The 225,656-nt window shown below is 37.6% G+C and overlaps 3 protein-coding genes across 17 annotated transcripts; 1 reads left to right on the top strand and 2 right to left on the bottom strand.

Annotated features, from left to right (window-relative positions):
* Positions 1–18,248: 18,248 nt before the first annotated feature.
* Positions 18,249–69,681, bottom strand: Cpne3 (copine 3). 5 transcript variants are annotated; one of them, XM_087897051.1, is made up of 17 exons: positions 69,543–69,643; positions 64,049–64,206; positions 57,810–57,949; positions 56,964–57,143; positions 52,871–52,945; positions 51,448–51,519; positions 46,008–46,091; positions 43,483–43,572; positions 38,872–38,970; positions 37,474–37,560; positions 35,331–35,390; positions 34,688–34,821; positions 30,786–30,840; positions 29,177–29,228; positions 26,634–26,767; positions 25,411–25,647; positions 18,249–22,425 (listed from the first exon to the last, which is right to left on the bottom strand). In XM_087897051.1, the coding sequence occupies exons 3-17, from the start codon at positions 57,939–57,941 to the stop codon at positions 22,315–22,317; spliced, it is 1,602 nt and encodes a 533-aa protein (XP_087753177.1). In that variant the 5' UTR covers positions 57,942–57,949; positions 64,049–64,206; positions 69,543–69,643; the 3' UTR covers positions 18,249–22,314. The 5 variants fall into 5 exon arrangements, with proteins under 5 accessions (XP_087753177.1, XP_048276078.3, XP_087753175.1 ...); XM_048420121.3 differs by lacking the exon at positions 64,049–64,206 and having other exon boundaries at positions 69,543–69,681; XM_087897049.1 differs by lacking the exon at positions 64,049–64,206 and having other exon boundaries at positions 69,539–69,677.
* A 4,803-nt stretch (positions 69,682–74,484) lies between these two features.
* Positions 74,485–105,186, top strand: Rmdn1 (regulator of microtubule dynamics 1). 2 transcript variants are annotated; one of them, XM_048420127.3, is made up of 10 exons: positions 74,491–74,680; positions 81,916–82,033; positions 87,292–87,379; positions 88,858–89,017; positions 94,594–94,683; positions 97,150–97,205; positions 98,633–98,720; positions 99,767–99,797; positions 102,676–102,809; positions 103,371–105,186. In XM_048420127.3, exons 1-10 carry the CDS (start codon positions 74,570–74,572, stop codon positions 103,407–103,409), a joined length of 915 nt encoding a protein of 304 aa, XP_048276084.1. In that variant the 5' UTR covers positions 74,491–74,569; the 3' UTR covers positions 103,410–105,186. The 2 variants fall into 2 exon arrangements, with proteins under 2 accessions (XP_048276085.1, XP_048276084.1); XM_048420128.3 differs by lacking the exons at positions 97,150–97,205; positions 98,633–98,720 and adding an exon at positions 98,781–98,874 and having other exon boundaries at positions 74,485–74,680; positions 103,371–103,610.
* Positions 83,242–197,108, bottom strand: Wwp1 (WW domain containing E3 ubiquitin protein ligase 1). 10 transcript variants are annotated; one of them, XM_085676978.2, is made up of 28 exons: positions 196,963–197,108; positions 180,460–180,555; positions 172,378–172,400; positions 166,474–166,504; positions 165,750–165,757; positions 163,769–163,859; positions 158,558–158,696; positions 157,836–157,960; positions 156,930–157,067; positions 156,773–156,839; positions 153,985–154,169; positions 145,120–145,447; positions 141,478–141,573; positions 139,788–139,962; positions 138,416–138,470; positions 138,245–138,329; positions 138,001–138,129; positions 137,044–137,119; positions 136,874–136,945; positions 133,812–133,900; positions 129,546–129,705; positions 126,203–126,336; positions 125,970–126,110; positions 122,225–122,345; positions 120,544–120,648; positions 117,181–117,277; positions 116,074–116,146; positions 105,731–109,445 (listed from the first exon to the last, which is right to left on the bottom strand). In XM_085676978.2, exons 2-28 carry the CDS (start codon positions 180,533–180,535, stop codon positions 109,346–109,348), a joined length of 2,919 nt encoding a protein of 972 aa, XP_085533104.1. In that variant the 5' UTR covers positions 180,536–180,555; positions 196,963–197,108; the 3' UTR covers positions 105,731–109,345. The 10 variants fall into 10 exon arrangements, 9 of the variants coding, with proteins under 9 accessions (XP_085533101.1, XP_085533102.1, XP_085533103.1 ...); XR_014997228.2 differs by lacking the exons at positions 105,731–109,445; positions 165,750–165,757; positions 166,474–166,504; positions 172,378–172,400 and adding exons at positions 83,242–83,508; positions 84,669–84,762 and having other exon boundaries at positions 196,963–197,074; XM_085676975.2 differs by lacking the exons at positions 105,731–109,445; positions 165,750–165,757; positions 166,474–166,504; positions 172,378–172,400 and adding an exon at positions 83,242–83,508 and having other exon boundaries at positions 196,963–197,074.
* Between the last annotated feature and the right edge of the window lie 28,548 nt (positions 197,109–225,656).

The following is a 225,656-nucleotide window of genomic DNA, read 5'->3' as shown; positions in this document are numbered from 1 at the left end:
GGTATGAACGATCTAAAGGAAATTAAGCAAGCAGTGTAACTTATGGCTTGCAATCACCATTTGTTAGGGAGATGGTAAAAACGTGGGCTTCAAGCAATAAGGCAGCACCACACGATTGGCTTCAATTAGTTTCAGCAGTCCTGGAAGATGGGCCACAACTACCATGCAAATGCTACTAGTGAGAAGAGGCAAACTTTTAGAACAACAGGGAAGAGTAAAAAAATTTGAAGCTTCCAAAGATAAATTCTTGGTGAGGACACTTATGTTGATCCACAGACAATATCAAGCTCTTTATGATGATCATATATTGTCCCTAAGCCACACAGCAAACTTAAATGTTTGGGACAGGATTCAAGGACCAGAAAATGAACTGAATCAACTACTAGGGTTAACCAAAGCCAAAGAGACCTCTTTAGTGACATTTTACAAAGATTAACTAAGGCTGTACAAATAAGAGCAACAGATCCAGGAGCTAGACAATTACTTATTGAATCACTGGCTTTTGAAAATGTTAACATAGAGTGTAAAAGGATACTTGGGCCTTTAAGGTTAGATGAGCACCAATGGATTAATGAATCCTGCATACAATGAATGTTGAGACATTTGATAATACTGAGGCTTGGGTAGGAAAAGCAATTTCGAAAGGTATGAGGAGACATCAAAATATCAAATGGGGACTAGGACATCTGAGAAGGTATTATGGACAAGGAATTCCTAGGAATAATGTCTCTTCTGGGCAATAAAAAAAAATAGGATGTCTCAACATTCTGAACTATATAGAATATGTGGCAAAGGCAGACATTAGACCAGTTAATGTTGACTGAAAAAAGACAAACAAGGCAACCCAATACAATCGGAAATGTCCTTGGGGGGGGCTCTCACAGGCCCCCAGGTCACACGTGATCCAATCATTCCCAGTCACTGAGGAGAACATATCTCACCAGAAAAATTAAAATTTTTAGTACCTACTATAAAAAAAAATACTGTTCTAGATGATAGAATAGACATGGGTGATGAAGCAAAAACTTTAGTAGGAAATAGGAAATGTATATTTTGTCAGACTTCTATAAACAACTCTAAGATTCCATCTTACACCTGTAAGAACGGCCAAGATCAAAAACACTGATGACAACTCATGCTGGAGAGGATGTGGGATAAAGGGAACACTTCTCCATTGCTGGTGGGAATGCAAACTGGTACAGCTGCTTTGGAAATCACTATGGCTATTTCTCAGAAAATAAGGAAACAACCTACCTCTAGATCCAGCAATACTACTTTTAGGTATATATACAAAGGATGTTCAATCATATCACAAGGACATATGCTCGAACTCTTTTCATAACAGCATTGTTTGTCATAGTCAGAACCTGGAAACAACTTAAATGCTCCTCAACCGAAGACTGGATAAGGAAAATGTGGTACATTTATACAATGAAGTACTACACAGCATAAAAAAATGGCATCTTGATATTTGTGCACAAGTGGATGGATCTAGAAAACATCATATTGAGTTAGATATAACTCAGATCATATTAACTCAGATCCAGAAAGACAAATATCATATGTACTCACTCATAAGTGTCTTTTAGACATAAAGAAGAAAAAACAGTCTACAATTCACAATCCCAGAGAACCTAGACAACAATGAGGACCCTAAGAGAGACAAACATAGATCTAGTCTACATGGAAAGTAGAAAAAAAAAACAAGATATCCTGAGTAAATTGGGAGCATGGGGACCATGAGAGGGGAAGAGAGAAAGGGAGGGGAATGGAGAAAAATATACAGCTTAATTAAACAATAAAAACTCCAGTTCCAGGCGACCAGATATCCTCTTCTGGCCTTCTCAGACACTATGTGCACATGGTTCACATATATACTTGCAAGCAAACATATATACATGTGTAAATTATTATTTTTTTGTTTTTTTAAAGACAGAACCTCAAGAAATCTGGTGGTTAAATGGTGTGGGAAGTCCTTATGCATATGTGTTGCTTTTAATCGGTTAATAAAGAAGCTGCTTTCAGCCAATGCCTTAACAGAATAAAGCCAGGCTGAAAGAGATGTCTATAGAGAGAGCAGGCAGAGTCAAGGACATGTCATGTAGCCGCCAGAGGGGAAAGACATGAGTTGCCAATTGGAACCTTACCGGTAGGTCATGAACCTCATGATAAAATATAAAACAATGAAAATATATTAATTCTAGATGTAAGAGCTAGCTAGTAATATGTTTAAGTGATTGGCCAAGCAGTGATTTAAATAATATAGTTTCTGTGTGATTATTTCGGGAGTCTGGGTGGCTGGGAGACAAAGAAGTAGCTACAGCTACAGACCTACTACAGCTAAAGACCTGAGGACGAGGAAAGCAGATGATGTTAATTTCCAGACACCCCAGGAGATGATGGTACTAGATCAAGCTGTCAGGCAAAGAGTACATTCTCTTTCCCTCTACCTTTTTTGTTCTAGTTAGGCCCTCAACAGATAGGATGACAGTTTCCCATACTGATGAGGACAATTTGTGTCATTCTGTCTACCAATTCAAATGCAGACATCATCCACAAACATCCTTGCAAAGACAACTAGAAGTACCTTGCCTCCCTTCTTAGCACATTGTGGAAATGGAAGTATGGGGATTCAGATAGGACCAGTAGGAAACCATGGCCTCAGAGACATCACTCCATGCTCCCACTCACCCTAGCAGCACAAGGACTTCTGTCTTCAATAGGAAACTGCATTCAATTGTCTGTGTCACTATAATTGTGATCCTTCACTATCTATGTTAAACCATTTAAAAGTATAATTTATGGGGTTTGAGAGATGGGTCGGCAGTTAAGAACACTTGCTTTCTCAGAGGACAAAAATTTAGTTCTCAGCACCCACATGGTAGCTCACAATCATCTGTATCTCTTGTTCTAGAGGATTCAGTACCCACCTCTGACCTCCACGGTCATCAGGTCCACAAGTGCTACATATACATATATGCAGGAAAACCACTCATACACATTAAATAAAAATAAATATTTTTTTGAAGTTTAACTTTTAATAAGGTTTAAATATTAAAGAATTTCCCTTTGCGCAGTTTTATATTGTATAGTGTGTGTGTTCAGGTTTACGAAGAAGAGAGAAGAGCTAAAACTCTTAGGTTATAAACCATTTGTACCCTAAGTAAACACAGTTTGTTTACTGTCTTTTATGGTGTTGTTTGAGATATCTTTAGGAAGACACACATCATTGCTGTAGGGAATTTAGGCTTTATCAGTCAAGTCTGATGTTTGCTGACTCTGAACAGGAGAAGCAAAATCATATGCCAGGGTGAAGGGCTTCTTTTCTTTCCTGTTCCTTCTCATGTTCCTTTAATTTTCTTTCTATACTGCATCTCTCATACCAATTATATACTAGTTATGCAAATTTAATGAATAGGATCACAAACATACCCTTCACTCAAGCTAAACCTCTTGTTTTTTGTGAACCTACCATCTGGACTTCTTCCTCTGGCCTTTGTTCACAATGCGCACAATGCCTTTCTTTCATCCCCTATGTATTTATTATGCCTCCAAACATGGCCACATACACTCTCTTATAACTGCCTTTTAAAACCTATGATGGTTCTATTTCAGTGGATTATCTTCTGAACTTTCAGGAAATGCTACACAATACAACACTCTGTTTGTGTGGTGCCCCATAAAGTTGTGCAACTGCTATATCAACTAAAACAGTTTTTTGTTTGTGTGCTTCAATCTTAAAATAAAAGGAAAACAACAGTTGTATTTTTGTTCGGTTTTGCTTTTCTCAGATAAGATAACTGACTAATAAAATGCAATTGAGTAAATAGGAACTTTGAAATAAACATGAAATTCCCTGTCCAATTCTAAGAATTTTACCAAAGCTGAACACAGTAATCACACAGTGGTTGGTTACAGATTTGCCACTGTTGCCAAGCCAGTTGTTAGCATAACATGGAAAATTCACAACTGAGTAATATTGGTGACGGAAATTCCACCCTAGCAGCCTGCTTAGCACTTTCAGACACTATGGAAAGTAGCTATCAGGGAAGAAGCTTCTATTTTTAGCTCCAACATGAATTTTTTATGTACTAAAATCAGAACATACAGTGTTTTGAAATAGGGTCTTAAAGCGGGTGGTAGTGGTGCACGCCTTTAATCCCAGTACTTGGGAAGCAAAGGCAGGCGGATCTCTGTGAGTTGTGAGGCCAGACTGATTTACAAGAGCTAGTTCTAGGATAGGCTCCAAAGCCACAGAGAAACCCTGTCTCGAAAAAACAAACAAACAAAAAACAAAAAAAAAAGAAAGAAAGAAAAGAAATAGGGCCTTACCATTTAGTTCTGTTAGGAAAGAAGCCACAGTGGTAATTGCTGGCATAGTTCTTTGGGCTTGAAGGGTCTACTGACCAAAACTCATAGGTGATATCCCATCCTGGCACTAGGAATTTCATCTAAAAAGGCCATAAAAATGGTACATCAAAAGAAAGAACTCTATATAGCATCACAGGTCCAACTTGTACCCCTTAGCTGCTCAAACCTAAACAAGGATCAAACACCTTGCCTTGGCATTCAGCCACCAAAATCTGTACAAGGAATTTAGATTTTAAGAACCCATGGGCCTCAGTTACATAATGAGATAGACTGACAAGTCATCTAGTTCACTATAAAAAATTCATTGTAGAAACTGAATCTGGAGCCACCAGGTTTAGCACTTCTAAGACCACACCATAAGTCCCACCCTCTTAGCCAAGAGTCAAAATCTAGATATCCGAAAGTTTCTCAAAGATTATTTTTGCTTTCTTCCTCTACTAGTAACCCAGGTGCCTGTCTTTTCTGAACCTGAATAGTCTATGCTCATTAATCATGTGCCTAATAAACAAGTAGTCTGCTGACTCACTGGGTTGCTCGTGATGTATAGAAATTTGATAGTCTTTCCCCACCCACACCTAGATCTGACCTAAGTATAATGCAGAATGGGCTAATTAACTAAAATTTATAATGATAAGATTTACAGAGAAAAAGAAAGTAACGATGTATTTAACAGAAGCAAATGAATGCTTTTTATTGATTTTTTTAAGTTTTAGACTTCTTACTTTATGTTTATATATGTAACTGAGTATATGTATGTGTACTATGCACATGAAGAAATCCATGGAAGCCAGATGTGCATGAATATGTCCACGGGAGCCAGAAGAGTATGTCGAATTCCCTGGAATTCAAATTACAGACTGGTATGATAGGAGTGACATCAACAGAACTCAGGTCTTCTGCAAGAACATCAGCTGTTCTTAATTGCTTAGCCATTTCTCCAGTCTTTATACTTATTTTCTTTTACTTTGGATACAAATGTCTATTTCAATAAACATGTTCCTTTGATTTACGTAAGTTATTTCCATGTTCTTTGTTCACACTTGTAACAAATAATTATCTTCGATATTGTGTTCATCCATAACACTTAAAACCTAGCATAAACTAAAACTGTTCTCTAGCCTTTAACAATGCTCATCTCAAGACTGAGGATAGTAGTACTAGAGTGTTTAGCATGAGTAAAGCCCTCTGTTGATGGAGGCAGACCCAAAATAATCACACAGAAACCATATTATTTGCAATACTGTTTGCCCAATAGCTTAACTGTATTTCTAGCCAGCTCTTACATCTTAAATTAGCTTGTTTCCATTATTTTCTATTTTACCATGAGGCTTGTGGTTAACCGGTAAAGTTCTGGTGGGTGGGCATCTTTCTCCTTCCCTGGCTATGTGGCATCTCCCTGACTTCTCCTACTTTCTCTCTATATCTCTGTTTGGATTTCCCACCTGGCTTTATTCTACTAAACCACTGGCCAAAACAGCTTCTGTAATAACCAATGGTAATAAAACATATTCATAGCAAACAGAGGGGAATCCCACCTCATCCCTGGGTTCTTTCCCCAGAACATCATAAAAATCCTTACTCTGCCTTATGTTCTCAGGTCTTTAATTACTTTGGATGATTCATCTATCCTATTTGGGATTAACTTAAAAAATTCTTCCTCCAGTGAATTGACTGGGGTTAACTGAAATAGGACCATATTTGATGAGAGGACTTCTTTTTCTAATCCAAGAATTTTTTTCATTCATTCATCAAAAAGTTAGCCCGGGCTTGGTAGAAATTCAGGGCAACAACAACACAAAGAAAGTAGAAATGAGAACAGTTTGAACCCTACACTCAGAGTTGGTATATCAATCCCTCTGCCACATTCTAGGGTGATAAATCACCAGTGGAGTCCAAAGACCAGCCTAGATCTAACAAGTTGAAAAACAGTAATAGGAGGACTCAAGAGCCACACTGTAAAACAGTTATATCTTCCTTAGGATTGTGAGCAATTTTTTCTTTCTATTATTCTGGTACAGTCATCATAAAATATAGAATCCTGACTTAATGAATAGTTTGGGGTACAGATATGCCTGTGCCACGTTTGAGACTGGTCTACTTTTGTAGGCTTTATGAAATTCAATTTTAATTTTTTTCTGTATTTTTGTTTGCTAAATTTTGCAACCTTATACACAGACCGTTTTGAAAAATAAGGAAACCCTTCTTCTAACAGGGAGAACTTTGTACTAGAAATTACTTTATATCTTACTTCACAAAAGTTATGTTAAATGAACTCAACGCCCTAAGATCTAAAGATAGGAGTAATGTGATCTCTGCTCTATAGTCTAGAGACAACTTACGACTTAATATTGATATTAAATAATCCTAAACTAATATGCAATAGATTGAGTCACTTTGGTCACATGTTAGATAAAAAAATTGCTGCACAGAATTCCAATAAGGAGATTCTGCACTTTCTGTAATTTGAGCATGTTCTATATCAGCAATAATTCTTTTGTCTTCCTAGGATAATTCATTGTAAATCTTCAGCAGCTATTAATCACCACTCTACTTTGTAATTTATTATATCTAATCAAATCAAAGACATGTGAAATTCACGTTTCAAGCACCTTACCCATAACACTGTAGTAAAATTTGATGTTTTCCGCTATGAAATTTTATGAGTGGCTATATTTTTCATACTATAACTTTTGCGACTAGAATGGATGGTACAAAGGTCAAGCAAATGAGCATCATTAAGCAATACAACCTGACATTTCTAGACAATAATTCCCTTGAATGAGGTGTTATGCCCAGATCATGGAGTTCCCCTGCAAACTAACTAGGAGACCAAGTCCTGTAGGTAAAAACAAAGAGCCTTTATTGTAGTAAGGAGGGCCCCTTGTTGGTTCCCAGCTACTCAGTCCTGAAATAACCACACAGAAACTATATTAATTAAATCACTGCTTGGCCCATCAACTCTAGTTTCTTATTGGCTAACTCTTAGATCTTAATTTAACCCATCTCCATTAATCTGTGCATCGCCACAAGATTGTGGCCTACCAGCAAAGTTTCAGCGCCTCTGTCTCCAGCAGTGACTCCATGGCTTCTCTCTGACTCTGCCCTTCTTTCTCCCAGCATTCAGCCTAGCTTTCCCCACCTAAGTTCTGCCCAGCTATAGGTCCAAAACAATTTCATTCATTAATGGTAATCACAGCATACAGAGGGATATCTTACATCATTTTATTCTTACACAAGTTTGGAAACTTGGACTCTCCATGTGTTCAACATACTGGAGTGATTGGAAAGCTCTGAGCTGAGTTGCAAAGGTAGGGGTGAGGGACTTCTAAGATTCAAGATCCCTGATTGGCTGACATTTGTCTAGGGGTGTACTAGTGAAAAGCAACGGGTTTGTGCTGGCAGGAGATCCTATCTATAATGGTTGGAATGTTAGGAATTTTCTTTGGACAGTCTGTTCCTGGGTGGTGCAGGCTTATGGTTTTTCCTGGAACTTGGTACGGCCTGCTATGGCAGTCGTGCAGCCTGGGACCCATGTGCTGCTCTGGACCCCATAGGAAATGGAGAAATGCCTGAGAGATTGCAGCCCCTCTTGGTCCCTTTTCACCTTCAGTCATCTCTGCTCATTGTGAATGACTGTGCTACACATTGTTTGGTTGGAAATAGTAGGAATGTAGAGCTGAGTACATGGTGTCCTGTAAGGGTTATTAACCAGACTGCAATCTGGTTTCTCACATCCAGTCATAAACACATTAACCTTGTGGCTTCTTCTAGAATCAAAAACCACTTAACAGGGAATTTAGATTCCTACTCACATCCTCATTTAATGAAATACAGAATGAGATCCTGTAATCCTGTATTCTGGGTTGTAAAAAGAGTATAGTAGAGACTTCAAGGGCAAAGGTACTCAATTGTTTTTGTCTTCAAACATAAAGACCAGGGAATGAGAAAAGTAGCTCATTCTGAAAGGACTTTTTCAAGGAAACAAATAGATTTCTTGGGTTCAAATAGTGATCAAGCTTGCTGTGCTATGACTTTTTTTTTTTTTTTTGCTTTTCCCACAAAAAGGAACACATCATAGATTTCACCAAAAAAACAGGACTATATGAAATGTCACATTTTTAAGAGTATTTAGTTATAAAACAATGGCTGTTGCAGCACACATTCATCTCTTATCCTAACAATGACCAATCTTTTTGCCTTTGGGAAACTCTCTGGAAGCTTTCCTTGTTGTTTCTATACTATAACATTCAATGTAAACTTCCAACCTGTGACAAAATGTCCAACATCCATGCAGCTCCCCTACACCTTCCCATTGCCTTCAGTGTCCCTGTACTAAGAGCTTGATATACCTTGTGCAGAGAAAGAGTCTTTTTCTAACAAGGTTATCTTCTTCTACCAAAGGCACAGCTTCAGGAGGGATATGCATGGAAAGGCGATGGCGGGATGGGCTATTTGCCTATCCAGTAATCATTGGGGTGACAGGTGTCACAGTCAGATCACCTTCATTTTAGGCTCCTTGCCCTGAATGAAAAATATGTTCATATTTTAAGTTGTGAGAGTTTCTGAAAACAATTAACTCCTATTATTGTTTATCTATTAGTCTCTTTCTTCAATTCTGTTTTCTTTCTTTCTCTCCCACCCCTCTCTCTGTCTTTCTGTTTTTTTTAATGTGAACAATTAGCAAAAATTATTTTGAAGTTAAAGTGTCTCAAATTTTTGAATTTGGCCAAATCTTTACACACATTATGTTGAAAAGAGCAATTGTTTACATTTTAATGATTCACTGGTGGATTATTTTTTATTAATTTATTTATTTGTTTATAAAAATTTCCACTTCCTCCCTGAAGGCGTAAGTCACAGACAATCCCACACCAGTTTGGAATTATGATTAATAGATGGTTATTTATTCAAAGGGGAAAAAACTTACAGATTACCGTCCCAGACAACAGCCCCTCCGCGCGAACAGGAAAGGAGTCCAGGGGCCGGAAACGGAGCCGGAAGACAAAGACAGAGTGGAGGACAGCCGCTGCTTTTTTTAAAGGGAGAGAGACCACGCCCCAATGGGCTGGTAACTCAGCGGCGATTGGCTGAAGGAGCTGAAGGAACTCCCACAGCACCTCCCCTCCTCCCCATACCCTCCCATTACCCCCACTCCCTCTCCTCCTGCCCCCCACTCCCTTTCCTCCTCCCTCTCCAGTCCTAAGAGCAGTCAGGGTTTCCTGCCCTGTGGGAAGTTCAAGTTCCTCCCCTCTCCCTCCAGGTCTAGGAAGGTGAGCATCCAAACAGACTAGGATCCCAGAAAGCCAGTACATGCAGACAAAACAAGACCCAGTGCCATTGTCAATGGCTTCTCAGTCAGCCCCCATGTCAGTCACATTTAGAGACTCCGGTTTGATCACATGCTCGTTCAGTCCCAGTCCAGCTGGCCTTGGTGAGCTCTCAATCGATCAGTCCCCTTGTATCAGAGGGTGAACGCACCCACACGGTCCTGATTTCCTTTTTCATGTTCTCTCTCCTTCTGCTCCTCATTTGGACCTTGGAGGCTCAGTCCAGTGCTCCAGTGTGGGTCTCCGTCTCTATCTCCATCTAGTGTCAGATGAGGGTTCCCTCTAGTCCTGCCTTTCTTGCTCACGTTGTCCCTCCATCTGCTTCTCATTTGGATCTAGGGAGTTAAGTCCAGTGTTCCAATGTGTGTCTCTGACTCTATCTCTATCCATCACTAGATGAAGGTTCTATGGTGATATACAAAATATTCATCAGTATGGTTATGGGCCAAGGCCAGTTCAGGCATGCTCTTCTCTGCTGCCCAGGGAACAATCTGGGGACCTCTCCTTGGGCCTGGGAACCCCTCCAGAATCAAGACTCTTGCAAACCCTAAAATGGCTCCCTTAGTTGAGATATATACTCCCCTAGTCCCATATCCATCCTTCCTCCCCCCATCCCATTCCCCCAAGCCATCCCCAGTCCTCCCCTTCTCCCTTCTCTCTAACCATCTCCCCTTACTTCCACCCCCCCACTTCACTCCCATGCACCCAAGTTTGCCTGGCAATCTTGTCTACTTCCAATATCCAGGAGGATAACTATATGATTTTCTTCAGATTCACCTTCTTATTTAGCTTCTCTAGGATCACAAATTATAGGCTCAAAGACCTTTAACTATGGCTAGAATCCACTTATGAGTGAGTACATACCATATTCTTCTTTTGGGGTCTGGGTTACCTCACTCAGTAAAGCATTTTCTATTTCCATCCATGTGCATGCAAAATTCAAGATGTCATTGTTTTATACCGCTGAGTAAAACTCTAATGTGTATATGTTCCACACCTTTTTTAACCATTCTTCTATTGAGGGGCACCTAGGTTGTTTCCAGGTTCTGACTATTACAAATAGTGCATCTATGAACATAGTTGAACAAATGCTTTTGTAGTATGATAGGGCATCTCTTGGGTATATTCCAAAGAGTGGAATTGCTGGGTCCTGAGGGAGGTTGACTCCCAGTTTCCTGAGAAACCGCCACACTGATTTCCACAGTGGCTGCACAAGTTTGCATTCCCACCAACAATGGATGAGAGTTCCCCTCATTCCACATCCTCTCCAGCATAGGCTATCATTGGTGTTTTTGAGTTTGGCTATTCTGACAGGTGTAAGATGGTATCTCAAAGTGGTTTTGATTTGCATTTCCCTGATCACTAAGGAGGTTGAGCATGACCTTAAGTGCCTTTTGGCCATTCGAAGTTCATCTGTTGTGAATTCTCTGTTCAGTTCAGTACCCCATTTTTTAATCGGGTTAATTAGAGTTTTAGTGTCTAGTTTCTTGAGATCTTTGTATATTTTGGAGATCAGACCTTTGTCTGATGAGGGGTTGGTGAAGATCTTCTCTCAGTCAGAAGGCAGCCTTTTTGTCTTACTGACGGTGTCCTTTGCTTTACAGAAGCTTCTCACTTTCAGGAGGTCCCATTTATTCGTTGGTTCTCTTATTGTCTGTGCTACTGGGGTTCTATTTAGGAAGTGGTCTCCTGTGCCTATATCTTGTAGACTACTTCCCACTTTCTCTTCTATCAGGTTCAAAGTGATCAGATTAATGTCGAGGTCTTTAATCCATTTGGACTTGAGTTTTGTGCATGGTGATAGATAGGGATCTACTTTCATTCTTCTACAGGTTGACATCCAGTTATGTCAGCACCATTTGTTAAAGATGCTTTCCTTCTTCCATTGTATACCTTTAGCTCCCTTGTCAAAAATCAGGTGTTCATAGGTTTGTGGGCTAATATCCAGGTCTTCTATTCGATTCCATAGGTCGACTTCTCTGTTGTTATGCCAATACCAAGCTGTTTTCAATACTGTCACTCTGTAATAGAGTTTGAAGTCAGGGTTGGTAATACCTCCAGACATTCCCTTATTGTATAAGATTGTTTTGGCTATCCTGGGTTTTTTTTCCATATAAACTTGATTATTGTTCTCTCAAGGTCTGTGAAGAAGTTTGATGGGATTTTGATGGGAATTGCATTGAATCTATAGATTGCTTTTGGTAGAATTGCCATTTTTACTATGTTGATTCTTCCAATCCAAGAGCAGGGGAGGTCTTTCCATTTTCTGGTATCCTCCTCAATTTCTTTCTTCAAGGACTTAAAGTTCTTGTCAAATAGGTCTTTCACATCCTTGGTTAGAGTTATCCCAAGATATTTTATGCTATTTGTGGCTATTATGAAAGGTGATGTTTCTCTGATTTCCCTCTCTGCTTCTTTATCCTTTGTGTATAGGAGGGCAACTGATTTTTTGGAGTTGATCTTGTATCCTGCCACATTACTAAGGGTGTTTATCAACTGTAGAAGTTCTTTGGTAGAGTTTTTGGGGCCACTTATGTACACTATCATATTGTCTGCAAATAACGAAAGTTTAACTTCATCCTTTCCAATTCGGATCCCCTTGATCCCCTTATGTTGTCTTATTGCTATTGCTAGAACTTCAAGCACTATATTGAAGAGGTATGGAGAGAGTGGACAGCCTTGTCGTGTTCCTGATTTAGTGGAATGGCTTTGAGTTTCTCTCCATTCAATTTGATGTTAGCTGTTGGCTTGCTATATATTGCTTTTATTATATTTAGGTATGATCCTTGTATACCCAATCTCTCCAACACCTTTATCATAAAGGGGTGTTGAATTTTGTCAAATGCTTTTTCAGCATCCAATGGAATGATCATATGGTTTTTTTTCTTTCAGTTTATTTATATGATGGATTACATTGATAGATTTGCGTATGTTGAACCAGCCCTGCATCTCTGGGATGAAGCCCACTTGATCATAATGGATAATTTTTCTAATGTGTTCTTGGATTCGGTTTGCCTGTATTTTATTGAGAATTTTTGCGTCAATGTTCATGAGTGAGATCGGCCTGTAATTCTCTTTCTTGGTTGTGTTTTTGTGTGGTTTTGGTATCAGGGTAACTGTAGCTTCATCTGTCTTTCTTAAGGAAGGCTCTTACTATGTAGACAATGCTGAACAGGTTTAGAAGGTCCAGACAGCCTGGAACAATAGATGGATGGATCAAAAGTTTGTACATATAATGTTCAGGAACATGACAATCAATTTGTTGTCATAACAATAGTTTCTTGTTTGGTGCGGGAGAATTGTCTGTAATCTGTCAATCATGTTTTAAATAAACGCTGATTGGCCAGGCAGGAGGTGTAGGCAGGAAAACCAGACAGGAAGTGGAAATGATGCAAGGAGAGCAGGAGAATTCTGGGGAGGAGGAAGTTGATTACTTCCATTCCTGCCCAGACCACCGAAGCAGCAGGATGTGAACTGCCCCACTGAAAAAGGTACTGAGCCACATGGCTAACATAGATCAGAAAAAATGGTTAATCAAGATGTGAGAGTTAGCCAGTAAGAGGCTAGACCTAATGGGCCAATCAGCTTTATAATTTATAGAGATCACTTGTGTGATTTTTACTTTGGGACTAAACAGCTGGGGATCCAGGCAGGACAGAAATCCCAACAAACAAACAGGCCCTTCATTGTTACACTTGTTCACCTTTACCTTAATTTGTGAAAAACAAGCTCTCAGTACAGAAACACTGAAGGCAGGGGGAAGGTATGGGTGAGCTACATGGCTGTCTGGTATTTCATCTGGGTGTGGAAGGTTGCATAGGGTGTTATAATGTAGAAAAAGCAAGAGGCTTTCAGAGAATGATCGATGTCAGAGGCACAGTGGGAAAATGTGAAGGGTTCTATAAACACCAGGGCTAGTAAAGCAATGATATGTGTGAGGCAAAAAGGAAATCAGGCTCAACGTGACTCAGTAGACAGTGTTGGTTCCAATCTGGTTTCAACTTCTAGAGTCTGATACCAGACAGTTTATTTTAGGTATATTTAAGTACAGCATAATTTTGGGAAAAGTTTCCTTATGATAATTAGCTCAATCCCGTGTATATAACAAAACTTAAGACACGATTACACTGAAATTCTTAACAAATTACATATGACCTCTTCCATAAAGATGGGTTCAATTGACCGAGAAACAATGCCCAAGATAAGGTATAGGGAGAATGAGATCAACGTAAAGCTTGAGGGAGTCAGATGTGGTTTGGCCCTCCAGATAACAGAGGTCGCCTTATGGGAGATGTCACATGTACTTTACAAATGGAGCAGAAGTAGTTAATGACAATTGAGACACATCTGTTCCTGGCAACACCAAGTTACTTCAAGAGGAAGATGGGCACTGAAGAGGCTTTTTACGGAGTCTGTTAGCCATTTGGGCAAGAACTGCTCTTTCCTGGACTGCTTCATGAACTGGACATGCAGGACCCGCAGAGAAATGACTGCTGAACTTGCCTAAAGGTTAGACGATCCTTCGGTGTTCCTGCTTCATGAAAGAGTTGGCTAGACATTCTGCAGGATACAAATGAAAAGTAACTGAAGAACTGTGGAACTGTCTCTGAAATTTCCTGCTTCATAGAAAATTCGGTCAGATACTATGGTCCTGTAGGCTAAAGATGAATGCCCCAATGGTACAGAAGAACTTTGAGTGACTGTCTAGGCAGCATGATGTCTCCGTCAATTCTAGAGTTTTGAAAGTTGCTTACAATGTACTTCCTGTTTACTTAGGTAATATTATATCCTTCTGGAGTCTTTGATGGATTTGAAGAATCTATAGTTATTGTTTTCCTTAGTTATGATAAAAGATAAAGTAGATATAAATATTATAACTGTAATTCTTGCTTGATTCCTATTTTGTTATATATAATTTTACTATGTTAAATCTTCCTTTTCATTTAAACAGAAAGGGGAGGTGATGTGGGATTCCCCACTGTATGCTGTGAATATCATTGATTAATAAAGGAACTGCTTTGGGCCCATAGCAAAGCTATAGGGGAACAGAGGTAGGCAGGGAAAACTAACCGGAATGCTGGGAGAAAGGAATTGGAGTCAGAGAGAAGTGATGGTGCTGAAATTTTCCCGGTAAGCCACCACCTCGTGGTGATGCACAGATTAATGGAGATGGGTTAAATTAAGATTTAAGAGTTAGCCAGTAAGAAGCTAGAGCTAATGGGCCAAGCCATGATTTAATTAATACAGTTTCAGTGTGGTTATTTCGGGGCTAAGTGGCCACAAACCAAACAGTGGCCTTCTTAGTACAGAGTGGGACAAAGGATGTGTCCTGTCTTTCAGAAGCCATTTGTGGGTCCTCATAAATACCTGAAGGTGCAAAGAGAGACCTTTACCCTTATCACAGAGGACCTCACTTGATTATTCCTGTTTTGCTTTCACAAATCATCTCCATTTTCATATTAGATCATAAGTTTTGAAGATAATTATATTCCTTACTTTAAAAATGCTTTTCTTAATGGCCAGTAACAAGTGACTCAGTAACTATCTATGCAAGAAAATGAATATGTTTTATAGAATGGTAGAATGAGAATGTCCCCTCCCCCACACACATACATATACATGCTTGGTCTTTAGTTGGTGAAGAATTAGGAGGTACAGTTTTGTTGGAGGTGTGTCATTGGGGGTTGGACTTTGAGTTTCAAAAGTCCATGCCATTCTTGGTTCATTCTCTCTCTCTCTCTCTCTCTCTTTCTCTCTCTCTCTCTCTCTCTCTCTCTCTCTCTCTCTCTCTCTGCCTTATGTCTGTGGATCAGGATGTAGGCTGCCAGCTGCTGCCATCATAGACTCTAACCCTCTGGAATCATGCGCCTTAAACATTTTCTTAAATAAATTACCGTGATCATGATGTTTCTTCACAGATATAAAGAAACTAAGACAGGTATGATGAAGTAAACAGAATATTTCCTATCCATTCTTCCTGAGAGCTCCTTAGGCCTCCCTAAGTCTTAGCATGAGGACCAGAGCTGTTTTTAAACCTGGTGCCTTGTGAGTCTGCTAATGAATCAAAGACTCAACTCTCCTAGCTCAAGCTGTACAAAGTCAAAATTCAGCTTGAAATGTCTTACTCATCATTTCTTTGGGGGACAAAATAGCTAAGCAAGTCTCCAGGGTAATTTGTAAACTCTTGTGATTTTTCTGGGGAATTTGGCAAAACATAGTGATGATTAGTGACAAGTGACAAGTGTGATGATCTTGTCATTCGCAAGACTGGCAGATCTAGAGATCTGTGTAATTACCAGGACTGTGCCAGCCTCTGAACTATTGAAGAAACTGATGAAATGGGCCCAACTCATTATCTGGATACAGAAGCAGACTTGTAGCCAGACAGAATCTGGAAACAGACCCAGAACCAAGTGTGTGATCTGACAGCTGAGTCACACCAGGTGACATTGCCAACTCCCTGGTTTGAGAGGCAGTGTGGCCAGAATTGAGTTTGATAACTGCATTCTCTGAAGCCCTTGAGCTTATGTTAATGAGGAAAATGCAAAGCCATTTAAGTCTTTGAAAATTCCAAGTATGCTTCTCCTGAAACCTATTCAACATTATCCTTCCCCTAAGACTGAGTGCTCCTGTATGCCCAGAAAGTCCCCCAGGATGAAACCTCACCAGTGGTCTGTCTTAGGATTTCTATTGCTGTGAAGAGACACAGGACCACAGCAACTCTACGAAAACATTTAATTGGGGTGGCTCACTTACATTTCAGAGATTCAGTCCATTATCATCATGGTGGAACATGGCAGTATGAAGGCAGACATAGTACTGGAGAAATAGCTGAGAGTCCTACATCTTCAGCCAACAGTTAGTGGCCTGAATGTCACACAGAATGTGAGCATAGGAGACCTCAAAGTCCACACCCACACTGACACACTTCCTCTAATAAAGCCACACCTACTTGAATAAAATCACACCTCCTAATAGTGCCACTTCCTTGGAGGCCATTTCCTTTCAAACCACTATATGGACTAAACCTCTGAAACTGTAAGCCACCCCAACTAAACGTTTCCCTGAAAGGAAGTCTAGAGGCCGTTGTGTGAAGTTGTGAAGGTGAAGCCTGGATTGCCTTAGTGGAAACAGTCTAAGAGAAATAAGTATGCTGCAGTCACCAAAACTGAAAGAAGTTGGAGTTCTGAAAAGCGTTTTGACATCAGATATGAAGATGGGGTTTGGAGTTAGCTCGCCTGGTTTCCAGTCTTGCTTTGGTTCAGCATTTCCTCACTATGCTCCCTTTCCTGTTTTGGAATAGTAATGTATATCCTGTCCCATTATATGTTGGAAGTATGTGATCTGTTTCTCATTTTTATTTTATAGGGGATTACAGTTAAGAGATTGCATGAATCTCAGAAGAGATTTTGGACTTTTAAACATTGTTGAGACTCTAAGATTAGACTATGGGGACTTTTGAAGTTGAACTAAATACATTTTACATTATAATATTGTTATAAGTTTATGGGGCTAGGGTGGTTTTAAATAAAGTTGGCCCCCATAAACTCATAGGGAATGGCACTGCTAGGAGCAGTGGTCTTATTGGAACAGGTGTGGCCCTGTTGGAGGAAGTGCGTCACTGTGGGGATGGGCTTTGAGGTCTTCTATGCTCAGGCGACTCTCAGAGTAATCATGGGTCACTTCCTGTTGCCTGCAGATCAAAAAGCAGAACTCTCAGCTCCTTTTTCAGTACCATGTCTGCCTGCCTGCTGCCAAGCCCCACCATGGTAATGAACTAAAACTCTGAAACTGTAAGATACTCCAGTGAAATCGTTTCCTTTATAAGAGTTGTTGTGGTCATGGTGTCCCTTGACAGCAATAGAAACCCTAAAGTAGCTTTATATTTGCTGTTTAACCTTTAGTCTATTCAGTTATTAATGATTCTTTCATCACAGGCATAGGTCAGTCACTGCAGAAGTGGGTTCCTGAGGCAAAGGGTAAGCTCAGCTCAGTTTCTTCTTCCTCTCATGTGTTCTCTGCCCTTCTACCATGCTATGACACAGCAGAGGCTCCCTTTAGATGCCTGCATCATACTCTTGAACTTTTCCATCTGGGTTATTTATAAATTATTCAGTCTACTTCGTTTTTAATGGCACCCAAAATTAGACTAATTTTCTATTTATTTCTAATTTTTCTACTATTTTTCTTGTGTATGGTACATGAGTGTGTGAATGTGTGCAGGATGCAAAGGCCAGAGGGCACTGAGTGTTCTCTATTGCTCTCTGCCTTACTCCATCAAGTAAGGACCTCTCACTGAACATGGAGCTTGCCAGTTCTCAGCTAGGCTAATAGCCAACAAGTCCCAGAAGTCCTTTATCAGTTCCCTCCAGTGCTAAGATTAGAGTCTGTGTGGCTATGCTTAGCTTAGTACAGGGGTCCAGGGGTCTGAACTCAGATCCTCAAACTTATATAGCAAGTGGTCTTATCCATTGAACCATATCCCCCAGTTCCATTTTCTATTATTTTGGTAAGATGTAGAGAAATAAAAATGAAAACAACACAGCCATGTTACATCAAGAAGTAACTTTATCCAAAGGGAATTCACACAGAAGACACATGTGACATGAATTCATGTATGGTAAGCTATGCACATACTGTGATATCCACAGCAACACAACTGCTCACAGTTGTCACCGAGCTGCTAACTTACCTTACATCATCTTCATGAAAAATAGACTAGAGAGCACTCTTGAAGATGGCTTTCTAGGAAACACACGAAAGGGGCAAAGCAAGTCAAAATGCAGCACAGGCAGCAATGAGGCCCTGAATCTACTTTGGAAAAGTTGTCTGAGGTGAATACTTGGAGATTCCTCAGAAGACTTAACATTCTAGTGACCTTTAAAAAAATCGATGAGGTTACTAGACCAGTGGGAACACTATTTCTGAAGATATGCACGTGAGAAATCATATCTGTGCACAGCATGATCGTGTACATATGTGTTACAAAGAAACAAAAGTCAATTTGGGGATTTTCATTTTAAAAATGAATGGCATTTGTTCACATAGTGGCACAACAGGGAAAATAAATATTTGATTACAAAACACATAAAATAGCATGAAATGAATTTGAGTGCTGAAACTAAGAGTTTTATAAGAGATAATTTAGAAGTTGTAAATGCTCTTATTTCAAACTGCAGTAATGTACGGATTACTTTAATTTGCCAGAATCACAGTTCTTATAAATAACAAATCTATAAAAACCCAATCAAGATGAGTCGTTTAAAGAAAAAGTATTTTAAAAGGAAACAATTCTGGTAAGCCAGAATATAAAACTGCTAAGAAACAAACGGCAGGAAGATGGCTGCCAGATGCCCAGTGCAAACACGAAGAAGGGACTGCGGTTCTGAGCACCCTCTGGGGCTGAGCAAGTTCAGTGAGCCCTGCTTCAGAGCCAGAGAAGCCCCTCTGCTACTGCATAACATACACTGAGAATCTGTAAGCCATTTCTGTGCTGGTTCCCTCTGTATGCAAAAGAAAGTCCTGAAAACCACAGCGATGTCTTTCCAAGCACAGAGAACTGAGATGTGTAAAACAATAAAGGGTTCAAAATAGAGAAAAGAAAAGAAAGAAAATCTGTCTTCACCTCCTCTATTAATTGTTGCTAATGAACCATGCTGTGGAGCCCCATGAGCAGTCATGTAGACTGAAAAACCTGACAACAGTAGGTTTCTAATGCCTAATGCACAATGGCCAAAAATTAATTCAAAACCAAATGTGTAATGAATCTGAGGTGTTCTGGGCTTGCCCATATATCACTCAACTTCACTGCAGCCTTGGTTCTGAGACACACTTGATGCACTTTCTGTCATGCCATGCAACAATAATAAACCCTGTCTGAATACCTCAGCTCAATTCAGGTTACTTCATGTATTATGAGTTACAGTCATTTTACTCTACAAACTAAGCTTCTTGAAGCATAAATGCTTAGTTATAGAAAACAAAGACTTCAATACCCCCTGCTATTCTGAATCAAGTCAATAATCAAGTCAGAATCTCTAGATTGTATTGTGTTAGAAAGTTTGACTTTAAAAATTGTAAGCTTCAACTTCATTCAAAATCTTTAAATGTGTTTTGGCTTTGGATAGGGACAGAACTTCTAACCTCTGAAACACCCCTAAATATATTTATGACATTTTATACTATGTAGTTAAGTGAAAGGCAGTTCTAAGCATGGACAATTAGAAAAACAAAGTATCAACCAAGTCTGAAGCACATCGAAGATGCTCTTTGTACTGCAATATATCCAGTTGAGATCTAATTCTTATGTAAAAAAACAAAGCATATCCACCTTATGAGTAGGCAAATATGTCTTCCTCTTTAATATGTGGTAAAATTGTAAATCTAACAAAAATTGTGCTAAATAAAAATTTTTGTGTCCTCTGTGTGTATGTATGCAGGTGCACACTGAGGGCAGAGGAGGACATCAGGTCCCCTGAAGCTGGAGTCACAGCCAACTGTGAGCTGCCTGATGTAGGGTCTGGGAACCAAATTCAGGTCTTTTGCAAGAGCAATATATGCTCTGAACCCTGAGCCATCTGTCCAGATCCCTAAAATAAATTTCATTTGATTTACTTGCAATGCTTGATTTGTATTACCTATTTTAAATGCTTATAAAACTGGGGTTGCATAAACATGTCTTGAGTGAAAGGATACAAAGTAAAAATAAATTTAAGAAGCCCTGTTATAGAGGTGCACTGCCTCAGGTTAACAGCACCCAGGTGAGAAGGAGACAACCTTCACTGGGCTCTGCAAACAAGACAAGCAGATCTCCTCTGAGCTAGATCTCAGCAGAAACTCTTTCTGAGAAGCCTGCAGAGAAAGAAGACACAGGCAGCAGTAGAGGGACTCAGTAACACTGACTAGTGCTAGATAGCCTCTTAAGAATATGTGACGAATACACAATTCTGTGTTAAATTGTTAGTGATGATTGGCCACTGCATAGACAGGCAAAGTACTTGGCATCAAGATTTCAGACAAATGTTACAGAATCTATTCCAAAAATATAGTGCTCAGGAAGCAGTACATTTTAAAGGGTAAAGTAGAGGTAATTCTATTCTTCAAAACAAGCATACTAAGTCCACACTATCTAATGGAGCAGTTGAAAAAGTTTCAAAAAAGTTGAAAAATTATTTGTGTGTGTTGTTTTTTTTTCTTTTTAAATATATCAGGTTGTATGCTTAACAGAACATATTCTGGACTTAGGAAAAAGTATATTATTGAAATGAAAAATGGAATTTTGATTAATAAATAACTGGAACTATATGTTTAAAGAAAACAAAAATATCATTTTAAAAGGCAAAAATATCTAAATAAGTCTATACAAGTCAATGCACAGGTGCATAGCAAGAAAAGAATAAAAATGATCTCTCCCAATTATGCCATCAGATAGAAAAATTGTATGATTTCTTAATTATTTACTTTTCTTTGTTACTTTGAAACATATTCTGTGTAGCTGGCTGACCTGGAACTTACAATGTATGTGGGTTGGCTTCTGATGACCCTCCAGCTTCTACCTCTCAAGTACTAAGATGAAGTGTCATCATGCCAAGCCTACAATAGTAAATTTTTATCTTAAATGTTTGGTCCTCACAGCTTTAATGGACAAAGCAATTCCAATCACTTAGCCAACTTACACTGATCTAAGTTATATAAATTCTGGGATGACCTATCATTTGTACTTCAACAGAGGCTCAAGTGTCTTGTTTACTCAGTAAAAGAAAGGCCAAATCTGACCATGTTGTGAGCAATAGTTCACAGCGAAAAGAAGAGATTTCAAAAGGTAAAACTGTCTTGTCTACAAGGATTTTCTTCCTGGTTGATTGTCCATTTTAAAAACTGACAGGCCGGGTGGTGGTGGTGCACACCTTTAATCCCAGCACTTGGGAGGCAGAGCAGGTGGATCTCAATTCAAGGCCAGCCTGGTCTACAGAGTTTCAGGACTGGCTCCAAAGCTACACAAAGAAACCCTGCCTTGGAAACAAACAAACAAACAAAAACAAAACAAAAAACTGAGTAAGTCCCTTGTTTTTCATGAAGACCTAAGTGAAAACAGTTTTGTATAATGCATAACACATCACTGCAGCATGAAAAGGGACAAAATACAGAGTAACAGATACAAATTCAGTACTAATTTGTGTTAAGGAGCTCTCTCAGTCACAAGAACAGAGTTTGGCTTGCAAAATATTTACTATAAACAGTATAGCAACCTGCAAACCACATCATCTTGTAATTCCTCATTTGCTCTGACTACATTTTAAAGTGGAATTTTCATTATAGAAAGTAGACAACAAACCAACAAATTCCCACTTTTCCCACATTAAATACAATTACAAATAGCACTGTTAGAATTTCTATAAATCACTAACAATCACTGAATTTATTAAGCAGAGATAGACTTGTTATTGTCCTCTTCAAAAAGTATAAAATGTATGCTTTAAACAGATAAAATACGTACAAAAAGTTGGGTTTCTATCAGGAACACTGTAAGTGAAAAGCACATAAGGTAGATAAATCATTCTGCATAAGAGATGGCACTGCTCCACACAGCTTATGAATCCTGGAGGTGTCCTGGCTCCTACTTCACAGCGGGGTTTTTGGGAGGAAGGAGTTTGTATGTATTGAAGTAGCCCACCACCTGCTGGGGAATCTCTGCCAAGACACACTGAGCAAGTGCTTCTTTTGGAGCCTTGAGGAAAAACAAAGTCATAGTTACTATTACCAAATGGAGATTTGCTGGCTTGCATAGTTGTTGTCTCTTGGAGCTCAGGCTGGCCTTGAACTCACTATGTAGCCAGGTATGACAAGAAACTCTCTCCATCCTTCTGACTCTACCTACCAAGTGCTGAAATTGCAGGCATACACAACCATTTTGGCTGATATTCTGGCTGTTTGATAAAAGACTAGAGATAACTCAGCAGTCATTAAAAAGTAGTAATTCCCAGCCTCTAGGTTTATGCCTTAGGAACAGGCCACATAATATAAGAAAAGTAATTCATGGTATTTATAATTGCCATCATTACCATTGCTAGTATGTGTCAAGTTCTTGGGTGCCAGCCATTTCATATTTAATAATTCTGCTGTTGTTATGCCTCCTACTTTTTGTGGCAGGGTCTCACTATGTAGCCTTATCTGGTTTGGAAAACATTCTGTAGACCAGGCTGGCCTTGAATTTGAGATAGCCTACTTCTGCCTTCTGAGTGATATTGATATATTTCCTGCCTCTGTTTGCTGAGTGCTGACACTATAGGTGTGTGTTTAGATGCACGACCTATTTTTTGTAATGTATTCTTAGCTTTTCCTTTTTAAGAAAGTCATATTAAAAGGTTGTTCTAGAGCTGGGCAGTGGTGGCACAGGCCTTTAATTCCAGCATTCAGGAGGCAGAGGCAGGCAAATCTCTGTGAGTTCGAGGTCAGCCTGGTCTACAAAGAGCTAGTTCCAAGACAGGCTCCAAAGCTACAGAAAAACTTTCTCTCGGAAAACCAAACCAAATCAAACCAAACAAAAATCACACTATTCTACTTGTGCCTACAGACTTTATGTTAGTCACACAAAGAGTTTATTATTCTCATGACTACTAAATGCAACCCCTATTTTAATTACCTATTAGCTTGAGTAATACCATAAACTGATTTTAAAAGGTGTTTTGAGTATCAATCACCATTCTGAAATGAGCATGCAAAAATCTAATGCAAAATGCTATATGAAACACAGTCTGTGACTACAGGAATGATGTAAACAGAATGATTCTAAATGCTTCTTTTTCCCAAACAACCCATTCACGGAAGTCCTTCATATCAGCATTTGTATTGTTTTTAAAGTCTGTTCATAAATATTCTATGCTATGGATATACCACACTTTTCGTCATCATTTACCTGTTGAAGGATATCTGGGTTGTTTACAGTTTTTATCTATTATGAATAAAGGTGCTAAAACATTCACATATGGGTTTTTATTTTTGGTTTTTAAATATGTGGATATAAGACTATTTCATATAGCATTATACATTAAATCCTTCTATATTCTTCTCAAAATGGTCAGCCTGATCTACACTGAGAATTTCTGATCAGCATGGAGACTATCTCAAGAATTCAAAAATCAAACAAAACTAAAGAAGAATGCATGCACCAACCCGGGGGACTCTGAGAAGAGGCATGCTAAGAGGAAAAGTCAGTCTTATAGCTCATATAGAGTATGCTTCCATCTATGTAAATTTTTTTTGTTTGTTTAGTTGTTTGTTTTCTGAGATAGCATCTCTCCAAGAAGCTTAGACTGGCCTCAAATTCACACTTGCTGCCTCCCATGGGCTGCTACTATAGGCATGTACCATCATGCCTGAATATTTATATAAATTCCTGAAATAATGAAATTGTAGAAATGAACAGTTTAGTGGTTTCCATGGGCTAAGGAGACATAGGTGTAGATGGGAAGTAGATGCATCAACAAAGGCAAAACATAAGGGCTCCCCGTGGTGATGAATCATAATTAGATCACTATACATACCAAGGCTGTGATCTGTAAAATATTCTACAAGGTATTAACACTGGACCAAGTATGATATTTTCTAAGAGATTTTTATCTGATTTTTTTTTTTTGAGATATGTCTCCCTATGGGACCCAGGCAGCTTGGAACTCACTATATAGTCCAGGCTGATCTTAGAGTGAGGGAATTAAAGATGTATTAACATCTGCTTCTACGAACAAGCATACTCTCCTAGAGGTTTGGTTAGTACTTGGTGTTTCTGTTGTTACAAAGTGTGGCTTATCTTGACTGTCCATTCAATAGGACCCAGGATCACCTAGGACATATACTTCTGGGTCTATCTCTGTTTTCAGAGAGGTTGAACTGGAGTGGAGAAGTAGACCTATGTTGAGTACAGGTAGCACTACTCCATGAGCTGGAGTCCTGGACTGAGTAAAAATGAGAAATTGAGCTGAGCATCTGAGTTGGCTGATTATGCTAACTTGCTAAAGTTATCAAAGAGGCGCAAGCTCAATTGAGCAAATGAACTACGAGCTGATGTGGGATGCCTTTCTGTATATGTGTTGCTTTTATTGGTTGATAAATAAAGCTGTTTTGGCCAATAACTTAGCAGAAAAAAGCCAGGCAGGAAATCCAAACAGCAAGAGAGAAAGAGAGAGAGAGAGAGAGAGAGAGAGAGAGAGAGAGAGAGAGAGAGAGAGAGAGAGAGAGAGAGAAGGCAGAGTCAGGGAGACTCCATGTAGCTGCTGAAGGAGACAGATGCTGGACCCTTACAAGTGCCTCGTGATGATACACAGATTAATAGAAATGGGTTAATTTAAGATGCAAGAGTTAGTTAATAAGAAGACTGAGCTAATAGCCAAGCAGTGTTGTAATTAATATAGTTTCTATGTTATTATTTGGGTCTGGGCAGCTGGGAAATGAACGTGCAGTCTCTGCTTACAGTGAGCCAAAGGAAATTTTCCTTCTACAAGATGTCTTTGCCAGACAATTTTTCACAGCCATGAGGAAAGTGATGAATACAAAGTAACAAAAAATCTTAACATATTTATAACAATATTATTTGAAGTTTATCATTCTGTTATTATTATATCAAAAGCACAAAGGATAAAAAAATGCGCAACCAAATCGAACCTCTCACATGCAAAGGCAAAAGCATTCTGTTTAAGTCAGAAAGAACGGTACTCACATTCTGGAACTGTCTGAAAGGCACGAACTGAACAATATCTCTTATGGCCACCTCTCCTGATGGGGAACGGAGATTCCCCCCATCACCATCCAGAAACTCCATGGCACTAAAGTCGGCTCCCCCAACTCCCACAATGATGATAGACATGGGCAGCTTGGAAGCGTTGACGATCGCGTGTCTAGTTTCATCAAGGTCTGTGATCACACCATCCGTGATGATCAAGAGCACAAAGTATTGCTACCAAGAAAGAAAACATGTTCTCTGAGCAGGTGAAGGTCAAACAGTAAAAGGACTGACCTAGGGTAGTGAGTCAACTGCTTCGCTCCTGTCATTGCCAGCGTGTTTCTGGGCTATCAACTGCATAATAGAGCCTGTAATTCTCTGATGACAAGGATCAACTCTAGATTCATTAGAAGTGTAACACATCACAAAATAAGTTGAAAAAAAATACACAGAAGACCTCTAAATATCAAAGAAAAGCCTTTCAAGTAAGCAGAGGAATAAACACTCATTAAACATGTCAAAGACTAGAACAAGGGAGCAAATGAGAACTCCACTCTCAACAGATCCAAAACTTCCAAAGGGTTATCTGTCCAGCTAAAACACATGCTTTAAAAAAAATTTCGTTTTTTGATGAAACTTTCCAGAGTAGTAAACTGTCACATAAAGCTATAGGGCAGGAATAAGATTTATGATTGTAACTTATACTATGGGAGTGTTTTCTCTGACTCAGGCACTGTTTGCATTTTACATGAATGATCTTGTTTAACTTTTCAACACCTACACAATGGGGCTCCCTACAATCTCTGCCCCTAATTTTAAATATATTACAGCTTGAGAGATTTGGTAACCAACATCTGACTGGTAATGGTCAGCTAATTCAAACCTTTGTATCAAACCTCTGTATTATAGGAAGTGATGCAATACCAGCAACTGATGTATTCAAAGGCCTTCACATGAAGTATTTTTCTAAAAGCTAAGTAATAGCCCCCCTTTTTTTGTAGAACCTAGCAAATTACTTCCAAAGCCAGAAAAAAGACTCAAAAATGTAAGCATTATTTTGTTTTAGTGATCATTAATAGCAACAGATACCTCTCCCAAACCAATACTAATTATATCATTACTTCTTACTCTTGACTTACTACCCTGACAAATTCAATAGTATGGCAACCAGGAAAAAGTACCAACCACACCCTTCCTGCTTCTGAGTCTAGAGCACTTACAGATGCTGTCTGCTGCTGTGTGGCTGCAGCTGCAAACCTGGCCACGTGATTTATAATTGGAGAAAAATTAGTTGGTCCATAGAGTTTTATCTGAGGAAGACAGGTCCGATAAGCCTCTATAATGCCTTGAATTCCTAGATCAAAGAAAGTAGTATTAAAAATCCTCAAATATAATTTGTTAACCCACAGTACTGGGAAGCACAACTATATACACATTAGCAAAGTTCTATAAAAATAGAAGGTTATAAGGCTAACTAATTCTAATTAACTAGGTTATCCGAGTCAGGGTCAGGCATGGTATAATAGACAGCATTAGTTTAATATTCACATAGGCTGTTTCCCACATTTTCTCTAGAAACTAAACAGTTCGGCTTGCCAGTATTATAAGTAGCAAGTTGAACAGGGCTATATATGATTCAATGCATATAAACAGACAGGGCCAGCATCTAAGTAGATGCCTTTAGAACCATTGCCTGTTTTCTCTAGTTCTTATACTCTTTTCCTGGCTCACAGAAGCAGCAGGTGAAGAGCTGGTCCCTTCAGGCTGAGTATCAGACTAAGAAACTTGGGGAGAGCTGGATGAGGTATTACATCTTCTATCCAAGCACTCAGGAAACCAAGGTAGAAAGAGGCCAAGTTTATAGCCTGAACTACATGGCAAGACCCTATCTTATAAAAACAAACTAAAAACGAAACATAGAAAACTGTGTGATCTAGCTACAAGTCAAATGAGTAAGGAATAGATGTGCCACTGTAAGTCACCAATGTTTAGGGCTATTTCTGTTAAAACAGCGTGGTCTGGATCTGGCTAGTATTCTGGTGTAAAGGAGTCTACAAACGAATATCCCAGGTATGCTGTGTTTATTCTGTCCTCAATGACAGTTTAGGATGCAGGCAAATGCTATAAATCTCAAAAGAATTCCCTGTGCTATATTTTGAGACCACAAAAACTTGTCCATGGTGTATTTTAAAGAATGTTTTATTTTCCTATGTTAGTGTATTTAAAATTTTTATTCATTTGTGTATAGTGTGTATGTGTGTGGTATATATGTACACGCAAGTGAATATGCAGCTATGCACACCTGTGCATGCCACGCAGACACCAGAACAAGGTGTCAGGTGTCCTTTTTATTGCTCTCCATCTTCTGTCTTAAAATAGAGTATAATATGAACCATTTTGGTTAGGCTGGCTAGCCAGTGAACTCTCCAGATCTATCTTCTGTGCCCTCCAATGAAATAATAGGAATGTCCAGTCATGCCAAACTTTCTGCATGGCTGGTTGGGATTTCAACTCAGGTCCTCATGTTTGTATAGCCAGTGTTCTTAATCACTGACTCATCCCTCAACTCTGTAGAAAACTTTTCAACCAAAAAGGGGTCTCAAAGATCAAAGACAAGAATGAAACACCAATTTTCTCCTCTTAAAATTTAAGAGTTCCAAGAAACTCCTGTTGGTCATATTGAATTTAGAAGCAAGTAGCCTTGAGCAACCTGTGACAACAATTCACAGAGATGTGATTTTACAGTGATAAACTGATAGTGTTACTAGGAATTAGTCTAACAGTAGTAACAATAATATTAACTACAGAGAGCAGCATCACTAACTGCAATGGAATACACTGTAGAAAACCTGAGCATATAATTCCAGCAACAATAGTTGTGGTGATTTTAATAAGAGCGGCCCCCATAGGTCAGAGATTTGAATGCTTGGTCACCAGGGAGTAGCATCATCTGAAAGGATTAGGTGTGGCCGTGTGGGAGGAAGTGCATCACTGGGATGGGATTGGAGGTTTCAGAAGCCCTTGACAAGTTCAGAGTCTCTCTCTTCTTCCTGATTGAGATCCAGATGTAGAACCATCAGCTACCATGTCTTCTTGCACACCAATGGACTAAACTCTGAAACTCGTTTTCTTTTGTAAAAGTTGCCATGGTCATGGTGTCTCTTCACAGCAACAGAACACTGATAAAGACAGAAGTATTTTCTCCATTTGTATAATTAAGCTTGCTTTGTATCCTGAAGGTTTTTAGCAATTTACTCTCTTCACAAAGTCTCCAAATACTCACCTAAGACTGAATTATACTGAAATCCTTCCTTGCATTAAAGCAATAAGTGAATTGTTATTTCTAGGCAACTAAGCTAATGATATCTTTAGAAAAATATAATTGAACTTTGGTGTCTTAAAGCCTTACCTTTTCTATATAGCATATCTTTGATCTACAATCAAAATGGTTGTTTTCTTCGGACTATGAACTTAAAGTGAAAAGGTTATTTGCTTGATGAGCAGACCAAGGATGGGTTTACACTATTTATAGAGCATAAAACTTCTAAAATGAGTTGTCAGATGACATAAGTATATTTAGTATATTCTAAAAATAATTCCAATTTAGATAAGCACCAATGTGAGGTGATTTCCTACCAAACAAAACAGTAAGCTAATGTGTCAGCCTGAGATTTAGAGATGAAATATGAGTAGCTCTAACCTGCAAGGAAAACATAAGAATGAATGAGGTGCTCTTCATGTTTGGCTTTCTGGCTTTACTTACCATTACAATAGGGGTTTGATGGGTTAAAGTTCATTGGAAATTCATGAGACACCTGTCAAAAGAAAAAAGGGCTGGTGAGGCCTATTTGCTAGTCCAGAATAAAGTTTTAAAAGGAGATTGCCTACCAGCTCAACCCTTTCCAGGCCTGAGTCAGTGGAGGACACAGATGGCTCCACCCCCAGACTTCTTGGTCTGGAGGGCACTATCAACCAAAAGCCTACCCAATGCCTCTGGCACTTGGCAGTCTGTCACCATCATACCAAGCACTGTCCAAGGTTTCTAGGCCCAGGTATGCAAGAGAAAAGCAACAGCTCCACACCATGCCTTGCAGCTGACTCAGGCAGGACTCAACCATGAGCCACCTGTGACCCAACCAACAGCTATAATGCCAGTGTGGTTGGGCCCCACTGTTGGGGAGGGGAGAGAGCACACACTAGAGAGAGAGGCAAAACCATTCATGGGCTGTGGAGAGAGGCAGATCTGAAGATGTGAGGTTGGTGAGGAACAGGCTGACATGAATGGCCTGCCAGTTACCCAAGTCCAAGGTGATATCCCAGCCTAGGCCAGGACTCCAAGAGCCAGGTGTTTGTCTGAGGACCTGAAACAGTCATCAGTGACTGAGTTGAAGTCTATGGCTTCTGTTGCCACTGATGGCTATGCAGAACCCTGTGGTGTGGGCCACCACCTGGAGCCATGTTGGTTGTTAGAGGGCCATGCTGCTGCAGGGGCCAAGTCAATCTGGCTGCCCTGCATTGCCACCTGGGGCCATGGTGATATTATGGTTCCTGCTGAGAACTATGTCTGGGTCTTTGACCCTACCACAGCTGCGATCTGAGTTGATATCCCTGGCTTGTGATGCAGGAGTGGGGAGGTGCAAATGCCCAGTGACTAGGTCGCAACTTATGACCTAGCTGTTGTTTGAGGGCTGTGTTGTCACCAGGGCCAAGACAATTGGAGTGGCCAGTGCCTTGTCTGATCAAAACAGGAGAGCTGGCCCTAGCAGTATGAGTGTGGGTGACCTGGACCTGGACCTGAGGCCCTGAGAATAGACCTGGCCCCACTCCTTGCTGCAGACCACACTGTGTGAACTAGCTTGGGCAATGCTGGAGAGCTTGCCTGGGTAATGATGATGAGGGAAAGCTGGAGGGCTGACCAACCCAGCTACCACCCAGGCCCAGAGCCAGGACTATGAGACTCATCTATGAGACTGAGTGGGCAGGTGAAGGGGATGAACCTACAGATCCAAAACAGCAGGAACTTCACAACACAGGACAACAATGGGATATCCAAGAGGAGCCCTAGTGAGAGTCCATTATTGGTGGCTTAGCAGAAGTCAGAGACCAATGACTCTGGCAATGAACACTTGCAAGGAAAGATGAATGGGCTAAAGGATAAACCTTGTGAACTCAACAGTCACACTACAGCTTCCATGATGAGATTCTTGTCTTTTTTTGTTATTCTTGTTTATTTTGGCTTGGTTTTGGCTTTTCTTTTAAATTTGTTTTTGGTTTTTTTTTTTTTTGGGGGGGGGGAGGCATTGCAAGGGCAGAGGGCAGATGTGAAATCCACAAAGGATCAATAAAAGTTAGAAAAAAGAAGGGGGGATTACCTGCCACTGAGGAGGCACCTGAGCTCCAAAGCCGAAAGCTGGAAACATCTTATCACTAAAAAAGAAAAAGAAAGCAAATCAAATAATTTTAAATAAAATATATATTTATTCATATTTATGAGCTTAGACTTAAAAAAATTCAAAGCCACAAAATTTATAAACAAAAAATTACCTAGCACTCCCTTTACTGATGCCAATGCTAGCACTGGAAAACACTCACTTTACAGGTTTTTCTGTGCATTGAAGGAAGAAATATCTATACAGGTTTTCTTGGTGTGTGTGACATGCAAGTGTGTGTGAAACATACCTGAGTGTTTTCCTCTATCACTCTCCACTTTAATGCCTTTAGAGAAGCATAAATTACAATTTATGGGGTAAGGGGTAGCTCGGTAGTTAAGTGCACTTGTTCTTGATGAGGGCCTGGGTTTATTTTCCAGCACCTACTCGCTGGCTAGCAACCATCTGCAAGTACAGTTCAGGGGATCCAAAACTTCTGCTGACATCCACAGGCTCCTGCACATACATGGTGTATGTACATGCATTCACGCACACATATACACATTAAATAAATAAATAAAATGTCTCATAAGCCATTACTTTTCATTTAAACCTTGTGTATTATTTCACTGAACAAATATGAAAAGCCAAAACCAAACAAACAAATAAACAAAACCACATCTTTTTTCTTTTAAGCAGGACTGTTTGGTTAAAAAAAAAAAAAACCTCAAATGATGAGGTTATTTGTAGCATTTACTTACATCATTTGATGTGAATATACATACAATTGACCATAGAAACATTGGGGGAAATGTCACCTATTATAAAACTCTCAAGTTTCTGCAAGAAAACAAATGTCCATCTGGAGTCTGCCATTTATGGACACAGAGTGTGGCCCCAAATATAGAACATGTGAGTTGGTACTGACATGTCCAGGGTATGGGTATTCCCCCAGAGGTACAGTGAAGGTGGCCAACATGCCTTACTATAAAACACCACCAAACACACTGTTTTCTACTGGAACAGTCTTTGCATGCTCACTCGTATTTACTACATTTGTTTATTTATATGTGTGGGTCACGTGCTTGCTACAGCGTGTACGTGAAGAACAGAGGGCAATTCAGGTTGTCCGGCTCGGCACAGGCACCTTCACCTGCACAACTACCTCACTTGTACTGTATTATTAATTCTAATATTTGGGATTTATTTTCCATTAAAGATAGATAATGTCCCTATCATGTCAAAAATATGTTTCCTAGTCTGTAGCCTGTCTCTAATGTTGTTTAGAAACTTCCATAGATTTTTTTTTAAACATTCTTTTACTAATGAGTCCATGAACACCCAAAGGGGATGTCAGCTCCCTCTTTATCCCTTCCATTCCTAACACTGATTATGGGCACAAACAGCCATGTTAAGCTTTTGAATGGGTGCTGAGGGTCTAACTGAGCCTCTCTCCCTATCACAGAACTCGCTCTTACCCACTGAGCCATCTTCCCACCCTCTTTCACGGATTTTCGTACTAGAGAATGTGAACACATACAAATTATCCCAAGACTTCTGCTTCTGTTGTCTTAGTAGCCAGGTACAATGCAAATTATAAACGAATCATCGATTTTTTTTCTCTTAAACATTTTCAAGTTTACTTTTGTTTCTCATTACTCTGAAAAGGGCTTTGACGTAGGATATGAAGCAGAAACAGCTGCTTCCCTCCTTTAATAACAGACTCTGGAGGCGGTGACCGCACCTACTCTAGGAGCCTGCCAAGATCAGGTGGCCAGATTCTAGCCCAAGGAGCTGAGTAGAAGGATTTTTCTCAGTAACATCGAATTATACCTCTAGGAGGAAATACACATGCACTCCTGGGCCCCTTTCTCCTCTTCCTACTGTCTAAAGAAGAGCAGAGAGCTTGTCCCCAGAAACAGAACCTATAAATTGAGGATGGCAAAAACGTCGGAACAGTACTGAACTTACTGCTATTCTGTGAGGCTACTTTGTTTAAGAGTATCTGCTTTATGACACATGTGGCTTATCATATTTTTCAGGTATGAATTGTGGATTCAAATTCAATTCTTTGTTCTTTTTGTCTTGAGACAGGGTCTCACTATGTAGCTCAGGCTGGCCTCAAACTCACAGAGATCCACCTCCCTCTGCCTCCCCAGTGTTAGGATTAAAAGTGTGACCCACTATGTCTGGCTTTAAATTCCACTCCTGTGAAATATGTTGCTGTTACAATCACTGTCTCTTAGATGCTATTCTTATTAGATTCACATATGTTACAGGATTATTTCTTACATATATGCTTGGTTCACTTGGTCAAGTACAGTTGTATGTTTGCATTTTGAAATAAATTTTAAAAGCTGTTCGAGTAGGGCTGAGAGATGACTCAGATTAAGAGCACAATGTCACCCTCTTCTGAACTCCATGGGCGCCAGGTACATACGTGGTATATACACACACAGGCAAAACACTCATACACATAAAATTAATAAATACGTTCAAAAGTTAAAAATAAAAACCAAACAAAGAAAACTGCTAAGCAAATTCTTCTTGCCTTTCTCCCTCCTTCCCGTCTTTCCTTCAGAAAAATATCTAGATGATTCTATTTAGAGATTTTTAAGACTCTTTTTGTCAGTATTCTAATGCAGTTCTAATTTAAATTGATTAACTGTGAAAGAAATTTCATTCACATCATTATCACAGGATCTCTTTCTATTTAAACATGGTCTCTTCTTAGTTCTTCAGTTCAATTTTTTAGTTTACCTTACTAAAAATCCAAAATATTTTACAAAATCCTATTCACTTATTATGATTTTTATGATGACCTTTATTCACTGTAACTTTTTAGCTAATATAATTTACTTCATTAGCTTAATTGGACAATATAATTTTGTTGTGGCTGGCTAGTGAGAAGTTGATGTTCTTATTCTGCATTTGTCTCTTTTTTTCTGAACTCTGGATACTTTCTAAATTTTAAAATTCTGTCATTTAGGTTTTGATTTGTTAATTATATGATTTTAAGAAGTCACGTGTGAATTTACCCTAGTCTTGTGCCCTTTTCAGGTGCCACTGACTGCCATCTACTGCTCATTGTCTTTTCAGACTAATACAAGGGTCTCTGGCACATATTAGCTGTTATAATACATCTAGTAGTAACAGTAGTAGTAGTCACATAGTTTTATGACTGAAAATTGAACCTAAGATATTCCACAGGCTAGGTACTGATTCTACAACTCAAAATACACCCAGGTCTCCAAATTTACTCAAAATCTAAGAACTGAAAATTCATTCAGAATACTCTGCAGTGATTAGGTTAAGATGCTCTTTAGCTTTGCCAAAAGCTCCAATTGAAAAAATACTTCAGCAGAGTGTGGTGATGCATTTCTTTAATTCCAGTGCTTTCAAGATAGAAGTAGACAGACCTCTGTGATTTCAAAGTCAGGCTGATCTACATACTGAGTTTCAAGCCAGGGAGGGAAGTAGACCCTTTCTCAGAATGAATGAATGAATATTTTTTTTTTTTTGGTATTCTGAGACAAGGTTTCCCTGTAGCTTATTATTGAGAGGAACATGTATATATGATAAGAAGCAATTTTTATTAAAGATTGCATCATCTAGGCTAAAATCACATATACAACTTATCCCTCATTGGAACTCCAAGGAAATCAGATCAAAGAAATGAATCTTGTTGACTTCTGTCAACCGTAAAATGAGGAAGCTACACACAACACATTACAACTAGTCACAGAAGAGTGACAATCAAAGGAAAACACAAAGAAAAAAAGACGAGAATTTGAGAAAGAACGCTATTCTATCATCTGCACTGTCCCACCTCTATCAGAACAACAGATGATGAAACAAGTAAGTATTCTAAGGAATTATGAAACGTGTACCCGAGTTATACTCACGTATCATAATCTTGAATTACCAATCCCACAGACCAGATGGCAGTCAGATACTCATTGACACCATTAGGGCTGATGTAATGCAGGGAATCTGAAGAACTGGGGTCACCATTGGAACCGGTGAAGTCCACTCCCACCTGCCAAGACAGCAATTCTTACTAGAGAGGGGCAGGGCTACCTGAGCTAGAGGTACAAGAAAACTTCAGAGATAAGGCCCCAACTATCCCAGAATGTCTTCTGCTATCTCCTAAAAAATTCTCACAGCATTTACACAAACAACTGAACAGGCCTCATTATGAAAACAACCTGTTCTTTTTCTAGATTGAAGAATCATGAATCATCACATGGAATGACCCATATTTAGGTGCTGATTTTGCATGTCTATTCTCTATTCCTTAAATAATTACAGAATAACCACTGGTTTGTGTGTTTCTGCTTTCTCCAGAGGGGGAGAGATTATTCATCAACTCATCAACTAAGTCAAACTTTCATGATGACCCTAGATGGTCTATGAGGAAAGCATGTTAAACAGATTGTGCAAATTTCGTAACAAAAGCAGCTTGGCAGTAAAAAAAACGCTGCAACATGGTGGTGGGGGCGGGGGACAACATCTAACAGATTTGCTAGAAAACTCAGTTTTACTTACAGTAAAATTCAGCTGGCACCCTCCCATGATGTAGTCAAGAAATGTGCATTCTACAGTAATCTAGAAAAAAACCACATGTATGTTAAAGCCGAACTCAGTCAGTGGTGGTGCACACTTTAATCCTGGCTCTTGTGAGGTAGAAGTCGGCAGTTATCTGAGTCTGAGGCCAGCCTGGTCTACAAAGCAAGTACTAGGACAGTCAAGGCTACACCAAGAAACCCTGTCTTAAGAAACCAAAGAAAAATAACCAGAACTTTCCAACTACACAAGAGAAACAAAAGGTTCCTTGATATATGCATTTCAGAGTTTGTAAGCTGAACAGGACATGACACAAATACGAGAAATCAACCTTATATCTGAGCACGTGGAACTCCTCCCTGAAGTGTCAGAACTTATAAAGACTTTACTACAACTTAAGCATCGCAGTATTAAGGTTAATATATCAGGAGAAGGGCTCGTGATGTTAGGCCCCTCCTGAGAATTCACAAGCTGTTACTAATTGCTGATGGAGTGAGAGGCATTTTCTTCAGGTGTCACCACTGGTATGCTACTTGTGTTTCTGTAAATAACCCTAATTAAACTTACTGAGTTACACACACAGGCAGACACACACAGACACACAAACACACGGGGGTAGAGGATGAAAATAAAGAGAATAGTTGGGAGGACAAGAGAGGGTAATGGGGCAAGGTAAATATGAGCAAATTGCATTATATACATCTGGATAATGTCAAAAAACCCCATCATGATTAACCAATACATGTAAATAAAAAAGGTGCAGCTGCAGAGTGCTTAGTTGTGGAGCTAACCACTGGACAGAGCTACAAGAGTCCAATCAAAGAAAGGGAGGGGCAATAACATGAACAAAGGGGTCAAGACCAGGATGGGAAAACCCACAGAAAAAGCTGACCTGACTAGTGGGAGCCAAGTAACTCCAGACACACAACCTGGAAACCTGCATAAGACCGACCTAGCCCCCCTAAAGAAGGTGACAGTGGGTGGCTTGGACAGTTGGTTGGGGTCACTGGCAGGGGGACCAGGAAGAATCCCTAATGAGTGATCTGGTTTTCTGGAGCCAATTTCCTATGAAGAGAAACCTTGCTCAGCCTAGACACAGGGGGAGGGCCTTGGTCCTGACTCCATGTGGTGATGTGACAGAATTCATGGCCATACCCTCTCTGAGGAGCAGCTGGAGGTGAGGTGGGGTGAGGGGAAGTAGAGGGAACAGGAGAGGAGGGAGGGAAAACTGGGATTAGTATGTATAAGAAATAAAATACAAAAAAAATCACACTGTGACTAAAAGCAAAAAGATTAGATTATCAATGGCAAAAGAAGAACTGTACTCAATGTATTATATAATAAGTCTAGTATACTGACAGTTTAAAAAAGCATTTAGTAATAAAGCTTTAATAAAATTAAAAACAAAAACAAAATATCCGAGCCAGATGGTGGTGGTGCACGCCTTTAATCCCAGAACTCGGGAGGCAGAGGCAGGAGGATCTCTGTGAGTTCGAGGCCAGACTGGTCTATAAAAGCTACTTCCAGGAAAGCTAAGGCTGTTACACAGAGAGGAAATTCTGTCTCAAAAAAACCAAACCAAACCAAAAGAAAACAAACAAAAATATCCTTTCAGTGGGAAAAACTTGGCTTTCCCCTACCATTTATGACACTTATGAAGAAATTATATCCAGGATAGATACACTAGGTCAGGCCATTTCCAATCTCACATTTCCTAAGATAGCAGAACACTTTCATTATTTATTCTTTGCTAAAAAGTTGCCTATGGGCTTGGTGCTGAAAAGCACCTGCTGTTCTTGCAGAGGACATGGGTTGGTTCCCAGATCCACAGAGGCTCACAACTATCTGTAATTCCAGATCCCAAACACCTAGCACCCTCTTCTGGCTCTGCAGATCACTGCACACGTGCATACACTTCACACATAGCATATATACCTACATGCAGGCAAACACTTATTCATTACACACACACACACACACACACACACATACACACACAGTTGTCAAACCTAGGAAGATTTTTTATTATTTCCAGCATTTACAGTAAGGACTTGTTTGATATGAAACCACAGTGGCACAAGAACTCAGAAAGTGAAGCCATTATAAGTAGTCAAGGACAACTGACCTCACAGTGCTTTACGCTGATCACACCTGAATTCTTGTAGCTTTTTTTCTTTTGTCTCTTTTTTTCATTTATGCATTCATATTCAACCTGTAAGAGGAGAAAATGAAATAAAAATTTCACTAGCAATAGCCAAATTACTAAAATGAAAATTTCACTACACCTTTTCCCTAAAAATCAAATCTTAAAAGAAAAAGAAAAGAAACTAAATTTTAATCTTGCTAGCAACACAAAACAAAAACATGCTTAGGAAAAAAAATAACAGAATAAAACAGAAATACATGAAGCCCAACCCTGTGGCCACAAGAAATTAAACTTCTAATATAAATATATACTTGACAAGAATGGTAGTCTTGTGTGCATGAATCTTGAACCTAAGGTATTTCCTTACCAAAAGATACACTCCTCACAGCCCGTGCTGGGCTTCTGTTGTCTGTGGAGGTGTAAAAGGCCCCCAGACCTTAGCACCACTGATTCTATGATGGAAGTACAATTTAGGTCATAAAACTTAGAAAACAGACAGCACCACCATCCAAAATGAAAACAAAGACCTCGTTCATCAAACCCATAGTTCTGGGAAAGTCTCTAAATATACTAACTTTGCTTTTTTTGGCTTCTGCAGTTCTGCTTCTGACTCACCGCCCTTGTTTACTGAAGTATGTCAACCCTGAACATGGCTTTTGGACTTAAAAGCTCACCCCAAGAAAGGGTCAGTGCCACACTTGGATCTCAAACACCCAGTGTAATCACGGGTCTGCTAACCAATATTTTTTATTGGTTTTAAATTCATGTCTGAGTAGTTTTATCTGGTGGATACCCCACAACAAAAACCTTTCCAGGTTTCACAATCAATGACTATTCCTCGATTTACCTAAAGTTGCACATCAATGGTTCTTGGGCTTATCCCTAATTTTCAGTATTTTATACTCTGCAGAGAGAGGTGAAGTCCTTCTATGTAAGAACAGGAAGGGTACACATAGAGATCACAGGACATCTGTCTGGCTTAGCCAGCCATGGGGACTCACACCTACCACTGAAGCTGGTTGTGCACTGTCTTCCCTATGCAGGCAGAGATTGTTTCACCCAGCACTGGACTATGATGCTTTCCCTTCCAAGCTACAAGAGGAAAGGCTACTTCCATTCCCAGAGATACACACTGTCTTTGCTTTCTTCCCTGTAGTCTGGAATGCTCACCTAGTGCTGATCACCATTACATAGTCTCTACTCAGTAAGACACGTACCTCATATATGAATTTTGGATGACTACTAAACAAAATTTAAAAATTTTAGGGCTTAACACAACATAGAATAAAAACATGATAAATGAATTGCTAAGCTAAAGAAAATATAAAATAAACAGGTAAACTGTAGACCTTAGGTAATTGCAAAAGTGTAACTTACAGGTGAGTTTCGGGAGGCTTCTTTGAGTTTTGTCATGGTGGTCTGAAACGCTCCAATAAGGTCATGTGATCCATCATTGTCATAATCATAACACTCTACCTGGAATTAAATATAATAAATATATAATAATCAGCATAATTTTATTAAAAAGTATTGGCTGCAATAAATGTGCCTTTTAATTAAAATAAGGGGAAACCCCTTAATATCAATGTCTAACTGGAGAAACAGGAACAAACTACCTAGAGCAGTGCTGAAACATGTTAAACCAGAGCTATCCAGAGAACAGGACCCAGACCATGATAGATGAAATCCACAAGCACGAACTCCATTTCCCACAGGAAGCAGTCACCAGTTCCTCTGCTGTACTCTGTGGATGCTGGTAGAAGGCTAAATGCAATTATGTCTAGTCTTTCATTTGCTTTACTTAATTATCACTGTGTAAGAGCTAGAAGCCAGTGTCTTAGCAGCTAAAAAATGACACAACTGAATCCCAGATAATTTGGAGTTACAGGAAATATGCCTGATCAGCTGCAAACCATGGCGGCTGAATTTGTAATTACAAGTTAGACACAACAGTCAGATTTGGTCTGAAGACTGGAAATCTTACAACACAAAGGAAAACTCAAGCAAAGAGAACAGTCAATTCACTGAAGTATCCATGCTAAGTCACACTCCCTTGGTTCCCATGTAAGGAGGAGAAAAAGTGGAGTTCTAGAGTTCTAGCCTTAGATCTGAATCCTACTAAATGCACATACTTCTCACTCCTTCCTCCCTTCTCTCTTTTCCTCCCTGTCTGTCTCAGGAAAAAAAAAAAAAGAAAACATTTATTTGCTCCTAGTAGGGCTTTTGTTTGCTTGTTTTGTATATGTTAGCTGGCAGATGGAAGAAAAGTAAATATTCACTAGAATGCTAGAACTTTTCAATGGGAAAATAAGGTGCTGTGATGAAGGTAAGCTGTATTCAGGGTAAGCTGAAAATCAATTACAGCGATGTAAATTTCTAGTAAAATTTCAACACATCAATTAATTTACATGGATATTTAATGTGTATACAGTGTGTATTCTCTAGACAGACCTAAGAGTTACACAGAAGGGAGATGCTGTTCTATTATTCCCATTGTTATAGAAATGTAACTTGAAGGAATTAAGTACAAAGCCAACAGATGCATCTTGTGTGGTGAGCAACAGGGACAAAGTAAAATCTTTTTTACACAGGAGACTGTGCTTGAAAGCAGTAGCTTCTAACAAGAATTTGCATCTGCCTTGGTGAGAACTCTACCAGGCTTCCAGCTTCATGAAGTTGTAGTGAGTCACCACGGTATAATACTTAGGATCTTACGTGCTCATCTGGCAGACTGAAGGTTTTCTTCTCAGTTCTACACACTGACTGCTTTTCATAACTGGATGTCTTAGTTAGGGCTTCTACTGCTGAGATTAAACACTAGGACCAAGATGAATGTGGGGAGAAAAAGGTTTATTTCAATTCCACATCACTGTTCATCATCAAAAGAAGTCAGGACAGGAACTCAAACAAGGCAGGAACCTGGAGGCAGGAGCTGATGCAGAGGCCATGGAAGGGAACTCCTTACTGACTTGCTCCTCAGGGCTTGCTCGCTCAGTCTGCTTTCTTACGGAACCCAGGACCACCCAGGTGGCACCATTCACAATGAGCTGAGCCCTTCCACATTATTCATCAATTGAGAAAATGCACCACAGTCTTGCCCACAGGCCAATCTTGTGGAAGCATTTTCTCAAATGAGATTTCCTCTTTCAAAATGACTCTAGTGTGTGTCAAGCTGACATAAGACTAGTCAGTACACTGGAAGTCTTTCATTCATTACTTCTATTTTCATTATCCTTCAGACTTAAAAATCAATCAATCTCAATCAAAACAGGCACATTCTAGAACTGCAAAGTGCCTTCTTTAAGGAAATAGTCTATAGATATTTTTACCCATGACTAAGTCTGACAGTTTGACTCCTGCCCTACATATTCAATACCCAATTTTAAATCAATGGCCTTTATCTGACTAATATTGTCAAGGGAAAAATAAATAGTTGATTTTTTTTTCTTAAAGAAAACAAAGTCTCATGAAAGCAGAAAACAATTATCTTAATGCTCGAATGAGATCACTTTTAGCAGACTTTTTTTCGGGCGGGGGGGTCGAGATAGGATTCCTCTAGAGCCTGTCCAGGAACTTACTCTGTAGACCAGGCTGGCCTTGAACTCCCAGAGATCTGCCTATTTCTGCCTCCTGAGTGTTGGAATTAAAGGTGTGTGCCACCACGACCAGCTAGTAGACATTCTTAAACTACAGCAAAACAAAATTTTACATTTTAGACTCCATGGAAAGAACATCGATTTACATTTGAGTCAAAGAGAACTTTAATATGATAAGATTTAATTAGACCTTAGTAAGGGCTAAAATGTTTTTAGCCCTTTCTAAGGCAGACACATCTCCAGTGCAGACAAGGCTGAGGCAGGATGAGTCACCAGTACTATGCACTACTTAAGCAACAATATCTGAAGAACTTGTGAAATTTAAATGTCTGCATATATACATAAAAGTGTATGTATATATGCAAAACTGCACACACCACACAATGCATCCTCACTTCAGGCAAGGTGGCAGCATGCACAATTATTTCTCTTACTCTCTTCATCTTTTGAAAGCAATGCATGCTAGGGTGACAACACAGCGATGGACCCACAGAGATCCTGACTTTACTCTCTGCTCTGCAATTCTTCACCAGACCTTTAAATGACTTCCAAACAGTGAGTAAACTGTAGCTGTGACCTGTCTGATACTGCAGAGAACACAGAGCTAGAGAAGTAAAGTGAGTGAGGATGTGGAGAGCCAAGTGTATACAACTAACAACAAACTAAGAGACTTAAGAATGGAGACATTTATCAGACAAAGCACAGGAAATCATTTACTTACTACAACAAATTGGCCCTGCAAGCATGCCACTGTGAGCAAAAACTGTTTTAGAGACATGATATTGTTGTTAATTTGTCAGAAACAATCAAAGAGGCATGGTATAGACTGCTGCCCTCTCTAGATTTGTCTTTAAATTAGAATTTGTAGCTGCTTCAGTAACATATAATTCACAGTATATTTATATATTTATGCTATATCAATATTTTCACTGTTCTTTGACATATCATACAAATCACACTTAATAATAATTTTTTAAAGTCTCTCATAAGCTAGGGACAACTCCCTCTGAAGCTCAGAAATTTTAGTGGCTTTTAATAACAACAGCACTCTGCTGCTATTTTACCGATTACAATGTTTTCACTTTCAATATTCTATCCTTATGCTCTTGTACAGTGGAAATTACTATATGCTTTATTAGCAAAGAGGTTAGGTGACCTGCTTAACATCCTTTACCTGGTTAAAGAGTTAAAAAAAAATGTCAGCTGTGGTCTGACTCCAAATCATGCTGTTGTTATGTTATGTTATGTTATGCTGTTTCCTATCGTCTTTCCTGTTTTTACTGTATTAATCACAATAAAAAACCACCACCAACACCTTTATCTATTGAGGTGTAAGGGTAAGAAAGCTTTCTAGAAGGACTTATGTTAAGGCAGACTCAGGGTTGAGGAGACAGTTCAGCAGAACTGTTTGATCCTCAGACAGAACTCATCTATAAAAAGTGTGTTGGTGTTACACACACACACACACACACACACACACACACAGTGTTTGAAGCTTGTGTGTGTTCACTGGCTGGTTAGGCTTTCTTTGGTAAATACTTACAAATAAAAATATTTAAAATAACTGTGGACATGTGATCTGTTTTTCTTTGTACCTACAATTCCTCCTCTGTTTTCCTGTATAACAACAGGAAGGCTCTGAGATCTCAAAATAACTAACATCTACTTTTATTTTCAAAGGCTGCGCTATAGGCAAAGAATGTAGTCAATGCTTCATATTTGTTAAGTAAAAGAATCTCATTATAAAGAAGACTTAAAATTTGTTAAAATAAAAATAATGCTGCACCCTTAAGCATTAAGCCAACATATCAGACAACAACATAGTCAAATACATATGTCTGTAATGTCATTTATTTAACAAAATGCTACCTTACATACTAACTTTAGAAGGCAGTTAAAATGTGTTCATCTATAGTAGGTATACACAGTGTCTGAGTTGTTATAGTGGACCTTGGATTTTGACTTGACAATGGTGTTAAAGGTGACATAATTCAGTAGATACTGCATGAGTTTTGAATTTTAATCTTTTCTGTGCTAGTAACATGTGATGATTCTCTTGTAATGTTGGGTAGTGGCAGCAAGCCAAAATTGCCAGTCAGCACATGGTAAACACCAAATGTGTAACAGTGCACTAGGTGGCTGTAATTTGGTAACTTAGTTGTATTAAATGCATTTTAACATCATTTCCTCTCTCCCATACTCCCTTTCCTCCCTTCTTTCCTTTCTACCCCCCCCTCTCCTCAAATAAACACAGGGCCTCAAGATCACTAAGCAATGTTCTAACCAAGCTACACCTCTCATCTAATTTATGAGGATTTGCATTTATAATGGGTTTACCAGGACATAATCCCATAGCAAACTACAGAGTACCTGAGTAATAATTTCAAATTACCTTAATGGTTTTGTCCATATCTCCATAGCACAGAGAGTTAAGAGAGATTTTAAAAGGCTTCCACACAGGATTCAGGTTGTTTTTTATGACCTGTAAAGATTAAAGGCTCCATTAGAACATGCAATTTATCAATATCTTTCTCTTGCCTCTCCTGGGTTCTTGTGACATTCTTACCATTCTTCCTCCAATCTATCACTCAACTATTTCCAAAAAAATTAGTAGGATTACATTTTATAATTATTATATGGTAATTATAATAAATTGTCCAATTGTAGTACATTCTGAGTAAAGAAGAAAGGTGTTTAGGAAAAATATACACCGAAATAACAATGTATACTTATAAATGGTAGCTTGTGGATCTTTTTTGAAACCAGGCATTTTACCATAATTTCAGAGGACCAAAAAATAGAGCAGGATAAGCATGAACTTTGTGGGCCCTGGGGAAACAGCTCGGCAGTTAAAAGCAGTGGACCCAGGTTTGATTCCCAGCACCCACGTGGTGGCTCAAAACCATCTGTCACTCCTATACTAAGGCATCCAAGGCCTTCATGGGCAACGGGCATACATGCAAGTAAAACACCAATATACACTTAAAAAAATTAAAAACATAAATCTTACTGTGATGAACATGAATTGGAAAATTAAATCTAGATTCTGAATTTTTAAGTTTCAATATTACATATTATGTAGACATACAAATGTGTTTCTTATTTTGACCATTGAAAAAGACTGAAAGCTATGATATCCTAGTATAGATCTAGTACTAAGATCTTGATCTTTACTGTGTATGGTAAGAACTGGCCCCTTCTAACTCTGAAAAAGAATAAAATATAAACCCTATCGATGCTGGAAAAAAGCCTAGAATTCATCTGCATTCCCTAATCAAATCTGGATTTAAGCAGTACAAATATTAATGTATGATGACAATTTGTGAGTTTACAATGATACAGATGAATGTGTGGTGATGCAGAGATACAGACTACAGTGGTTTATATAATATGTCTGCCACAGCCAAGGACATTTGAAATTTTATTTTCCTATTGGTACTACTGTTTAGGTAGGTTTAGGAGTGTGACTTTGCCAGGGAAGTATGCCCACTGGAAGCAGGCTTTAATGTTTCAAAGACACACAACGTTGCCAGTTCACTCTCTCTACTTCCTGTTTGAAGTTCAGATGTAAGCTCTTAGCTTCCAGCTCCAGTGCCCAAGCCTCTGCTCTTCCATGATGCTCTCTCCTTTCCGTCGGAAACTGTAAACCCAGAGAAATCCTTCCTCCAATGAGTTGCCTTCATTATGGTGTTTTATTACAGCACTGGAAGAGTAACTAATACAGTGGTGATATGAGAAAAACAAAAATTACTATTGTATAACCCCAATTGAATTGGTTAAAGAGCAAGGATCATCAATGGTGGCTGAAACCACTGGACAAAATGCTAGAGAAAATTAATCTCCATAAATAACTTATAAACGGAAAACATAGGACTTTATGATTCTCAGAGCTTATGGTCACCATCTTAAAAAAATTGCCTGACATCATCAGCACTGTGCAGTTTGAACACCATGAAGACTGAACATATGGAGCATTCTAGACATAATGTTTGATGTGCATCTAGTTGTGAGCAAAACCACAAGAATCTACTCTCGTTTCAATAATTCAAGCTGCACTATGGCATGAAAATATAGGCAGGTAAAAATAAGCTTATAACTGGGAGCCAATTGGAAAATGTAAAATCTGAGCCTACCCTTGAACTTAGACAAGACACATCTATATAAAAGGTGCTTGACACTGAGGAAATCTGAGCATGAATGGCACTCAGAATTGTATTAGTAAATCAATGGTAATTTCCTTAGGTACATGATATAGCATGCCTGTATTATTTTGAGGCAGGATCTCACTATGTAGGCCTGGCTGGTCTGGAAGTTAATTTGTAGACAAAGGTAGTTCATAGGGATCTGTGTGCCTACAGAGTACTGAGATTAAAGGTGCATATCCTCACTCCTGGTTGCTTTTACTTCCGAAAGTACCTATGTAACATTTAAAGGGAATTGAGATGCTTGTAGTTTACATCAGGATGATTTTCCAAAAGAAAAATAAATTATCTTTATAAGTGTGTGCATGTGTGTGTGTTTGTGTGTGTGTGTATGAGAGAGATAGAGAGAACAAGCAAGAACTTATTTAGTATTCTTTATACAATTTAAAGTTTTTCAAAAATGAAGCATAGCAGTGTGTCTTTTTTTAAGAAAAAAGAGTAAGCAAATAAGCAAATATTGATATATCTCTGGTTGCATATATACTTGAATTAAAATGAATATTTTCCCTGAGTTTGAGGCCAACCTGGTGTACACAGTAAGTTCCAGGACAGGCAAGGTTATGTGGAAAGACCATGTTCCAAAGGAAAAAGAAGAAAAAAAAAAAACAACAAAACCAAATCTCTCACAGAGAGGGGGGGGGGGGGAGACATTAAAACTCTTAGTATAATAATGTCAAAGGAAACAACTATTCTACTTTTAGATTCAAGGACTTACCTCTGTTCGGTGAACCATCAGCCAGTGGCCATCTGATGTCTGTTTGTGAAACTCCAAGTATGGATCTGACTTTCCAAACAGATCCTACATTTAAACAAACAGTTTTCACTCTCTTATTAAACCCTGTGTGAACATACCTTATCCGTGATTTTATATATATGACCTCACAGGTCCAACTCATAATGCAGATATACTGGTTGCAAATATCAATCCCGTTATCTCTAATGCTAACTTAGAAATGTGTAGAAATATACTAGGGATGAATATTAAGGCATTTGTGATGAATAATCCTGTGTATCAAAAACATGGTACTTTAAAATATGTTGATAAAATGTGTTTTGGCTTAATGTCAGCATTTTAAGTTTCTATTCACATGGTATTAAATACAAAAATATACCCCAAACATTAACTACATCAACTCTACGACAGACAGGGCAGTTAGCCATGGGAAGGGAGACTGGAAGGCTTTAATACCTTTTCCACGGTTGCATACTTTATTACGTGATAGATTTGGGCTTTAACTTTGTATCTCTTCCTTCTATATCTGACTCCCTTTCATCAATTCTAACCAAATCTTTTTTCTTCACACAAAGGAGCAGAGGTAGATGCAGAGCAGAAATCAAAAGCACAAACTGTATCTTCTATACCCCCTATACCTCACCATAGTGAGGTCTCTAAAGTGCTTATTCCTTGTCTTCATCACATGCAGATAAAATACTGGCATGATGTATAATCTACTCCATACGGTTAAATATGCTGGTCTTACTGCTGCTGATCTTCATTTTGAAACAGACATATTGTTAAGTTCATATTACTTAGTGTTTTTAAAAGTAGATGGCACTTCCTAATACCTCAAGTAATATATGTAAATTTATCACTGTACTGAAGGTTTATTTAGCCTTGAACTAGCCTCAGTATTTAATTAAGACCTAAGTTAGGGAAAGATTACTCAATGGTTAAGAGCACCTGCAGCTCTTTTAGATGTCCCTGGTTCAGTTGTCAGCACCCACATCAGGCAGCTCAAATGACTGGTAACTTCAGTTCCAGGGATCCAACTCCTTATTCTTCATCTGTGGACACCAGGAGTAAACAAGGTGCACACACATGTATGTAGGCACCCAAGATATACACATAAAATATAAGCAAAATAAAATCTTTTTCTTTAAAGACTTATGATAGAGCTGTTTCTCTTTTTGAGCAAGTTTAATGTCAAATAACATATTTGGTACAGTGAAAAATAATACAACTACAGGGAACTAGTTTTTTAACCTTATCTCTAAGAATCTTAAGTCAAGGAAAGAAATTTTTGTGCTCTCATTTTCTACAACTGATAAGAGTCTTAACACATAAGTTAACTTAAAAAAGAACACATTATATGCTTTGTGACTTATCTGAAAATAATCCCATGGGAAAGGCAAAGCATGCATACTTAATAGCATTTTGAAGGTCAAAAAGCAGTCCTTGTTTAAAGTTCATTAACTTGTCCATATTAACACTAATGCAAAAGGTAAAGATTCTTGACTGACACCTTGGATATGGTAAAGTAAAAAAAAAATGGGACGAAAGAAGCATGTGTCAAACACAGTCCCAGAATGGAGACATGTGAGGGAAATCCGAGTGTTTGTGAGAAAGCTCCAAGGAAACAAAACAAAAGTCTTGTGACCTCAGTTTCTTCAAAAATACAGAATTGTTCTTGGAATGTGCTTTTGTGCTCCTCCCAGGTACAGCAGATAGAAGTGAGTTTACTTCAGGTGTTGTTATTCATATGATTTTATGGAAAAACATGTTTTTGCCATGTGTGGCTTGTCCTTGAGATTGAAAACCTTACTTCTATAATTTTCTTAAGCCTCAGAGTATAAATTGTCTGATGCTCTGAATAATGTTGTTATTGTATTTATTCTGCCTCATTTTTAGGTTCTACTCTCCCAGGTTCACACTGCCAACTAGAGCAGTAAATAGTATGTTCCTACTGAACTACACTACTTAAGGGCTGGGAGTAGATAACACAAATATAAACCCAAACACAATTATGCAAACATACAGAGAATATGAACAAACATACAAGTACACGTATGTGTGAACACCTATGTGTAGAGGTATGTACACATATGTATAAGTTTGTGAACATTGATATATGTATGTACACATACACATATGTAAAATCTTAGTGCTTACGAAATTAAAGTCACAAAATATAAACATTTGAAAATATTGCTTATAGGAAAACCAAGAACAGAGCAAAACAGAAAGAAAGAGAAACTAAATATCTTGGATATACTTTGTTTTACAGATTTAGTTTGAAATCACGGGACTTGTTTCTTTAGAGACAGGTGCCACCTGTTTACCTGTTTCCTGAGTGTCAAGTCTACAAGTATTGCACCACACTTGACTAAATTATAGTGTAACGATTCTCTCTCTCTCTCTGTATGTGGTGATGAAGACTATACTAGAGCCATAACAGACTAGGCAAACATTCTACCACTGAACCATATCCCAATTTTTACATGATTTTAAATCAAAGTATTTTTTAAGCAATCACTAACTGTGACAGAGATTAATTATTTCATTAAAATGTAAGAATTTAACTCCACCTGAGTGGAATACATATACCTAAGCTCACACTGTAGTTCAAGAACTGTGACTTATACCATTGATACTTTATTCTGAAATAAGTAGTAAGTAAAAAACAATATGTGATTTTGTTAATATCGTTAAAAATTGTGGTTTTCAGCATAAGAGAAAAGAGGTAGAATAACAAAAGTAAATCCCTGTGAGTTTGTATATGAACTGTAAATATTTGTGTAAATTATGATTTAGTTCTTTTATTTTTGAGATCAAGCCTAACTACATAGTCAAACTGGTCTCAAACTCAGGAGCCTCCTGCCTCAGCTATCTGAGTGCTGGTATTAAAGGCATGCACCACTATACCTGGCCATTTAGTTTTATGTAAAACAAAAAAACTGTCAGGCATCAGGCATAGTAGCACATGCTTTCAATCTCAGCACTTGGGAGGCAGAGTCAGGCAGAGTTCTGTGAGTTTGAGGCCAGCCTGGGTTACATAGTGAGTTCCTGGATTACATAAAGAGACCCTGCATCAAAACAAACAAACAACCTTCTTTCCTATCAGGTATGGCAGTTCATAGCTTTAATCTCAGTACTGGGGAGACAGAGGCAGGAAGACTATCATGAGTTTGAAGTAAAAAGAAGAAAAAAAGAAAGCTAGAAAAATTTAAAAACCAGTGAGGGTGGGGAGCTAGAGACAAAAATGGCTGAACAGTTAGGACACTTGCTGGGCAGTCATGGACCAGAGTTAGGATCCCAGCATACAAGTCAGGTCTCACAGACATTTGTAACTCTAGAACTGAGGGATCCAATGCCACATGTGCACTGGCACATAAACTCACACATACACACACAAAATTAACCTTTAAAAAAGATATTTTCTCTGGCTCTATATACTAAAAGGGCCTAGAAACACCACGAGTGACAGCAGCAGCAAATGGTAAGAGCTCCTCTTCCCTGCGTGATCCCAAATGCACAACCACTAAAAGTCTGGGGCAAAAATTACATAAAATTAACTTTGAATACCATGTCATCTGATGGATAAGGGGACTATCTACAGATTCCTCTTTGTACCAAAGGGTCTCCAACATAAAGCTGAGATTGGGATAATTTGAATATCAACCAAAATTCTCTTGTTGTAGTTAGCAATTATTAATATTTAAATCTATGAGTTTGTAGTTATTTAAAGAATTAAATAAAACAAGATTAGCAGTCATATCTGGAGGATGCGAGGGAACCAACTTATTCAGGAAAAAAGATGTATACAAAAGGTATCAAATGTTTTGTCTTTCCTGTATAGAACATATTTCAATGATAAATAATTAACAGAAAAATATTGGGGTTGGACAAATAGTTAGCAGCACTTAAGTGTACTTGTTACTCTTGCAGAGGACCCAGGTTCAATTTCCAGCACCCATGTAGTGACTCACAACCATTCATAACTCCAGTTATGAACTGAACATCTCTTCTAACCACCACAGGCTTCGTGCACATATGGTGCACACATATACACACACAGGCAAAAGACATACATGCATAAAATAAAATAAACAAATCTCATAACACACTGCTCAAGTAAGAGAGAGAGATAAGTGTTTACTTTGGGGAAATGTCTCTCTATAGAAACTTTATTACTAAGAAATGAAGCTCTGCTAGAGTAATACCACAGTTTCAGAGACCTGTAAGATAATATATGTAGGTAGCTATCATCAATAGTGTCATTAAAATCACCAAACTTTTAACTCAGTATTGATCACCTGGTGGAGTTATATAGCACAACTGATGAAAATGTCTTGTTAGCAATTCAAGATATCATCAGACAAGCTTACTGAAATCAGGAAAGAAAGAATAAACCAAGAGAAATGATGCCACAAGGATTTATTTAGCTATATTTGAATGCACAGACTTCTATAGGACAAAGGAATCTGTTTCCTAACTGTATGGATGGACAGATGAATGGATGTGGGGTGGGGAAGGAAGGAAGAAGGGAGTGAGAGACAGAAAGCAAGAAAAGAAAGACATAACAAAGAATTTATAGATCAAAAATTATCTTAAGAGGTATTTTAAATAATTACACTTTAAAGAGTCTTTATAAACATACCAAAATATTCACGCTCAAAATGACATGGTGTCTGGGAAGAGGGACAAATGTTAGAGATAGAACATGATTAGAACATGATATTTGTTGCATGTTTTTTTTTTTTTTTTTTTTCCCAGAACAGGGTTTTCTCTAGGTAGCTCTCTCTGGCTGTCCTAGAACTAGCTCTGTGGACCAGGCTGGCTTCAAACTCACATAGATCCACCTGCCTCTTCCTCCTGAGTGCTGGGATTAAAGGCAGGCCCACCCAACTGTTATATGTTAATTTTCAAAGCCCCTGGTCTTAAGACACTTTCACATTAAATTCTAAGATAAACAAAAATGGTGAAGAACACTGAATACCATTGCATATTTAGTATTGAAATGCAAAAGGATTAACTGATTTATAATTAATAAGCCACAGGCTTTTTGCTTCCCCCCACAAAGGTTATTAAACTACTTTCTGGAAATTTAGAGTAACATTAATGCTTGTATTCTTTTAATCTTTAAATGTATCTTCATGAAAAAGCTGAAGGGAAATAGGTGCTGTTTAAGCATACGAGGGGGGGAAGGGAGAAAGGGAGAGAGGGAGGGTGGGTGGGTGAGAGAGACAGAGACAGAGACAGAGACAGAGACAGAGAGAGAAGGAGGGTCCGGGAGAAAAGGAAAGAGGAGGGAGAAAGGAGAATACTATGCTCAGATGAACAGTTCATGCTAACTGCACTATTATCTCAAAAGGGAAAATCAGTGCTTGGGATAAAAACTTATAATGTCTTTGCGAAATACACAAAACCTACCTACCTTATTATCCAGTTTTCTGGCTTCCATTTCAAACAATACCACTCTGTTATCCTTGATTTCTTCTGCTGAAATCTACAAGCACATAAGGTAAGTAAGAGAATGTGAAGTACTCATGAATTAAGTACTTTCTTTTCATTTCACTTTATTTTATTTGCAGTACAGGCGGTTGAATCTAGATCACAGCACAAGTCAGGCAAGCATCTTACCATTGATAGAAGTCTCTTTTTAAATGCAGCTCCTTAGCCAGCTGTTTCAAGTGTGTGTAGCAGGGCTGAGGTATGTAGATATTATTACACAGTGTGTTTGTAAACATAATTCCACTGTGGATATGGTCAAGAATGTTCAAGAGTAAAAGTAATCATCAATCAGTCAGGCGGTGGTGGCACACACCTTTAATCCCAGCACTTGGGAGGCAGAGGCAGGTGGATCTCTGTGAGTTTGAGATCAGCCTGGTCTTTAAGAGTTAGTTCCAGGACAGGATCCAAAGCTACAGAGAAACTCTGTCTTGGAAAAAAAAAAAAGGTAATGACCAGACCCCCCAAAAATGTGGTTCTCTAAAACTAAATATTCCACAGAATACAAAACCAGCAAAAATTCTGCACACATTGAGGGGAGAATAAATGAATAAATCCTTTCTAAGAAGCCCAGCACTTTTCATTCAGTGTAACTGCAAGAGTCCCTCTACCCTAAGTCAAATCCCAGGTTATCTCAACTATCTTTGTTTTTAGCCTCCACTAGAGCAAAGGTTCAAAAACAGAAAAAAGAAAGGGTTAAGGCTAAGAACTGCCCCTCTTGGTGGAAATCCTTAGTAAAAGACAAAAGACTTATATGATCTGAAGTGAAACCAGTGTCTTAACTATTGAGCTGCAGTTTGACGAAAGTCAACCCTATCAACAGTCTAAATACTTGTGTGCTTCTGGAAATCTAAGAGAGACACACAGCTGCTGAGATAAATGTACTTGACAATTGTAATTACCAGGCTTCCATGTCACAGAACGTACCACCATGCCTGGATAAGAGTTTATAAGTTCAAAGGTCATGTTATAATATACATTTAGAATAAAATCCATCACGGAAGTTTCTGTCATGGTAAGAGGACCATGTTTCCTTTGCAGAGAGCCAAACTGACTCATGCAGTTCACTAAGACTTTTCTCTGCTTACAAATTGACACACTCATGGAAGAGGTGCACCTGACCTTGACGGACAACTTAAAAAAACTGAAGGGAGGAATTCCTACAATTCATTTGTTTCTTCTGTTAAGAAGACAGTATCCACTTCTGGTTAATATTAGGCCAGGGTGAATGGAATTAGAATGTTCAGGATCAACTGGTCAGGCATGACTATAGATTATTTGCTTGTTATGCACAGTCTTATTAGACTTAATAGACTGTATCTCGAAGCAAAAGATTATATTATCTTTACCGTAATACTTCCTTTCCCTGCAGGTCTGCCATTTCTGAGCACCAGAGGTCGAGTTAGCTTCTTACTGGAAACAACCTGTCATAAGCAGAAAGTAATACTTCATCATGTGAATTGCCGTCCCGGATACTTAAAAAAAAATAAGTTGAACATAAAATCCACTTAAAGTCATTAGAAAGTGTAACATTAAAACTATACCCCTTTTTAAAAACATTTAAAAGCCATTTGAAAAGATTTTGAAGAACTTCATTCCGGCACTACCCATCATTATGTTGTTCACTGATTTTTTACAACTTTAGCGCCTTCTTCAAAATGGAAAAAACAGTACATATTTTCATCTCCAACACAAAACACGGGGCTGAAAACCCCCTGAAGGTAAAGGTGGGTATCAGAATACTCAATAACTGTGATTCAATTTCCTAACTGACACAGAACTTTGATATGCAGCTTCCAGAAAAGATCACATTGCTTAAAATGATAAAGTATGTCTAGGCTCTTTGAAACTATCTCTCAAATTCTCAGATTTTTGGTTATACTGTGATTTTTATTCTGTAATTAATAAATATTCCTCTACTTATTTTTTAAAATACTACTCATGAACAATATAACTGATCAGTTCCATGTTGTCCTTGATACATGAGAACCAGTAGGACTGCCAAATAATTTAAATCTAGAAAACAAACCCAGAAAAGCAACTCTGGAGAATAACTGTAACTCAGTGAAAATAAAAATGATATAATAAATAATTTATAAAATAATAAAACCCAGATATTAATCCACAAACCTATGAACACCTGATTTTCGACAAGGGAGCTAAAGGTATACAATGGAAGAAGGAAAGCATCTTTAACAAATGGTGCTGACATAACTGGATGTCAACCTGTAGAAGAATGAAAGTAGATCCATATCTATCACCATGCACAAAACTCAAGTCCAAATGGATTAAAGACATCAACATTAATCCGTCCACTTTGAACCTGATAGAAGAGAAAGTGGGAAGTAGTCTACAAGATATAGGCACAGGAGACCACTTCCTAAACAGAACCCCAGTATCACAGACAATAAGAGAATCAATGAATAAATGGGACCTACTGAAACTGAGAAGCTTCTGTAAAGCAAAGGACATTGTCAGTAAGACAAAAAGGCTACCTTCCGACTGGGAGAAGATCTTCACCAACCCCTCATCAGACAAAGGTCTGATCTCCAAAATATACAAAGAACTCAAGAAACTAGACACTAAATCGCTAATTAACCCAATTAAAAAATGGGGTACTGAACTGAACAGAGAATTCACAACAGATGAACTTCGAATGACCAAAAGGCACTTAAGGTCATGCTCAACCTCCTTAGCGATCAGGGAAATGCAAATCAAAACCACTTTGAGATACCATCTTACACCTGTCAGAATAGCTAAAGTTAAAAACACCAATGATAGCCTATGCTGGAGAGGATGTGGAGTGAGGGGAACACTCATCCATTGTTGATGGGAATGCAAGCTTGTGCAGCCACTGTGGAAATCAATGTGGCGGTTTCTCAGGAAACTGGGAGTCAACCTCCCTCAGGACCCAGCAATTCCACTCTTGGGAATATACCCAAGAGATGCCCTATCATACTACAAAAGCATTTGTTCAACTATGTTCATAGCTGCACTATTTGTAATAGCCAAAACATGGAAACAACCTAGGTGCCCCTCAATAAAAGAATGGTTAAAAAAGGTGTGGAACATATACACATTAGAGTTTTACTTAGCGGTAAAAAACAATGACATCTTGAATTTTGCATGCACATGGATGGAAATAGAAAATGCTTTACTGAGTGAGGTAACCCAGACCCAAAAAGAAGAATATGGTATGTACTCACTCATAAGTGGATTCTAGCCATAGTTAAAGGTCTTTGAGCCTATAATTCGTGATCCTAGAGAAGCTAAATAAGAAGGTGAACCTGAAGAAAATCATATAGTTATCCTCCTGGATATTGGAAGTAGACAAGATTGCCAGGCAAACTTGGGTGCACGGGGGGTGGGGGGGTGGAAGTAAGGGGAGATGATTAGAGAGAAGGGAGAGGGGGAGGATTGGGGATGGCTTGGGGGAATGGGATGGGGGGAGGGAGGAAGGATGGATATGGGAGCAGGGAAGTATATATCTCAACTAAGGGAGACATTTTAGGGTTTGCAAGAGACTTGATTCTGGAGGGGTTCCCTGGCCCTAGGAGAGGTCCCCAGATTGTTCCCTGGGCAGCAGAGGAGAGGGTGCCTGAACTGGCCTTGGCCCATATCCATACTGATGAATATTTTGCATATCACCAAAGAACTTTCATCTGGCGATGGATGGAGATAGAGACAGAGACACATACTGGAACACTGGACTTAACTCCCTAGGTCCAAATGAGAAGCAGGAGGGAGAACGTGAGCAAGAAAGGCAGGACCAGAGGGAACCTTCATCTGATGATAGATGGAGATAGAGATGGAGACCCACATTCGAGCACTAGACTGAGCCCCCAAGGTACAAATGAGAAGCAGAAGGAGGGAGAACATGAAAAAGGAAATCAGGACCGCGAGGGGTGCGTTCACCCTCTGATACAAGGGGACTGATTGAATGAGAGCTCACCAAGGCCAGCTGGACTGGGACTGAACGAGCATGTGATCAAACCGGATTCTCTTAATGTGGCTGATATGGGGGCTGACTAGAAGCCATTGACAATGGCACTGGGTCTTGTTTTGTCTGCATGTACTGGTTTTTTGGGATCCTAGTCTGTTTGGATGCTCACCTTCCTAGACATGGAGGGAGAGGGGAGGAACTTGAACTTCCCACAGGGCAGGAAACCCTGACTGCTCTTAGGACTGGAGAGGGAGGAGGAGAGGGAGTGGGGGGTAGGAGGAGAGGGAGTGGGGGGAATGGGAGGGTATGGGGAGGAGGGGAGGAAGTGGAAATTTTTATAAACAAATAAATAAATTAATTTAAAAAATGACTCTAATTTCCCTGTGTTTTTCTCAATTTATACAAATGATCATCATCTTTCTACATAAATCAGAGTTAGGAGCAAAAGGGCAAACTGCTACCTACCCTGAACGTGTTCATAATATACTAAGACATAAAATAAGACAACTAAAGAATAAAATGACGCAGTGGACAGTGCTAGCCCAGGAAAGGCCTCTAAGAAGTCTAAGGGGCCTTTGAAGGTTCATGGAGGAAGAGAGTTAAATGACATACGTAAGGCGGTGGAAAGAGAACAGGGGAAAGGGTATTCTCAAAGTTACAGTTATGAAGTAGCAACAAAATAATTTTACAGTTGGCAGTCACAACTTAAGGAACTGAATTAAAGGGTCACGGCATTAGGAAGGTTGAGAACCACCACCCTAGCTAGAATCTCATTGAAGTTAGCCTGGAAGGCACAAAAACCTAATGCAACCATTGTCCAAGAGATCTAATATAGACTTACCAACTTTAAAAGTTATACTTACAACTTGTGGTAGATTAAATAAGAATGGCCCTCATAGGCTCATACATTTGCTAGTTTGGCCATTAGGGAGTAAGGCTACTTTGACAGAGATTAGGAGTTATAGCCTTGTTGGAGTAGGTATGGTCTTGTGGGAAAAAGTGTGTCACTGGGGGTAAGCTTTGGGGGTTTAAATGCTCAAGTCAGGCCATGTCTCTCTCATCCTGCTGTGTGTGGATCCTGATGTAGAACTCTTGGCTACCTCTCCAGCATGTCTTCCTGCATGCTGCCATGCTTCCTGTTATGGTGATAATGGACTAAACCTCTGAACTCTAAGCAAGCCCTAGGTAAATGCTTCCCTGTATAAGAGTTACTGTGATCACAGTGTCTCTTCACAACAACAGAATATTGATGAAGACACAATGTTTGTCAAAAATGCTCAACTCTTTGGTTTAAAATCTATACAAAACAGCTGGGTGTGAAGGTACATACCTGTGATCACAACACTCTGGAGGCAGAGGCTGGAGGTTACCATAAGTTAAAGTCCAAACCATGCTACATAGCAAGCGTGAGGCCAACCTCTGCTATGTAGAGAGATTTTATCTTGAAAACAAAACAAACATCCAGACAAAAGTAAAGGTAGCAAAATCTAAATACTCACTTGTCCAAGAGTGACTTCACATTCTCCTAAGAAGTCGTCATCACTCAGTTCAATAGTTTTGTTGTCGATGTCATAAATTCCAAATTTCAGTTTCTGAACCACTTCAAAGTAGTAATCAATAATAAATGTCTTAGAAAATTTGGGATTCAGAGAATTCTTAATCCTTTCTGTACGTTCAACCTGTACTCATCCCCAAAAAAACACAAGAAAAGCTTTTTTCAGATCCAAGAAGTACTTAGATATTTTAACATTTTTATGTACTAATTATAGTTATTCATAAGAATGAAGACCAAAGGAAATTTCTCTTCTTAAAATTTGCATATGTGTACATGTGTGGGGCATACATTTGCAGAGGTCAGCTAAAAACTGGAGTCAGTTGTCTTCTACCATGTGGGTTCTTGAGATCAAACACAAATTGTTTTGTCTAGTCATCTAGCCATATCACTGGCTATTTATCACTTATATCTTGGAAATTTCTTTATGAAGATGAGGAATTGTGCTATCAAGAACATATTTGTACAAAAAATACACTAACATAAGATGGTACAGTGTTGTTGTTTGTTGATGTGTAAGGATTTTTCCTCTGCATTTATATCGGTGCATCACATGGATGCAGTGCCTGCAAAAGCCAGAAGGGGGTGTCAGATCCTCAGGAATGGAAGTTATAGGTAGTTGAACTACCATGTGGGTGCTGAGAACAGATCCCAGGTCATCTAGAAGATCATCCAGAGTTCTTAACCTCTAAGTCATCTCCCCAGTTCTATAGTATTAATTTTAACATTAAAAACTCTTAACATTGTTTAAAAGAAATGTGAACTGTTTTTCACCTAAGTTATATAACATTACCTCATACCACTGTTGACCACTTGTGCTCAAAAACAGCACACACAAAGGATCTGACTTTGACGTTACATCTTTATCCAAAAGATTGTCACAGGAAACATTTAGCTCCACCTTCGTGACACACTGGGCAGCCATGTCTTGAGCTGTTGGGAGAACCAATGACAAACAATATCATTAAGAAGCACTCACTCTTAACTAGACAGCTGAATTCCTAATGCAAGCCTTCAGCAGGAACTTAGGGAGCAGCTCTACTAGAATGGGATTGTAGTTCGAGCCGCCAGCGGATGGGGGTGTTTAGTAGTCTAATTCAGTGATACTTTATTCTTCCACTGAGTAAAACCAGTGTATGACCTAGCAGCAAAGCATACCTTTCAAGATAGCTATTGATATGCATTAATCCTCTGTTTACACTATGTACTAAAAACACAGTGGTGAACTGTTGTGTTGTTTAGAGCTGATTCTGATAACAAGCTCAAACTCAAATATCTTTACCAAGTGTTCCCTGAGACCCGCTCCTGGGAAAGGCTGACTCCTCACTCCAGTGACTGGGTCAGAGTATTAAAACCATTCCATCCTTACAAACAGCTAGAAAGCAAATCTTTACCAACAGCTACTGTGTTTATCCTACAATTAAAAAAACAAACAAACAAGCAAAAAACGTATATGAGGATGAGAAGTCAAAAGTCAAACATGGAGATGTTCTTCCTGGAGTTTCAACTGAAGACACCACCATTACAGGTTCCATAGGCCTTCACTACTCATTCCAATAGATGTTGTGTATGTCCAGACTGAGGAGGTTCTGCTATTTGTCTGTTTCTTCTATTTATGTGGTTTAAAGTGCAACTTGGGCATCATCTCTAGATGACTCCAACGAGAATGCTCCACAAGCAACATTCAGCAAACTGGATGGCATGCCAAGAAATACCAATTAGTCTAACTTTCCCAGCTTTAACCACCAAATAAAATACATTAACAGGACTGGGGGTGGGGCAGAGTACACGATGGGGGCTGGCCTTGAGAAAGTATACATAGCCTGCTTGCTGGCACAAGCTTTTAATCCCAGGACTTGGTAGTCAAAGGCAGGCAGATCTCCAAATCCAAGGCCAGTCTGAGTTCCAGAACAGTCAGAGCTCTATGGAGAGAGACTCTGTCTTGAAAAAAATGCAGGAAAAGGGAGGGTAGGAAAGCCTTGAGTACCTTGGGTGAAGTGCTTTCCTCCATGGTTCACAGAGGAAACAGGACTACACTTCCGCACTGGATGTCAACAGAGCCCACTGTGTAGCATAAGGAGCTCATGGTAGTGGTGAAAGATCTAGGTTAGAAAGACATTTCCTCCCTACATCCTTTGCATTTGCAATGCTCAGTGATCTCTACTTTGGGAATTTAGGTGAGCTGCTACACCAACAGGAGTAAGTCCACTCAGCATCATATTTAATAGACAGTAACTTTTATGTGCTGTAGAAAATACCTCATCAAGCACAAGGTAAGAATAAGATCCTTTGACAATTTCAAAACACTCATTAATTACTTTGTGTGTGAATATTTATGTAGATGTGCATGTGTGTGTGTACATGTGTATGTGTGTCAGTAAGAATGCATTTGGAGGTCAAAGATCAATGTAAAGTGTCTCTCTCAACTGCTTATTCTTATTTTTGAAACACTGAACTTAGAGTTCATCAGTTTGATTAAACTGGACAGTCAATATGTTCCAGGGTTCTGTCTGTCTTTGCCAGCCCCCCTTCACAACAGCTAGGGTCACAGACACTTTTTTACATGGATGATGCAAACTTAGGTTCCCACGCTTGAAAGAAGCAAGTACTTTATTGTACTGATTGAGAGCCATCTTTCCAGGCATCCTCAATACATGTCAAAAAATCAATACTAGTGCCAGTGTCCATTCACCTTCACTTTAGAACTATTTCTTCAGGAAGACAGTTATCCCAAATCTCCAATTTGCTTCCTATCTTCTCTGCCCAGAGATATTACAATAAAATTAAAACTACAGAAACATTTACAAAATTGCACTTAGCTTTAATGGTCTGGTTTGGTTTTGTTTTCTGTCATTTTAACATGTATCAGAATAGTTAAGTACTATAGTATTAATAGTGCACATAAAGGCTATAAAGGACAAAGAAAAGCTACAGAAGCTGCTGGAGATAGCTGACAGTATGGGGCAGACTTACATTGCCTGGACTTCAATCTGAACAGAAGTGGCAAATAACACAAACACAGGAAAAAGCAGGACAGAGAGGACACCAAAGTATGTGATATAAAAGTGAACTAATTGGAGAAAAACAAATCTGATAGGAGACTAGACAGATTTAAGCAATTCTAGAAGACAATATCTCCTCTCCCAGCAAAGTTAGTCCTCAGGGTTAGGGATATCATTTAGGGGTTGATTATTACTCATATAGGGTTGGGAGTTGGATTGGAAATTATGTAGGCCCAGAGATTTCAAAAAAAGTTATTTTGTTAGATTGTATGCATGCATGTTACTTTATCTCTTTAAGACATTTTGTATATTGATTATAATTTTAGGATATATTTATCATATTGCATTATATATTTCTACCTCTGACCAAGATATTTATACACTGTTTACATTTTGAGGTCATTGTCCTCATTCACTACACAGTTTTTAAATATTGTTTAATATTCTGACATGAAGTCTTAGCCTTTAAGTTATACAGGTATTAAGAATTATATATCAGTAGTCACCTATGTTTGTTATAGTTAGACTAATCAGGTTCTTTAGATACATAGAGATTGTACGCTGCATAGATACGTAATCTTCAACCACTTCAAAGAGCTATAGAACATGGCATTTAAATAATTTAGGGTTCTGTTGATGCAAGACATGATTGCTCCTGACAGCACCGATCTATTCCTGAGAGAATGTTGAGCACCGAAGACACTCCATTTGGGTTCTAAAGAGATGAATCAAAAGGTTGTACATGCAACATTAGGGAACACTTCTATTGCTCTGTTAACATCATAATAGTCTCTTTCCACACCTACCTTAATTTGTGGTGGGGGATGTTTGAAAATAAAACACAAGAGGCACAGAAAAAAGATAGGAAAAGAAAAAACACCAAAACATTAAATTAGAGGGTATCTAGGAAGCCTGATATGTTAGCAACAGGACATTGCCCTAAATCCATTTACTAGTACAACTCTTTCTCCTTGGATCAGAGAAGTCAAGCATAAACTAAGGATGTATCTTTAGGTCTTCATATACATCTGCTCACGTTTTCTGTGAGTCTTTCAAAGCCCAGGTGAATGCAGGTTTATTTTCCCTCCTTTTTTAAGTCTGTTATATTCAGTCCTGAAGCACCCAGTACCCACTGTTCTGACCACAAACTACATGCTCTACAATCTCATTCTCATGACTGTGTGATCAACGCTATATCCTTATCTGTCTCTCCATCTATAATGTAAATAATTGTCCCTACCTAAGGGGCTGTTCTGAGGACTGAAAGTGTTGTTATATTAAAAGTATACAAATTCTTATTATTATTTCAGCACTGTTTGTCTCCAAGCACAGTGTAATCCTTTCTAATCCCACATTTCCTATATTGTATTGTTATATTCCATGATGATTTTTCCTGATTATGTCAAAATACATTAAATTGCCTCCCTTGAATTCTTGCAGCCCTCATAGTAACAGACTGGTACCAAATCTTGAGAGTTGGGTGTGGTAGTACACATCTATCTATATCTATAGTATTCGGGAGGCTAAGAAAGGCAGATTACAAGGCCAGTCTAGGTCACATCAAGATACCCTGTAAAAGCAAATATGAAGAATACACATTTGAAATAAATTTAGCAACTAGATTCATCTGTGTAACCACATATAAATAACTTCAAGTTCCTAAGCCTAGATACCCACACAGCAGTAAACTAAATCTGGAATGTACCAAGCATATTGTTTGTCATCTCAGACACAGAATTTGTGAAAAGAAATGTTTTATCATCTCCCCAAATCTCACCTCCTGGACCAACATGACCCAGTTTATACAAACAAGTGAAAACTGAGGCAAATCTGAAGCATATGGCCACTGCCCTGTACTGCTGAAACTCTCCTGTTTGCCAGTGTTTCACAGTAAACATTTTAAAGGAGAAAACATTTGTTTTATGTAATGTTTTCCATTTGCCAAGCAGTCATAATACATTTCTAGGTAATGAGAGGTTGCTATCAGAGTCATTTTCCAGAAGGTGGGTGGGTAGGAGTGTGAGGGAATAAGTGTCCCATTAGACCAACATAAACAAAGATAATGGTTTGGGTCCCTGGTCCCCAGGCCCTTCGGTCTTGAGATGAGACACAACATCACAGTGGCAGCACACATGGGCAGGGGCCAGTGACCTCAGGGTAGACAGGAAGCAGAGAGAATAATGCCTATGTATTCTACTTCTTCCCTGCTTTGACTACATCTGGGTTCCACTTCCCTTGGGCACTGACATCTACTTTTAGGATGATCTTCCCACTTACCTAATCCTTTCTGGAAATGCCCTCAAGCATATTCAAAAGTGTGCTAAAACAGTATCCCAGACATTCTCACTATATTGAGAGTTTAAATGCAACCTGGGCTACATCACATTCTGTCTCAAGAACCCCAAACCAATCAACCACCAAACAAAAAAGCAAGTTCTTTTAAGCTGTTATATGAGGGCTGGGGATGTAGTACAGTTGGTCAAATACTTGGTTACCATGTATGGAGACTTGGGTTTAGTTCCCACCTCAACTAGGCCTGGAGGGCTACATCTGTAATCTAGTACTTAGGAAGTAGAAGAAGGAAGATCAGAAGTTCAAGGATGTCCTTGGTCATAGGGAGAATTCAAGGTTAATCTGGGCTAAGTAATAAACACACACACAATATTTACCCTTCAGCTACTAACCTAATAAACACTAGACCAAAGTTATAATGCAGATGTTTTATCTAATCATAACAAAATGTTCCCAGGGCAATAAAGCACCTCTAATTACTATTTGCTTGGTGTAATAATAATGTTATTTAATTGATTCTGTAATTACTGTATATCAAATAAAATTTTATGATGACACAAATGAATAGTGAAATAGGATCTCAAATGTAAGATTAATATTTAGATTGTAATTGTTAACATCTTTCTTAAACAACTGTAACCAAAATATCAGCAGTCGGTCAGAGAATGGAAGGAGTATGGTGGCTTATTTTATACAGCAGGTCCTCTTTGAGACAGTCCATTAATCTGAAAGTTTCTAAGAAAAGCTTTTCTCCTTAGGAAATAAATAAAAAGCAAGCAGCCAAACTCTGAGACTAAAAGTTTTATTTTAAAAGAATTTTAAAGCTGGGTGTGGTGGCACAAGCTTGTATGAGCACTTGGGTTATACTGGTTGTGACTTGACTTCCCTGGCATACACAAGACCTTGTCTCAAAAATTAAAGAAAGAGAGAGACAGAAAGAGAGAGAGAGAGAGAGAGAGAGAGAGAGAGAGAGAGAGAGAGAGAGAGAGAGAGAAAGAAAGAAAGAAAGAAAGAAAGAAAGAAAGAAAGAAAGAAAGAAAGAAAGAAAGAAAGAAGAAAAACTGAATTTCAGGAGAGGAAAGTGACAGCAAGGGTTATTTCTGTTTGGTTGCTATTTCTATCCTTGTCGCAGATATGAGAAATGAAAATGATGAATGTCAAGTATAAAATCTCCCAAGACCAAAGAGGACAGTGTTGTCACCTTAATTTGACGCAAACAAGAAGGGTCACTGGAGAAGTATGAGGAAGCAGACCCTGGTTCTGGATCTGCATGTGGACAAACAGAGGCTCAGCTTCTCCAGGCCTTGCTTTGTGCCAGTGTGACTCATCCTCATAAGTTTGTGTCCTTCTACTCTAATGTACTTACAGTGAATAAACAGCTAGTGTAGGAAGTGCTACTAGACTACTTAAAAGAAACCAAAGGTACCAGAATATTTATAACAGCAAAAAGAAGACATGGTTGGAAACGAATGGAGTTGTCTAAACTTGGCTTCCATCAGTCACTATCAAAAAAGCTAGAGAAACGTACACGTAAATAATTTCTCACTAGCCTGGCACCTCTGTCTGAAATGGACCAAACTCACATATAATGTGAAAAGGCAGTGTACCCAACAAGCAGAACAGACCTGGCCTACTGGGCCAACGCCACACAAGGAACTGAATTCTACTACATCATGACATCTCAGTCTGAAACTCTTGGGACACAACAAGACAGAAAAAGAAAACAGATTTTGGGTACCATTTAAAAACTTTGGTGTGTGTGTCGAGCAGGGGAAGGCAGGGGGGATTAGATTGCCTCAAGAGTTAGAGTATATTGGATCGCAGCATCCACGTCAGGAAGTTCACAGCTGCCTGTATCTCCACCTCTAAGGAATCTCTTCTGGTCTCCGTGGATCTCTACACACACGACAGAAACATACACACATATAGAACACAAGCTTCTAGGCATGGCCATGAAGGAATTTCTATGATAAACTCTAAATGTAGAAGACACCATTCCACAAGCTGGGGTCCCACACCAAATCAAAATAAGAAAGCAAGAGGAGAGGAGTACCAGCAGCATCCAGGGCTCTCTGACTAAGGGCAGGGATAAAGTGACCAGCCACCACCCATTCCTGACACAAAGGACTGTACATTTCCTTAAGTGGCTTTTGTCCGGTATTTTGTCTCAGCACTGAGAACAGTGATTAATACAGGTATTTAAATTTTTTTTCACTTTAGAAAAAAAAATCTTAGCACACCTGGCTATAAAATACACATTAAGAACAGAACTCATCTTTATTTCAATACAAATCAGGGCAATCAGCTGTCAACAATGTTAGTAAAGAAAGAAAGCTGTGGGCCAGCTGTGCAGAAGGGTGGCCATGTGCTCAGGTTACATATCTGAGTCTCCTTTGCTAGGAGCTATGGACTTCCCAACCCTTGTTACCTTCATGTATTGAGCCAGCTGAACTTCCCACCTGCGTTGTGAACTATGCCTTGACTCTACACACGTAGTTTTTAAATACAGCTCCCTTTCTTCCCCTTCTTAGCAGGGTTTGGAACCATTCTGCTGGATAAGATCAGCTTGCCACATAGAGCCTCTCTAGTTCATAGGGAACAAGGATATAGAAGTTCTTTTTGGCCTGACGGTCGGTCTTACACACCAGGATCCCGCAGCATTCAGGAGACTGAAGCAGGAGGAAGTGGGTTCACGGTCAGCCTGAGACCTTACCCCAAAATAAACAAACAAACTCCTTCAGTTTAAAGCAAAATAACTACCTTCATTCTCAAATTTGTAAGTTTATAGCATTCATGGTCTCATAGAGCACTGGATGGCATTCCTAATGTAAATAAATGATTATATATTGCACAAAAACTATGAAAATGTTTATACATTTTCTGATTTCAGGAATATTCATTTCATGATTACCAAATAAATCACATGTGTTTTTAACTCTATGACAAATCCTTTTACATTTCCCAATCATTAATATTTAATAATATTTTTATTCATTCAATAGCCACTCATCAGATTCCTTAGGATCACCTGCCCTGTAGTAGGCACACTATACTGAGTTGTGGGGGAACCAACACTGATCAAAACAGACTCTTTGACTAATGTGATTATACTACATAGAGAAAGATAAGCTATCTATCTTATCTGTAAAATTAACAGCTGTTAATTAATTAATTATCTGTAAAATTAACAGGTATTATGTGGTAGTAAATGCTAAAGAGGAGAGTGAAGCAGGAAAGGAAAACAAATATTGTAGGTGCACTGCACCTTTTAGATAGTTTACAAACTTCCTTTGACAATACCATCTGAAAGTATTTGTTTAGATTTCACGTCTTGTTTCTTTTTTAAATATGATTCCAAGCCTGGTGGTGTGGTGTGGTGTGGGAAGTCCTATTGTATATGTTAATAAAGAAGCTGGATTAACAGAATATACCCAGTCTGGAAACGACATATATACAGAGAGAGTAGGCAGAGTCAGGGAGAAGTCATGTGACCTCCATTAGAGATAGACAGTCGGGGAACCTTGCTGGTAAGCTACAGCCACGTGGCAATACACAGATTAATAGAAATGGGTTAATTTAACATCTAAGAGTTAGTCAGAAATATGCTTAAGCTATTGGTCAAACAGTATTGCAAAAAATATAGTCTGTATGTTCACTGTGGGACTGGGCGGGACAGAAATCTTCAACAATGGTGGAGGAAGCTGCTGCATCAGGACACATCTTTCTCTTAGCACTTGGGAGGAAGACAGGAGGATTTCGCTGAGTTTGAGGTCTGTCTGAGCCACAAACTCAAGTTTCTAGAACAAGCCATAAGCAAGTACTAGAACACCTAAATCTACACAGGGAAACTCTGTCTTGAACTCTGCCCCCCCCAAAAGGATCCCTAATCAGATGGAACTGGACTTTCACTTATTTTCATAAATGTATGAAAGGAAGCATTATGTCTAGTTCCTGTGAAAATGAGTAAAGCAGCTATGTGAGTGCAGATTTGTGTCATCACACTACCTTAGTGTTTGCTTTTGCTTTGCTGGGTTTTCTTTTTCCTCCCTCCCTCCCTCCCTCCCTCCCTCCCTCCCTCTCTCCCTCCCTCCCTTTCTTTCTTCAAGTCCTTCCACTCCTTTGCAAATATGAATTTTAACATTTTATGACTGTCACTTTAATGTCGAGAGGAAATGTAAAACAAAAGCTTCATTACAAAAGTAATGAAATACTTGGGTGTGGTAATCCAAGCACTAGATGTTTGGAGGCAGGAGGTGAAGGCCATTCTTGTCAACAATGCCAGTTCCACCAAGAAAAGAAAGAGGGGGGTACAAAAGGAAAAACTGGGCAAAGGTGGCATTCGTTTTTAATCCTAGCACTTGGGAGGCAGAGGACAGTCAACGCTAGACAAGAAACCCTGTCTCAAAAAAACAAAAAAAGGAAGGAAGAAAGAAAAAAACAGCAAACCGAGCAAAGCAAAAGGAAACACTAAGGTAGTGTGATGACACTTAAACCTGCACTCACATGGCTGCTTTGCTGATTTCCACAGGAACTAGACACAATGCATCCATTTCACAGGACATTTCAGAACAGTTTACATAATAATAGTTTAAGTAATAGTTCTTTCTCACAGAGAAATTATTAATGTACTATCTAACGAATAAAAACTAAACGTGACCACAATATTAACTAACTTTCATGTCTTTTTAAAGGTTATGTCTCCATTTAGTTAAACTGTTTTATAGCTATCTATCTCTATCTTGCAAAGCCTCTCCAAAAAAGAAAAAGAAAAAAAATAAATCCCAGTATCCCCACACCCGGCCTTCTTCAAATATATTTAAACCAGCATATAACATAGCTACAGCTGTGGTTTAAACAGAGTTATCAGAATCTTATCAAAAAGTACACATAAGTTCAGTTGGTTATCAGTATAAAAAGATTAACATTAAGTAGAATCTATAAGTGATTTTAAACTCTTTCTTGATAACTCTTAAATCTTTTACAAAACTTCTACTTACTTCATTTTTGTTTTAACCTAGACACCTGTACCTACAAGACAAATTTAAGAACATAAAGGAAAACACTAGAAGGAAGATAAAGGTAACAGAACGGACTTGACAGCAATGGTTTGGACTCCTCAGGAGCATAAGAACTAACGGCAGCAGTATTGATTCTTACTAAAAGAACCATTACAAAGATCAGGCTTTGATGCAGAACAGAGGCTCATTATGAATATTTAAAGGTCTTGATATCATGAAATCATTTTTTACAGGCAACATTTTCTTTCTTTATCTCTGACAGAGGCTACACGGCTTCTCCCTGATTACTTTCTCTTCTCTCTCTCTCTCTCTCTCTCTGTCTATCTATCTATATATCTTTTCCAGCCTGGAAAAGAGATAGTTAAACAATAACATAAAATCCAGGGACAGCAACAGAGGATGGCAAGAAACACCATGTACGAAAGCACACAAAGAATTGACAGAGCATAGGGATGTGAACTAGATGCCTGAGAAGACAGTACATAAGGAATTCCATTGTAAAGACTGTTAATAAATATTTTACTTAATTTTACATGCTTATTTCAACGCTGGAGGACTGATCTCAAGGCCTCTAGCTTGCCAGACAAGTTCCCTTACACTGAGCTACATGATCAGCTTCATACAATATCACATAGTATGTAATTGTTAGCTTTCTTACATGTAGCTATTTTATAGACCACTGTCTGTAAATGTTCACAGTTCTAAGTAAAATTAGAAGAGATGTGTCCACTTAGTGACATGCCTTTAGAGGCGATAAATTTTTCTGCTCCCCCAATTCTAGAACCTCAGCTTTTGACGCTAGATCAGAAGAGATTCTAAAAGAGAATACTTCATTCTCTTTCTGTGCCAGGCATCTTTTAATCTGTAAAAGTCAGAAATTCAGTTTCGCATCAGTAAGAAGCATCTGCATGGTCTTGTTGCCAAAAAGAACTGTCGTTGTAAAGAATTCTCACAAAGGCAAAAAAGTGGCCCTGAAAAGCAGTTTAATCCACCTCAGAGTCAGTACAACTACTAACGTGTGCCATCTTTCCCCACTTCCCTTTTCCGAAGCTTTGCTGTTTCCCTCTGCTAAGGCTCTAGGCCTGAACAGGTTTTATTTGGACATAACTGGCTGACAACAAGATGGGGTGGGTATATATAGTTTATCATTATCTGTACACCAGACATTTTGATGAATGTTTTACAAATATTTTACTTAGTCCTCACAACAGCTCTACAACACGGCAGTGTTCTATTTCACAAATACAGAAACACGCCTTAAAGGGTTATGTATCTTACCCAAACCTAAGACAATTGGCACACCTCTGAACATTCTTGAAACTAGGCAGAGAACTTCTCATGAAATCATGTTCGTTTACATTTGCAAATCTTATCCCATAAAACCATACAGACCTGGATCGCAACTTAATGCTATCACTTGACACACATACTGTTAGGAAATTAAGTCAATCCAGTTTCCTGAAGAATGAAAAAGATAATAGTAAGATTTAAACTGAGTTAACATATATAAAATCTGCCTAGCACAATGGCTGTGGATCACTGCGATCCATCGTTATTTTTAACCCCGCCCTACCCTCTATTTGATAATTCTGAGGCAGCCACAAACAGGTAACAGAAAGAAGCAAAAGTTAAAGATCACCGTCAAGTCATTAGGTCCAGCACTAACGGTCACGGTCACTTGGCTCCGTCAAGTTTCTGACTAAAAAGCAAATGCCACTGCCCTTCCTCCACGCCCCGTGTTCAGTGAGCCCGAAGCACTGGGCAGACTTTTGTAAGCCGATTTAGGTGTAGGGGCTGCTAGAACTTCACGCAGTCCTGGTTTGCACGAATTCAGTATCACCTTTCCCCACACCACGCAGCCTCTCCTCCACCGTTCCCCCACGACCGGTTCGTCTGGTTCACCCAACTCTGAGCGGGGCCGCGATTTCGGAGAAGTAACCTTTCGCCCCACCCTGCCCTGCCCCGGGGCCCGTGGCCCAAGGCTGACCCAGAGCCCCGAGCCTCGCCTGGCCGCGGACCCCGCACGCGACCCCCGGGAGACCCAGGGTGGGCACCGGAAGCCCGCGGAGCACTTCCAGCTCCCGGGCCCGGCGGGCCGAGCGAAGCGAAGCCTGCGGGCCCTAATTCTCTCCGCCAGAGCGACCCGCTCCCCGGGAGGATGCAGGCTCGGGCTGGGCCACACAACTCCTGAGCTGGGAAAAGTCACGCACTCACGGGCGAAGTCGCCGAGGAAGCCGAGTGAAGGTGGAGACCCAGCAGAGATCACCGCAAGGTGGCCGGGACAGCAGGGGGTTTACTGGAACCTGAGGGCTGGCCCGCAGAGGGGCGGGGCTCGTGGGCGGAGTCCGGAGCGGCTGGGGGCTAAGGCGGGGCCTGCGGGTGGGACTGAGATGAAGTTTTGTTTTTGGTAGTGAGCTTGCTCCCCACCCCTTTCACTCCAGTTTTCTCAGCCTAGCTTCTGCCTGCTGACGTTTTAAGACTTCTCACAAAACCCTTAGTTGACTTTAGGCATTAAAATACCAGATCTGGGGGTCACGGAGGTTAAGAGCACTTGTTTGCTCTTGCAGAGTTTCCTTTGTGTGGCTCACAAACATCTGGAACTCCACAGAATCCAACGTACTTTTCTGACCTCCAAGGTCAGTAGGCATGTATATGCATACACGTAGGCAAAACACACACGCGCGCGCGCGCACACACACACACACACACACACATAAATCTTAAAAAAAAAACGAAAACAGATCCAGACAAAGAAAATTTTAAGAATGAAGTACCATGTCTGAACCACCCCTATGTAGTGTATGCATACTCCCTGAATCATTTTACAAGTTCATTTTATTTCAACACCGCAAAAGTCTTGTGATGTGTTTAGTGCCACGTGCCTTTTCACTAGTGAGAAGGTACGAGCGAATAGCATGAAATGTGATAGATAGGTAGTTGTTCTATTTGCCTAACATCATTGGATTGTACTGATCTCACAGAACCTATGGCGATGGGTACTCAATATCACATCTTATACTGAATGAAAATTTAAAACTTTTGCTCAAGAATGGGATAAAAAATATACAATGACAGAAGGACAGTAGTTAGCACAAACCTGTCAAAAATTAGTTCATTTAAATTGCTGAGAAAATGGGTGGGAGGAAACACTCAACAGAAATAGCCAAAGAATGGACTATGATGTATGAATGGTACCGGAGGAGAAAAGCAATCTCAGTCTTACCCAACAGTGAACCCTGTAAGCGACAGTCATGACCAGCGTGGAAAAACATGCCCACTGTGCAATAGTGGCAGGAATATCATGGGAATAACCAACCACTTTTTATCAGGGCAAGAACTATGGCTAGACAGGTCATAGGTCCTAGGAACATAGTACTACTAAATGGACAGAGTACCAAACCAACTCCTAATGACCTATTGTTAAACCCATAGATGAATTCACCTCTCAACTCTCTTCTATAAAAGCAGAGTCCCACAGTTAGCCAAAGTACAGAGAATAAGAGACTAAGGAAAGCTCAGTCCTAAGTGGCATGTCTGATTCATACCTCCTCCTCCCAAGACCCAGAAGGGATCATTAAAGAAGGCAGAAAGAAAAGAATGTAAGAGCCAGGGTCAGTGAGTAACTGCAAGGAAACTTTCTGGGCAGTTTCCCATATGAACTCACAGCAATTGTGGAAGCCTGCAAAAGCTCAATGGACAAAATTACAGCTGGAGAAGGGCAATGGGCACTGAGTCTCACCCCCAGCTGAGGCAGTGTCTACTGGTAATTGGTAACTGCTGAAAGACAGAGAGTCACTTCCTTTAAGGTGGTTGGCCCAGAAGGTCGACCATGCTCTCCTTTAGTCTACTCTCAAGCAAGAAGGACCCAACATAAAATGCAAATTAGGTCTCTCCTAGTCACACAAAGAAAACATTCAAAACTCTTACCCACCTTGTCACTGGTCTTTATCTCTTACTTCCTTCTTTCTTGCTGCGGAAAATTTCTATTTGTCTTTCCATAGCTGGACTTTTCATGTTCATTTTATCTCCACAAAATGCTTTGTCCCTAAAGATCTTCACGACTAACTTCTTTGGGTATTAATTTGAAAGTTCTGAGTAAGTTTTTTTTTCTGGCCATTATTCAATTTAGGATTCAATTTAGGCTGAGGCAGTTCCGCAGTTACAAAGTACTAAATGCCTAGAATGAACAAGGCTCTGTGTTCAAAGTTAACATTGAAAGGGAAAAAAAGAAATAAAATGAAATTGCACAGAAATATAGTTATAGCTCTTTCTCTCTCATCTTCTTAGTTAGCATTTATCGTCATATAATATTTTACAACTGTTTTAACTTTTCTTGCTACTAGAAGATTAGGAAGCATATTACATGAACAAAAAAACTTTTATAAAAAAGAACATGATGTTCCTAGCTCCTAGGTATGGATGGAGGAGAAGGTTTATTGTAGATATAATAAAGCTGTAAAGTACACAACCAAAAGCATCTGGAAGAGTCCAGACTGAACAGGGCCATGAAAGGAGGGGAGTGTGGGGTAGTGAGAGAACAAAAGAAAAAAACCAGGAGACAAGAGGCCAGGAATGAGCCAGGAGACCAAGAAAGAGGTGTAGCCAAAATGGCTGGGTTATATAGGGAAGAGAATTTGGGGACGGGGGTCCATACCAGTCCCTGAGCTATAGTGTTTAGTTAGGGTACAGGGAGAGGTATGCCAGCCAGGATGACCCTGTAACAAGTAGTTGCTGAGAATTTGGTGGCCAGAATCCACTTTGATATGCTGAATAGGCACCTCAGTTAGCCATTTGTCCAGGGTTTGTGACCTAACATTATAAATACATGATACATATTTATTGAATGAATGAGTCATACCTTTTTGTAAGTGAAAAAATCAGAGTCATTGAAATTACAGTATAATGAAAGCAGGTTACTAACTCTTCCAAAACATACTCCAGACAAATTATCACAAAACTAAAAGTGAAATTATGAATTAATAAATAAAAATATATTTAGGAGAAATCAAGAGACATTTATCTAAGAGTAACATACTGAAAATGGAAAAAGAAGTTGAAATTAGCCAGGTAAGAAAGTTTGGTCACATGGGAAAAGGAAGAAGGTATCTGGTAGTGGAATATGAAGGAATACTGGCAAAGAAAATACCATGTAGCGAAGCCTGCGGCTCACTGTAAGATCAAAAAGACAGTGGGACTGACGCTTACTGAGATGCATGTGATGTAGCAGGAGGAGGAGAGGGGTCAAGGAATGAAGCCAAAAGGAAAGGATAGCAGATACTGCAGTCTCTGTGTGCACAACAGTATAAGATACCCACAACAAACTTAAGAATGGGAATACATTTCTGATCTACCTTTAATTTCCTTTTCTTACAGGGCCAGAGAACAAATCCAAGGCCTGACATATTAGCACTCTACCACCAAGCTACAGCACCAGCTCTCTACCATAAGCTATATCCCTGGTCTCTAAACTGATAGTACCTAACCATGGAAAACCAAATAAGATTGCCAGAAAAATTTAAGATGCTGAAGCAAGTTTGAATTTCAGGTAAATAAGTTTTTCAGCATAAGTATGACAAATGAAATTTATTATTGGTGAGGTCATGAATGTAGCTGGGTTACAGATCCCTTGCTTAAGTTGCACAAAGTCCTGAATTTATTCACAACAATACAAATATACCCAGAATCCATTGTAACTGAGACATAGAAATGGAATTTCAGCATGAGCATGGCCTCCAATGGTGTATAAATATATTATTTAGCAATATTGAACTAGCCAGCAGTAGAGACAGACTGTGGAAATGACTAGGATTCAGTAGAAGTTGAGAAAGACATACATATTTTCAATATAATATATTTTTATCATTTTATTAAACATGAAAGTTGATGAACTTCTACATATTTATTAAATAGGGCATGATGTTGTAGCATATATACATATATACATGGCATGATGTTTAAATGGCATGAAAGGTCCCAGCACCACATAGTGCCTTTAGCAAATAGGCATCTTAATAATTTAAGGCAATAAATGTAACTCATATTTAATTTTATTTTTTGCCATCTCTAGGATGCAACTGTAATGATTTCTGCACAAAAGGGGCATTGTCGGTGGAAGAAAGCCTGAAGATAATGCCTGAATCCTAACAATAACCACTCAGGAAAGCACTGGGATATATCTATCTGCATTTTGTTGTCGTCGTCGTTGTTGTTTTTTGAAACAGGGTTTCTGTGTGGCTTTGGGGCATATCCTGGAACTAGCTCTGTAGACTAGGCTGGCCTTGAACTCACAGAGGTACCATTGCCTCTGCTGAGATTAAAGACATACTCCACCGCCCAGCCTATCTGCATTTTTTAAATGCAGGGTTTAACAATCATATCCTGTAATACAGGCTAGACTGGTATTCACTGAGAAGCCCAGGCTGCCCTTAAATTCAAGGTAATAGTGCTAGAATTACAACAATCAACCTTTTTTTTTCTTTACCGAGACAGGATCTTTCAGAGTTCAGGCTAGCACCCAACTCATTACATAGCTGAGGATGGCCTTGAACTTCTGGTTGTCCACCTCTCCAGTGCTGGCATTTTAGGCATGTGCTACCCCTCCAGTCTGTGCTGGGAATTGAACCCAGGACTTCATGCATGCTAGACTCTGAACGTCTGGCTATTGTAGGGTTCCTCCTCTTCCTAGTATTTCTTGACTCAGACACGGTGGGGCTTTGTTTCCTCCTCTTCTCGATGAGTTCCCCAAATTTAGTTTCCACCACCTCCAGCCTCTGAATTTTTCCACTGTCTTCCTTATGTGGCACAATTTAATTCATTCAAGCATTTATTTTCTAAAAGGACCATAAGTGCCAGGATTCACTTTACCTCTGAAGACTTTGGAGAATTATAGAAAAATTGCTTTTAATCACCTTTTCTTTCATGCATACATTATTGGGTCTACTTTAGAGCTTTGAGTTTTGCTCTGTTAATTTATGCTTTGGCCAAAGGGAGGAAAAGCTCCCGCAAAAGTTAGGACAACCGCCAGTGGCCAGAGGAGGGCGCTCCCGCTCAACTGAGCTTGCTGTGCACATGCGTGATGTCGTCCGCGTTCGCCCCCCCCCCGTCGAGCTACTTCCGGTCTTTGGATCCCGAGACCCGGAAGCTGCGGGCGTGGCGGAAGTGCGGGCCGGGAAGCTGGAGAGCTGCGGTCTTGAGGAGCCTTTCGCCCCGCCCCGTTCTGTCAGGCTGCTGAGCTGTCAGTCATGGCGCTGCCCTCGCGACTGTGGCGCCTTCTCCCTCTGCGACGCGGAGCCACCCAGAGCTTCCGTCAGCTGGCGAGGACCTGGGGCAGCCGGGGACACTGTGGTTCCGAGGTAACCCGCTGTCCTGGGCCTGCCCTCTCCTTCGGCAGGGAGTCCCGGGTGGTCCTGCATCCCGGCTAGACGTCCGTGGAGCTTGTGTGCGTCCTCCCTGCCCTTCCTGTCCGAAAATAGAACAGGAAGGGTTGCGGCACTCGGGTTATGCCCAGCGTGATGGCTCAATGCTGTAGTTCTGGCTACTGAAGAGTCCGAGGCAGGAGGGTTGCAAATTCAAGTTCGACTTGGGCTGTCGAGAAGGTTCAAGGCTAGTCTGGGCAATTTAGTGAGCCTTTGTCTCGAAATAAATAGTTAAAAAAGAAAGAAAGAAGCTCAGCATTACAGCCCTTGCCTAGCACCCTGAGGCAAAAGATGCCTGTGATCTAATTTCGAAATTTTCAATAAATAAGATAATTTATTTTTTTATGTAATTATCTTTGAGTTTCTTTATTTCTATACATGCTAAAGCTGTCTGAAAATTTTTAATTGTCTTAGTTCTGATATTTTTATTAGACTGGTCATGACCCTCTTTATTCTTTAAGAGGGATGGCATTGGTCCCTAAAATATATTGAACTGTTTTTGTTATTTTAAGCCCTAAAAGACGCCTTTAAATGCCTACTTAATACAAATATTTATTATCTGTGATGTGTGTAGGTCAGGTATTGGGTGTCTAACATAAGATCTCTCATGAGGTTAAGCCAGGCTTTCAACTGTTGAGGTCTTATTTAAAATCTCAGGATTTTGTTTTGTCTTGCTTTGTGGTTGTGTTTGTATGCTTATTTTGACAGGGCCTCTTTAATGGCCAAGGTTGACATTGAATTTAAGGTGTAGCCCAGGTGGCTTTCTTTTCTTAGCCTTCTGAGTGCTGATATTTCAGGTATGAAAGTTAAGCCAACAACTTACCTTCCTATTTACTTTTTTAAACATTTAATTTATGTTATGCTAATTTATGTAGGGGTGTTTTTCGGGCATGTATGTCTGTGCACCAAATACATGCCTAGTACAGGAGGAGACCAGAAGAGGACATCAGATCCCCTATTCCCCAGAAGCTGAAATTACTAATGGTTGTTAGTCACCCCATGGGTGCTGGGTACTGAACCTGGTCCTGTAACATGAGGGCCGGCTTGTTGGGGTTTCTGTCCTGCCCAGTACTCCACAGCCGGCAAGCCCAAAGAAAATCACACACAGGACTCCATAAGGTTATAAACTGATTGGCCCATCAGGTCAGGCTCCTTATTAGTCCTTGTAACTTACATTAATCCATTATCACTATCTATGTTAGCATATGGCTCCGTACCTTTCTCAGCTGGGCAAGTTACATGCTGCCTCTTCGGTGGTCTGCGCAGGAGTGGCGGAGGGAGCTTTTGCTTCCAGAATACTCCCAGTCTCTTTACTCCACCCCTACTTCCTGTCTGGCTTTCCCACCTATACTGCCTGCCTGGCCAATCAGCGTTTTATTAAAATATGATTGACAGAATACAGACAATTCTCCCACACCATTTCCCTCTTTTTTTTTTTTCAACAAAGGAAAATACCCATAGTCCATTTGTTGGGAATGTGGGCGTAGTATTTCAGGCTATCTGTCTATTGTGTTATTTTCATTGGTCAATAAAGAGACTACCTTGGCCCTTTGATAGGACAGAAAATTAGGTAGGCGGAATAAACAAAATAGAATGCTGGGAAGAGGGCAATGAGCCAGACGCCATGGAGCCAGCCACCAGGTCAGACATGCTGAATCTTTTCCGGTAAGCCACCACCTCGTGGTGCTACAGATTATTAGAAATGGGTTAATATCAAGATATGAGAGTTAGTCAGGAACTAACTCTCTAGAGATAATGGGCCAGGCAGTGCTTAAATAAATACAATTTGTGTGTTGTTATTTCTGGGACTAAGCTAGCTGTGCGGGAGCTGGGTGAGGCGAAAAGCAGGCCTGCCTGCAGCCCCTCACTACATGGTCCTGTGGAGAAGCAGCCAGTGCTCTTAACCAATGAGTTATCTCTCCAGCCTCTCTTGCTTTTTTGAAAGTTCAGTTTCTAAGGATAGAAGGAAGAATTTCTGCTTCTACACTTTCATATGGCAATAAGCAGATATTTTCTCCACAAGGTTGTTGTTGCCAGCAGACATTACAGCTGACTTTCCCCAAGATGGGCAGGGAGTCAAAGAGGATAATGAGAGAGTGTCAACTTTGTGGTCTTCCAGCCACTTAATCTTGGAAAGTAAGGTCAGAAAATCTACAGTACATGTAAAGGAAAATATCATACAAGGAACAAACTGCCTTCTTTTTTGGGGGGAGGCAGGGTGTGTGTGTGCGTGAGCCAGGGTTTCTCTATGTAGCCCTGACTGTCCTTGAACTAGCCTTGTAGACCAGACTGGCCTCGAACACAGAGAAGTGCAGGGATTAAAGATGTGCACTACCATGGCCTGTGATAATTGCCTCTGACAACCAGATTCAGAAAACCTTATAGACTGAGTTGCTTGATCTTCTGACCCACTGTGGAAAGCTAGAACTGAGTCCCCAAAATTGTTCTCTGCACGCCACATGACATCTGTACTCACACCATACAATAATAACTACAAAATTTAAAAGCCTTATGAACTGTTTTAAGTATTTCTGATTTTAGTTTAAGATTATTGGAAGCCAGATAAGGCATTTAAAACCAGGTAGTCATTTCAATAGATTCTCATAGGAAAAATAAATGTGGTCAGAATGGATATGCAAGAGTGAATGTTACAGAGAACTTGGTGTAGGATAGGTAAGAAATGTTATTTGAACTCTAGTGGAAATGTAAGTAAGTAGATGAATGAGATCAAAGAGTTTGACAGAATTACAGTTTCGTGGTACAGGTTATGAGAAACCCTGTTGTTGTCTCGAAAAAAGTAAATACAAATAAAAAGACCAAACCAAAAAAAAAAAAAAGAGTAAAGGAGAATTCTTTAGTTTCTAGCTGAAACAGCCTAATGGATAGTGTGAGAAATGACTACCAAAAGAAATTTGAGGGGTAAAGGGGAAGTGAGTTATATTTTGGACTATATTAAGAAGGCCAAGTTGGCTTATGGATAGCTAAGAAGTCTGACAATTAATTATCTTTAGAAATTTTAGCATGTAATTATTTGTTTGCTTTGTTTTTCAGACTGGGTCTCTCTTTGTAGCTCTGGCTGGCCTGGACCTCACATAGATCCTCTTGTCCCTGCCTCCTAAATGCTGGGATTAAATGCAAGAACCACCATAATCGGCTCATAAATAATTGTATTTTTCAGCCATGGTAAAATATTCAAAGTATTTAATATTACACCAAGAAGTAGGCCTTGTATCCATCACCGGGAATTCTAATAGTTAAGAGGAAGATATTGTGGCAAAAATTACAAAGAAAAGGGGAAGAATTTTAACATATTCCTTTCATCTAATGATTTTTAAAAAATGACTCTAAAGTCAGTAAAATTAATGTTGAAGAAATAAAAATGTCTGAGAGCATACAGATGCGGGAGAATTGTCTATATTCTGTCAATCACATTTTAATAAAACGCTGATTGGCCAGGCAGGCAGTATAGGCGGGAAAGCCAGACAGGAAGTAGAGGTGGAGAAAAGAGACTGGGAGTATTCTGGGAAGCAGGAAGCTCCCTCCGCAGTTCTGCCCAGACCACCAGAGAGGAAAGATGTAAGCTGCCCCGCTGGAAAAGGTACTGAGCCATGTGGCTAACGTAGATAAGGATAATGGGGTAACATAAGTTATAAGAGCTAATAAGTAGCCTGACCTAATGGGCCAATCAGTTTATAACCTAAGGTAGATTCCGTGTGATTTTCTTTGGAACTTACCAGCTGTGGGATACGGGGTGGGACAGATACCCCAACAAGTCGACCCTCATGTTACAGCATACTTATTATATGAAATGGTTTTAAGAATTGTAATTATATTTTACTTTCTGTATATATGTTCAGATGCATGCTAGAGTGGAAAACTTGTGGGAATTGGCTTTCTGCTTTTATCCTGTGGGTCCCAGGGATTGAACTCAGGTCATAAGGCCTTGGTGGCAGGTACCTTTATCCAGAGTCATCTTTATGGCTTTGTTACTGCTTAAGAACTCATTATAAAAAGCATTACATTCCACTTTAGAGGTACAAGGTGAAGTGGCATATTCTAGCTGTTGAATACATTCTTAAAGTTATCAGTGTCTTGGAGGTGTCCCGGGCCTTTTATTTTAACCATAGAAACACTATTTTTTTCTACGTTCCCAGAGATAAATAAAGGAATAAAGGATTGCTTGATATTAGTCAAACTGATCAGAACTCAGCAGATGAACTGTCAATTTATGAATTAACAGTGAGAAATATAGTTACTCAATGGCAATATACCCTGTTAAGAAAATTATATATTACTTCAGCACAAAAAGTTGAGCATTCTAAATGTGACATTTTTCTCAAATTACAGTAGTATATACAACCTTTCTCCTGTGTCACTACCTGTGGATTAGTAGGCAACTAAAATTTTATGTTAAATATATTGGTCTTTTCCCCTTTAATTTTTTTTTTAGGCACTAACATCATGCCTATAAGCCTGGCATACCATCTCCTTAGTCCAACTTTTCCTCTCTTCCTCCTCTTTTTTTTTTTTTTTGATACAAGATTTTGTGTGTACCAGGTATGTAACTAAGGGGACCACAAACTCCTGGTCCTCCTGTGCTCACCTCCCTGGCTGATACTGTGATGAAGAGCACCGCCAAGCCCAGTTTATATGGTGCTGAAGATCCAACCCAGGACTTCTTATCTACTAGGCGAGACTACAAACTGCTAATTAAAAATTAAGAATGCATTCTGAACATGAAATGCTATTTTGTGGCTGATTTGTCACTGGTGCTAATATTCTTGAGTATTCGTTTTTAACAGAACATTCAAAAAATTAGAATGTGATATATTTTCCATTTTTTAGTCTAAGTCTATATCAAAAGTTTAGATGTGTATTAAATGTAGATTCTGAGAGAATCTAGATGAGTCAGTGTGTTTTTTTTTTGTTGTTGTTGTTTGTTTTTAAAAACTGAACAAGCAGGCTGGAGAGATAGCTTAGTGGCAGTGGTTAAGAACACTTGATGCTCTTTCAAAGGACCTGTTTCTGTTCCTAACACCTACATGGTGGTTTACAATCATTGGTCACCTATATGGTGGCTTACAACCTGTGGTAACTCCAGTTCCAGAAGATCTGACACCCTCTTCTGACTTTTGGAGGATCCAGGCATGCACACAGAACACACACATACTTGCAGGCAAAGCACTTATGGACTTAAAATAAAATAAATGAATCTAAAAATAAAAACAAAACAATAAAAGGAAATAGCTAGGAGAGTATAGCTCCCATTTACCTTAATAGGAAAAACTGAGAAGAGAGGGGTTGGTGGGAAGAATCGTGTCTTGAAATTCATAATACACTTCATATAGAGACAGATGTTGAGTTATTCTCAAGTTTAGAAGGGACATCCAGGTTAGAGATAGAGTGGGTCAAATCTGGTATTTAAAACTGTGAGAGGAAATAAGAACACATATAAAACAGAGGTCTAGGATTAAGCTCCAGACATGTACAACAGATAAGGAGACATTGGAGATGAATTAATAAAATAGAAGGAATGGTTGTGAGACAGGAGAAAAAATCCAAGAGAATAATATTTCAAAAACAAACTAAACTGTTTTAACAGTAACAAAACACAATGCACATTACAAAGAAATTGGTTTTGAGTTAATGAATATGTTCATTATCTTGATTGTGCTGATGAGAATGGATTTTCCCATCTTATATATGTCTTAAAATTGTACCCTCAAGTATGTAGTTTATTAGTGAATATTCCAGTAAAGCTGGTCTTAAAATTTAGTATAAGTTCATGACTTGTCTATTTTTATTCCTATAATGTTGTTTTGCTAAGAGGAAATAAAATACGTAATCTGTGGGTTCAAGAGAAAATAGGAGCTAGAAAGTAGAAACAGGCAAACAGGATGGAGAACGTTTTGAAAGAGTTGGGAATGGAGACTGAAATGAGATTTAAAATCAAGGGGAAGTGTGCTTTTTTTCAGCAAAAAATTAAAACCTAAATCTTACAAGAAATTAAACATAGATCTTACAAGTACTTTACCACTGAGTCACATATCTGGCCAAAGGTTGTTTCAGAAGGAAAAAAAAATAGCTGGAACCTCTTAATCCCATCTTTAGAGGCAGAGACAGAAGGACCAAGAAGCTATTCAAGTCCACCTTGGGCTATAAAGTGGGATCCTGTCTCCAAAATATTGAAAAAAATTACAGGCTGCTTTTTAAATAAAGATAGAAGTTTGTTTTCATGCTGGTCAAATGATTTGACAGAAAGGAAAAAATGCTACTGTGTCAAATAGAAGAGGGATGGAAAAGGGGAAGAGTTGTAGGAGTGACATGTTTGTTCTCGTAATTGGGCAGAATTATCTGATGATGATTGTAAAAACTGATTCCAAATCTGCTTGTTGTTTGAGGCTGGGCTTCAGGTCTATTCTAGTTGTTCTTGAACAGAAACTCAGCAACTCTGTTCCTGAGACTGTAATATTTTCCTGGTCCGCCTGCCTCTATCTCCTGAGTATTGGGATTATAGGCATATAATATGCTATCATACTCATCTTAAATATGATTATTCATCCTCTATTTAAAAATTATGGGGTCTTTGGACAAGATTTTACTTATTATGTATACAGTGTTCTGCCTGCATGCCAGAAGAGGGCACCAGATCTCATTGTAGATGATTGTGAGCCACCATGTGGGTGCTGGGAATTGAACTCAGGACCTCTAGAATAGCAACCAGTGCTCTTAACCTTTGAGCTGTCTCTCCAGAGCCCAGTATATATTTTTTATGTGTAGTAATTATAGATTTCAGCTTGACTGTAATTATAATTTGTTATATGTTGGTTTACAAGATAAATGAATTAATTGATAAGTTTATTATTAATATGTAGTACCTCTGTCTCTAAAAATTTCTATAATAATGTAACAGTCACTTTGCCATATTCATTCATTCATTTCGATGTTCTGGGTCTTGAAACAAGTGCTGTGTACATGATGATCTACTACAAAGATATACAGTATGGAAGGCTTGAAGTAGTTTTACTGAGGAACTGGCAAACAATTTTTTTTTCGGTTTCTAGCATTCAGTAATTACTTGCTTTAGAGGTGGGAAAAATGGTTATGTTTTGCTTAGGGTTGCAAATTCTTTATGATTTCTGAGTTTCATAATTTTAATATATTTTCTCTAGGTGATAAGAAACACACGACCTTTCAAGAGAGGCCTTTTGTTCTCAGCTTTGTCTTTTTTGGGTTTCGAAACCTACCAAGTCATTTCTCGGGCTGCCGTGGTTCATGCCACAGCCAAAGGTAAGCATAAGCTAAAGATTTTGAAGATTTATTTTGTGGGTGGCTGAATGTGTAACCCTGTGCACATATGCTAGAGGTTGATGTTGTGACTTCTTCTTTGGCTTTCCAACTTTTTAATTATTACTTGTTTAGTTATATGGGTGTTATCTGCATATATCTATATACAAAAAGAAGATATAGGATTCCATAGGGCTACAGTTACAGACAGTTGTGTGCTACCATGGGGGTACTGGGAATTGAATCCAGAACCTCTGGAAGAACAGCCAGTACTCTTAACTGCGGAGCCATCTCTCTAGTTCCTTCAACTTAATTTTGGAGACAAAGCTCTGCTTCCAAGTGCTGGGATTACAGATGTGTGATGCCAAAATCAGCTTTTTATGTGGGTACTCAGGATCTAAAAGATCCCATGCTTGTAGAGCAAATTCTTTATTCTCTCAGCCAAAGATTTTGAAATTTTTTCATTTGCTTATTTTTGAATGCATAATGAAACTAATAGTACTATATGTTCTTTGCTGTCAGTCAGTGATATATATATATATAATTTAATAGTATATAATTTATATTTTTAATAATTTTTAATTTTAGTTATATATAAAATTTAATTTTGTTTGTGGCTTGTGAGGGGGCCACAGCATGGTAATGGAGGTCAGTTGACAACCTTTGGGAATTCTTTCCTTCTACTATATGGGGTCAGGAGATCCATCTTAACTTGTCAGCCTTGGTGGGAAGTCCCTTTATCCACTGAGCAGTCTTACCAGCCCTCTTTGTAGGACTTTTGAGCCAAGAATATCATTTTATTTTATTTTATTGCATTTTGAAAAGTTTGAAGGTTCATTGTATTTGTAGAATGAAACAGGATAGCAAAAGACAATGAATTGCACACTGCAGCATGTATATATTTCAGTGAATAGCTAATTCAGCTTTTTTGCTTTTTGTTTGATTGTGTCTATGTTTTGGGGAGTCTTGTTTGTTTTGAGACAGGGTCTCACCATGTAGCTCTGGCCAGCCTAGAACTCTGTATGTAAAAGAGCCTGCCTATGCCAAGCTAATTCAGCTTTAAAAGAAAAAAAGCAGTTAAATCACCAGGGCATGACGCAGTCCCCCATTAGTCCCAATACTCAGGAGGTGGAGGCAGGCAGATCTCTTCAGTTACTAGGTAAGACCCTGTCTAAAAATGTAAAATTAAAAAAGCAAAACAAAACAGTGGATCAAGCAATAAAGTATTTACAATGATATGGAAATTTGGGGCAGTACAGCAATGGTGCTTAGTCTGTTAGATGAATATGAACTAACAAAATACATTGTTTACACACTCTTGTGGGATATTTCTAAAAATACTGCATACTTGGAAATAGGTTTGGTGCATGCCTGCCCTTCCAGCATCCTAGAGACTGATACAACATTCTGGACCTCATAGGATTGGTTTCTTTTTTCTTTTTTCGTTCAAGACCATCTTGGGCTTCTTAGGAAGCCACCTAAAAAATAAAACCAAAAGGAATAAAACAGGTACTGTGTACTTGATAATAAAGAAAGTCTAATTTTTTCCTAATAATCAGCACAAGGCCATGGTAGATTAGTTGTTTGACCTTGGTCCTAAGTTCAATCCCCAGTACTACTAATAAAATTACTGTTTTTTTTCACATTTTCCAATTCTAATGTAACAGAGTAGAAATCAACAATAAAAAGTTGGCCAAGGTAATTCAGTATGTTTGATAACTTAATTCATTTCTAAATAATTCACAAAGAAGGATAAAATTTGGACTAAGTTAAAGTAGAAATAGGAAGAAAATTAATAGCCTTAACTGTGTTTGTTAAAATAGAACAATGGAGGAATAAAGTGTCGACTATCAGAAAATTCAAATTAAGTAAAAGGAAGGAGATAACAAAAAATAAACAGAAATTGATGATGGGAAAAGTTGGGATGATCCTTTTTAATGGCTTAATAAAATATGGACCACTCAGATAGTAAACATGAAATAAACTACTCAGGTAGTAAATCTCAGAAGTACTATGAACCAAGAACAAAAGTATGTTTTGTGTGTGGAAAATTCAAGTAAGACTGTATAAGAGTAAAAACGCTGACTTAAAGACAGGAATCCCCACACTCAAGAGGCTGAGCTGGGAGAACCTAGTGTTTGAGGCCAGCTTGTGTTGCACAGAGAGACTTAGTCTGAAAATTCAAACAAAAGAATTGGGTGTCTAGCACAGCGGTATTGTGCTTGCCTGGTACCAGCAAGGCCTTGGGTTGATTCCCAGTACTGTTAAAACAAACAAAACAGGAAATAAGACTTAAAAAATAGAAAACAATAAAAATGAGCAGCAGAAAACCAGATTCCACAAGACAGTGATTAACTTAAGACATTTTATCTTCTTTTATATTTTGAGATGGAGTTTTACTATGTAATTCTGGGTGGACTGGAACTCAATATGTACACTAGGCTGACCTCAAACTCACATTGGTCTAACTGCTTCTACTTTCCAAGGTACACCCAGCTTAACTTCAAACATTGTTAAATACAATATATAGGTGAAAAAATGAAGGATGACAGTTTCAGCTAGTATTCTATTATCACAAATAAATACCATGACCACAGCAACTCTTATAAAAGAAAGCATTTAATTGGATCTTGCTTACAGTTTCAGAGGTTAGGCCATTGTCATCATGGCAGGGAGCATGGGTATCACTCAGGCAGACTCGGTACTGGAGAGGTAGCTTGAGAGTTCTACATCTGGATCCACAGGGAGCAGGAAGAGAGAGACACTAGAACTTGGCTTAGGTTTTTGAACTCTGAAAGCCCACCCCGCAATAACACTTCCTCCAAAATGGCCACATCTCCTAATCCTTTTAAGTAGTGCCACTCCTGCTGACTAAGTTTTCAAATATACAGACCTCTGGCGGCCATTTTTATTCAGATCACCACAGATGACTAAAGAAAAAACAGATATAGACTATATTCTAAGCCAGCAGAAAGGAAAGAAAATGAAAATCTCTTTAGTACACGCTTGGTCTGGAAATAACAAAGGAAAGAAACAAAGACATCAGTGTTGCTGTTTTCCAAGTTGACTTCTCTTTAGACCCGTGCACACTTCTGAGATGCCTGCCCTCGTGTAGTCATCTTCCATAATGAACTGACTGGACTTCGTAACTAGTTTCAGTCCTATGGCATCTTGGCACAAATGAGAGTATGTCACTTCATACCTATTAGGGACTGTTTTCTGGGCCTTATACTTTTTTGTCTGTTTTATCAAGGTACTTGGCTTTTTGCTTGCTAAGCACACTCAACCACTGTGCATTCTAACTGAATTTTATATTTTTTTTAATGTTAGTATCTGTGCTTACCACAAAGTGGTAGCAAATACCCAGTCTGACAAGAAATGAAGAAGTAGTCAAAAAACATTTCTTTAAAATTTAAACTCTGAGACAGTTAGCCACTGGGCCAAGCTCCTGGAGTACAATCGAAGGGGTGAACGATGATATGAACAAAGGGCCCAAGACCAAAATGGGGAAACCCACAGAATCAGCTGACCCGAGCTAGTGGGAGCTCACTGACTCCAGACTGGCAACTAGGGAACCTGCATGGGACCAAACAAGACCCTCTGAATACAGGTGACAGAGGTGTGGATTAGTTAGTATATGGGACCACTGGCAGTGAGACCAGGATATAACTCTAATGCATGAACTGACTTTGTGGAGCCCATTGTCTTTGGAGCTCCCATACTTTGCACAGTCTAGGCTCTGGGGAGGGAGGGTGGTCTTGGTCCTGTCTCGAGGTGATGGGGCAGATTTAGTGCTTCCTAGGGGAGGCCTTACACTCTATGAGGATGGGGATGGGGTCGGGGGGAAGGTGAGGGGAGAGGGAGGAGGGAGAAATGGGAGTGGCATGTAAAAAATAATTAATAAAAAATAAACTCTGTGGGTTAGATTACTAAATTGCAGTACCCTCCTGCAGGTAGAAACTTACTTGTAAACCACTTAGGAGATGATTTTGTCACAAGTGAGCAACCTAAAGGTTCTTCATGTATCCCTTCATTTCTCTTCTTTTCACACTCTTAAAACATTCCTCAAGGATGAACAAACAGACAGATGTTCAGTGCTAATTAAGTACTATTTCCTAGTATTTTTAATAGCATTGTTTTCTGTACTTGTGAAACACACAGAATTACTGGTGGGAAAGATTTGCCTCAGATCTGGATGATAATGTTATCCTGATCCTTGACTGTCAGTTTGCCTATTTTCCATGTATTAAGCAAGTCCTATATAAAGAAAACACAGAAGTTTGAAAATTTTGGTTACCTGAGCAAACTTTTATTTTTGGTTTTGAGCCTAGCCTTTACCTGCTGAGCCATCTCTCCAGCCCATCTGAGTATAACTTAAGGAGTATTTTGTTTTTGTATTGATGACTCTGATGTGACTGCAATTCATTCAATGAAACAAGCAAATGAAAACTAGAAAGTCAAAAGCTCCTAGCACATATACATGCCAGGTTTCACACCATTGATATTTCTTCCTTGAAAAAATTTTGCTCAAGTGTTATGAACTTGGGTGTATTCATTTTAGGCCAAGTTTAAGATTTCATTATATTTGTGTTTCTTACCTCACCACAGGATATCTATACTCTCATACTTTAACTTGAAAGTGATTTACTCTAAAAGTTAAAATTGTTTTATAGAATGTGGTTTCTATGTCAGCAGTACCTGTTGTGAGTCTGTAGTACTGTAACTGTATTTTTTCTTATGTATCACAGTGTGGTTTTCAGAATTCCTTTTGAGAATCAGAAGAGATTGCACATTTTAAAGGAAGGAAGGTAGAAAGGAAGGAAAGAAAGAAAGAGGTGGGAAACATTTACCCAAGGAAGACAGAAGGGGTGTCTGACACTCTGTAGCTGCCAGACGTGTCTACTGGGAAGCAAACTCTAGCCTTAACCACTGAACCATCTCTCCCTATATCATCCTTTCCTACAGTGCATAATAATTAACAGCAGCAGCAAGAAGACTGTAGTTTCTGTGCCATGAATTCCTCATAAGGAATTACTTTGTTTTTCATTTTTAAACATGTATTAATCAAATTTAGTACCCTGTGTTGTCTGGGTTGTGTTCCCTGTGGTTTCAGTAGATCACTTACTATATCACTTCATGCTACTGATACGGTACTTTTACCTTGATGGTTCAGAATTTCTGATGTAATGGTAGTTTCTGTGTCTGGTTTTGTTAGCATATATAACAGTGGTAATTTTTATTTTCATTTTATGCTTTGGAAGTTGAAGAAATACTTGAGCAAGCAGACTACCTATATGAAAGTGGAGAAACAGAGAAGCTTTATCAGTTGCTCACACAGTACAAGGAAAGGTAATGTATGATTTATCTGTGTTTGAGGTTAACTCAAAAAGCTTTTGTTAACAACAAAAGGATTCTTGGTATTAAAATTTTTGTATGACTTTTTATTCAAAGTAGTATTTCTTAGAGTTCATTTTATAATAAATCATTATTTAAAGTAAATGATTGAAAAGTGCTATTTGAATCTCATTGATTTGTAAAGATTGTTCTTATTCTACTTGAATGTTGAAGTATTTTTTCTGTTTTGCATTGGTTCATAAAAGTAACACTAAATATATGCATTTTATTATCATGAATATTTCTTGTTTTTTAAAAAAGTAATTCCTAATTGGTATAAGAGTTAAATGAATTTACTGGAGTTTTGAATGGGAGTAGTGTGGCACTACTGAATGAAAGCTGTGTTTAGAATTTTCAGAGAAACAGCAAATACTTCCATTTTCTGTTTTTAGTCCTAGACTACATGGTTAGTGTAGAATGTGCACTCTTTCAGAGGGTAGCGGTGGAAACCTCAACCCTATGAGTTGAATGTGACTAACTGGCAATTCCAGGTATTTACTTCTGGAATATTGAATTGCTTTTTATCTACTTTTATTAATAATCTCACCCCTCCTATTCCCCTCAACTTTAGTTGGTAGGTATCTGTAGACTAAGTCTTTACTTCTTCAGTGTGTTTTCATGAGTTGGCTGTGTGGGCATTTTACATTGCTTATTTGAAAAGTAAGGTGCACATTTTTGATACCTTTAGCTTCAACATTTAAGTGAATGTTATTTTTCATTAACAAAGAGAAAATACAAATTAGGCTTGAACACACATACATTTAATAAAAAGTAATTTAAGGTTAAAACATTTTTTATCTCTTGTGATTTTTAATTATTAGCCATTTTTTTGTCTTATATGCTTGTATTTAACTAACAGGTCTTCAAGGAGTTCAATGCCCTTACTTGATGTATGTCATACAGCATTATGGCATTGAACTTTAGCTTGAGATTGCATTTGTTCAATCATTAATTTTATGTACAAGTAAATAACCATCACACATCTTTTTTGGCCAAATATATTTGGGGGAAAAGGATCTCGCAGTTCCATTTTTATAGAGTATGATTCTTTCCATAAAGCTAATGTATTTTTATGGTAGTATCTGACCCAGTTAGGGGTAGTATGAAGTACAATTTTACTAAATCAAGCCTCATGTTACATGTTGAGCTTGAGAAAGAGTGTTCAGAGAACTTAAATACAACAATATTTTTTCAAGAAGTTGATGTTTTAGATATTATGTATAGATAAGTTAATGCTTGCAAATAATATGGAAAATTTCAATAGACTTTTTAGCAAGTAAGGGCTTTTATGAAAGAAAATAATAGTATTAATGATGTGTCTTATATGATACTTGATATATCCTTAGTAAACCGAAAGAACTTTCATTAGTGATGTGACTGCTAACAGTTTCTCAGTGTGAATTAAGATGTCTTTATATTTTTTCCAAAATTAGTGAAGATGCAGAGTTACTGTGGCGTCTGGCACGAGCATCACGTGACATAGCACAGCTTAGTAGGACGTCAGAAGAAGAAAAAAAAGTTTTGGTGTATGAAGCTCTAGAGTATGCAAAAAGAGCACTAGAGAAAAACGAGTCGAGTTTTGCTGCTCATAAGGTGAGTTAGTTAATAAAATGCCATGTGAGGAAGGCCGTGTTGTTCTCTACTGACCCATTATCCCTAATTTATGTGAGGAGTTTGAACAAGTCATCTAACTACATTAGTATGTTGATAAAATACTTCTGTGAATGCTTATGAGTGCCTGTTCTTAAACAAATGCTGGAAGTTACCAGTCTTTATCTGTAGTTGGTATAGCAAGCACTTGACATACTATATTTAATGCTGAGTATGTTGGTATAAACCTGTAATCTCAGCAGCTGGGGAAGCCAAGGCAGAATGGAGAGTTCTGGGATAGTTTAGGCCACATTTTAAGACCTTGTCTGAACCAAGCCCATCCCCTCACCCCCAACTTACAATGTTTCTTTTCCTCACTGTTTCTGGTGTACTTAGCAGTGGAAGTATAGCAGTTGGAAAACTGAGAACTAATGTAATTCCCATATCTTAGCTAGCTTTTGCATCTCCTGACTGATTTTCAGTAATTCAGAGAGATGGGTGGTGAGGTCAACGCCATCATGGATTAGGATTATTTTTTCTTTTAAGAAGAAAAAAATTTTTTTGTTTTTTTTTTTAAATTTTTTTTTTTAAAAAAGAAAACAACTATCTTTTTTTTTTCATTATACATACCAATCCAAGTTCCTATTCCCTCCCCTTCTCCCATTTCCTCCACTTACCCCTTTCCACTCCCCCTACTCCTCAGAAAGGGTAAGGCACATTGCTTTGGGGAAGGTCCAAGGCCCTCCCTACTATATCTAGGATGAGCAAGGTATCCATCCAAAGAGCATAGGTTCCCAAAAAGCCAGTACAAGCAGTACGGATAAATTCTGGTGCCATTGCCAGTGGCCCCTCAGTCTGCCCCAGCCATGCCTCTGTCAACCACATTCAGAGGGACTAGTTTGGTCCTATGCTTGTTCCTTCCCAATCTGACTGGTGTTGGTGAGAGAAAATTTAAAAACAATTTTAAAGTTTTTGCTTATTTTATTTGTATGAGTGTTTTGCTTGTATATATGTATATATATATATTCACCATGTGCATACCTGGTACCCAGGGGCTGGGGTCAAAAGAGGACATTGGATCCCTTAGAACTGGAGTTTCAGGACAGTTGTAAACCACCACATGGTATTGGGAACAGAACCAGGTCTTCTGCAGGAAGTGTTCTTAATTGCTGTGCCATCTTTCCACCCTTTCCATTTGAGTTTCTGTATAGCATTTTTATAAATCATCCTGTTGGGACTATATTCCATTGATTATAGATCAGATTGAGGAGGATTTTCATGATATTAGGTGTTCTAGTCCACTTTCTACTTAGTTAGACCTTTAATGTTTTACAACAGTGTTTAGTATTTTCTCAGTGTATTTGTTGCCTTAATTTGGTTAAATTTATTCTCAAATGTTTTTTGATCCTCTTAATTGTTTAATTTTTTGAGATTATTTATTGTTGGTGAATAGGAATGTCACTATCTTTTCATTTTGATTTTATATTCTGTGTTTGTTTGGAAATTACCAATTGGCTCTATTGGCTTCTATTACAGATGTAAAATCAGATGATATCATCTATAAAATTTGCTCTCTATTTTTTTTCCATTTGAACACTTTTTTTCCAAGACAGTGTTTCTCTGTGTCACTGGCTATCCATGAACTCACTGTGTAGACCAGGATGGTCTTGAATTTGGAGCTCTGCCTGCCTCTGCTACCCAAGTACTAGGATTAAAGGTATGTGCCGTCACTATCCAGTCCATTTGAACACTTCTAAAACTACTTTCAGTCCCCAGTTTCCCTGGCAGTGTTGAATAGTTGATGGAAAGATACTGTAATCAGAGAACATCCTTTTTTATGATTTCCATTTTAAATTATGTGTACATGTATGTGTCTGTATGTGGGTAGGTGCATGTGAGTGCAGACGCTCTCGTATTCTGGTCAGAAGTATTGGATCCTCCTGGAACTGGAGTAATAAGCAGTTGTTAGCTTCCCAACTCAAGTGCTAGGAATCCACTGAGGTCCTCTGTGGTGATATTTTGTTTTTGCTGTAACAAAGTTTACCTGAGGATCAGAATGTCGAACTAGTCACTATATGCCACAGAGACCAGGCAGTGGCAGCACACACCTTTAATCCCAGCACTCTGGAGGCAGAGGCAGAAAGATCTTCGTAAATTCACGGCCACCCTGAGCTACATGAGATTGATCCAGAGCCAGGTGGTGGTGGCTCACACCTTTAATCCCAGTACTTGGGAGTCACATGCCTTTAATCCCAGCAGTAGGGAGGTCGAGACAGAAAGGGATATGGCTGGGCCAAGAAAGGAATATAAGGCCAAAGGAGACAGGAGCTCATCCCATTCAGTCTGAGGATTTCATAGAGGTAAGAACTAGTAGCTAGCTGCTATGCTTCTTTGATCTTAAGATTTACCTCCTAATATCTGACTCAGGGTTTTTATTATTAAGACCAATTAGAAATTGCACTACAGTCCTTTGGAACAACAACATTTAACTGCTGAGCTCTCTCTGTAGCCCAAACTCTAAAAATGTTTAAAACTTGTATATTAAACATACATTGACATTTATTTAAATTATTATTTTTCACAGTATGTTGCTTATATCAGTAAATTTTTTTAAATTGGCATATATTGATCATACAAAAGGACATTTTCATAGGTGCATATAAAACTACACTCAATATCCTCTTATCTATTGCCTCCTATTTTATTTCCTCCCATATCCCTACTGTCTCCCTGTTACTTTATTTTGGGGAACCCCGTAAAGATAGTTCAGATTATCATGTAATTTCACCTCTTATATACTTCCTATATTGACTCTCCCATTTCCTCTTGCTAGATACTTTCCTTCCTTCAATTTCTCTGTTTGCATATCATATGCATGTATCTGTATAAATATCTAGGTTCCACAAATGAGGAAAAAAACAGATAACTTTTTCTGACTTATTTTGCTTAGTATGATGTGTCCATTTTCCAACAAATGACATAATTCAGTTATTTAAGACTCCTTAAAATTCCAAATATGATATATACATATCATATTTACTTTAAAAATTTACTGATTATTAAGGCTAGCATACAAAATTATGGGTTTCATTATGATTGTATTCTCAGTGTTTATTCATAGGCTAATCCCATAACATGGTAATAGTGACTAGTGCTGCAATAAACATTGATTGAACTAGTATCTCTGTGATATGCTCACTACTAGTGTGTACCTAGAAATCGGGTTATACGTTAGCACTTGTGTGTGTGTGTGTGTGTGTGTGTGTGTGTGACTGCTGACATTTATATTCTTTGCTTCAGCCTCTCATATTTTGTTGTCTATGTACCTTACCCAATCTACTAGTGAGTCTTTCCCCTGAGCTTTTTATTTGGCTTTTTATCTTTCATCTATAAAATTTAATTTTTGACTGTTTCTATATCTTTGTTGGATTCTTTTTCCATGTTCTCAGAGTCATTTATAAATATGTAAAGAAGGGGGCCAATAAACAAAGAAGAGATAGTGTCAAGTCCAGAAGAAAGTTGGGACAAATAACTAAATGTGTTGCCTATTAGCATACCAAAAAGTATTCTGGTATTTAGGTTCTATCAGCATCTCAAGTACCTGTTACAGAATCCATGCTGGCATCCTGGCTCCTTTCATTCCACCCCCCACCCCTAACCTAAACCTCTCCAGGTCATGCACTTCCCTTCTCCCAGCTTCTCATTCCTGTATAATAACCATGCCATCTCAGCCATGTGCTCTCTTGGTCCCCTTTGCAATCATTCCTGGCAATCTCTCTCTCTCTCTCTCTCTCTCTCTCTCTCTCTCTTTCTCTCTGTGTGTGTGTTTGTGTGTATGTGGTCTGTGTGTGTGTGTGTGGTCTGTCTGTCTCTCTCTGTATCTCTCTCGCTCGCTCTCTCTCTCTCTGTGTTTGTATGTATGTGGTCTCTCTCTCTCTCACTCTGTGTGTGTGTGTGTGTGTGTGTGTGTGTGTGTGTGTGTGTATGTGTGTGTGTGTGGTCTGTCTCTCTCTGTATCTATCTCTCTCTCTGTGTTTGTATGCATGTGGTCTGTCTCTCTCTCTCTCTCTCTCTCTGTGTGTGTGTGTGTGTGTGTGTGTGTCTGTCTGTCTGTCTGTCTGTCTCTCTTCCCCCAACCCTAATCCCTGCTCTGGGCTCTTCCAGATGCCTCCGGCTGTATTCTTCCAGATATCTACAATAAAACCCTTTCCCTCAATCATGCCTTGGAGTGGTCATGTTTTCTCTTTATACAGGTAGCATAAATAGAATAGATAGAAACTTGCATCCATACAAACTCATATAGTGGACATTTTAGAGATTGAAATGGGTAACACTAACTAGTATACCTCCTGACATCAGCATTAAGGAACAGTCTTATAAATGGTAAGCTAATCACGGAGAAATGCTTAGGCACCACCATGTTTGTTTTGTGTATAGGATAAATGCATACAAGACTTTCTGGAGGTTGGAAAGATGGCTCAGAGGTTAAGAGCACTTGTTAGTCTTACAGAGGACCCAGGTTCGGTTCTCAGCACCCACATGCTGGCTTGGGATCTGAAGCCCTATTCTGTCCTTAGGACACAGCACACACAGTACACAGACATACATACAGACAGACAAAACACCCATACACATAAAACAAATCCCTTTTTAAAAACAAGTTTTGTGTTTGTGGTAGTGTGGGTTGCACATGAAAACCCAACACCCTGCCACTGAACTACACCCCATAAGAGATTACTTTATTCAATAGCTCTGATGTGTGGGAGAAGATCTGAGCAGCAAGTTAAAATCGTGTGTAACCCTTCTAATGGACTGAATTTGTACAACTGGATAACAACAGAGATTAAATGATAGTAGTCTATAGAGAGGTGTGTATTTCAAAATGTGCCATTTTATTCCAGTAAACATGTCAGGACACATAGATTTATGTTTTTATTTTGTGTATTGGGATCCTATAGCTATAGCCCACGTGGAGGTGAGGAATGCAATAGGAAACTGTTGTATGCACAGAATTCAAAGGCAGGTCCTTCTGATCTCCAAGAAAAATTAACTCAATTGCTCTGAGTCTCCATAAATATTTTTACTGCATTTTTCCCCTACACTACTCTAAATCTTGTGGCTCTCCATAACACCTGAGTTTATGAAGTTTAGATATTTTAAGTTTAGCTCTTGGTAGAGAAACTCAGTCTCAGTTTGGGTCCATTGTTCAACAGTGGCTATGAAGGTGATGTCATAGCTAGCAGATGTGTCTCTAATACAGCAATGCAGATGTAGAAAAAGGAGATGAGAAGACAATGAGTCATCTAGCTACAAACCTATCTAAATGTATATTCAGATGTTATTTCTCTATTATATTGATAGTTGTCTTAGATTTCACCACTTACTACCTTGTAATATCTGTTTTTATTATGTTTATCATGTCTGTTTTTATTTCTACCTTTTGTTCTTAAGTCATCATTATGCTCAGTAACATTTTGCTAAATGAGAATAATAATTGAAGAGTACTCATGTAATTTTTAATTTTCATTAGATGGAATATTAAGAACAGTATTCTCACTTTTTATTTTTCCTACTTTTAGTGGTATGCAATCTGCATTAGTGATGTTGGAGACTATGAAGGCATCAAGGTTAAGATTGCAAATGCCTACATTATCAAGGAACATTTTCAGGTACTAATTTAAGTTCATGAATTTAAAAGTCAAGTATTTTTCTGAGTGGATGTGATTTAGTTACCAATTATTGTATATAGAACATGTTACTACATACTTGTAGGTCAACTTCTTGAAAGGCAGAGGCATGAGATTACTGAGCCTAGGAGTTAGAGGCCTACATGAGGAAACAGAGTAAGACTTATCTCATTTTAGAAAGCACACCCAAAGCCCAGTAGGATAGAGCAATAATCATTACTTTTTCCACTTTTCTGGGTAAATTTAACGTATTAGGGTTTCTGCCTTGCTTGGTAGAGCTATGGCTATTTATGTGCTTTATTTAGTTAGGACTGGGCGATTCAAGATGGCTCTCATCTATCTTAGTTCCTCCTTACTTGTCCTGTTGTTTAGGGATCTAACCCAAACTTCTCTACAATGAGAGATGGCCTTCAAGGTGAATGCTCCAAACCAAAAGTTTCCAGTGTGCAAAGTTTTTCAAACCATTTGTAGCACAATTAATAACATTGTATTGAATTTAAAAATGTGGTATCTGTAGTGGCACATGCCTCTAATCCACATATGCAGAAGCAGAGGTAGCCAAATGTCTGTGAGTTCAAGACCATTCTGAGAGACACTGTCTCACTAACAAACAAACAAACAGAGGTTAAGTCAGTTTCTCTGGAAGGTTTTGAATGCTGGATGATTAAAATATAACAGTCTAATCCGACTGCTACAACTTTCTTAGTTGTAACAATTTTGTTCAAGATTATGCTATGTGTATTTTATGTTGTTCAAATTTTTCCCTAAAGTTAATTTACTTGTTTTAGTAATTTTTGTTCACTGGTAAAACTACACATAAATCTATATATTTCATATTCTATGTGCACACTATTTCATTATTCTTACACAGAGAATAAAACTACACAGGAGTGTCCAGCACTTATAAATCTTTTATTATTGTAGATCATCTCAAAACTATACTGGAACAGCACAGATATGAATAAGCTGGGCATGCTACTCAGCAACTCTTCCGAAGCTGACAGCTAGAAGTCCAGTTTCTAGCTTATATAATTACTAGAGAAAAATAACATTGGACTAGGAATCAGGACACCTAGCTTATTACACAAGCACCATTACATTTTACAATTTATTTACATGTCCTGTATTTTAAAATATCTGAATTAAGATTGTACCACAGAATTAGTGTTACCTTATAATATAAATTGGAAACAGCATTGCTTGTTTTTCTTTAATATGAGTGGTCAGTGGTTAAGAGCACTGGTTGTTCTCCCAGAGGGCCTGGGTTCAATTCCCAGCACCCACATGGCAGCTTATAACTGTCTGTAACTCCAGTTCTAGGGAACCCAATACCCTCGCACAGACATTCATGTAAGCAAAGTACCAATGCATATAAAATACAAATAAATTATATAAAAAAATTGTTTTGCTTGTACATGCATGCAGTGCCGAGAGGTCAGAAGAGGGTGTCAGAACCCCTGGAACTGTATTTACAGATGGTTGTGAGCTGCCACAGGGGTATTGAGAACCAAACCTAAGTCCTTTGCAAGAGCAGCATATGCTTTTAACTGCTGAACCATCCCTCCAGCTCTGGAAGCAGCATTTTTATTCATTTTCAAGTGGTATATATAATAATTTTGTTCCATGTTGATGAGGGTTTGATAACAGGAAGACTTTTCTTCAATATTAAATTTGACAAAAGGACTTATTTATCCTTCCTTTTAAAGAAACAGTAAAAACTGTACTTTATTAAACTGTTTTCAGAATTAGGTTTATTTGTATATTTTATGGATTTTCCCACTTCCTAAGCAAATTTCTGAAACTATATCTTTAGTATGTCTTTAATATTGTACTAGAACAATTTTAACCAACAAAGAATATGGGGGTGAGGAGATGGCTGTCAAAATATTTGCCATGCAACCATGAGGAACTGAGCTCAGCATCCACGCAAAATGTTAGGTGTGGAGGTGTGCACGTCTAATTCTAGTGTGGGCTGAGCCAAAGGCAAGAGGATCCTGGGGGCTTGCTGGTGGTCTACAGTCAGTGAGCTCTAAGTTTGGTTAAAAAAAAAAAAACCTGTCTTTAAAAACAAGGTGGAGAATGATTGGGGAGACATCTGGCTTTCATGTCTTCTGTAAACATGCACAAGGGAGGGGGCAGTGAAGAGAGGGAGAGTGTATCCTGAGGGAAGTGCTCTTCTTGATTACAGTGTAGGTGTGGGGCTAGAGGGATGACTCAGTGGTTGAGAGTGCTGAGACCACTCTCCCAAAGACCTGAGTTCATTTCCAGCACCCACTCCAGCTCCAAATGGGCCCAGCGCCCTCTTCTAGCTTCCATGGGTACCTGAAGATATGTAGCATTTATTGACACAGACACACACACAGACACATCTTTAAAATACAGCTTTATACTTTTCTTTTTTTAATTCACTGCTTCTTTGGTGTTTAGAAAGATTTTATTTCTTAACAGAAAGCAATTGAGCTGAACCCTAAAGATGCTACTTCAATTCACCTTATGGGTATTTGGTAAGAAAATTTCAGTAATGTTTCTGTCCTATTTAGTGTGATCTGATTTTATACCATGTATAAGCAACATTTTATTTTACAATATATAAGCAAAATAAACTACATAAAAATACTACTAACAGAGTTGAGTATTAAGTCACTAAATAGCACTTGTATATGTATCGCTAGAACACTGTAAACGTAGGTAGACATGGTGGCACAAGCCTGTAATCCCAACACTTTGATAATGGCAGGAAGATCATGAGTTCGAGTTCTTCTTCACCTACATAGTGAGATCAGGGCAGCATGATTCACATGAGACCCCGTCTCAAAACCCCCTTTTCACCACCAGAAAAATTAAAACCCCAAGAAAACTAAAAAAAAAAAAAAAAAAAAAAAACCTTTTAAGATTTTTTTTTTCTGTAGGCCTTTAATTTCCTTTCTTGGGAAAGACCTCATTTACGATACATTTTATTTACGATACTAAGTCAAAATGCATTTGATTGTACCTTCAAATCATCAGATTGAGATTTGGTTATTCTGGAGAACTGTGTACTCTGTCTTCCAGTTTCAATGTGACCTTGTTTCCAATATGAGGTATTGTTTTGCTGGTATGAGGGTATAAAAGTCTACCAAAGTCTTTTACAAAAGAAATACTTTTCAGATTAAACTACCCACTGAAGATTAATAATTATCAAAGGACAGCTACTTAGTCAGTAAGCAAATGTGGTATAATCTATGCTTCATGGAGTTCAGTCCCTAGTCAGAGATCTCCAACGGTTGTTTTCGTCCTACCTCAGAAACCTGTCATTATTTTTAGAAGCTAATTATTTACTTCACTCTTTTTAAATAAATTACTGGCTATTATTGTTATTCATGTATAGTACACTGAGTTTTGTTATTTAAAAATATTCTGAATTTTCTTATTTCAAAACTAATAGTAAGCCAGGCATAAGCCCTTCAAGAGTGAAGATGAGGCAGAAGGATTAGGAGTTCATGGCTAGTCCCAGGGTAGCACATGTCTCAAAAGGAAACTTAATTGTAGGACCAGGTGGTGGTGGCGCACACCTTTAATTCCAGCACTCAGGAGGCAGAGGCAGGGGCGGATCTTTGTGAGTTTGAGGCCTGGTCTACAGAGGGAGTTCCAGGACAGGCACCAAAGCTACACACAGAAACCCTGTCTAAAAAAACAAACAAAAAAAAATAGAAAGAAAAGAGAAAAAGAAATTAGATTATAATAATCATCCTGTGTCACTTAGTTATTCTGGCACAAAATGACTCAACTCCTAAATTAGGTCAGTTTCTAGAAAATTAATTCACCAACCATGTATCATTTAACATTCAAATTATTTAAAATTATAATATTCCTTTTATAACATCTATTAAAATGTTTGTTCTGTGGGTAAAAAAGATAGTTTGAATGTACTTAATATTATATTCTTCTGTAGGTGCTATACATTTGCTGAAATGCCTTGGTATCAAAGAAGAATTGCTAAAGTGCTGTTTGCAAATCCTCCTAGTTCCACCTATGAGGAGGTAGTGTGATGTCCTTTGTTAAGTTAGTACTGATTTCTTAACTGCAGTACCACTCTACAGTGTCCACACATATGGAGATCTGATTCTATGAGGGACTTGAGCAAGTTTCTAATGATCCAATTCAACAGTATCTCATACTTACTGTCCAGGACTGGTGAGTGCTTTTTTTCTTCTTGTTTAGGTGAGTGGCTTATAATTCTGGTATACTGTCCGCTAAAGTAGCTCATGGCTAAAACAGACCTCCATTTTCTATTTGTAATAGCAAGTCATTTAGAGAGATGAGGAACATGTAAGAATTGACTTTAAAAAAATTCTTGATTCTGAAAGGCTCCTCATATTTTAAAGGCCTATATAAATAAAATTTGAAAAGAATTTGTACATAGACTTTCAAGCCCCCCCCCCCCCGCCCCAGCCCATCCTTTGGATGCTAGGGTTTGAACCAGGGTCCTACCCACTGATCCACCTTCCTAGCCTATTAGATGAAAATCTTGAGTTCACTTAGTCACTTAATTTTCAAAATGTAAGGAACTTGCCAGTAAAAAAAAGATTATCCTAGTATTTCGCCTATTGTAGTAATGAGTAATTGTTTGCCCCTAGGAATCTACGATGTACAATCACATTTGTTTCCATTCCCAGCCACAAGCAAACCACACACACATACACCCCTCACAAAGTATAAGCAGTGAGTGAATTCATCATTTAATCATATCAGCTTGTGTCAGAAGTGTGACTGTCATGATTTAAGACAAAGTTAACTGCTGAATTCCACATGATCAGTTCCTTAGGTTTGTGACAGGATTGTTTGCTACAAACTCTTAAGTAGCAACCAGGTAATTACTAGACGTGATTTTTCATTATTAAAATTCTAGTTTGAGATGATTTAATAGTGTCATATTAAGCCTATATTAATCTCACTACTGAACTTATAATTATCTTAATCTTTTACTGACACTTTTAACAGAATAAATCTTAGCTAAAATGTGTTTCTTTTATAGTTATTGAATCTAATTCTTTCCATCCTGTTTTACTCTTTGTATTCTTAACAGGCCTTGAAATACTTTCACAGGGCAGAACAAGGTAAAATCCTTTTACTTCAACTACTTATATAATATTGTCTCAGTGATAACTATGTCATAGAAAATTTTAAATCAAGAGAAATATATTTGTTATGTCTTTCACACTAGATAATAAAATAAAGCTAAATAAAAAAATTATGTGTATTTCCCTTGCCATATATCGTGCACCACATATATGTCTGGTCCCCTCGGGGCTGGAGTTAACACAGTTGTGAGCTGCCATCTAGTGCTGGGGATTGAACTCAGGTCCACTGGAAGAGTAGTGATCTCATCACCACGAGTCCTCTCTCCAGCCTCCATTTTTAACTTATTTTTTAAAATAAGGATCACCTATATCAGAATTGCACTTGAATTCAGAGTTCCAATTCTAGAACATTCTCTTCAGTTAAAATGATTTTTTAATGAGGCTTACACAATATCTAACTTGGTATTTTATAGTTAATTAGAGACACCTAAATGGAAACTAATTTTTTGGATGTTACAGTATATTGTGTTCCATTGTAAAAGAATTCAGTGTCCTTCTTTCTTTGAAAAATGGCTTCTCCTGTAACACTGTTGCTTACTTGTTCTATGTTTCTCCCTTAAAAAGAAAATACTGGCACTGTGGTTGTAACTCAATGGCACATGCTTTGCTGACATGCACAAGGCCCTTGGTTCAGTCCCCAAAACTAGAAGAAATAAGAAAGAGACCAAGTGTGTCATAAAAGTCACTCCAAATACCTTCACATTTTCTTTTTGATACTTCTCACTGTATGTATATAGCTCAAGCTGGCCTCAAAGTACTAATCCTCCTGCCTCAGCTTCCAAACATTCGAATTTCATAGGTATATGACACCCATAATTCCTTATAACAGAAAACTAAGATATCCTTTTTAATTTGAGGTCCTATATATAGAAACTGAAGCAATTTAGTGATAATTTTAAAAACTTTAAATAACTGTTGAATGTTAAATATTTCTAACTCAGAGTTCTGTCCACTGTTCATTGTATTGGTATTCTTACTGATCATATGAATATTAACTGATCATATCCATGAATATGAACCTGAGAATGAAATTATCTCAAAGGGGTTTGAAACTGTAATTCTTAGCAAAAATTAGACCTTAAGACAAGGTTTGACAGTCTAGAATGAAGATGTGCTCCTCTGCTCATGGAGTTAAATCCCTGGTGATTTCAGTCGCACATAAGATTTTATATGAGCAGTCCCTTTCTCTTAGCAAAAGGATGCCTAGTTCTAGGCCAGAAGTCCCTCCCATGTTGTATGTCGTTCACACCTCCTGTATCAGCCTCCTTATTTCGCTATTCGTGTGTTTAAGGCTGTGTGTGTGGGTAGATGGCTTTTTTTTTTCCTTTTTGGTTCATGATTACATTTCCATTGCTTCACATATGATACTTGGCTGACTTCCTGGATGGGGAAGTAGATAAATATAAATCAGCATACTTAACCTTAAAATGTTTTAATCGGCTGGGTGGTGGTGGTGCACACCTTTAATCCCAGCATTTGGGAAGCAGAGGCAGATGGATCTCTGTGAGTTCAGGCCAGTCTGGTCTACAAATAGAGTTCCAGGACTGCTACAATGAGAAACCCTGTCTTGAAAAACAGAAACAAAAACAAAATGTTTAAATCAAAGAAATTAAATGACTGAGTTTTAAGCATATGCAGTTAATCATAAGATACACCCAGGAAAAAGTAGGCTTTGATCCTTTTTAACTCTAAAGCCTGGTAAGGCATGTGTTCTATTACCAGGCTCCATTCTTGGCCTCAGAAAGCATGCTTGGAGTACAGAAAGCCAAGGATCTTAGGAGGAAACTAAGTATAGTTAGAACTGAGTGTGGTGGTACATGCATGTTGTCACCAGCACTTAGGAGTCTGGGGAACTGTGCCATTGAGTTAAAATGAATTATTAAATTCCAGGCTCACTTGGACATGCAGCAGAACTACTCTCTCGCTTTAAAAAAAAAAAAAGTTAGTGAGAGGATTCTTTTATAATTTCATTCATCGGCTTCTTAAAAAATTATTTTTTATTTAACATATAATTGCACATTTTGGTAATTCACTATATTCATACATGATGAAATTACCAAATCAAAGCAGTTAGCTCCATCTCAGGCATATATTTGTATTGGGAAGTACTGAAGCTTGTAAATCTTCTAAAAATATATAATAAATTGTTAAAAAAAAACATTTCCCTACTTTTGTGACCCCCTACCCCGCCTTTCTCTCCATCTCTCTCCTTTCCCAGTTTCTGATAACCACTTTTCTACTCCAACATTCCTCGAACCTATCTGCATTTTTCTTTCAACCAAGAATATTCTCTACTTTATCTGTTAAAATCCTGTTCATCCTCCAAGATGCTTATCTCTCAATTAGTTGTTGTTTTTTGATGTGACTTCTTGCAGCACATAAGCTTATATCTGGCAAAGCATTTAATTGTGTTCATATTTCCTTCTCTGTGCCTAAGTATAGGAGATATTTAGCAAACTGATCAAATTGTGTTAACCATGATTTTATTCATGTATTCCTTCCTTTACTGAACAGATGCACTAAATATGTTACTTTCCCTACACTGTTCTTAGCAACTGGCATACAATAAGGATAGGTAGTTTAAGAAGAAAATGGTTTTTATATAGTTCATGTTCTATCAGATAATATATATTAAAGTGAGACCTTGGTATAGTAATATACAGAGTCTGTAAGTATATTCAATACATCATCATTTTAGGTTTTTTTAAGATAACATTTGAACAAAAGAATTGTATTAGCCTAATCATTGTTTAACCACACAATTTTATTAGAATTTAGACCAAAAAAATTTAAACCTATAAAAATAAAACACTATTTCTCTGGAGCTGACTTTGTTTCTCCTCCTTATTTATAGTGGATCCAAACTTCTACAGCAAAAACTTGCTGCTGTTAGGAAAGACATATTTGAAACTAAACAACAAAAAGCTTGCTGCTTTCTGGCTGGTAAAAGCCAAGGGTTATCCAGCACACACAGAAGAAGATAAACAGGTAAAATATCTGTAATAAAGGCAGATAGGCTTTCATTGAGGCATTAGTAAATAAATGAACTGAGAACGTCTATAAAAGCATCATTGTCTAAATGCATAGTATTGTGGAAAGTACAAGTGCCTATTTTTTTTATTTACCTTTACAATTGAACACGAGAACTCTTTAGTTACTATCACTAATTGTTCTAAGTTGCTTGCTGCAATATATATGTATTATATACATGTATATATACACATGTATGTATGTGTGTGTACATATATATGTACATTGATTTCTAAAACATAAAAGTCATCTCAGTCATAGGTGCTTACCTAACATGCACAAAGACCTAGCTCAATTTTTGACATGTGGGGAAGTGGGGCTGGGGGTGGGTTATGGATGGTTAAGGGATATGAACTAGAGTTTCTTTGGAGTGTCATCTAATCACTGTCAAGAGACTTTATTCTTACCATGTCCGGTCTTTGTTATCTTGAAACTCTTAGAAACCAGTGTGTTTTATCAACTTCAGTTTTATGAGTTAGACTACATTTATTAATATGTAATGTGTTTTTTTCACTTTAGATACAGACAGAAGCTGCTCAGTTGCTTACAGATTTGTGACAAGAACTGAGAACTTTTTGGAGAAGGCAACAATGTACCTAACACTTTGTATTTCATTGATTTATAAAGATGACGCATTAGCCATAATGATTCTATGGCTTTCCCCCCAGTTCTTTTATGTATAACCATTTTTTTTCAGAACAAATGAACAAAGTTCTGGGTTTCTTCACAATTAAAAGTGTCAAAGAAACTGTCACATTACCTAAGAGTGGCAGCAGTACATTTCCCTAGTTTAGACAAACATTTTCAATTTGGAACACTAACAGGAAAAAATGGTACAGGATATGTAAGTATTCATCACATCAGGATGAGAGGTTTTCAAAAGAAGGCCTTGTGAACAGATGGCATATGAGGAAATGGTTTTCATCTTGTAATTGACTGAAAGTTACTGTCTTGGAGAAAAGGTAAAATGAGAGTTGTATATGATGTTCGGGGTTCCTGGCATAAAGAACTTAAGTGATGTGTGTTAGAATGACAACCTGAATAAGGAAAAATAGTATGGAAAAATATGCCTTTTGAAATGTGTTATAACTTCATAGAAGGGTTGAATTTTTCACTTTGCAAACTGTTATCCTTTATAGAATGTTGGGACACAGATCTCAGGGTGAGAAGGAAATAGAGTATTCAACAGGCAGAGTACTATCACTTGAGTCTAAGGCGCCACCATGGCAGACGCACATGTTGTAACAATTGAAGCTTGGATGCCACTTACACAGAATGAATGTGAGACTTTATAGGTATACCCCCCCCCAAAAGACATGAGAATTGTAATGTTTTATTAAATTACAGCAAAATGTGTAGGTGCCTGCTGTTTCTGTTTTACTATGTAAACTTTCAAATATAAACACTGGAACTACATCCTGTACTTAAGATTTAAGGTATCACTATTTTGCTATATCCTATTTTTGTGTATCTATTGACATATAATGGATTTTTAAACCTTTGAAATTACAGTTATTATCATACTCTTTAGTATCTCAGCTGCTCTTCAGAATAAGTGCATCTTCCAAAACATATACCACACCTGTTACATTATTTTGTAACAAGACATACTCAAATTTTCTTAACTGTCAAAAAAAAAATTCTTCTGCATTTTGAGAACAGAATTTGATTTGCAGCAATTGGTTTTCATACAGAAAATTTCTTCCCACATCTTTCAGCACATACTTTTTGGAGAAGCCAATCTAATTGTTATTATCAACTGTCCAGCCTCTGAGAATCAAGTTCCACCTTGTCTTCTGGACTCCAGTTAATTATATTTAGTCGGTTTTAGTTTTCATATTCATGACTTTGAAATTAACTTGTTTCATTTTCTAAGTTCATTTCCAGTTTTTATACATGTTGCTTTCCTTTAGGTGGTTTGTATTACTTAAAAATGTGATCATTGTCTTCATTTGCAGGTTTTGGGTTATTTTGTCTTTTTCTTCATTTTTCTCCTCCTGACTTTTGTCAGCAGCCACTTGATACCTTCATTTAATTATCTAGTTATGAACTTTAGCTACTTTCCATATTCACATTAGTATATAATTCTAAAGAATTTAAATTTTTTATATTATATTCAGGTCCTTGTACTTAAGTAAGGGCCTTTATCAAATATGTATCCCAGCTGCTTAGTGGGTTTATTCCTTAGAATGGCTTTTCTAGGATTTTTTTTTGTTGTTGTTGTTACCAGCACAAAGTCATGGAATCAGTCCCTGCCACTCACACACAAATTATTTCTGGAAAGTTATTTTTGTTATTATTACTTTCAATAATAAAGGCTTTATGGACTGGCGAATCTATCTTCTGATGCTTTACAGACCTTCTTTATTTTAAAATAATTAAGATTCATAAGAAATTATGAATTATTCAGATCGTATGATTTTCATATATCCTCACTTAATGTTTAGTTCTTATTAACTTTATTATACAAATTTTAAAACTACCATCACATGCAAGATACTGATGTGTTTTACTTATACACCTAGTGCTCTATATAGTCATACCCAGCCACCATCAGTTCCTCTAACATTCCTGACATGACCTACAACTAATATGCTATAAATCTGCCACTTCAAGAATCTTGGGCAAATGCAATCTTCAAGAATATGACCTTTTGTGATTTACCTTTTCACTTAGCCAGATCCTCTTAGAGCAACTAAGTTCAATCAGTAGTTTTTCCTTTTAGTGTTAATATTTTTCCATATGTTGAAGGTATTTAGTGTTTCTAATTTGTGGCTATGAAAACTAAAATTGTTTTACATTCATGTTTATTGTGGTATTGTTTACAAACAAGTTATGGATTCAGTGTAGACGTCTATTAAGTGGACAAAGAAAATGTATATATTAACAAATCAGTTTTATTCAGCCATAAAAAATGAAATTACTTCATTTGTAGCCAAGAGGATGGAACTGAAGATGATCTTGTTAAACCAATAGAAACTCAGGTGGATACTGCATGTAGATTCAAATTAAGCAAACAAACAAACCAAAAAAAATGACGTGAAAGTAGAAGGCAGATTACTCAAAAAGAGGAAGGATGTAATGGTTGGCTGGACATGTCAGAGCACCTATGAAAATGTCACAATGAAACATGTTATTTTGTATAGTGAATATACACTAGAAAAAATTTAAAGCTGTTACAACCTATGTTTTTATGTATACATATTTTCCTTCATGGGATGAATGACCAGGTGGATATGAGATTCTATGTATTTTCTAAATTACTGTTTTCCCAGGAGCTATTCGTAAGGTATCATCTTGGTTCTTGATGTGTGCCCAAAGGTAAGACCACTCCTCAGAGAATGCACCCTTCAATGCCAGTATTTCTCCTTCCTGTACAACTTCCATCTGACTATTTCTGTGTGCATTCTAGACCTCACTTTGTTTAAAAAGGTGAATATCCCTATGCACATATTAGTTTGTAGTATTCTATCTGCATACTACAGACACAGGCAATGGGTGATTTCCTCTCCTTAAGTGTCCCCTCCCTTTGAGGATTGTATGAAACGTGAATTTGAATTTGTTTATTGATAGTACAGTGGGTAGGGGAGCCTAGGCCTCTGAGCACACCAGGGGAAAGCTGGGGGGGTCTGTTTGGTATTTGGTCTCCCTTTCTCTCATATATGGCAGCGAACCTATTTTCACTTCTTGATGACAAAATATTCCCAGAGTGGACCATCAACAGGCAATGGATGCTACAAAATAGTTTTTCAATTTGTCTTATCTTAGAAAGGCATAATGAAAACAAAACACCAAGTTAATCACAAGGACCAAGAGAATGTTCATGAGAAAGACATAAAATTAGTACTTTAAAGGAAATACTATCATCATTTTAATTGCATTTCCTTGGTTGAATTTTGGAGCATTTAAAATTTAGGAATTAGCACTTTTAGATTTATTTCAAATTCTCAGTTGACTTTAAACTTGATTTCTATGTTCAGTAGATTAAGAAGTAGGTTATGTTACGGGAGAACTTTTATTTCACCTTTCAACAAATGATCTGTTTGGCTTCTCCAGTACTTACTAGATCATGTTAATGTTTAATTAAATATTAAGATTTATAAGCCTACAATAAAGTATATTTCTTTGGCATCAGTTTACTCAGAATACTGCAGTGCAGGAAACATGACTAGCTGCAGGTCAAAGTTAGGCCTTGTTTCAGAAAATGAACATGTAAAAATAATGTAGCAAGAGCATCTATGTGCTTCTCTAAGAACCAGAGTCTCCTAAAGTGACAGCCCAGGGCACGCAATTAAAAGAGTTCAGATTCAGGGAAATCCAGTTCTCACTCCCTAGTATATAACATCAGGAGCTTTCTCAGTTCAGAAGCAGCTTGCTAGTTAGGGTTTTTTTGTTTTGTTTTGTTTTTTGTTTTTTAACCCCAAACAAAAGCAATGTTGTCCGGCAATGGAGTAGATATGTAATACCTTATTTAGTTTTTAGGAGAAGTATGTGAATGGTTGAAGTCAGCTGGATGAAACAATTACATTTTCATTTCCAACTGCCCAGGAAATACAGAAAAACAAAGAGAAAAGACAAAACAAAACAAAACAAAAAAACAATTTCTTTCCCCAAAGATAGATGGCTGAGTTGACTGGTAAAATTGCTTTAAGCCTATGACCCATTCCCTAGATCAATTTACTGGTGATGTTAGGAACTGTCACTATTATAAAGTATCATTAATCTGTCTTTGAGTCTCTCATCTCTCATTTTCTCATGACTGTGTAGTGGGTCCAATTCAGAGCAGGATGGGAAGGAGGGAAGGTATGAGGTGAACCACATCTCTAATTTTTTATGTTCACTACTAAAAAGACAAATCTGTATGTCTTAACAATAGAACTGGGTATGAAAGACAGAAGAGCCTGATGAGGTCTGCAAACCAGGAAACCAGTGTGATGGTAACTTAACAAAAAGGACCAGTCCCTGAAAGCCAACTTGAACCACATCTGCAAAATGAATAGTCTCAAATACCTCCACTGAAAGAAAGCCAATACTTTCAGTCATAGCAAGTTTATTATTTTACTGAATAATTTATGCAGTACCTTTGAAGACTGGTCATCCTCTACTATTTAACTTGCCATATATTAGAATTTAAAAAATTCTTTAAGCTTGAACCAGATTTTCTGTAGTTTATTCAACTAAGTGAATTACTGCTTTTATTTTTTTTGAATTTTGAATAAAATTGAAGAACATAATCTAAATATGTAGAAAAATAAAATCTTGGCAAAACTAAACTAGTGAGTAGAAGTTTTAATTCTAAGTGAATTTCATAGTTACAAAATTTTAAGCTAATGAACTTTGCAGTGCACAGTGAAAGGATAAAAATGGAAAATTGTTATATTAATCAGGAAGCCCAGTTGCTAAAAGTAGCAATATAATTCACATTAGATTTTAATTTTTTTCATATACCATGAATGCCCTTATAATGAAAATCAGTGTTATTTGGAAAAAACTTGAACTATATAAAATTGGGGGTGGGGAGCACAAAGGATTTCTTAAAGTACCTACTAAATTTAGAAACAATTTTCATGAATTTTAAAGGAAAGGGGATATTCAAACACTAATAGTTCTTAGTATGAGTGTTTAAATATGCAACTTTTTGATCCATTTAATTATATCTCTAATTTCTTTAAACCTTGAGCACAAAAGCATCAAAGTTCAGTACCTTTTATATATTCCTAAGTATTAAACTATCAATTTATTATTAATTAAATTTGAAGCACATTACAAGGTAAGTACAGAAATGCCTGATTCTCTGAAATTCCATAAATATCCAGCATCCTAAAGTAACATGTAAATAGACCTCTGCTGCTTGGCAAATCAATTCTAGCTGCTCTTAGACACTACTGAATCTATTACATGACTTCTGTGTTTACTGATATAATAATGATGGAATTTTTTCATCTGTTCATTTAGAACTCAGTACATTGAAGTATAGTCTTCAAAAAAGCCAGCAGCATTTTAAAATACACTTAAAGTAAGAGTTGGTCTAGTCCTAAATACCTTCCTGAACAGTCATGCAAGTAAACACAATCAGATATCACCTTGGAAGAAGAACATGGAACATTTGCACTTTTCCCCTGGATAATAGAAACATAGCAAAGCAAATTCAGAGCTTTATGAATGAACGATTGCCATGTTTAATACACCCGGCGCTCTATAAAACTAGAGCCACTGTCATATGCTTATATAGATATATATACTTCTTAATAAATTCTCTTGCTTGCTTCAAAATTTAAAGATGATCTTTTTCCTGGTCAGTCATTTCAAGGGAACAATAAATAAAGTAGAAAATGATGAAATGTTTTGCATATTTCTGTGGAAGAACGGAAAACATACTTTCAAAGATTCAGAAAATTAACTGTACAGAATGAACAGCTTATATACACTATCTGTGCAATTTTTCTCAGCTGGGGTATTTAATGCAAGAGCTCCTCCAAGACAAGAAGCCACATTCATTCTTGTCCAAATCCCTCTGTCTCTTCTATTGCAAAAAGAAGTTTTTCCTTTAGTTGTTCATAACTCTTATATGGTGGTAGATCCAAGCGATTAAAACTGAACAAAAACAAAAACAAAATCAGACGTTTTCAATAAAATAAACTGAAGAGATTTCTAATACAGTTTTCTTTAACAACACATTGAAACCTGAATATTATGTATATAAAAATTTTGCCAAAAATATCCTAACAGTTCAGTATAATAATCAGCGTGTCAACACATCTAAATTTCATAGAAGAATATTCAACTTTAAGACATAAAATATTTTGTATTAAAGTTGTATTTTATATTTGTATTTGCCAAAGAATAATGGAATTATAAATAATATCAACATGTGTAAAGACTGGACTAAAAAAAGGGTTTTCTTTTGCTAGTTCTGTGTCATAGGTCATAAGGCTCTATAACTTTTCTTAGGTTAAGAATTAATTTCATCCAATTATTCATTCATTCATTATTTTCTGAGAAATTTTGTATGCAAGATGTTGCAGCAGTTCGTAATATAATTTTGAATATCCTAAGTAAGCCCCTTCTCTCATGGAAGCTATGTTCTGAATAGAGACAGTCAATGAACAGATACATATATTTGTCTTTTTAAGTAATCTCACCATATTAGATTGTAATCTACAAACTGACCATTTTCCAGTCCTTCCAAGATCAATTCTTTTCTGAAACTGAATGATGAAAAGAAAAATACTAAAAATAAAAAAGAATAATATTCAATTTCTAAAATATGGTTCTGCCTAATTTCACTAGACTCAAGTGTCCATGGTTTTGGTAGCTTAGTGAAACAACCAGGAAAGGATCAAAAACCTTTCTGTACTTTCACTTTTTTTGTAGACACTTTCCATCTATCTGTCCTTGCCCCAACCCGTACAAGTTAGGAAAGCTGATAATTAAGACTCTTTAGGAGAAGGCAGTCAATTTCAACAGTTATTAAAACCATCATAACATACTAGTTTCTTCATACTAGAGAACTTAAATATATTGATGGTAGCAATATATACTTTATATTGATTGCTTTTCATTTTAAACTATGCTCCAAGAAAGGAAGACTCTTAATGGTAATTGAGGTTAGGAAAACAAAAACAAAACCTTTTTCATTATAGTCCTACACCAAAATAGTCTTTCACACACCCTTGCCAAATTTTGCCATTCTACTAAATTCCATTTTTTCCTCTTGATCATTTCTGTTGTCACTTCACTCTTGTGTATATGTCTCTGACTCATTTGGACCCTTAAGAATTTGTTCCTCAAGAGGACCCTAAGAGAGACATACATGGACCTAATCTACATGGGAAGTAGAAAAAGACAAGATCTCCTGAGTAAATTGAGAGCATGGGGACCATGGAACAGGGTAGAGGGGGAGGGGAGGGAAGGGGAGAGGAAGGAAGGGAAGCGGAGAAAAATACAGAGCTCAATCAAAACAGTTAAAAATTTTTTTTTTTGTTTCTCTGTTCACTTTGCATCCACTTATTTTCTTCACTCCCTAAGTTGCTTTGCTAAAAAGACACACTAGTTTACACCACTCTTGGAAACCTTTTGCTGCTAAAGCTGCAGAAGATGTAGGATGATAATGGAGGACTAGTATCAACTTATTTTATGTTTTTTGACATAATACACGTTTTTCTCTACAGTTACGTTTTTATCTCTCTTTAGCCTAGAATACCCTTGCAAATGAAAGTCTCATCTGTTCACCAACAATCATCCTAAATACTAGAACTTCTAAGAAGTTTACCCATAGAATCTTAAATAGCACTTTATTTCAATTTTAGCATTTATATCATGACTGACTGTTTTCCTCCATTAGATAAAGCACAGAGTCATCTCTGAACTATTAGTAAATACTTAATTTAGGGACAGTTAAGCCGAATAACAGATGACGATTATTTGAAAATACCCAAAGAGATGTTTCAATAAACTGACCATTATGTTTGTGTTGCTTCATAAAGGACAAAGTACGCTCGTTTTTTTTATTGAATGTTTAGTATATAAATAGCAAAGTCCTGGTTTTAGGTCTGGCTTTGAGTCTGATGTACTCAAAACTGATAAAATCAAATTTGCTACTTCTCTGTAAAAAGGGCAGAGACGTGCGGCCTGTGTATTTTCCACTTAACCTGAAAAAACTATATGCTTATTTCTTGACTCTATACCTAGGGAACTTTAAAGCTGCTACCTCACTATGAAGATCACAGTAGCAGTAATGCTCATCTACCTGACAGTCATTAAGGCTAACTACATTACTGATGAGATTAAATTTACCTTAATCATTATTGTTAGAAACCAAAATCTTTCTGATCACCTATTTTTTTAATCCAAATGTTCATCAAAATACTCATTGTATTTTCCCTTGTTTCAACTAAATCTCAACCCCATCTCAGACTTCTTTGGGTTTGGCCTGAGCTTCACATGGTTTTCAGTCTCGTATAGTCTTAATTCTTCATCTCTTGCTATAACTGAAATTCAACAAGGTAGAAAAATGTCATTTCCGCTGAAGCTAATCAGCCAAAGCTTTCCTTTTCTGATGTACACACTGTTCACCTATGTGACATTTCTAAATTTCTTACTACATGTTCTTGGTTGTGTTTCATTCACTTATGGCTTTGGTTTAAAGGATTTATTTCACAGTTCATATGGATGAAAAACAATGTCATGGCCTCCCACTTCCTTGCCCTCCTCACTCTTGAGTGATTTGTTGCTCTATTTTTTTTTTTCAGTTACTGGCCTCAGGGACTTATCTTTAATATTGTCAACACTGATGAAGAACATTTCTTAATATTGTTTTCTGATCATGTCTTTCAAGTTTATTTCAATGAAAACGCAAGCCTGTTTAGCCAATACTCTTCACCACCATATGAAAATTATACCAAGAGAATATAAACAACTTTAAGTAGATTAAAACAGTAGTCAATGTTGCCCAACTTACAAGTTTAAATGGACTTACTAATAAGTTCCACCAGCCTATTAAAGGAAACTAACACTAGCAGACCTCAAAACATTTCATAAAATAGAAAGGGAAGAAATTTACCACATTCATTTTATGAGACTAGTATTTCTCTAGTACTGAAAGTGGAGAAAGAAAGAAAGAAAGAAAGAAAGAAAGAAAGAAAGAAAGAAAGAAAGAAGAAAGAAAGAAAGAAAGAAAAGAAAATTATAGGCTATTATCCCTGATGAACACTAATGTAACAGTTTTCAAGAAAATACTGGTGAACCAAATTCAAATTCAAGAACACAGTAAAAACATCATGAAGCTAGAGAGAAGGCTCAACAGTAAAGAGCACTGCTTGGTCTTCCAGAGGGCCCAGGTTCATGTCCTAGCACCCACAGTGCCTCACAACCACCTGTAACTTAACTTCCTAGGGAATCCAAGGCTTTCTGACCTCCACTGGCACAGACATGGCGTACAAACATGCATATAGGCAAAAACACTCATGCACATAAAATGGAAAGAAAAAATATTTATTCATCATACTGAGTTCCATTTCAGGAATTCAAGAATGATACAAAATATGCAAAAATACCTCATAGTATTACACAAAGATCAGAAATCACCTCATCAAGACAACAGATGTAGAAAGTGGGGATGGTAGAAGAACATCCCCTCAAGATAAAAGTCCTGAAAAGTCTAATTGTACCAAAAGGGCATATATGACACCCATATTCAACATTGTGGTGAGTGGGAAAATTTTTAAAAAAAGCCCTAAACCAGGAAGACAAAGAATATCTATTTTCTCTATTCCTATTTTATATAGTTCTTTTAGTCTTGAGTAAAGCAAATAACAGATAGAAACAAATAGGAAAGGAAAAAGTCAAAGTACCTTTATTTGCACAGTATAATTTTATATGTCAGAGACTATAAACTCCATCAGCTTTTAGAACTCAGAATCACTTTGAAATCACTTTGAAAGCAGCAGGACACAAAATTGACATATAAAAGTCGGTAGCTTTCTTATAACCCAATAATGAACTTGGCAAGAATGAACTTAAGCAAGCATTCCCCATTCACAATCGTTTTAAAACAAAACTCAACAATGAATAAACCTATTCATAAAAGTGAAAGACCTCTCATTGAAATTATTAAGTACACTTACAGTAGAAGCAGAAGAAGATACCAAAAAGGGGAAAGACCACTTGCACCCATGAATTGATAAAATTAATATGACTATATTACTGAAAGAAATCTACAGATCCAACGCAATCTCCATTAACATTCCAATGGCATTCTACACAGAAATAGAAAACTAGGTCTTAAAATTCATATGAAAACATAGTTATGCCAACTCTCAGTATGTACCCAAAGGACTCTTAACATGCTACAACTGATTTTTACAGTCGATATTTCAAAAGATCCCAAAGAGCACAGCAATACTGAGCAAAGAGAACAATGCTGGAGAGATTATCCAATTTCAAGTTATACTAAAAAGCCAAAGAAACAAAACAGATAGATCAACACAATAAAATGTCCCAGAAACAGCTAAAGCCATTTGACTTGACAGATTCCAAAAATATATACTAGAAAAACACAAACAAACAGTGCTGGAAAATGGATATTCAAGTGCAGAAAAATAAAACTAGATATATTTTTCATTCTTTACCTACCATCAATTTAAGATGTATCAAATATCAAAATGTAAAACTTGAAACAGCTAGAAGAAAACATAGGAAAAATAGCCCAATATAGAGGATTCTCTAAAAAGGAGTCCTATATCAGGAAATGAAACAAAGAACAGGTTTGCATGAAATTATAAAATTTCATCACCACAAAAGGAACAAATGAGTGCACAGACACCCTAGAGAGCAGGGCAAGAATCTGCCAGCTAGACAAAGGACTACTGATACGAGGACTAAGAACTAATTAAATACCAAAAGCCAAGCAAACCAATAAAATAGACTAACGAAATGAATAGACAATTCTCAAAACAAAGGAATGGTCAATAAATACAAAAGAAATGTTCATTGTCCTTAGCCATCATGGAAACACAAATCACAACTACTTTGTGAGTCTACATCTTTCCAGTTAGAACGGCTATTATGACAAAAGAGCACACGCTGGTGAGGATATGAAGACGACAGAACCCTATGTACTGCTAGTGAAAATGTAGGTAGTCCACCTGCATGGAAATTAGTATGGAGAGTTCTCTAAACCAGAACTTCCCCATGATGACACAGTTATGTTATATCTAGGTATGTATGTACAGAACTCTAAATCAACATGCCACAGTGATTCCTGCCATCTATATTATAAGAATATTTACAAAGTCAAGTTATGTTATCAGCCTAAAGGTCTCGAAACAGATGAATGGACAAAGAAGGGGTACATATATACATATACACTAAAAGTTTTATTCTGCCACAATGAATGAAGTTATGTCATCTACAAGAAAATATTCAAAGGGATAATCATATTAAGCAAAGTAAGACTTAGAAAGGAAAATGTCATATGTTCTCTTCCATTTATGTATCCTACATTATAATACATGTCTATGGGGCACAATAGCAGAAGCAAGATTGTAGGAGAAATGAATGGAAATAATGGAGGAGGGGGACAAGGGAGGGAAAAGGGTTGAACTTGGTCCTATATGATATATTTACATGAAGATGTCTGTACCAAACCCATTAGTATATACAATGAATATGTCAGTAATCTTCAGTATTAATGTTAAAAAAGGCATATATTTAAACATGAAGACTTAATAAACACTAAACATAATGTTTAGTGCTTCCTGAAGCACTGGATTTATTTATTTTGATAAGTACATGTTGTTGAAGTGTATCAAAGAATAGCTAGGAATTTTATTTATCCTAAGGCACTACTAAGTTTTAGCACATTTTAACATGTTTCTGCACATGTAAAATACCAAGGCAACAAAAGCCAAATCATGGCTTAGGATGAAAATAACTTTGAGCTCCTGAAAGAACCACATATCATTTTATCATTTGTGGTGTGAATAATGTAACATTTCCCTGCTTTCTCTTTCATCCACTTCTTCGGTTATACTTTTATTAGATGATTGCTCTTCAATCTCATCATTTGTTATTTACAATTCTTTAAGCCTTTAAATTTCCTTATACGGAAGTCCAAATTACAATAATAATATGGGCTAAATCATGTATTTCCAATTATATTTATATTTTCTGACTTACTAAGTTCCAGTTGGGTCAGTTAATTATGTTCATGTTTTCTGGCTATCCTGCAGTCACTGCAGTCAAATTTCAGTTCTTGCTTCAGGGGTTTTGCTTTCTTCAGCATTTATTCCAAGAATATTCTGCTTTTCTCCCTAGCATGCTATTCATTAAACTTAAGTTAAATATTACCCTGTCCAAAGAATCTGGCTCCCTATCCATGTCATACAATACACACTTCAATTGTTACAGCACTCTTTTCTCCTCTTACCTATTTATCTTCTCTGTCCTACAAAGAATTCATAAAAATTCCAAGAGTAATTCCATCCTACTTGCTTTATAATAGGTATTCTAAATAGTCATTAAACCCATGGACACATTCTAAAGTATTTCTGTTAAAGCTACACACCCATTCTAGAGCACTTAGTTACAGAACACTATAAGATTCTGTTCACAAAGTATAATTAAGAAATAGCTATAATGGCTCTTACCTGCAAACAAACAAACAAACAAACAAACAAACAAAAAAGGCCCTCACTTTCCTGTTTAGGATTCTTGAACTTACCATGTATGACTTCTTGGTAACCAGGTGTCTTTGCCAACTTTTTCAATACAAAACTTTTGAGGCCCATTACTTCCTAAAGTAGGAACATAAGATAAAATAGTGTTTATCAGGTTGGTTCTTTAAAACTAACAGAAACATGTCATATTGTTACATGAATGATACAGAGGAAACTGAAAATTGTATAATATAGTCTGCTTCTGTGAGAAGCTTTTTCAGGCTGCAGAGATATTGAAGAAAGAATTATAACTGTGGAGAGAAAGGTAACTATTTTTATTTAATCTTGCTTCCCTAGCAATTACCCTATGGAGTAAAGCAGAAGCTATCTCCTTTCTGATGACACTTTCATTTTATCTCACAAACTGTGGTGGTTTGAATGAAAATGGCCCCCATAGACTCAAAGATTTGAATACTTGACCACCAAGAGGTGGCACTATTGAGAAGGATTAGGAGGTGTGGCCTTTTTGGAGGAAGTGCATCACTGGGCATGGGTTTTAAGGTTTCAAAAGTCCAAAACATATACTGGATTTTGGCGCTCCAGTCTGTTTGGACTCTCACCTTTCCTGGACCTGGAGGGAGGGGGGAGGAACTTGAACTTCCCACAGGGCAGAAAACCCTGACTGTTCTAGGGGATAGAGAGGGAGGAAGAGAGGGAGTGGGGGGAGTGGGAGGGTGTTGGGAGGAGGGGCTGAAATGGAAACTTTTATAATTTAATAAAAAAAAAGAAAAAAAAAGTCCAAAACATAGGCCCAGTGTTTTTCTCTTCCTGCTGCCTGTGTATCTAAATATAGAAAACTCAGCTATTCCTGCAACACCATGTCTGCCTACATGCTGCCAGGCCTCCTGCCATGACAATGGACTAAACTGAAACTGTACACAAGTCCCAATTAAATGCTTTCTTCTGTAAGAGCTGCCATGGTCATGGCGTATCTTCAGGGCAGAACAGTGACAAAGACAATAATGTCTTCGGTACCAATGACTGCCTTTTTTCTATTGTAGAAACCTTACATATAACCCAGAAAAACAGTCATTACATTTAAGTCTACTGTGTGTTTAACAGTTATTATCACAAAACTAACTTCAGAGAAACTGCAGTGAATCTGCATTTACCCATGAGCTCAGCAAATCCTCCTAGAGGTAATCGGCAGGTTCCAGTGACAAACTGCAAGAGTCGCATTCTTACTTCATTATCAGTCTCTTTCACAAACTGTATGACAAAATCAGATGTACTTTAACATAAAATAAGGGCCAATGTCCCATCAATAATGAACAGTAAACAGGTGAAAATGTTAAAAACAAAACAAAACACAGATACTGGTACAAGCAATAAGGCAATAAAAAAGAGTGTTTGTAGTACCACATAGGTGCACTAAGTCACTTCAGTTAACTAGTACAGTAACATTACAACCAATCACTACTACAGCTATCATATAAATGGGAAATAAACAAGAGGCTTAGAAACCTTAAGTCACTTGCCGACAGTAACATCTCTAAGAGGTACACTTGTCTCTTACTAAGGGTTGGTGTTAAGTACTGTACCATGTGTGTCTCATTTACATAGACACCAATCTATGAGGCAGCTGTAATCATCAGCAAACTCACCAAACATGCAAGAAAAGAAAAGCTTGTAGAGTTTAAGTAATTTGTCTCTTCAAACTGCTAAAATGCAGAACATTTGAACTCTGGTCTCATTGAGGCTTAAATCACTGTTAAGCTTTGTCAACTACTCCCTTTTAAGCTACAAAAACAAATAAACACTTCCCATTGCTTTTTGCTGTGGTATTTTCTGCTATTAAGCATTTTTCAAACTTTTATGCCCTTCATCAGTACCTGAAAAACTAAAGATGTCTTCAAAATTAAAAAGTTTGCTGACAAGTTCTTTTGAAAGAGGAATGTGGATGACAAATATGGTAAAATAATGAATGGGTTGGTTTGAATATAACCAAAGTCAGTCACTGAAGAGGGCAGTTTGAGAACAAAAGGGCCTCTTTCAAGTAGGGAATAAACATGGGGTGGCTAATTTTCATCATGAACTTGACTGGATTAATTAAAAGCCTTAATTGAGGCATAAGCTTTGGATGTGTCTCTGAGGTGTTCCAGAGAGAATTAACTGAAAGAAGACTCTCCCCTGAAAGTGAGAGGCACAGAAAACCGGAGTAGGCCATCTCTACTTCCTGACGTGCACAGCTATGACAAGCTCCCAAGGTCACTGTTGTAGCTGCTCTTAACCTCATGCTTTCCTGTGATGACTGGTACTCTTAGAACTGTAAGTCAAAATAACGTTTTGTAGTTCTTAAATAGTTCTTGTCAAGAATTTATTCACAGCAACGAGAAAGTCGCTAATGTAACAGCTTAGTTAAACATAAGATGCTTTGCTAATCCGGATTGAAAACTTTGCGTAGAATTTTGCTGAGGCACACAGTTCATTGTGGGGATATGACAGAAAGCTCTAACCTGATAGCACTATGTTTTCTGCCTGTCCAGAAATGAACTGCTTCATTAGAGTCCTCACACCTGAGTAATACTTTACACGGGTCCCCTGTGATAACTACAGAAATTTAATATGGAGACAGACATCCCTGAAAGGCTGTTGACCTTTTGCTCTGTGACACCTGGGTGATCCTAGTGGCCTGCAGGTGTGGTAGGAATAGAATAAACAGTTGTCTTTGCTTCTGTAAAACCTGCTTTTGCTATGGGAAAGAGGATGAAATGGTGTTTTTATTACTATATAGTGGGGAAAGTAAGAAACAACTGGGAAAGTAAAACAATTTTCCTGCCCAGCTGTGAATTTCAGGGATGGTTGTAATGCATACCTTTGTGATATTTGCTTTAAAACTACACCTTAACCCCCTTTCTGCAAAGCATACTGTTTGGTTCTAAGGCTGCCATCCTTATGCTAGCAATATAATAAATACATTTAATCTAAATTATAACTGAGGCTAAGTCTGTGGTTTCTCCTAGAGAATTCCAATGTCACAACACTATCAAGATATAGGAAACACATTTTATTACCAGTTCTGACATAAACCTCACCATTTTACCTAAATCAAACAGTTCAAAAATACAAATACTCATTGGGCTTCTATGACCCTAAGTTCCTAAGCTATTTAGACACACATGTCCAAATGGAAAGTCTTTGAAGTGAAAGGAGATACGAAAGGGTACAAAGGGGAACACTTGTACACACTGCCTGATACGCAGTTCTGTATTTTGGATTGAAAACAGATTTACTCCTGTGTAAATAGGAGCAATAGACTAGTTTTTAAAAATGTTTTTTCAGCTTGGCCTCCAACCACTAACCTCTCTTCCTAATCTCTTCCCCTCCCTTCCTACCTTTCAGAGATGGTATATTCATATCCTATAGCATATCCATACAAAAAGTAAATGTTATAGTTCATTCAATCCTCTCCTGGTAGACATCTTAGTTCTGTTAACATACAAACTATTATTGCATTAAGCACTTTGGTGTATGCCATTTTGTACATGCTGATGAATATGTAAAACAGGTTCCCAGAAGAGTCTACATGTTAAATTATTATGCAATGAACTAATGGGAATAATTCTTATAAAAGATGTACCATTTGGAAAATCTCCCCGTAATATAAAACCCAGCTTTTCATCCGAGTGTGAAATTAATAGAAGTCCAACCATTAAATTGTTCAGAGGAGTTGTGGTTAGTGAAATAATTATAGAAAGAATATTCTAGGACTAGAGATTTAAAATCTTCAATATAAAAAACAAAGCAAAACAAAATGTCTCTTAAAATGTGCTTAAATAGCTGGGCAGGAGTGATTCATGCCTTTAACCCCAGCACTCAGGAGACAGAAACAGACGGATTTCTGTAAGTTCGACACCAGCCTGGTCTACAGATTGAGTTCCAGGGCAGCCAGGGCTATATAGTGAAACCCTGTCTTGGAAAAAAAAAGTGCTTAAATATTAGTATGGTGCACTTGGATGTTCTACCTGGCCACAGCTAAAACCAAAACACAGTATGAAAAAAATAATCATTCATGTTTATTTCTGTCTGGATTATTCCAATTCTTTGCATATTATCACTTTCAGAAGAATAAAATACCCACATTGACCTCATCATTAAAAACATACAGCTGGCTGGATGTTGTAGAAGATGCCTGTAATACCAGCACTGGATGAGCTAATGCAAATAAAACCAAATCAAGACCAGCCTGGGCTATTCAGGCAGACACTATCTCAATGTGCAACCCCAACAAATCTAAAACCAGTCAAACAAAACCCCACACTCCTTCACTTCTAGAAACACACCGAATTCATAGAATATTTGCGATACCACTAGAGACTGCTCAGACCTCCATCTAGAAAAGGTTTAAAGAGTTGGAAGATAAAATACAGGTCCAAAGGCAGTCTCAAAAATAATAAACTACTTTAAAACCACTTTTTATGAGAAAACATTATTTTCTTCAAATAGTTATGTCTCAAAAAACATAAAGCAAATACCTGCCAAAACCAAATAATTTGCTTGCTGTTTCTTGTATAATGTCGGTACACAGTGTTTCTCTGCCAGTCTGCCAAGTCAACCTCTTGCATGCCACACAGCATAACCTGGGAAAGCAGCACAGAATCAGCTACAACAAAGACTGGGGGTTGTTTGTCTTTTATTATTTATAGAAGCTTCTGAAAATATATTCTGGGTAGAATAGTTTGCCAAGGTAGTATCTACCAATGTTTTGGTGTTTGTTTTCCTTTTCCTCTTTCCTGAGGCAGGTCTCACCAAGTAGTCCCTGAGGGAGTGGGGGAGGGGCTAGAACGCACCCCAATTCCTGGCTAGCCTACAAGAATGGCAGTCCTCAGCCTATCCTTCCAGTGCTGGAGCTACAGATATCTGCCACCAAGCCCAGCCTTTTTATTTCCTTAAGGGCATCTTTTAAAGAACACAGTTTTTACTTTTGATGAAGTCAGGCATGCTTTTTCTTTTACAGTATTAAAAAAATAAATCTCTGTAAGCAACTTCTGCCTATATCATGAACACTTACATATACATTCAGATGTTTGTGTAACCTGTGTTTCATTTCCATATGTAAACACCCAATGAAAGATTTGCTAGGGCACAAGGAAGACATACATTTAACATTAAAACCTGAGGAATTACCAACATTATTCAAAGTGGGATTTCATTTAGGCTACTATTCTTTTCTTTTATTTTAAGTTTTCATGTTTACAGTTAATATTTAGTTAAAAGTAAACTTTGCTTATGGGCTGAGGCAGGAGCCAAAGTTAACTTTCTTTCCCATGGATATCCAATTGCTTCAACATTATTTGTTATTTCCCCTTTTCCACTGCAAATAATTTGACAATGCATATTGTGCTGTTTCTAGATTTATTTAGATGCCATAAACCAAAATGTGTACATTTGCTACATTGAAGATATTATGGTAAATAAAATAAAACACAAATATGACATGATTTCACTTATAGATGTAAACAAAATAAAAATAAAGTAGGGGTGCATGAGGCTTTGTGTTTAATGTGTGTAGATTTCAGTTTTATAAGATGGAAGAATTCCCAAGACTTGATGTATAATGACACAGTTATACTTAATATTATAGAATTACATACCGAAAAATTATTAAAATGGCAAATTTTGTATGTATTTCACCCTATATAAACAAAATCACTTCTGATGCATGCCCAACCTTACTTACATGCAGGCAAGATCACCAAGCATTCATTTAAAAATCTTATCTTTTATGTTAAGTCACTACTTAATTAAGATTTCTGAAACTTCCTTAAATTATTAATAGTGGTCAAATTCCTCTTTATGACCCTTAACAGGTGACACAGATTAATGATTTTGTCCTTGTAATACTACTGTTCTTAAAACATCAAAAACTGTAAGACACACCCAATACCACATACTTTAGACAAATGAGAAGAATCAGTATGATACTAAAATGTGTGGACATTGTGTAAAATCATAAAACAAGCCAAAGATGGTGGAGCACTGCTGGTATGTGAAGACTATGGAGGTTGAAGCAGGAGGATCAGGATTTCGAGACCAGTCTGAGCAGAAGTGGACCCTGTCTTAAAGGAACAAACAACACTGAACCTGGAAAGGAAACACAAAGCCCACCCGTTCGCACATCAGCATTCCCTGCTATCAAAAAATAAAGAGCCTAACCTCCAATTCTTTTTCATCAAAGTATTGTAGCCACTGAAGGGGAACAACTTCATTAAACCCATCAAGGAAAGCTTTGGTCTGTTCTTGAACTCCACGAGAAAAACGCCATTCTGTCATTAAACTGAAAATAAAGACAGCATTTAAAAATAGGTCATTTATATATGAAGTTAAGGAACAAAAACACTAAGAAAGCGTCAAATTCCTTTTCTTTTTCAAAATATACTCCCCCAATATATGTATGCATGCATATATGTGATTTTAGAGCTAACATGATTTTATATAACCAAATTCATTCTTTTTAGTTACTCTTATTTTTTGAGATTATAATTTAATTATAACATCTCACCCATCCCTTTCCTCCATTAAAACACTGCCATATACCCCTCCCATATTCCAATAAAAGGAAAATACAGAAGAAATAATACATTTCTTGACACATATGATCAACCACAATTACATGAAAAGTCTATAAACAACTTAAATAGATCTATAAAAAGCATTGAGAGAAAAAAAGTAATAAAGAATCTTCTAAGTAACATGGCTCAGGCCTATATGGACTCACACATACATAACTAACATCAGTGTTCTTCAAAGTAGTCCAAAGAAGTCCATCCAAGTCATTTTGCAAAGACAGTATCACCTGATACCAAAAATTCACAAGGAGAAACAGAAGGACAGATACAAACACACACAAACATGAAAAAGAGACTGAGACTCTAAGATTATCGAATAGAAATCACATGGGATTTCAGAGGATGGAAAAGGCCTTTGACTAAGTACAGCCCTTCAAGACAAAAGCCCTGGAGAACCTAGAATCACACACCAACATCATAAAGGTTGTAACTGACAAATCTATAGTCATTGCAATAAAAGCAGAAAAACCCCACTGCATGTCTGAGCAGGACTGAAACAAGGCGCTTACTTAGTATACCACTTGAAGTCTTTGCCAAAGTAATAAAGTAAGAAAGAAACAAAAGGGCACAAGCGGGAGCAAGTCATGTTATTTCTATTTGCAGGCAATGTGACTCTGTATAGGACAAATGCTAAAGACTCCACATTAGAAAACTCTTAGAACTAATAAGCATGTTCGGAAAAGTAACAGGACAAAAATCTATACATGTGTGTGTGTGTGTGTATAAATCAGCTATTAATTTTTATAGAAGTCAGTTAACAATTTTTCTATACACCAGTAATGAACATGCAGAGAAAGAAATAAGGAAAACAATCACATTTATGATAGCTAGAACATAAATCTTAGGAATAAATCTACTCAAGAAAGTAAAGACTTCTGTAGTGAAAATATTAAAACACTACAGAAAGAATCTGAAGAAGACAGAAAATGAAAGCCACCCATACTCATGGAGCAGCAGAATTAGTAGCATAAAAAATAGCTACACTGCCAAAAGCAAGATACAGACTCAAAATTCCAATGATATTCTGAAAAAAAAAAGATAAAAAACCCTAAAATTTGTAGGGAAATGTAAAATACCCTAAACAGCCTGGCAATCTAGAACAAAAAGAACAATTTAACAGAACCCCAGTGACAAAAATAAATGATCTGACTCAAAAACAGACACGTGAATCATTTCAATTAAACACAGTCCAAGAGTTACACAGCCACTGGACTTTTGTCTAATGAATGGGTAGTTCTTGAAAGATGAGGTACAAATAGTCAAAAAAAAATGTTGAACATAACTAGTCATCACAGAAATGCAAATTAAAACTACACAGATATCATCTCAGATTATATTTTGGAATATATACATATATGTGTGTGTGTGTGTGTGTACATTTCATTCATAATATTCATTTATTTAGTGAATAAAGGGGGCAACGAATTTGAAAGAGAGCAGAGGTACATGGAAGAGGGTTTGAAGGGATAGAAGAGAATAGGGAAATGGTGTCATTATATTATAAACTCAATTTGATAGTGATAGATAAAATTAGAGATGATTATGTTAAGGGAAATAAATCAGACGACAAAAAAAACAAGTATTTCATGCTTTCTTTTACTTGTGAATTCTAGATTTTACAAAGACATATAAACCCACCATAAGTCTTTTCTTCAAATGTGTATTTTTATTTTATGCATATGAATATTTTGCCTGCATGTATATATGTGCACCTGTGAATGCCTGGTGCCTGCAGAGAGTCAGATCTCCTGGAACTGCAGTTACAAATGGCTGTGAAGTACCATATAGGTACTGGGAACCAAATCTGGCCTCTACAAGAGCAGCAAATGCTCTGAACTGCTGAGCCAATTATCTAGCTATCATAAAAACGTAAAAGGGTCTAGGGAGAGGAAAGAGAGTAGTAGAAGGTAATGAGGCCAAGAGGAGAAAATAGAAGATTGAATATAGTCAAAGTCTGGAATTATTTGAAATTCTTTATAAAACCCTGCACCATGCACACTGAATATAGGCCAATGAAACATTTATTATGTACAAGTTAAAGTAGTTGGGCAATGGTGGTGCATTCCTATGATCCCAGCATTTGGGAGTCAGAGGCAGGCAAATCTCTGTGAGTTCAAGGCCTGCCTGGTCTACAGAGCTAGTTCCAGGATAGCTAGGGTTGTTACACAGAAGAAAAAAAAAAGAAAACCCTATTAAAAACAACAACAAAAACGGTAACATGGGCCAGGTGGTGGTGATACATGCCTTCAATCCCAGCACTCAAAAGGCAGAAGCAGGTGGACCTCTGAGTTCAAGGTAAGGCTGGTCTACAGAGCAAGTGCCAGGATGGTAACGGATAAAAAAGAAAGTGTCTTGAAAAATCAAATAAGCAAATGAATTAATTAAATAAAATGAAATGACATTCAAAGGGTAGTTTCTAGAATTGATTTTGCCCATTTCCAGCACAGTTTCAGTCCCTTCATCTATAAATGAAGAGGCTGAACAGTTTTTTCAAGAATACTTTTTGTTTTTAACTAAAACTGTATTATAAAGAACTTAAAAATAAAAAAGTCCACACACCAAAATTAGCCATACCTGAAATCTATATATCTCAGTAAACTTTTTATAACTATATATAACTAGAATAGTCATTCTGAAGCTATGAAGTTTCACACTGGATTTTTACATTTTCACTATTGAATATATTTGCATGCATTAATCCACCACCAAGAAATGAAAAGGCCTTGACAGAACTATAACTAGACAATAAGGTTTATATCCTCTTTCATGAATCAAGTGCCAATTATCTACATTCAGTCTTTCCTTTATCATTACCTAATATCTACCCTTTCCTGTTCTTTCTCCACATTATACTGTGTCTGGATGTGCCCTTCACATGTACGCATTATATAAACACACACACACACACACACATAATGTACATGTGTGTATACATTATATATATATATATATAATGTACATGTGTGTGTGTGTGTATATATATATACACACATGAGTGGGGGCCTAGGATCTGCATGGGAGGGAGAAGATATAATTATATAAATTTTCTTTCTGAGATTTTGAATCCTTTTTCAACACTAATGTTCTCGTGTCTCCTGATCTGGTCAAAGGGGGAAAGCCTATTACAAATGCAAATGGGAAAGTGAAGGATGTTATACATTTTCTTATTTCAAGAAAATTGGGAATGGGAGATGTGCATCATCTTTACAGCATAAGAAACAGGCCCTAGCAGGAAAAGAACCTGATGAGAATTTCCCAAAGGATAAAAGCAAATACAATTAAGGGTGTATATTCTATCTACAGACTGAATCCAACCAGTTATGTCAACCTACCCAATATATTCATCTTTGTTTTCTTCAGTCACCAGGATATTGGAACCTCCCAACTTCAGGTCATGAGAAGTAACTTTTCCCAGAATCTCCATGTCGACAGAAAAATACATTTCTAAGCCACATTCTTCAATATTGTTGTCTCTGGATAAAATTATAGCATGCCAGTGTGCATATAAACAAAGTATATAAAAGGCTTTCAAGTAAATAACTCAATGAAAAAGAAATCTTCAAACCTTATCCAGATAAGGGAGTTATAAAATTCAGTATCAATAGATTCCAAATCCTTAATAGTGAGTTTTTTACTTAGCATACGTTTGTAGAATGGTAAAGAGAATCCAGTATCAATAAACTTCCCATGGAATAGTGCCTGTTAAGAAAAACAAAACATTTTAATTAAACTTACAAAATGTTCTTTAGAGCACGGTGATAAAATAGAAGTCATGAGATTTTACATTTAAAAAGAAATACTCAATGGTATAAATTATGAAAATTAAAATACAAAATGCAAAGCATAGAAAACAAATTAGAATGAAAAATTTATTTCACAGGTCAAACACATAATGAACAATCAAAACTATATATAACATGGAATTTCATTACCAATACCCCTACCTTTTAATATATATTTAATAATTAGCTTAACAGAAATGAAAAGGCCCATGCACCTCTTCCCATTTCCTTCCTATCTGTAGGACCTCAGTGTCTTCATGCCTACATACAGCAACAATACAGGAAGAAGCACCAATGATTTCTGATCCAACAGATATCTAAAACCACTCACTGAACTAATTATATTGGCCCTCATTCCCTTATTGAGTTTATATTCATTCACCGAGTCACTGAATTATTCTCTTATATGACTTTAAACCTTCCCCATCGTATTGGAAACAAAATCCCAAGTCTAGATAAAAATCTACTTAAAACTTACTCTGCCTTTACCATGGTAGAACATGCTAGAAGTATATATTCCAAGCTAGCCAGTTGTGCCAGCAACCTCAAAAGAAGCATTATTTCCTTACTATATTTAGTTTCCCTGTCTTAGATGAGTACTCACAAGTGTACCTCTGTCCTCAAATATTTACTATACTTATTACACATAGAAAAGAGCAACCAGGAAAGCTTTCATGCAGACCAACGAATTGGCCAACCACTAGCATCTGAACTCCCATACACTTATTGCAAATAAGCTTTCTATCACTTTGTAAGCAGTACAGACTTCTCCCTTTTATTCAAGGTCATTGCTCTAGTACTCTGTGTTACTGACTTCATCAAATTCTCTGTTCTCAGCCGGGCTTGGTAGCAAATGTTATAATCCCAGCACTCAGGAGGTTGAGGCAGCAGGTTATCAGTCCAAGTCACAACAACAAACTACACTAATTGGTGGCAAATTCTCTTAGATACTTTATTATATACTTCTCTAAAGTAGATGGTTATATTTTGTTTGAATACTCACCAATCTTTCCATCCTAACACTCATAAACATTTTTCACCTTGCTAAATGGTTGATGCAAGACCCACCAGTAACATATCAAATGGCTACCCATGGTGTCTTCTTTAAAAAACATTTCCTTCTTCCATTTTCTTCTGGAAATCACTTTCTTGACTTTCTAATCTCAGGTAGTTTTATTTGGTTGGTTGATTTTTTTTCACTCATTTTTATCTCCTCAGCTTACAAATATCCCTTAACTCCTCTGTCCACACTACTCCTTAATACAACCATGAGCTTTTGATATTCTCTACATGTTTAGAAGCCCAAAGGAGAAATTCAACATTCTTGATTTTCCTTACTCCAGCATTGCTCTTGCCACCAAAGCCTCACTTAGGAAATGGCAATTTCAAGCAAATACAGACCATGTATTTTGGTGCCTCACTCTATTCTTATGCCTGGCAATTAATCTACCAGAAAACCTAGTTCTATCTTCCAAACATATCCTGGATCCAAATCACTTCTCACATCTATTACTACGCTATTTAGATACAAAATCACTATGCTCTCTCACGGTGACCTCGACAAATGATCTTTATGCCTCTACTTCTGCTATCCTCTGCACACAGAGGATTTCTTATTGGTATTGCTTAATTTATAACACTAACTGACATACTCAGAACCTTTACATGACTTTTCTAAAAGCCCTATACAGTATTTCTCAATCGCATCCCTCCCATGTTCTCTCCCATTTACTTTCCCCCAGCCATGTTACTTTTCATCTAATGAGGCATTTTTAAGCCTTGCAGCTTTGCTCTGCTATCCCATGAGCCCCGAGTGTTCTTCTGTAAGGTATGTATATGACCCCCAGTCTCCTGCCTTCTTCACACTTTCATGTTCAACCTCCAAAGGTTTCCTTCAACCCATTAAATGAAAAATCAACACCCCTAGCCCCCACTTTATAGAATCTATATTCCAAGAGTAGGAACTGTACCATTTTGTTGTTGTTCTTTAATACCCAGTACTTAGAAATGGGAACAGAATTACTGTAGATGCTCAACAAATGATTGCTAATAGAACCAATGGATAATGTAGTGCAAAATTACAAACACCTCTAAAAATACAATAACTTACAAGAGCACCTGTAAAGCTCTGAAACTTCTAAAAGCATTAAATTAGTGTACTTACGCACCAACTCAGATTTTCCTTGGGCTAAATAACTACACTTATTTCTCCTATCTCCCCACACAAATGAGTAATAAATAAGATTTTTATTCTTTTCTTAATTTTTTTTATTCTTCCTAAATTTTATCCATGCATATAATGTATGTCTTTAATCATGCTCCCATTATCATCTTATTCTCCCTCCCTCTCCCACTGAACTTTTCTTCTTTCCCACAATTCCTCCCCTTCTAGTTTCATCTCTCTCTGCATGTGTATATGTGTGTGTGTGTGTGCGTGCATGCACACACGTACATGCGTGTGTTTAAGCACACACATCCCATGGTACTTAATCTGGGCTGCTTCAATAAGTTGTGGCTACACAACTGAGGAATCTGACACTTACCCCAACAACAGTGAATTGCCCATAACTCAGGAGATTATGAAGTCTCTTTCAAAAGATTTTTATACAATACATTTTTGTGCACATGTTTGTGTATGTGGCATGCACATGTGTGTGCAAGTCTGGGGCTAATGATGAGCCTTCCTAAATTATTAACCACAAAATGGATTTTTGTTTTGTTTTGTTTTGTTTTTTGAGACAGTGTTTCTCTGTAGCTTTGGAACCTGTCCTACAACTAGCTCTTGTAGACCAGGTTGGCCTCAAACTCACAGAGATCTGCCTGCCTCTGCCTCCAGAGTACTGGGATTAAAGGTGTGCACCACCACCGCCCAGCTTCACTACAATATTGAAACAGACTCAATCAAACCTGAAACTTGCAGTTTTAGCAAATTTACCGAGTCAGCTCGCTCCAAAGATCCAGTATTGCCTTCTGAGTACTTGAATTATAAGCAAACCACTAAAAGTCTGAACTCTAGTCCTTGAGCCTGTTTGGCAAGAAATTTACCCACTGAGACGTCTCCCTAGCCCCTAGTACACTTTTGAAATAAGTAACATATAATAAAATAACTGAAAGTTGGAAACTCACCATTGCAATAAAGCGACCAATAAAACAGAAGTATGAAAGATGATCAGGATTTATGGTTGATGCTGGATTTATCTGTAAACAATAGTTATTCTTGCCTGCATACTCAAATAAGCAATACATTGGGTTCAAAACTTCATGGGAAAGCAAGAAAAACCATTCTCTATAAGAAAATAAGTTAAGATTACTTTTAGTATTCACATATATGTGAACTCTAAAAAGGTGTTAAATATATCCACAAGTAAATAAATGTGTGCATCACACACATATATGAGTGCACACACACACATACATACACATACATACACAGCTACTCATTTCTTAGCCCTCCTCCATTTATATTTTATATACTTATATATGATTTGGCTTTCTATTCAAAGCCACTGCTAGTTCTTCACTGTCAAACTGCAAGCTCACTATTCCTCACAGGTATGGTGTTTTCTATATCAAACTTTTATTTGGGTATCTTTCCTCAACTTCAATACAACCTAAGTATTAGATTAGACTTTTTCTCAATTCACACTTTAATCCAATCCAGGTATCTTTGAAGCAATTTCAGAGTATAGTATGTATCTGTCATTGCATTCATAGTACAGTAACAATCTTAAAATATACTTTATGAACATTAACCTCTAAGGCAAAAGCTATGTCTATATATTTTCAGTAACTTCAACTCTTATAGGCATTCTATAATATATACTTAACAAGATTTTTGTTATGTTTTGGGATTTTTTTTTATTTCGTTGATGCTGGAAACAAAATCCAGGACTTCATAGATGCTAAGCAATGGGTAAATGGAGCCTCCATTATACAGGTTCTAGTAAATATTTGATGGCGACACTGTAGCACATAACACTGCTACTTTAAAACAGTGAAGTGTTATTTTGTTTTTGAGACAAGGTCTTACTTCAGAACTCAGTCTAGTCTAGAACTTGATACACAACCCAGGCCAGCTTTGAGTCTGTAGCAGTCCTCCTGCCACAGATTCCTAAGGGCTGGCATATCTGGCTTTTAAAGAACAGTTTAAATTGTATTACAAATGTATTCAAATGGTGCTAAAATTACAAAGTGAAATCTTAAAATATGCTAAGTGTTTACTAATTCTTAACTACCTATTTTGCTTTAGTTTAATAATTTTTAACACAAAATAAACATTTACCAAGTGTTCTAAAGCAGAATTTCAAACTCAAATATTTACTATGATCAGTGTGAGGTCATGGGGTTTTGCCTTGCCACAAGCCCCATGCTTCTTTATAACCTGCTAATAAATATTATTGGCTTTAAGGAAAGAAAACTTCCAGGTACAATAACCCAGTCTTCACATAACAATGGTGGTAGACAGTAGTGGGTACTATCTATCATGGTGAGTGTCAGTAAAAGACGAAATTTGAGTATACTGTTTTTAAAGAAAAGCCAGAATTATTGTTGTTGTTCTTTGTTTGATGCTCCATGACAATGTCTCCTGTGTAGCCTGGACTGCTCAGAAACCTGGTAGGCAGACCAGGCTGTCTCAAATGAAATCTATCTACCTTTGTCTCCTGAGTGCAGATTAAAGGTTTCACCATATTTATCTCAAGAAAAGATACAATTTTAACTCTTCATCTCAATCTGATAACTTATGTAATACTATCAAGCAATTTGAAAATATTTAAGTCACTCCGGGTCACCTCTATGCCAATTCTTATAGTCTGCTATTTTGTTTACCAAATGTTTAAGAGAGCTTTTAAAACATTCCCTGGAAACTACCTGAAGTTTCCAGTCACTAAACAAAATCAACTATGAATTAATGTCAAATCATATAATTAAATTTAGGCTCAAAATACTAAGTGAACCAAATAACTTCACTCTGTGGTTGAGCTGAAGTTAAGACATTTTCCTCAGAGAAGAGAAATAAGTAAATCTACTAAGTGAACCAAATAACTTCACTCTGTGGTTGAGCTGAAGTTAAGACATTTTCCTCAGAGAAGAGAAATAAGTAAATCTACTAAGAGTGTGTTACACACACACACACACACACACACACACACACACAGAGAATTAAATTTCCCACTGTTTCAGATCAGAGAAAGCTGTAGTGATCGAAAAGAAGAATGAATAGATGACAAGAGCCTTTATCCTGATACCAACACAAAAGAGCAGTTCCTAACTGACCAGAGGAAAAAATTGACTTTCATCACAAGTTCGGCTCTGCATTTTCAAACTAGACACATGAGGCTGAAAGAACATGGCCCAGAGAAGAAAATGAAGAAAACAGTAAAACAGCAAATGAAGAAAAACCACACGAGAAGCAGCAAAACATAGAGCAATCCTGCAAACAGTGACAGGAAGACAGGCTTCAGAAAACCAAAGCAGGAAAAGCACTAGGATCAAATGACAAACAAGTAGGAGAAAAGATGACAGACACGTAAGACTGACAAAGGAGATTCCACATACCCATGATTGATGTTCCTGAAGAAAGAAAAGAACAAACAGAACAGAAAAAAAATTCAAAGATAAAATAGAAGAAAACTTCCCAAAAATTAAAGCTCTTAATATGTTCCTTTAAAATAGATCAAATGCCAGGCGTGGTGGCACACGCCTTTAATCCCAGCACTTCAGAAGGAGGTAGAGGCAGGTTGGTCTACAGAGTGAGTTCTAGGACAGCCAAGGCTATCCAGACAAACTCTGTCTTGAAATAAATAAATAAAACAAACGAAAAAGTAAACAATCTGCAATGAAACTAGTGAATTTTAAAGGACAGCATGGACGCCCAGGAAATTTTCTGACAAAGGTTTGACCTCATACTTCATAGTGCTCACATTCAATGCTAAAACAGTGAAGCAGTACCTAAGAATACTGGACAGACAATACTGTGCAAAAAGCGTCTGTCTAGAGAGGTTGTGGTTTATATAACCATCAAGAAAAACACTTCCAAACATTTAACAACTACAGGAACAGATCTCCCCACATGAACTCTTGAATAAGCACCCTGATGATGAATATAACCAAGCAATGCAGAAGCAAATCAAGTTAGGAGTAAGACAATTATGATACACAAGAATCAATTATGTCATTTAAACTGTTGAAACAGAACTGGAACTAAATAACTAAGACAAAAATGCTTCACAAAAGAATATGAATGTTATCATGTCAGACACTGAGAAAAAAAATGTTCGTTTTTTTCTAAGATGTACCTTTCTTTTCAATTCTGGGCATGCCTGAAATTCAGAAAACTCACAATACACACAATATGAACCTTTATTGGGTAGAAGTGCTTACTGAAAACGTGTAATAATGTTACCAACATCGACACAAAAAGAGGCTAAGAGAAACCCTGACAAACCCACAACAATATTACATATCTACTTCTACCAGTTGTGACCTGGTTCTGCACTTCTGTCAGCTATATTGAATGGTGGTTTTTCTCATTCTGCAAAATTCTATGAAAATCTGAATTTCCAGGAAGACTTAATGAAACTGTTAACTTTAAAAAAATGCCAATGTAGATTTGCATAAAAATTAAGGGAGAAAACAAAAAGGATTTTCATTAACTACTTCACAGGTATCTCTTAAGTAAACTGAGAAAATGTAGAAAATTTTTATTTTCCAAATAAACTCAGATCGGAGAAAAAGCACAAATAAAAGTGATATGCAATGTTGTAATAGCAAAATCAATAAAGAACCATCTTTAAACTATTAATTATACTACACTCATATAGAATACTATTCAGTCATCTGATAAGAACTTTAGCATGTACAGAAGAATAATCACAATGGTTGTATCCTGTGTATAAAACACTTGACATGCAGTGTCAGGACACTCTGAGTTCTCTGATCCCAGAACTCATGTGTTCTGGGCATGTGGTCATGGTGACCCACCCAGTGTATGGGATATGGTGATAGAAAATCCCAGAAAAAGCTGGCTAATCACACCAGTTGAACTTTAGATCAACAAGAGACCATGCCTAAACATATAATATAGAAAGGGATAGAGGAAGACACATGTCAACCTTGGGCCTCTACATGCATGTGCACACCACTCCTACATAACATATGTCCACATATACACGTGTACCATACTCATGCAAGTACACATACACACATACCATACATATATACATATGCAAAAACGTTATAATAATGGTTACCCAAAATAACTCTGGTTGATACTGAAAAATGTAGTTTAATATATTCATATATATCTCTTTAAGAATATATCCACTTCAGATGACAAAATAAACTTATTCCAAAGCAGTAATAATGCTTTAATAAGTAACTTTTTAACTTTACCTTGCAAGACCACCATAATCAAGGCCTTCTTCTCCTCTAAATATTACATATAATCGCCTCCTTAAGTCATACGGTTTCAATGCCATAATCTAAAGACAAAAATGTGGATATTTTGACATTTATACACTGCATAAGTTACTTCCAAAATAATTCAATTTAAATTAATCTGTATTTTCAAAAGTACACATTTCACTATCCCATATATAATTCTGCATTTCATCTGGCTTGTTCCATAAACTAGCTAAAGATGGATAATCCTCCAAGTTTTCTCTGACTCACTTTTATATATTCTTTCCCCTTATAGTGTTAAACAGTAGTTCTAGTTAGAGTTAGTGGAAGGAAAAGACAAATTGGACTACATTTTCCCCTTCCCCACCTCAAGTTTTTAATCTCCCAATGTGTGACTGGCAAGTTTTTCTCTGTAGCAATATTGTAAGGTGAAAGGACATTTTGAGTCCCACCTACACCACATCTTTTATCTCTCAAGAGGAGAGAAATTCATCTGCAAGCCTTACACAATGAGGTTTATTTACACAACAGCATATCTTAAAATAAGACCCAAATACATTTTTATAATGTATAAATTTCCATCAAACTTATTCATAAGCATGCTTTACTTGGGGATAAAAATTTATATCTACTATCATTCATCTGAACCACAGTCAAGAGGGGCAGGTCTGGGTCCAAACACAGCTCATTAATAAGATTCCCTAGGAAGCAATTACCGGCTTAACTCTATATCTGAACAGACTTAAGGCAGTAAAAGTAATACAATAACTAGTGAACTGAGATACACAGTTGCTAAAAGCAATTTAAATACAGCTCTGAACAAGCCAGTTGTAAAAACACACTTGGAAACTTGAAACAATTATTTGGCTCAGAATTAGTCACTCATATGCAAAAGCAGTTTTGATTACAGCCACAGTTCCATAACGGCTATCTTTCCTTCCTTCCTTCCTTCCTTCCTTCCTTCCTTCCTTCCTTCCTTCCTTCCTTCCTTCCTTTTCTTTGTTTTTTCAAGACAAGGCTTCTCTGTAGCTTTGAAGCCTGTCCCTGGAACTAGCTCTTGTAGACCAGGCTGGCCTCAAACTCACAGAGATCCGCCTGCCTCTGCCTCCCAAGTGTTGGGATTAAAGGCGTGTGCCAGCACTGCCCAGCTATAGCTATCTTTTTAAAGCTTAACTGATGGAGGAGGGTCATCTGTGTATGTGTTACTTTCATTGGTTAATTAATAAAGAAAACTGCCTGGCCTGATAGGTCAGAACATAGGTAGGCGGGGAAGACAGAACAGAATTGTGGGAGAAAGAAAGCAGAATGAGGCAGACGCCATGATTGCCCTTCCCATGATGGACGCTGGTTAGACTCATGACGGTAAGTCACAACCTCGTGGTGACATACAGATTATTAGATATGGGTTAGTCAAGATGTGAGAGTTAGCCAATAAGAGGCTATAACTAATGGGCCCGGCAGTGTTTAAATGAATAGCTTCTGTGTAATTATTTCAGGTAAAGCTAGTTGGGATCCGGGCAGCGGGACACAGTCCGCCGTTCCTTTTTGCAACACTTAACAACAACTAGTAAAATGAGGATATACTATAAATGTCTCTAGAACTTCAGTATTACTACTCCGTTTTAACCTGTACAAAAAAATAATAATAATGAGCAACAATGGCAACCCATAGGGTTCTGCAACTGGACCAAGACTGCCTCAGCGAGAGGGATAGCATTCCTGCTACTGGAAACCTAGCAAACTACCAGCGCTCATGAAGTCAAAGGTCCTGCAAGAGAACCTCTTACCTCAACCAGCATAGTCTCTAACTATATTCTAAATATTTGCCCTTATACCCACAGATAAGTGGAGTTCTCACCCTTCATCAAAGAATGTTCTCCTTGCTACAAAGACCATTACAGAAAACAACCAATTAAATTGTAAGTTGTGGAGCCCAGTCCCAACTGATACATCTTACAAAACAACTCCCACACCTAAGGTCCAAAAATTGCATAAAAGAGGTCAGAAAGATTTTAAGAGTCAAAGGATCAAGGAGTTTGGTGTGAAATTGTTTCTCCTTGGAATGTTAGAAGCTACACCCATAAATTCTCACAACATGAGTGCCTAACCATGAGTTAGAACATGAAGGACACCAAGGGACATGCCAATATGGACAGGGAAAGGTTCTCAAGGTCTCAGTCCTGTATAAAAACTATAGGCAATGCAGGAATGTGGAGAGCAGGAGAAATTGTCTTCCCTAGGGAAAAGCACAACAATTGGCTGTCTAATACTATATGGTCAGCCATAAAAACATATAAATACCAATAATATTATACAAAAGAAACAAGTTGTATTTACATATCAGGAATATAAATACATATGCATATGAATGTAACAACAATTAATGAAAAAAGAGGCCATAAATGTAAAAAGAGCCAGAAGTAGTATATAAGAGAGTATGGAGGGAGGAAACAGAAGAGGAAATGATGTAGTTATATTATAGTCTTTAAAATAAAAGAAACAATAAAAAAATTAATGAAACTCCTATTTGAGTACACAAAAAAGTTACAGTCACTGCTTTGGAGTGAAAGATCAGGAAAAATTCTCTACATCACCTGGCAAGGTTGCATGACCAGGAATTCATAGAGATCTACCTGTCTCTACCTCTAGGACGCTGAGATTTAAAGGCATATGATACCACACCCAGGTACACCTAAATTCTTGGCTGTCTCTCAGTTTCACCTTATCTATAAAATGGAGATGATACTAGAAGTTCTCTCACAGAGATGCGTGAGGAGGAAAGAAAAGCAATTAAAAATTGTCAGTAATTGGCAAACAGTCATTACTTATTATATGGTGAAGTTTAATTTTATTTTATGTATTTGAATGTTTTGCTTCCATGTATGCCTCTAGCCCACATAATAAAGTTTAATATAATTACTAATTTAGTCACTCAAGGAGTGGGACTTACTGTAAATGCTTCAAGACACAAAAGCTTTTAACTCCCTTTAGAAGCCCAGTATAAAATAAGACAAGAAGCACTGTTTCATTTTGATAGTGAAAATGAACCTTACCTGTTGGAAGGAATCTTCAAATAAAGTCTGACGGGACACATTGATCTTTACGTGACTAGGTAGTGCATTAGACTAAAAACAAAAATACCATATCATGTAAGCCAAGCATATGTATTATGTAATGATCAGACTAAATGATTATAAATGAGACTTATTTACCACTGTAGTACCTGGCACAAGTAACGGAAATGAGCAAGTTTCCACCTAAAGCTGCGTTCATAAGCAATCTGTGGACCGCCTTTAGCTCTAAAGAGAAGCATAACAAATAAAATTGTAACATTAAGTATGAAACAGTGTGCACTAGATCATAATAAGACTAAGGAAAATTATTTACTTGCAATAAATACAAGTGTACTCGTTAGGACAATGGAGCCTTGCGTTATGAAGGTTGTCACATTAGCAGAACACATGCACACAGAGAGACAAGTAGAGACAGGTCCTAAATCTATTATGGATACCTTTGTTTTTTACTATTTTATTTGTGAAAGAAACAATAAGCAGAATTCTGATAATTCTTAACACTTAAGAAGTCTAGATAAGGAGAACATGAGTAAAAAACCCTGTACCTTATCCTAAATCTGATCTGAATAAAACAAAGCAAAGCAAAATCAAATTCTTAGAGCAAGTTACAATGAGAAAAGAAGCAGATACATGATTCAGCGCAGAAGAGATTAAGGAGGCCTGCTTCTCCTGCCTAGAGAATCTTAACAGAATGTACAGGGCACTTTCATTTCATGATAGAATGAACATAAAATACTGTCTTCAGCTGTTACATCCAAGGATGTTCATTCATCCAAGAAAGTTTACCAAACACTTCACAGGGACCTGGCATTCTTCTAATCAGTGAAAGCAATAACATGGGGAAAACAGCTGTTTGTGTAACACATATATCAATGAAGGAAATCGATAAGAATGAAAAAGCAAACTATATAGTGTGTGTTTTAATTAAGAAGTGGCATACCACAAATCCATTCTGGAATAATACAGAGCAAAAACAGTTATAGCTGGACATTACCTGTGGATGTTTCCTTAACCAAAAATTGTTTGTTTCTAAATTTGGGGCTATTTAGAGACTAAACTTCCTGTTTTCACTAAGTGATGTTTATAAAGTTCAGGTTTCTACTCACACAGACGACTTCCCATTGCGAGGATCTTTGAATGTTGTTGTTCTTGTGTTATGATCCACAAAGTACCTAACACCTTCTCGAGTATACCTGATCTCCCAGCCTTCTGGCAGGGGCTCTTCATTTGGTAAGCTGTAAGATAAAAATCACAATCATAAGGTGGGTATGTTTTGGATACTTACAGCCCACTGATTCCATCCATCCATCTACCCATATGTGATAACTTAAGACTGTAGTATACACATACCCTTGAGTTCTTGGGTCTTCCCATTGGGTTGTTTTTGTATTATGATTCACAAAGTAAACTCTGTCTGTTGAATCTACTCTTTTTTCTAAAACATAAAATATGAAAAAATTTAATAACAATTTGATACCTATATACCTTACACATATTTTTATAAACATCTTATCTGCTTACCCCAGCCTGGTGGTAAAGGTCCATATGGATCATTTTCTGCAGCTAACATTGAAGCCTGGTTGAAAAAGAGGTTGGGGACAAAAGTAAGATAGCAGTTTTAGCCAGAAATACACTAAAATACTAAGCAATTAACAATCATATCTTAGAATTTTTAAAAATATTATAAAGGAATATGAATACAGTAATTTCAAGAAACAAAGTTCAAAAGTATTATAAAGAGCAGTCATCAGCTGATTATTAGTAAATGATTTAGAAATAATGTACTAATATCAATATGTTAATTTCCTAGTCCTTTCCAAGGATAAGAGATGACTGAACAGTATATAGAAAATTATACCATTTAAATAAGGTATTTTTTCAAAAACAGAAAAATTATTATAATTACCCTGCAAAATAATTATTCAATATTAATGCATATACATCTTGATGAATATTTGATAGTACTGCACAGATAGTGCTAACTGTACTAACTATCCATCTTTATCTTTCTTGATAATCAAACCACTAGTTCTGTTTTGTTTGAAGTAACAACGTGCCCAGAAGGAATAGTCCACTAAATCTGGATTGTGCTCAATTCTGGCCAATGAGGCAGAAAAGACCCCAACAAGGGTATCCTCAGCTAAGCTGCTAAGCAAATATGCATAGGCTTGCTAAGTACAAGAGCCTGCTACAGGAAAGTTCTCTCCCCCTTTTCAGTTTACCCTTCCCTTTCATGACAGGGACTCTGGAAACCAGGTCAAGGGCAGCAGCTCTTTTTGTTCAAAAAAGAAAACCAAATGCTTGGCAACAGGAAGTGCAGGAAAGATGCATGATAATAGCTGGTACAGATAAGATGTGGGTGCAACAGAGGGTGTCGGTAAAGTGCATGACAACAGACAACTCAGGCAAGAAGCACAGTAATAGATGATGCCCTAAAAGGCAAAACTCAGCTCTTGATGACAGCACTGTAAGCCAGAGAATGAGTCTTTCTTATCGCAGTCCTGGTATTCTATTGAGGTAACTTAAAATGCATCCATTTAAGAGGATTCTGCTATTTAACAGAAAGTATTTTGACACATAACCAATACCTAATTTTTTTCCCGTTTCCAAATTTTCATGCACACAAAGCCCTACACAGAAACAAAACAAACCTCATAGTACAAACTTCCTTGTTTCCTATACACAGGATGAGTACCCTAAACCAAAATCCAAAATACTCCAAAGCCAGAAAAAAATCCAAGAATGCTTATTCATTTATACCTTTTAGAAATAATATTAAAGATTAACCAAAAATAAAATGAAGCAAACAAACTACTGGAATGTAGTTTACATATTTTAGAAAGCCACCATGTACGGAAAAGATAACATTAACACATCGTAATTTGCTAATTACCGAATAGAGGTATCGTTGGTTGAATTGTTGCATAGCTCCCTGCAATTGATTCCGCTGAGATTGCCACTGTTCAAAATTTCGAACAGATTCCATGGTAGGCCGCTGCCAGGTTGTTGTTCTGGTGTTATGATCCACATAATAAACTCTTCCACGATCATCAACTCTTCTTTCCCAACTACCACAAATAAGCAATACAAATGAAGCAATAAGTAATCGCCTAGTAAGTTAAAACATGTGTATTTTTACTTTATTTATCCATTGGCATTGCTAGGGACAAAGCCCAACCAATGTTAGGCAAATTCTCTACCTGTTTAGTCACATCCCAGTCTTGGTCTTTTGAGACATGGAGAGGTTAAGTAGACCACACTGGTCTTAACTCAGGGTACCAGTGGACTTTCAGCTCTCCTGCCTCTCTCTCCCAAGTACTAGCATTACAGGAATAAGCCATAATATCTAGCTATATTTATTCTTCAAAAGAAGATATGAATCTGTGAAGAACTTATCATTGCTAAATTCCTATTCTATCACACACAGACTTACTCCTCGTTTCTTCTTGAAAAACAGTTTTCAGGCAGTTGTCAAAAGGAACTTACCCATCTTCTCAGTTTTATTTCTCAAATTCCCTCAGAGGTTTTCTATGAGAGCTCAACTAATGAGGTGCTGGTCCCATGTGTGTCTTGTATGTCATCCTGTCCTGCCACTCTTGTAACTCCAGAAGAGCAGAGGCCCTGTTCTGGATCTCTTACCAACTAGAATTCCACTCAGATTCCAAGGTTCTCTTTTTTACTTGTATTTCTCCAAACGTGGGATCTATTAAGTCAGTTTTTGTTACTAATTTTGTACTATGACTAAGTATCCCTTCAGGATCCAATTTGGAATTCTCCCAAACTTACTATTATAAATATAATGGTATCCCTTGATATAGAGAAACCCAATCTCAAAACGTCCCCTAACTGTATATATACATATATACATACATAAATACATATATATATGTGGGTCAGAAAAAAAGTGTGTGACCCTCTGACATACATAATGACGTGCATTATTATATTTCATGAGATTTAATAATGTAAGGGATATTAGACTGGTCCCAAAATTAACATCTATAAGCTCATTTGCATGTCAGCGTATATTAAATCATATGAAAAACATATAGTTTAAGTAATCAAAAATATAATAAAGTTTCTGCTAGTACCCTATTTCAAGGTCAAAACTGATCTTCCTTTGCTTTTTATAATAACTCTGCACACTGCACTGGACAGATAGTTGAATTATACTATTGAATTCCCCTCAAACACTATCCCTATGCTTAGAATACATTTTCTTCAGTCTTTGACACCTGAGTGCCTAGTTTCAATGGTCAAAGATTTCATTGTTGTGTTTTGTTTTTTTTAAAATGAAGGACTTGTTACTATGGTATTAAGTAAGAATAACTTATCACTGGAAAACACAGATGTGGTGTTTCAATATAGTACATCCAAAGGCTCATTTTAAATAAATAGGATCACCATCTTATAGCCATTCATTCAATTCATCCATTGAGAACCATAAAGTCTATTTCACTAAATCTACTGTCCAAAAATTATAGACTATTTTTAAATTTGTATTTATGAATATCATACCAAATAAATTTAAAACTTACATACAATAAAAACATAACTAAACACAGATAAGGATAAAACATTACCCTGGAGGCAAAGGCTGTGGTCTCTCCCATGTGGTAGTTCTAGTGTTATGATCCACATAATAGGTTCTACCATGAGGATCTTTTCTCTGTTCCCACCTATAATAAAAGTACAAAAATAGAAGCAAGAAACGAAAGATTAGGAAATATGAAAATGTTCTGGAATCAAGAACATTACAAACATGTTTTACAACTCCCACACATTCATAACATATAAACACAGAGAGAGAGAGAGAGAGAGAGAGAGAGAGAGAGAGAGAGAAAGAGAGAGAGAGAGAGAACCTATAAGCATTTTATTTGTCTGTTTGTTTGTTTGTTTATTCATTTATTTATTTATGTTTTCCAAAACAGGGTTGCTCAGACTCACAGAGCTCTCAGCCTGCCTCTGCCTCCCAAGTGCTGGGATTGAAGGCATGCACCACCACTACCTGAATATAAAGGTAGTAATTATTGCTTCTTCATAACAGAACTAGAATATTAATAGCTGTAGTTAAGAAAGCATACAATACTTAAAATTTTGAATTTATCAATTTACACTCCTCCAAACTAGGAGAAAAGAAATATAATCAAGGGTAAAAGAATCTCAGCAAAGAGCAAGTCCAAGGCACTAAATGCCAATAAATAATATGCATTTTGTCTTTGATTTTAAATTTATACATCTAAAAGGTTTTTAGACATGTGGTGGTACTGTCCCTGACAATTCTGTCATCTTTGGGCACACAGAGTTACTGTGCACATTACTCCACTCTTTATCTTAGTAGATACCTTTGAATGAACATCACAAACTTATCTTTTCTTGGTTCCCCATTTCTTCTTCCCTATTTTTCTCAATATGATATACAGGAGGGGAAAAAACAAAACAAAAAAGTTTTAAAAACAAAAACATTGGCCTAATGGTTAGCTTCCATAATGCTGGATAGTGACATGCAAACTGCTTACTGAGAACAAACATGTCTTACCCAGCACTGGACCTTCATGGTAACACCACGTGCCAGGCAAAATGTGCCTACTGGAAAGACAGTGGTTAGACCACTTATAGAGGAATTAGCTATGCTCTGGGCTGGATTTCAGGCTCATTCTATTGAAGAGAACTCATGCCTGGTATTGTAAAGCTGGTCAAAACCCATTGGTAGGACATCAGAGGTCCTAGCAGAGAGCATCATGTTGTCTAACTGCCTACTAAATATTTATGTTTACATACCACAAACTTGTGCTGTTCTAAACTTTGGTCAGAGAAGCTTCTTAATACAGAGGGTAGTGGTTACACAAAGCCTTATAACTGTTAAAGTGCTAATAAGTGACTGTGGCTTCTCAGCTATAGAAGGACATCTCTATCAGCCCCCCAATTTCCCTGTTAAGGCTCAGGGAACATTATGGAAGAGGGCAGAGACAGAACACAAACCCAGAGAATGGGGAGGAGTACTGTGAAATGTTGTCCTCTGTACATGTCATAGCTGTTGCATCAGGAAAATACAAATCAAAACAACTCTGAGATACCATCTTATACCTATCAGAATGACTAAGATAAAAACCATTAATAACAGCTTATGCTGGGGAGGATGTGGACTAAGAGGAATACTCCTCCAGCGCTGGTGGGAGTGCAAACTTGTACATCCACTTCGGAAATGGCAGTTTCTCGAAAATATGAGAAACAATCTACCTCAAGATCCAGAAATACCACTCTTGGGCATATACCCAAAGGATACATGCTCATACCACAAGGATATGTGCTCAACTATGTTCATAAACAGCCTAGATGCCCCTCAACCAAAGAATGCATTAACAAAAATGTGGTACATTTACACAATGGAGTACTACTCAACAGTAAAAAAAAACTGTGACATCTTGAAATTTGCAGGCCAAAAATGGAACTAGAAAAAAAAATCCTAAGTAAGATGATCCAGACCAAGAAAAACAAACACAGTATGTACTCACACATAAGTGGATATTAGAAATAAAGCAAAGGATAACCAGCCTACAGTCCTCAACCCCAGAGAACTCAGGAAACAAGGAGAACCCTAAGAGAGAGACAAATGGGATCCCCCTGGGAAGGAGAACAAGATCTCTGGAGTAAATTGGGAGTGTGGGGGAGAGGGTGGAAGGAGAGTGAGGAGGGGAGAAGGGAAGAGGAGAAGAGAACATGAGGGATTGGAAAGGTTGAGTTGAGTTGAGTTAAGGACAGAGAGGGAGAGCAAGGAAAGAGATATATTGATTGAGGGAGCCATTATGTGGTTAGTAAGAAACCTGGCACTGGGGAAATTCCCTGGAATCCACAAGGATGGCCGCAGCTAAGAATCTACGCAATAATGGAGATGGTGCTTAACTGCCCTTCACCTGTAAGCAGATTGATGACTACTTTGTCACCATAGAACCTTCACCCAGAAACTGATGGAAGCAGTTGCAGAGATCCATAGCTAACCACTGGGCTGAGCTCCCGAAGTCCAGTTGATGTGAGGGAGGAGCATGAGCAAACATGAGCAAAGAGGTCAAGACCATGATGGCAATACCCACAGAGACAGCTGACCCAAGATAATGGGAGCTCCCTGATTCTGGACTGAAAGCTTGAGAAGCTGCATAAAACCAAACTATGCCCTCTCACTGTGGGTGACAGTGACTTGGGCAGCTTGTGAGGCCACTGGCCATGAAACCAATATTTTTATCCCGAGTGCATGAACTGGTTTTTTGGAGTTCATTCCCTATGGAGGGATACCTTGCTCAGGCTAGAAACAAGGTCTTAGTCCTGCCTCAAGTGATGTGACAGACTCTGTTGGCTCCCCATGGGAGCCTCATCCTCTCTGAGGAAGGGATGGGAAGGGAGGTGGGGAGAAGATAAAGGGAGCAAGAGGAGGTAACAGAGGGGGAACTGGGGTTGGTATGTAAAATAAAAGAGATTGTTCTAAAATATAAAATAAACAAAAATAAAATCATTGGAAATTAAATAATCACACTTAAAGGAGATTAGGAAACTTAAGGGCATTAGGAAAAACTAAGATTAGAAAAATCCAGGCTTGTAATAGAGCCCTTTGGAGACAATCATCAGTATTCAGTAGTAATGGAAATGGATGACTAGTTGTTATCAAGGATACTAGATCACACAGACAGCTAGAGAACTGGTGTTATGACAAGTATCATGGTCACTACTATACAAAGTGAAAATAAAATCAAAAGGTCTTGCAGATTCACATCAGATTTGTAAGCTCATTTCTTACCCCATGTATTTTGATAAGTGATTGTTCTTAACTCCAAAAGATAAGTTTCACTGGAGCAAATATATAGCATGAATGTTCCAAATATATTTAATTTTTGAAACAATTTATCTTTATTATTTTTAATAATGGGTATGTGTATGTGTCAGTATGTGGGTGTGGGGTATGTATGCATGTGAGTGCAGGGACCACAGAGGTTACAGGCATAGTATCTTAGAGCTGAATTGTGAACATCGTGACATGTATATTGGAAACTGAATTTGAGCTCTCTGCAAGAACAGTATGTACTTTTAACTGCTGAGCCATCTCTCCAGCCACTAAGAATTATTTTTTTTTAACAAAAGGAACATTTCATATACATATTCAGTCAATAGTCATACTTCATCAAGAATTTTTTACTTAAATGAAAGAAAACATTAAAAACCTTTTCTTGACATACCCTGATGGCAAAGATTCATTATTTGCATTTCTAGACCGTGGCCTCAGAGGTTCCGCAAACCCTTCTGGCTGCCTTAATTTGTCAAAAACAGAATCATTTCTGGAATCAGAATCAGGGTCTATGAGGCTCTGAGCTTCTGGTCCCACTTCGGCACTGGTAGAGGGAATACATTCACTGTGTTCTGAGGATGCCGGGGGTCCTTGGACAGGAGGCTCCTGAATGGTGGTGCTAGTGCAATGGGAAGTCGAGGTGGTTTCTTCAGATGGTAGTGGAGTACCCATGGTGGAAGTATTATCAGCTAAGACAGATGAAGATGATTCTCCATTAACTACAAGGGGAAAATAACAAAATGACCTATGATCAAATTACCCAGCCAATTTACTACAATTCCTCATTGCCTATGCAAACTGAGCCATGTACCAGATACTGAAGAACATAAAAAAATAAGAGATGTTTTGAAATCAATTTTTAAGAATAAAGTAAGTAAATTAAAAAAAAACTTTAGGGATTTTAAGAGTAAATTGGAAAGTGATAAAATTTTAAGTGTATAAACTAATAACTTTAACTTCAAACAACACACCAACATTAAGAAAATAAGTTTTTTTCCCTCCAAATTATAAACTATAAATCTCCTATCTTATATGTAAGTGGCACTAGTCTGAAAACAAAGCTAAACAAAAACTTGTTTGTCCAGCTAGAAACACATGAATGTATTAATTCTTAAGATAGTGCTACAAAAATATCCAACAGTTTATTCTAAACTTTTTTTTTAACTTTTTGAGATGTCTCAATGAGTTTCCCAGGTAGGTCTTGAACTTCAAATCCTCCTCCCTCAGCTACCTGAGCAGGGAAACCATCAAGCCCAGCTTCCATTCTACACTTACTTAAGAAACAACCCACTGCTGAAACTTACTGACATCTTATTTTTTTTAATTTTATTTCAAGTATAACATCCATTTAGACTATATGTACACATAAAATTGAGTCAAACTCGCAAGTAAGAAAATTCAAGATGGTGGATTAGAGTCAATAAGCAACTGCTTTCCTTCCTCTGCGGCGAATCAAAACACTGAAAACACTGAAGTATGACGAAGGACAGACAGACACATGTAAAGACACATGTAAACTGGAACACAGAATAAGGAAAGTGTGCCAGATGGCAGTCTGAACACAGTCATGAGATCTGCAAGGAATGTGGATGCAGAAGAGTTCTCTGCACTTCCTAGCACATATCTGTCATGCTACAGAAGGGAGATTTAGATTGACAAGGTAGTATGTGATCAAACAAGTCTCTGCATTTTCCTGTTTCCTAGAAACTTTAAGGCAACATCGCAGTACTGCTTCAGTGAATGTCTACCTTGAGACATTCTAGTTCCCCTGGAGTATCCCTGAAACAATCACGGACTTCATTCATGTAGTGGGAAATTGGTCCAAGATTATGCTGGGGAACTAGGACATGAACGTGGTTTACAGAACTGTCAGACTCATGGGTGGTATACTGCATGGGACCTCTACATACCACCCCCAAACAGTTGTGCTCTCTTCCAAGTGGATTCAGGAATGGTCCTGGAACTCCGAATGCACTGCGGTGTCTGGCATCAGCCGAATCCCAGGATTTCTCCACTGTGAATCTCTGCTCAGTGGTTCTGTGTAACATGAGGGCCGGCTTGTTGGGGTATCTGTCCTGCCCAGTATCCCACAGCCGGCAAGCCACAAAGAAAAATCATGCACAAGACTCCATAAGATTATAAACTGATTGGCCCATTAAGTCAGGCTTCTTATTAACTCTTATAGCTTATATTAACCCATTATTCTCATCTATGTTAGCCATAATGACTCCATACCTTTCTCAGCTGGACAAGTTACATGCTGCCTCTTCGGTGGTCTGCGCAGGAGTGGCAGAGGAACCTTCCTCCTCCGTAGCCTTATTCTATTCTCATTGCCCCGCCTCTACTTCCTATCTAGTTGACCTGCTTATACTTCCTGCCTGGCCAATCAGCGGGCAGGAATGACGGAGGGAGCTTCCTGTGTCCCAGAATACTCCCAGTCTCTTTGCTCCACCCCTACTTCCTGTCTGGCTTTCCCGTCTATACTGCCTGCCTGGCCAATCAGTGTTTTATTAAAATACATGATTGACAGTTCTGCACCTGGCACTTGCACCTACTGGCTAGTAGAGCAGCTGAGACCAAGATCAGGGGCTCTGGTCTACACTGCAGCATCTGCTACCCTGTTGTGAGCAACACAAAGGAAGGCTTCAGTGAATGGCACTCAGCTTTCGCTTTCTAGTAGGGGCATCCATATGTTTGGGAGAAATTTATAGAGAGCTGTCTAGAAATTTATATTTTAAAAATATTATCCATTGACTTTATAATCAGGAAAGTTTAAAAATGGCAATGTTGTTAAAGAAAAACAAAATTATTAAGTAAAATCAGAAATACACAGAACTTTATAGAAATGAGTGTGAAATGTATTAGGCAAATGAATGAAACTTAAAATGTTCAATCAGAGTTGAAGCGGAAAGGTGATGGGAGAAACATTTCCCTCATACACAGGGGATGAGCAGGGTTTGAAAAAATTCTTTAAGCTTTAGATAATTTTTGCAGTATTCAAAATGTTATATTCTATTAGAAAAAAAAACTTTTCAACCCATATAAAACATTGTCCCCAAAACCACAGGCCAACATGATACATAATCAAAAATAATTCAATATTAGCACACTATGTTAGGAAATGTATCATGGTAACTGAGCAAAGGATAAAAGAAATATTACTTTCAATACTAGCTAAAGAGTATTCAATAAAATACTAATGAACAAAGTAAAGATTATCATAATCACTATTTCAATTCAATATTGCTGATTATATTTGACAATGTATTAAGGCTGAAAAAAATCAAAAACACTGAAAAGGGTAAAACTTATATATAAAGGAGAATATTAGAACATACACAATAAATAACCAGAAATTAGAACTAATAAATTAAAAGAATATATTGGAAGAATGAAGAGCCCAAGTTCAGCTTTAGGACCATATTCAAAGTCTGCTAGAAAAAAAAAAAAATACTGAGCTGGTGTTTGTTGTTTTTGTGGTTGGTTTGTTTATTTTTACTCCAGGCAGGCCTGGAAACTACTCCTCCAAAGCACTGGGGATTACAGGCATGTGCCATCATGGTGTATAATAAAAGACATTTATAAAAATAAAATGACTAAGAATAGATAAACAATCTTTGGGTGAGAAGGTGGAAAAATGTCTCTGCTTAAATAGGAAGGCTGGTTAGGATGAAGAACAACAGGAATTTTCATGCCTTGTTGGTGGAAACACACAGCACGGTCACCTTGGAAAAGACTGGACAGTTTCCATCAAACTATCATACATTCTACTGATCTCATTTGTTAAGCAAAATGAGTTCAAAGTTTATGGCCACACTAAAATCCTGGACACAAACCTGGATAGAATCTGCATTCCTAATTGCTCATAACTCAAGAGATCAGGCCGCTTCAACAGGTGATTTGGTTAAATAAACAAATCACCATTTGTGATACCACAATAAAAAAAATAAAATAAAATTCACAGACACAGAAGAACCTGAGAGGTGTGCACATTCCTAAGCGAAAAGAGTCAGTATGAGATGGTTACATACTCCACAATTCTAGTCAGAAAATCTTCTGGAAATGACAAATTATGGAGACAACACAAAGATCAGCGATTCTCGGAGACTGGGGAAGAGTGAGGAAAGTGCAGGGGATTTTGGAGCAGTCAAACATTTCCATACAGTACTGGAATGGCACTATGTGTTCCAAAACCCGCCTAACTAGTGTACCTCAAGAAATGAAATTTAATTAACTTATAATTTCCATCCACTGTTTTTATGTGATACTTCTTGCAAAATAATATTGTTCCAGACATTCTGACTATACATGCTTATAACTCATGATCCCTCTTCTTTTTTTATTAAATTACAGTTTGATTTTGCAAAGAAAAAGTATGCATTTTGTCAACAACAATTTATTCATAATGATTTGCTGGTTGTAACAAATGCAAGATGTCACTGGGAAACTCTTAAATATAATAGGAGAGGCAAATATATGAGATCTCCATTACTGTTTAGCTAAGTTGTTCAGACCTTGAAGTTCTGGACTCAAGAAATCATCCTACCTTGTCCTCATCCAAGTAGCTAGGTCTCCAGGCATGTGATACCTGCCCCCAGTTTGGCTTAACAGTCTTAATCTCTTTTAGTCACTAAGATTTGGGGGTTACAATTCTTTCATGTAAAGTAGAAAAAGATAAAAATACTAGAGTATTTGAATTCCACCTGTTTGACTTTCTTATGGTTAAAATGTGTATATATAACATTTTTGAGTGAGAGAGAAGTAATTAGGTCATTGAAGCCGCTGCCCTTGGAAGGATTGAGGTAGTTGTCACACAACATCAAGTCAGTTCTTAAGAGAGTAAGCTGCTACGTATGAAACATTAAGTCTTACTCCTAGTCATTCTCTGACTTCCTGTCCTATCAGGTCATCTTTCTCTTTAATAATTATTCCAGCCACATGGACATCTAAGATAAGGTCCTCACCAGAGTTCCAAAGGAAATGAATGATTGTGAACTTTCAGACTGGAAATCAGTGAACTATCTGTCCCCCTGATTATGTAGTCCTGACTGATCTGGAGTTTACTATACAGATAAGGCTGGCCTTAAACTTACAGGGGCAGCCTGCCTCTGCCTTCTGAGTCCAACAATTAAAATATTGCTTTATCTGTAAGTTACACAGTCTTGGAATATTTTGTTATCTTAACATAACTAGATCATAGGATCATGTTACTACTTTTCAAACAATGGCATGAAAACTGGCTGTTTCCTTATGCAATTTCCTTACAGGTAAATCATTTTAGAGTGGCTACATCTACAAAGGAAAAGCCTGTGAGGTTGCCCTGCAGGAACAGACCAAACTGTACCTAATAACAATGGTAGTTAGATGAAACACACTGTGAAGCAATTAAGCAACTCATGTAGGCAGAACTCCTCACAGTGACAAACTCTGAGCTTGATTAGCACCAGTTTCCTGAATGGTAACTTACTATAGTCACAAGCAGACTTGATATCAGTAGAGGCCAGTACACAGGATCTGCCCATACATTTCTATGCAGTTTTCTCAGTATTTATAATACTTAATAAAAACTGAAAAAATGTAACATACCTATAGAATAGGTTTGTCTGATACTAAATCACACTTATATATTATACATGTATTACAGTAATAATTATACATTAGAAAAAATAATCTCATACTAGAAATTAGAGAGAATTAAAGTGGAAAAGAATATAGCATTTTTCTTAAATACCACTTTCCAAGAACTATGGCAGACATCTTTGTTTTAATATATTATTTAACCTTTCAACTAAGTTATAAGGCACTAAATTAAGAATATCAGTCACCTTTATACATAGAGATGCTAACTTTGAGGATATTTTTGTCACTTTTTAGCAGGTTAAGCTTTTCTTTTCGGGTTTACTCATTATCTCACCTTCTCATTGTAATCTAGAATAAATATTTATGGCAACTAAACATCTCAAAGGAATCTTCTTAATAAATACTTCATGTATAATACTACCTCTGGTGGGAAGTTATCGTTTCTCTGAACTCCTTAAGATTGGCCAACATCCATTATCTGAAACCCTTGGAGACAGATGTATTCCAGAATTCATATTTTAGAATTTGGAACAGTAATATGGCATATGCATTATAAATCACACCAATACCTGAGCAGGTTAGAAACCAATCATGGAGGAAATAGATAGCCTAGTGCCAGTCCAAATAAATTTACAAAACAAACACACACAATTCTTTTTTCTGGTTTTCCAAGACAGAATTTTACTGGGCAGCTCTGGCTGTCCTGAAACTCAGAGATCCATCCACCTGCCACTGCCCCTGGAGTGTTGGGATTAAAGGTATGACCACCACTACCAAGAGATTTCAGAAACTTTGAATTACATGTATATTAGAATATAACTTCTTGGAGAAAAGAGGTTTGCTGAGTTCACAGTTCAAGATCTTCAATCGTATACAATAGCATTAGCTGCATCTAGCAAAGCTCTGATGGTGAATGAGAGAGCATATGGGGTTCCACACTCAGTATCACAAATTCAATAACAAAATCTGGCTCAGAGTCCTGAATGAAAAAAAGGAATATTAGGAATGAAGATCGATGCTAAAGTACTTGCCTCCTATTTATAAGTACCTGTGGCCATACCCAGCACCCATCTCCTCAAAAGGGGTTGGGGAATACTACTTGGTACCTACATCTTAAAGAAACAAGGAATGCCCATTTCTTGAAAAGCTATCTGAATTAATTCTATGAGTAAGAAATGAGCTATCAGACAAAGACGTCAGCTAAGTGGTTGCGACCAACACAAAAGGTTTAGAAGCCCTTTAAACTAAAAGATATGAGGACAGTTACACTATTTTTAAGAAAATCTCAGCAGGTGAAAAGGTTGGGAAAATATTCTGGGAAGCCTATCTCAATATATAAGATAAGCATTAGCCTTTTGAGAAGCTCTATATAACTAAATATGAACAGGAGGTAGTATATATAATATATATATATATATATATATATAATAGTGGTATATTATTTGTGCTTTAATAAATACAGCTTTCCTGAAGATCAGAGGGCAAAACAGTCATACTAGTCAGCCATTCAGGTCAAAGAATGGTGGCACACACCTTTAATCACACCACTAGGGAAGCGGAGACAGAAGCGATATGGCTTGGCTGAGAGAGGAATAAGGGGAAGAGACTCTCTCTAGTGGTTGGCCGCTTTGCTTTTCTGATCTTCAGGTTCAACCCCAATATCTCTCTCTGTTTTTTTTATTATTTGTGCTACAACTATAAAGCTGAAAGCCACAAAGCTGGATATTAAAGCCTATGACCCCTCTGCACTTCAATTTCTTCAGAGCAAACAGAAAATACTATTATGTATCCAATGACTTTGAGAGTGGCCGGTAAATAGAATTAGGTGTTTAGCGAATGTACAGCAGATGGCAACTGTTAAGACTGCCCTAGCTTTCTTTATAATTTCACAAAGGGTATTATATATGATGGAATTTTCATTGATAGTTCTTTGTGTGTGTTTTATTTTCACCCTGAAATTTCAGGTAAAGAAGGTAGAAGAATGTGAATAATGAGCTTATTCCCAATAGAATATATAAAATATTCAACAAACTATAAACTATGCAAAGAGATTTTACAATACTAGTTGTACAAAGGTTAATTCTTTCTCATTTCATCAACATCTGATAAGCCCAATGTTGAAATATGTAATAACTAAGGATAGTAAACACTTACACTAATCTACTTACACAGTTAAATGTTTCTAAAATAAGAGCAAATTCTTCAAATTCCATACATTTAAATGGCCTTTCTGAAGTGACCATTCCACATTTTTTTAACATCTGAGTCTTTTTATGAATAAGGAATTGACTTAAATATTGGTCATGACATCTAATTACTGCAAGAGATAATGCAACTCCTTCAACTCCTGAATCCAACAACAGTCACATAAAATAAACTCATTCAGATTGGTAATATGTGGGTTTTAACTTGTTTTGTTTTTTTACCTTTATAACCTATTGGAAGAGTTCATAGGAAATAACTATTAAAATATAAATTTTTAAAAGATTTTTACTTTATTTTGTTTTTTCCTGTTCTTTCCTATGGATTACTATCTGGTAAACTAAAGGCCTTTTAATCTAAAAAGAATTAAACTCATGTAAAGAAGTACGGTGAGCAGATAAACCTTTCTTCTGTCTTGATAAAAAAATTACTATTGCTCTTTCTGTATTTATTTTTTCAGACCATATATTGAAGACTGCACATTCCAATTTTTAAATTGGACCAAGGGGAAGCTGATGTGTTCAGAATGTGTTATAAGTTTTTAAAAATATAGTATTAGTTTCTCAAGAATTTCATGAAATATATATTGATCATATTTGCCCCCTACTCTTCACAGATCTAATACCCTCCTCCACTCCCTCCAACTTTATGCCCTCTTTTCTTTTTAAAGTCCAATTTGTGCTTCTCATATACTCATGGGTGTGGGGCCACGCCCTTAAAGGAAACTAACTCTCCAGAAGCCATCACTGTAAATAATTTTTTCGAAGTAGGAGCTCATAAGGCCCCGTCCTTTCCTAAGATGGGTTTTACTTGGCCTATACTATCATGCTATGTCATTTTTTCTTTCTGAAAGAGAAACAACTAAGTTCACTGTTGTATTTGTCTTCTTGGAAGTATGGAGCACTTCAGGCTGTTCATATTGTGGTATATTTTCAGATAAATCCAAAGCCATTATAAAGTCTTTCTGGGGCATTTCTTCTACAGCAGTGTAATTCTTCCCTTAGGGAAATATAAAACTTTCTGATAGCTATGTCAAATCACAGCATACACTTCTAATAAGTTAGCTACTACAGGGGGAATTCAAATGCTAAATTCAGTTTAAAGAAACCATTCATCATTAACTTTTGTTTAAAAAAAAAAATCAAGGAAGTCACTTAAGTTCTTTCAAAAATTTATTTTATGTCACTAATTAAGTAGTATTTTCTGGCCTAGCCTAAAGTGTAAGAATCTTACATCATATTAGTACTTGCTTAATAAAATGTTGTGATTTCTCAACTGTTTCAGGAATACCTTCTTAAATAATCCAGAAAATTTAAAAATTTCAAAAAATATCTTCAGGTATCATAACTTTATACGCTATATTGCAGAAGATGAAGGATGATAACTATGATAACATGATAAAGGAAATGGAGGCATTAAATACATAAATTTCTTTAATTATCATTCAAATGATGTGCCAAACCACCAAGGTTACCTGTATCACTGGTGGGCTCAGACGTGAGTGGTTTTGGAGCTGGAGTATTTTTGGGTCTGGCAGCAACCTGAGACGGGGATGAAGGTGTGTTTTCTCCATTAACTACATGTGAACAGCATGAGTTGGAAACAACAGTATTTGTTGGTACATGATTATCTATTCCAATAGTACCTTCAACAGCCAACCTTCAAGAAGAAAACAAAATTCTAACTTCAACGAGTTAAGTGAAATAAAACAATCTGTCAGCAGAGTTTAAATAAAAATAAAAGGACTGACTTTCTAACATTGCCTGCTGTTACCACACTGACCTACTCTACTTTCAGTTGTAGGAATCAACACTGGCAGACACACCAAATATGTTGAGTTTATCTAGGCCTCCAAGAACTGTTCAAATTGTACATTTTAAATAAGACTATTGGGCTGTTTTAAATGCTCTAAAAGTAGTTTCAAAGGCTCATGAAATTATAAGAAATATCCAAAAACTAATTCTAACCTTGGAATTACATTTAGCAATGAAGACAACTAAGGTCTGAACAAAACTTCCAGAAAATTCTCAAGTCTGTATCACTCCTTAGCCATCCAGAATCAGTGATCTAGAAGTCTAAGTGAGAGTCCTTGGAAGTTCCCCTGGCACCACTGGACTCATTTTAAAAACAAGATGTGCTACCATAAAATAAAACAATAAGTTTTGGTGGTTTTGTCTTAAGACAGGTCTTCCTAGAAGGACCAGGCTAGCGGTAAATTTCCGTCTGGGTCAGGCAGGGCTACATGGCTTCTCCTAAACTCCTCCTTCTTTCTCCCAGCATTCAGTTTAGTTTTCCCCACCTACTTCTATTCCCTGCAGCCCAAGACAGTTTCCTTTATTAACCAATGGTATTCATAGCAAAGAGAGGGGAATCCCACATCATGTAATCCCTGCCTGAACTTGCAGCAATTCTCTTGCCTCTGCCTCTCAAGTGCTAGCATTAAAGGCATGATTAACTTTGTATAAAGCAGGATTAGGTTTTAGGTGGTAATAATTTAAACCCCTTTAAAACTGAAAAGTGTAACTTAAAGAATTTAAACATATGTCACATATTAATGCATTTTGATTTACAAACTGTTAGATTATTTCAGTCATTAATTTTTCTCAGTGCAAATTATAATCCGCAGACTATGTAAAGCAAATACAGAATTGGAAAGCATAGTTTCAAAGCTATTTTAAAGAATACTGGTTGAGCTGGAGAGATGGCTCAACTGTTTAAGGCTAGACTCGTAACCAAAATAAAAGGCAGTACTGAGAACCAAACCCAAGTCTCTGCAAATGGTAAGCAATTGTTCTGCTAAGAAATTATATTCCTGACCCTTTTTCACAGCTTTTGTTTTGAGACAGGATCCCACTGAGCTACCCAGGCTGCCTCAAACTAGCTGTCCTCTTGTTTCAACCTTGCAACTATCTCAAGCTGCAGGCGTGTGCCACATATATAACTTGTTTAAGTGCTTTGATAAGAAGCATCCAACAGCAATTAAGAATAATGTTATTGGGCTGGAGAGATGGCTCAGAGGTTAAGAGCACTGACTGTTCTTCCAAAGGTCCTGAGTTCAATTCAGAGCAACCATATGGTGGCTCACAGCCATCTACAATGAGATCTGGTGCCCTCTTCTGGCATGCAAGCATACATGGAAGGAATGTTGTATACATAATTAATAAATAAATCTTTAATATATATATATATATATAGATAGATAGATATAAAAGAATAATGTTATCAGTAACTGTGCAGAGTCAAAAAGGTTATACTTTGCCCTTTACTGGCAAAGTTTTCCAGATGTACCAAGTCAATTATGTAAGAATACATTTTATATTTTGAGACTTCTAACTCCACCATATTTGAGTTATTATATACTCTCATTTCATTTATATATTTCAAATCATCATTTAGCAATCACAAAATGTAAATGGCAGGGAGGTTTTGAAATGGTAGGATGAATTATCCGTAGGACATTTATCTTGTGAACTACAGGAGAATGTCCAATCAATAAGGTCTCCCTCCCACACTACTCGCTCTATTAACCAACAAGTCATAAATATCGATTGTTTAACAACACTTTCAATAAGAAAGGAAGCACTACCACATTCCATAGCATAAGTGAATAGTTGAAGCACTATGCTTTGTAAAAGAAGCATTTGTTCATAGAAAAAGGCCAGAACAATGATTTTCTTATGTGTTAGATCTTAATAAATTGTTATTTTAAAGCTTCTTTCCCAGGTACTTGGCAAATAACATCTTTATATTTAAGCTTTTAAATTTTTATTTATTAACATATTTTTAGTATTTTTAAAATAGGGTATTTTAATATAGCCGTGGCTAGGCTTTTAAATTTTATGACAAATACTAAAATGAGGCTAAGGATCAAAACTTCTGCAAGGCAGTGGTAATGCGCACCTTTAATCCCAGCACCTCGGAGGCAAAAGCAGGTAGATCTCTCAATTTAAGGCTAGCCTGATGTATAGAGTGAATTCTAGGACTGCCAGGACAGTTAAACAGAGGAATCTTGGTATAATACATACCTTTAACCCCAGCACCTGACTAGCAGAAGCAGGGGGATCAGAAGTTAAGAGGTTATCCTCAACTACATCTACCTGGGCTACATAAGATTTTGAACACCCCCACCTCCACCCATAATATAATCCTAACAATCAAGGAACTGAAGCAGGAAGGTCATGAATTTGGAGCTAACAGAAAATAAATTAAAAACACAAACTTCATGCTTGAGAAATCTTATATCAATATATAAAGCACTCTACCCGGCAGATGTCCTTGTCGAGGGGTCTGCATTCTCATGCACAGCATCACCATTCTGCTGGATTTCTACTAAACATCAAGAAGGAGGGCAATTCAGTTTTTATATATTTCTTGTCAACTTTCTTTATTTAAATTTAAAAAAACATAAGCACAGCTTACTGGTTGGAGGGGAGTTGTGGTTTGTTAGATTTTCTTGCTCAATCACTAATCCATCAAGCACAACTGTTAATTCACCAGTTTGAACTATGCCATTCTTGTTTTCCAAAGAAAGTTTTAATATTTCTTTCACTTTTTCTACTAGAAAAAAGAAAATTCCAATTTAAAAACAAGTGCTACATACATAAACATGTTTAAAAGATACCTCAATCCAAAAACTGCTGTATTCCAGAACTTGACTGCTGCAATTTTGCATGTAACCCATAAAATGACTTTTGACTCCATAAATATAATTTATCAGTTAATAGTTTAGAAAAACAATTTTCTTTAAAACTCATTAATGATCACTTCATTATCCAATATGGGTACATTATGATTTTTTTTTTATGTGGCTGTTTTTTGAGACATTGTCTCTCTATTGTCTCATCTTCGACAGAGTTCAGAAATGCCAAAAGTATTAAGGAACTTGGATCTGGTTCTCAGATTGTTTTACAGTTACTTCTTCAGAGTGGGAATGTGAGAGTACTAATAATTAAGGGAAAATTCCTGGTCCTCTCGTGATCTTCCTAGAGACAATTCTCCCAACCTGGGGGTGTCGGGAGGCTTTGGCCAATGAATTGACCTGCCCAATTGATAGTTAGGTCTCTATCCAGATCAGAGATGCTGTTCTGGTAACAATAAATGAGTGGGAGTAACTGGTATCAAAGAACTGGTAGATGATCTTCAGTGTGGGGAAAGGATGGGAAAATACTGCCCACTGTTCAATTACAACACAGTTCTGAAAGCAACCATTGGCAATTATAAGTTCTTTATAAACACAACACAACACTTCATTTCTGGACTTTAGAAGGATACATTTAAAGTCTTTGAAATAATACATAAATAAACAAAGGTTAGAAAGCCACTTACATTTCCTGTTGTGTGTTAACAGCACTTGTTTCAAGTCCACTGTTGCTCTTCCTAACAGAGCATCTGCTTTTAAAGTGTGGTGACTCCAAATTCGAAACTCCAAGGTGGTCTGTGGGGTCACATTTCTGCATGAATAACATTATAACAAAAATAAACATGGCATCACTGTTGTGTGCTAATTCTTTTAAAGTTACCTATTGCAGTGATTTTTCTTAAATGATGAATTCAGTTTAATATTGTATGTAAAAGTAAACTAATTGAAACAGAAATATAAATAACAAATATTTACAAACACATTATGACTTTAAAAACTACTTCGGGATTTTTGTAGTTAGCCACCCACTGAGCAGCAAAGCACTGACTTACTGAGACCTCAGGAAAAATCTCTCTAAAGTTGTTTAGAATGACTGGCATTAGTTATAATCTTTCTATTACATGTAACTTTATACCATTTTACTTCAAAATATCAAAATTAAGAATGACTGGCTTTATTTCTATATCAAACATTCAGAGTAAATAGGGTCATGTGGAAATAACTGTCTATAAAACAAAAACACAATTATTGTGCTTCCTCTTTGAGAAAAGTGAAATTAAAAAATTTCTTCATATCTTAAATTCTTTCTTAGATAAAGAAAAAGCCTTATTACTTGAAGTCATTCTAAAAATATAAAACATAGGACATGCAATGTGAAGATTTTATGGCCTTTACATAAGATACTCACACAATCATCTGTTCATCCCATTTGGGATTGGAAGAACTACTGGATTTTGCTGTTTTCTTACTTTCTCCATCTACGATGACTTCAGTATATATTGCCGTTCCAAACCAGTTTTTTTTTCTTTTTAGTTTGGCACTAGAAACTAACAGAAAACAATAATTACTTGTCTGTAGATGTAACCAAAAGATCAGCACTGCCAACTAGTAAACCAATAGACACAAAAAGGTTCTTCCACCTCTAGTTCATATCATACTGGCAAGATGAGAAGCTACTACTGTCTGAAAGCCATCTGAATTTCTCAGTAACCAATTAATTGAGACAATTCATCCATTTGAATAGATTCATTCTTTTTAAAAGATTCAGACCTGTGTGAACATTCAAATTAATTCAAAAACATTTCTGTTAATTCTCCTAAATTTTCCTATCTTCTGCCAACATCCCACAGTCTGTTTCTATAGATTGCTTGTTCTGTTCCTATAAATTCTATGTAGTGGGATCATACACAGTCTTTCATGACTGCCCTCTTCCACTTAGCATGCTCTCGGGTTCCACCAATGCTGCAGCATCAATACTTCGTTCCTTTTGATGCCAAGTACTTCTCCATTATTGATATGCCACATTTTATTTATCTATTAGTTGACAGACATTTAAATTACTTTGTAGCTGTTGAACCAAAGATGTCTATAAACATTCACATGCAAGTTTTACTGTGGACGTGTTTTCCTTTACTTTGGACATATCAGAACTGCTGTATAGCACAGTAAGTCTCTTGAATAAATGCCAGACTATTTACACTCCTATCAAACTATAGTAGGATGTGATTAATATCTGTTTACCTATTGATTTATATATTAATATATATTTGGGATAAAGTTCTCCCAAATGTAACCCAAGCTAGACTTGAATTTGCAAGCCTCTATTCTCTGTCTCCCATGTTCAGAGGGCCATCAGTGTGTACTACATACTTGATGGTTTCTATCTTTACCTGCTATGTAAATATAATTTCAAACTGTACCAAGGACTGTGAGAAAAGTAAATGCCTTCATCTAGATGGTATTCACTATATAACTGTGACCTGTTTATCATAAACTATTGAACATTTTTATCTAGAAAAAAAATTTCAAAGAAAAACTTATTTAAAAAATTTGAAAATCAAAATGTCATCATGAAATAAAAATTAATCATAACCTTTTACAGAAAAGGAATTTTAAATTTATTTTACCCAACATAGTAAGAAACCATTTTAGCTTAAACATATGCCTTTAATGATTGCAAATGTTATTCCGAACACAGAACTGTGCAATCAACCAGTGATTATGATCACCTCTACCCTGGTCTGAGATGACAAAAGAAAAGCACCCCTGTCACACACATGAATCGTTAAGAAATAAAACAACAAAAGTTTCCATTCTACTGAAAGAAATTAATCAAGCAAACCAATGAAATACAAAGTGAAAGTGGTGTGAGAGGTAAAGTGTTTGAAATAGTTACTCCTCTATTAACATGGAAAGAATAACAAAAAAGATTACAAGCAAATGCTTATTAAAATACTAGCAACAGAGTGCAATGTTTAAAATAATGTCTGAAGTGCTACTGGGAGGGTCTTAGTAAAACTCATTCCCATTCTCTGACGTCGCCAGTTGTTCTAAGTTTACCACCAAAGGACTGATATAGGGGCCAGACTTGTTACCTCTCAAGAACCCCCTCAAAATAGAAGGTTTCATTCCAAATAAAAGTTATTTCTTTGACACATACAGGCCCTATCTATCCACACAGTCAGTAAAGCGAAGGCAATACAGGATCATGTTAAAAGCATACAAGTGTAACATATCTGGATTCATATTTTAACTTTGCCATTACTAGAATCCTGACCTGAAGGAGGTCAATTAACGGCTCTGCCCCTCCATTTTCTCACCTGAAAAACAGGGGAACAATAATACCCAATTCTTAGGATTGGTGAGTGAAGGCATGCAAAAGCACTATCATCAACAACAAATTTCCCCGCATCCGGTATGGTGACTGCACCTATACTATTACTCAAGATATGCCCACTGTTTATCTTTATTTGGCAAAGTGCTTGATAGTACTGAAAGCTGTTAGCATAATAGATCTCCCCTCTCTCCTCAACAAATATTTTAAAATATCTTTTTTAATCTCATAAAAATTTGTAACATGGTGGCTCAATAGTGCATATAATTAATGGTATGTTTTTAAATAAACTGAATGCTACTGTTTTAAACAGGAATTCTAATTAGTGGGAATGGAGTAAATTATATTTTCCCATTTACTTGTTTACCTTCATGTTATATACTCAAAATGCCCTTCACGGTAACACTATGTAAATATTGAAAATTAACAGACATTGGATAGGGTTCCTTAATTTAAAAGGTCCAGTAACAGTAACGTCCCTAAAAACATTTAGTAACAAATGTATATGATCCACATAAAAATTAGCACAAAACTTAAACAATGGACACCAAAGAGGAAGAAAATTATTTGATATATTCTTAGATCTGAGATTTTTAAGATGAAAGCTTTAAATCACCTTCAATTTAATAAATCATTTTATAACAATAACACAAAATTTTACTGGGTTTGATTGTTTGGGGTAGACACAAGAAAAATGGGGAGCTTAAATTCAAATAAGGAGCAAAAGGAAATAGACAAGTACAGAGACAAATATACATAAAATTGAGCTAATCAAGACTTCTCCAAATGTATGCACTATAAAAGAAAATAAGTAGACAGTCTAATAGTGATATAAGAAATAGTAATAGAACAAGTAAGGTGGTAAAGTTGAAATCAACAAGAGAAAAATGGTTAGGCCATAAATAATTAAAAGCCTGAGAAAACGCCTACAGCGCATATCACGAACACTAAAATTGCTCACAACAGAATGAAATTAAGGGCTAGTGGAGTGGCTCTGTGAGTCAAAGCACTGGCCACCAAGCCTAATAACCTCAATCCCTGAAACCCAAATACTAGAGAGAAATTCCCACAAGCTGTTCTCTGACCTGTACATGTACATGTATGGCTCATGTATATGCACATACATAAATAAATGTAAAAATCAATATATTTTTAAGTATAATTGAGGTACAAGACACAATACCAAAAACTAAATATACAAATCCTACCATAGCAATCTGTTAGTTTTTAAGGCAAGTACTCTATATACTTTAAACACTTTGCATCTGATCCATTCATGTTGGAAATCTTAAACACTACAATACTGAAAATTACTTATCTCTGCATGCTATTATATTTATGCTCGTGGCATAGTAAATTATCACATTACAGTGAGTTATCTTCTGCTTGATTTAGATCATGGTTTTCCTGTTTTTAAGATATTTTTATTAGTTGATAGAGTAGTTGGTTTTTAGAGGCTGAGATGAAACTCAAAGTCTCAGACACACCAGGAAAGTGCTATATCATGGAGCTACACCTACAGCACACTGTTCTTGTATGTTTGTTCCCTTCAATAAGCTATAGATTAAGAGCAGAAACAAAGAAACACGGGCATAGTACACACATGAAATACCAATGCTTAAGGTGCTAAAGGAGGATCATGAAGCCACCCTGGGTTCTACAGAGAGATTCTGTCTCAAAACAGGAAAGGAAAAGGAAGGGAAATATGATGGACATGGTTATTAGTACATGTCTATAGTCCCAGTACTTGTGAAACTGGGGCAGGAGGAACACAAAGTCAACACTAGTCTTGGCTACACAGTTTCAGGGTAATAGTTTTCTCTGCTTTGTACTTTTTTTTTTTTTTGAAGATATAGCTCCTGATGCCATGACTGCCACTTGCTGCCATGGTTTCATTACAATGGATTCTTGCCTCTCATTAACCATAAAACCAAATAAACTGTTTCTTCTATAAGTTGCCTTGGCCACGGTGTTTTATCACAGCAATAGAAAAGTGATAGAGAAGTTGGTACCAGGGAGTCAACTGTTACTGTGAAGAATCTGACCAAGTGGTTTTCGGAGGAATGGGGAAAATCTTGAAACTTGGATTAGAAAAGCAGTTGGAGACTGTAAGCAGAGTTATAAGCCATCCTAGCAAAAGCTTAGAAGAGAGTGGTGCTGAGAGCAATGCATGTCATGGAAGCCCAGCTCAAGAGATGTTTCAGAGGGGAACAACATTAGCAACTGGACTTATGCCATTTGTGTGAAATTTTGACAAAGAATCTAGCTGCTTCTTGCCCTTGCCCTAAGAATTTGCCTGAGGCCAAAATTAAAAAGTAATTGTCTAATCTCTTTAGTGGAGGCAATTTCAAAGCAACATAATAATGAATTTGTGATGTGATTATTATTAAAAATGTTTATTCGCATCAACAATGAAAAAAGATCAAACTGGGCAGAAATAAATGCAAAATGTACAGTTTGGAGAAGAAAGAAGTATCATGAGATCTAATGAGCAGCCAAGGTGTGTGTTTACATCATTACGAAGAAGACTCCTACTTAGCACCAGATAAAGGGAAGGGTGACCTCAGGGCAAGACCCCACCCACCTAAGCTTCCAACAGTAGCTCTGCTGCTGACGTGAGGTCCATTCCAAGCTGGTAGTCTGACCATTCACAGGCTGTTGACTCTGAATGCCAGACTAAAGGAGATATGGATTCTCCCAGTTCACAGATAGACAATGACCAGACTTCAATAACAGAGGGGCTTTGAAGGATAGTACCTGACTGCTTGAAATAAAAGGACTAATGGAGTAAGCTGGAATGAGGATGTAGTTCAGTGGTAGAATACTTACTTACCTAGCTTGAACAAGGCTCTGGCTTCAGCCTCCAAGACCAGAAGGGGGAAAAAAAAAAAAAAGAAAAAAAAGACCTATACAAAGAACATGGTTTGGGATAAAAGTCTTAAGACCGCAACTGGCATCCTCATTACTAAGAGAAGGCAGTGGTTCCTCTGGACCTTGGTCTCCTCCTTTATTCATAAGTGGTAGTTTCTATTACTCAAGCTATTGTGAAAACAAGATCATAAATTTTACAAAGTGATGTTTACTTTAATATAAATGAACAAAATGATAAAGTCAAGGCAAGGCAACATGAAGGCAAGACATTAAAACCCAGTGCCACCTAATATCAGTCCAACTTCACTGTGTATGTCTCAAGAGCATCACTTATGGAATATTTGCCTCATTAGGTATGCAAAATCCAATCTCATCCACCCATCACAATACTTCATTATTACTAAAATCACTTACCAGTTACCTTTAACTGTAACCTTCCACTGTGGTTATCACTAGTATCAGACCTTGGTGAAGCAGTGGCCATGTCCCAAAATTGACCTCGATTCTTAAAAAAAAAATGAAATATGTTCACATGTCAGAGAGGATATTTCAATCTTCTGGATGATTAAAACCATTCATTTGAATCAATGAAAATTCATATCCATCACAAGTTCTCAGTTGTCTTTCATTTAAAATTAAGACAGTATAGAAACATTATATAAGAGTGTAGCCATTTAACCATATCTGAGTCCATTTGAGCAACAAAGTAAATGATAATACTAAGAATCCTGGCTCATATGAGGATTTAAAAATAAATATGCACATGAATATGCAAACAAGATATATTTATGTATTATTAAAATCTCATTAGTATATACCCCCTTTATTCTTGAATACTTCAGTGTGTGTTTCCTAAGAATAAAAACACTTTCCTAAATAATCGCAGTACAATAATTAGATTAAGGAAAATTTACACTGTACACTTAACCAAGAATTTAAATTTGTTTAAAAAAATTAAGAAAAAGCAGAGCTAACTACAGCTTTCTTTATCTCAAGGCTCAGCTTCTACTCATCTTTAACCTACTAAAGATTAAAGTGGTATATTCTGGGAAATATTGAAAAATACTATTGAGTATTAATACTTATCTTGCTTTCCCCTTAATTTGTCATCTTTTTCATGCTCCATTTAGATCTTTTCCCTAAATTTAGGGACCAATATTCTAAAATCACTATACTCTCTTCACTTACTTAGATCTGCATAGACTGTGTATACAGACACACACACACACACAACAAGAGTTGCTTCATCTATGATCAAGACCTCATATTCAGGACAATATGCTTATTCTACAGAAGAGAAATCAGGTTTACAAATGATATCAACTTAAGAGCAATCAGCTGACATGTTCATATAAGAAAATAGATAAAAGTAACATTATATGGACTGAAGAAACTATATTCAGAAATATGTAAGCATAGAGCTATACATATGTGCATGTAATAACAAATTAGTGAAAACGAAGCCATTGATTTGAAAGAGAGTGAAAGTGACCTGGGGGGGGGCAGGAGGGAAAAGAAGGTAGAAATATATTAATCTCAAAATAAAAAAAAGAATAAATTTTTAAAAAATCAATTGAAATGGAACACTTAAATTATCAACAAAGGGAATATAGTCAATGGAAATTGAAGGCTTTTTCAATTTCTAGCAGTCTGGTCTACTAGATGCTATAAAAAAATCTTCCTTCCTGCTACATCCACAAAAACACAGACAATAGATGATCTCATAGTAGCAAATTCCAAAGAAGGGAAAAACACACACAATAACATCACCAACAATGAAAACTAAAATAACAGGAGCTAGCAATTACTGGTCATTAATGTACTTTAATATAAATGGACTCAACTCACCTATCAAAAGACATAGGATAACAGATTGAATACAAAAACAGGAGCATCCACCTCCAACTCAAAGACAGACATCAACTCAGAGTAAAAGGCAGGGAAAAAAAAATTTCTGATCAAATGAACCAAAGAAACAAGTTGGAATAGCTATACTATTATCTAACAAAACAGACTCAAACTAAAATCAGTCCAAAGAGACAAAGGAAGACAATTCATATTAGTCACAGGAAAATCCCATCAAGAGAAAATCTCAATACTGAACATCTATGCCCCAAATACAAGGGCACTCTAATAAGTAAAAGAAATACCGCTAAAGCCTAAATCACACATTAAATCCCACCTGCTAATAGTGGGAGACTTCAACACTCCACTCTCACCACTGGACAGGTCTGTAAGACAGAAAATTAACAGAGAAATATGGGAAGTAACAGATGTTATTACTCAAATGGATTTAACAGACATCTATGGAACATTCCATCCAAACATAAAAGAATATGCCTTCTTATCAGCAACTCATGGAACCTTCTCAAAATTTAACCACTTACTAGGTAACAAAGCAAACTTCAACAGATACAAAAAAAATGGATTAAGCCCATATACCTTATTGGACCACCATGGCTTAAATTAGAATTCAACAGCAACACTAATTCCAGAAAGCCCACAAACACATGGACATTAAACAATGCTCACCTGAATCATCAATGGGTCAAGTAAGAAATACAGGAAGAAATTAAAGAATTCTAAAATTCAATGAAAATGACCACACAACATACCCAATTATGGGACACAATGAAAGCAGTGTTAAGAGGAAAGTTCATAACACTAAATGTCTACAAAAGAAGCTGGAAAAATCCTACACCAGTGAGTTTAACAGAACATTTGAAAACTCTAGAACAAAAAGAGGCAAACTCACACAAGAGAACTAGATGGCAGGAAATAATCAAATTGAGGGCTGATATCAACAAAATAAAACAAAGAAAACAATACAAAGAATCAACGAGACAAAGAGTTGGTTCTTCAAGAAAATCAAGAAAGTAGACAAATCTTTATTCAAACTAACCAAAAGGCAGAGAGAGAATATCCAAATTAACAAAATCAGAAATGAAAAGGTGGACATAACAACAGACACAGAGGAAATCGAGAGACTAATTAGGCCATATCTCGAAAAACTGTACTCCACAAAATTGGAAAACAAAGGAAATAAACAACTTTCTGGATAAATATCACTTACCAATATTAAATCAAGACCAGATAAGCAAATTAAATAGACCTATAACTGCTAAAGAAATGGAAACAGTCATCAAAAGTCTACCAACCAAAAAAAAGCCCAGGGCCAGATAGCTTCAGCTCAGAATTCTACAAGATTTTCAAAGAAAAACTAATACCAATACTCCTCAAATTGTTCCACACAATAGAAACAGAAGGAACATTGCCAAACTCTTTTTATGAGGCTACAATTACCCTGATACCCAAATCACAGAAAGATATTACTAAGAAAGAGAATTACAGACCAATCTTACTCATGAAACTTGATGCAAAAATACTCAATAAAATACTGGCAAATCAAATCCAAGAACACATCAGAAAAATCATCCACAATGATGATCAAGTAGGCTTCATCCCAGAGATACGGGGATGGTTTAACACGTGAAAATCTGTCAACGTAATTCACCATATAACCAAACTGAAAAAATAAAAACCACATGATCATCTCATTAGATTCTGAAAAAGCCTCTGACAAAATACAACACCCCTTGATGATAAAGGACTTGAAGAGAGCAGGAATACAATAAACATACCTAAACATAACAAACGAAATACACAGCAAGTCAATAGCCAACATCAAACTAAATGGAGAGAAACTCACAGTGATGCCACTGAAATCAGGAACAAGACAAGGTTGTTCACTCTCTCCATATCTATTCAATATAGTTCTTGAGGTCCTAGCTAAAGCAATATGACAACAAAAGGAGATCAAGAGGCTACAAATCAGAAAAGAAGTCAAACTCTCACTATTTGCTGATGATATGATAGTTTACATAAGCGACCCCAAAAATTCTACCAAGGAACTTCTACAACTCATAAACATTTTCATTAATGTAGCAGAATACAAGATTAACTAAAAAAAAAATCAGTAGCCCTCCTTTACACAGATGATAAATGGGCTGATAAAGAAATCAGAGAAACATCATCCTTCACAATAGCCACAAATAGCATGAAATATCTTGGAATAATTCTAACCAAACAAGTGGAAGACTTGTATGACAAGAACTTTAAATCTTTAAGGAAAAAAAGAAATTAAAGAAGATACCACAAAGTGGAAAGATCTCCCATGTTCTTGGGTAGATAGAATTAACATAGTAAAAATGGCAACCTTACCAAAAGCAATCTATATATTCAATGCAATGCCCATCAAAATCCCAGCAAAATTCTTCACAGACCTTATAAAAATAATACTCAACTTCATATGGATAAGCAAAACAATCTTGAATAATAAAAGAACTTCTGGAGGCATCACAATCCCAGACTTCAAACTCTACTACAGAGTTCCAGTACTGAAAACTTATGTGGGATAAAGGGAACACTCCTCCATTGCTGATGGGAGTGTAAACTTGTACAGCCACTTTGGATATCAGTATAGTGATTTCTCAGAAAATTAGGAAACAACCTACCTCAAGACCCAGCAATACCACTTTTAGGTATATATGCAAAGAATGCCCAATAGTGCCACAAGGACATGTTCTCAACTATGTTCATAGCAGCATTGTTTGTCATATTCAGAACCTGAAAACAACCTAAATGCCCCACAGATGTTTCTTGCTTATGGCTGCTCCTGAAGTCACTGTCTTGGGCCTCCTCTGGCAAAGGTCAGTGGCTCAAGCCTGCTCAGGTGGAGGTGGCTGGCTCAGGCCTGCTACCTCAGAGGTTGCTGATTCATGCTCGGTTCTGCCGAGGGCTCTGGCTCTGGTCTGCTCCCTTAGCGGTGGCTCTCTTGTGCCTGCTCCTGTGTAATTAGTTGCCTTGGACATGCTCAGGCTGAGGTCACTGGCTTAGGCCAGCTCCAGTGGCGATAGCTGGGTCAAGGCCTAGAGTCTTCCCTCTCCTCAGAGATACATCCTCATTTCCGTGGCCTGATTGGATGGTGATGAAATAGTCATTGTATCTAACTCAAGAGTGGCAAGTCATCCTCTGTCCCTAACAGCTGAGAAGGATCCCGCTGTTACCTGCTATCCATTGTTCTGTTCCGCCATATTCTCTACCAGATCTTCAGAGTAAAAGGGCAAGATCCTGTCTCCATGAATCTTCAGACTCCACACCCATTTCTCTTGTATTTTATTTGGTTTTTCTTTTATGGTTCTAAATATGAACCAAGAGCTTTGGCAAGTGCTCAACCACTGGCCACAGCCCAGGGCCTTTCCTTATTTTTGGCGGGTCTGAGATTATTTTTAAATATCTTATAAAACATCCCTAACTTGGATCTGGCTGTTCTTTTCACTATTAATTTATGTTTGAGGGTTGGAATAAAGAACAATAACAAAAACATTTTATTATGCATCATTGTAGGATTTATTTATACTTATTATACATCAAGGACATACTTTAGAAACATGATTATGATGTCAATGCTAACCTTAATCATATGTGTAAGGAAATATGTGTCTTATTCCACTACTGAAGTTGCTTACCCTCTCTTTCCCATGCTGTGTTCTGGGAAGAACTCACTATGGGTAACCTACCCTGGAAGTATGGAGTTAGTTATCTTCCATATCCTTGAAGACAGAGCATTGACAAACATATTCTAGCTGGCAAAGATTTTTAAATGAGAAAGTCAGTAGCTTGGACTGTATAGTGATAAACTACTTCAAAACAAACTCACCCCCCAAAAACCCACTGAGAAAGGCAGAAGGAAGGAAGAAAGGGAGGGAGGGAAAATATCAAAGGTGAAAAACTTGAACTACGCTGGGTGGTTATTGGCACAAGTCTTTAATTACAGAAGAGGCATAGAAGTTCACAGTCGAGAACTCTATGAGAGTTCCAGGACATTCAAGGACACACAGAAAAACTCTTTCTCAAAAAAAAAAAAAACCCAACAAACAAACAAACAATAACCCAAATGAACAAAACAACAAAAGCAAGAAACTTTGAAAGACAAAATAATGATATACATAATTTCACATAAATGAAAAGGACTGAAAATGACTTAGTTTTCAAAACTAGTGAAAGACATTTATTTGAAATTTCAAGAAACATTGCATTGTTTTTAAAACAAAAAAAGCAATATAAAATATTCACACTAGATACACAGTAGTAATAAAGCTTCAGAGCATCCAAAGATTTATGTTAAAAACAAGCAGAGAGAAAACAGCTTACAATAAAAAGGAGAGTAGTATAACATCATACGGAGCAACACAGATGCTTAGAAAGCAGACTGAGCTGGTCTACAGTTAATTGCTAAACAGGGCCTGGAAAGATGGCTCAGTGGTTGCAGAGGACCCAGGGTTCTACTCCCAGCACTTACACAGGGACTCACAACCATCTTTAACACCTGTTTAAGGAAATCCAATGTCCTCTTTTGGCCTTTAGTGGGTACCAGGCACACACGTGGTGTACCTACACACATTCAGGAAAACACTCATATGCATAAAATAAAATTTTTTTAAAAATAAAATAATGTAACCAAACACTAAAAGTCCCTTTGGGGAACACAGAAGGCATTTAAAAAACACTGCATAGATGAACCAATAAAGTATTATCAATAGCAGGCCTTTACTTCAAGAAATGAAAAGGATGTGTTTCATACAATTATCAGAAAGATGATATGATGTGTAAAAAGAAAAAGATGAAAGAGGAAGCTAAACATACAAGTAAATCTATAAACATGTGTAAAATATTAAGAACATTTTATGTTTATTTTAATTATAGTTGAAATGTAAAGACTGGACCAGAGATAAAATTACTGCCCAGAAAAGGTACTACAATCTGGCTGAACATTATACTATAAAGATTTCTTGACAGATTTTCAAAGTTGGTCATAAAGAAATGGGAGGATAGTTTCCAAATTATAAAGGAAAATAAAGATTTTTTAAAAAGTTAAATAAAAAAGGTTAGAAAGTACAAATTAAGAATTCAGATATAAAAATAAATACATAGAAACATTCAAATGCAAATAAAAAACATAAAATAAAGACACTGATAAAAAAAATGAAAGCAAAAATAAACACACAAATATGAAGACTGGGAATCCAGAGAGAAAGAGAACAGCATTATTAAGGAAAATAATGAAAGGTTCAGTTTAGTTAGAAAACATAAAGCCAAACTAGAATGCTTAAAAAAAAAAAAAAACCAAAATCACGTATTCTTTCTCTCAACATGGTAACTCAGCAAGAAAATAAATCAAAGGGAATCCTACTTTCTGGTAGATGCCTTGCTAAATACGCCAAAACTAATTCACTGAAGTAATAGAATGGATGACCTATAGCAGATGTCTTAGCATTTTGGCACAGTGATGAAGACTGTAGGTCTAGGGCATCTCCAATCGACCGCTACATCTTGCCCATTATTCCACTGGTGGTTTAAGAATCCCATATTAGCCAGTGTCATCTTCACAAATTTAGACATTACACTGCTTTCTAGGGAATTTAATTTGTGATGTGACGGAAACCTCCATTAAAGAATCCTTTGGAATACTAAATATCAATCAATTGACCACACAAGCCCAGCAATCTAGAGAAGTCAGAAGATTCTGATTGCTTCAATTTTTTCTTTTATGAGACAGGGTTTGACTGGGTAGCCCTGGCTGTCCTGGAACTACTATGTAGACGAATCTGGCCTCAAACTCACAAGTTCCATCTGCCTCTGTCTTCTGAGTGCTGGGATTGAATACACTAAAATTTAAAGACCAGGGTTCTATACTCACATGTGGACTCCAACAACTGCCCATAATATCACTGAAGAGTTTTTTTTAAAAAAGAGATTAAGTTGATACTGCTAATCATGTACAGGACAAAGTCAGAGACAACTGATGGTTCTTTTGACCAAGACTGAATTTGGTATAACAATTAAACTTATACAGAATGGGCAGTCTATTTTTTCAAAAATAGCTTTGATGAGTTTCAACCTAAAAGAGGCAATATCTCAAAACTTAAAGGGCAATTATAATTGTCATGGAAGCAAGAGATAAACAGATTGCTATAACCGAGGCTCTAAATACTAAGATACTGGGTTTGACTGCAGGAAAAACACTTGGTGTCTTCCTTAGGAAGTGGAATTACGGTGTAAGTGTGGACCACTAAAATGTCTATGGCGATGGCACAATCAATTGTGAAACTGAAAAGGCAGTGTGACCCATGGGATGACTACAGGAATGGTAACATTTCAGGATTTTTAATAGTGTGACAACATCTCTCACCACAAGTTGTGCTTAAGCAAATAGGATGCCAGATACTCACTGTTACCGAAGACCAACCTGGAACAATAGTTCCTGAGTTCACTCTCATACCAATTATGATTAAAGACCTAGATACTCAAGAGGAGCAAGCAAAGCAAAAGCAAGCTTTATTAAAAGATATTGAAGGAAATTAAGAAAATAAGGGAAAATGAGAGAAACTCCTAGAGTGGAAAGAGATCCCAAAAGAGGAAAATGCCTTAAACTTCTTTCTCTATTGGTTTTTATAGAACTGTGGCAAAAACTGGTCAAAGGCTGAGATAATCTCTGAGACTGGTTAGTCTTCTAGGCTATCAAGGGCTGAGTCATTGGAGGGTTCATATACTCTATACATGTCTCCTGCCCCAACCAAAGAGATGACTGTATTCTGTTCACATGAAGTTCATCAGCTACAGGTGGTCGAACTGCACCAATTCTGCTTTGTCCATCTCTGACTCCAGCTTTGTAAGTTGTTGATCCTGACTGTTTGCTACCATCAATCTTGTTGGTGTCTCCATGCCGTGTTAATTATACTAAGCTCTCTTTGTTCCTCAGAGCCATCAGAAGGAAGCTACAGTAGTTCTTATAAACTCCTGATTTACGAGCTGATGTGGGTCTCTTTTCTAGAATAAGTAGAAGCCTTCTTAGAAACTATTTTTACTTAGTCTGTTATAACTGGCTGTATAGAAGCAAGAAAATGTAAAACAGCAATAGTGCCTAACATGAATTCTCAAGGGTAGGAAGGAACGAGGTGCACAGAGACAGCCCACGCCTGCCATTCTCCCAACACTACCCTGTCGTCTGTTTTTCTCGTATGCATCTCTCCTAGGCTATCTTGCCACATCCACGGCTGTCTCGCCAGTGTAGCAGAAATGCTGACTGGGCAGGCAAGTGTTGCCGGAGGATTGGGATCTGTGCTTCTCAGAGCTGTGTGTTCCAGGAGGTCCCCTGGCAATCCCCTGGCGGTCCCCTGGCAGGATTCCCTTGGCAATCAGTTGTGGTGTAATGCCACCTGAGTCGCCATTTGTACTGACTCGACCTGGCTGTACTTGGTGCTATATGTCTGTCTTTTTCCTTGTCTGTGTGTTCTTTGTGATCCTTGCATATTGCTAACAGATCAGACTATTCCAGGCAGTTACGGATACAAACAAGACTGCTGAGGACATTTTTGAGTTTTGCCCCACTATACATTAAAGCCTTTAAGGAAATAGCCAGTTCTGGAAATAGGGAAGTCATCGTTAAAATAATTCCTTAATGATGTGGAGCAAAAAGAGTTGCTCTTATCAGGAGAAACCTTAGAAACTTTCTGTAGGAAAACAGCTGCAGCAACACTAGATGTTTGTCTGAGAATTACGTGCAGGAGGCCTATGCAGCCTTCATTATGGCCAGAATAAACCTAGGCTAATTACAACATCTGACCCTGAGAGTCGGGGAGGGAAGAAAGTTGAGATTTATGGTTTCAGACAAGTTTGAGATCATGTCTTTAAAATTTCCTAGCAGAAAGTTTTCCCAGGAAGATAGTGACCTTCTCCTCTCACACCCCAAGATATTCTGAGCACAAGGTCACTTAGCCAGCCAGCTGCCTGGTACAGACTGGGCGAAAGTCCTTGTGCCCAAGTCAAAGCATTTTCAAAGATTCTTTTTGTAAACTGTTTTATGCTTTTTTTTATGATCTGATGATGTATGCCTTTGTCAAGTTCTTTGTTTGTAAAAATATAAAAACCTCACACTGAAAAAGTAAAATCGCAGCAGCATTTTCAAAACACATTGAGAGTGACTGTCAATTTCCTCCGCCGTATCCTGAAATCTTCTGTCCTTTGTCCTGTTCCCCCACAGTCTGAGTGGTTCCCCTGAGCCGGTCCGTAGCACTATCTCATATTCAGTTGTAAGCTCTTCATTTCTCATCTCCTGCGTTTCTGCTTTAGCTATTTTAACACCAACCCTCCTTCCTTTTAACCACAGATCTACTTCATTGCAACACACATGAACTACTTGCAGTTTTTACAATGGACCCTTTTCATTTACGACCTACAAAGATTCAGAACATGAATCAGTTATGACAACCATTCCAAAAACTCAAATGTGAAACTTCTGATTACTTTTAGGTAAAATGACACCTGCTGATACATCCCAATCCAGCCCAGCAGCTTTTGTGTGTGAAATACACCTGATGATGATGTGGGGAGTGGGAAGTAGAAAGAGCAAGAGTGGGAAGAGCACTGAAGTATCAGTGAAGTGAACCACTAGAATGACGGCATCCAAGTTGGCAAAGTGAAGACATCTAGAAATCAGAATGAACAAGGACAGGAACTTTTGTGAGAAATCAGAATGGATGAAGGAGAGAGAGGACGTGGAAGACCCACTACTCTCCAAGTCTCCTAAACCTGATGTGGTGGTTTGAACGAGATGTCCTCCATAAGTCTCAGGCATCTGAACACTTGGCCCCCAGTTGATGACACTGTTTGGGGAGAAGGAAGGATTAAGGGCTGTGCCTTTGCTGGAAAAGGTATGGGGTTGTTTCAAAAGACTAGTGACATTTCAAGTTAGCTCTCAGTGCTGTCTATTTGTGGGTCTTTGTGTTAGAGTTTCAGCTGTTGCTGCAGCGGCCTATGTCCACACTGCTATCATAGTCTATTACCACTCTCGAACCCTAAACTCCAAATAAATTCTTTCTTCTGTAAGTTGCCTTGATTGTTTTGTCACAGCAATAGAAACACAACTAACAACCTTAATAGTAGCTAAAAGTTGAGAAGATCGCTCCAAAAGAACATCTGGATAAGATAAATGTTAACTCTCTACTTGATCTTAGTGCTCAAACATAGCACACACTGCTCAACTTCTCAGGAAGAATCAACCAGGAGAATGAGAAACAGTATGCTCTTTGTAGAATGAATGAAGGTAGCAAGAGGATCCTGAAAGAAAGTAAGATCAAGATTGCAAATCTATACTTGGGTCAAAGAAAGCTGAGGGATATTCAACTGCAAGATCCATGCAGGAATATGCTGCTCTCTAGGCTGATGATGAAGAAAAATCTTGCTAAACAGATGCCAACACCTGAGGTTTCTCCTAATCTCTCTCTCTACCTCTCTCTCTTTCACAGCAAACCAAAACTCTAACTACAAGTATCATCTATTAGTGGTGTGAAGTTTCAAAAATTATATAAACTACAAGAAAACTGACTGACTATTGCTGGAGATCAAATTTTTCACAATTAATCACAGATGACATAAACAAAAAGGGAAGGATTTAATAAACAAAAACAGAAATTTATATCCATTCTAATTCTTAGTAAATAAACATTGTTCTTAAGGACTTGAAGTGTAAAATGACAATACAATAATGAAAATCTCACTGAATTTCAAATAATGTAGTTTCCTGTTCTCTGACCATAATAAATTCAACTAAAACTCAATATCAAAAGGTAATTTCTAATGGAAATAGAATTAAAAGCTACTTCTAAAAACTTTTTAGAATTATGTTCATTTAATAAAACATAAGGGCAATTTTCACATGAAAAAGAACTGAATGCCAACAAAAATATTACATATAAAAATGTGTGAACTATCAAATAGCATGCTTACAAGCAAGTATATATAGCCTTATGGAGTGACTTGGGAAAACAGAAATTAAAATCATAAGTTAATTAGGCATAATAAATTTGAAGAAAACAATAAGGAGGTGGTAATGAATAGGAAAAAAATGGTGATCAAAGTATCTTTAAAAAAGACAAAGCTATTTCCCTTTGTTTGTTTGTTTTTCACGATAGTGTAACAACAGGCCTGGCTGTCCTGGAAGTCACTTTGTAAACCAGGCTGGCCTCCCAGGGGATTAAAGGCATGTGCCACCACACCCAGCTCCAAAACCTATTTAAAAAAAACAAAAAATCAAAAAACAAAAAAACAAACACTGCTCAGTTGAAAAGGTAGGCTTAGAACATAAGACTAAAAACTTCAGACATTTTAAGATTCATGAGATCTCTCCCCAAGATTACACAATCAATAAGCAATTGCTGAGAAGAACTGCATAAAAATTGGTTAGGGAGCTAGCTCTGGGAACGCAGTTTTTACATTACAGTGATGCAACTGCAGAGATATTCATGTTCTTCAACCATGCTCTTGAAAATGACCCCAATGGACTCACTGACTCACCAGGCTAGACTTGAATGCATGTTTCTTTGGTCTGTTGTTAGTGCTCTACCTGAAAAGAATGGATGTTTGTTCCATGTCTCCCAAAAAAACTAACAGTAGTACATAAACAGCTAGCAAGATTGATAAAGAAACAGAGTCCTACCTAAAAAAAGAATAACGCACATTAAGAGCATACCTATATGACAGATACATGATACATAACTTAAAAGAGTTTAAAAGGCCCTGGTTCTGGAGCTCTGTGAGAACCAGGAGCTTAAACACTAAGTGTAAGGAGCCAGGTAATGGGCAGTCATAACTGACTAGAGAGCCCCAGCTAGTAGCAAAGAATAAAACCCAGGCTAAACTGAAGATAATATGAAAATCCCTAAGTGAAAGAACAGAGAACTACCTGCAGCCTACTATTGTAGAAAACTATTTTAAGGTGTGTTACTTTTGTTTATGCTGCATATGTTTAACTCTGTAAGGGTGTGCTTCTTTACCTGACTAAAACACCTGATGGTCTAATAAAGCACTGAATGGCCAATAGCAAGTTAAGAGAAAGGATAGATGGGGCTGGCAGTCAGAGAGTATAAACAGGAGGAAAAATCTGGGAAGAGGAAGGAAGAAGTAAGAAAAGGAGAGGAGGACACTAGAGGTGTTAGGAAAGTTAAGAAAGATAAAAGCCGAGAGACAAAAGATAGATGGGATAATTTAAGATAAGAAAAGCTGGCTAGAAACAAGCCAAGCTAATCCCAGCCATTTATAAGAAAGAATAAGACTCCATGTGTAATTTATTTGGGAGCTGGGTGGCAGGCACCTAAAAAGAGCAAAGAACAAAAAAGCCAAAGAGTGGAAAAGCCAACAACTACAGTCCAGAATGATGAAGATGATTAAACTGTTGATGACTGTCTATGGGCAATGCAGATAGAAATTACAACAGAAGACAATTATATACTCCTAGAATATCAATATAGGAAAATGTGAAACTAGATCGCTACCTCATATCACTTCATAAATAAAAAACAATTCAGGATGTACTAACAATGAAAATATGAAATACAGTCTACCAGTGTAAATATGAGACAAATTATTACTGCTTTACATTTCTTCTAGGACAAAAGGGCTTCTTAAACAAGACAGACAAGTCTTACTAAAAAGAGAGGAAACAGAATTCTGATTACATCTGAGCACTGCTATTTATCATAAAGCATAAAGAAAACTTTAGTAATTACTTTTTCAGGGCTGCCAAGATAATTCAGCAGGTAAAGGATCTTACCATCAAGCCTAATGGCTTAAGTTTAATCTCTGAGATCAACATGATGGAAGAAAAGGATCAATTTCTACAAGTTGTCCTCTGACCTACACACATAGGCTTGAACACATATCTTGGTGTACATGGAAACACGCATGCACGCGCGCGCACCCACACACACAAAATTACTAAATGTAATAAAAAGTTTTCACTAAGAGTATAAAGAACATCAAAAGACAAGCTAAGAGCCTGTAAAACAAAATCTAATTAAAGATTAGCATCTAAACTATGTAAGAATGTTTGCAAGGGCTGGGAAGATAGGTCGGCCTTGCAAGAACAAGAACCAGAGCCCAACAGAACTTATGTAAAAAAAGAGTCAGATATGGTGGTGTAGCCTAATCTATCTACATGGTGAGTTCCAGGCAAGCAAGAGGCCTATCTCAAAAACAAACAAGACTCCAGAATGGGGGTTAGGAGTTGGAGATTGGATGAGAAGACAGTACCTAAAGACAGTTTAAACTGTCCTCTGGTTTCCACTCATGCACACACAGAATGTACATGCATGCTAACACATATGTGTACACACATGAGACAGACTGTCTACAAATAATAAGAAAAAGATAATACATAAAGCTAACTGGTAAACTCTTGACTGGGATTTCACAGACAAGGAAACTTATAAAACAGACAATACATGAAGAAATACTGAATGTCACTGTCTATCAAAAAACACAACTTCAGACTACAGGATACCATTTTAAAGTTTTCAGAATACTAAAATCTATAAGAATTAACATGAAACATTGGCAAAAAACACAGAATGGGGACACAGCTAATAAATATCAAATACGTAGAAAACTGGCAAAATCCTGCTGAAAAATAATTGACATTACCATGTGAAATCAAACATTTATATGCTCTTCTATGGGCAATTCTCAATTTTATAATAAATATACTTTTAACTAGCATTTTAAGTCAAGCCATCCTACATAATAAAAATAACAAAACTAAATCTATTCACACATACACTGGCAAAACAGTTACATAAATTCAGCTAATTGACATAGTAGAGCACCACAGAGTAGTGAGAGTGAATTAACTACAGCTGAGGGCAATAACATGAGTGAATCTTAGAAGTGTACAACTGAAAAACAAGACTTTCTCTCAGCCCTACATCAGTACTTAGCACTTTGTCACCAAGGAAGTCTCCCAATCCTACTAGCAAAGAAGGAAAATGGGTTTTGTTTGTTTGGTGGTAACCATGGTCTCATTTTTCACTTCTAATTTCCTTTGAAAATGCCATGATTCCATGACTGAAAAAAAAACAAAACAAAACAAAAATGTGAGTAATTGTGGATAATGGACCTCAAAAGTTTGTAGAGCAGACACAAAATTAAATGAAGCATATTTGAAAGCTGCTAAGGTCCAAAGAGGTCACCAAATAGCAAGCTGTCACTTAATTCTTTGCAATTATTTTCTGGTTATAAGTCTGAATATACATCGTTTATATAATTAATGCTTATATATAGCCTTTTATCTTTCAAGATTTGCTTGAAATATACACATATTTGTAAATTTGATGTTCCTCTAAAATGTAATGCTCCGTGCAAGCTTTAAGAAACACATTGAATGGATACTGTGGTGGTTTGAATGAGAATGATTCCCAGAGGCTCATGTGCTTGAATATTTGGCCTCCAGTTGGTGGAACTTTTAGGGAAGGATTAGGAGGCCTTGTTGAAGGAGGTGTGTCACTGAGAGCAGACTTTGACTCACATTTTCCCAGTGCACTCTGTCTCCTGCTTGTGGATCAGGATATGAGCTCTCAGCATGTCTTTGCTCCGTCAACATATACTTTAATCCTCCTAAACCATAACCCCATGAAGTTTCTTTTATATGTTGCCTTGGTCATAGTGCTTTATCCAACAATAGAAAAGTGACCAAAACAGATAAAATTCATAAGCATTTTCTTTTTGTATTAAAAAAGAGACAAAGTCAGGTACAGTGGCACACAGCTCTAATCCCAGCACAGGAGAGGAGGAAGCAGTAAGAGTCCGAGTTAAAATCTGAGGCCAGCCAGAACCACAAAGCAAAACCTTATCAGGAGTGGGTAGAGAACGACAAAAGCAAATTCAAGATGGCAACCCGAGTTAGACAAAGAAAGGAATGTGAGAAATATAGAGTACAGTAACTGATCACAGTCAGCTCTTTGACCCTGTGAGTAGTGATTTAGTTTTCACTTTAAAATGGTTGGCTCACAAGTATTTATGTTTACCACTGGCTTCCATATGTGACACATAATCTGACATGTTCAAATTGTATATATTTTCTCTTTTTTGCATGTGTGCATGGTATGCATGCACATGTGTATGTATGTGAGAAGGCAGTGTTATACATACATACATACATATATATAGTGGCCTAAAGTTGACTTCAAATGTCTTTCTCAATTGCCCTCATATTATTTTCTGACAGACTCTCATTGGACCCCAAACTCACCAATTTTTGTTAATCTAACTGCACAGCTTGCCCTGGGTAATCCCATCTCTACCCCCCTGGTGTTAGCATTATAGGAAGCTGCCAAGTCTGACTAGCTTTTATATTGGTTCTAGGGATCCAATGGGATCTTCATGTCTAGACAGCAAATGCTTTACTTACTGAGCTACACTCCAGGCCCAATAATCAAGAAAGTAGACAGAGAGGGTAAATCACTAATCCATCAAGGATGATTTCTATAGTCTATGATCAAAACAAAGGGAAAGGTATGTCTTTTGCCCATTTAATTAGCCTTCCAATAAAGATACTTTTTTCTCTGGGCATTAAATGATAGATAGGCTAGAAAGTACTTTTTATTTGGAGGTAGACTTTAAAAAACAAACAAAAGCTAAGGACTTCATTATTCCATTAGACAGATATTTGCTGAAACTGAAGATAAGCAAGCATCAGATTAGTTCTCTGAGAAGAAATTTAAGTTTAAACACTACAAGGATGGGGACCTGTCAGCCTGTTGTAAGACTACTCAATTTCTCTGTATTGATTAACTTATCGATTTATCCTTTGTTTTATATAAACTTTCCAATCCTTAGACTCAAGAACACATACACACTGGAAAACATGATGAAATGATTCAAAAATTGAATATCAGGAAGTGATTGAAGTACAAAGCTTCATTTTGTAAATTTTTTATTTATTCTTTTTGAGACAGGCTCTCTCTGTGAAGTCCTGGCTAGCCTGGAACTTGCTATGTAAACCAGACTACACTCAAACTTACAGAGATCCACCTGCCTTTCTCTTCCAAGTGCTGAGACTAAAGATGTGCACCCTGTAAAAGTTTCATCTTTATAAAAAAATACAATAATTGATTTATATAGGTTTATTTTGATTTATAAGAATTAACAAGTAGCATTAGTTTGACTACAAGCTACATCATTTTCATTTAAAACAAAAGGGGTCAATCACTTACTGTGTATCAAGAACTGTGCCAGACACTGAGGATACAAAGATGAGTAAGATACGATTTCTTCTGTCAAGGAGCTCATAGTCTGGTGAGGAGACAACCCTGCAAACACAAAAGTTTTCAGTGTGACGCAGAATGCTACGTACTTCCTCTGGAGCACATAAGGAAAGCAGATAAGCTTTAGTCAAGTAGCAGAGGCATCACAGAGAAAATAACTTGCACATGTAACTTTTTATTTTTTTTAAAGACTTATGCTACACATGGTGGCACACACCATTAATCCCAGCACTCTGGAGGCAGAGGCAGGCAGATCTCTATGAGTATGAGTCTACCATGTCTCAAAAACAAACAAACAAGCAAACAATTATGTGTATGAATGTTTTGCCTGTGTTGGCCTGAAATAGATTCATGTTTGAATGTTTGACCCATAGGGAGTGGCACTAGAAGGAGGTGTGGCCTTGTTGGAGGAAGTGTCAGGAAGGAGGCAGGCTTGGAGGTCTTATATGTTCAAGCTAGGCCTTGCAATGATAGTCTTCTGATGCCTGCAGATCAAGATGTAGAACTCTGAGCTCCTCCAGCACCATGTCTGCCTGCATGCCGCCATGTCCTGCCATGATGATAGTGAACTAAACCTCTGAAACTGTAAGCCAGCCCCAATTAAGTGTTTCCTTTATAAGAGTTGCCACGGTAATGGTGTCTCTTCAAAGCAACAGAAACCCTAACTAAGACAGACTGAATGTGTATCTATACACCACATAATTCCTGGTGTTCATGGTGTTCAGAAGAGGATCTCCTAAAATGGAGTTACAGAAAACTATGAACCACCATAGGGGTATTAGGAATAGAATCTGGGTCCTCTAAAAGAGCACCCATCTCGCCAGTCTCACAATTCTTTAAAAATATTTTTTACATATCTGTGCATGTATGTCACATGTGTATGCAGATGCTTGCAGAAATCAGAAGTGCTTCGTGGAACTGGAATTACAGGTAGTTGTGAGCTGTCAAACGTGGACACTGGGAATCGAACCTGGATCCTGTAGCACAAATAATAAAAACCAAGAGACAGATACTGGGGTTCAAGCTGAAGATCAGAAAAGCAAAGAGGCCGAAAAGCAAAGAGGCCATCCACTGGCTCTTATCGCTACTTCAGGCCGAAATGTGTGATCCTGCCTCCATAAATCCTCAGGCTGAGATTGAGACTGATAACCTGTCTCCTCCTGTTTTATAATCCTCTCGAGTACTGGGATTAAGGGCCTGCACCACCACCTCTTGGCATCTATGGCTAACTAGTGGGGCTGCTGACCACTACCTGGTCTGTATGGCTGACTACATTGTCCTCTGATCTACAGGCAAGCTTTATTTATCAAAACCACTACAGGTTCCTCTACACAAGCAGTAAGTACTACTGCCACGGAGCCATCTCTCCAACCCTCATACAATTCTTCAGGACAGAATTACAAAGAGCTGATGGTATGGCTGGGCAGTGGAACAAGAGGACAAAGAAGCTAAGAGGGAAATAAAATCCTAACTACACTGTGCACAAAACTGTAGGTTTATGCTCATATATACTGAGGGGCTTCAATAAGGAAAACTGTATTTGGAATGATAACTTTGGCAACTATGAAGCTACATTCAAAGAAGTGAGTTTAACTAAACAAGCACATTGGCAACATGAAAGAAGTACTGGGGTAAAGAAGGAGCATTCCATAGCTGAGGGTTAATAATAAAAAAATGTAACTAATCTGAAACTAAGATTTTCCACTTCAGTGCGGGCAGACTATGGTGTCATAGCAGCAGACGAGGAGCACGTGGGAGACAATACAAAGTTTTCAAGAGCCAGTTCTGTGGTTGAATGCTGAGGACTTCCTTTCCAGTCCCGCCACTTAAGAATCATGTTCTAAGTTCTCTGTATCAGTATAACAAGAAAAACAGAGCCATCACCTCATGCTAGAAGGAGGACTGACTCATAACACGCAGGCCTTAGGATTTTGATTGCACGGTGCAAAACAACCACCTATCAAAAGCTAGTTGTTATTCTCATTTTAAGAAGTTAGACAGTTTTCATTTGGGATATGATGTTCAAAAACTTGTAAATATCCCGTTATCAGAGACAGCTAGGCTTAGATCAATGGAGAAGAAATATATGAAGTAAGTTCGTCAGAGACCTTAATCACAGAAGAAAACAGGCTTGTTCATGGGGGAGACATTCTGACACAGTTATTGAGAGGGCTAAGAAAAAGTGCTGATCAACCACCAAGCAATATTAATTCAGTGTTTTTCATAAACCTTCAGGGACAACAATCTGCATGTTAGTATGGCTATTTCCCAATAGTATTTGGTATCCAGCATGTGAGAATAGAAAAAGACTGTAGGGCCAATTCAGATTCAAGAACTCGGAGAGTAAGGGAAGCAAGAGAAATAGCAAAGTCTGACTTTCACTAAATTTTTCAACAAAGTAGATACTCAGCCAAATAAGATTGGGTTAAAATCTATGTGTAGAGGAGATAGCATGTACATCTAAGCTGATTTTGTCCACTTCAACCCTTTGAAAATGCCACAGGATTTTTTTTATTATTTATTATGTATACAATATTCTGCAGGCCAGAAGAAGGCACCTCATTACAGATGGTTGTGAGCCACCATGTGGTTGCCGGGAATTGAACTCAGGACCTTTGGAAGAGCAGGCAATGCTCTTAACCACTGAGCCATCTCTCCAGCCCCATCACAGGATTTTTATTCAACTGCTGAGAATATAAGAGAATCCTAAATATAGGCAATAAGCTGTATTTCTAGTACTCTGAAACTAGAGAACTATCAAATCCTCATGTAGAAACTGGGGAAAGGAAGCTAGGTTTGGTGGCATACACCTTTAATCCCAGCACTCAGGAGGCAAAGGCAGGTGACTCTCTGTAAATTCAAGGCTAGGTAGGGCAACATAATGAGTTCTAGGACAGCCAGAGTTATACCATGAGACACTGCCTCAAAAACAGCACCAAAAAGAAGAATGGGAGGGGAGGAAGAAAATGGAAAAAGGGTTGTTTGTTGTTGTTTCTAAGAATGAGTCTCACTAAATCACTAGGTAGCCCAAACTGCCCTCAGATCCTGAGTGCTCAAATTACAGCATGCACTACCAGCTCTAGAAGATGTATCTAATTGCCTGCTCACTTCAGGATGCCATTGTAAATAAAAGCAATAAAAGAAAATAACAACACTCCCCTCCCAAAAAATATCTGCTTAGAACGACCTGACTTGTCTGCACACTCAGTATGCACTCAGCATAGTATTAAGGCTTTTGAAGGCCAGTGACATACCGTCACAGTTACTTAGGCCTGGATCAATGAATGAATACATGCATTGATATCTGTAAAGAACGGCACAGACAGAAAACAAGAGAAGAAAAAGTACAGATTCAACAACAGGGAATCTAGTTTTAGAGGCAATATTAAAAGAAAGGAAACAACCCAGTAACAAATATGGCAGGGAGCATCAGGTACTAGAAATGCTTGGCCAAAGACAGGGAACTAAAACGTTACAAATCCTGAACCAAGACAGTTATTGTAACAATAGCACAAAATTTAAAACTCAGCAAATGTAAAAACGATAAATGTGGATGAACCTATTAGCCTGGTTAATACCCAATTTAGCAACTCGAAAGCACACACAAAAAATTATTTTATAAAAATGTAAGCTGTAAAATATGCGATTTAACTTAAAATAAAACAAGAATGTTGCTTCTACATAAAAATATAACGTATAAAAATATATTGCTAAGTATTTTAATAAATTTATAAAACATGACAAAGATAGGAAAATAGCTTTGTTTGTCCAGGACCATCCACATTTTAGTTTTCCATCCTTGGAAACTCCTCAATTCTGTGGAAACTGAGACATTCAATAGTCTTAGTGACCAAGGTAATGACTCTACCTGTATTCACTTTTTCTATGGATCTCAAACTAACAGAATCCTGTGATAAAGCATTTTCTCTGTTTCTTAAAAGTGTAGAAAGAAAACCAGATCAGTTATATAGAACTAAGCAAGGTTCAAATCACACCACAAGGACAGCATATGAGAGACAGGAAGAAAAGAAACACCCAATGTCTCTCTTAGCTCTCAGAAAAATTTCTAACAAACTCTAAATCATCACTTGACTCCTAAAGATGCAGATTCCTGCATAAACTCTTAACACTCAGTCCATCTGTTCTTCCCATCCCAGGCCTTCATCCCCGCTGAACGGTCCCTTGACAAGGGAAAGGGAAGATCTTTATAGCCATACCAGCACCTCGTCTCTTGAGCTTGCCAATCTCCAACTTTTCATTAGCACAAGTGACTCATCCTGATCTGATGGGCCCTGTTCTACACACAACCCCAAAAAAAGCTGTCCCTAGCACTGTGCTCACTTTTCTTCTCAGGCATGCGCAGCAGTGCCATGAAGCTTTTATTTGAATGTACTCTACTTCTGGGCTACATTCCAGCTGTCTTATAGGAGACTGTGTATTGTAGTGTTGTCTCTTTTCTTTCCCTCAAAACCATCATCAGAACAACCATGAACCTTCCTCCCTTATTTGCCCCAATTAACTTAGAGAGGCACTTGAGTCCAGGAGTTCAAAAGCAGCCTTAGCTAAATGAGACACTACATCAAGAGGAAGAAATAAATTATCATCATAATTTTTTATAAAGTGTACAAATTAAAGCAAAAAACCCTCTTCCAAGAGTCATCAATCTAGAAAGAGCACTATTTTACAATAAAATAAATTTAAAGTCCCAATAAATAGCTAAAACAGGATACTTAAATTATTCTGCACCTTAGTTTTTTCCTAAATGAGAAATGGATAACAAAAAAACTGGATGATTTTTTAAGAATTTTAATTATTTTACTGAAAATACTACTTATCTCATAAAGCAAGAAATATTAGTAAGTCACCCATTACTGTACCAATCTAACTCAGAACCATTTCATTTTATACTATCATTTTTCTCAATCACACTGTTTACTTCTACTCCACAGTCCATTTACAAAAACTGTCAAATACAGATCTGGTGGAATCCTTACCTAACTAATATCAAGACATTAAATATGTAATTTATGTTCATGTTTGGAAAATTTTGAAAACAATATCCTAAAACACCACAAGATGGTGATATTGCGCCACAAAAAGGATGTTTTAAACATTACAATTTTTGTTATCAATTCCCCCAAAACAAAATACCTTAACTCTTTTCCAAGAAAGGCCATAAAAAAGCATGCATTTTTTTTCTTTTTACTAGAAAACACTTGTCAGGAAAACATAGTCGAACTTAGCAGCAATCCTTCCATCCTTCCAGTCTTTAGCCCAAAGACATAAAAAAAAAAAAACCTAGACTGAAAAAACACAAAACTGGTGGCTGTGTCCCTCACCAACTCTACCCTCATGATCATCATTGAAAATTTCAATTCACTATATGTTTTACTTTCAATGCCTAACAATTTCTCCTATACTTAATTTAAGAAGTGATTCCTAGTTTTAACTTTGGGACAGCATCTCAAGCCCAGGCTGGCCTCAAAACTAGCAATCCCCCTACTCCAGGTCTCCAGAGTATTAGGGTCACAAGTGTGGGCCAACATGCCCAGTTCTCATTCTGTTTTTTTTTTTCCTGTCATAAAAACACTGACACTAAGCTTCAGTTATATCAACAAAGGATTACACCTAATGTGTTATTTCTCAACAACTTATAATATACAATATTATCTTCAGAATAGGAAAATACTAACTTCAGAAAACATGCATTTAGTAATTTTTTTTCTCTTGCCTTACTGAGCAATGTAGAAAACAAATTTCCTACTCAAAGGCTGTATAGTATCAATTTAAAAAATACTATTCAAAACTTAATACATCAAAACTTTAGTTCAAACTCTGAGACTGAATCCCAGCTAACAACACACAGGAGACACTTCCTAAATATTATTATTCTTGGGTACCCATAGGGAATACCTATATCCACAGATATGGTGTCAACTAAATGGAATGGCACAACAGTTGCATAAAATTACACACACCCCTCCCATATTTTTTATTACTTAAAAAACATAATGTAAATTCTATGTAAAATATGTTACACTGTATTTTTCTGGGCGGAAAAAAGATGAGGATGATCATGAATATGTTCAACACACAGAGAATTTTTCCCTCAAACATTTTCAGTACAAGGTTGCTTGAATCTATGAGTGCAGGATCAACCAATACAGAGGGTCGACTGCATTTGCTGCAACTTGAAGCAGCAGAAAGCATGGTCATTAAGACTAGGAGTTAAAGAGGAGCTCACAAGCAGAGGAAGAGACTCGGGAACACAAAGCCCTGAATATTCCCCAAACCCACTTCCATGAGAAAGGCTTACTCTTCCACCCTGCACTGCACCCTAGGCTATCATGACCAAAGCTCAGTTCCCCTGAAACATTTCTTGATTATTTCTAAGTATATTACAAATTCTAATTTTCAACCATTTCACAGTCATGAACATTTCCTAATCTCAAATTCCAAAGTGACGTTTTCTTTTTTGTTTCAGAAGAGCATATTGGGATAAGTTAACACACACACACACACACACACACACACACACACACACACACAAAACAGTTTTCAAGTCAGACAAACCTACATCCAACTTTAGCTCTTGTATATATTTAATAATTTAAATATATACTTGTATATATGTAACCTGTTTCTCTTTTGTCTGAAAAAAATGAGGTCACCAACAGGAAACTGTTTTATCTTTTAATTGCTAACAGTAACCCTAGAAAAGTGGAGAAACTCTTTCTAGAGTCAAAAACATAAGCAAAGCCTAAGAGGTGGAAGAAGTGAGATCAAGGTCAGCCTGAATCGAATGGCAAATCTTATTAAAACAAACAACAAATACAAACAAAACAATTTCAATGTAATCCAGAGCTAGTCAAATAACAGATATGCAACATTATATATTATTTATAAAGGTTCTCCTTAAGAATTTTAAAGCAGAGTAAGATACAACTTCTCATTAAATAGTCTTCACTCTTAGAGAAAATAAGACATCAAAATATAAAGGAATTTTCAAAATTGTGTAACCAGTTAAAAAGCTAAAACTCGGTCCCTAAAATAGTGTAATCTTTACTAAGTTTAAAATACAGTAAAAATACAATTCGTTATCCACAAACTCAAATCACAGAAAGCCTTAAGACTGAAAGTTCCTCTCTTGCTTGCTTGTCTGCACTCATTCTAGCAGTAAAATCTGGCTCCTTGCTTATTCCCACTTCAGCATTTGCTGAAACGCAGGAACTATCTCAGACCTTCCCCATAATATACTAACATTATATTCCACGGGTCACAGGACTAAAAGAAAATCTATTGTTGCCTTTTCCTTGTTGAAAATAAGCACAAAATCAATGGACTTGTCCAACAAAAATGCCAACTAACGCATTCCCATTTCTAAGGAACCAAGGGTTTGGCATGTTTTTATACCACATATACTTGCAGTAACCTCTGTTTATTTCAACCATACTTTTGGTTTCTCCAGGAACTGCCCCAATTTAAAGATCTGCTGTTACAATAAAAGATCTGACTCAGGGCTGGAGAGACAAATAGCTCAGCAGCAAGAGCACTGACTGACTGCTCTTACAAAGAAAGGATCCAGATTCATAACACCGCACGGTAGCTCAGTCATCTGTTACTGCAGTTCCAGGGCACCTGACATTTTCTTCTGGCTTCTGTGGGCACCAGGCACACACGAAATACACACATACATGCAGGAAAACACCCATTCACATAAAAGGTTAAAAATAAAAAAGTCTGCCAGGCATGGTGGCACACACCTTTATTTTCAGCACTTGGAAGGCAGAAGCAGGCAGGTCTCTCTCTGTGAGTTCAAGGCCATTCTAGCCTATATAATGAGTTCTGTGACAGGCAGAGCTACGGAGTGAGACCCTGACTCCAAAAACAAACAAACAAAAAAACAAAATTTAAATATGATTGAATTTAGAGGTCCTGTTGGTCACAGAACTGAGGAACATTTAAGTGACAGAGAAGCATATAGCCACTAACAGCATGTAAAAAGAATTTGAAGTTGTTTGTTTTATCCACTTTCACTGACTTTAAATTTAAATCCTTTTCCATAACTTTTTCCCCAAGTAAATGTCCTTATCTACTAAATGGCTTTTTCCCAAAAGTCCTACCACGCCCATAGTTAACCTACTTTCTATCCAAAAACCCAAATTCCAAATCTGACACACTTCAATCAATAGATCTATTTCTGAGTTGCCTTGTCTGAGTTAAGTAATATGTAATAAGACTACCTAACAAATTATTATATTATCTAATTTAAGATATTTCAAGACTGAATTTAGAAGAAGAAGAAAGGTCTTCATTCAAAAGAATTTTTTTTGAAAGAATGGGTAATGTTTTGAACAGGGAAGTCAGGGCCATTTCACCTGCCTGCTCAGGGCTGCTAGCCCTGTGTGCTAGCTTTCTATAGTTTGTATCACATCTTTGACAATTATCTTAAACCTTTTAAAACATCTGGAAGATTAAGATGTTAAGTTCTCTTTATATTTACTCTTCACATTGGTAGTAAGGAACTTAAAAAACAGTCACATTAGGGTCCCAAATTACAGAATCAGTTTCTGCCAACAGTTAATCAAATGAACACGCATAACAACATCTTAGATGTTTACTAAGGTGAAGAGCCCTGAAAAACCTTCTCAGACCATATAACCCAGGTCCTGAAAGACAGTAATAACCCATGATAGCAAATACCCCCACCCCACACCCCATGACTGCTACGCACAGTCTAAATTTTGACCAATTGGTCCACACCACATTTAACCTACTGATAATGTTAACAATTTTTGATCCCCGGGTTGTACAGCCTAATCACTGCCAACTGATGTACTACTATTCTGTTGAGTCAGGATCTTTCCCAGAATAATCCTTAATTTTTTTTATAATTTATTTGTTCAACTGAGAGGAAGATTTGATATACAGTTTTGTAGATACCAAAATTAACCTCTCACTGTCCTTAACAAAATGAGTGGCCCACAGTAAACTACCTCTCGTTTAAACTGTCAACTTAATAATTAAAAGTAATAAAGATTTATGGACTTACAATATTGAAGCTACTATGATTTCCACTTTATAAACACCTTCTCAATTAAAACCTAAAATGAAGACATCCTTTCCATTTTGCAAATAAAGGAATTGAGGCAACACCACAAGTAAACAGCACAGACAAAAGTTAGCTCTGCATAGCTATGGCTCCTAATTCCTAGGTCAAGAGAGTCTCTGTGCTTAAAGGCTGCACAATGGAAGCAATCTACTTTGTCCCCTTTGTCGTCGTATTGCTGTTTGTGTGGGTCTTTCAGATATGGCATTAGATGTGTGTGTGTGTCTGTGTGTGTCTGTGTGTGTACACGTGCACACAAGCACACAGATGGGGACACAAACTGGAAGTCCTTCTGCCCTGACCTCTAAGTAAACAACCATGCCTTGTTTAATTTGTCTACATCTACAGTATAGAAGATCTTACAGAGAAAAAGTTTACTTAACTATTCTGTCCACTCTAACTTAGAGCATACAAATAGTAGTATATATTGGCAAGTTAGGATGAATTTAAGCCAAGGTATTCTACTTCAAGTAAGGACTCAACTGATTGCTTCCACCCAGCTTAGTAATTATAAGTGTACTAAACAGTTATCCAAAGAACATGTTTTCTTTAGTTAAACAAAACTACAATACCTAACAATTCTGTTAATGCTGGGACATTTTTTAACTATCCAAGTAATTAAGGGGCAGGAAGAATGCCAAGAAGCACCTTAATATAATTCCACCCATCCAGCCTGCTGCCCAGCCTTTCTTAAATCATGTTTCTCAGCACACTCAATCACTAAAATATGCAAGATTATTTGCTATAGGCTGCAAGGGCAAGTTTTGAGTATAGTCGTTTTAATTAAATGCATAACCTTACTAATCTAAGATACAAAGTAATAGAAACTAAACATTCACTTCCTTCACTTCAATTAATTGTGACATTACTTAGTAGCTAATTTGAACAATGCAGAAAGATACTAGGAAACAAAGACAAAGTACCTATAGGGTCGAGAGAGCAGAGAAGCCCAGTCAGTACTTGACCACCTGGACCAGGAAGAAAGGAACACTGACTCCTTCCTGGCTTCCCTCCTTCAACAGACTCCAGTAAACCCTGGGATCATACAGCATCTTCCCTCCAATAGGAAGGTTCCTACCAACCTTTTCCAAGATATTTCAAACAAAAAAATAGATCTGTGAGGTACATGTTGTTCAAGCATGATCAAGTAACTCCACTCCCTTGGGTCTCACATTTAATCACAAGGGGTGAAGGGATGGGTCTCTACTTACCACAAGTCACTCTCTACATAGGGTACTGTCTGACCAACACATGACACTGGGTAAATCATTTCTCTGAATCAATCTGGAGTCATGGGGCCTGCACTTTCTTAAACCCCATTGTCTTCAAATAGAAGCGGTCAGTCTCCCTGCTACCCTAGCTTGCCAGATGTAACTGCAGAGCATCCCACTTCTGTGATACACCAGGCCAGTCAAGCATTCTCCAAGAAAGCCACATTCTAGACTATTAGTTACTTTTCTCATTTGGGGTACAAAAAAACCAACAAAAGCAAAGTAGGGAAAGAAGGATCTGTTGGGGCAGTCTTTCACAGCAGGGAAATTGTGATGTTAGGAACATGCACCAGCAGGTCACATTGCAGCCAGATTCAGGAAGCAGAGACCTGGTGCGCAGCTTTCTCCTGGTTAGTAAGTCCACAACTCCAGCCCCTGGAGTGGTGCTGCAGGCACTCAAAGCCTTCCCTCTACAGTTAAACAAGGTCAGACACGCCCAAGGTGTGATTCTAAATTCAGACAAGTTGACAATATTAACTAGCACACAGCTCTTTCATTTTTCTAACCAAGGACAAAACCAACTGCTTCTAATTGTGCAGTAAGGCAAACATTCAGTCATTTGCACTTTAGACTCACCTTGCCCTTTGGCGGGTCCAGCTCAAAGTTTTGATTAAAGAAATCAGTAAGCAGCCTAAGTTTCAATTTCCAAAGTCTTCTAGAAGATGTGTCTTTACATAATATAACTGATGCTGTTCTTATGTAAACTCTACCATAATCTATTACAAGGTCTCCCCAAATAGATCCAAGGGCATGTGTAGTAGTAGTAGCTCCCTGCCCCAATATAGGCCAAACCTGTGATTTCACCAGCATGAGGCAGAACTGATTTTGTGCCAGCCCCAGAAACACACCTTAAGGCCAGGTTCCTTCAGCTTTTGTACTCTTCAGAGCCCTAAACTTCAGGGTAAAGCTCACAACCCTTTTGTGAAGACCACATGGAGGTAAAGGACTACAAAAGGTGAGTGTGTACAGCCCCAGCTGAAATGCCAGTTGAATGTAGCCACTGTAGTGATGATAAACAAAGCCAGAAAACACCCAAAAGGGACAACCTATAAGCAATAAGACAGTTGTTTTGGTTTTAGAGTTATTTGCTACAGAGCAATAGAAAGGTGAAACAACGGTATTGAGTTCCTTGTGTTTCTGTATGACTTGCCCAAATACCACAGGAAAAGAAGGGGTGTCATTAATTTTACTTTACCAACAACAGCAGATAAAGTTTATGCTTTTCTTGATGCCAAAGACTCTAATGAGCTCTAAGTTCTAGAGAATAGGCTTCTAGTGCATTGTCTCAAAACTGTACCCTAGCGGTTAGCACATCTGAGGTACAGTAGCATACAGTACGTGTTATGAATAAATAGTACACTTAGGAAATGCCAAAGCCAAAGCAACACATGCCATTCTTCACTGTAACTTAGAAATCATCTGACATACTGCTTTAAGAACAATCTACAACACCAAAATGTTTAAGTATGAATTCAAAGTGTATAATATTTTATACATGGAGAGGGGTAATATATAAGGTTGAGTATATAATGGTAAAAATTATAAAACATCACAATAACACTTTGAAATAAGATTCTGACTTATGTGATACACACACAAATAAATAAATAAAACTTGTCTAAGGCTATGCTTTTCTATAAGATAATCAAACTTCATCTTCAAATACAGAAATGAAAAAAATCAGCAAATTTTCCAAAGTAAATTAATGTAAACATTTTACTAATGTTTCTTCTAGAGAGGATATCCATTTTTGCATGTCTGCTTTATCTTTGACTAAAGGTTAGCTATTCGGTGATAAAATATTTATAAATTTCCAAATTACCAACCAGTAGCCACATCGAACGAGGTTACCATGTCAACACAAGAAGACTACAAATACTTTCAACAGGTATTTCAACAGTCCTCATTTACACTACAACTTTTAAGTTTCACCGTAGGCAAAAAAATCAGAAATCTGGGGGAGAAAAATATTGAATTAAGAACAGAAATGTAGGTTGTAGTTCTAATTCTAATCTGGGGTGCTAAGGGGCCATACAGGACACTTAATCTTTAAAGATGCAGTGAACCATGTAGATTAGAACATGATGGTTTCTTTCTACCCACCTAATTATCACATGTTGCAAGAATCAGATGAAAAGTGTAAAGACTATCATAAAAAGAATGAAAATTATCATATTGTGCCATGAGATATTCATCTCCATACCACCAAATAAAGGAAAATCTATTTGTGTTTTGGCCAGACATTCTTCCACCTGTGTTAGGGACTAGTTCCTTGGACACCACTTAGAACAAGCAATTTATTGAGTTTTCCACTGTTCATTATCAATACATCATACAATGAAGTAAAACGATTTTGCAAGGTGTGCTAACACAAGCCCTTGGTGCCACCACTTGAGAGGCAGAAACAGATTTCTGTGAGTCAAAGTCCACACGGGGAATTCCAGACCAGCCAGGGTTGCACAGTGAGACCCTGTCTAATGATTATGAATTCAAGATTTCTATAGTTAGAAAAGAAACCAACTCATAACAGGGAACAATTCCTCCCACCAGAGAAACAATTGCACATGGGTGCAGAGAAGCCAACTCTTAACTAATCAAACTATGCTGTAACTACTGCAGTGACAATAGCTACTTAATGCTCTTCATAAAATTCACTGAAAATGAATTCCTATTTCACTTCTGTCCTCCTGAATGAAGGACAAGCATATTACTAAGCAAGGCAAACAGGAAAAGAAAAGACTAAGATGATCTTCGTTTCTTCTTCCCCTGGTGGTGTCTCGACCATGTCTTCCCTGATTCCTAATTGAGAGCCGCATAGACAGTAATAATTAAAGTGTCTGAACCGATAGTGCTATCTGTTCTCCACTCGCCCGTATCATTCCTCAGTCTCACTAGTTCTCAAGTACACAGAAGGAAAGATGAGAACAGACATTCCAGTGAAAACCTAAGTCCCAAGAATCACAACACCTTAACTGGGAGGAATCTTCTGGACTCACTTGAAAGATGGTAACTATATCCAGTCAACATTAAATCATACAAAGGAAGGGAGGGAGGGAGGGAGGGAGGGAGAGAGGGAGGGAGGGAGGGAGGGAGGGAGGGAGGGAGGGAGGGAGGGAGGGGAGGAAGGAAAAACCACCACTGCCAACAAACTCCAGATTCTACTTTACCACTTGCAAGGAGACTTGTGACAGATAACTAAACTCTTGGGCAAGTTTGTTCCATAATCTAACAAATAAAAAGCAATATTGTAGATAGAAAACGTGAGCCACAATACAGTGCTTTATTTGTCCCCAGGTTCTTGCACAATATTCTTCTGCAGTCAGGGTCACTAACTTTCCAGTACTTGAAAACTGCCCCCAGCACAACAGACAGCCCATGTAGGAGCTTCTTGTAATCCATGGATTACCCTAAAATCACATTCACAAAGCACACGTGCATATGGCCAACAAATTTCTTAATCCCCAAAATACTATGAACCTTACGCACACATACTAAGGGTAACACTTCTATGCTACCTATCACTAGTCTCTCTACAAACCTGAATCAAAACTTTTATTTTAATTGTTTTTAAAAACAATTACTTTAGTTGGGTATAGTTCTGTACACCTTTAATCCCAGCACTCAGGAGACAGAGGCAAACAGATCCCTCTGAGTTCAGGGCCAGCCTGGTCCAACCTAGTGAGTTCCAGGACAGCTACATAGTGAGACTCTGACTCAAAAAATTGTTTTGTGGGTGAAAGAAGATGCTGTGCTTGTGGCACTGTGCAAGTACGAAGGTCGGAGAACAACTTTTGGGAATAGATTACCTTACTACCAAGTGGGTTCTATTATCAAAATTAGAACATCAGACTTGGCAGAAAGTACCTTTACCCAACAAGTCATCTTCCAATTGTTCTAACTTTCTTCATTTACCTAATCACCAAATTTTACCCTACTTTCTTTGTCCTTTCCACCTATTCAGAGCTTTGCTCCCTATGATGATGGAAATCTTCAGGGTCTTTCTATCTCAACTCATACTACACAATGCTACTAGATTAATTCTTCGAAACAAAGGTTTAAAATTGTTTCACTCCAAACTCAAAAATCATTGGTGGATCCTTCACTGCCTAGTAACCTAGTCATTAGTCTGACATTAACTATACTCCTATGCTGAGTGTGGTGGCACACCCCTTTAATTCCAGGGCTCTGAAGGCAGAGGGAGGTGGATCTCTAGGAGTTCGAGGCCAGACTTGTTACACAGCAAGTTCCAGACCAGTCACAGCTACGTAGCAAAACCTTGCCACAAACAAAACAAAACAAAAAGCTAAAGAAAGCAATAACAATAATAGTAATAATAATAATAATAATAATAATAATAATAATAATTTTATCATTGGCCCTCGTTTTTATTTCATGCTTTCTTACCTTATATCCTAAGTATAAGTCCTTTAGACTCCATCCAAATCCTCTTAGATCCTTCTTCTTGAATTACCTTTCCCTGCTTAAGAAAACTCAGTCCTTCATCTTCAAAACAAAAAGCCCTTAACTCATCTGAGAACTACCCTCTCTAAATTTGAGAGAATTTTTATATTTATGAAACACACACAAAGATATTCTGGGCATGGTGGCATGTATAGGCCTGTGAATTTAGGTCTGAGGCAAGAAGATGGCAAGTTCAAAGTCAAACTGGGCTACATAGTGAGACCCTACTATTTACTCACACATACATAAAAGGTGCATCTGTGTATAATCTAACATACGTACCTTCCTCCTTAGGTAAAGACAGAAGTTGCTAATCATCCCATCTACATATACCCCAAAATAACCTCACCCTGTCATACAGTTGATGCTTAATAACTGCAAGGATGTAAAAGAAATTTCAGGCAACTGAGAGATTACATCTCTTTGAAGGCAAGAGAGCTGACCAGTCATGGCCTGGGTTCCAAAAACACAGTGTCTTAAAGGCAGCTCTACATGTTAGATGAAGAACTATTTGAAAATGTTAATCATCTATGTCTCAAAGAGCTAAGTCACATTCTTCACACATCTCATTTTCAACATATAACACTTGGTCACTGTACTTTGAATTTAAAATGTTAACTATTTATTAAAAATGGTAATTTTCAGTCAGTTTAAGTATATTACTTCATAGCTAAAGCAAGTCAGATAAATGAAAGAATATCTTTTTTAAAAGATGAGTTTTACTAACAGTTACAGACTTGGTGAAACATGTCGAGTGGATTTATACACAAGCATAAACTCTTGCAGAAACCTACGGACAACTGTAAAACGGGTATTTCATGAGAAAAAAACAAGAAAAACACCAAACGGGAGTGGAAAAATAATTCTGAGCGTCATTTTTTTGCAGCATTTTAAGAGTAGAAATTCAATCTTACTGCACACAAAAAGATAAAAATCTGATTAAAAAATACCAGACATCTGTGGATTATTTTATAGTGGAAGAGTAAAATATTTCAAAAGTATAACAGATACACCTTCTTTGTGGTAATAAAGGTTTCTTACGATCGCTTAAAGGAGAGGAACTTCAACTCCAAACCTATGAGTAAAGGAAAGGAACACACAGTCTAGGCACACAAAACTGATCATATAAAGACTGTAAATGAGATGGGGAAAGTACCAAATTCTAACAACACTTAAATTTTAAAAGAAGATTTAAAGAAAAGGGCCCAAATCACAAGACGTGGAATAGAAAAATTTGCAAGGTCACTTGAACCTACCAGGTCACCAAAGGTAGAGATTGGGGGTGTTAGTGGGAGGAGGTGCAGAGTCAGTGAAAAAGCCTGAATACTAAAAACATGTCAGAAAAGGGCGTTCTGAGGCTGGCGTCCCGGCTTGCGCCGGTGAGATCCGGGTGAAAGTCAGGGCAGCAGTTCTGAGGCAGGGAAGCAGGAACGCTAGCGAGCCGCCGGCCAGGAGGCTGTGCACTGCAGTCACCGAGACACTTCGCCGGGCTCCGGTGTCACCCGCACAGGCCGGTGCCAGGGCCAGTCCGGGGCAAGACCCGCGACCCCACCCCAGCCAGCTCCGGCCCGGCCGCCCTCCAGGCTCCCTCCCGCGTCCCACGGTGCTCACCCGCGCGAAGCTTCGGCTCCCGGGGCCCGCGGCCACCGCGGCGGCGCCTCCTCAGCCCTCCGCGCCCAAGATCGCCATCTCGCAGCAGGCGTCGGCCGGGCAGCCCAGGCCGCCCGCAGCCACCCGGATCCCGCACGCCAAGCGCGCCGACACCCGGCCCTCCCCCCCACCCCACCCGGGCCCACACCTCCCTTTCTCGTGGACGCGCGGCGTGTTCGCGACGCCCGTGCCGCGCACAGGCGCGCCTCCCCGCCGGGGCCGCTCCGAGCCTCTAGTCCGGACCCGGAATCCAGCTGCCCTCGAGCATGCGCAGCGAGCTCCCATCGAGCGCTCCTGAGGATCATTCCGCTTGTCCGGGTTTTCGTGACGGTCGAGCGGAGATGCAAGCCAACCAATAGGAGGGAAGAGGCGGGTCCAGGGCCGGAAAGGGGGCGGGGCAGTCGCCAGGAAGCGGGTGGGTGGCTTTGGAAGCTGGAAGTTTAGTGCTACCTGGTCTGTTGAGTCAGCTGCAGAGAGTCATGCAGAGCCTCAGGAGTGATTCTGTGGTCACTTATTTACTTACTCCAGCACTCCACAGCAAAAGTAGGCTGTGAGTGAATACTCCTTGACCTGTTTTAACTTTTGATTTAGGGTCCATTAGCAAATGGGCACACGGAAAAGACTTGCATTTGTGTTGGTAATCAAATTGTTTACTTCCCATAGGCACCACACTGGCCCAATAACAAAGCTACTGCTTGTTGAGTAAATGCACGTACTTATCTGTATCCCTGCACCGTAATCCTGAAAGGTAGTTCTCTTGACTCCATTACACAATGAGTCAACTGGTTAGGAAAACTCTCTTGCAAGAAAGGTCACATTACAAATACAAGTCATATACAAGATGAGAGAAAAAATACAAGTCAAATACATGATGAAAGAACAAAGTTTTTCCAGCATCGTACATTTGTTGGCCAAACACCTCACTAGACCCCACAAATTACCAGAGCCTACTAGCTCTTTGATTTCAAAGGTTCAGAAATCCTGGCTTCTCTTCAAAGAAGACCTCTCCACTGTTACCTGTGACACCTTAGCATGCCTTTAACTTCACTGCCCTATAGATAACAACTTCTCAGCTTAATCACCTTTTAAGACTTCTGTTCCAAATTTTTTGTTGACTTTAAGCCACTTTTATTACCTCTTTTGTTGTTGTTGTGGTAACTTTTGAAAGAATCGTATATCAAGAAAAGCACCAAGAGTCCATGAATATTTGTAGGACTCAGTAAATACCTCTTTAATGAACAAATGTGCATTCTCTTCCACTCTGGTACATTAGTCACTGCCCCCAACTTCACATATAAGTTAGGGGTGTGTGCACATGATGCACAAAAATCATTCAATAAATGTACACGACAATTTGACTTCATTCTGTTCTTTTTACTGTGGTAAAAACAACTTACAAGAAAATGAGTTTGTTCTGGCTCATATCTGGCAGCGGGAGGTTGAAGCAGCTGGCCACAATAAATCAGAAGCCAGCAAGCAGAGAGAGAGAGAGAGAGAGAGAGAGAGAGAGGGAGGGAGGGAGGGAGGGAGGGAGGGAGGGAGGGAGGGAGGGAGGGGAGAGAGAGACTCATCATACTTCTTCTTTGTCTGTAGACCAGGATCCCTGTCCATGGAATATACCCCCCGCCCTCGTGCCTATGCTTAAGATTGGTCTTGTGATTCTCCCAAGAGAATCACAGGCACTGTCAGGGGCCCATCTCCCAGATGAGTCTAAATAGTGTCAAGTTTCCAGTGAACATCAGCTACATCACTCTGCTGGCTGAATTCTTTGGCTCCTCAGCTTTTGTGACACTGTGCTTGTGAACACACCTTCATGCTCATATACTATTTCTAGTGTTAGGAGATCACTGGATGTGCTGACGTGGCTCTGTGTTTAAACAATGCTGCCTTAACATGCTCTGGACCTTTTAGCTATAAAATCTCTTTAAATAAAAGTAGTAACTGCTTCACAACACCCTTCATGGGTGCTGCCTTCCTCCAGAGCTTGCACAAATTCCTTCTTCTGCCTGTCAGCCTCACTGTCTCACTCCTGCAGTGACTCAGACTACCCCCTATTCCTGTGGCCCTATAGGAAGTTCCTACGGTTCTCCTATCCCTAAGTTGACACCTAATATCAATATTTTTATTGACTATTTCCTTAGTTTCCAATGAATATTGTTGTAAGTAACTTTTTATCAATCATTTCCCATGGCCTTGTTTACTGTCTCAATTCACTCCTCCAAAGCGTTCACACAGTGTGAATAAGTTTTGCCCTTTAGAAACACATTGGCAAGTTGCCTTGCAGGGAGAATGAAGGCTTGGGCAACACATTGCTGAGATCAAAACACAGCTCTGCCACTGCAGATAAATTCTCATTTTCAGGACCTTAGAAACTAACTACCTGTGAGGACTCTTTTTCCATCTCAACAAACAAACAAACAAAAACCACTGTAAACTGTATCTTCTGGTTGCATTGGTCCATGGAAAATGTGTTGATAACATTCTTTAAAGTACTATATTTGATGTTTACATTTCCCTTCAGTGTTCATGGGATTTAAACTGGTTTTCCAGGCTCTGAAAGTATTGTAAGCCAGACCATTGTGCTCGTGCTGCCTAAATACATGAGTCAGCCTGGCTGCCGCTACAAACTATGAGTTCCTTGATCTGATTGTACCTAAGCTAGAAAATTGCTATAATGATAACTATGTGATGTAGCAAAAAGTAAATAACTTGATACAAGTACTGTTATGCCCAAGTTTCTGGACCTGGATTTCCGATGCAAATTACATGGAGGTTTTTTATATTCAAACTCAAGTTTGGATCAACACCTTTTCAGCACCCCAGCTTTGTGGGTGCAGAAAGTGTGGCAGAGAACACTGGGAGGGTAGAACTTTTAAACGGGAAATGCTGTAATCAGGGAAGTTCATATCCTGTCGTCTTGGGAATGGGTAAGAAGGGCATAGGATAAAGTAGTTTCTAAAACCATTGGTCAGTTTTGGGGGGCGAAAACCTAACAAAGAGTCATTAATAACTGACAAGGTATCTGCAAGGACAGGATGACTCCTAGGAACCTCTGGACCTTGTTAAATTTTATGACCCTGCTCCCTATCTTCTTAATTGGCCATTTTTTTTGGGTATCTGTTCAAATTTCTGCTATGGCAGCACATTTCTGTAGCTGAGATTATCCACCCACCAGCTCATTCATTCTATGGCATAAGATGAAGCCCTTCTTTAAAATGGAGTTTGCAAAGTCAGGTCCTTACATTACAATACTTACAGCCATCTAACACATAGACTAATCAACAAACTACTGTTGCTGTAATATTATCAATTTTCCACAACACTGTATGAGATTACTGTGCCCAAGTGAGCACAGTTCGTTCCATGTGAGCAAACATATACTTATCCATCATTATCCACTTTCTTACAGATCTACTCACTAGCAATTTATGTAATATAGAAATTGATTTAGGCAAAACATTTGTCTTTTTTATTTTTGTTTTCTTTTTGACTCTGTACATCCATTTCATCCTAACAGCATATAATTGCCTGTTTTCTACTTGCCTAACAATTCGTTGTTTCATTAGACAATCATCTAGCATTTCTTTTAGAATGATGAACTAAATAAATATTGTCTCTAAGTAGTTCACGGTCCTCTCCATTCTATTTCCTAAAGGACTTTTCTCCAACAGTAGTGATCTTTTAAATATTTACACTATTTTGTAAATATTTTTTTAAATGTGTTCACAGATTTGTGGACACTTCTTTCCTCACAAACTAGAGTCTAATTCTTTTCCAGTGTGGCCCACAGTTAGTAACTTAGTTCTAACAAAGGTGACAAAGCTAAACTGTCATTTCTGACATTGGGTCATAAAAAGGTTTTGTGGAATTTTTTTAACTAGTCAAAGATGTGCTGCATCTGTTTATGCTGGAAAATAATACTTTAACTATGTGTTACTTTTGTTTGTGCTGCATTTGTTTAATTGTGTAAAGATGTGTTGCATTTGTTTCATGTTGCCTGCCTAAGGCACTTGGTTGATCTAATAAAAAGCTGAATGACCAATAGCTAGGCAGAAAAGGGATAAGTAGGACTGGCAGGGAAAAAGACTGTGTAAGAGGAGAAATCTAGGCTCCAAAGGAATGAGAGAGAAGCAGGAGGAAAGAACTCGGAGAAAGAAGCCAGGCAACCACCAGCTGATAGACATAGAGTAAGACAAACAAAAAGAAGGAAAAAGTAAAAAGCAGATAAAGAGAAACTGGTTAACTTAAGTTAAAAGCTTGTTAAAAATGAGCCTAAACTAGGCCAAGCATTCAAAACTATTAAATCCCCATGTCATGATATGGGAGCAGGTTAGTGGCCTAAAAGAAAAGCCTGGTACAAAAGGCAGGCCCCTGCCCCTTCAGATCATTAGCAAGTGGCAAGAATGTACTAGGCAGCCTGAGAAGGGACCCACATGTAAGAAACTATCTTGTCTAAGACTAGGAAGGACCTGAGGACCCCTGCTAATTACCACTTGAGTGACAAAGAGGATATCATCTTGGCCTTTAATACTTCAGAGGCTATCATCTTGACCACAGCCTCACAGAGATATGAAACTAAACCACTCAGTTAAGTCATTCACATGTCTGACGCTCAGTACCATGAATTCAATAGAATGGTTTCGTTGTAGTTCTAAGTTACTAAATCTTGGGATATAACGTAATATCCAGCAATAGAGAACAAGTCCACTAATTCAGTGGTTCTCAACCTGGGACAGTTTTACTTTGCAGAATTTAGTGATTCCTGGAAGTTGTGTATGTGTATTTGTGTGTGGTCAGTTTTTTTGGTTTGTTTGTTTGTTTATTTTTGTTTTTTGGGAGGTAGTTTTGATTGCCATCTAGAGGGTAGTACTAAATATCCTATAATGAACAAGACAGCTTCTATCCCTACTCAGTCACCAACCAAATTGCCCAGAGCAATGATAACTGTCTATATTCCCTGTACCTTAAGTTTCATCTTTCCTGTGTGCTAGTAAGGACAACTTTGCTTCACATCCTATTCACTTGAGTGCTCCTTTCATTGCTACCCTTTCTTAGTGTTCTTGTGCTCTACAGCCAGTGAAAGCCTGAACTCTCTACTTGGCAGTGCCACTCAAAACAACCTGCTGCTTCCTTAGGACAGAGAAATTAGCATGAAGCCAAACTGCCTACCTCTGAGTAACTCTGTCCTACTTATTGTCAGGTACGACACAATGGTATCAAGGGTATTAGACTTAAGCATTGATAACAGGCAGGCATAGCGTCACACAACTTTAATCCCAGCACTTGGGCGGTAGAGGCAGGTGGATCTCTGGGACTTTAACGGCACCTTGGTTGACATAGTGGATTTTAGGGCAGCCATAGCTACACCATGAGACAGTGAGATCCTGTCTCAAATACATACATACATACATACATACATACATACATACATACATACATATTGTGAAGGGTGATGTTTCTCTGATTTCTTTATCAGCCCATTTATCATCTGTGTAAAAGAGGGCTACTGATTTTTTTATTTAGTTAATCTTGTATTCTGCTACATTAATGAAAATGCTTATGAGTTGTAGAAGTTCCTTGGTAGAATTTTTGGGGTCGCTTATGTAAACTATCATATTATCAGCAAGTAATGAGAGTTTGACTTCTTTTCTGATTTGTAGCCTCTTGATCTCCTTTTGTTGTCATATTGCTTTAGCTAGGACCTCAAGAACTATATTGAATAGATATGGAGAGAGTGAACAACCTTGTCTTGTTCCTGATTTCAGTGGCATCACTGTGAGTTTCTCTCCATTTAGTTTGATGTTGGCTATTGACTTGCTGTGTATTTCGTTTGTTATGTTTAGGTATGTTTATTGTATCCCTGCTCTCTCCAAGTCCTTTATCATCAAGAGGTGTTGTATTTTGTCAGTGGCTTTTTCAGAATCTAATGAGATGATCCTGCGGTTTTTATTTTTCAGTTTGGTTATATGGTGAATTACGTTGACAAATTTTTCACGTGTTGAACCATCCCCGCATCTCTGGGATGAAGCCTACTTGATCATCATTGTGGATGATTTTTCTGATGTGTTCTTGGATTTGATTTGCCAGTATTTTATTGAGTATTTTTGCATCAAGTTTCATGAGTAAGATTGGTCTGTAATTCTCTTTCTTAGTAATGCCTTTCTGTGGTTTGGGTATCAGGGTAATTGTAGCCTCATAAAAGGAGTTTGGCAATGTTCCTTCTGTTTCTATTGTGTGGAACAATTTGAGGAGTATTGGTTTTAGTTCTTCTTTGAAAATCTTGTAGAATTCTGAGCTGAAGCCATCTGGCCCTGGGTTTTTGGTTTTGTTTGTTTGTTTGTTTGTTTGAGAGACTTTTGATGACTGCTTCTATTTCTTTAGCAGTTATGGGTCTATTTAATTTGCTTATCTGGTCTTGATTTAATTTTGGTAAGTAGTACTTATCCAGAAAGTTGTCCATTTCCTCTAAGCTTTCCAATTTTGTGGAGTACAGTTTTTCGAGATATGACCTAATTAGTCTCTCGATTTCCTCTGTGTCTGTTGTTATGTCCACCTTTTTAATTCTGATTTTGTTAATTTTGATATTCTCTCTCGGCCTTTTGGTTAGTTTGGATAAAGGTTTGTCTGTTTTGTTGATTTTCTTGAAGAACCAACTCTTTGTCTCATTGATTCTTTGTATTGTTTCCTTTGTTTCTATTTTGTTGATTTCAGCTCTCAATTTGATTATTTCTTGCCATCTAGTTCTCTTGTGTGAGTTTCCTTCTTTTTGTTCTAAAGTTTTCAAATGTTCTGTTAATTCACTAGTGTGGGATTTTTTCCAGCTTCTTTATGTAGGCATTTAGTGCCATGAAGTTTCCTCTAAACACTGCTTTTATTGTGTCCCATAAATTTGGGTATGTTGTGTGGTCATTTTCATTGAATTTTAGAAAGTCTTTAATTTCTCCCTCTATTTTTCTTCCTTGACCCATTGATAATTCAGGTGAGCATTGTTTAATTTCCATGTGTTTGTGGGCTTTCTGGAATTAGTGTTGCTGTTGAATTCTAATTTTAAGCCATGGTGGTCTAATAAGATACATGGGGGTTATTCCAATTTTTTTTGTATGTGTTGAGTTTTGTTTTGTTACCGAGTATGATGTCAATTTTTGAGAAGGTTCCATGGGGTGCTGAGAAGAAGGTATATTCTTTTATGCTTGGATAGAATGTTCTATAAATATCTATTAAGTCCATTTGAGTCAAAGCATCTGTTAGTTTCCATATTTCTCTGTTAATTTTCAGTCTAACAGACCTGTCTAGTGATGAGAGTGGAGAGTTGAAGTCTCCCACTCTTAGTGTGGGGGGTTTAATGTATGATTTGAGCTTTAGAAGTGTTTTTTTTACATATGAGGGTACCCTTGTATTCAGGGCATAGTTCAGTATTGAGATTTCCTTTTGATGGATTTTTCCTGTGACTAATATGAAATGTCCTTCTTTGTCTCTTTTAATTGATTTTAGTTTGAAATCTATTTTGTTAGCTATTAGGGGAGCTACACCAGTTTGTTTCTTAGGTCCATGTGAGTGGAAATTTTTTTTCAACCCTTTACTCTAAGGTGATGTCTGTCTTTGAGGTTGAGGTGTGTTTCTTGTATGCAGCAGAAGGATGGATTTTGTTTTCTTATCCAATCTGTTACCTGTATCTTTTTATAGGTGAGTTGATTCCATTTATATTAAGGGATATTAATGACCAGTGATTGCTTAGGTCACTGGTTCAGTTCTGTTTCCATAAATGTCTCTGGTCTGGTTCTGCTCCTGGTCCCATGTTGTTTGCTGTCTCTGGCCTGCTCCAGTCTAGGCAACTGGCTCCCACTCTAACTTTTTAAAACTCACTTTGATTCATGGCATTGTTCACTATTGTTTACTATTTTGCTGTGCTAATCCCAGTGTACTAATATTTTTTAAAATGTTTGTCTTTTGCATATATGCAGTCAGATTTCCTCTTGTGAAATTTTATTTTAAGATGTGTTACATTTGCTTATGCTGTGGAATATTTGTTTAATGATGCAAAAAGTGTTGAATTCTTTTATGTTGCATTTGTTTAACTCTATGAAGTTATGTTGCTCTGCGTGTCTAAAACATCTGATTAGTCTAATAAAGAGCTGAACAGTCAATAACTAGACAGAAGGAATATTAGGTGAGGATGGAAGGCAGAGAAAGTAAATAGGAGGATAAATCTGGGAAGAGAAGATCGAGGAAGGAGGCAAGGAAGAGGAGAGGATGATATTGGGGACCTGCCACCCAGCTACACAATAAGCCTTGAAGTAAGAAATAAAGAGAGACATATAGAATAGAGAAAGATATAAACATGGAGGCAAGAGGTAATCGAATAATTTAACTTAAGAAAAGCTTGCTTAAAAACAATCCAAGCTAAGGCCTGGCACTCAGAAGAAAGAATAAGTTTCTGTGTATTTATTTGGATATGGGTGGTGGGTACCCTAAAGAGTAAAGAATAAAGAGTTAAAAAAAACACAACTACACTTTCCCTTTGGAAAATGAACAAATTTTGAACTATATTCTGCTACTGGTATGACAATTCACACATTTATACAAAAGAACTTGCATTTTAGGCAGCTACCTACCAAGACCTGCACAAGATGAAGCTGTTGTCCCACTCTCCCAAAAAGTGACCTCTTTGGTAACTGTGAATGGTCACTGAATTCCATAGCTTCACCAAGTCTTTGTAATTTCACTGTATGGTAACCATTGCCTCAATTTTAACCCTGCTCACTATATAAGAAAACCTCCCCTCTTAACATACCCATGGCTACCATTTACACCACAGGATCATACACTCGCCAAGCTCAAAGGCTTGCCGTATAGAAACAAGGGAATATAAACTCAAGGTTCATTGGAACAATCAGATTATCTTTCATAAGAATTTTAACTAAGAGACCTGGAGTTTTATTCACTGATGAGTTGAGGGTATGGAAGTGGCAGTATCTGGTCAAGCTTGTGTAAAATGGCATCATAGCAGCTCTAAATTCTCATGTTACATGGAAGTCATCCAAGAGTAGAAAGCAAGGACCTGGAGAAGAAGCCCAGCTCCATAAAGAAATTAACCTACAGAGAGATGCAGAAAAGGGAAATAGTATTATCTGAAGAGGAAAAACTGAGAGAAAGTCAATTTTCTGGGGATTTTTCAAATTTATGAGGCACTATAGTACTATTTGTGGTTGGATAAAGTAAGATTCTTTCTTATCCTTTAAGTAAATTCTTTTTTCACCTTCCCTATTAAAGTACATTTTAGAGATTTTTTTCAAGCAAATGATTTGAAACATACATTGACATAAAGTGTCTTCATATGTTTTCCTTCACAAAGGCGCATGTGTTAAAGGTTTAGTCATCATCCCTCAATGTTCAGGGAACATTATGAAGATTGGGTGGAAGGAATGTAAGGATGAGGGAGTGCACAGAGCGCTGTGAGATGCAAACTTCTGGGTAGGACATGGCTTCTGCACTCATGGAGTCACAAGAGCATAAAGCCTCTGAAGAGCAAACCAGATGAAATTTCAACATGGATTATGGAGAGGTTCCAGAGACTCCACCCTTAGATGAGGAGCTTCTAGGGGTTGATTGGGAAGTCACTTTTATTTGGGGGTAAGGCACTAAGGCACTGGTTGGTTGTCCATTCCCCAGTGGATGGTCCAACACCCATGAATATATAGGCAGTATTAATTATACTCAGTGAATAAGATTTTTTTATAATTTGTAAAAGAAGACAGAGAATATATACTTGGGAAGTTGGAGAGGACAATTAAGGTCAAAATACATTGTGCACTTATATAAATCTCTCAGAGAATTAGGAAAATACTTTATTAAAAGTAAAAAATATTAAAATTTTACTATTTTCTGGACATCTAGTAGTTCTATTAGTGAACCTGCAATTATCTGCACAAGGTCAAGCCAGTTGATAAATCTGGCATGAATAGAGAAGAGGTTTTCAAGGCTCCATTCCTCACTGGTAGGGAGCCAAAATGCCTTCAGGCAGTTTCTACTTAAACTCTGTTAAAAAAAGAAAAAGAGAAGAGGAGGACATGAAGTGAGAGGGGCATGTTTTAGGACAAATGTCCTAGAACAGTAGAAGAGAATAGTTGGATGTGGATATGATCAAGATAATCGTATATATGTATGAAATTATAAATAATAAATAAAAGTATTTTAAATTAAAATGTTACTATTTTGATTCTTTTAAAAGATTTTTATATCTTATATCCAAAAGATTGGATCCAGAAAGTAGATCCAATTCTTAATTAGAGATGGAATTATGAGGGCTCTACCCTAGTCAGTGGACTAGCCCCTCGAAGGTGTCAGAATATGATATTATGGAGCAGTAGTGAAGAATGAAGTGTGCCTAGTTGAAAAGTAGGTCAATGCCTTGCAAAGATGTAACTTGTCCCTGACACTTTCTCATGTCTGCTGGTTTCCTGGCCCAGTACGAGGTAAGCAGTTTGTCCATGATGTACTGTTTCACCACAGGCCCAGAAACAATGGATTGAAACCTTTAATATTGTCAGGAAAACAAAGTTTGTCTCTGTTAAGTTCCCTTTCTTAGGTATGTTGTCGTAGTGGTGAAAATTACTGACACAGCCATTCAGATTCTTTGCCAGTGTGACCACAAACCTGATCTCATATGTCTTGGCCCAGTAGGTGTCCCCACAGCTGCCAGTATTTGCCCTACCTATGTCCAAAAGTGGACCTCCTAGACACCTGACACTTTTTGAAACAACTGGTGAAGTTTTCTTGCAAACAAACAGGCACAGAATTTAGTTATCTCATTTAAGATCATTTACAACCAATGTTGAAAATATAATTTCTTACCTTCAGTTAGCAAACCTTTCTAATCTACTATAGATTTAAAAGATACCATGGGGCTAGAGTATAACTCAGTGGTTGAATTTGTGTGAAACCATAGATTTGATTCTCAACACTAGAGAAGGAAGAAACAAAGAACATAAACAGTAGAGTATTTGTGAGAATAGACATGCTGGCGAAATTCCTGGTGTTGACATAGGGAAGGGAAATCAAGTTCTGCTAGAATCACATTTTTGTGACTCACATTGCCAGCTTGTTCCATCCAAGGCACAGCAATTAAAAAGGGTAAGGTCCTGGATCAAATCAAGCAGACTTGACTTGTCTCAGAAAGCAAGCAGAACGTTTCAGAGGGAGGTGAGATTCAAGGTTAAGTGCAATCTGATATCAATGGCATTAAAGTGATCAGGGAAAATAAACAAGCAGACCATAAATCAGGGCATGCTTGAAGGGAGTGGTTTTGTCAGTCAAGGCTTGACTGCTGAGAGAGGCTCAAGCTACTGGAACAGCTCCAAGCTACTAGACAACATTAGTGTTTATGGCTATAACAAACGTTTTGTGGCCAGAAAACGTAACAGAACTAGTCAGAGAACTTCAGAGATGTCGCATAGTATGACTGCAGTTTCAGACTTTGGCCCACAAATCCCTTAAGGTTCCTAGAGCTTCAGGATAACTGGGGCTGCTTGGGAACCTTGGAGAGGATTTTCTTTCTGAATATGAGAGTCAGTCTTTAATCCTACTGTTCTGGTTTAATTTCTTCATTGCATGCATCATCATTTGAAAACTGTATTTATTTGCTTGTTGACTGTTTGTCCATCAGGGAAACCCAAATTCTAGAACAGAGACTGATCTGCTTCTCCTTCCCTCCCCATTGCTGTGTTTTTAGTACCTTGAACAATGTCTGGCTCTTGTTATGTTCTCAGTAAATACCCAAATAAACAAAGACCATGAGTTCAGTACACTGGCCAAGAGCATACACTGCAGTCCCAGCATGATGTTTCTAATAGTCGTTGTCTGGAATGCCCACATGATAAACACTTCTTTGAAATAAATGACATTGATCTTCACCCATCATGCTTGATGCTCTTCTCAAGTCAAGTCCGATAATGCACATTTTCTAAGAAAGAAGAATGACTTATGTAACTGTCCTTGCTGTTTGCTTCTGTTTTGCAAGCCCTGAGCCATAAATGCTTCTCTCCTCCCATCTGTCTCTGAGATTTCTTCAAATCTCCTTGACTCCAACTTTTATCTAATTCTTCTCAATAAACTATAACTCCTCAATTCTCACAGCTGGTAAAACATACCTCTCAAGGAAGTGTAAGTGGGCACTGTTTTAGGAAGCAGATGAAATAGTTCATGTACTTCACCCTTTGAATATCAGTCACATGGCCCAGTATGTGACAATACAGTGCTTGTTAACTAATTAACAAGTTGTCTTCCACTGAGTCCATTGCCTTTCCTCTCTCTATTTTTTCCATTCTTAGAAAATTGTATGACTAAATACAAAGTTTGCCCAGCTCTTTCCAACATGTATGATGGTCTTACTTATTAGCTTGGACATTACCATCCCTGAAATACATTTCTTTTAGATTGCATAACCAAGGTGAAAAATATTCTGTTAACAAAGATAAGGTCTGCAGGTGGAATTAAATAGTTGAGCACTTGCCTAGTCTGTATAAGGCCCAAGGGTTTGATTCCGAGTACAATACACACACACACACACACACACACACACACACACAGAGAGAGAGAGAGAGAGAGAGAGAGAGAAACCCAGAACACTACAATGCAAACCCTTGACACCACACACACTCACACACACACACACTCACCTCTTTCACCCTCTCTCTCTCACCCTCTCTCACAACCCACCCTCACACACAGAGGTTTTGAAGATACTAACTATATAGATATATACTTTATATGATAACTTTGTATACACTCTCTTTTTTGATAGCAAAACAGTAGAACAAACTTTATGCTTTTGAAAAACAAAATAATCAGCTTTAAAATATGCTGGCTATATTTTCATTAGTAAGTAATTCAACTAGTATCTATTGAACATCTATTATTTACAACCTTCTAGGGTGGATGGTCAATACAATACAAAGAAGCACAGCTAAGGTCCAGACCTGTCGAGTCTACTGAGACAGGACATAATCAAACCCATTAGAGGGAAGCAATGAGAGATTGTGTTTGTCTAGAATGGTCAATAAAGATTTCAGAGAGGAGTTAGAATTGAAAACGCTTGAGGATTAGGTAACAGAACTTGTCTAGAGAACTTCTTTGTAAATCTTGAGAAATTCACAAAAGTACATAGCTGACTTGAATGTAGTTCATGACCAAACACTTGGATAAAAGCTTCAGCTGGGAAGAAAAATTTGAAAATTTAGGATCCTTAAGAAAACAGTCATTTCAATAAAAAAGTACCTCTTTTCTATCTGGAGATGTCATATCTTTCAATGACGTTTGGTTATTATTGCTGTATAAAAACTGCACTAACTCACTAACTTAAAAGTGTGTAGGGACTTAGGAGATGACTCAGTAGAAAAAGTGCTCATTGTGCAAGTACATGGATCTGAGCTCAAAACCCCATCACCCAAGTCAAAACTCCCATGGCATGCATTATCCTATAGCTCCAGTACCAGAATGTGGATATAGGGAGATCGTGGTGGACCACTGCCCACCCAGTCTAGTCAAAATAGTGATCTCCAAGTTCAGTAAGAAACCCTATAATCCAAACGTAGAGTGGAGAATGGACTGAGGAAGAGAGCTCCACACAGACCTCTGGCTTCCACACATACCCTTCTATAGTCCACCTACATGAACACAAGCATATACCACACACACACACACACACACACACACACACACACACACACGTGTAACATAAGGGGGCTTGTTTGTTGGGATTTCTGTCTTGCCTGGTACCCCACAGCCAGCAAGCCACAAAGAAAATCACACAGAGGCCTCCATAAGATATGAAACTGATTGGCCCATTAGCTCTGGCTTTGTATTAGCTCTTATAACTTATTTTAACCCATTATTCTTATCTATGTTAGCCACATGGCTCAGTACCTTTCTCAGCAGGGCAGTTCACATCTTGCTTCTTTAGAGTCTGGGCAGGAGTAGAGGGACTGGGCTTCCTTCTTCCCAGAATACTCCTGTTCTCCTTGACCCCACCTCTACTTCCTATCTGGTTGACCCGCCTATACTTCCTGCCTGGCCAATCAGCATTTATTTAAAATATGATTGACAGAATACCGACAATTCTCCCACACCACACACACACATGCGCACACACACACGTATTATAGAGATTGCTTCTGTGAGTTAGAAATAGGAGAAGGGCTCGCTTGAGTGAATAGTCTCTGCTTCAGCAAAATAAACGCTTGGAAGTCAAGGCTAATCTGAAGCCTCAGTTCTGGAAATGCCTAAAGAAAAGTTCATTCATATTTCTGGTAGTTGATGCTGGCTTTTTTACTAGCCCTTAGCAAGATGTTGAATATCCCTCTTAACATAAGGCTTCTATGTGAGACTTGGCATTTCCTCATATTAGGACAGATTCATCTAGACTTCTTACATGGCAGCTAAAACTCCAAAGATTTGTCCCAGCAATAGGAAGAAGTTGTACCCTCAAAGACAAGCTTCAGCCCTTCTCTCTGGTGCTGCATCTATAAGAGAACCATTGCCCTACAACAAGATCATTATAATGTTACTGAAACCACTCTAATTCTTATGAATTTGGGTCTTCAAACTGTTGAACAAATTAATAGGCACTGAACAAAATTAAGGGAGCTATGTTCAGATGATCTCGACCTGCTAGTGCTGCCTCACGACCTCCAATAAAGTCCATGTAAAGAGCTGGCTTCATAAGGACAGAAGGAAAAACACAAAATAAAATAGAAATTAAACTTAAGAAAGAAAGAAAAAACAGCCCCCTTTGAAAGTGAATCCTTTTAAAGTGGAGGCTAGAACACAAACTGGAATGGTGGTGTATGTGTGTAATCCTAGTGAAAAAGAGATAGAGGTAATAGCATCTGTGGTTAGAGGTTATCCTCGGCTATGAGTTCAAGGCCAGCCTATATAGACCACATGAGACCCTGTTTGGAAAATTAAAGGAGAGGAAAGAAAAGAAATCTTATGACAACTCTGTTTGTTTTGTTTAATTTTCTTTTGTTTTGACATAGGGTCTCTATGTAGCTCTGGCTGTCGTAGAACTCACTGTGTAGACCAGACTGGCCTCAAACTCACAGAGACCTACCTCTGTCTCCTAAGCACTAGGATTAAAGGTGTGTACCACAATGCCCACTGCAAATTCTTAACAGAACTAACCAGAGCTATCCTGAAGCTTTATTCTTCTCTCTGTGCCACACAATTGACAAAACAAAGTTCTTGTACAAAGCCTTGCAATTTGAGTTGACTCAGAAGACTAATTATGTTTGTCTTCTTTGAGCTCTGTAGCTTGAAATTGACCACACGGAGAGAACCTATGGGAACTGGCAAGAGCTGCACACAAGACTTTACTCGGCATTTAAAGTCCCTAATTGTAGTTGTTTATTATGATAGCATAACTCAGCCTGTCAACTGAAATGCCATTTACTTACTATTTATAAACCTTACCATTCTAGCTCTAGTCAATAAGTCTATGATAGAAATGACCAAGTTGGTCAGGTGTCACAGTGCATGCCTGTAATCCTAGCACTTGGAATGTGGAGGCAGGAGGAGCTGAAGCTTGTCCCCAACTCTATAGTAAGCCTGGGCAACATAAATATGTTTCTAAATAAATAATTGTAAAATAAAATAATATACTGAGACTTCATTAAAACAAGAACAAGTACTGAAGAGATAGTTCAGAGGTTAAGAGGACTTCTTCCAGAGGACCCAAGTTATATTCCCAACATCTATACCTCGTGGCTCACAACCAACTCAAGTCAGTTCCAAGGGATGCAGTGTTTAGGTCTGGTCACCTTAGGTACCTGCACTCATGTGCATAAGCTCACATACACACACACACACACACACACACACACATGCACACGTGCATGCACACACACACATATATATTCATAATTTTAAAATAAAATAATTTGTTTTTAAAAGACAAGAAGGAATTTTACAGCTTTTAAAAACTGTGGAAGAGGGGCTGGAGAGATAACTCTAAAAAAGAGCACTGACCGCTCTTCCAGAAGACCTGGTTTCAGTTCCCAGCACCTACATGGCAGCTCACAACTGTCTATGTCTCCAGTTCTAGGGAATCTGGCACCCTGACACAGACATACATGCAGGCAAAACACTAATACACATAAAATAAAAATAAATAAATTTTAAAAACATCCGTGAAAGAAACTGAGCAGTGACGGCACACCTCTGTAAAACTTGTCCTTTGACCTTTGACATGGTATGTGCACACGCACACCCCCTAACATAACAGTAATATAATTATAAAATTTAAGTTATAATAAACTGTAAAGTATGATATTTCATTTTACTTTAAGCTTCCAAGTTTACCTTCTACAGTTTTCAGGACCATGGTAGATGACATCAGTTGCCTGGGCTGTAGATCAAGGACTGTATCAGTTACAGTACAAAATCAGCATGAACTTCATGCTGCTTCCCTAAGCAGCAAAGAAACTGGAGTATTGTAGGAGGATGATGAATATACAATAGGTTTGTGTCCCTGCTGAGGAATCGTATCATTAAGGAACTGAATTTTCTAATTGTACTGCAAACAAATCCATACAACTTTTGTCCTAAGTTGTAAGACAATATGCCTGTTATGTTTCTTGGCAAAAATAAATCCACTTCTACCTTTAGCAGGAGGTACTTATATTTGTGAAGAGTCCAGAACAAAAGATGATCAGAGCCCCTACTCCCTGGTGTTAAATTTCAAAAAATTAAAATTACCTCCACAAGTAGATACTGCTATAGATTGGAATGGTGCCCCTACCTAGGTTTGTGCATTGGATGCTTAACCCTGTCAGCCAGAAACTCCTTATGGAAGGCTGTGAAAACGTTAGGAGTCAAAGACTAGCTGGATAAATGGGTAAACAGAGGAAATATTAGCCCTAGCCCTTGCCTATTGTTCTTTCTGCTTCCTGTCCTCCATGATGTGAACAACTGTCCTCTACTGCAGGCTTCTGCCCCACTACTGTGATGTTCTTTTCTGGTATACTCCTCAAGTAACTACATATTAATCTTCTGAAACCATGAGCTGAAATAAAGCCTCCTTCCCTGAAGTGTTTTTGTAAGATATGTTGGTCACAATGGCAGCAAAAAGTAACTAATATGGTTATAAACTGTGAAGAATATTGACTGAACTTTGACCTCAGTGCTCCTGGGGTTCCCCATATTAGTGTCTTCCTGGTCTTTTCATTAAAAAAAAAAACAATGATAGAGGGTTTTTTCGGTCAACTTTTCTATGTTCTTGACCTTTGTTAAACCATGGAATTTCACCATTTATAGAACTTAATCAGATAAAACCCAGAGACATTAGTGACTGCTAGGTTTTGTCTGTTTTGTTGTTATTGTTGTAGTTCTTGGTGACACCAGACGTGGACGTGAAAGCCCAGGCTGTGCAGTCGATCTGTCCCACTTGAACATATTCCCAGACTTCTAGTCACTAGAACTTAACCTTCGCCAAGTTTGGGAAAGATGCTGTTGTGCAGTGTGAGAAACTTTGTACAGAATGAAAGAAACATTCTTCACTTGGGGGAGTTGTCTTCCTGCCCTGAAGTTTTGCCTTAAAAATCCAGGGAGGATGAAAAACTCTATCTAAAGTCTGAGAGCTTATGTTTACCTTTAAGTTCCCAAGTGGGGCGTGAGCACCTGGAATAGGCACAACGTTCTGAGAGTCTGAAAACCAGTAGAAAGAAACTTCCCCTAAAAACGGGGGCGGGGAGGGGGTTGGACTCTAGAAGAGGGCATTGGAGTGGGCCATGCAATCTGCACGCCAAGAGGCTATGTAAAACACTCCTCTTTTGAACTGCCATTCTTGTCTCATATTACTAACAGATACAAGACAAGATCCAAGTGGAATCTGAGAGTTCTCACTGAGAACAAAGTCTTCATTCATGTCACCAGGACTCCTAAACTAGTTTGAGTCAAGTCTAGAGGAATGAAGACAGGCTTTTAGATGTATCTGAGAGTCACTCAACTATTAGTTTCAAATCTGCAATCCAAGTAAGCATGTTGGCATACTGCACTATGGGATTACTAAACCAGAAACATTTATGATTATCGACAGTAGTGCACATTCACTTGCAAAGCCCAAGGGATGCCTGAGAAGTGTTTGAAAATTGTCTCAGGTATAATTTCTTTCTTAGTGCAATCTTCTCTATTGCTTCAGTTCTCTCACTTCTTTATTTAGTAACAAATTCTCCTTAAAGTGTTAATTGATGCATTTTCTTCCCCCAAGAGTGTTTTCCAGTCCCAGAAGGCAACTAAACACAAGAGCTCTTTAGGGGGAAGAAAGAATATAATTACGGGGTGCAAAATCTAAGACTGACTGTAGAGATATTTTGGGGTAGTAGAGAAAGGCTTTCTTTTCTCAAATTATATATCAGAAGTGCATATCTACCCTGCCACATTGCATGTGTTTACCCAGACTCCCCAGAGTGCTAAATCAAGGAGAGAACAATGTTGAAGATTTATTTTTCTCCTGGAAGACTCTAAGGAGAATTATTTTCACCAGGTTTTCAAATTTTCATCATGTCTTCCACTCCTGCACACACCTCATGTTTTTTTGATTGTGAATAAAAATCAACTCAAAGATGTTACTGGTGTCTTTTAACTGTTGGTATTTTCTTGCCTTGAGATTTGTTAAATGAAACATTGATAATTAGGCTGACTCCTTGGACACAATTCATTCTACTTTGCTTAGCAGTTCCTTCAGCTTTAACAACATTGTTCTACAAGTAGGTCTTTGATTAATCAATCTAATTCCTACATGATAAGTATGGGCTATATCTTTTTTTTTTTTAAAAAAAAACTTACAACCTCTCCTTGACAATTGGTATTGGCTAAATACTTAATTTTAACCCATCTCCCTCCATTAGTTCATCTGTTGTTTCCTTTATTGTTTCAGAAAAATGTGTAAAGCTTTACCTGCATTTTAAAAAACTTTACTGCTGTTTAAAAATGTTTCTAAACTATTGATCAAGCACCATTAATTTCTGTTGGGCTTTGATCCCAATAATTCTAAATAATTCTAATAAATAAAGACATACTTCAATTGATTTTTTTTCATTTTGATAGAGGGGATTATATTAAAATTAACTTAAATGTTTCTTCAATTTTCTTCTATAATGTCTAAAGGAAAACATTTAATGTTTAAAATTCCTGCTGGGAAAAGTTCCTTATCCACTCAGTCAGAAATAAGTTCTCTTACATAATACCTTGAACACGAATTGAATGAAGAGTGAAAACACCACTATATGTGACAATAGCTATAACTTTTCTTAATAGTATTTGAGGACTTCAAATACAGGGATACAACACAGGCAATTTTTATGTTTTTTATAGTATCCCTCTGAAGAAGGAAACCACATCCTATTTTTCTAATAAATAAGGCAATAGATTATAAGGAAGTCATATAATGTCATTTACATGGTGTCAAAACCACAAAATGAAGCAGACCTGTCACACAAACCTATCATCCCACCACTCAGAGACTGAAGCAAGAAGACTGGAAGTTAATGTCAGCCTGGTTTATAAAAGGAGACCCTGTGTCAAAAAATAAAATTACCATTGAATGTTTTTTCCTTGAGGTGTCAGAGAACTGATTTTTCAAATTCTATATAATAATAAATTATTGGTAAAATCATTAATATGAACTTTCTATATACCTTTTTTCCAGAAGTTAGATCATAGTTCTACATTTACTACACAAATACACAGTATATAGCATAGGGTAACAAGTATTTTTAACTATAATTACACATAATTTACTTTAGGAAGCACATTCCTACATTAAAAAGAAAATCAAGTGCCTTTGGCCACAGAGCTTCTTAGAGATACTCAGACAGTGGAGTCTGCCCTCTGGCCAGCTGGCCCTGCTTGCTTCGATGCCCACAGGAGAACTCCATCTGCCCAGAGGTAGCATCATCTATGATGGCACAGCTCCTTTATTTCTATTTCTTGATAAATTATAAGTGACTTCTCCCATTTCTCCATTATATCTGTTTAATTTCCTTCTCTATTAGCCATGTAACTTACTCTTCATTAAACTTACTGAAATAACATTTTTCTTTCTTTCCTGAAATCTATCTGGAATCCTAGTTTCTAGTTAATAGGGCAACCCCATTTATACATCACAACAATTTTAGTGCCTCATTTTAAATTTAAAAGTTAATTTACTTCATTCTGTGCACACCTCCTCATATTCTTAAATCCCTAGAGAAAACATCACTGTGTTTTTATGCAATGAAAATGAGGATGACTTATTTGAACACCTCCTACTCCTGGATGGTGGCACTGGTTTGGTAAGTCCTATGGCCTGTATAATGGAGAGGGGAGTCCCCAGATTGGGGCTGTATGAGCTCTAGCACAATCACACTTCCAGTTCTGTTCTCTGCTTCCTGGTGAGGGACATGGGAAGAGAGGCAGCCTCAAGTTCCTGCCCCTAGCATGGTGGTGGTGGTTTCAAATGACGATAGCTCATATGTTTGAGTATTTGTTCCCCAATTGGTGGAACTATATGGGTAGAATTAGAAGACATGGCTTGGCTGAGGTATGTCACTCAGAGAAGTCTTTGAGATTGTAGAGGGTTAACATTATTTGAATTATCTCCACTGCCTCCTGCTTCCAGATCACATGGAAATGTGGGCTCCAGCTGCCACTTCCTCCTACCGTCTGCCACCATGCCTTTGCTCCATCATCAGAAAGTCTAAGCCCCTGGAACAGTAAGTCTAATTAAATGCTTTATTTTATAAGTTGTTTGGTCATGGTGTCTATCACGGAAATAGATCAGTAACCAAGATAGACCCATACCAGCTGCCATGCCTTTGCTCGCACAATGGACTGTTCTTCTGGCACCTTGGGTCAAAGTAAACTGATAAACTGCTCTTTTGTTAAAAAAAAAAGATTATTACTTAATTTTTTTATCCTGTAGACCATTATTAACTTTTAGCACAAAGTCATTTTGTAGAATGCATATACAATGTTGCACTTATCGATCATGTTTCAGATTCAAATGAAAAGTGATCCAAATTGCAAGGAAGAAGAGCTGCAGAGTCAAGACATCTCACGATAAGCAAGGAGTGTGCCTGTCTATGACATGTCTCACATGTACTAGATCCCTCTTGCGAGGAATTCTCTAAAGATTTTTAGAAAAGAGAACTACCTATCCCTGCGCCTCTCTCAAATCATGATAAGTTAATGAAGTCTATCAACTTCTTCAGCTAAATATTTGAAAATAGTTGTGATCCTACTTGCTAGTCCACATTCCTTAGGCTAAACTGCTGTGGGACAATGGTCTTTCATCCCATAACTTGTATTATTTTTAATAAAATGCTGATTGGCCAGTAGCCAGGCAGGAAGTAGAGGTGGGGCAACAAGAATTCCAGGAAGAGGGAAATTTCAGTCTGCAGACGTGACCCAGATGCAGAGGAAGCAAGATGTGACTGCCTCGCTGAAGAAGGTCACATTATAGACAAGAATAATGGGCTAATATAAGTTATAAGAGTTAATCAGAAGCCTGAGCTAATGGGCCAATCAGTTTATAATTAATGTAGACCTCTGTGTGATCTTTGGGACTTAACAACTGGAGGAACAGGTGGGACAGAAACCTCAGTCAACACTAAATGCTCCAAATGTACCTGTCAAACGTTTGATTTTAATAAGGTTTTTTTTTCCAAATTTAAACACTTCCTAAAATATTCTATGCCCCCAGATGAGTACAACTCCTTCATATGCAGTTTTACAAATGCTAGATAGAACAGGATTGTGGTTTTTTTTTCAAAATGTAGGTATTTTGACTGTTTCACTTCAGAGTACACACACACACACAGACACACACATCAAAAGCTAAGTCTTGAGAATTACACTTCCCAAAGATAATAAATAAAAGTTACAAAGAGACATATTCCTCAAAGACAGATAAAAATAATCTAGATAACAATATCAAAATGATAAATAGAAAATTTATAGAGGAAGTAAAATAAATTTGCAAGATGAATTGTGTATCCTAGGATAAGTCAGGATTTATAGAAAATTGCCCAACACATTCCTTGCTTTTTTCTGTCTAGACATTGAATATCCATGTTTTCTCAGGGAGCCATGAGTGGTGTGAAATTTACAGCTAAGATTCTTTCATGTTCCTTCCCTCAAGGAAATGATAGAAGAGATATAGCTTCTAGAATGTGACTAAAACTATTTTCAGAAATACATGTACTTGCTATGTAGATTATTCTGCTGATGCAAACTCCATCCTTTGAAGATAAAATCCCATAGACACCATGACTGTGGGGTTCAGTGCTAAGCAGACCTTTGATGACTGGTTGTCAACATGTAATCAAGACTTTAGGTGCTCACAATTTACTACTTTCTTAAAGGAGACCAGAGAGAGAAAAATGCTTTCTAATTATACTTCTCACTTGTTAAAGACTTCCTTGGTGTTACTGATGTGTGCATAGGAATCCACAATAAAATTTAAATTATAAGTCAAAATCTTTTAGACTCAGAATTAAAGGAAAAGGGTTATCATACTTAAAGGAAAAGGGATATTAACAATGTGTACATAAGCATGATTGATTGTAGGCAGCAAAAACTAAATCTAGTTAACTGAGACAAAATCTATTTAATGGAAAGATATGAATTTTTAAAAAGATAGTTGGGCTTGAAAATGCATATGAGCTGTAGAAGATTGGAGTGTCACCTGACAATATTCTCACAGCAGGAACTGCCTTGTCAGGATGTGACTAACTTCAGAGGTTGTAATTCCATTCAATCTTCTGCTCAAGAGTCTGCTTGCCCACCATAAAACTCTTTAGAAGTAATAATCATTTTCAGAAAATCAGCAGGCTGCAAAATGAACACAGAGAAGTCAGTGGTTTTTCTGTATACAAACTTGAGTTTACCAAAATATGAAATCGGAAAAGAAATCCCATTCACAATAGCTGCAAGGGGAAAACGTGTCTAGGAATAAACTTAGCAAAGGAGATTAAAGGTCTCTCCAAGGAAAACTTTAACACCAAAAAAAAAAAGAAAGAAAGAAATTGAAGAAGACATTAGAAAATGAAAAGAGCTCTATGATTACGGCAGAATTAATATTGTAGAAACAATGTTACTAAATGTTATCTGTAGAATCCATGCAAGTTTTATCAAAATCCCAATACATTCTTTACAGTACAGAAAAAAAAAATCCTACAGTTGATATGAAGGTACAAAAGACCCTGAGTGATGAAGGCAATCTTTAGCAAAAAGTGAGATGCTAGAGATATGATATGAGATCTCAAATTGTATTTCATATCCGTAGTAATAATACAGAATGCTCCTGTCATATAATCTACCATGAAGAGCAAAGGAATGGAATAGAGGAACCAGAAGTACAAGCACATAGACACAGCCACTTACCATTTTAAAATAAAGATGTCAGTTGGTGGTAGTGGTGAATGGAATTCGAATGTAATTTATGCCCTGATAATGCTGAATCATGTATGGGCATCCCCTATATAGTAGTTCTGTTGAACTTATCCATATTGGGTTTCATGGTCTAAGTTGATGAGGACCACCAATCAGGTCTCTTCCTCAAGAGGGTAGCAGATCTCATTACAGATGGTTGTGAGTCACCATGTGGTTGGTGGGAATTGACCTCAGTACTTTTGGAAGAGCAGGCAATGCTCTTAACTGCTGAGTCATCTCTCTAGCCCAGCCAACTTTAATCCCAGGACTCAGGAGGCAGAGACAGGTTTTTCAGAGCATTCTTTCATTTTGCACATCATTGGCCTTTTCCTCCAAAACATTATTATCAAACAGTAGAGAAATCTCCATTCTGAAAGAATTCTATGGAATTCTGTCAGTAATGTTTAATAAACAAGAAAAATGGGATTCGTGACTTTTTTCTTCTTTATTTTCCCACATTGCATCTTTCTATCTTCTGCTCCTTTTTGACCCCTTCCCTAATTCTCTTCTTTCCTATTTCTTCTAATCTTCTGTCTCCATGTCTTCTAGTCAGTCCTGCTTCTGTGTACACATAACTGCAGCCACATTTCTCCCATCCCCCAGATTTGATTCTTTTCTGGAACTATTCATCTTTGTATCAGACAGGTATTTCCCTCATGCATTTAGAGATTCTAGTTGGTATGCTGTGGAACAGATTGGGAAACAGACGAATTTCCAGATTTTTTTTACTTTTAAATACTTTTTAAGAGTATCTCCCCTAGAGAAAAGTAATTCTTTTGGGTAACATATGCTGGTTGTTACAATTATAAATTTTTAGTCTAAGAGAAAAGGAAAAGAAAGAAAAATGAGTAACTAAACTTTTATCATGCATAACTTCTCCCCCCTGAACATTAAACAAAATCAATATCTTGCTGTAATGCTGTGGTTCCATCTCTCTTTACTGAGGCAACATTAACAAAGTACAAAAATTAGGCTGCTTAAAGAATAATACTTTGTTTCTAGAGGCAAGACCTCTCTTGGCTTGGAGACAGCCATCTTCCTCCTGTATCTTCACTTGGCTATTCTGTTCAGCCTGTTTTCCAGTCTTCTCCTATAAGTACTTAGTTACACTGTATCAGGGTTTACCTTCATCCCCTTGGTTGAACTTAATTAGCCCTTTAGAGGTACATTTTACAAGTATGTTCTTCCTCTGAGGGTCTGGGCATTGATTTAAGCATCTTCAGACTGTGTGAAACAAACTCTTTGTATGACTATATGATATAGTCCAATGTTTTAAAATTCCAAGCAGAGGACACCTGCTTCCTGAAAGATGAAGTTAATTTACTTTTCCACACTCTTCCTATTGACTATAACAGTATGAATAACATCATACTTAAAAAAAATTCTGAAAGGCACAGAAGAAATTGAACTAGTGAGGTTTCATTACCACAAAAATGATATAAAATTTTTTTGGGTTAATTTTTTGACTTATATAATAATTCTTTACTATGTGAAGGTTATGTTTAAAAAACACTAAAAGATGCCCAAGGCCACCACTGAACACTATATATACAATGGCTTTTCCCTCTATATACATATGTTAAAGATTAGTTTATATGTTAGACACAGTAAAAAAGAAAAACAGCTATAATAAAATAGAAAAACAATAACAATGCATTGCAACAAAATTTATGTAAATATAGTTTCTCAAGATTTTATTATATTTTCACCTTGCACTTGAAGAATTTGATGAATTCACTGTTACATGTCAGAATTGCCACTATTCATGTATTTTGTGGTCATTTTGTGTAAAATAAGGATCAGTTCATGGTCAACAAGACAAAACGACAGCCTACAGAATGGGAAAAGATCTTCACTAATCTCACATCAGACAGACATCTGATCTCCAAAATATACAAAGAACTCAAGAATTTGGTCATCAAAAGAACAAATAATCCAATAAAAAAAATGGAGTGCAGACCTAAACAAAGAACTCTCAACAGAGGAATCTAAAATGGCTGAAAGACACTTAAGAAAATGCTCAACATCCTTAGTCATCAGAGAAATACAAATCAAAACAACTCTGAGATTCCATCTTACCCCTATAAGAATGGCCAAGATCAAAAACACCGATGACAACTTATGCTGAATAGGTGGTGGGGTAAAGGGAACACTCCTGCATTGCTGGTGGGAATGCAAGCTGGTACAGTCCCTTTGGATATCAGTGTGGAAATTTCTCAGAAAATTAGGAAATAACCTTCCTCAAGACCCAATAATATTACTTTTGGGTATATATCCAAAGGATGCTCAATTGTGCCACAAGGACATGTGCTCAACTATGTTCATAGCAGCATTGCTTGTCCTAGCCAGAACCTGGAAACAACCTAAATGCCCCTTGACCAAAGAATGGATAAGGAAAATGTGGTACATTTATACAATGGAGTACTACACGGCAGAAAAAAAAATGACATCTTGAAAATTGCAGGCAAATAGGTGGAGCTAGAAAACATCATTTTGAGTGAGGTAACCCAGACCCAGAAAGACAATTATCATATGCATTCACTCATAAGTGGTTTTTAAACATAAAGCAAAGAAAACAAGCCTACAAATCACAATTCGAGAGAATCTAGACAACAATGAGGACCCTAAGAGAGACATATATGGATCTAATCTACATTGGAAATAGAAAAAGACGAGATCTCCTGAGTAAAATGGGAGCATGGGGACTATGGGAGAGGGCTTAAGAGGAGGGCAGAGGCAAGGAGGAAGGCAGAGAAAAACGTAGAACTCAATAAAAATCAATAAAAAAGAAGCACATATTAAAAATAAGAGTCAGTTGAATAACAGTACAGTGATGCTATGACAGTCTGATAATCACACTGGCTTATAAGTCTGTAAGTATGGAACTGCCAGATAAAAGAATGATTCACATCCTAGATAGACTGTGCAAGTTGTTATGATATGACAACATATAAACATCAAACAATTATATATATGTGTGTGTGTGTGTGTATATATATATATATATATATATATATATATATATATATATATATATCAAACAATGAAAGCAGAGGCACACACCGTAGCCCAGCTCCTGTGTTCAGTGAGGCAGGGAGGTCCTTGGACAACATAATTGGATTTTGTCACTTAAAAAAAATTGGTTCAGCAGCATGTGATGACCTGAGTTCAGTTCCTCACATCTAGGTGACAGAAAGAGCGAACCCACACCCCAAAGTTGTTCTCTGACTCCATGAGTCACAGCCCTCACTCCACATATTAAATAAGTTTAAAAATAAGTGAAATATAATAAGTGAAAAAATAAGTTTCGGGTCTGGTGTGCCCTCACCCATATAATAAATATGAAAATACAAATATTGATCAATATTAAATCAGAAGTGGCTCAGCACTTAAGACTGATACTGCTCTTATAGAGAACCCAAGTTCAGTTCCTAGCACCCACATCAGCCTGCTCTGGAAATTAATCAGAGCCTCTGACCTACACGAGAACGCCAAGTTGCTTATTCCTGAAATTTCCCATTTCATATGTCAGCTTACTCTATCACGGATGAACAAACCTATGACAGTGAACATTCAGATAAGAAAAGAAGGGTCCTGGGGAAGCTGGCAATCTATAATGCCAATGTTTCAGAAAATAAAAACAAATGACCCAAGAATAGTTTCATTGTTTTAGTCAATGCTCAGGAAAAGCATAGTGAAACAATGCAGAAAGCTTGTAAATAGTTCAGCCAAACACCACAGGTGGGTAGGGGTTAGGGTTAGTCCCACTCACCCTTCCAGCAAGTCCTGCTGGGTAGAGAGTCTTGGTTTTACCTCCATCAGGTTGTAATGATCCACCCCAACGCCCCACCCATTGATTGAAGGCTGGAATTTCCTGGCTTTTCCTCTGACTAGCTTTCCTTTCCTCTGATCTGAGTCTTCCTTCGGAGTGTGAACCAGCAGGCGGATTGGATTTCCACCATACCCTTATCATGAAAAAGCACAGTTCTTTCCCTGGAGACTCAGGATTTTAGCTCCCAATCAGCAGTAGTAGTCTGTGCCCCTCAACTTGTCAATGGGGACCATGTGGGAAACAATACAGTTGGTTGTTTTCCTCCTAGCCAGGGGGCATCAGGAAAGGCCTGGTGAGAAGTCTGAATTCTCTTTCCCACCCAAGAGTAGTCATGGAGGTTGAGTGGAAAATCTAGACTTGACATGGTGAATGACGGCAATTCAAGCAAGCATTGAAGCAATATTATACAAAGTTGGCTAACATACAAAATATAAATAAGATACAGTCTTATTGCATAACAATGTGTTTCAATAAAAAAATTTACATACTGTATTAGGAAGATCTGAATCTGAATGTGGCAAGAAATCAATCATGTTGAAACATCAATACAAGACATGAATTATCTGATAAGTATTTAAAAACAGCAACTATAAATGCCCTTCAGTAAGCAACAGAACACACTTAAAATGAATGAAAAATTATAATTATGTAAAAGATGAATTCAAAGAAGAAAAGTTAGAAAGAAAAAACTAAGGAAAAAATTAAAACTAACAAGTAAAAAACAAGGAAAATTTTTTAATTAGAAAATGAACTCAATAGAAGATTAGAGAGAACAAAAGAAAGAATAATTGAATTTCAATACAGAGCAATGGATTTGAGTAATCTGAAAAGTAAGAAAAACAAAGACAAGAATATATGAGAATTCCTGGGATGTGAAATTATTAAAATATCTGTATTATAATTGTGGGAAGACAGGATGGGGATGTAACAGTCAAAGAAATAATGACTACAGGCAAACAGTGGAAGAGCAGCATCAGGGCCAAAACCAAAGCAAAAAATTCAAGAGGGTAAACCCAAAGAAATTCACACCAGGACACATCAGGGTCAGACTTGTGGAAACTACAAATAAGAGAAAATTTGACAACACCAGCGATAAATGACACAGCCTGGACATGATTTAGTGATGGCGAAATTATGGTAATTATGGGAGCCAAGAGCAAATAGAAAATGTCTGACAAATATTGAAAAAAAACAATAAAAACTTGACAACTCAGAATTCTACGTCTATGAAAATATCCTAGAGGGAGGAAATGGAAATCAAGACACTTTGGAAGAAAGGAGCCAAGAGGGTTTGTTATGAGTTCATTCCTAGGAGAACAACTTAAAGGAAGCTGACACAAAGAAATCTGTACCATCAAGT

The sequence above is a fragment of the Myodes glareolus genome, chromosome 16 (assembly GCF_982192425.1).
Source record: "Myodes glareolus chromosome 16, mMyoGla1.1, whole genome shotgun sequence".
Taxonomy (NCBI): domain Eukaryota; kingdom Metazoa; phylum Chordata; class Mammalia; order Rodentia; family Cricetidae; genus Myodes; species Myodes glareolus.
This window is presented reverse-complemented; position numbering and strand designations above follow the sequence as displayed.

What these genes read in the sequence shown, in the direction of transcription:
- Rmdn1 (XM_048420127.3), top strand. Translation starts at nt 74,570, where the DNA reads ATGGCGCTGCCCTCGCGACTGTGGCGCCTTCTCCCTCTGCGACGCGGA. An exon ending in GGGGACACTGTGGTTCCGAG is followed by an intron (nt 74,681 to 81,915) that starts GTAACCCGCTGT and finishes TATTTTCTCTAG; the next exon opens with GTGATAAGAAACACACGACC. An exon ending in TTATCAAGGAACATTTTCAG is followed by an intron (nt 94,684 to 97,149) that starts GTACTAATTTAA and finishes ATTTCTTAACAG; the next exon opens with AAAGCAATTGAGCTGAACCC.
- Cpne3 (XM_048420121.3), bottom strand. Translation starts at nt 57,941, where the DNA reads ATGGCTGCCCAGTGTGTCACGAAGGTGGAGCTAAATGTTTCCTGTGAC. An exon ending in CAGGGAAAGGAAGTATTACG is followed by an intron (nt 51,520 to 52,870) that starts GTAAAGATAATA and finishes ATGTGCTTGTAG; the next exon opens with ATTTCAGCAGAAGAAATCAA. An exon ending in ATATGGACAAAACCATTAAG is followed by an intron (nt 38,971 to 43,482) that starts GTAATTTGAAAT and finishes ATTTAATTCCAG; the next exon opens with GTAGAGTGTTATGATTATGA.
- Wwp1 (XM_085676978.2), bottom strand. Translation starts at nt 180,535, where the DNA reads ATGAGCTCCTTGACAGAAGAAATCGTATCTTACTCATCTTTGTATCCT. An exon ending in CGCAATGGGAAGTCGTCTGT is followed by an intron (nt 137,120 to 138,000) that starts GTGAGTAGAAAC and finishes GCTTCTCTTTAG; the next exon opens with AGCTAAAGGCGGTCCACAGA. An exon ending in AAATTATTTGGTTTTGGCAG is followed by an intron (nt 117,278 to 120,543) that starts GTATTTGCTTTA and finishes TTTGTCATACAG; the next exon opens with TTTGTGAAAGAGACTGATAA.